The 288358-nt window shown below is 41.5% G+C and overlaps 2 protein-coding genes, 2 long non-coding RNA genes and 2 other non-coding genes across 26 annotated transcripts; 3 read left to right on the top strand and 3 right to left on the bottom strand.

The window, feature by feature from the left end:
- Positions 1–61881: 61881 nt before the first annotated feature.
- LOC106003545 lies at positions 61882–102721 on the bottom strand. Of its 4 annotated transcripts, none has more exons than XR_001176096.2 (3): positions 102605–102721; positions 64560–64628; positions 61882–62389 (listed from the first exon to the last, which is right to left on the bottom strand). It is a non-coding gene; the product is annotated as an uncharacterized LOC106003545 (long non-coding RNA). The 4 variants fall into 4 exon arrangements; XR_001176095.2 differs by lacking the exon at positions 102605–102721 and adding an exon at positions 85902–85958; XR_001176094.2 differs by lacking the exon at positions 102605–102721 and adding an exon at positions 69389–70119.
- Positions 102722–103101: 380 nt separating this feature from the next.
- Positions 103102–217022, top strand: CAST (calpastatin). 16 transcript variants are annotated; one of them, XM_004769933.3, is made up of 32 exons: positions 103102–103240; positions 116999–117061; positions 138160–138231; positions 164916–164975; positions 168788–168853; positions 169463–169504; positions 170853–170909; positions 171262–171372; positions 172600–172683; positions 176470–176538; positions 178448–178546; positions 180190–180270; positions 180855–180893; positions 181545–181637; positions 181795–181887; positions 182994–183095; positions 185106–185189; positions 185667–185714; positions 186818–186913; positions 189012–189107; positions 192947–193048; positions 193544–193627; positions 195027–195077; positions 195205–195276; positions 199967–200065; positions 201673–201777; positions 203044–203136; positions 204084–204128; positions 204538–204627; positions 205913–205984; positions 213974–214038; positions 214971–217022. In XM_004769933.3, the coding sequence occupies exons 1-31, from the start codon at positions 103166–103168 to the stop codon at positions 214022–214024; spliced, it is 2394 nt and encodes a 797-aa protein (XP_004769990.1). In that variant the 5' UTR covers positions 103102–103165; the 3' UTR covers positions 214025–214038; positions 214971–217022. The 16 variants fall into 16 exon arrangements, with proteins under 16 accessions (XP_004769990.1, XP_004769988.1, XP_004769989.1 ...); XM_004769931.3 differs by having other exon boundaries at positions 201670–201777; XM_004769932.3 differs by having other exon boundaries at positions 182991–183095.
- LOC123390482 lies at positions 118507–118628 on the bottom strand. Its single transcript, XR_006605068.1, has one exon. It is a non-coding gene; the product is annotated as a small nucleolar RNA SNORA28 (small nucleolar RNA).
- On the top strand, positions 179523–179627 carry LOC123390466. The gene has a single exon (XR_006605055.1). It is a non-coding gene; the product is annotated as a U6 spliceosomal RNA (small nuclear RNA).
- Positions 216813–256257, bottom strand: ERAP1 (endoplasmic reticulum aminopeptidase 1). Of its 3 annotated transcripts, none has more exons than XM_004769945.3 (19): positions 256122–256257; positions 250642–251185; positions 247895–248033; positions 245124–245258; positions 242204–242324; positions 241263–241417; positions 240819–240932; positions 239516–239647; positions 238039–238170; positions 237815–237886; positions 236167–236321; positions 229112–229191; positions 228370–228553; positions 226625–226781; positions 225013–225197; positions 223985–224146; positions 223389–223529; positions 222562–222643; positions 216813–218538 (listed from the first exon to the last, which is right to left on the bottom strand). In XM_004769945.3, the coding sequence occupies exons 2-19, from the start codon at positions 251166–251168 to the stop codon at positions 218383–218385; spliced, it is 2829 nt and encodes a 942-aa protein (XP_004770002.1). In that variant the 5' UTR covers positions 251169–251185; positions 256122–256257; the 3' UTR covers positions 216813–218382. The 3 variants fall into 3 exon arrangements, with proteins under 3 accessions (XP_004770002.1, XP_004770004.1, XP_004770003.1); XM_004769947.3 differs by having other exon boundaries at positions 250642–251148; positions 256122–256200; XM_004769946.3 differs by having other exon boundaries at positions 250642–251181; positions 256122–256191.
- Positions 256258–260134: 3877 nt separating this feature from the next.
- LOC106003546 lies at positions 260135–261716 on the top strand. The gene is made up of 2 exons (XR_001176097.2): positions 260135–260855; positions 261222–261716. It is a non-coding gene; the product is annotated as an uncharacterized LOC106003546 (long non-coding RNA).
- Positions 261717–288358: the final 26642 nt, after the last annotated feature.

Below are 288358 nucleotides of genomic sequence, written 5' to 3'. Positions count from 1 at the left end.
CTCATTAGTTATAACTTCTGTTATTTTAATGGTTGTTTTAGGATTAATAGTATATGTCTTTACCTTACCACAGTGTACTTTTTAAATATACATAGAATAAAAATCTTACAACAATTTATTCCCATTTCTCCCCTCCCGGCCTTTATGTAGTTATTGGCATAAAATTTATATATATATATATTACAAACCCAAAATACATTGTTTTTTTGTAGTAGTCATTATATCAAGGAGCCAATTATTTTTAAAAGAAACTTAAATAATAGGAAAAAATTCAACCCACTTGAGTTACCATTTCCAGTGCTTTTCATTCCTTTGTATGAATCTGGATTTCCATCTGTTATCATTCTCCTTCTGCCTAAAAGATTTTCTTTGACATGTTTTGTAATGCATGTCTGATGTTGGATTCTTTTGAATTTTTAAGTCTCAAAAAGTACTTATTCCATGCTCATTGTTATCTCCCATTATTTTTTAATTGACTTTAGTTTTAGATTTATTTTATATTTACAAAAATAAGCAAATAATACAGAAAGTTTTCTTCTATATCCCCCCTACACTCAGCTTCCCCTATAATTTATCTCTTACATTCATACAATAGATTTGTTATAATTAATGAAACCATATTGGTATGTCTTTATTGACTAAAATCCATAGTTTATTCAGGTTTCCTGAGATTTTGCCTAATGTCCATATCCTATTTCAGGATCTTATCCAGGATACTACATAACTTAACATTCTCAGGTTTCCTTAGACACCTGTTAGCTTAGTGACAGTTTCTCATACTCTCCTATTTCTTATGAACTTGACAGTTCTTATGAAGAGTCCTGGTCATGTATATTGTTGGGTGCCCCTCTTCTGGAAATTGATGCTTTATCATGACTTTACTGGGGTTATGAGTTTGGGGGGAAAAGAGCATAAAGGTAAAGTGACATTTTTTTCATCACATTATACCAAGGTTGTATGCTGTCAATATTATTTGTCACTAATGATATTGTCCTTGATCAGCTGGCTGAAAGTAACATTTGTCAGGTTTCTCCACTATAAGGTTACTCTTTTTGTCCTCTTTCCATACTGTACTCTTTGGGAGGAAGTCACCATGCAGCATCTACATAATTTATTTGAAAATTCTCTATACGAGAGATTGGTCTCTTCTCCCTCATTTATTTATTTAATCACCTATTTGTATCAGTATGGGCTCAATAATACCTATTCTATATTTGGGGTTATAATTCAATACTACTTTACTTATTTTATAGCTTGAATTGTTCCAACTTTGGCTATTGTGAGCTGTTTCACTTGGCTTGTGTGCCCCTTTACCATATATCACTGTAGTTATTTGGTTTTGAACCATTCCTTATTTCTGGCACTAGAAGCTGCCACGCTGTTCTAAGTTCATCTCATATGCTTCCTGACCCAGTCCTAGGAATGGCATTTTCTGCAAGAAACTCTGTTTCCTCTTATTGGAGAATGGAATTGGAAACCAAGATCTGGGTAGTAGGTGTACTCATGTTAATGGGGCGTTCATTTCATTTAGATCCTCTCAGCTGACAGAGCAAAGAAATTATGTGTGTATACTAAGTGTGTGTCTATACACATATCTATAAATATTTTATATGTAATCATCTGCATCTGTATTAAATTAAACATGAGTTCTTACTGGTATCTCCCTAACCAAATGGGTTATTCTAGTCTATTCCTCTTGCTGATCTGTATATTTCTAGTGAAAAGCCTGGATCCCACCCATCCACCTTTCACTTACTTTATCTTTAATTCCAGTACACACGTATAGTAGTTACAGAATTGTTAACCCATATCCCCATGGGGAAAATTTTGACTCAAGTCAGTTATGATTCATGTGTAGTTCTTTTCGCCCTTAGTCTTTAAAATACCATTCATTTCTAAAGTTACGTAGGTCAGCAGCTTTTCCTTCAACCCTCCCTTTGAGGTTGTTTCTTACATTTGCAGTACATCTAGATTGTCTTGTCATAGTCTGCATTCTATCTTGGGATTCTCTGCCCTTCTAAATGATTTTTTTTCCTTTAAAAATTAAGGTTTGCTCTTTATGTTGTAAAATTCTATAGGATTTAACAAACACATAATGCCATATATCCACCAGTAGAGTATCATAAAGAATAGTTTCACTGCCCTAAAAATCCCTGCTTTTCACCTATTCAATCCTCTCTCTTCCTCCAAACCCCGGCAACCCATGATTTTTTTTGTTAATTATCTATATAGTTTTTGCCTTTTTGGAATGTCATAAAACTGGAATCATAGAGCATATGGCCTTTTCAGACTGGTTTCTTTCCATTGGTGGTATGATTTATGGTTCTTCCATGTCTTTTTGTGGCTTGGTAGATCATTTGTCATTTACATTATAGAGTAATATTCAATTGTATGGATATACCAAAGTTTATCCATTTATCTATTGAAGGGCATCTTGGTTGCTTCCAATTTTGAGCTATTTTGAATCCAATTGCTTTAAACATTCATAAGTGGCCATGCTTTAAACTCAGCTGGGTAAATACCCGGGAATGTAACTGATGGATAATATGTTAAGTGAAGACTGTGTTTAGTTTTGCATTGAACTGTCAAACTATCTTCCAAAGTAGGCTGCATTTTGCATTCCCATCAGCAATGAATGAGAGTTCTCATGGTTGTGTATCATCCCCACTATTTGATATTGTCAGTTTTGGAATTCTCACCATTCTAATCGCTGTTTTAGTTTGCAATTCTCAATGGCAAATGACATTGAATATCTTTCTACATGGTTACTTGCCAACTGTCTATCACAACCACAGTCAGCAGTAGTGTTAGCCAGGATGGTCTTAGTAAGAGGCAGTCCATATTACTAGGTCTGTGCGCAGCTTCTATCCACACCACTACGCCACTTATCTCGCAGGCCTATTGAGCAAGCACTGATGTGGCTGAGGAAAGAGGCTGACTGGCAGGCAGCGTGTGTCATTTTTTTCACCTGATTATTAAGGGCCTCCTCTTATGACCATTGCTTGGGACATTTTATCCCCACTGTTTTGGCCCATACACTATTTTTAGTTCAGCTACGTGAAGAAGTCCACAGACCTCTTTGTCACCAATCTGCCAATCTTGTTCCTTCCAAGTTGCTGACGATCAACCAAAAAATTAATAACTGCCAGTGAATACATCCATTTCTCTGGCCATTTCTTACTACTGGCAAAGTGTACAGCTAAATTTACTGCTTATAGTTCTGCCCACTATTGCTGATTTTCCTTCACTACTGCCCTATAAGACTACTCCTGAGAGTGACTGTGGTACTCCCCCTGTCCATTTGGGGTCATAACCAACAGATAGTTGGTCATGAGGAACATCCCAGGTGACTGAAGTCATGAATGGAGAGAGAGGAGACCATGCAGCTGTAGCCATTGTTAAATGTTTCTGAGCCACCTGTTCAGCTTACCTGGCTCTTCCCAAGCTTGGTCTCTTACATTCCTTTTACATTTGATGATATACTGCTTCACTGCACACTCAACCTTATGGCTGGGTGAGTCAGAAACCCAGTTCATGATGGACAGCTCAGGACACACAGTCTCCTGATTTCTGATGGTAGGGATTTAATATCTCTACCAAAGCTTAGAAGAAAGCCAGAAGTTGTTTCTCAAAATGAAAATAGTTATCTGGAAAAAAAATTTTTCTCAAAAATCTGAGTCTTCACTGCGATTCTCTATGTCTAGATTTTGCTAGATGGTCCATATGTCATCTCCATTTGCTACATATACTGTAAGTATTGGTAGGTCTGATAGACCAATGACTCAAGGGTCAGAGAAGATGACCTTCTCTTACTCTGATCCCTTCTAGAAACTGGAAGCCTTATATGTGACTCTGGATTGATCAAAGCAGCATATATTGCTTCCAAAATCCAAAAAGATCATAGGATCATACCTCTTTTTAGTAGCAGGGGCATCAGATGCAGCAACTTGTATTTCACCATTGCATATACTCCCAAGGTCACCAGACTCAGAAATTTCAATGAAGTAGTGGGGTCCTGAATTGTTGTGGGGTTTCCCTCCCACTCTCTAGTTTTCACGTATGTTCCTAAGTCATCTGAAATGCTTGCTATTACCTGCTTATCAGAGCCAATTAGCATAGTGTCACCAACATAGTAGACCAGTGTGTTTTGTGAAATGTCAGTTTAACCATGATCTCTATGGACTGCATTATATAACAAGGAGTGGGAGAACTGAAATAGCTCTAAGGCAAGGCTGTGAAATTGATCTATGCCATACCAGGTAAAATGAAACCGCTTCATGAGGTCCTTGCAGATTACTCTGGAGAAGGGGATTTTCCAGGTTGAAGCTGGGAATCAAGTGCCACAGACAGTATTGATTTTGTTTAGTGAAGATATTACATCCAGGACAACAGTTGTAATTGGAGTCATTCCCTGATTAAGTTTACAATGGTCCATAGTCATTCTCCAAAATCCATCTGACTTCACAAGCAAAACAGTTGAGTCAAATGGGTTTATGATAGGGTTATCACCCTACTCCTTCCAAGTCTCTGATGGTCTTAATGTTAGCAGTTTCCCTGTTGGGGGAACCCTACACCATCCCTATATGGGGATGCCATATAGGCTTGGGTTCACTATCTTGGTAGGAAATGTAAGGAAATTCCAGGGTCTGAGATTCAATGTGGTTATTCTACTAGTTGCCCTGTATGTCTGTTCCCATGACACATCCAGGAACTGAGTAAATAAACACAAGGGGAGACCTTGGACCAACTTGGTACAGAGTCAATCAACTTGAGCTAAGATTCTACCTATTACCAGCAACCACAGTCCCGCTTTAATTGATAGTCAAAGTGACATTTTGGGACCCCAGGAATTAGTCAATTCAGAGCCAATGTCTAGGAGTCTCCCCAAGTCTGGGTATCTCCTTTTATGCAATATACAATAATTTCAGGTTCTTTGGTAAAGTCTTGGAGAAAGATTTATATTCTATATTTCCAATCTTCAGTAAGATGAGACCCAGAAACCCCTCCAATGAAGGACTTTGGGGTTTATGAATTAACTTAGGTCAGAAATTGAGTGCAAGGCTATGATTCTCCCCTTTGGTAACCATCCTGACCTTGGACTTTGCTTGGACTTTAAATTTCCATTGTTCATAAGCTGCCTAGTCTGTGATGGACTAAGACAATGTGCATTAAGATAGAATTGGTTAAATGCTTAAGTTACCTCCATTCAGTGGAGTACTATTTGACTCATTTAAAAAATGAGTTAGCTCATTTGGGATATGAAATGATGTCCAAGAGAGATCTTTAAGTTAAAAAAAATTAAAGTGCAGAAATTGTGCATAGTTGTATACTATTTCCACAAAAGTTTGTGTCTGTGTGAAAACATGGGGTTCCCTGGAAGGAGACACAAGAAACTGGTAATGCTGGTTTTCTCCACGATCCTTAACTGTTGAACTATTGGAAATGGGAGTGAAGCATACTTGCTACTGTGTTACAGTTAGATAATATTGAATTTGGTAGCATATTAATATACTACCTACACAGATAGGTAAAATTTATTTTTCATTGTTTTTAAGTTAACCCTGTGTCCAACATGGGGCTTGAACTCAGAACCCTAAGACCAAGAGTCACAACCTCTACTGACTGAGCCACCCAGGAGGCCCATATATTTAATTTTTTAAAGATTTTATTTATTTTTCAGAGAGAAAGAGAGAGCTTAACCAGGGGAGTGGCAGACAGAGGGAGAGGGAGAAGCAGGCTCCCCACTGAGCAAGGAGCCTCCTGTGGGACTCAGTCCGGGAACCTGGGATCATGACCTGAGCTGAAGGCAGCTGCTTAACTGACTGAGCCACCCAGGTGTCCTGGGCAACCCATATCTTTTTTTTTAAAGACTGCAGTATACTAGCAATGCTCACTGTTGCATTACGGGAGCCTGTTCTTAATTGGATTTTAAGGCATGCCGTTTGGCAAGGAGCCCCCCCACCCTTGCACCAGCCCTGCCCTCCCTGTTCCAGGGTCTGGGCAGAGGACACTGGTGAGACCTCTTGAGCCTACACAGACTTGTGTCATGATCTGATTCACAATATGGAAACATATATTTCCTGTGTTTTACTGGTCATGTCTGCAGCACTGTTTGCCATCAGCGGGCTGTGGAGAATATTCAACGTAGAAGGTGCTGCTTGAATTTTTGAGCTCTGTAGTGATGCAGTCTTAGTAGGAGATGACTTTCCCAGACCATTATAAATATCAGTTCTGTTTCCTCGGGAGGCTCTATTTCATGATACATTTCATAAAGACCACTGTTTTCTACATAATGACTTCATAAGGTTCTTGTCTCTACTGCAAAACAATTATTAATATGCAAGAGATATATATGTTTTTATTAATCCCACGGGGTCACCAAATACCTTATTTTATAGGAAATATGTCCAGTGAGGTATGCCTTTATGCTTCACCAGCTATAAGGAGCACAGCACACTTTTGTTCAGCATTTGTTTGTTCCCGCGGGAGGTATAGTACATCCCTCTCACAATGTATCAAGTCCAGGGAAAAGTTTAGCTGACAAAAGATCATCAAATCTACTTTTTCACATGGATCTGCTCTGATTCCAAGCACTTTGCTTAAGCTTGCTTTGTTTTCCAGAATTTTTTCTATTTTAAACAGAATCCCAACCTGGTTGCTAGAAACTATTTTGTGTTCAAGAGTATGATGAAGATACATTTAAAGAGTAAGCCGACTTTTTTTTTCTTTTAAAAGCAAGTGGATTTTCAACAGAATAACACTTTGCTGTTTTGCTGTAAAAAAAAAAAAAAAAAATCCTTCAGGCTAACCATAGCTCTGAATTCCTGAGGCATTCAACTAGAGAACACATTCATTAAGACCCCAACTTAAACACCACCTTTTCTGTGAAGCATCTACGAAGTCACCCAGGCAGTTACTCTCTCCCTTTCTCCGAGCTTTCAAAACCTGCCCCTACCTGGACAAAAACATGCACCGTAGGGTTTCTAAGCATTTATTTCTAAAACTCGCTTCCCTCTCTGACCCTTGTGTCTGAATAGCTTGAGTACAAACAGCAACTTAATGTACTGGTTAACACAGCGCTTGGTCCCATTATAATTACTCCACAATTAATCAATGAATGAGGGAATAAATGAAGTGGTCCTGAGCCCACTCGGAAAAAAAGCATTTAAATAGATGAACCCCTGGGTGAGTCAGAAAGGGACACTGAAAATAGACTGCCTGGTTTTTCTGGAGCCAACCTAGAGAACGTGCAGAACAAGGATAAGAGAGGTCTGCAATCTCCCCACGAGTCAGACAGGATGGAAGGGGAATACCTACCCACCTACAGGATAATTGGTGCTCAAATCAAACCTAGAAATCCTATAGTCACTCTCCCTTTTAGTGAGAAACCTCTCTGCCTGGCTAGAATTTCAACAGACATATTTTCAACTGGCTTTATTATCGTGACCCAAATATAAATATCATGGCAGGAGCCCATGAGGTGGGAGCACAATTTATCCTAACTGAAAATAGAGGCAGAGAGCATCAGCCCTAGTATCCTTGAATCTAGAGTGGGGTTGCCATAGCAACCAGCTGAGTCACTAATGAAAAAAGCACAGTTGCACTATGACTAGGCTGACATTCTGTGACATTCTCTTATTTTACTGTAGCTCTAATGATGTCTTCAGTAGGAATGAAGAGAGAAAAGGGTCTGACCTCTCTATTAAACCTGCAACTGGTTTGACACGCTTTGCCTTTAGCCTAATGAATGTGAATTTCTGCGTGTAAATTCTGCCTGGGAGGAAAGCACTTTAGGAATTTGTCTGATACATATATTAGACTTGTTGATTTCATTGTTCCTTTAATGCAATCCCTTCTCTTTCAAATTAACATGGCAATGAAGCAGATGAGCCCCAAAAGCAAAACAGGAAGGGAAAAAAATTAATGAGGAGACGTGACAGGGGGATGCTAATCTATCACTGGTGACACAAAATTGGAGAAAACAACCAGAAGCCCCTGCTTCTTCTTTTTTTTTTTTTCCCCGCACTTGTTTTTTGTTTTGTTTTAATTGAAGTAGAGCTGACACACAATGTTACACTGGTTTCAGGTGTACAAAGGGTGATTCAACAGCTCAAGTCGGTTCTGCTCTGTTCCCCTCAAGTACAGCTACCAGCTTCTGCCCCTTCTTCAAACAGGAGGATCCAGAGGCAATTAAATGAGAAAGCTAGCTATCTCTGCAAAGTCAGAGGGGGACCTTCTGGAAATAGGGATTGACAGTTTCATGATCCACATATTCTCGTACTAGTCACAACATTCAGAGCCCTGTGCTAGTGCTATGGGGTGTTAACTAAGAATATCCTCAATTCATTTACATTTTAAAGCTGAAGGAGAGGCACAAAAGGTGAGCAACTTAAAAAGTACACGGAATCCTCATGGTCCCTAGTGCTGCCCCCAGAAGATGCAGAAACCAGCATACATTTGAGAGGTTTAAAATTTAAAGTTGATAAAATGTAAGACTGCCATAACTTTAATTGAGTGTACAAACAGAATTCAAAAATAGAGTGAATCAAGACACTGTCACTGAGTTTGTGAAACAGTGGGAATGCTTTATTTATTTTTTTTTCCACATGCGCTTGTTTGCAAACATATGAACTTGTTTTAAGCCCAACACTGGGTTGCTTTCATCTGCACAAGAAGGGCCAAGAGAACTGGTGTCAGCATTTGCTGCAAATTACGTGGGAGTTTCTGAAGTTGCGTGTAGGCATATACATTCCTTTATCAGCAGGAAAGAGGAGAGCTCATTCCTTAGTAAAGCAGCCTTCTAGCTACTCTCATCAGCAGAACACTGCTAAACTCATTTTCTTAACCTATGACTTAAATCATGGTCTGCCTGTCCTTGAGATCTTCATGTCACTTTTATCATGTCACTGCCCTGTTTCTTATAGATGATGGTTCCCCACTGCAAATCAAGTTGCACCGAATTCTGCTCCCTGGCTTGCAATGCCCTCTACAGACCCTATACCCCCTGACCACAACAATGGAATTATGGATTCTCCCCTCCACAGCCTTTTCCCTACCTACCCAGTCCTAACACATCCTTTGAGAAGCTGTAAGTGCCATTTCCTCCGTAAATGGGATCCTGTGACTGGCTTTGGCTTTTGAAAATAGGTTCCACCCAGCTGGCTGCACACGATTTTCTTAACATGTTCATATTTTTTCTTTTTCTTTCTTCTTTCTTTCTTTCTTTTTTTTTTTTTTTTAAGAGAGAAAGAGAGCACAAACAGGGAGACGAGTAGAGGGAGGGGGAGATGCAGACTCCCCAATAAGCAAGGAGCCTGATGGGGGACTCCATCCGAGGACCCCTGGATCATGACCTGAGCTGAAGGCAGATGCTTAGCAGACTGAGCCATCCAGGAACCCATGTTCATATTTTTTCTATTGACTAAATTGTTTGCCCTCTGAAAGCAGGCTTCACACTGTGTCTTTCTTTTCATGTACATACTCCCTTAGTTCATCTACAGTCAGTTGCACTGTAATGTGTTAATTCAATAGTGTCTCTGCACGGCAGGCCTCAGGAGAGCTAACCACCTGTAGGCATCTTCACATAGGACGTTCAGACTTTGCAGCATCAGGAACATAGAGCGGGGATGATGCAGACGCGTTGTTAGGACCCAGATGAGCCAGATGTTTTAGAGTCACCTAAGGATTTGGGTATTTTTATTGAATCCCACCTTGGCAAAATTCAGAGCCCCATGGAGGGGAGGGGACAGCTGGGGTGGTAGGTGACATTCTTTTTCCTGATTTAACCATAGTAGCTTTGCTGTCATCCACTCTATGGATATAGATTGCTCCAGAGTTTGGGTTAAAATTTCTTTCGAAGAAAGGACAGTTTAGGACTAAGCATTGTTTGGAAGTCTCCTCCCTGCACAGTAGAGAGTCATTAGTATTTTTTGTGGAAAGGGACAGGCAGATTCTGTCTCTGAGCTGAGGCCCAATCCAAAATTCAGGAACCAAAAATTCAGGGACGACTTAGCCCTCTAGAAGCTAAGCCTCTCACACCACCATACATCTTTGGCAGAGTTGATGTCAGAGTTTTTATTCCTTTATTCCAGAGTTGAGTTTTTATTCCTTTGCTAGAAAGAGGCAGAAGGCAAAGCTGGTGGATTTATCCCCTTAATCCTAAGAGGGGATGGAGTATATCCTGGCGTTATATTTTGTCTTCATTTACCGCACAGTAAGGGGGCTCCTTCTTCACTCTTCTTTCTGTGCCTAATTCTTTTGTTTTCATGGGACTCTTTACATTGTCCCACAAGGGAGTATTGTCAAGGACTGGTGAAGATAACTAAAATGCATCTCTAGCAACATGTATCATAAATAAATCTATACCTCGATAGGATACTGTTAACCGAAACCAAGCAGAAGGGACAGTGGAAATTGTATGCAAAGGGGATAATGTATGTGGGAGAAATCAGCACAGGAAATCAGCACAGCCTTTGATGCGGTGTCAGAGCCAAAAATAGCAGAGTGCTCCGTGACAAAGCAGCAGCTCCGCTCTGGACAGACCCAGTCTCCAGTGGACCTGCCGCGCCGGAAACGCAAACCTCTGGCTGCCACGGCCCCAGCTGTTGTTGTTGCGCATTTTAGGGTAATGAGTGGAAGAAATTCCCCGAGGGCTTCTAGGTGCCAAACCAACAGAAACTAACTTCATTTTATAGACAGAGATGTTCAGAAAACATTCCTGACACTCCAGCTGCTGAAAGAAATAGCACAGGGAGAGACCTTCTCACTCAAATCTGCTTCTGCCACGAAAAGAGGTCATGTGTGGCCATCAAGAAAACGGGTCTTAGTAGAGTGGAAAGTATTCATGCTTGGGAAGCCAGACGGCGCTGTGTGCAAATTCGGACTCAGCCCTTTGAAGATAGAGGAACAATATCTCAGTATCTGTAAAAGTACCTATGGTTGCTGCCTTCTTCATTTGGACACCCCTCAGCAGTGTTTTACCATTCGGATAGAGCTGTCTACTGCCCGCCTACTGCCTCATATGCACATGGAGCAGATTTCTCCTATGAGTCAGGGAATCAGATGTCTGATTATGCCTCACCTGTGTCATCCCCCCTAAGTGGCACCTGGCTCGCACTCATATTTCTTAGTCTAAGACCTTTAAGTCTAATTCCATCTGACTGACATCAGAGTGACAGGTTGTATCGTCAGATATAACAAAGATAAATTTATAGCTTGATCTAAAATCGGTAGCTCACTTGTGAATGTTGAAAGGTACTATGCTTGAGAACCTCAAGTTGATGAACTTGTCTGTCTGCCTCACAAGACAGTGAGATCCTTAAGATCCTTGTAAAAAGACTTTATGTTATGTTCACCACTTAATATCCTGCGCTGAGGGGCACCTGGGTGGCTCAGTGGGTTAAGCTGCTGCCTTCGGCTCAGGTCATGATCTCAGGGTCCTGGGGTCGAGTCCCGCATCGGGCTCTCTGCTCAGCAGGGAGCCTGCTTCCCCTCTCTCTCTCTGTCTGCCTCTCCATCTACTTGTGATTTCTCTCTATCAAATAAATAAATAAAATCTTTAAAAAAAAAAATATCCTGCGCTGAACAGAGTAGGCCCTCAAAAAATTTTACAAAAGGAAATTCAAGACTAATAACATAGTATCATTTGTGTATTCACAGCTTTTCCCCATCACACTAGCTGGTGAAGAAGGCAGTATTTATTCCTCACTGATCATGGAGCTGTGTGTGGCCTCGATGACTGTTGTAGACATTAAGGTCATGGAAAGTGTGGCTAAATTAGAAGGACCAGGGGCGCCTGGGTGGATCAGTTGGTTAAGAGTCTGCCTTCCGCCCAGGTCGTGATCCCGGGGTCCTGGGATCCAGCCCTGAGTTGGGCTCCAGCTCTCTGTGGAGTCTGCTTCAGATTCTCTTTTTCCCTTTTCGTCTGCCTCTGTCCCTTGCCTCACTCATGCACACACTCTCTCGCTCTCTCATTAATAAATAAATAAATAAAATCTTAAATAAAACTATTCCATATACCTGTGGATGGGGCTTGTGAAAGAATGAAATTGATAAAGAAACGTGTGTTTTGGTCTAGGACCATTCACGTAGGGATGGTTATAATCATCTGAGCAGTCTGTTGCCTGGAGTCTGCATACTTAGGACGTTTTCTGCTCTCGATAACCATTCTAGGAAGAAAGGGGAGGAGTGACAGATTTCCAGTAGATTCTTCCCTTACATCGGTCAGGTCTCTGTCATATTGTAACCTCCCCAGAGGGAGATGATAACAGATAGTGCATTGTGCCACCTTCTAAACCCCTGCCCTCACATACTTTCCTTCATAGCTCTTGTTCCTCCTTGTCATGACATTAACTGCTTGTTCACTTACTCCCTTATTGCCTGCCTGTCCAAATGGAATGTAAATTACATGAGGGCAAGAACTGATGCATCTTACTTACTGATGCATCTTAAAACAGTGCCCAGCATATATTCAGTGCTCAATTTATATTGTTGATAATATTAATACAGGATCAATTAGTAAATGAATTGCTGAATGGAATTAATTAATTACAAGACCAGTGCTCTAACCACTGAGCTATGGAGCCAGGAATTAATTAATTGATTAATACTTCTCAGGTACCAGCAATTGAAGCTAGATGCTTTATAAATATTTAACATTTAAATCCAATGCCTGGGTGCCTGGGTGGCTCAGTGGGTTGAAGCCTCTGCCTTCGGCTCAGGTCATGGTCTCAGGGTCCTGGGACTGAACCCCGCGTCGGGCTCTCCGCTCGGCGGGGGGCCTGATTCCTCTTCTCTCTGCCTGCCTCTCTGCCTGCTTGTGGTCTCTGTCTGTCAAATAAATAAATGGAACCTTTAAAATAAATAAATAAATAAGTCCAATGCCAACCCTGTCAGGTAAGTGTTGCTTTCCAGATTTTGATGTATGTGGAAATTGAGGCCCAGAGGGGTTAAATATTTTTCCCAAAAGGCATGCATGAGTAAGCTTGCACAGCTAAGATTTGAACCTCATTTTTGCTGATTACACAACTTGGGCCTTTCTTTTTCTTTCTTTCTTTTTTTTTTTTTTAACAATGCTTCATTTTGTAGAAAAGCTATACTTCATATAGCTTAATATCCTTCAAAGGTACAACTGTGGAGAGGGTTTTCAAGGGAAACCATTCAATAATACTTTTGGGTCGGGCTTGAGATCTCCTGGTTTCCTCTTTCCCTATCCCCTCAACTACATTTGACTTGGCTGCCCAAACAAGCATTGAATAAAGCTTACCTGCTGCTGGTCTCTCCACCTTGGACATCTCTACTCTTTCCTCAGCACGTGCCAGCCAGGAGAACACGGAGAACTTGTCAGAACTGAGGCAAGTCTGTTCTTATCTATCAAGCGTCTGCAAACCTTGGGGCCACAGCTCACAGCACCATGCACAGCTTGCTGGGACTTGGTGTGACAACAGGAAGAAAGAGTAAATGAATAACAAGTGTGTTCAGGACAGTATAGAAATAAACAAGGCAGGGAGTTGAGTGGTGACAGGAACAGGTTACTTGATGAGTAATTGGGAAGAAGGACAAAAGCTGTGATACTGAAGGACAACGGAGAACCACCCATGATGTGGGTAACTGCTGAGTCTATCCCATAGTGTGCTTTTTTTTTTTCTTTAAACTTGTTCTTTTATGTCCTTGGGCTGTGCACTGGGTGTGATGACTCAACTAGTATGAGCCAGATGGTTTTCTACTATATCTTTATGGGAGTCCCCAGAAGGACAAAAATTTGAACTTGAAGGCATCTTCAGTTACCTTGAAATTTAATTCTTTCTGGTTTTTTGTTTTGTCTTTTTATGCTTTCTTAATGAGGTCTAATTTACATAAAATAACAAGCACAGATCATAAATGTACGGTCTGATGGATGTTGACAAAGGCACATTCCCATGCAACCCACACTGGGAAAAAGATAGAAAATATTAACACTAGCTTAGAAAGTTCCCTCGTGCCCCTTTATGATAGATTTGTACACCATATAGATGAAATCATATAGTATATACTCTTTTTTTCTGACCTCTTTTGATCAACTTGATGCTCTTGAGATTTTTCCATGACTTATGCTTTAGCATTTTATTTATTTTTATTGCGGAATAGTAGTCCATTGTAAATACATACAATTTATTACCCAAATCCTCATATACTTATCCATTTTCTAATTGGATTGATTGTTTTTGTCCTGTTGGGTTTTGATACTTCTTTATACATTCTAGGTACTACGATTTATTGAATTTATCTAGTCATTTATTGAACATATGGTTTGCAAAAATTTTCCCCCATTACCTAGCTTATCTTTTCACCTTTTTAACAAAGGCTTCCATATAGCAATAACTTTCATTTGGATGAGGTCCAATGTATCAATTTTTTTCTGCTGTGAATTATATTTCCTGTGTCAAATCTAGGAACTCTCTCTAGTCCTAGATTCCCAAAATTTTCTCCTGTTTTTCTAAAACTTTCATAATTTTACATTTTAGATTTACATCCATAATCCATTTTGGGTTAAATTTTGCACAAGGTGTGAAGTTTAGGTCGAGATTTGTCCTTTTGCCTATGGATGTCCAATTGTGATTGCATCATCTGTTGAAAAGGCTGTACTTCCTCCATTAAGTTGTTTTTGCACATTTGTCAAAAACTAGGTCAGCATATTTGTGTAGGTCTATTTCTGGGTTCTCTATTATGTTCTATTGATATATGTGTCTATCTTTCTGCCTGTGCCTTTCCAAATAAATGGAAGAATAAGCTTGTCAGATAGATAGACAGACAGACAGACCACCAACTTTGCTGGGATTTTGACAGAAATTGCATTAAACCTATAGATCCCTTTAGGGAGAATTGGAGTCTTCACTCTGTTGAGCCTTCTAGTCTAAAATCATGGTATATCTTTCCATTTATTTAGCTCTTTTTAAAATTTATTTCACAGTGTTTTGTAATTTTTAGCATATAGATCCTGTATATATTTTGTTTTGCGTACACTTAAGTATTTTATTTTTTGACGTAATTATAATGGCATTGTATTTTTAATTCCAGTTTCACAAGCTATTGTTAGTACATAAAAATGAGGTTGATTTTTATGTGTTGATCATGTAGGCTGTGACCTTACTGAACTCACTTATTAATTCTAGGCAGGTTGTTTGGTGGATTTCTTGGGATTTTTGACATAGACAATCATATCATCTACAAGCAGAAACAGTTTCATTTATTCCTAATTTGTATGTTTTTATTTCTTTTTCCCAACTTATAGCAGTGGCTAGAATTTCCTATACTATGTTGGATAAGAGTGGCAAGAGTGAACATCCTTGCCTTGTTCCTAATCTTAGGGAAAAAAATCATTCAGTCCTTCAATATTAGCTATGATGTTAAGACTTTTACAGATGCTACTTATCAAGGTGAGGTAGTATGGTAACTTAGAGAAAGTTTTTATCATGAGTGGGTATTGGATTTTGTCAAATCCTTTTATAAATGATAGGAATATATGATTTTTCTTGAGTTTTATCAGTCATGTTGATATGATGGATTCCTTTGATTGATTTTGGAATAATGAACCACCTTTGCATACCCAGGATAAAACCACTTGGTCATCGTATATGATTCTTTTAAATAATTTTTAGATTTTATTTTCTAGGATTTTGTTAAGAGTTTTGTTTTTGTTTTGTTGTTGTTGTTTTGTCTAAAGTCATGAGAGACATTGGTCTCTAGTTTCTTTGTTTGTACTGTCTTTGTCTGGTTTTGGTATTAAGGTAATACTAGCCTGATAAAATGAGTTGGAAAGTGTTCATTCTTTTATTTTCAGAAAAAAAGTTGTGTAAAATTGGTGTTAATTCTTCTTTAAGTGTTTAGTAGAGATCTGAGCCTAGAGATTTCTTTTCCATAAACTTTCACATTATGAATTCAATTTCTTTAATTATTGTAGGGCTATTTGGATTATCTATAGCATCTTGGTTGAATTTTAATAGTTTGTGTTTGTCAAGAGATTAATTTCTCCTAAGTTGTCAAATTTATGATCGTAATGCTGTTCACAGTATTCAATGATCTTTTTAATAATTGTAGGATTTGTAGTAATATCCTCTGTTTCATTCCTGATATTGATATTTGTCCCCATGCCTTCCAATGGAGAAGAGGAGTTGCAGAAATGTGAAGGTAGAGAGCTGCTTTCTCAGTCAGGCCCTTGTGGCAAGATCTCCCTACAGGTGCCCCCCAGCTGCCATGGAGTTTCTGGGCAAGGTCAAAGAAGTTTTCTGGTTGGGCCACTTATTATGGTGGGGTCCCTCTTGCCAGTTCCTAGTATTTGGGAGGTAGGTGGTCTCCAGCCTGGCAGTAAAGAAAGCTCTCCTTGACCATTTATTGTTAGCAGTTGTATCTAGCTCTATTCCTTCTGCTGCTGATGCTTGGCTGGTTTCAGAAGGATGTTTTCACAGGGACTCTCCTTCAGTCATGGGGGTAAATGAGCTGACACAAGCAGACGTCTGTTGCTACGTTGGTGTCCAGGAAACACCAAGTCTTGGTGATCTTCTTCTGTTGAATAGGCCTGCAAGACACCCTGCCACTGTGCTGTTTCTCCCAAGCTACTAGGCCTTCTTCTCGTCACCTTACAGGATATCCTTTGGCTGTCTCTTGAGCTATTTCCAGGGCTTTTAGCTGTACTTTGAGGGATGAGCAGGGAGAAACAGGTCTACGCCATTTTGTCCAGACCAGAAACCTTTCAAAGAGGAATTGTCTTTGGTTCTCAAATGTCTACTTTGTGTGTTTAGAAACTTAGTCATTTTAGGGGGTCAAAGTCATAGTTCACAGGCATTGCTGCTTTGAGGCAACAGCACAACTCTCAAGTTTCTTCTGGGACTTGATGCCTCTATCTGTCATAAGCAGCTGGTAAGGAGAAGAAGTCAGTAGGTGATTGTTTTTTAAAAAGGAACAAAATCACTCAAGTGCCACCACATGTATAATTATCTTCAGCTAAATGTTGTATGTTATGATACCTCCTTCTTTTTCCGCTTAAGGCTTGTCTTAAAATTCGCCTTAACCAGGTTTAATATTTCCATGAGACAAAAGAAAGTGACTAGAGAGGGTCTTATCTGGGGTCTTACCACACCTCTGCAGTCAAAGTTTTAGATTAATTTCCCCAAAAACTGAGTAATGAGAGCCTCTTCATTAAAATGCAGATTCAGTATTCAAAGAGCAGATGATAAATCTAAATTATGGCTTGAAATGAATGTAATGAAATTTATTGGGAATGAAGATAAAATCTTTTATTTAGGTACAAAATATTCACTAATAAACATAGATGGGAAACAGTATAACAATAGTTCATTTGAAGGCAGAATAAAGGTCTCAGTTAGTGTGACCTAAAAAACTATGGTAACCTTAGTATAAATATCACAGCCAGAATCAAGAGTTCAAGTCTCTTTTCCCTCTCAAATTTTAATGTACATGCAGATTACCTAGGTATCTTATAAAACTGAAGGTTCTTTTTCAGCAGACCTGAGGTAGGGCCTGAGAATCTATAGGATAACCAGTCCCAGACCCCGCTGATTCTGTCGATCACTGGGTCATATTTTGAGAAGCCAGGCCGTGCACCATGTAGATCACTTGTAGGACGAGATACTCATGTCCAAGCAAACAGTACCTCTGCAGAGAATCTTTAGAAATGAATTTGTTCTGGGTGCCTGGGTCGCTCAGTGGGTTAAAGCCTCTGCCTTTGGCTCAGGTCATGATCTCAGGGTCCTGGGATCAAGTCCCGCGTCAGGCTCTCTGCTCACAGGGAGCCTGCTTCCTCCCTCTCTCTCTGCCTGCCTCTCTGCCTGCTTGTGATTTCTGTCTGTCAAATAAATAAATAAAATCTTTAAAAAAAAAAAAAAAGAAATGAATTTTTTCAGAGAAGATGAGACAGGATAGGTACAAGTTAGAAACGAAGGTTCATGACTAACAGTAGAAAAGTCAACCCTTAATCAACCACGAGCTCTTTCAAATTGCTAATATAAACCATCCACAGACAAGCAGGTCAACAACAATAAGGGCAAAAAAAAAAAAAAAAAACCACAAACGACCAAACACAGACAACCAATTAACATTTGAAAAGATGTTTGGCCTCAGCAGTGATCATGGCATGCAAAATAAAACAATGATGAGAAATCATTATTTCAGCTAGTGGGTAGACAACAATTTAAAAGCTTCCTATTATCCAGGGGGAAAATAGGGATTGTCATGCACTGTTGATGAAATATGAATTACCACAACCTTTTTGAAAATAATCCAGCATTATTTACTAAAATAAAGAAAGTGCAGGGGCGCCTGGGTGGCTCAGTGGATTAAGCCTCTGTCTTCAGCTCAGGTCATGATCTCAGGGTCCTGGGATCGAGTCCCGCATCGGGCTCTCTGCTCAGCTGCGAGCCTGCTCCTCCTCTCTCTCTCTCTGCCTGCCTCTCTGCCTACTTGTGATCTCTCTCTGTCAAATAAATAAATAAAATCTTTAAAAAAAAAAAAGAAAGAAAGAAAGTGCAGGGGAGTCTGGGTGGCACAGTTGGTTGAGAGACCGACTCTTGATTTCCAGTCAGGTCATGATCTTGGGGTAAAGGGAACAAGCCCCATGTGGGACTCTCCACTTAGTGCGGAGTCTGCTTGAGATTCTCTCCCTCAGCTCCTTTCCCAGCTGGTTCGCTCGCTCTCTCTCTTTCTCTCTCCTTCAAATAAATAAATAAATAACATCTTAAAAGGGGGGGGGGCTGCCTGGGTGGCTCAGTGGGTTAAGCTTCTGCCTTCAGCTCAGGTCATGATCTCAGGGTCCTGGGACTGAGTCCCGCATGGGGCTCTCTGCTAGGCAGGGAGCCTGCTTCCTCCTCTCTCTCTCTACTTGTAATCTCTCTCTATCAAATAAATAAAATCTTAAAAAAAAATGTGCACATATATTCTTACTCAGCAATTCCACTTGTGGGAGTCTATACTAATAAACCCAGAATTAAAGACACGCTTACCAAGATGCTTACTGCAACATTGTTGTGAAAAACACATGGAAACTACCTGAACGTCCTCGACAAGTCACCGGCCAAATTGTGGCAGATGCGACGTAAGGGAGCATTTGCTCTAAATTCCTACCTTCCAAGGGTGGAATGATGAGTTAGTAAGCAGTCTGCACTATAATGTTCAATCAGAGGCCATCAGAAGTGCTATTTGGGGAAGTTTTGTAGAGGCAAGACATCAAACTGTAGGATTTCTCAGTTTCCTTCTGACTCTCAAACTCTACGATTCTATAAATTGGGTACAGTGACCCTCAATAAAAGCAAGGAAGAAGAGGAAAGGAGACAAGGTTCCCACACTATTTCTATCTGCTTTCCTCAGTTTAGAATTGAAACCTTGGGGGCTGGTTTAAGGGATGAAATATTTCATTTGCATGTGTACAGGCCACAGACTGAAGCTGTTTTGTTTGGATACAGGCTAAATGAAGAAAAAAATGGTTATTGGTATCTCTATCCCTAATTGTTGAAACGAGATCCATATTTCAGAAAAATGCCTCCTTTATATTCATAGTCACTAACGGAAAGTGACTAATATGTGACTGGGCAGGAACACAGCGTCAAACACCCTGAGCATATGGATAAGTGACTCTCTGTGTGTCTAAAATCAATGGAGCCTGATGCCTGTGTCTTTGCCAGGAGCATGGACCAGCATAAATGCAGTCAGGAATGGGAGAACAGTGTCTCATTATGTATTGGGACCGGGGTGAGGGGCTGGCTGGATGCTCACATTTTCCTCCATCAGTGGCTTGCAAGTTGTGACACTTCCTCCTCAGAGGTGTTTCTGGGGCCCCCCAAGCATTTGTTACGAGGGTCTAAAACATGTCTGAACAGGTATTTTTAAAACTATAATTAAAACCTAACTAGAGGGGCACCGGGGTGGCTCAGTGGGTTAAGCCTCTGCCTTTGGCTCAGGTCGTGATCTCAGGGTCCTGGGATCGAGTCCTGCATCGGGCTCTCTGCTCAGCAGGGAGCCCGCCTCCCCCTCTCTCTCTGCCTGCCTCTCTGCCTACTTGTGATCTCTCTCTGTCAAATAAATAAATAAAATCTTTAAAAAAAAAAAAAAAGAACTAGAAAGCACATTAAAATATGATACATGACAAAATTTTAACACCCTGGCAACCACCAAAATATTAGTGTCCATTCTCATTATCTGTTTAATAAGTAAGTACTATGAATGCCAGTGCCTAAGTTCACATAAAAAATGTTGTGTTTGTCTTCTGGTGCAGTATAAGATTTCACTTGGAAAATTGGAAAATAAAATTTTTGGTAGTCACTGCCCCAAATCACAAGTGAGAGAAGACAGAAAAGTACATGTAGAATGAGTGAAGCTTCAGTAATTACTATTAAAACGGTTAACTCATTTAATTTTTCAAATCCTGAAATGGTCCTCATCTCCTTTGGAATGTCCCATCTTAAATATAAAGCTCTTTATTGTCCTTCACAGTATTTAAATCTTCTTTTATCTTTTCAGAATCGGGTGCTCTTCTTCCCTCATTCTTATTTTTTACTCTCATCTTGTGGGGAGAGAAAGTTGATCCTGGGATCTGGAGCTGAACTGAATGTCGGTGATAAGGGTTAATGTGATGACTTGTTTGACAGTTTCTATTCAAGGGAGAGAGTCTTCTCATAACATTCCATTCTTTTTCTATTGCCAACATACTGTGAGAAATTAAATGAGCTTGGAAACTTGCCAGCCCAGGATTTGGAGTTTGAGTGGCCTAGGTTCAAATTCTAGGTCTACTATCTTTAATCCAATTCTGGTACTCTTTCTTCTATGCCATGCCTTCTGTCGTAGCTGCAGGACAGAAGGATGAAAGTCAATAATGGGGGCTGATTTTTTTTCTCATCATTATCTTTGGTAGCCATGGAATTCTGATGTCCCCTAGAGGATAACACTCCCCATTCATTCACTCCCCTAATATTTATTTTGTGTAAATATATGAGACAGTTGGCAATACCCACATTGTGTGAAGCAGAAGAGGAAAGAAATTCACAAAGATAAACTTTACATCAGGAAAACAAAACAAAATCACCCAAATGTTTTAACAGACAAACCACACTAGCTCCTTGTAGACACACTTTTATGGTCCCGTTTTACAAGTGAGAAATGTCTGGCACTATGAAGTTAATTATCTTGCCCAAGGTCACACAGCTACCAGGGGGGTAATACTGCTAACTTTGTAAGAACCAATATGAAGACAGATTGATAACTTCTCAAGAAGTACCTTTTGGGGGGCCCCTGGGTGGCTCAGTGGGTTAAGCCACTGCCTTCGACTCAGGTCATGATCTCAGGGTCCTGGGATGGAGCCCCTGCATCGGGCTCTCTGCTCAGCAGGGAGCCTGCTTCCCCCCATCCCCGCCTGCTGCTCTGCCTACTTGTGATCTCTCTCTCTGTGACAAATAAATAAATAAAATCTTAAAAAAAAAAAAAAAAGAAGTACCTTCTGCTTTTCTCTGTGTTTGGAAATAATTGTTTATGTCTGCTCTAAAACTTCTTTTTTAGTGGCATTTAATGGCATTTTTAAGGTCCCAGAATCTTTTCACCGGGTTGTGTCATACTATAATACTATAATATAACAATGGCAGGGGAGTTTTAAATTGAGTGGCTGACAAGAATTATTATAATAGAAATGTGATTACACAAAAAACAGTATAGCCACAATGTAGAAGAAGAAGTCACATCTCCTAGCCTGGGAGTTCAATGTGGGTTAGAATACAGGCACTTAGGAGAATCAGGCACAGAATCTTGTTGTTGCACCAACAACGTGGTAAGAGGAGGGCAGCTCATCTGAGTAAGTTGGGAATGTAGTAACCACTGGGCAGAAGACTGCAATCCATGAAAGCAACCGTTTCCGAAAGGCAGCCACATCACTGATCGCCCTGCCCCTTCAATAGGACCAAAGTCAAGGACAAAAGACTGCTGACCCAAAACAGTAGTTCCCGTATAAATTACGTACCAACTAGAGTTAATCAGGGTTAATTCAGAAAAGGTGGAATAACAATATTACTATCCATCAGGCACCTCCTAGGTGTTAGCCAGTGACTCTGTTAAGCCCTAAGTTTTTCCATGAAAACTGCAAGTGAACACCCTGAGGTATACCCGCAGGCTGTAGATGAGGAAATAGAAATACATTCGACCACGTAACCCAGGCAAGACAACCAAGGTGGGAAAACGTCCTTCAAGCCCAGACTTAGGAGAGTTTGAGCCTATGATCTTTCTACTTCATTAATTTTACTCAGCTATGGGTGGCTCAGATGATTAAGTGCCTTCCTTCGGCTCAGGTCATGATCCCAGGGTCTTGGGACTGAGTCCTACGTCAGGCTCCCTGCTCAGCACAGTCTGTTTCTCCCTTTCCCACTCTCTCTCTTTCTCTGTCTCTTGTGAATAAAGAAATAAAATCTTAAAAAAAAAAATATTACTCAGCTTTTGCTGAACATAGTCTTATTTGTCTCTAGAAGTGCCCTGGTTAGTTAAGCAATAGAGTTCTGTGTTCAGAAAATAAGACCTTCATGGCACTTGGGTGACTCAGTTGGTTAAGTGACTGACTTTTAATTTTGGCTCAGGTCATGATCTCAGCATCATGAGATCCAGCTCCACAAGGCCCTCCACATTGGGCGTGGAGCCTGCTTAAGATTCTCTCTCCGGGGCTCAGTTGTTTAAGTGTCTGCCTTTGGCTCAGGTCATTATCCTGGTGTCCTGGAATGGAGTCCCACATAGGGCTCCCTGCTCAGCAGGGAGCCTTCTTCTCCCTTTCCTGTACCCCCTGCTTGTGTGCACTCTCTCTTTCCCTCTGTCAAATAAATAAATCTTTAAAAAAAAAAAAAAAGATTCTCTCTCTCCCTCTGCTCCTCCACAACCACCCACGCCCCTTCTCTCTCAAGCACGTGTGCTGCTCTCCCTCTCTCTCAAAAAAACAAACAATAATAAGACCCTTGTCCTCAATTTATCGTATCAGCTAGAAAGGTATGGAGAACAGCTATGAAAAGCAAAAGTAGTCAACAGTGTCCGGGGCAATTGACTCCTAGAGCCCAGAAGGGTCTCTAGCAGCCTTGAGTTTGCAAATTCCATACAACTTTGGAATAATACATGGATTATTCAACTGGTAAACAGCTAGGATTAAAAGTGACTCACTAGAGAGAACAAAGACTTCCTGACTAGTGGAAGAGTAGTCATGCTGCTAAGGATAGGGAAAAAATACAAGAAATATTATTTCTTGATTGGTTGCTACTCATGTAAGTAGGTGAATATTCTGAATGTCAACTTTGTGAGGGGAGAATTTTTGGAGCATGGAAGGAACATGATTGTTTCTTTGGCATCTGGGTCTTAGGCAGAAAGATGGGTAGAGGGATGCCTGGGTGGCTCAGTTGGTTAAGCAGCTGCCTTCTGCTCAGGTCATGATCCCAGTGTCCTGGGATCGAGTCCCACATCGGGCTCCTTGCTCAGCAGGGAGCCTGCTTCTCCCTCTGCCTCTGCCTGCCATTCTGTCTGCCTGTGCTCGCTCTCGCTCTCTCTCTCTCTGACAAATAAATAAATAAAATCTTTAAAAAAAAAAAATCTTAAAAAAAAAGATGGGGGACACCTGGGTGGCTCAGTTGGTTAAGCGGCTGCCTTCGGCTCAGGTCATGATCCCAGCGTCCTTGGATCGAGTCCCACATCAGGCTTCTTGCTCCTCTGCCTCTGCCTGCCACTCTGTCTGCCTGTGCTCACTCACTCTTTCTCCCTCTCTCTCTGACAAATAAATAAGTAAAATCTTAAAAAAAAACAAAAAAAAAAAACAAAAAAAAAAAACGATGGGTAGAAAAATGGGTAACTAATAAGAATTTTGAACATAATTAATCACTATGAATTATAAATTCAATTTCAGCTCTATGTACATGTTCCAAGAGATTTTAACTTCAAGAAGTAATTATATTCAAGTCAGGAGGAAATTGAGAAGCATTGACGATAAATTCCCAGTACTACTAAGGTGAGAGCATTCTTCATTTTTGTTCTAATAATGTGTGGTATTTAAATAAGGAATGTTTCCGGAAGTTCTGCTTAGCTGTTTCAGATGAGTTATTTTGATGAAAAATAGTCATTCTTACAGATACTCATTTGTATGAGTCTGTATATGCAAAGTGCCTAGCCCAGGGCCTGCTACAGGAATAGCTCGGCTTTTCCCCTTTTTTCCTTTACTGGAACTCTAGTGGTTCAGTCTGGTTCCAGGATTCAACCTCCACCTAGGCGTGATTACCTGAACTGTAATCACTTCCGAGGAAACAGTAGCTTGTGGAATGATATTATTTCTTTCATTTACCAAAACCCATACAATTAAAGTAGATGTTATAACCCAGGTTAATTTCCTATTTTCTTCATAAAAATAAGGTATCAGTTCACCAGGCTTTGTCATTTGTTAACTATCATGGTCTAAGTCTAAGCCTTTTGATGCCGAAGAAGAAAAAAAGTGCTTTTCACCAACTGGATGAAATTACAGTAAGAAAGCCAGAAATATGATTTATGTTCTGATCCCAAGGGAGTAATCAATTTACACTCTGGAGCATGAAATCTGATTGCCCTTTTCTCTAATGTAAAACACCATGTACTACAATTTATTGACCATAAAACTACTCATCCAGAGTCAAAACATTTTGTTCCATGATTTCTCTATGCAATCTTCAAAGAAAGGATTGATGTGAAATTAATCAACTATTGACTCCATCTAGAGAATCCCTGCCCACCTTTTTAATCGCTGCTTGGAAGGGGCACCTCCATAAATTGTTAATCGAATTCTGCCGTTCATGTCATAATTTATTTCCTTCGAATGTTTAGTAATTTTTTTGGCTCCCAGAATCATTCATCTGTCTTCCCACATAGCATTTTTTCTTCCCTGGGTTATAAAGTTAGATAATTTCCCCAGCTTTTCAAGCTTATTCCTGCAGCTAGCCTTCCTTCCAAAGTCATTTTCTTTCAGAAAACAATTATTTCATTTACATTATTTTAAAGATAGTGGATTTCTAAATAATGTCAATTTCACTCTCTACTAATCAATTTACATCCCAAAGTCTCACTCCGTGTTTCTGTCACGGGATGCATAGACTAAATTGCTGAATGTTCTGTGAGCTTTTCGAAGAGATTGAAAGAAAGCATTTGGATCTTATATAAATAAATATTTTTGTAAACATGTCCCAAATTTTCATGATTTTAATTTGAATAGAAGTATGTTTCATTTGCAATCTCAGCTTCTTCACGGTTTCTCTTATTCAAAAACTGGTATGGATAAAAATAGAAAGCTTAAATTTTTATTTTCAAAATGTTTTGAATCTTGGGAATTCACTTACTCTTTCAAAGAAATTATAATGCCACTGAGCTTCTCTTAAATGCCACTTTCAGCTTTACGTGAAAGTCATTTTTACATTTGCCTTAAAAACATTTTTTTCCAGTAAGAAATGGGACATAACACCTAAGTCTCTGAGTCTGCGTTTCTGACAATTGGAAAGAAACAGTAACAATTTCAAGAGCAAAAAGTTTTAGTCACAGTTGGAGGAAAAAAGGATATTTTATTTAAGGTCAGGTGATTGTTTTAATAGCATAACTTCTCTAGTCAAGGACCTAGAGAATATTGTAACATTTAACATAACTATAGCTATTCTTTGAGTATGTTCCATCTAGCACAAAAGTCTTTCTTAATAATCAGCTCTCACCTTTCTTTGATTACAAGGAAACCAAATTTAGTAGTGCTCTCTCCTCCAGGCCCCTGCTTCCCATAAGAGGACCTGTCAGTTATAATCCCTTTAAAATCGGTTTTAGTCACCTATTTTAAAGCTTCGCCTAATTTGAAGCTTCTAATATATTGGATGTGTAAAACTGAAACAAAACAGGTTCAGTCAAACAGGAATGTTGAGCTTTTCCTAACTTGAAAGAGGCTGTTTAACACAGTTTCTGGTGTTCTGGTAGCCAATATTAAGAGTTGGGAAATTTTATGAGCTTTGTAATTTTTCAAAATTAATTTTTCAAAATTTTACAATTTTTGGACGCCTGGGGGGCCCAGTCAGTTGAGTGTCCCACTCTTTTTTTTTTTTTTTAAGATTTATTTATTTATTTGACAGACAGAGATCACAAGTAGGCAGAGAGGCAGAGAGAGAGAGAGGAAGAAGCAGGCTCCCCACTGAGCAGAGAGCCCGATGTGGGGCTCGATCCCAGAACCCTGGGATCATGACCTGAGCCGAAAGCAGAGGCTTTAACCCACTGAGCCACCCAGGCGCCCCTGAGTGTCCCACTCTTGATTTTGGCTCTGGTCATGGTCTAGGGGTTGTAGGTCTGAGACCCAAGTTGGGCTCCATGCTGAGCACTGTACATGGAGCCTACTTGAGATTCTCTCTGCCACTCCCCTGCTCCCAGATCACACCCTGTCTCTCTCTGAAAGAAATAAAGAAAGAGAGAGGAAGAGAGAAAGAATATGAGGGAAGGAGGGAGGGAAGGAAGAAAGGAGGAAGGAATGAAGGAAGAAAAAAAATTATAATTTTTCCAGAGCAAGTTGAACTATCCAATCATCCGGTTCCTTGTTACCCAAAGTATGGTCCATGAACCACACTTCATTGGTCTGGGACCTTGTCGGAAATACTGAATCTCAGACGTGAAGCAGAAGACGTTTTTTTGTGAATATGCATTTTTAATGAGATCCCCAGGTGTTACATAAGCATAGGAAGGTTTGAAAAGCAGTGAACTAGGGACAACTGGGTGGCTCCGTCAGCGAAGCACTCATGTTTGGCTCAGGTCATGATCCAGATCCCAGCAACCCAGGTAGGAGCTCCCTGCTCAGCGGGGAGTTTGCTTCTCCCTCTTTCTCTGCCCCTCCCCCAACTCGTGCTTGTGCGCTCTCGCTCGCGCTCTCTCTCTCTCTCTTGCTCGCTCACTCGGAAATAAACAAAATCGTTAAAAATAAAATTTAATTTAATTTAATTTAATTTCAAAAACTTAAAAAGCACTGAACTAGTTAACATTGCTATTTGGAAAGGCCAAAGATTTTTCATTCCCGTTTGCCGTGGATGGGCTGAGGTAGGCTGCTGTGCAGGTGGTTGGAGACTGACTCAGCCAGAGCCCTGAGAGCAGTTGCTACAGTTGCAAGTGGTCTTATCCATTGACCGCAGAGTGCCTCCCAATATCGTCATTCTCTATGTGGGCTGTTACATGGAAAAAGGCAGCAATGCCCTACTCTGATGAATTATACTTAATGGGAAGGATTAAAGAGGGAAAGTAAATAGAAAGGGGAGATCAAGGCTTTTTGCCTGCAGAAAAATCCAAAGTGAGGAAGCCAGGGGCACAGGGGTAGATCAGTCAGTTAAGCGGCTGCTTTTGGCTCAAGTCATGATCCCAGGAGCCCCGTGTCGGGGGTCCCTGCTCCCCAGGGAACGCTTCTGCCTTGCCCTCTACCTGCTGCTTCCCCTGCTTGTGCTTACTCCTTCTCTCTCTCTGTCTCTGTCAAATAAATTTAAAAAAAAAAAAAAAACTTAAAAAAAAAAAAGGCAAAGAAGCCAGAATCGTTTGGATATTTGCTTCAGTTTCCCAACTCCTTGCAAAGTTCCATTAAGTAGAATTTATACAACAACCAAGCAATGGTGGAGGAATAGCTCCTGGCTGGCAAGGCTGTTTTGTTATTTTCTTTTGGTTTTTTCCATAGCTTTTGCCTTGAGATAAAACAGCATAGCCTAAAATATGCACAGAATTGTTCAGTAGTAAACCCTTGACAGTGGCAACAGAAGGATCACTGAATAATAACAGAATTTAGAACATATTAGGAAAAAAAAAAAACCTTTTTCTTATCCAAATTTGTCAAAGCACTTGTCCAGTGCTTTGAAGAGAGTGACTTAGAAATTGATATAAGAACCCAGCTCTGTAACAATTGTTACTACTATAAATGGCATTGTGCTTTAGTTAATTTTTCGGTTATTATTGTAACTCTCATTCCTTAATATGGGTCTGACTTTCTCAATTAACATTTTTTAAAGGACAAAATTAAAGAATCCCAGTCTTAGCTTCTCTCTTATAGCACAGCACTGGCTTCAAATGGGCTTCTCTTGTTGGTTTTCCTCTGTCAAACCTATCATTCACCTAATTATCATGGAGATCCCTTGAGAATGCAAACCCTTTTATGTCACTCTTCTGCTCAGACTGTTTGATGATACTGCAAAGCTCTGTGGGTGGTTTAAATTCACATTCCTTTAGGACTCCTTGAGTCAGCTTCCTTTGTGATCCCATGCCCATGTGCATTGTAACCATATCAAACAGCTGTAGTTTCCAAACACACAGTGCTTTATAACGCCTCTGTGTCTTAGTACCTGCTGTTTCTCCTGTTACCACACTCTCCTCCTTCATTGTTGACCATGTCTCCACCTTTCTCATCCTTGAAACTTTAACTCCAGGGTCGGCTCCTGTATGTAGAAAGTCCCCCCTCTCTTCTTCCATTCTAGCGATGGGTTCCCATGGAACCCTGTGTTATGTCTATCATGGAATAGACAACAATATCATGAAATCTTCTCAGACTGCTGTCATCAGGACCAGGATCCTGGGTGTGCAAGCTGTACAGTTGCATAGAGCTCTGCTTTGAAGGACCCCACACTTTCCTTAATATTCTGCGATCACCATCTTGAAATTCTTGATTTATCCTTGAATCTTTGTTTCACAAACCAAGTCCAATGGGACAAGGGATCATACCCCTGAGCAGAGGAGAGGCGTCCAATAATTGCGTCAGCTCTTTCTGACTAGCCTCTTCACATAAAACATTCCCAATGCCCCAGGAGCACAGAATTCCAGTAGATCCACAATGCATGAGGTTTCAAGAAGACTGAAAACAAATACGAGAGAAGCATGTTACATCTCCTACTAAGAAGCAGCACTTACAACTCCAAGAGACCATACTTCCTCTTCCAACTAGAATTTGCTTGGAACACAGAAAGAGAAAATGATGTTCTTAAAAAAAAGAAAAAAGTGATGTCCTAAGAATGAGCAAGGAATCCTACCATCTTTCCTATCCTTATTACTTCTCTATGTTAGCCGAACACTTACACTGAAAATGGTAACACAGGAGAAAGGGAAAGATAGGACAGTCATAGTCCCTTTACTTTTAGTCCTTCCTCTCTCACCTATGCAAGATACAGGTAGCAAGTGTTGGTAGAATGCATGCATATCAAGGAGTAAAATAAGAACAGTTGAGTTTTGTGCAACATTTCCACTGTCCTGGTAAAAATGAAATACTACAATTATGTAATTTCAGTGATTCTGCCTATGAGTCAAATGCTTTCATATTCGAATTTAAAGCTGGCTCTGCACCATATAAAGATGGATAACAAAATTTATGCTAACAATTTAAATTTTTAATTTTTCTTTACTTAGAATGATATTAAACATCACATTAAAAATGGTATGCCAAAGCAAGAGAATCTGCAGGAGAAGGAAAAAGGTTTATAATCTTTGTATTGCTAAAGGTGTTTTTTTCTGGTATGCTGACCAAGAGGCTCCACATTTTCATTTTGCAGTAGACACTGCAAATTTTGTAGCTCACCCTAATTATAATTTGTTTTTCTCCTCTGTGTACCATATTAGATTAGGAGTTTCTTGAAAGCAGGGACTTTGTTTTTTTTTTTAATCTTGGTATCCCTACCGTTTATATATACCAGGCTCTCCAAAGATGAATTTCACATGGCAATTGCAGCTAATTTCAATGTTTCCAGAAAGAGGAGACAAAAGAATCAGCTCTCTTTCTAGAATGTGTCCCTAACGAAGTGTATTTGTCTTGAATGTGCCTTATAGAATAAGGGGAATGAAACTAATCCTCCAGCCAATTGATACTGGTTTTAGTTGATATGGGCCTACTGCTAAGCCTGTGTCAGGCATTTTGGGACATTCACATTGTAACTTGGAGTAATTTGTGAGGTTTGACTGCTTACTCATGGAAGAATAGGATAAAAGGTGAGGATGGTAGTGCTCACGGGAGACATGTACATTGAGGCATAAGAAAGGCTGGAAGACGGGCACCTGGGTGCCTCAGTGGGTTAGGCCTCTGCCTTCAGCCCAGGTCATGATCCCAGGGTCCTGGGATCGAGCCCCGCATCAGCCTCTCTGCTCAGCAGGGAGCCTGCTTTTCCCCCACACCCACCCCCCTGCCTATCTGCCTACTTGTCATCTCTGCCAGTCAAATAAAAAAATAAATAAGGCTGGAAGAGTTGCATCAGATGCCAAGTGGATATTTATTTAGGTAGTAAAAGCCTAATTCCTGCAAGGACAACTCCAGTGGTTCAAGGTGTGGTAGGAGGGTCTTAACATTTGGGCCAGGTTTATGCACAAAGCCTGGCAGTGGCCTACGTCCCCAGATTCCTACCAAATAGGTATTTTTCTGTAGAGTTTATGTGCACGGACCTAGGCCCTGGTCACCAGCAAAGCAGGAATCAGAAGCAGAGTTCCAGGCTCCGGGGAAGGACCCCAGTCCTGGACAGCATTAGAGTAAAAGAGGTCTTTCTCCAAAAAAAGAACTCAGAAAGGACCAGTGCAGGAACCTGACCCACAACAAGACCAGTGGTGGAATGGGTACAAGCAAGCAGGGACACGGAAGGGCTCAGTCATTGGGTTCAGGAGTGACACCAAACTGGTGAGCATCCGTGAGTCCAAATGAGGAGGAGATAATCTAGAAATCCAAAGAAATTATTTCAGGGGAATACAGAGGAAAATGCGGAAGGCTTTGATAGGAAACATAATTTGTCCTAAGACGAATCCATGTGAAACAAGTAGAATTGAATTTAGTGTAACATATAAGAGGCAAATAACAGAGCTCATATTTCAGGTAACATGAGGAGTCAAGCAGGTTGGAGAAATGAGAAAAAGCTTCTTAGACCAAATGGCATGAGAGCTGGACGTTCAAGAAGAGACTCCGTTCTGTGACAACGAGCCTACAGGAAACTGCAGATGGGGATTGTCTCCCTAAGAGGACTGTGCCAGGGTGGTAGGGAGAACAGTGTGATAGGCAGAATAATGCCCCCCCAAATATGTCCATGTCTTAATCCCCAGAACCTGTGAATATTACCTTATATGGCAAAAGGAACTGCCCATGAGAGCAAATTACTGAGGTGTGGAGAGTATCCTGGATTATGGAGGCAGGCCCATTGCAGTCCTGGGGCCCTTACATAAAGGATGCAGGCCAGGTCAGAACCAGCAGAGGAGGGGGCCTGACCATGGAATCAGGGCCTGGAGTGACTTGCGCTGAGGATGGAGGAAGCCATTACAAGCCAAAGGAAGACGGGCGAGCTCTAAAGCAGAAAAAGGCAAGGAAACAGGTTCTCCCCTCAGAGCCGCCGTGGGCACCTCCCTGCGAACATCTGGACTCGACCGCATTCAGAATGATTTGGGACTTCTGACCTCCAAAACTCAAAGAGTGCAAACCGTTACTTTAGACCACCGAGTGTGGGGTGATTTGTTACGGCGTCAGTAGGAAAGCAGCAGAGACCCGCTAGGGAGCGCGGACCAAGCTGCGGAGCTGTTTGTGGGCACCATGGCTGTGCCCGTAAAAACCAACCACAGCCAAGCAAATGAGAGAACTTGCTGCACCATACTGTCTCCTTCCTCTTCCCAACGCACCACAGGGGTGCGGTGAGATAAGCCCAGCGGAATGCAAGCTCCACCCATCAGGCCACCATGCAAGCTGAGAGCCCTCAGATGCCCGAGAAGTTTGGGATATACCAAGGGGTAGGCAAGTTGGTTCTGGGTGAGGCCTCTCTTCCTGGCTCGCAGACAGCCGTCTTGTCACTGTGTCCTCACATGGCCCGTCCTCCGTGTGTGCACATGGAGACAGAGAGATATCTCTGTTGTCTCTTTCCCTTCTTATATGGACCCCAGTCCTTTGGTGTCAGGGTACCACCCTTATGATCTCACTGAACTTAAATTCCCTCTTTCCAAATACAGTCACATTAGGAGTTCGGGCTTCAATGTAGAAATTTGGGGGGTGGGGGACACAATTCAGTCCAAGCCAGAGGATCATTAGGAATGCACGGTCTTTTGCTGTTAGGGTCCATAACCTCATATTCATCTTGTTATGAGGACTGTCGGGAAGCATGACAAAAATACCTCCAGAGCACCTTTTAATTTTCATGCATTTTCAAGATTCTCCTAATGTCACAATCTGCCCAGGAATTTGCCCATCTGCCCAAAGAGAGAGAAGGAAAGCAGGTTGCACGCTGTCATCTCTTCCTCACTCACCTAAGTGAAATGCTAATTCAGAAAGGACAATGAAGAAAATATTATCCTTTTGTAAAAAGCCTGCAGCTGGGCGCCTGCTGTCAGGATATAATTATACAAACTGGAACTGGTCTCAAGCAAGACCCGAAGGTTACCAGCCCCGCTACCTAAAGTGCCTAGGGAGCTCCTCTAATTACCACCGACTGGAGACGTAGTCTTCTGTCTCTTTCAAATAACGTCAGCCGCAGCAGCGACAGGCTGCACCTCGCAACATCACACTTGTCTGCTCTGACTCACCCTCCTCACCTCCTGCCCCCCAGCAAAACTTCCACGGAGTGATTTCTCTTTCCATGTACTGTGCAGCACTCAAGCCCCTGCCTTCTCTCTTCCTTCTTTAGTTCCTACCAAATAATTACAGAGTGTCTCTGCCGTGTTCTGATTTATTCAGGCTTCATTGTAACCCTGCCGAGTAGACCTCCTCCCTCTCTAAGTGGGTAAAACGAGGATCAAAGTGGTTCTGTGGCTTGGCACCAGGACTGAGCCATCGCGGTGGACATCCAGAGGGAAGGACGGGGAAGGAAAGAGGGAAAGAGGGATGGGGGAAGCAGAGGGGGAGGAGGCTTCAGGAGTGGGGGGCAGCAGTCCTCAAGTCAGATGAGCCTCCCCTCTGCCATCCCGGAGGATCAACATGGCCCTTTGCGTGCCCCGGAGGCTCTAGACCCAAGGACTCATCTGACGGGAATTTATTGTAATAGGAACTTGCATAACCTGCTTGAGTAGAATTGGTTGGACTTGCTGCCCAGACCCGGCAACACTGGAATGCAATTCTGTAAATAAGCCTAATGAGAGCTTACGTCTGCCTGAAGGAAGATGTCATCTATCTCCACTGTTCATTTCTATTTGTCCTGAGTGCACGAAAAGATACTTTTTAAGCCTTTTTTTCCTAGGCGCCTCTCCCTCCAAATTGGGACAGGGTCCCCAATCTGCCCACTGGCCAGCTCATTCTATGCACCCAGCCTCCACTAAGGCCAGGCTTAGGAAGGACTGTCATGTTCCACTCATCTACACACTGCAGGAGACAATCTCCTCCTCAGCTGCTCATTTTCTAGGGCTACAACAGTGATTTCTTTGAGAACGCATGCAATGGCCTGGCTCTGCGTCTTTTCTTCCTCTTTGTGGCTTCTGAGCTGGGCCACATGGGCTGGATGTTAGGTGACAAACCAATGAACATTGCCCTATTTCTGTTTTTCTATGAGCTAAGAAATGGAGATGATCTCTGTTAGAGACTGAATGATTGTGCCCGCTCCCCCGCCCCTGCCCCGGATTCATATGTCGAGACCTTACCCTGTGATGATATTAGGAGGTGGTCATACTGAGAGGTGGGGCTTTTGAGATGCATTAGATGGGTCATAGGATGGAGACCCCACGATGGGGTTAGTACCCTTTTAAGAGTCTTGAGAGAGCTTATTTCTTCTCTCTTCTCTCTGCTCTCTGCCACATGAGAATACCGTAAGTCGACTGTCTACAACTTAAAAGAGTGTCCCCATCAGAACCTGACCATGCCGGCACCCTGATCTTGGCCTCTAGTATTGTGCAAGATAAATTTCTGTTCTTTAAAAATTACCCAGTTTATGGGAGAGGGGGGTGGGGTTATGGACATTGGGGAGGGTATGTGCTATGGTGAGTGCTGTGAAGTGTGTAAACCTGGCGATTCACAGACCTGTACCCCTGGGGATAAAAATACATTATATGTTTATAAAAAGTTTAAAAAATATAAAAAATTAAAAAAAAAACTACCCAGTCTATAGTATCTCCCTTAGAGCTGCCAGAGATGATTAAGATGATCACTGTTAGACAACTTCAGTGAGACTTGTCGAGCTATGGTTATGTTTATAGAAAAATAACAATGTGAAAACCGTAACTTGATCAAATAGGTAACTTAATTTATGAGGCTTAAGAAAAGGGGGATCCGATATCTAGGGTCCCAATATGCCCTTGACCGACAACATTCACTGTTACTTCCAGGGCTCACATCAGTACAAGTGTGTGATTTCCAGTCTGTAAATTCAGGGTGTAAGAAGTACCCGTTTCTGTAACTTAGATGAAATACATATTCAAGCATACATCTAACCAAGTTATCAGGAAGAACTGAGGTAATATTGAAACTTTTATTCAGGTCCAATAAGAACCTGGAAGTCTTACCATTTGTCTGGGAAACACCTCTATCCTCCCCCTGCCTGTCTGGCATGTGCGCTCTTCCATCCATCACGGACACCACTGACACTGCCTAAGGCCCTCCGTGGTCCCCTGAAGTCTGATAACTTTAAGACAGGTCATATGGGAGGTACCTAAAAGTTTGTAGAGGCTGGAAATAGCCTTCCCCAGGTGCCTCACCATCATCTCTCTGCTATCTTGCCACCCCCTTCGAGTTCAGAGTTGGGTGCAGGTCTGTCCCCTGCCCACAGACCTCTCTCCCTTTCTCGCCACAGGGAAACCTTTTTTGCCTTTCCTTCTCCTCCTCCCCTTTCCCTCAAAGAGCTCATTCATTCCCTGCATTTCCCCTTCTTCTCTACCTAAAATATCACACATTAGTGCTTTATCAGGCTTGGGTTAAAAAAAAAAAAAAGAAAATTCAAAGGCCATTGACTTTGGGCCGCAAATTTGAAGTGATTGATATCATTTCCTCTGGATGTAGTGACTAACTTCGACTTTGGGTAGGTGAGCATACATGTGGCAGTTTAACTAGGTTATGTGGTTATTCGTGAAACATACGTCCAAGACAAAAAGACGGGAAATACCCAAAGGGCAAGGGTGGGATGCATCGGTCCCACCGCAAATGAGCCTTTCAGTTTAGTTCTCTCCTTTTCTGGGTACCCGCCGTACACACAGTCTAATACAGAAAGGTCTCACCCCGCATAGCACCTGGTGGACTACCAGGGGACCACCTTGAAGAGGCCCACCAAGGCTAGCGGATCACTCACATGGCCTCAGGCATGAGCTCTGTCCTGTAAGAGTGGGAATGGCCATCCACCAAGCATGGACCCTCTCTCTTACCGAGTGTGTGTTCAGAGGCAGGAAGAAGATCACTGATGACTGGAGGATCAGCAGAAGCAGGGATGAAAAGGTAAAGTGACAGGAATGGAGAAAAACCAGAGAAAGAGCAATAGATTTCTAGCACTGACCTAGTGACAGGATACCTCCTGCCTGGGGCTGTGTTCTCACCGAAAAGGTCTTCAAGGTCCCATTTCTCTGGAAAGGCCTAGCCATATGTGGTTCCTGTCTTCCTTCTATCTCTGCACATCTTTTCCACACAATCTAATCATCTGAGCAAGGCTGAGCCTCTCTCTGGTCCTTCAGGATCAGAAAAGGCTCACTCACATTTATTTGAAGAAAGCCTTCCAAGGTTTAAGTATTCGATCAGTTAAAGAGCAGTAAACAGCGACTCACAGATTAATAAAGATTTCAAAGGGCAGCAAAAAACAGGGGCTTTCATTCTGAAGTCTGAAGGTGAAGCAGGCCCAGATATATAGCCACCAGTGAAAACATCTTAAACTGCTAACCCCCTGTCTCTGCTTCTCCCTCCTTAGAGGTTGGTCCCTCTGTGTTTCTTCTGCTTTTCTTTGTGTACTGACTTACCCTCTCCCCTGCGACCATTACCTTTGTGTGATCTTCTCAGCTTTCTCTCTGCCTCTTCCCTTCCCGTTGTCTCTCTGGTCTCTCCGTTCCACGGGAATGTCTCTCTTCCATTCCCCTTCAATATCTCATTTCCTTACTCTTTCTTTTCCCCTCTTTTCCTTCTCTAGTTGCCTCTCCTCCCATCTTCTTCTTACTACTTTTCTTACTTCCACTCTTTAAAGACCACAAAATGGGGGCATCTCAGTGGGTGAGGCCTCTGCCTTTGGCTCGGGTCATGGTCTCGGGGTCTTGGGATCGAGCCCCACATCGGGCTCTCTGCTCAGCGGGGAGCCTGCTTCCCCGCTCTCTCTCTGCCTGCCTCTCTGCTTACTTCTGATCTCTCTCTGTCTGTCAAATAAAAAAATAAAATATTTTTAAAAAATAAAAATAAAGACCACAAAATGGAAAGGAATATATATTCATTAGAATTTATTGTGCTTATCACATTTTGTGTTCTATTTTCTTAGTTTCGTAGCAGGTGACTTTTAAAGCAGATAACTTTTATTAAACGAAAAGAGAATACCTAAACAATCTGCTTTTGGATATGTCCGTCAGTTGATTGTTTTCTCTAATATTCTGTGGCATCAGCAGAAAATAAAGGCTGTCCAAGCCCAGAACTCTGCCTAGAAGGTTACCAAGGAAACAATAGATTCTCTGATCAGTTTCTACTTGTAAGAATTTTTTTAACTCTCCCTGGTGTTTAAGCTGAAAAGAGAAAAGAAAGTTACATCAATTATTTACTGAATTAGATTATTAATCCAAAGGGCATAGAACTGTTGTTGCAGTGACAATAGTGATTTTAGTTTCATTGTATAGAATTTATCTCTCCTTGTGGTACCTTGGAACTGCCATTTATTTTTTTCTACTAGATTAGTTTTTTAATGTTCCCATGTTGCCCATATCCTTTGTGAATCTGAAAGGAAAGTTTCAAAATGCCTCTTACTCTTCATAGACCAAGTGCAAAGCCCTTATCACAGTGCTCACCCTATTGTCAAATGATTAAAATCCCTGTTGACATTTAATGTCAACAGAGAAAGTTATCCAACATCGGGTAAGCACTGCAGTGCCAAGGAGTCCGGTTTGTCTCCAAAAGCATGGTCACCTGCCACCTAGTGTCTTAATAAAAAACTGCAGCAAATGCTACATTTGGCCAAGGTCTTCCCAGCTCCCTTAGAAATCCTCTGAACTCTTAGGGTTTAGCTTTGAGCTCTTCAGGATGGCAGGCAGCTTTCTCTACGAGAGGCTACTGACTTGACCTCTCCATTCTGAACAGCAGAATCCCACCTGTCCCAGTCGGGTAGGGCCTCTGTGGTCTACACGTGAGGCTCTCCAAGGAAACGCTCTGACTCAGAACTTGACCGGGGAACAAAGGGTGATTGAGAATGGCTGAAGCATTCCATGGCATAAAAAGCATATAAAAGGCATACAGTTAATGTTATATTGTTAACGATAAGTATATGTAGCAATCGCTATGACACTTTAATTTCATATTTCACAAATGTTTAAGTGTCTCCTATGAGCTGGGCAACATGCCAGGCACTGGGAAGGAGGCGGTGAGTATTAGAGGTTGGTCCTGCTGTCATAAAGCTTGTGTGCTGTGAAGCAAAAAGGATGACAAACAAGATTAATGCATATCAGGGCATGTACTATAAAGAAAACAAACAGGACTGTGATCTCAGCTTATTGGAGAAGAGGGCTTTGTTAAAGGGAGAAAATGGCACCGAATGAGACTCAACTACTGCAACTGTACCGGCTGTCCAAGTAGCAAGGGAAGGTGGTTTCACGGAGCAGCGGGTGCAAGGGCCTGGGAGAGGAAAGGGCCCTGGCGTGTCTCAGGGCGGGACTGGAGGACGAGGTCGCTGGAGTGGGGTGAATGAGGCAGAGCTGGGTTTGTACTCGAAACTCTGCTGATTCGGGATGTAAAAAGAATAAAACCGTTCTCTGAGATTTAAGTTTTGAAATCAATGCATAACATAACATATATTTTGGGGGACTCTTTATATCAAACTAAATTAAGAGGAAATAAAGTTGTATGGTGGGAAAGGGAGAGGGATTTAGTGGTTTGTGTAACCAGAAAGGACACCGGTCCATCTGGGGATTGTGGAACAGCAGACTCTGCTGATCTTTGAGTATTGAACTCAGTCTCTCTTACCGCTAGAACCATGGATGCTGACAGTTCTGAGATTACCTACAGCATCGTGATCTAAAGTTTCTATTCTCCTACCTCTGAAAAGCACAGGGAAGGACTCGGATCGCCCCGACTTTGCGCTCACTCCTCCTCAGACCAACACCAACCCAGGGAAGTGAGGAACTATGACCCATTTAGCTTGTGAACATGTGCGCCCCCCTGTGGTCAGGTCAGTTATTACAAATGGAGAGGAAGTTTATGGGCCCCTTGGGCTATCCATGTCACTTTAATTCGTCCATCAGAGATGAGCAAAAAAAGATACACTAAATTGTATCAAGGCTAACCTGCCAGTAAGATGTTTCCTTTAGCTTAAAAGGAAAAGGACAAACAAGCTACTGAAGGACAGTGTCCTTTTGTCCAGTCTCCCAGGGGGCGCCTGGGAGACTCACTCAGTTAAGCATCTAACCTCCTCTCAGGTCATGATCCCATGGGCCTGGGATTGAGTCCCATGTCAGGCTCCCCGCTCAGCGGGGAGTCTGCTTCTCCATCTCCCTCTGCTCCCCCTGCTCACTTGCTCTCTCTCACTCTGTCTCTCTCAAATAAATTTTTAAAAATCCTAAACAAAACAAAACAAAAAAAGAAAAAAAGAAAAAAGAAAAGAGAAAAAATGTGTCCTTCAGAAGACTTGGTCAGCCATTAAAATACAGAAAAAAGAAAGTCAATGAGATGAGGCTTGTTGATTCTCACCTAAATGCTTGGTGGAGGAGAGGGAGCCTTACCCAGTGATTCCCATGGTTGAGCGAGCAGGTATCTCTGAGCTAGACCCTCTGTGGCCCATCCCATCTTAATTTGACCTTATTGAATTTCTGATATTAATTTGAAGTATGTCATCACTGAAGAGCTTAGGAAGCTTTACCAGAGCCAGGAATAGTCTTTGTTGTTTTTTTTTCTTCTTCTTTCATGATTCAGGTTCTGTTCCTGTGCTTCTCTGTCCCACACCACTTCACGTGAGATTTTTCTTTCTTGTAATACTGTTAACAGGTCTGCATCAGCTATCACTGTCAGCTCACATAAAATTTCCTGTCTATTTTGCTAAGAAAACTTTACTTCTTTCTGAAACGTTCTACAAAATGCTCTCCTGCTAGTCACTTGTTATAGGAAAATAGCTTCTCCTTCAATTTGTATGATACCACAGCTCAGCTCTGTGTGTGTGTGTGTGTGTGTGTGTGTGTGTGTTTCCCTCTGGCTCTTAACTACGTGATCAGCATCCTACTCCTTTTTTTTTTAAGATTTTATTTATTTATTTGACAGACAGAGATCACAAGTAGGCAGAGAGGCAGGCAGAGAGAGAGGGGAGGAAGCAGGCTCCCTGCTGAGCAGAGAGCCCGATGGGGGCTCGATCCCAGGACCCTGGGATCATGACCTGAGCCAAAAGCAGAGGCTTTAACTCACTGAGCCATCCAGGTGCCCCAGCATCCTACTTCTTGGAGAAGGTTTTATATTCCATTGAATTTGACATAAGAGATAACAATAACTCTGCTTAAAACAGATTCGATGTTGCACAAAATTAGGGATCACAATAAAAATCAAATGCAACATATCAGATACCGTCCTAGATTGTATAAAGTTTCTTTCTAACCTTTTTCCCCAATTATTTACTCACTCAGCAAATGTTTTTGAACACTTACAATGTGCTATGAACTGCAAATACAAGGGTAAATAAAGCAGAGAAAATCCCAGTTCTCCTACAATCACCTGATTGTCTGGAATAGGGTGATAGACAACCCTAGGTCGTGGTCTTCAAAATCTTTTAGAAATATGGGTCGGGGGGCACCTGGGTGGCTCAGTGGGTTAAGCCTCTGCCTTCAGCTCAGGTCATGATCTCAGGGTCCTGGGATCGAGTCCCTCATCGGGCTCTCTGGAGCCCGCTTCCTCCTCTCTCTCTCTCTGCTTGCCTCTCTGCCCACTTGTGATCTCTTTCTGTCAGATAAATAAAATCTTAAAAAAAAAAAGAAATATGGGTTGGAACAGATAAATGAGTGCAGATAATGATCATGCTAGGCACCATATGGCAATTTTTAAACAATGTGGCAAAGATGTATTAGGGAGGGAACAATTCACTGTGATTGGAAATCTGTGGGAAGAAGATACCAAGGTCATAGTAATGGAACTGACCTTTGTAGGACTTGAATAGGTTGAATAGGTAAAGATGGAAAAACACCCCAAATATGTAAAAGGACTGGAGCAGAGTGCTAAAGGGTCCACTGAGAGAATATGGGCTTGCTTTTTAGACTGAATCATTAAGTCTGTTTGGATGGTTGGAGGACAAAGAACATGGGATTGCTGAGAAATTGGGCTAAAAGTCAGAGAAGGCAGACGGTAGGCTATTCAATTTCCACACATAAGATTTAGATTTTATTCTGTAGCTATCACAATGTATCAAAGATGTGTGATCAAAAAACTATATCATGGTCAGCAGCTCCTAGGATGGGCTCAGTAAGCAAAAGGCAAAGAAGGCTGGAGAAAAAATATCCCTTAGCTACTGCCTTGCCATTTATCCAGGTAAAAGAAGATGGTGAAAACCTGCCTTCTGTTGGTGTCTGTGGAACCAGAAGAGAGATGGGTTTACAAGGCCAAAGAAACTGGGAACTGACAACATTTCTGTGATGCACAGAGGGGGTGAAGTGAGGGGACAACACTGAGGTTGACTCCAAGCTCTCTCACTACCGAGGGGGTCAAGTGATGGTGTTGCCACACACTGAGGTAAACCAGTAAAGCAAAGGGTAGATCTATGTCTCTAACGCATGGTGTGAAATTCCAGAGAAACATGCAGGTGAAGCCTTGAACTTCAAATGTGAGTCCCATGCACATTATTACACTCACCAATAGCTGCCTTCCATAGACGGTCTGCCGTGTCCTGTGTGCCAAGCTTCATAACAACCGGCCCACGAAGATATCAACAGCCATACAGAGGAGAAATGACAACTCAGGACATTAGATTTGCCCACGTTCACACAGCTAACAAGAAGCAAAGCCAGATTTTAACCCGGCTTTGCCTGATTCTAAGCCTTCATGTTTTCAAATACCTTTGCTTTAAGTTTTCTTAGTTAATTGCATTCATTAGATGAATAAAATCATTATCAGCCTGAAAAGAAAATCCGAGGTCATTCACTTCACTTCCAGCCATGGTCAAATAAGAAATAACAAGAATACTCGGCATACCTCATGCTCAAAGGCATATAGCTGGAGTCTCGGTGGGGGAGGACAGGGGGTTCCAAACAAACAGAACATAGTTTTTTTGAGCGGGGCCTTAGAACAATTATGTCATCCAACAAGGTAAAGTAGAGGTTTTATTAATAAGAAACCATTATTTACAGAAAATGGAGTCAGCATCATCAGCTCCATGTAAATAACAGACTCGGTTTAGAGACTGATACTCTACTTCTGCTATTAAATCTAGTTACTGTGGTGTGATAATTTAGTATTTCAAAATCATAATCTCCCTGCCTGTTAATACAGTTTGTGGAAACTGTGTTTTCAAGAAACTTTTGGATGTCCTAGACAAAGCTACTCCTGATGGTGAGATTTTAAATTCTCTTTCAAATATGGGATCATTCCTCCATTGGGGGGGAGGGTCAAAGTGTTGTAGAGACAGAATTATTAAAATATATACATATTGGGGCGCCTAGGTGGCTCAGTGGGTTGAACTGCTGCCTTCGGCTCAGGCCAAGATCTCAGGGTCCTGGGATCGAGCCCCACATCGGGCTCTCTGCTCAGCAGGGAGCCTGCTTCCCTCTCTCTCTCTCTGCCTGCCTCTCCATCTACTTGTGATTTCTCTCTGTCAAATAAATACATAAAATAAAAAAATAATAAAAAATAAAAAATATATACATACTTACAATATGTATTAATAATACTGTATATCTTATGTAGATAAATGTAAAATACATGATATACGTAATTGTTTTTGAAATAGTATACTATATTATATACACATACACACATACACACACACACACACACACACACACACACACCTAATAGAGTCACACAGATACTCATAAAGCAGTGATTCTCAATCCTCACAGCACATTTCAACCACCTGGGGAGGTTTTAAAAAAAATACCACCAACCAGGGCCCAAACATCAGTATGATCCTAATAGGCAGCTATATGGACAACCACTGTCCCTAAGTGAGCATTGGAGAGCAATGAAAAAGAGCTTTGGTGACATATGAACCTGAATTAGAACCCCACTTCACCATCTCCTAGCTTCATCATTTTTGGGAAATGATCTGACTTCTCTGAGGCTCAGTTTTTCCATCTGTACCATAAGAATAGTACCTACTTTCTGAGTTACTAGGGATAAGATGAGCCAGGTGTGTAATGCAGGATGTATTGGGGGAATGGCTGGGAGTCAGGGTGAGGCCTGACAGAGGGAAGGCCTGGGGGAGGAAGAGAAGCCAGAGCTGAGAAGAGAGGCCAGAAAGAGCCCTACGAAGCCTACTTAGGCCTGCCTCAACCCTATAAAGATTCATGCTTCTCATATGTTTCTTGAAATACAGCTAAAAGCAAGAGGTCGGCTCAGAAAGAATGAGAAATTTTACCCCAAGGAAGGCCCGCAGTGTGAGAAAACCGAAGCTCCCAATCACCCTTCTTTATCTTCTCTGACCACAGGAAGGTCTACCTGTGCACAACTGGAAACGTAGCTCTTGGAGTCTAACACGTATCTCGAACATTATGCGATCTAGTGTTCCTCCAGATGTAGTCTCCGGGCCAACGAGAGCAGGATCACATATTAGAAATGCAAAACCTTGGGGCTCTTCCCCAGATCTACTGGGGATAGGACCCAGCGATCTGTGTTATAAGCTCCTTGGGTGATTCTGATGCAATCACTTTTTTTTTTTTTAAAGATTGTATGTATTTATTTGAGAGTGGGTGAGCAAGAGAAAGAGAAGGAGCAGGAGGAGCAGCAGAGGGAGAGGGAGAAGCAGATTCCCTGCTGAGCTGGGAGCCCAATGTGGGGCTCGATCCCAGGACCCTTGGTTCATGACCTGAGCTGAAGGAAGCCGCTTAACTGACTGAGGCAACCAGGCACCCCATGATGCAATCACTTTTGGGAAGCACTGTGGTACAGTATTACAGCAGGTCCTCTCAGTGATAAAAATGGTTAGCGATAAGTCAAACCACAACACTTTCCATCCAGTCACCATTGGGCCCTATTAAAATCAACTCCTAATTTTTATCCTTCTGACTTAATAAATTTAATAAATGAAGAGATATCCAAATAATTGAATTCTCCCTCAGAAAGAAATACAAAATCATCTTTTAGACTTTACTTGCGAAAGTTCTCAGTCAACACTTCAAATGACACTGTTACATACTAATACTGGTATATCTGCCTGTGTGTGAATGGGTGTTCTTTCATGTGCTTAAGTATGTATTTATTCATCTGTTCACCTTTGCAAAGATTTCCTTTCCCAGTTGCTTTTCCAGATGTCTCAGGTTACTGGGCCACACTCCCCAATTAAGTATTCCTCAGGTCAGATTGGTTGTCACTGGTGAGCCTAATTTCTAACCACAAAGCTCTCCACAGCACAAGGAGAGACCACTAGGGTAGGAGGTAAAAGCTTAGATTCTGGAGTTAGCTGGGCGGAGGTTTAATCCCACCCCCATAGATGATATTTAATACTGGCTTGTATTTGGGAGGTAGAATACTTAATCTCTGAGAGCCTTATTTCCTCTCTATTGGAATGCGGCTAATAATAATACCTGTGGGGCGCCTGGGTGGCTCAGTGGGTTAAAGCCTCTGTCTTCGGCTCGAGTCATGATCCCAGCGTCCTGGGATCAAACCCCGCATTGGGCTCTTTGCTCAGGAGGGAGTCTGCTATCTCTTCTCTCTCTCTGCCTGCCTCTCTGCCTACTTGTGATCTCTGTCAATGAATAAATAAAATCTTAAAAATAATGATAATAATAATAATAATAATAATACCTGTGCCTGCCTCATAGAATTTTTGAGGCACAAGTAAAATAATAAATATCACCTACTGGTATTATGACTTCTAGAAGTGCCTTTGTTTTTAATGATGATATGAAATGCTTGGAGATGTTTGAAGTAAGATAACATGAGGTTTTGCATAAAGCATTTGAAGCAGTGTTTCGCAAACCTTAGTGTGGATACAAATCAGCCAAGGATCTTGTTCGAATGCAGGCGTGGATCCAGGATGTCCAAGGTGGGGTCTGATATTCTGTATTTCCAAGAAGCTCCCGGGGAACACTGATGAGGCCTGTTCCAGTTTAAGTTCCAGCTCAGTGCTCATGTCCTGCAACATGTAAAATATGTAGGAAACATCAGTTTTTGGTATTGTGACTACCAGAAGCCTCTCTGTCTTGAATGACAATTTAAAATATTCTCAGTTTTGGAGTACAGGGACGGACATTAAGTGGAATCTGTTTATGTCAAAACCGGCAGATGATTACGTGATCCAACTGCTCTTAGGTACTTTGTGTGGGCTAAAAAGTAGGGAGGTGATATCTTTTCCTCTTTTTTAATAAGTTGCTTCTACCTCCCCACACTCACTCAGAGACTTCTCTTCCTGCGTTTCCATTTCCCTTCTGCTTGAAATGCTCTCCCTTCTCTTTCTTACCCATTCAAATCCTAACCTGACCTCGAGGTCCAGCTCTTTCAGGAGAAATGTGGCTCTTGGCACACGTATATTGCCCATACAACACTGGCTCACATGACTCTAAAATGATAATACTATATTTCAGGTAAAACCACCAGTGCCGATGCCCTTGACAATGAGTGTTGTCCTTCAGTACCAGTTTAAGAGACTCTGGGTTTATGATCCTGCTCCCACTGCTTAGAATAGCTTTGGAATGTGTTCTTTGAAATTACCTCTGCATCAGTCACGATGAACTAGGCTATGTTGCATGACCAAAATATCCCCAAATCTCATTGGCTTACTGTTATAATAAAAGTTTATTTCAATAATAAAAGTTTATTTCAAACTCATCATATTCTAATGTAGGTCAGGGAGCTCTAGTGGAGTCTCTGTTCCAAATCACGAATCAGGAACGAAGGCTCTTTCTATTGTGTGAGTCTGCCATCTTGGATTGCTGGGTTTTAAGTTGAGAAAGAGCACAGATAATTGCTCAGCAGGTGTATGGTCAGGACTGGAAGGGGCTTCCCTAGGCTACCGGCCAAAATCCAATCAAGTGACCCCCAAGCTAACTTTGAGCAGGACCCAACAATTCTCTATGCCCAACTAGAGGAAACAGTACTGGTGAGCAACAGCCAGCTTCTGCCGCACACAGTCATGGGGCACAATGTGAGGAAGATCAGCTGCCCTGTATTAAAGAGCTCTCAGCCAGCGTCGGGGCAAAGTTGTGTGCCACCATCAAGGATGCTAATTCCTCAGTTCTCGGGGTGGCTGGACAGAGATGGTGGCAGCTGGGAGGATTCCCTACGTCAACTACTGTGGTCATAAACAGCTTCCTTCTTTTTATGCTAGCGTGCCATTTTGTGTTAGGGAAAACAAAGAGAAGCCCTACAAGTTGGTCACATCACATCAATAACTTGTTGACCAAAAGCCATATCCCCTGACTTGACCACTGTTCTTGGCTCTTCTTTTTTTTTTTTTTTTTTAAGATTTTATCTATTTATTTGACAGACAGAGATCCCAAGTAGGCAGAGAGGCAGGCAGAGAGAGAAGGAAGCAGGCTCCCCACTGAGCAGAGAGCCCGACGCAGGGCTCGATCCCAGGACTCTGGGATCACGACCCGAGCCGAAGGCAGAGGCCCTAACCCACTGAGCCAGCCAGGCGCCCCTGTTCTTGGCTCTTCTTCAAAATGGAATTTGCCTCCCAGATAATCATCCCCACTCTATAAACTAAAACTAGAGTGCTGTATACTCTGAAGGTACTTCTAAAAGAAGTTCCAAAAGTATTTTTATTATTAGTGGCATTTCCAAGATCAATGTTACAAGTCATTGGGGGGATACTTTCAAAAAGATAGACTTCATTTTTTTTTTTAAGATTTTATCCATTTATTTGACAGACAGAGATCACAAGTAGGCAGAGAGGTAGGCAGAGAGAGAGAGGAGGAAGCAGGCTCCCTGCTGAGCAGAGAGCCCGATGTGGGGCTCGATTCCAGAACCCCGGGACCATGACCTGAGCCGAAGGCAGAGGCTTTAACCCACTGAGCCACCCAGGCACCCCGATAGCCTTAATTTTTATGTTTGAAATAGTGTGCTTGTTAAAATGGAAGTATCACCTAACATAATGCTCTCTAGGTCCATCCATATTGTCTCAATGGCACGATGTCATCCTTTTATATGGCTGCATAATATTCGTGTGTGTGTATGTGTGTGTACACATCTTGAAGTGTGTTGTATACCTGAAACTAATGTAATGTTATATGTCAACTGTACTCAAATAAATATAAAAAATAAAAATAGTTATCCTATTATGCAGATTAACTCTATTCAGCCTAGAATAATTATCTTTCTCTTCCTCCTTCTCTTGTTCTTTTCTCCTTCTCTTTCTCTTTCTCCCTTTTCTTCCTCATTTCAAAGAGTTTAGAGGCTAAGTATTCTTCCCCTGTTATGTCCCCCACCCCACAAACACACAGTAAGTAGCTTGCTGGCCAGTCGCCTGACACATGCCTAGGAAAAAAAAGTTACTGGTTGATTAATTTGCTCTGCAGACATGTTGATTACAAAAAGTAGATTTAAGCTGGTGCTGGAGATCTTTTAAAGGGTGTTATTTTTTTTTTAATTTCCTCCCAGAGATAAATATTTAATATCAGAATCATTTATTTAGGAGACTTTCCATCCTCCTTAATAGTCACAGTCATATGTTAATATGTACCATTCACTTTACGTACACTATTTTTCTTTCCAAACTCTTTCAAGCATATAAAAATTCCAGAAATTACAAAAAATATTTCCACCACTGATCTTAAATTATTAAACATTACAGATCATATTGAAACTGTGTACTAGAATGCCATCCTTACTAGAATGCCATGATCTCTCCCTTTATAAAAGGAGCTACTATCCTAAATTTGCTATTTATTATTCATATGCCTATATTATTTTGTAGTTCCTTTGAACATATACAGAAACACTTTTCATAATGTTTTGCAGATTTGAAAATTTTATAAATGATATTATATTGTTCATATATATTTGACAGTTGCTTTTTTTTTTTTTTTTGGTCCAAATTAGCTCAGAGGTACATACTGTTATGTGCAGCTCTAATCCAGTTGTTTTAACTCCTGTATAGTATTCAGCACCATGAGAAAATGTATTCATTTATTCTATTGTGTTAGTATACTTTTGGTTGTTTGCACATTTTTTGCTTTTACAAGGAGAGCTTCAATAAAGTCCTTGTAAACGTCTCCTTGGGCACTTGTGCTAAGGCATTTCCAGGACAAATGCATAGGAGTGAGAGTGGTGGTTTTATATGGTGGTGCATTTAACTTTACAGAGTCATGCCCAATCGTCCTCAAGGGGGTGACTCTCTCAAATTGTTCTGGGCTGGTTGTTAGCCCCTGCCAACAGGAACAGAGAGTCTCTACTACTTCTTCACTTGATATCATCATACTGAAACTGGTTATTACAAAAACAATCTCATTTTTCCTTTTTTATTTTTTTAAATTTTATTTATTTGTCAGACGGAGAGTGAGAGCAAGCACAGGCAGACAGAATGGCAGGCAGAGACAGAGGGAGAAGCAGGCTCCCTGCTGAGCAAAGAGCCTGATATGGGGCTCGATATCAGGACGCTGGGATCATGACCTGAGCCAAAGGCAACCGCTTAACCAACTGAGCCACCAGGCATCCCTCATTTCTCCTTTTTTTTTTTTTTAAATTGTATTGAAGTATAATTGACATACAAAATTATATTATTTTCAAGTGTATAACAGAATGGTTTGATATTTGTTTATGTTGAGAAATGATTACCAAAATAGATCTAGCTAACATCTGTCACTATAGATAGTTACACATTTTTTCCTTGGGTTGAGGACTTTTAAAATCTATTCTCCCAGCAACTTTAAAATATACAATACAGTATTATTAATCATGATCATCATGTTATACAGTAATTTATTTTATAACTGGAAGTTTGTATGTTTAAGTTTTTTTCAGAGAAACCATCTCTTTTATTTATATTTTTATTATTTATTATTTGTTTATTTTTATTATGCTCAATTAGTTAACATATAGTACATCGTTAGTTTTTGGCATAGTGTTCAATGATTCATTATTTGCATGTAACACCAAGTGCTCCTCACCACACATGCCCTCCTTAATACCCATCATTTTTACCCCATCGCCCCCCATTCACTAAATCTGTATCTTTGGTGTAAATACCTCAGTTTGTTTCCCAGAGTCCAGAGTCTCTGGTGGTTTTTCTCCCTCTGATTTCTTCCCATTCAGTTTTCCCTCCCTTCCCCTGTGGTCCTCTGCACTATTCCTTATGTCCCACATATGAGTGAAACCATATGATAACTGTCTTTCTCTGCTCAATTTACTTCACTTAGCATAATCCCCTCCAGTTTCATCCATGTAGATGAAAATGGTGGGTGTTCAAATTTTCTGATGGCTGAATAATATTCCACTATTTATATGGACCACATCTTCTTTATCCATTCATCTGTTGAAGGACATCTTGGCTCCCTCCATGGCTATTGTGGACATTGCTGCCATGAACTTTGGAGTGTATGTGTCCCTTCTTTTCACTAAATCTGTATCTTTGGTGTAAATACCTAGTAGTTAAATTGTGAGGTCATAAGGTAGCTCTATTTTTAACATCTTGAGGAACCTCCATACTGTTTTCCAGAGTAGCTACACCAACTTGCATTCTCACCAACAGTGTAAGGAGGGTTCCTATTTCTCCACATCCTCACCAACACTTGATGTTTCCTGTCTTGTTAATTTTTGCCATTCTGACTGGTGTGAGGTGGTATGTCATACATGTGTAAGGTGGTATCTCATATATCTCAATATGAGTGGTAAACTCACATTGTGGTTTTGATTTGAATCTCCCTGATGGCTAGTGATGTTGAACATTTTTCATGTGTCTGTTAGCCATTTGTATGTCTTCTTTGGAGAAGAATCTGTTTATGTCTTCTGCCCATTTCTTGACTGGACTATTTTCTGGGTGTTGAGTTTCATAAGTTCTTTATAGATCTTGGATACCAGCCCTTTATCATAATGTCATTTGCAAATATCTTCTCCCATTCCATGGGTTGCCTCTTAGTTTTGATGACTGTTTCCTTTGCTGTGCAGAAGCTTTTTATCTTTATGAAGTCCCAAAAGTTAATTTTTGCTTTTGTTTCCTTTGCCTTTAGAGATGTGTCTTGAAAGAAGTTGCTGTGGCCAATGTTGAATTGGTTACTTCTTATGTTTGCTCTAGGATTTGGATGGATTCCTGTCTCACATTGAGGTCTTTCATCTATTTTGAGTTTATGCTTGTGTAAGGTATAAGAGAATGGTCTAATTTCATTCTTCTGCCTGTGGCTGTCCAATTTTCCCAGCACCATTTATTGAAGAGACTATCTTTTTTTGATTCAATCTTTTGAACAACCTGCTTTGTTGAAGATTAGTTGACCATTTCTGGACTCTCTGTTCTATTCCACTGATCTATGTGTTTTTGTGCCAATATCATATTGTCATCATGACGATGGCTCTGCAATAGTAATAGCTTGAAGTCCAGATTGTGATGCCACCAGCTTTGGTTTTCTTTTTCAACATTCCCCTGGTGATTCGGGGTTTTTTCTGGTTCCATACAAACTTTAGGATTCTTTGTTACAGCTCTGTGGAAAATGTTGATGATATTTTATAGAGATCTCACTGAATGCATAGATTGCTCTGGGAAGCATAGACAATATTTATTCTCCCGATCCATGAACATGGGATGTTTTTCTATCTCTTTGTGTCTTCCTCAATTTCTTTCATAAGTGTTCTGTATTTTCTAGAATATAGATACTTTACCTCTTTGGTTAGGTTTATTCCTAGGAATCTTATGGTGTTGTGTGCTATTGTAAATGGAATCAATTCCTTAATTTCTCTTTTTTCAGTCACATTGTTAGTGTGTAGCAATGCATCTGATTTCTGTACATTGCTTTGGTATCCTGCCATGTTGCTGAATTGCTATATGGGTTCTAGTAATTTGGGGGTGGGATATTTTGGGTTTTCCACATAATATATCACATTACCTGCCAAGAGAGAGAATTTAACTTTTTTTTCTAATTTGAATGCCTTTTATTTCTTTTTACTGTCTGGTTGCTTAGGCTAGGAATTCTAGTATTATGTTGAACAATAGTGATGAGAGTGGGCATCCCTGTTGTGTTCCTAACCTTAAGAAAAAAGTTCTCAGTTTTTCCCCATTGAGAATATTTGCTGTGGGCTTTTCATAGATGACTTTTATGATGTTGATTTATGTTCCTTCTATCCCTATACTTTGAAGAGTTTTAATCAAGAAAGGATACTGTATTTTGTCAAATGTTTTTTCCTGCATCGGTTGAGAGGATCATCTTTCTTGTCTCTTCTTTTGTTCATGTGTGTCAATTGATTTGTGAATGTTGAACCACTCTTGCATGCCAGGAATAAATCCCACCTGGTCATGGTGAATAATCCTTTTAATGTACTGTTGGAGACTATTGACTAAGATCTTTTTGAGATTTGGGCATCCAGGTTCTTCAGGGACATTTGTCTGTAATTCTCCTTTTTGGTGGGATCTTTATCTGGTTTGGGTATCAGGGTTATGCTGGCCTCATAGAACAAGTTACGAAGTTTTCATTCCATTGCTATTTTTTGAAACAGCTTCAGTAGAATAGTTATTATTTCTTCTTTAAATGTTTGGTAGAATTCTCCTGGGAAGCCATCTGGTCCTGGACTCTCGTTTTTTGGAAGGTTTTTGATGACTTTTTCCATTTCCTTGATCTGTTCAGATTTTCTACATCTTCCTGTTTCAGTCTTGGTAATTTATAAGTTTCCAGGAATGCATCCATTTCTTCCAGATTGCCCCATTTGTTGGGATTTAGCTGCTGATAATAAGTTCTAACAATTGTTTCTATTTTCCTTGGTGTTGGTCATGATCTCTTCCCTTTCATTCATGATTTTAATAATTTGGGTCCTTTCTCTTTTCTTTTGGATAAGTCTGACCAGAGGTTTATTGATCTTATTAATTTTCAAAATGTTTATTCTTCCAATCCATGAGCATTTGGAATTTTCTTATTTTCTGAGAGAGGCTTAGATGGCTTTTTACTTCCCTCTTAGGACTGCCTTTGCTGTATCCCATAGGTTTTGAATTGATGTGTATTCATTTTCATTGGTGTCAATGAATTGTTTAAGTTATTCTTTAATTTCCTGGTTGACCCATTCTTTCTTTAGCAGGATGCTCTTTAACCTCCAAGTGTTTGAGTTCCTTCCAAATTTCTTCTTGTGATTGAGTTCCAGTTTCAAAGCATTGTGGTTTGAAAATACATAGGAAATAATGTCAATATTTTTTTATTGGTTGAGACCTCATTTATGCCCCAGTATGTGATCTATTCTGGAGAAAGTTCCATGTGCAGTCAAGAACAATGAGTATTCTGTTGTTTTAGTATGGGATGTTCTGTATATATGACACAATGTGTCATTCAAAGCTCTTGTTTCTTTTTTGATCTTCTGCTTAGATGGTCTATCCATTGCTATGAGTGGAGTGTTGAAGTCTCCCACTATTAATGTATTGGTATAAATATGTTTCTTTATTTTGGTTATTTCTGTTTTATATAATTGGCTGCTCCCATGTTGGGGTGGGTATATTTACACTTGTCAGATCTTCTTGTTGGATAAACCCTTTAAGTATGATACAGTGTCCCTCTACATCTCTTAACTACAATCTTTAATTTAAAATCTAATTTGTCTGATATGAGGATTGCCACCCCAGCTTTCTTTTAAGGTCCACTGGCGTGGTAAATGTTTCTCCATCCTCTCACTTTTGATCTGGAGATGTCTTTAGATTCAAAATGAGTCTCTTATAGACAGCATATGGATAGGTCCTGCTTTTTTATCCAAATCAATACCATATGTCTTTTGGTTGGAGCATTTAGCCCATTTACAGTTAGAGTAACTATTGAAAGATATCAATTTGGTGCTATTGTATTGCCTATAAAGTCCCTGTTTCTGCAGATTGTCTCTGTTACTGGTCTGTATTGACTTTGGAAGAGGCACAAAAAAAAAAAAAAAAAAAGGCACTCCTTTGGGAGTGCTCCAAATCATTAAGATTGATTCTTTCACTCACTCATTAATTTTGTTAACAAGTATTTATTGAGTGCCCACTGTATTTTAGACACTCCCTCTTGGGGTCTCTCTTTACTTACAGAATCCCACTTAATATTTCTTGCAGGGTGGCTTGGTGGTCACATATTCTTTCAGTTTCTGCCTGTCCTGGAAGCTCTTTATCATCTGTCCATCCATTCTGAATGACAACCTTCCTGGATAAAGTATTCTTGGCTGCATATTCTTTTCACGATTACCCTGAATGTCCTGCCACCCCTTTCTGGCCTACCACATTTCTGTGGCTAGGTCTGATGTCAATCTGATGTTTCTCCCTCCATATGTGAGTTACCTCCTCTCCCTAGCTACTCACAAGATAGTTTCTTTAGCTGTAAGATTTGCAAGCTTCACTATTATATATCAGGATGTTGATCTATTTTTTTCTTTTTTATTTTGCAAGAGGTTCTCTCTGCCTCTTGGACACAAATGCTTTTTCCTTCCCCAGATTAGGAAAGTTCTCAGCTATGATTTGCTTAAATATACCTTCTAGCTCCGCTCTCTCTCCACCCCCTTGGGGATCCCAGTAATTCTCACATTGGAACTTTTAATGACATCATTAAACTCTCTAAGTCTTTTTTCATGGGCTACTAGCTGCCTATCTCTGTTTTCCTCAACTTTCTTTCTTTCCATCACGTTATCTTCTAGATCACTTATTCTCTCTTATGCCTCATTGACCCTAGCTGTTAGAGTATCCAGTTTAGACTGCATCTCTTTCATAGAATTTTCAAGTTTGGCCTGATTAGATCTTTTTCTGCCCTTCGAGATTCTATATTGTCATTATGTTTTTTCTTTTTCTTTTTTTTTTTTAAAGATTTTATTTACTTATTTGACACACACAGAGAGAAATCACAAGTAGGCAGAGAGGCAGGCAGAGAGAGAGGGGGAAGCACGCTCTCTGTTGTGCAGAGAGCCCCATGTGGGACTTGATCCCAGTAACCTGAGCTCATGACCTGAGCTCAAGGCAGAGGCTTAACCCACTGAGCCACCCAGGCCCCCTCATTATGCTTTTTTCAAGCCTAGCTATTAACTTTATTATTGCTATCCTGAATCTATCTCTGACATCTTACTTTTAGCCATATTTATTAGCTCTGTGTCAGAGAACACTGTCTCTGATTCTTTTGTGTGTGTTCCTCCTTGTCATTCTGTCCTGAGAACGATGGGTGTGTGAATGAGCTGAGTCCAATATATCAACTATGACCCAAGAAAGATGCATCCTAACAAAACCCTGAGTGGTTGGAAGCCACCAAAGAAAAACAAAGCCAAAATGAAACACAAGAATAGAATTGTAAAAAGAAAAAAGTGGGGGAGGGGAAGAGGGACTATAATCTCACAGCATGGACAAAGCTGGGAGTCCCACTTGTTCCTGGGCGAATTTTGGTCTGTGTGTTAGAAGACAGTGCATCCCAAAATTGCAAGGAAAGTAAAATTTTATATATATACATGTATATATATAAATTTATATGTGTATATATAAACTTTTACTTATGTTGCCATTTATAGATATATATTTATATACATATATACATAATCTATATACATACATATATTTATATATACATATATACACATATATAAATATGTATGCATATAAATGGATACATATAACTATAAATATATATATAAAGATAAAATTGAATAGTGAAAAAAGGACAAAAATGAAACATATATCTATAAAAATATGTAGATGTGAAAAAACACAAGTTAAAAAGTGACTATGAAATATAAGTTGGTATAATAAGCATCTAATGAAATGAGAAAAAAGCAAAAAGAAAAAAATGTAAAAAGCATAAGAAAAAGAAAACAAAATAGAAAAGGAGAATTTTATCTGAAAAATAAATGAGTTGTGAGGCAACACCTGGAGCTCTACATACTATTTCCCCTGAAGTGAGAAATTTACAGTCTGTGGGGACTATAGTATTGCTATTCACCTGTTCTTCCAGACTGTCTTCTGGGGGAGGGGCCTGCCGCGCTCTTTCTCAGGTTACCCTGCCTGGGTGAGGTTGCCCCACCCACCATGTCATGGCCATGGGCTCAGTAGAAACCAGTCTTCTGTTGACTTTTGTTCTGTGGAGCCTTTCTATACCTCTTCAGAGGATCATGGGCCATGCCCAGACCTCTGGCCCAGAGCAGAAAATTCACAGTCTGCCCTTTAGTAAACCCTCAGGACAAACAGTCTCCTCTTCTGTATGTGCCCCTGAAAACTGCAGCCTCCCATGGTGCACACTCACAGCAACCCTCTCAGGCCATCCCAGGGGCCAGGGAGTGCCACTGCCTTTTACCACTCCAAAACCACAAGCACAATGGATTATTATGCAGCCATCAAAAAAAAAAAATGGAACCTTGCCATTTGCAACAACATAGATGGAACTAGAGGGTATTATGCTGAACGAAATAAGCCAATCAGAGAAAGACAATTATCATATGCTCTCACTGATAGGAGGAATTTGAGAAACAAGGCAGAGGATCATGGGGAAAAGAGAGGAAAAAATGAAATGGGACAAAACCAAAGAGGGAGACAAGGCCATAAGAGACTATTAATCTCAGGAATCAAACTGAGAGTTGCTATACAGAAGATGGGTGGAAGAGATAGGGTGTCTGGGTGATGGACACTGGGGAGGGCGTGTGCTATGGTGAGTGCTATGAATTTTGTAAGACTGATGAATCACAGACTGTACCCCTGAAACAAAGAATACTTTATATGTTAATTAAAAAAAAAAAAGAAGAAGAAAATATCTTTGTCACACAAAAAATTAAAAAATTAAAAAAAAACAAAAAACAAAAAACACAAGCAGCCTCAGTCTCTCACACACACACACCCGGAGGTCCTGGATCATGTCCCGCTACCACCCTAATGTCCTTTCTGGGCCACTAGCACCCTCCAAGCTGTTGCCCGGTGGCAGTCTTTTTCAGGCTGCTCAAGAAGAGAGCGATTACCAACCCACCTTGAACCTGGTTCAAGGTTTATGATGATCCGAGCTGAGAATCCCCTCCTGGGCTCGCTGACCACAACCTGCTTCCTGGCTCCATTGCTCAGGCACTCTACCAGTTCAGGCACTCCCTCACGTTCTGTGGCTCTCTGTACCCTGAGACCGCAATGCCCTACCTAGAATTCTGCCTTTTCCTCTCTAGACCCTCCTTTCAGAGAGAGATGTCTCTCGCTAAAGCAGATGTCTAAGGGTCCTGATTTTGTGCTCTGGTGTTAAATCATTCTCCAGGAGCCAGCTTATGGAGGCTTCCCCACCTTCTGCTTATCTTCCAATATCTCCCCACAGATTCACGGCTCCACATGTCCTACCTTGCAGGAGGCAGTCACTTTTCTGCTTGTGGAGATCCAATTATATATTCTCACATCTCAGGCTGATTTTGTGTTCAAATGGTTTGAATGATGTCCCGCTAAATTCAAGGGACCAGTGACATGGGTTGCCTTACTCCTCCTCCATCTTGCCTTCCTCGAGAAACCATTTGGCTTTTACCCATTTTACTCACTGCCCCCCTCCTCTGGCAACTACCAGTCTGTTCTGCCTATGAGTGTTTTTGCTTATTTGTTTGTTTATTTTAGATTCCACATATACGTGAGATCATATGATATTTGTTTTTGTCTGATTTATTTCACTTAGCATAATACTTCAAGGGCCATTCATGTTTTTGCAAATGGCAAGAATTATTTATTTTTATGTCTGAATAATCCTTCACTATGTGTGTGTGTGAGTGTGTGTGTATGTGTGTGTGTGTGTGTGTATCTCACTTTTTCTTATCCATTCGTCTATTGATGGGCACTTAGGTTGTTCCATATCTTGGAATCTGTAAATAATGATGAAGTGAATACAGGAAGATAGGTATTTTTCCAAGTTAGTATTTCCATTTTCTTTAGATAAATACCCAGAAGTGGAATTTCTGGATCATATGGCAGTTCTATTTTGTAATTGTTTATACCATTTCATCTGTCAATTTGCATTTCACTGTTAAGTGCTGAGGCTTAACATTTTGTCATACATCTAAGAGATACCAGTATTTTTCCTTCTGGGCTGGGTATGTTCATATATTTTGTCCATCTTTTCATTGGCTTATCTTTTTTTTTTTAAAGATTGTATTTACTTATTAAAGAGAGAGAAAGAGATCACAAGCAGACAGAGAGAGAGGGAGAAGCAGGCTCCCTGCTGAGCAGAGAGCCCAAAGTGGGGCTCGATCCCAGGACCCTGAGATCATGACCGGAGCTGAAGGCAGAGACTTAACCTACTGAGCCACCTAGGTGCCCCTTGTTGGGTTATCTTTAGTTTTCTTCATTATGGGATTATTTTATGTATTCTGATACAAATCTTTTATCTATTATGTATGAAAATTTCTCCCCCCAAAGGGTGCTTGGTCTTTTCACTTTGTTTACACTGTCTTTTCATGCACAGACGTTTCTAATTTTAATGTAATCAAATGTATCAGAATCTTTCGCTTTATAGTTTTGGCACAGGGGGTTTTGCTTAATATGTTCTTTCCTGTACTAAAATCACAAAGAAATTTTTCTGTATTCTCTTCAAAATTCGTAGTTTTGCTGTATACCTTTAGATAGTCGATCAATCTGAAAATAATTTAATTTAGTGTGTGCTTTAAAGAAGAGTTCTCTGTGTCTATATGGTGGGGGGGGGGTTTCCATATAGTCAATTATAGTAGAGTCATTTATCAAGTAGCTCAGGCATTCCCACTGATTGGTATAACCACCACTCTCATCTGTCAAATTCCCAAATCTGAACTCTGGTCTTTTCCACTAATTCATCCATGTGTCACACCACCTCACCTTAACTGTTATGGCTTTATAGTTAGTCTTGGCATGTGGGAGAGGGACTCTCCTATCTGATTCTTTTTCAGAATTGTCTAAGCTATTCTTAGTCTGTTTCTTTTACATGAATTTCAGAATCAGCCTGTCGAGTTCAACAAAGAGCCCAGTTGAGGTTGTAATTTGAATTGCATTAGAAGAGATTACTTTGAAGATGACTGACAGTGTTACTCCATTGGGTCTTCCTATGCTTGAATGTGGTTTCTTCTTTAAGTATTTTCTAATGCCTTGCAATGACATTTTATACTTTTTTTCCCCCATAATCACACATCTTTTGTTAGTTTTAATACTGGGCACCTTATTTTTTTATTACTACTATTTAAGTTAATTACATCTTCTGTTTAAATCCTCACACTGCTTGGAGTTAGATATTTTCATGACTATTTCACAACTAAGCAAACCAAGGCTCAGAAAGAATAAGCACCCCGGCACACATCCTCGGTAGTAAGTGATCAGAGGTGGGGTACAAAATAAGTGGGAGCTGACCCCAAATCCAGTGCTCTTAAACTTAACTTTACATCCTGTCTTGTGACAGGTGTCCTTGATGACAGCATTTTTTAAAAATCAAAACAACATGAGGATGTTTAGGGTCACAAAGTAGGAATAATAAGAATAAGCATTTATCTCATCAAAAGCAGTGCTTTTCAAATTTTGATGTTTCTACAAATAACCTGGAGATCCTACTATCCAATTGGTCTAAAGTAGAGCCTGAGACTCTGCTCTTGGGGAGAACTCTTCCACTGAGGCATTCACAAATGTCTTTCAAACAAAAGTTTTACATTTTGTCATAATCTCACATCCTTAGTTAAATTTAATGTGAGGCACCTTACATTTTTATTATCACTGCTCATGTTATCTACCTTTCTGTTTCGATCCTTATAATATTGTGAGTTAGGTATTTTATCACTAAGGAAACGAAGTTTAGAAAGATTAACTAAGGGCGCCTGAGTGGCTCAGTTGGTTAAGTAGCTGGCTTCAGCTCAAGTCATGAGTCCTGATCTTGGGGTCCCAGGATCAAGTCCCGCCTTGAGCTCTCTGCTCAGCAGGGAGTCTGCCTCTCCCTCTGTCCCTCAACCACCTCTCGTGATCTCTCTCTCTCTTTCTCTCAAATAAATAGAATCTTTAAAAAGAAGAAGAAGAAGATGATGATGATGATGATGATGATGAAGTAACTGGCCAAATGCCATAGGTGGTAAATGATAGGTGATGTCAATAGTGCTAGTCCTAGGAACTCACTTTTGAGAACCATTGCTCTACAGTGTCTGACAAGTGACTCTCTAATTAATAATGATTAAAGGTGAGAATTCCACCAGATGGCAGCAGAAGCTCATCATTTCATATTGAGTGACTTTCCACTTAGCTGTGGATGAAGTGTCTTGGACACGGGCAGCTGCCCAATGTGTTAGTCTGTCTCTAGGAAATGAATCAGGCTCCCCTGGCTCCGGAGGCTCGGTGACACAGGAGCCACTGTAGCGTGTCAGTATTGACAATGAGCCACTCACCAGGAGCAACCAGCTGGGACGGGTATCATGCCCACAGGCTTCTCCCAAAAAGCCTCTTCTGAGAGGCTTGTAAATGATAATGAAAAATTGTTTTCCATCCATTGCTTTTTTTCATCCCCAGGAGTTCTGTTTGGGCACTTACCCAAGAACGGGAGGCCTGGTTTGAGATGTCTGGCAGGATATGAGAGGAGGAAATGATTCATTCGCTTGGGGGTGAGGGAGGGAAAACAGTTCAGGCAGATAAACCTGAATTAGAGTCCAAAGATTCCAGGAAAACCCAAGGAGTGTGCTTGTGGACCATGAGGCCCCTGTCAGATCATTAGCCACAGGCGCCCCCAACCCCTGAGGAGCCACAGGCCATCCCTTTTACTCAGTTCTTTTTTTGTCATCTGAGCCTAAAAACAAAACAAAACAAAAAAATTTCACCAAAGAAAGGAATCCATCATCTCCTCATGTTCCCACCATCAACTTGGTGAGGGGAAAACACCTCAGCCTCACTGAGAAGGATCACAGACTCTTGGTTTTCCATTTTAAAAAACTTCTCAAGCATAAGCCTGTGCCTGGGGAGGCCCCAGTGGTCGCGACCCCTATCCTTAGAGCAGGTTGAAGTGTTCCGTGTCATCTGCAGTCCCTGGGAAGGTCCCACCTCCTCATCTCGCCTTATTCTGCCATCACTGGCTCCTGTTGGAGATCGGCCTCCTCATCATCCAGCACGCACCACACAGGCTCTCAGACTCACCAGTGGGGCAGACAGGCATTGTGGAAAATGAAACAGACAGGAAAGAGGGGTTCAAGGCTGTGCTGGGCTGACCCTCCCACCGAGAGCAGGCTTGACCTGCTGAACTATTCATGAGGACACAACCTCATGAGGAGACAAGCAGATTATCCATGGCCCTATTATTTAAGGGTTTCTGCTTCCAGAATTTTCTAGGAAAAAGAAGGATAGGGAACCAGGTCCATGCCACTGGGGCCAGGCTGCTTCCCCAGGGCTATATTTGTCTATAAAGGGTAGAGCTGAGCTACAAACCCACGTCCGAGGTCCAGGCTCCACTCTGTGAGCTTTCAGACAGGAACCTAGGGTACTCATTAGATGTTTACTGGACGAATGTATTTATGAGAGAAGTTGCACTTTGCAACAATACAAACAAGCAAAAATATTAAAGAAAACACCAAAAACAAAAAATTGATCACCTACAGATAGGTTAAAGGCAAAGAGAGTAAGGAAGTCTTTGGCCACTGGCTCTGGACCCCAGAGACCCCATGGCTCTTTACTCTGGGTCTGAGGATTCTCATTGTCACCATAGGGCGTGGTGCCCAGATGACTAGAGCTCTCAGCTCTCCTTCCCTGCTGCTGTCTTGACCACACCTTTCCTTGTGTCCTTGTGGCTCCCTGCCTTCTTCCTTTGCTGCATCAAGGCCAGAGCCTGATTCATAGGCTCATATACTGTGATAAGTTTCTTCTATGAATCGTTTCATAAAACAAAGACACCTTGTATAGAAAGTAAAAAACTCTCCCAAGATAATTCTCTAGCGCTTCTCAGCTATGGGTCATAGAGTCCCCTGAGGATGTGGTAAAAGCTGCAGACCCTCTACCCTATAAAAGAGTATGTGTGTGTGCAGGTGTGCACACACACACACACACACAAACATCAGGGCACACAATTTCAGGGAGGGTCCTGTATCCTCAAATCCCATCTAGAAACCCCAGGCTGGGAACCTATACCCTAGATGGCCATTATTTGGTTTTATTTACAGGGAGACTCACAAAATCCCATTGGTGCCATTTATTAAGGGATAAGCTAAGATAGAAAGGGATAGAATTTGGAAGTTCTTCCTTTAATTTGTACCTTTTGCATCTTTAGGCAGACAAATGATAGTACTTTCAAAACTCTAGAAAATAAGCATTTTATTTTTTTTTTAAAGACTTTATTTATTCATTTGGCAGGCAGAGATCACAAGCAGGCAGAGAGGCAGGCAGAGAGAGAGAGAGAGAGGAGGAAGCAGAGAGCCCGATGCGGGGCTCGATCCCAGGACCCTGGGATCATGACCTGAGCCGAAGGCAGAGGCTTTAACCCACTGAGCCACACAGGTGCCCCCAAAAGTATTTTAATGGTAAAGATGTTTTAATAGTTTTAAGTGGTCACAACTGGTGGACAAGGAGGGCAGAGGATCTGGAGAACACTTCAGCACAGTAGGACAAGGCCCTGGGCTCTGCCCCATGCGGGACAAGGCTCTGCTCCTGGCATAGCACTGGGCTCTCTCAAGGTGTTAGCTGTTGGGTGTGTGGATTTGGGGATCTGAGCCTGGAGTGGTAAAACAACACAGAGGAGACTCTGGTTCCATCACACCATCCTACTAGGTCTGGTCCAGGGCCTACTTCCAGAAAGGAGAGCAGATTCCCAGATCACAGGTCAAGGTTGAGCATTTTAGGATGCTAGAGCCAGCTCTTGGGGAAATCTGAGCTGTCTGCTCTGTTGGGGCTACAGTTGGTATAACAGAGCTCTGCAGGCAGACAGCCCAGACCAACCAACCCTTCCGCTTGCCTGGTCCTGTCCTCAAAGTCCTGCATCTCAAGAAACTCCTCAGTCCTGGGAAAACCGGGACAGTAGGTCACCCTACTGGGTCTCAGATAGTAACCTTGGGCGGGATGTCTCATCTCTCTGAGCCTCAGTTTGCACATCCACAAAATAAGGCGATACCCCACGTTGAGGGGTTCTTGATGACACTGGAACCAAAGACGCAGGTAATTGCCCAGTGTTTGGCAGGCAGACAGGCAGCAGAATGGCAGTCTTCTCTCTTGTTGCCTGGAGGGCCAGTCTTTCAGGGTGCCTCGGGGCAGACACAGACATTTCCTCCTCCATGGCCTCAGGGCTCTCCAGGCAAGGTCCAAGGCCCCCGGTTCCATCAGGCACAGGAGGATAGCACGGATGAAAACGTGGCAGATGTCAGCCCCCTTTCTGAGTCCTTTTCTCTCCCTCCCACAGGTTCTTTCTCTCCACACTCCCCACAGACGTGCCTCAAACTCCAAGTCTTTCATCTCAGAGTCTGCTAACCGTCATCTGTACTTTAAATGATTGAAAAGAAACTCCTGAAAGTGTTGGCATTCTAATCTCTTCTCTCATAAAAAAAAGAAAGAAAAGAAAAGAAAAAAGGCTTTGTCTCTTTTGAAAGCAGATTCATATACCAGAGACTTTGACGCTGTATATTTATTTATTTATTTATTGTGTTATGTTAGTCACCGTATAGCATGTCATTAGTTTTTAATGCAGTGTTCCATGAGTCATTGTTTATACCTAACACCCAGTGCTCCGTGCAATACGTGCCCTCCTTAATACCCACCACCAAGCTCACCCATCCCCCCACCCTTTCTCCCCTCTAAAACCCTCAGTCTGTTTCCTGGAGTCCACAGGGTCTCATGGTTCGTTTTTCTCTTTGATTCCCCTCCTTCATTTTCCCCTCCCTTCTCCTAATGTCCTCCATGCTTTTCCTTATGTCCCTGCAAATAAGTGAAACCATCTAATAATTGACTTTCTCTGCTTGACTTGTTTCACTCAGCATCATCTCCTCCAGCCCCGTCCATGTTGATGCAAAAGTTGGGTATTCATCCTTTCTGATGGCTGCGTAATATTCCTTCGTGTGTATGGACCACATCTTCTTTATCCATTCAACTTTGACCCTTTAATGGCTGTATCTGTTAGGCTGGATTCAGTGGCCCGTGTGAGAAAACACAAACAGAGTAGTTTAAGCAAGACGGACGTTGTTTCTTTCTCGCATAAAAGGTCTGGGATGGTAGTTTAAAAGCCATCCTGGGCCACGGCATCCTCACTCCCCTCCCACCGTGCTGGATTCCAGTCCCGTGGTCGCTTCCTGGGTCCAGAAGGCAGTTGGAGCGCCAATCATTACAGATCGTTTAAGGGCAGAAGAAAGAAGCAAGGGAAAACGGCAGAAAAGATACCTGCTGACTGAGTCCGTTTCATTTAAGGAGTCTTCCAAAAAGACCCCGGCAACGCGTAGATTTGCATTTCATTGGCCAGAGCTTAATTACAAGGTCACCAGTAGTTACAAAAGAAACTGGGAAATAGGCACTTCTCCGGGCACCTTGCAGCCTCACAGAAAGTAAGGTTCAGATACTAAGGAAGGAAAGGAGAATGCACCTAGAAAATGCACCAAATGGAGAGGCCACACTGGTCAAGACTTCTGTCTTTGTTTTCCCCGATGGCTAGTTAATCAGTCATGCTAGCGACAGATCTCTCTGTCCCACATTTCTGGTGACCAGACCAAATTTTGGCACCCCTCAATGACCAATACAAGAAAGAATGAAGGGCATTATACTAACATTGGAGGGGGTTGGGTTCAATTGCTAGTTAACTAGCTCAGATTTCCAAGGGATGTTCTGTCTGAGGATTTTTTTTTTTAAGATTTTATTTATTTATTTGACAGACAGAGATCACAAGTAGGCAGAGAGGCAGGCAGAGAGAGAGGAGGAAGCAGGCTCCCTGCTGAGCAGAGAGCCCGATGCGGGGCTTGATCCCAGGACCCTGAGATCATGACCTGAGCCGAAGGCAGAGGCTTTAACCCACTGAGCCACCCAGGTGCCCCCTGTCTGAGGATTTTAAAAACCACAGTAAACTTTTCACTTATCTGTGGGTCTAAAGGTTGTTACATTCTCTTAAGATTCTATTTATAACTTCCTGGTTGTTCTTCAATTGTGTTATAAAATAAAATTCTGAAAGTAGCCAGGAATTCTGAAGAACAAAGGCTATTTCTTTTCTAATATTTATTGATCATGACTCACAGAAGAAATACATAATGACCAAAGAACATTAAGCTCATGACTTAGAACTGGTAATATAGTGGTGGCTGATTGCTGAGGAAAAAATTAATCTTATGGGATAATTTCTGACACAGAAGGAATTAGTCATTTCAGCTTCGTTGCAACTTGCAAACTGGAGCTAGGATTTCCTAGCTAACATTCCTAAACAGGTCAGATGGATACAATGCACATAGTACTGAACCTAATGCCCAATATGTTCTCCTGATTCTTTTTCTTTTCTTTTTTTTTAATTAGCTTCAGGGGTAGAATTTAGTGATTCGTCAGTTGCATATAACACCCAGGGCTCATTACATAAGTGCCCTCCCCAATATCCATCACCCAGTTACCCCATCTCCTCACCCATCTCCCCTCCACCAGCCCCCAGTTTGTTTCCTAGAGTGACGAGTCTCTCACGGTGTGCCCCCCCCCTCTGCTTTCTCCTGATTCTTTGTCTATGGACACATGATTCTCTTTAACATTTAGGTTTAATCTCAGAAGTACAGGCAATAAACTAAATCACACTTTCAGCTAAAAATAGCAATGAGAAAGAAGTAAGTGCTAGAGTTGGCTGCACAAACAGGACAGCTATGACCCGTGATGGAAGCAGCGTTAGATATGTGAGTTTGACTGACCAGGAGGGAGTAAGAACCATGAAGTATCCTGAAGAGCAGCTCCTAGTTAGGGAAAACTTTGAAAACAAAGGAACCAGGTGTATATTTGTTTTAAACTAAAAAATAAGAATGAACAGGCCCTTTTCTCAAGAGAGAGAAGCAAGATTTGAAATATACAAGTAATTGCCATGTGCAGACTCATTCTTTGGGGAACCTTCTAGAAGGAGATGATACACTGTCAGCAGCAACTCTAGTAGCTACTGTATATTAGCCCTGATGGGAAAAGAGCTCTCAGTGCATACTGCTTTCTGAATTCAAAGCAGTCAGCCACATCCAATTGTGTCTCTTAGTGAAATGCCTCATTTCACAAGGAATGTAAATCAGTTCTCCTCCACAAATCGATTGTATCTCTGGTATTTCATAAATTGCATCAGACCCAACGTACCTCAGTAATTTGTATAACCTGATGTCCTTCTTCTCTGATTGTGTCTTAGCAACAGACCGTTCGCAGAATCTTAAACACAGTAAAAAACATTTGTTTTTATTAGTTGTTAAAACAAGCAGTGAGGGAATATTAAAGTTAACGGACACTGCTAAATTCATAGTATAGCATGTGGGACTGAGCATGGGACCCTTGAATTAATCTTCTCACAACTCAGTAATAATAATAGATGGGACGCCTGGGTGGCTCTGTCATTAAGCTTCTGCCTTCGGCTCAGGTCATGATCCCAGGGTCCTGGAATTGAGCCTCGGACCCGGCTCCTTGCTCAGCAGGAAGCCTGCTTCTCCCTCTCCCACTCCCCCTGCTTGTGTTCCCTCTCTTGCTGTCTCTCTGTCAAATAAATAAATAAAATCTTTTTTTTTAAATAGTAATAATAGCCACTGTCAAGGGAAGTACCCACTGTGAGCCTGATGCTTTACTAATAGCTTTACATACACATTCTCATTAAATTCTCCCAACAACACACTGAAGGAATATTTACATTCCCATTTTTCAGAATAGGAAAGTACAGCACAAGGTCTTACTGCTATCAACTAGTAGTGTCATTATTTAAATCTAGGTCTGTCTGAATCCAGATCTATGCTCTTTATTCCTACATTTGGTTTCCTCATGAAGATTCAAATTCCTTTCTCCTCTGATATCATTTTAACATACCTTCTTGGAAGAAAAGGAAAGAAATGTTAGAACTTTCTTTTGAAGATCACAGTAATTTTATTAATTCTTCAATGAAATACAAATCATATTATTTCAACCAGACCAAAGTAGCATCCACAGCCTTATGTACATTTTCCTAGGTTATCATAGGGCCTGTCTTTTATCCATGTGCTATACGGGGCCTCCCCACAAATGTTTATAGGCATAATGAGAAAATATCTGGAACCAATTCAAGAAAAGAGTATTCTGATACCCACCCGGCGTGTGAGTTTTCTAGGCACAACTTTCTTTGGGAAAGAGACGATTGTTCTTAGATGGTAGAGCATTTCAACCCCCCAACTAGGCATATGGCATTGAACCAGCTTAGAAGAGTAGGAAAAAGAGTGCGATTCCAATCTTATAAACAAACAAATGTAGTTTGTTTCATAATATATGCATGTAATGATCTGGAAAAAAAATTATACCTGATTTATAGCAGTAGAACACTGAATGTAGGATCCCAAATTATTTTTTTTTTCATTTTAGTGTTTTCAAAATTACCTAAAATAAATGGGTATATACTCCCCAAAAGTAATATTTTCATTTTTTAATTTTTTTAAAAAAGATTTTATTTAGTTGAGAGAGAGAGAGAGCGTGTGTGAACAGGAGAGGATCAGAGGGAGAGGGAGAGAATCTCCAGCAAACTCCCCGCTGAGTGCAAAGCCCAATGCTGGGATCAAGCCCGTGGCCCGGACACTATGACCTGAGCAAAAATCAGGAATTGGAAGCTTAACAGACTGAGCCACTCAGGTCTCCTCCCAAAAGTGATAGTGTTAACGGGCAGGTGAATTCTTGAAACATGCAATAAGTGGCTGGAGGCACAGCCATATAGCACGAGGCCTCTTAGTTTTGCACCCATTTGTGGTTTATCAATGTCATTAACAATAAAAAATCTTCAATATCTCGTCACTTTTTCATTAGCTGGAAAGATAAACTAGTCTGAAAAAGTTGCAAAGCTTGAAGTTTTCCATGGACTTAATCACTGTGAACCAGCATCGTTTAAAAAGCAAATGGGCTCATCTCTTTTGTACAGCTTGGTGTTCGCATTCCATTTGTGCAAAGATTGTTTCTAGAGATAAGAAATCTCGTGGTGTCATTTTGGTTATCTGTTTCCATGGCAACATAGGGATTCAGGGAAGAGTTCCTAGTACTTTGCTATTTGTTATGGGCATATGTCCATCTAAATGAAGGCAATTCCCTGTGAGACTGTGTTGTAAATATTTGAAGCTGAAGTGAGATTCAGTTATGATTCTCAGAATTCACATTAATAACAGTAATTCTGTGGCTACTTTCATTAATTTTACTTTTCATTAATTTTATTAATTTCAGTATTCTGAAAACATCACATTTTTCATGATAATTCTGTCTTAAAAAGGTCACAAAACAAAGTTCTGTTTAGGATTACTGGTTAGCGTAGAGTGTAACAATGATGGTTTTTCCAGCTAAGGTTCTCCCGGTGTGCTCATTCACTTGCACACACATGCACACACAGAAAGTAGAATATGAATTTTCTCTTAATATTTACCCAAATACAATATTGTCCAGGATTCTCAACATTTTGTCCAGTATTCTCTCCTTATAATGCTTTCCTGGTAAATCCTTAAAAACGGCAATAGAATGGTATACAAAGCTAGAAGTCAGCGTTCTGATCACAACTTATCACAATCTCTGTGATCTTGGGCAATTCCCCTCACCTCTCTGTGCTTCCAGTTTCTCATTAGTAAAATCATCTAAACTAATAAAAGGAAGGAAAAGTAGTCTGAGTCAAAAGTGAAAAACTGAAAAGAGAAAATTAGAATTGTCTCTGTCCCCCTCCAGTACAACCTCTACTCCTTTTTTCTCCGTAGTGAAGGGTCATGCCACAGAAGGAAAGAAAGAATGAAAGAGGTCACTTTCTTTTTGGCCAAGCACACACATGAGCCCCTAAAGAATTTTCAGGTTACTATTTACTTTAGGTTCAACCAATGTGGTCCCAGCCAAAAAAAAAAAAAAAAAAAAATTCATGCAGTTATGGGAGGTAGAAGCTGGCTTATCTAATGTCCATTCAGTTTATACCTATGAAGTCCACCCAGACATTCGGGGATGTAGTTTTAGATTTTCAGAATAAAGGACATCCTTTCTATTCTTCTTTTACTCACCCTTGACCTTTTTATTTTTTTCAAGATAGGTTTATTTATTTATTTATTTATTTGATATATATATATATAGAGAGAGAGAGAGAGAGAACGAACAAACAAACAGGCAGAATAGCAGGTAGAGAGACAGGGAGAAGCAATCTTCCTGTTGAGGAAGGAGCCCAACGCTGGGCTCAACCCCAGGACCCTGAGATCATGACCTGAGCCGAAGGCAGAGGCTTAACCCACTGAGCCACCCAGAGGTCCCTCCCTAGTAATTTCTTAAGAAGAAAAGGAAACTACTGAAGGAGACCAGGCAGCTCCTGGACCTTCCAAGATGGCTAGTGTTTGAAGAACAATTCCAACCACCTTGTATGTGTTTCTCTAGGAGTACAAAACCATAGGGAAAATAAGAGACAGAAACTGGATTCTGCTGGCTGAGCAAAGGGGTCCCTGCTTGTAATCTAAGAAATCCAGGAAGCACTTAGCTAATAGCCTTGGCCTTGAGGAGGTCACTCTAATCTGCAGGTGAGCCAAGAAGAAGCAACTGATAGGGATGGGGTGGCTGGGTGATGGACACTGGGAAGGGTATGTGCTATGGTGAGTGCTGGGAAATGCGTAAGCCTGATGGTTCACAGACCTGTACCCCTGGGGCTAATAATACATTATATGCTAATTTAAAAAAAAAAAGAGTAAGTAACTGAACCAACCAAAACTCATCTGCCCTTTGGCCCTATATTAAAATAGTCCCTAGGGGCGCCTGGGTGGCTCAGTGGGTTAAGCCTCTGCCTTACGCTCAGGAAATGGTCCCAGGATCCTGGAATCCAGCCCCGCATGGGGCTCTCTGCTCAGCAGGGAGCCTGCCTCCCTTCCTTTCTCGCCTGCCTCTCTGCCTACTTGTGATCTCTGTCTGTCAAATAAATAAATAAAATCTTTAAAAAAATAAAACAGACCCTAAGGCAAGCTGATTACAATCTTTTTCTAGGGCCTTCAGATGTTACTAAAATGTCCCAAGCTTTCCTAGCTGTTAAGCCTCTAAACCACGATTCTAGCCCAGAGTCTAGGGCCTTGATGGCCCAAGTGTGGTTTGGAGACGAGCAGTGTCAGCCTCACAAGACTTCCTTACTTCACATCTCTTAGTTCACACTTCTTGGCAGGTAAGGGGAGCATAGACTTGCTTCACCTTCTTCAGAGATTGGTTGTTAAAAGTCTGACAAAGTTTTTTGTTGGTTTTTTTTTTTAAGATTTTACTTATTTATTTATTTATTTATTTGTCAGAGAGAGAGAGAGAGAGAGAGAGAGAGAGCACAAGCAGGCAGAGTGGTAGGCAGAGGGAGAGAGAGAAGCAGGCTCCCTGCCAATCAAGGAGCCAGATGCCGGGTTTGATCCCAGGACCCTGAGATCATGACCTGAGCGAAAGGCAGAGGCTTAACCCACTGAGCCACCCAGGTGTCCCTGAATATTCCTTTTTTAAAACACAGAATATTCTTTTAAAAAAAAAATATTTATTTGTTTATTTATTTGCCAGAGACAGACAGAGAGAGCGCACACAAGCAGAGAGAGCAGCAGGCCCCGTGTGAAACAGGTTCCCCTCTGAGTAAGGAACCTCATGTGGGACTCAATCCCACGACCCCAGGATCAGACCTGAGCTTCAGGCAGACGCTTAACCAACTGAGCCACCCAGGCGCCCCTAAACACAGGACAATCTTGAGAAAACTTCTGAAGGGAAAGGTAAGCTCAGTCAGTGCTCAGAATCCTGAAGGTTGCAGGGTCTAGTTCTTTCCGTTTAGGGGAAGAGGAACCCAGCTAGTGAGCTGCCCCTTTTATACCACTAGGAGGCGCTAGGACCCCCTTCAAGTCCCAGGCCTCAGGCACCTAGACTTCTTGGTCATAAAACAAACCCGGAAGGTGAGACTTACTTTTTAGCCATACTTTCATTTTCATTTCACAGGATGTGTGGCTTACCTTGCACAATGAAGAGGAAAGAGGAGTTGCTGGATTTCCATTGGAGATTCTGTTGTAGGAGCAGAATCCCAGTTGAAAGTGGATATAAGGTTTCCCTTTCTTACACAAACATTTAGAAAGGAAATAATTTTTTAAAGCATCCTTTCAAAAGTGACCATTTCAGTGCACAAAACCTTCTCTGCTTAATTATTTTTTATAGAAACTTACCACATACCATCTTACCAAATACTGAAAAGACTTACCGGACACCATCACCACACAAAGGCCCCATTTGTAAGAATATGCACTAAAAAATTTTGGCAGTTTACCTTCGTTTGTGTGTGTGTGTTTTTTTTTTTTTAATGCTCTATAAAAGAGGAAGTTAATAAATTGCTTTACCCAATCAGGCAGTCTCCCATGGCTAAGACTTTGAAATTCAGAGGGTGTCATCTAATATCTTACTGGTCAAAGGAAATATCCTCAAAGAGAGCAAGAATCCGTTTTAACCTCTCTATAAACATATAGCATTAATACTGTGTATGTAAACTGAATAAAGTTTCTATTTCTGTCTGGTAAGTATGCCTGATAGTGCACAAAACTTTTAAAATGGAAAAATACAGAAATCATACACCCAACCTCTTCGTGGGAGATTGGGTGATGTTGTTGAAAGTGTGTAGGTTTGCGGTGCCTGGGTGGCTCGGTCCATTGTGTATTGGACTCCTGATTTCAGCTCAGGTCATGATCTCAGGATCATGAGATTGAACCCTGCATTGGGCTCTACACTAAGTGTTGAGCCTGCTTAAGATTCTCTCTCTATGGGAATCTGGGTGAAGGAAGCAGGCTCCCTGCTGAGCAGAGAGCCCAATATGGGACTCGATCCCAGGACCCTGGGATCATGATCTGAGCCGAAGGCAGAGGCTTTAACCCACTGACCCACCCAGGCGCCCCAATAAATAAGATGTTTAAAAAAAAAAAAAGATTCTCTCTCTGTCTCTACTCCCATTCCCCACCCCAGCTCATGCTCACTCCCTCTCTTCCAAAAAAAAGCAAAAGGGGTGGGGGCAGTGTGAGTCCAGAGCCAGGCAGACAGATCTGCCCCCAAGCGTGGCTCTGTCATTTGCCAGCTGTGAAGTCTTAGGGTGTCATTCATCACTCACCACTCTGCTTCCTTATCTGTAAAGGGAGGATAATAATACTCTGAGATAATATAAGTCACAGAGACCTGGGAAGCTAAGTGACTTTCTCAAAGCTACCCAATTGGTTTAACCTTCACAACCCACATTAGACAGGAAGTATGTTTCCTGTGCATTTAGAACATAAGCAATTAACAAAGACCTCATCACTGAAGGAAACTGTCATAAGATTACACAACAGCTTTTTATCTGCGCCCACCCCTCTTAGCCCTAGAACGGCCAGGATGTCCCTGGGGAAGGAGGTTCCTGGTGAACTGGAGTTCTGCACTACATATCTCTTCCTGAACTATCTGGAGGAATTTAGCATTTATAACAAATAATGCCTAGCTGCTTGGCATAAGAGACAGCCGATATCTCTGAGTCCTCGAAATCAGTGACCTGTGTTTGCAAGGCAATTCCTCCTAATTTGAATGACATAAAATATGGAAAAGTCAGCTCCAAGAGCCTGGTACTGGGCTTCAGTGAAGTTCATTTCCCCCTTCCTTTCGTATTTCTCTTTTCTTGAATACAGTAACAGTAAAGGTAGAACTAAACAGCTTCCAGCCAAATGGAGAAACATTAGTCTCTCTTTATCAGTTGATGATTTTGAAAGTTTAAATTATTTTTTTTTATTTTTTAAGATTTTATTTATTTATTTGACACCGAGAGAGGGAGAGAGAGAGAGAGCGCACAAGCAGGAAGCAGCAGGCAGAGGGAGAGGGAGAAGCAGGCTCACTGGACAGGGAGCCCCATGAGGGGACTCAATCCCAAGACACTGGGATCATGACCTGAGCCCAAGGCAGACGCTTAACGACTGAGCCATCCAGGCACCCTGAAAGTCTAAATGATTTTAAAATTAAAAAAACGGGGCACCTAGGTAGCTCAGTAGGTTAAAGCCTCTGCCTTCAGCTCAGGTCATGATCCCAGAGTCCTGGGATCGAGTCCCGCATCAGGCTCTCTGTTCAGCGGGGAGCCTGCTTCCCCCTCTCTCTGCCTGCCTCTCTGCCTACTTGTGTTTTCTATCTGTCAAATAAATAAATAAATAAATAAAAATCTTTAAAAATCAAAAGGCAAAAATTTATATTTCAAAAGCCAAACCAAGTTTAGGGGTAGAAAAATATACTCTTTGGCCTGATAACCTCTTTGCAAGAGTTAAGATGAAGTAGCCCTCATGCCTACAACTTAGTGTTTAATGGGAAAAGAATTTGATAACATCTCATATGGGCTTAGATATGAGGGAAAACTAGTCTATGGAAAATGTCTACCATGAAAGAAAGCCAAGAAAGAAAGAAGTACTTCCAGCACTGAGGTGGGAGAAGCTGTGATACGGAGCAGACCCCTTGAACAAGGACTTGCTCCCAGCTGTCAGCTCTGTTCAGCGGCTCAGCTGCAGAGAATCGCTCCACCTGCGGTCATGTCCTTACTGGGCCGCCTGTATGTGGCCACTGAATGGGGATGGGGCTGTAATAAAGGCCCAACATTTGGCAGGATATGTGACAACTCTGCCTACATTTCTCCTCCCCGAGCGCCCCCTGGGTTCGCCCACGCTTGGCCAAGCCTCTGTTGCAATCCAGTTTCTCCCACTGCTCAAGTCTTCTTCTGTCCACAAGTGTTACTCCTTATATATCTCTCATACCACAAACTCGGTCTTCAGCATCTCCCTCGGAGAACCAAGCCCACAACTGAAAGCATCACACTTTCCTCAGAAGTCCGGCGATTCAACCAGAGCTAAACAAGAGGGTTGCTCTCGCGTTAGATTTCACACTCTAACTTGTACCTCAACCTTGCATTCCAACTTCATCCCCGACATGCCTACCATGAGCCTTTCGCCCAAGCAGTGTGTTTGCTCACTTCCCAACTTTTATATTTATATATTTTTTTAAGATTTTATTTATTTATTTAACAGAGGGAGAGAGATCACAAGTAGGCAGAGAGGCATGCAGAGAGAGAGGAGGAAGCAGGCTCCCCACTGAGCAGAGAACCCGATGCAGGGCTTGATCCCAGGACCCCGAGATCATGACCCAAGCCAAAAGCAGAGGCTTAACCCACTGAGCCACCCGGACGCCCCACTTCCCAACTTTAAACCCAATCCTCTGCTGTGTGAGAGAAATGCCCTTTCAAGCCTGTTCTGCCCAACCTTGACTAACACAGGCTGAGCTATGAGTCACAGCACTTATTGGTGTTGACTCTGGCAGGGATGAATTTCTCTGCTATCAAGGGCCATAAATTTTGCAAACACAGAGTTAAACCACAGCCAAGTCCTAGACCAGGTAAGCCTGGGATATTGTGGACTGGGCTTTCAACCGTATCAGCCTCAGAACAAGAAGACAATGCCAGACTGCTCTGGATCATTAACCTGAGGCAGTCTGATCTACCCATCACAGCTTCCTGCCTTGAACTCATATTAATGAAGCACTGTCCTACTATTGGGGACTAGAACTGAATAAAACAATCGCATTCCCTGTCCTCAGAGCTTATTGTCTAGGGTGAGAAATAAAAATCCAGTAAACCATGGGGCACCTGGCTAGTGTGGTGGGTTAAGTGCCCAAGTCTTGGTTTCGATCACGTCATGATCTTGGGGTTGTAGGATTGAGCCCTGCGTCAGGCTCCACACTCTGTGGGGAGTCTGCTTGAGACTCCCTCTCCTTCAGTCCCTCCCCCACTCTCTAAAATAACTAAATAATTCTTTTAAAAAAATCCAAAACCAGCAAGTGAACATTATTTCCTGTGCAAGAAACTAACAGAATGCTGTGATGGAAAATAACAGTGAGAAATGGTAATCCACTTAGATGGTAGGGTCAGGAAAGGTCTCCCTCCTGAAAAAAAGACATTTAAGTCAGGCCTGAAAAATAAAGCGTGAGCCATGGAGAGTCAGGAAAAGAGCACTCCAGGCACGGGGATGACACCCATACACCCTTCATTTATGGATCAACTAAGTTACTTCCAAGGTGAGGACCAAAAGGCAGGAGGGAAGAAAATCATCTTCTAATCACTTAAGAAATGAAGTGTCATATTGACTCACAAAGAAAAGCTTTAAAAGTTTTGTTTGTTTTTGCCTACAACTGATTTGACGGGTTGGGTTGGCTAGTGGGCTGGTTTTTGTAATCCTTTGTAGAGTCCCGAACTGAATATATTGCTTTGTGGGTCTGCTGTTGTACATCGGATCCCCTCAGCCTAGAATTCATTTCTCCACTTTCCACTCCTAGGGTCTTCCCTTGCTGCATCTTCATGGTTTACTTAAAGCATCTTCTCTCTCTCTCTTTTTAAGATTTATTTATTTATTTGTCAGAGAGAGAGAGAGCGCGCACACACTAGCAGGCAGAATAGCAGGTAGAGAGAGAAGGAGAAGCAGGCTCCCTGCTGTGCAAGGATCCTGACTCCGGCTCGATCCCAGATCATGACCTGAGCCAAAGGCAGCTGCTTAACAACTGAGCCACCCAGGCCCCCATCTTCTCTTTTTTCTTTAAGAGCACTTTTAAAAAAAGAGATTAGCTTCACATGACATAAAATTCACCATTTTAAAGTATATACTTTTGTAGCCTTTAGTATATTCCCTATGTTTTGAATATACTAAACCTGCCATGAGCTAAGTCTAGAACATTTTCACTACTGCAGCAAGAACACTAGTGCCTATTACCAGTGAGTATCAGTTCTCCTCCACCCCCCACCCCCTGGTGACCACTCTTCCGACCTTCTGTCTCCTATCTGCCTTTTCTGGACACTGCATAGAATTATAATCATATAATTTGTGGCTTTTTTGTGTCTGGCTTCTTTCATTTAATGTCATGTTTTCAAGGTTCATCCATGTTATAGCATGGGTCCATACTTTATTTTTCTCTATGGCCCAATATTATTCCAATGTGTATATATACCAAATTTTGTTTATCTATTCATCAGCCAATAGACATTTGGATGGCTTCTACTTATTGACTATTGTGAATAATACTGCTATGAACCAGGGCACCTGGATGGCTCAGTGGATTATGCCTCTGCCTTCGGCTTAGGTCAGGATCTCAGGGTCCTGAGATCGAGCCCCCCATTGGGCTCTCTGCTCAGCAGGGAGCCTGCTTCCCTTCCTCTCTCTCTGCCTACTTGTGATCTCTGTCTGTCAAATAAAATAAATAAAATCTAAAAAAAATATTTTTCCGAACCTTTGTATACAAGTGAACATCTATGAACACCTGTCCTCATTTTCTCAGGTATATATTTAGGAGTAGAATTTCTGGGTCATATGGTAATTCTGTGTTTAAAATATTGAGGAGCTGCTAAGACATTTTTCACAGAAGCTGCACCATTTAAAATCCCCACTAGCAGTGTATGAGTATTTCAATATCTCCACATTCTTGCCAATACTTGCTAATGCCTTTTTTTGTGTGTTACTATAGTCATCCTAGTGGGAAGTAAATAATATTATGGTTTTGCATTTCCTAAAGACAACTTAGATTTCTGTAGTGTGAGAAAGACGTATACATGCATTCTGTTGCATGTAGATATTCAGTTGTTCCTGGCCATTTGTTTAAAAAAAAAAAAAAAAAAAGACTTTCCCCATTGAATGTCCTTGTCACTCTTGCCAAAACCATTTGTCCATAAATGCATGGGTTTATTGCTGAACTCTCAGTCCTCTTGCATTGGTGTCTATTTCTGCCTGTATGCCAGTGCCGCATTGTCTGGATTACTGTAGATTTGTCAGTTGGACGTTGGGAAATGTGAGCCCTTCAACTGTGGTCTTTTTCAAGATTGTTTTGACTAGTCTGTATCCCTCGCAGTTGGAAATTTCAGAGGGATTGCATTGAACATGTAGATCAGTTTCAATAGTATTGCCCTAACAATAATAGTAAATCTTCCAATACATAAGCACAGGATAATTTTTCATTTATCTAGATCTTTAATTTCTTTTAGCAATGTTGTGTAGTTTTCAGTATATGGGCTTTGTAGTTCTTGGCATATTAAAATTTTTCTTCAGTGTTCCTTTTTCTTTTGATGCTATTGTAAATGGAATTGTTTTCTTGATTTTCAGAGGAAACATTTTCTCTTATGTAACATTTTCCCTGACCCTCATTTCTCCCAAGTGAGAACCAATAACTCGTCACTCAACCTTCTCTCTCCACCAGGCAGAGACCTGTATTATTAACCCCCACCACAATATACCCCCAAACTCAAATCGGTATAATGTCAATTCTCTTATTTGTAGGCAGAGACTGCATTCTATTTATCTTTTTTTGTACCTAAGATTTGTTTAAGGGCGCTCATACGATAGGGGCCCCATAAATTTTTATGGAACAGATAAAGGAAGACATAATTGCCACCACTCTTTTCAATACGCCTGAGAATATCAGTTAGGAATGCCAAGGAGAGGGCAGGTGGGGAATGAGGCCAGAGACACAGGTGGAGCAATGACTAGAGCTGGTATTTCCCTCTCTACACAAAAAGGGGGTACACCAGGAGGATGATTCTGCCGATGTTGGAGGAAAATCGATAAGGGTTTGGACTGGGGAGATGGAGACCTAGAGAGTTCCCAGCTGGAACTTGCTGCGGTATGGTTGTGAGCAAGTGAGTCTGAGGTAGGTAAATATATGCGGAAAAGGGAAAGATGTGAGAGGTGTTAAGACTTCAGAATTATTGGAACTTAGTGGCTGGTTAAATCTGAGGAAGAGGAGGAAATGCATGATAATGTTTCAGTTTTGAGAGGCCAAGAGCATGACAGAAGTAGCAAAGTCTGGGAACGGAGCTAGGAATGAACGTCTGATGTCTTCTCGGTAATCGTAGCGAAAGGCTCAACTTCACTCAGAAGCGTACTCTCTACTGATCTTGCTGGGAGAGAGCATCAGTCTTTCCTCTCTTCAGATCTATTCCTTTCCTTTTAATCACAGTCAGCGCACATCTCTTCTCTCATTTTCCAACCGTTTAGAATGACTCACGACTCCTCCCAATTCCCCTAAACAGTTTGGCAAAGGGGGAGAAATTACTTCTTTGTTTTCTTAATGTGTTTCTGAGTTCAGGCTAGCCTGGCAGTATCAATACCTTGAGCAAATCCAATATTATTCTGTGTATACTATGATTGTGTTAATCGACTCTATTATGCACTTAATCTTTTTAAGGACACAAAGCAATGTTTTGATATTGGAAGAAGGTACAAATTTCTTTAGCAAAGTATGCATATTCCATTTTGCTCTTTATTGTGATTTTAGATCAGTTTAACCTGTATCATAGGGACCAGAGAGAGTAGAAGGGGTTCACTTTTGTGTTCTTTTATTCATTGACCTGAGTACATTGTCTAATTTTCATGAAATTCAGTGTCTACAGTAAAGGGTTGTTATGAAGATTATGTGAAATTATGAACTTAAAGTCCCTGCCGAATAGATGTTCAACATATTACTTCTCCTCCTCTTCTCTCTTTTTTAGTATATGGCATGTTTTTCACACATAAATTTCAGGTAAACGGAGTCAAGCAGAATAGACTCTTCTCTTGAAAGAGGGGACCAGAGATCCGGGATTGGGGAGAATGTAAGCAACCTCATTTCCTGAGTGTCAAGGGCACCTCTCTTCTAAATCCCATCAATAAAAAGCATGGCGTAGTGCTCCCTTTGAAGTGAAATATGTTGTGCCCCACATAGTTTGTACTTTCGACCAACATCTAATATATTCCAGCAGGTCAACAGTTTTTAATCTGAGATCTTAAGCCTATCAGAACACAAGGGTGGAAAGAAGCCCACAAAGTTATGGGTGATTAAAAACAAGCAACTATGGGTATTCTGATTGTTCAATGATATGGGGGATTCAGAAAAGCATTAGGCCGGGTTTCTCTACTTGAAGAACTCACAGTCTAGTGGAAGGGTAGATATTACGTAATGCCAAAGAATCACAGGGTGATTCAGCACTGAACCTGTGATTCAAGACTTTGAGTATCCTGGAAATGCTGACAAGAGGATGGTCTTCAGAGTTTCTATGATTAGAGGGAGACCTGGTGTATTGAGTAAGCTCTGACACAGTAGAGGGTAGAATTCTTACATCAAAGAGCATGCCAGGCAAGAAAGAGCCGGGTGAGCAGACAATGTACCTAGAAATAGGACTTGACATTTGACAGGATGAGGATGTTTAAAACTTCTTGACCTGAGGGAACCATTGTAGTGGGGTGTTCTGGGAAAATAAGGAGAAATAATAAAAGGTACAAGCAAATTATATGGAGTTTGCTTTTCTCTTTGTTTCCAAATCCAAAATTTGAGGGAGAGAGATGAGGAAGCCCGGAAGGAATAAATGTTGCACACACCGAAGGCAAACCTAGATGCAGTCGCTCTCGGAACTGACTGGAAATTGGGGATCATATAGAGAAACAAGAGGGTGGACAGGATTTTGAATCAAGCTCTCTGGTCTGAGGCAGGATAAGGCAAAAACCATCCTAGACTGATTTAAAGCTATATTTTAAAGTTTCTAGATATAGAGTCTCTAGTCTCCTTGGTAATTTTCAATTCCAAGCCAACCTTTACATCAGTGCAATGAAGTATCTCTTATTGTGACTTAAGTCCCAAGCTTTTGTTGTTTCCTAGTGGGTATCAGGAACAGATGCTCACCACCAATTTACTAGCTACTCCAAGACTAGGCTACTGCCATTCAGATGTCTCTGTCAAACATTAAACGACCCTCTCCTGTGCTTAGCTAGAAAATTCTTTCTGCTTCAGGTTATTTTAAAGATTCTGCAGCGTGGCTCATAATAAATACATTTAGATGGCTTAATTCCCTCTACTTTTCTCTATCAGCAACCCATCTCCCTCCTCGTTCCTAACACTGCTGTTTCTTTCAATAACTAACATTTACTCTTAGAAATGTTCATTTCCATTTGGCCCAGGTATATAGCCATCTGGCAGGAGCAGGAGTTTTAAACAGGTGTAGATTCTGAGCTTGATGTCCCTGTGACTCAGGTTTCCTTATCTGCTGAAGGATAATAATAGTACTAGCTTTGCTGGGTTTGCTGTGTAGAAATTATGGAAAGTACACGCCCCTGAGATTGGTGCAAAGTAAGCACTCTATAATAGTTATTACTCACTATTTCAAGTCTCACCCCATCATAAGTAAGGCCTGTGACTGTTTTCTCATCTGATCATGAGTATGGGACCCGTCTTACAGGTTGGTGTAAAAGTGAATAAAATACAGTGGCACTCAATGAATGGCATTATTAATAACAAGAAAAATCAGGTACTCACAACTTGCCTAATCTTACATTGTACTGTAGGAATTGATTCTGAATTTAGGCTCAAAAACCTATTTAAAGACAGGCATTTCCCATTTTTCTCTAAAACTTTCTTTAATTCCTCAGTATGCCCAGCAGTTTGTTTGGCAAGAATTTAAAAAAAAAATAGAATTCTTCAGATACCTTTAGATTATTGCTACTGACCTCCTAACTAATATTTAGATACTTTGTTGGATTCAGGATGCTGGAAATGAAAGCAGAGCTAAGAAAAGAGAAAAATAGTGACGAGAAATGTTGAACGAATGAAAGACAGGTTAGCATTTTGGAAATGTTTTCAAATGTAAATTTACAAGGAAGAGTTTTATGTACAAGCTTGAGTCAGTGGTGGTTGTAGCCCCAGGAAGGAGTCAGTACGGCTGCCGGCATCCCCATAAGCTATCTGCACAAGTGTGGGGGATGATGAGTTCTCCCCTCTGGAGCAGCCACGCCCAACCACAGGTCCCTCTGGGAAGGCTCAGTTTCAGCAGCATCTTGGGAGGAGCCAGTACCGGAAGAGATCAGAATCCTCCTCTTGGTTTTCCTATCAGTTGCCTCTCTCTGTGTACAAGGTTGGAGCTGTGAATATGAAGGTGTCAGAGGCTCAGACCAGAGTGGTACTAGGATAGGAAATAGTAATTCTGAGGCAGTGGGCACATTTTCCCTCTTGATTCTTTCTATTCTTTCTAAAAATTTTTAAACGTGATGTATATGGAATGCACTTATTTCTTTTTCCTTTTCAATGCTGAAAGGCTGCTCAAATGCTAACAAAAACAATCACGGGAGGGCACCTGGATGACTCAGTCAGTTAAGTGTCTGGCTCTTGATTTCTGCCCAGGTCATGAGCTCAGGGTCCTGGGATTGAGCTCCACGATGGGCTCCACACTGGGTGTGGAGCCTGCTTAAGATTCTCTCTCTCCTTTGGGGTGCCTGGGGGGCTCAGCGGGTTAAGCCTCTGCCTTCCGCTCTGGTCATGATCTCAGGGTCCTGGGATCAAGCCCTGCATTGGGCTCTTTGCTCAGCAGGGAGCCTGCTCCCCCCGCCACCCCACCTGTCTCTCTGCCTACTTGTGATCTCTCTCCTCTGTCAAATAAATAAATAAAATCTTTAAAAAAAATTTTTTTTAATTAAAAAAAAATTCTCTCTCTCCTTCTTACCCTGCCCCTCCCCTCGAAAATAAATAGATAGATAGATAGATAGATAGAAATAATAATCCTGGGGAATGTTTTAAATAGAAAGAAATTTTAGTTTCATATTACACTAAAAAAGTTCAATGTGAAATCATTTCTACCTAAAATCTGAAACTTCAAGAAATTCAGATTTTTTTTTTTATTATTTCATCAATGCCTAAGTTTAAAACTACCACCAAAATTGGGTATGAGTAATGATCACCTCTTGACCAATGAGGTATATTTTAAATTATTTATTTTTTAAATATGCCATTCATTTACATATTAAAGATTCAAGAAAGGTGAAAAAAATGCAGCAAAAACTCTTCCTCTGATGCTGTCCTCCAGCCATCTGTTCCTCCTCCAAAAGACAACTAATGAGAGTGGTTTCCTGTGCATCTTCCATAGGTATCCAATACTTATTCAAGCATGTACATTTCTTTTTTGTCCCCTGTTAGCCAAATACCATTTTTTCATAGTTCTCTGTATTTTGCTTTTTATTGAATATATCATGAAAAGCATTACGTGATAAAACAGAAAGAGCATCCTCATTCTTTCTTATGATTGTATGCAGCAAAATTTATTTCATGACTGCCTTACTGAGAGAAATTTAGGTTGTTTCCAAAATGTTCTTATTAAAAGCAATACTTCAATTGAAAAAAATGGCCTTGATCATAGACCATTTTGTATATGTGAAATATGCCTGTCATATACATTTCTAGATGTTTTTGCTGGGCCAAAAGGTAGGTACATTTGCAATTTTGATAGCTATTGATGATTATTTGATTGTCTGTTTTTCCACCTTCTCATCAATTACAATTCATAACATATAATTCAGAAACTTTACCAGTTCTGAGAGGTTGAAAAACAGTAATGAGGCATAAATTGAATTTGCATTTCTCATTTTGTAACTGCAAAGGAGCCATCTTTTCACTTGTTAGAAATTACTCCTATTATTTTTTTTTTAAATTTTTTATTTTTTATAAACATATATCTTTATCCCCAGGGGTACAGGTCTGTGAATCACCAGGTACTCCTATTACTTTTTAATAAACTCTCAGTTAATGAGTGTCAAATGCAAAATCACAAAAAAAAACCCACAAAATTACAGCACAGTTGATTAAAGTAAATAAATGCCTTTTCTCTCCCCAATATAAAGATGAGCATCTTTCTTTATGCAAATGATGTACTTTTGCAGAAGTGAACAAAGTAATCTTTAAAAGAAGCTGGAAACAGGGGTGCCTGGGTGGCTCAGTGGGTTAAAGCCTCTACCTTCCGCTCAGGTCATGGTCCTGGGGTCCTGGGATCAAGCCCCAAATCGGGCTCTCTGCTCAGTGGGGAGCTGTTTCCCTCTTTCTCTGCCTACCTCTCCGCCTACTTGTGATCTCTGTCTCTGTCAAATAAATAAATAAAATCTTAAAAAAAAAATAAACGAAGCTGAATACAAATACATAAATAAATACATAAACACATAAATTAAATAAATAAATAAATAAAACAAAACAAGCTGATTGCTTGGCCACTTCTGTCTTAGGTCAATCCAACATCAGTTGTGGTAAGACAAATGTAGTCTTAATACTGTATTTACTGTGTGCCAAATGCAAACATAGGCATTTTACTTTTCTTTTCTCAGTTAATCTTCAGTTAATCTCAGTTACTAATCATATAAGGTAAGCTCCATTTCACAAATGATAAACTGAGGCACAGGAAGTCCAGGGAGCTTGCCTAAGTCGACTCAGCTAATACATTCACATGGCTACTCAGGGATTTTTTGAACCCCAGAGTGTCATATATAACCACAAATTTATATTACCTTTCTGGAACATGGCTTTCCAACATTCCAGTGTTCCATTTTGAATAATCCCAGTCCATGAGTGAATGAATTCAGCTTCTTGGGACACATGTTGCAAATAACTTACCTGGGTGAACTATGGAGGATCAATAACCAGAGGAATTTTAGGAATGTAAAGTAACATTCGACAGATGAAGACTGGCCTGGCTTTATGAACCTTTAAGAGTTAGGCCAAATGTATCTCCCCAGGATAACTTTAAAAATAAACCCAATAGGACTGCCTGGCTGGCTCAGTCAATGGAGCATGAGACACTCAATCTCTGGGTTGTGAGTTCAAGCCCCATGTTGGGTATAGAGATTACTTAAAAAAAATAAATCTTTTAAAAACATTTTTAAATAAACCCAATAAAAGAAAAAGAGTTTTTTTCTCATTTAAATATAAAACATTTTTATAAGTAACTAGTCAACATTCTTTTTGATAAAATACACCTTGCCATGTGAAAAAATGTTGCTATTTAAGCAAAATATTATAATGTAAGAAATATATAATATTCTGTTCATCTAAGTAAATTTAAGGATTTAATGATTGGCCTCATATATAGGATTCACAGCTTGAGGAAAAGTGTAACTTGGACTTGGAGAAAAATGTCTGAACCCCTGAGCCACCCTATTTTTTAATAAAACTTTAATAAGAATTTTGGAAAAGCTTCCTCTCTGGGAGAACCACTAGAAAATTCCATTTTCTATGAGTGGATGAAGTCTCAGGCAGGGCAAAAGGCTTGGCAAAGGAGAGGTAGGACTCCCTCTCTGGGTATTTTTGTGCTCGGTACAAAATGCACAGCTGTAAGCAGTGGCCTTCCTGGGCCTTTCAGCCTTAACTACTTCTCTTTCTTGGAAAAGCCTTTGACTCCCTTCAGAAGACCCTTGAGATCTTCCTAACTACCTTGGGTATTTTATGCCAGAGAGTACCAGGTTGGGGTTATGCAAGACAGCTTAAGTTTCTTCCTTCCTGTATCTTCTGATCAGTGAACTCAAACCACTCTCTTCTGGTATACCCAAAAAAGAACACAATAAACACAATAAGAACACAATCTGCCAACAGGAACCTATTCATGGCCATTATCAACAGTGCTAAGGATACTTTCACCTTCCATGGGCCACTTGTACTCAGGGGGCTCAATATTTTATAGCCACTCCATCTAATTCCAAGAGTTTCTTTCCAAATAAAGCATACATAAGTTTGCAGACAAAACTTTTACCACAGCAGCATTTTTTAATCCCTTTGTTTCATCTCCTTCTCTCTACTATACCATTTACAGGAATTAATACCAAAAAGCCACAGCCTGCCACTGGACACACTGGGCCTGGGGGGTGGCTTGTATTATCTTGGAAGCCTTTTCATCCTTTTGGTTTCCAATCCACATCTTGGCTCTTGGTCCTGCTTCGTGTCCAGCATCAAGAGATCAATACTAACATTATATGACTCCTATTTCTGGACCTACTCATCGTACTTACCGGGGAAAGATGAAAATCACTCTAAGTCATGAGGGTATAGGCAAAGTGAAGGATTTACCATGAAGCTTCTGAACCCACACTTGTGATCAAAGTGCTTACACACTAGGATCTATCCCTAAAATGATAGAGGCCACAGTGACTTCTTCTGTACTCTGTGTAATAGAGAATTAAAATCTCAACCAAACACTCATCCATTTTTCTTAAAAATTTATTTATTTATATGGCAGAGAGATAGAGAGCATAAGTAGGCAGAGGGAGAGGGAGAACCAGGCTTCCCGCTGAGCAGGGAGCCGGATACGGGGCCCAATCCCCGATCCTGGGATCCTGACCTGAGCCAAAGGCAGCCGCTTAACCCCCTGAGGCACCCAGGTGCCCCTCATCCGTGTTTTTAAGGACATATGAAACCATATTTGAGAAGAGTTCCTCTTTCTTGGAGTTTCCTCTGTAGCCCACCTTTTTGGGTTGGTGGCGTTGTTTTCATCTGTGAGCAAGCACGTACCAGGAGCCAAAATTCTTACAGAGGTATGCTATCTTTGCTGCCAGACATTTGCGTATCTACTGCTTAGGGATCCTTTTTTGGTCAGTAAAGCACAGTAGTTGCCCTTACAGCATTCTGCAGACAGATTAGTCTTGATATGATTGCTATTCAGGCCCTATTAATAGATATGAGGTTAATCATTTAAAGGACTTAAGTGCTATTGTTATACAAAGTTATGGCACCAGACAGAAATGCATTAGAAGCATTTTAGCTCCACTGACATATACTAGAATTATTTTCTATTTATCAAGTTTCAGCTCAAGATACGGTGATAGATACATTTCTAAATCTCCTGTATAGTCACGTTTACTACATTGCTTCTTTGATGCTTAAAACAAACATACAGAGATACACATTTATGGAGAGAACTACACATAGGGAAATAAACATATAGAGATAATTGTACTGTTGTCCGTGTGTGTATATGTATACACACACACACACGCATATGTACGTATCTTCATATATAGAGAGACAAAGAGGAAAAAAGAACCAAAATTTGACAGTGGCTAATACAGGATTATGGAAGTTTCTTTAAATTTGGGTCTATTTTCCAAATGTTCAACAATAAAACTATATTGTTTTCATAACAAAAAGAATTTTTAAAAAGAATTAGGTAACTTTGGAAAACAGAATTTTGACTAGAGACTGTAAGAATAAAGACAAAGGGAACTTCACATAAACACTGTACTGTTAGTAAAGTTGTTTCTCATGGGAGTAAAGACTAAGAATTCTGAAACTACTGTATGCATAAGCTGGAATTGAACAAATACACAGTAGCAGAAGATGGGATCCGTTTTTTTCACCTTTGGAGTGGAAAATTACAGATAAGCTAGGAAGAAGTCTAAAATGAACCTTGTGGTATGCATAGAGCTGGAGACATGTGTATAAACTCATGTTGAGCTTAACATACAGATGAATGGATTCAGTAATAATTATAGATCTGTGTGTAAACATGGGTTTATACATATATTTCCCAGCTCTATCCTTTGAGCTCTGTCCTAGAAGCAATGATACCCCAGTATCAGCAATCAAACCCAGCACCTAACTCTTGGTTTTTAATAGAATTTTCCAATAAAAGGAATCAGAAGTCCTTGAAGAAATGAATAATTCTACTGTTGGGACAAGGTATATATAAGATGAGTCCGGACCATTTTACAGTGCCAGAAAGTAAGTGAGTGTTCAGAAACAAGATGACGGAAACATGTTGAAGGGAAGCAGGAACTCACCTAGAAGAACTCCCAATGGCCAAAGCCGGAAAAATCAGAGCAACAAAATAAATAATGCAGTCGTAGATTATAACCCAAAATATAAAATAAAAATCTGTAGTGCCATACTGATATATGATTGGATAAGTAAATAAAAGAGAAAAGACATGTAACCCAAACAAAAGAACCCCAGCTAATTTATATAGATACTTCCTCCTCAAGGAGGTAGAACTTAACCCTTCATCCCTTTGAGTGTGGGCTGTGTCTAGAGGCTTACTTTAAAAGCATATGGAAAAGTATAAGAAAGTAACTTCACAGCAGGGGAACCTGGCCCTGCAAGGGCCAGATGAGTAAGATTAACATCTTCAGTGATAAATCATGTTGACAGGATATGTTCTTGATATGATGTTCTAAGGAAGACCCTTCACCTCTGTGGTCCTTCCTCTCCAAAATCCATAACCCTCACATTAGAAAAACATCATCACACAAACCCAAAGTGAGGGAAATTCTATTAAGTATCTGAGCAGTATTCCTTAAAAGCATCAAGGTCATCAGAAGTAAGAAAAGTCTAAGAGGCTGTCACAGTACAGAGGAGCCTAATGAGACATGACGACCACATGCAGTGTGGTATCCTGGATGGGATCCTGGAACAGAAGAAGGACATCAAAGGAGAACTCAACTGAAACAAGAATACTGTATGGAGTTCAGTTAAGAGCGACACATCAGTGTTGGTTCCTTAGGTGTGAAGGATGTCCCATGACAATATATATACTATGTGGACAGTAGGGGAACCTAGAGCAGACTTCTAAGAATTCTCTATATTAGATTTGCAAAATTTGTATAAATTTGAAACTATTCTAGAATTTAGAATTGATTTTTAAAAAAAGAATTAGAAGTGTATTTTTATATAAATACATACTTGAGGGGCGCCTGGGTAGCTCAGTGGGTCAAAGCCTCTGCCTTCGGTTCTTGTCATGATCCCAGGGTCCTGGGATCGAGCCCGCATCGGGCTCTCTGCTCACCAGGGAGTCTTCTTCCTCCTCTCTCTCTGCCTGCCTCTCTGCCTACTTGTTGTGATCACTGTCTGTCAAATAAAAAAAAAAAAAATCTTAAAAAAAATACATACTTGAATCAGAATTCCTATAGAGAAGGTAAAGAACAGAATCAAGTAAACACCAAGGTGAATATCATTTTCATATTTTGGCAATACAGCATAGTGGATAAAGCATTCAAGCTTAGGTCCCCACAGCTGGGTTCAAATCCCAGCTCTCTCACTTATTGACTATGTAACCTTAAGTGAGTTATTCAATCACCCCGAAACCCGGTTCCCTTATGTGTTACCTATGGATAATAAAACTGAATATGCACTTCTCAGGGTTATTCTCATATATGAAAGCATTAAGCATAGTGTCTCCTGTATGATAAGTGTGCTGGCTACAATTATTATATTGCATTTAAACATTTTAAAATTAATTTTGATTCTTTAAGAGAGCGGAGGGGGAGAGGCAATGGGAGAGGGAGAGAGAGAATCTCAAGCAGGCTCCACATCCAGCATGGAGCCCCATGCAGGGCTTAATCTCAGGACCCCAAGATCATGACCTGAGTTGAAATCAGGGGTCAGATACTTAACCGACTGAGCCACCCAAGCACCGTTATTATATTGCATTTAAATGCAATTATTATAGTGTATTTATTATTACTATTGATTCAAAAATATTTAAACTCTCAGGGCTCCTGTCTGGCTCAGTTGGTGGAGCATGTGACACTTCATCTCAAGGTTGTGAGTTCAAGCCCCATGTTAGGTGTAGATATTATTTTAAAAAATTAAAAAAAACAACAACACTTTTTTTAAACAAACAAAAAACACTTTTTTAAAACCCCAGAATATCTACCAGAATATTACTTTTAAAAAATTAAAAAAAAAAAAAACACTTTTTTTAAACCCCAGAATTTCCACAGGGAAAAACCATTCTTGGCTGGATCTTACTCCTTATCTAGTTGATGAATGTCTTAGAGCTGCTCCCATTCAGCCAGCATTCCAGACATTGACCAGACCAGAGTGTGCTCCGGAGCTGAGCAGGATTCTAGGAAAGCCCTGATCCAGACCCACCTCTCTGACTGCGTGGGAAGCCAGAATTCGCCTGGAAGTGCTCATTCCCAGGAATGGGTGCTTTCCCCATTTCCTTAGGAAGTCTGAATGTAATTGAAGTATTTGTTTCAATGTGTGGTTGTGCTGGGAGAAAGGCTGGTTATTTGAAACAAGTCTAGCTTTTGCTAGGGAACAAAGGAAACAAGTTTGGGATGACGTATTCCTGGTAGTAAATACATCAGACCCAATATCCTTTAGTTGTTCTCATCCTAGGATCCTGACGTTCCTTATGTCGCATCGGTCCCGAATGTGACACAGGAAGCTGAGTCATACAATCTAATATTGTGCCCGGCGAATGTATCTCTGAAAATCAAGTTATACCGCGAAGTCTTAGCAACCCAAGTCTCTGCACAGCAGACTGTTCACTTCAAATGCTTAACACAGCCAGATTAATCCTTCTAATGGGTTGTTTCTGACTGGAATTTACCAAGACAAAGTGGCTTCTTCTATATCACAAGAACGTACTAATGTTTTTGTGATATAGAAGATTTTCCAACGATCTTATCCTTTCCGTATATGCCACCCAGCCCCCCCACTCAGAAAGCAGTCATCTGAATTGTCCTCAGGCTCTACCCTCATCTCTTCTCTCCGCACGTCTGTCACCTATTAATAACTGTCTCTGGTAGCATATCTGGAAGGTATTTCGACTCCGCTGAGATGCTGAGAAGCCATATTTCTTCACTACAGAGAAAAAGAAACCACAACTGGTCATCGCCATGACTCACGCAGACTTCTAGCACCACACCCGAACAGCGCGATAGGACTCAAAACGTGGTCAGGGTTAACCAAGCAAGTAAAAGCCATCACACAGAGCACGATTTTGTGTATCAACATGTACCTAATGCCGACTCTCTTTGGTCACCTTTTGTGATCTACTTGTTACAGATCATTTCACATTACATAGTTAATGGTGTTGGGCCTAGTTCTGTTTTTGTTTCTTTCTCTACATGTCTGCTGTTTCAGGCTCAGATTGGCACAGGAGCACGATGTACTCTTTCTGAGACGCTCTTGCATGGCCTGCGAGCTCATCAAATGTCCAGATTTACTTTCCTTTTGTTGAGAAAGAGTATCACTTTGGCTATAATATTCAAAGTTATTTGGGGGCACTTGCATAATCCTGATTTTTTGATCCACTAATTTCTGGAGAAGGGAGAGTTGAGAGCTCACACCAAGGACCATTTGGAACATTCTCCCAACCCATTCCAGTTCTTCTTCTCCTCTGGAACAGAATCCCAGGGGCCAGCAGGGCTCCATGACTTAGCCCCTTCCTCCTGCTCCACAGTTGACTGGACCAAAGGTAGACCTGACCTGAACTGACGCAAATGGGTTTGCCTTCCTCAATGGGAGGTGGGGACCAGATAAAGAAATTAAGAGGGAGATAGATTAAAACTTCCTAAGTGGCACAGCTGTGACATGGAGCATGCAGACGAAGGATTCACTGTGGGAACTGACACTGCAGGAAGCCAGCCTACAGAGAGGGTTGGGGCAGGCCCACAAGGGAAGTGGAGAGGTGAGACTGAGACGGAGGAAGGCCGGCTTGCTTGCAGCCCTCTAGCAATGAGTTGCCCTCTCCAGTGAGGTCCAGCTGCATTCAGCCCTAGTTCTTGGAGGTCCCTATATCCTTGGAACTGACATCCCTTCTTTCTGTTTTACCTAGAACAGTGGGCTTTTTCTCTTGCTTAACAACATAAGAGTCTTCACAAATTCAGAGCATAACTAGAAAACACCTCCTCTCACTACCACACATCACTTTCACCAATTCTCCTAATGGGGAAAGGCATCTCCATTTGGCTGTGGGCTACCAGTCAAATCCTTTCCCCCTGTTGGTGTTCAGAGGAGGGGAAGAAAAGTTGTCCTAAACCTTCCCTTTGCCTGCCTGTCTTCTCTCAGCCTTATGCACCCATCTCCACAGGAAGCCACTGTTTCCCCCACAAGAGGTCTTCCCGCGCCCACCATGCATGAACCATGCATGGTTCTCCGTTCCTAGTAGTTTTGCCCATTGTCGTTCTTGCTGTAAGGTCTCATCCCCTTAATATCTAAATCCTGCACACTCTCCTGGGACCAGCAAAACCCCACATACTGTGAGAACTGGCCAATCACTTCCCCACATTTTTCTCTTCCTTTTCCAATCTCTTTGAAATATTTCTACTACATATTTACTGTCCTTGAAACATGTTCAAGATGCTAGTTGTGTGGAAAATGTGTTTTCAAAATAACATGTACATTACAGAGCTCCCTATAGAGCTGTATATCAATAACTTAACTGTGTGTTCAGATTGGGGAGTAATTTTATCTCAGTTTTATTTTCCTGGTTTATGTTTTCTTAGTTTTTTTTTTTAGATTTTATTTATTTATTTGACAGACAGAGATCACAAGTAGGCAGAGAGGCAGGCAGAGAGAGAGAAAGAAGCAGGCTCCCCGCTGAGTGGAGAGCCCAATGGCGGGCTCTATCCCAGGACCCTGGGATCATGATCTGAGCCGAAGGCAGAGGCTTTAACACACTGAACCACCCAGGCGCCCCTGTTTTCTTAGTTATTTTTATAATAAACACAAGACATAAAATAAAAATAATATGAGGAAAAGTCTAGGCTCCTTGATCTGGCTTTTGGGGACTTCCATAATTTGAGTCCTCTTGAATCATTCTCATTTACTGATGTTAGCTTCCATTTTCAAATACATTGCAACATACTTGAAAACTCAGGTCCTACTTTCTTATTTTTTCTTACTCTTCATTTTTCTTGTCCCTCAATTCTGATATAACAATAAGTTATTGATTAACTTATTCTTGATAACATCGGGGTAAAGTTGTACAAAAGCTTATACTATGTATAACTGTGTACACTCCTTTTATTTTTTTTTAAGATTTTATTTATTTATTTGACAGAGAGAGACACAGCGAGAAAGGGAACACAAGCAGGGGGAACGGGAGAGGAAGAAGTGGACTTCGAGCCCGCAGAGCAGGGAGCCCAATGCGGGGCTCGATCCGAGGACTCTGGGATCATGACCTGAGCCGTAAGCAGACTCTTAACTTTGCCACCCAGGGGCCCCCAACTGTGTGCACTCTTTTTTTTTTTTAATTAAATTTATTTATTTTCAGCATAACAGTATTCATTATTTTTTCACCACACCCAGTGCTCCATGCAATCCGTGCCCTCTATAATACCCACCACCTGGTACCCCGACCTCCCACCCCCCACCACTTCAAACCCCTCAAATTGTTTTTCAGAGTCCATAGTCTCTCATGGTTCACCTCCCCTTCCAATTTCCCCTAACTCCCTTCTCCTCTCTAACTCCCCATATCCTCCATGCTATTTGTTATGCTCCACAAATAAGTGAAACCAGATGATAATTGACTCTCTTTGCTTGACTTATTTCACTCAGCATAATCTCTTCCAGTCCCGTCCATGTTGCTACAAAAGTTGGGTATTCATCCTTTCTGATGGAAAGTGTATATGGACCACATCTTCCTTATCCATTCGTCTGTTGAAGGACATCTTGGTTCTTTCCATAGTTTGGCGACTGTGGCCATTGCTGCTATAAACATTGGGGTAAAGATGGCCCTTCTTTTCACGACATCTGTATCTTTGGGGTAAATACCCAGGAGTGCAATTGCAGGGTCATAGGGAAGTTCTATTTTTAATTTCTTGAGGAATCTCCACACTGTTCTCCAAATAGGCTGCACCAACTTGCATTCCCACCAACAGTGTAAGAGGGTTCCCCTTTCTCCACATCCCATCCAACACATGTTGTTTCCTGTCTTGTTAATTTTGGCCATTCTAAATGGTGTAAGTGTGTCTGTTCATATCTTCTGCCCATTTTTTGATATGATTGCCTGTTTTGTGTGTGTTGAGTTTGAGGAGTTAATTATAGATCCTGGATATCAACCTTTTGTCTGTACTGTCATTTGCAAATATCTTCTCCCATTCCGTGGGTTGCCTCTTTGTTTTTTTGACTGGTTTCCTTTGCTGTGCAGAAGCTTTTCATTTTGATGAAGTCCCAAAAGTTTATTTTTGCTTTTGTTTCCTTTGCCTTTGGAGACATATCTTGAAAGAAGTTGCTGTGGCTGATATCGAAGAGATTACTGCCTATGTTCTCCTCTAGGATTCTGATGGATTCCTGTCCCACATTGAGGTCTTTTATCCATGAGTTTATCTTTGTGTATGGTGTAAGAGAATGGTCGAGTTTCATTCCTCTACATATAGCTGTCCAGTTTTCCCAGCACCATTTATTGAAGAGACTGTCTTTTTTCCACTGTATATTTTTTCCTGTTTTGTCGAAGATTAATTGACTATAGAGTTGAGGGTCCATATCTGGGCTCTCTACTCTGTTCCACTGGTCTATGTGTCTGTTTTTATGCCAGTACCATGCTGTCTTGGTGACCACAGCTTTGTAATAAAGCTTGAAATCAGGTAACGTGATGCCCCCAGTTCTATTTTTGTTTTTCAACATTTCCTTAGCGATTCGGGGTCTCTTCTGATTCCATACAAATTTCTGGATTATTTGCTCCAGCTCTTTGAAGAATACCGGTGGAATTTTGATCGGAATGGCATTAAAAGTATAGATTGCTCTAGGCAGTATAGACATTTTAACAATGTTCATTCTTCCAATCCAAGAGCATGGAATGGTCTTCCATCTTTTTGTGTCTTCTTCAATTTCCTTCATGAGTGTTCTGTAGTTCCTCAAGTACAGATCCTTTACCTCTTTGGTTAGGTTTATTCCCAGGTATCTTATGCTTCTTGGTGCTACAGTAAATGGAATCGATTCTCTAATTTCCCTTTCTGTATTTTCATTGTGTGCACTCTTGAAAGATACAATATTTAGCCTTTCATTTTTGGAGGCCCTGTGACCACCATTTCTGCCCCCAGCTTTTTTCCTCTGCAAGTATCACATATTATATTTTCCCTTTTGTCATTTTAACACAAACGAGATGATCATGTGTCCAAATCATGCTGGTCCAATGTGAATGTTAATGTAAACAAATGGTAAGAAATTCATTCCTTCGGGGATTTCGGCTGAATGCTGTAGTCAGCAGGCTCTGTGACATGGGGTATTTAAGTGGAGGCTTCGGAGAGGAGTCACCTAAACATGTATTTTCCTCTTTGTCTATGACCATGGGCCAGTTGGATCTGTAGCTGATTTATAATTAAGTACCATGGATTACTCAGTTCAGTCTTCTGTTTGTGTGTCTCCTCCAGGGTTTTAACTGAGCACTGTTTAATACTTCAACTAAAATGATATGAAATCAACTATCTTTGCTTGAAATAGCTCTGTGACCCATTCACTTTGATTATCAAACAAAGCAAGAGGAAACATTACAACCAGAAATGGAGGAGACTTCAGGATTGCCTAGATCTTGCATGACTTGAATCGTGTGTCTTCTTACGACTGTCGCTGACAGTGGTCATGTGACCTCGGGTCAGGTGACTGTAGCAGGTAGGATTCTATATTGCTGAAGTGCATGGCCTCTAGCCTCAGTTAAATATAGGTCTGAATCACAGCTCTGATACCTGGCTGTGAGCTCTTAGGCAATTTGCGGAATCGCTCTGAGACTCGGTAAACTGAGCCTACTAATCTGTACCTTGCAGGGCTATTATTTTTAAAAAGTAGGTTACAGTGACCTTCTGATCTTTGCACAGATTAAACATATGTCTTTATTTTTCTCCCTCCAGAAACCCCACTAAAAGGAGAGCAAATGAATTTAAAACAAATAGGCAAGTTATAAACCCCTGAGGCTAAAAGAATGGAACAGGAGACCATAAGGAGATCTGAGACCCACCCATTCATGGACAATGGCAAGTGGAAATGGAATCCGATGGAAAGTGACTCTCACAGCCTGTGGAGGGGCACCCTGCAGGCCTGCAGAGAAATTACTGTCCAGTGGGCCAGGCAGAATGTCACTTTGTAGCTTCAGGGTTTAGAGCTGGGGCAGGGGCTGAACAGAGGGAGGCAGGGGAAATCACAGGTGGTAGTTAGTGACTCAGGTCCTTTCTTCTACCTCACACAGTGCAGTAACTACACCTTTCCAACCTCAGATAAGATGGGAGACTCACAAAGAGGACACTGGAGAGAGGATAAGAAAATTAGAGGATCAATTCACGACTTGCAACAGCAGGGAGATAGAATCAAATAATATAGTTCTCAGGACACTTCAGACACACTTATCCACTGGCCTCAGACTGACTTATCAAGGCAGAAACCAAGGTGGCAAAGGTGGCTTGATCTAGGCCACAGAGCAGATCAGGAAAAGGACTTGAGATATTTGGCCCCTAGACTTCAAGATATTTAAGAGACATGACAAAAAATGGATTCTGGGAGAGGCTACATTCCCAGTTCCAGGCACCAGTGACCTTTCAAGGGAGAAGAACTTTAATCATGCCTATTGAAACAAAGTGTTGCAATATCAGACAGCCTCTAAGGTCAGGAATACACAGTGAAAGAAACAGTAATGCATTGTCCTTGCCAGCAACCAAGGGCTACAGGGGGATGTGAGGCTTGCTGACATGAAACACACAACTGTTTTTAAAAACAAATCAAGCAGCATAAACCCGAAACTTCTATCAGCTTTATTTTTTTTTTAAAGATTTTATTTATTTATTTGACAGACTGAGATCACAAGTAGGTAGAGAGGCAGGCAGAGAGAGAGGAGGAAGCAGGCTCCCTGCTGAGCAGAGAGCCCGATGCGGGGCTCGATCCCAGGACCCTGAGATCATGACCTGAGCTGAAGGCAGAGGCCCGACCCACTGAGCCACCCAGGCGCCCCCCAACTTTAAATCCTGTTAGAAACTGTATAAGATTCAACTGTACGAAATTGCTACCGCTGTAGGTTAGACATTTTGAATATAGGCAGTTTCAGATGGTTCCACCTACTAACCAAAGTAGAGGGGCTTCTTTCCCTATGATTGGCTGTTTCTATAGCACAGACTTTCCTGTACAGAGGTACCAAAAACTCCTGCAACAAAAATATGAATACCATGCGCTGACACTCTTCTGGGCCCTGGGGATAGCTCAGTGAGCAAGAGAGGTGAAGTCACTACTGGGTGAGTCAGACTTGGCTTCACAGGGGATTCCCACAGCCAGGGGCTGCAGAGCTAGTCTGACCTGTGATGAATTCCTTGCTCTGTGCTCTGTGAGACCATGAACAAGTGTGTGTGTGTGTGTGTGTGTGTGTGTGTTCTTTCCCAGGTTTGCAGGGCAGAGAATAAGTACCCTATAATTTGTAACTGTTACAATTATGAACACTTATTAAAGAAAATCTCCTTCAAAGATTTTATCATTTAAATAAAAATAAAATAAAATATTCTAACTTAAGTGCTAATGCTTCAATACACAGTGAGAAATAAATAGGTTTATTAGGTCAGGAGCATAGACTTGACAACATAGGACCTTTGTGGGCCAAGGGACGGTATTCTGGAAGAGTTATCTTGGAAAGGCCAATGAGGAGGTGAGTCTTCAGGTAAACTCTGAAAGTGACTTTTGAAAGAGGGGAAGAAGAAACAACTTTCATAAAAGCATCCAAAACCATGCTCCTGGGAAATATAACCTAAAAGGTAGATTAGTCTTCACAGAGAAAAGTGTATTTTTAGGCTTTCTTCCTAGGAATGTTGTGAAAACACAATCTAAATCGAAAAGGTAGTTACTCTTTCTAGATTAAATGTCACAGTCAGAATTCACATTCGCCAGGGACGTTTCTTAGTATAGGAGGAAACTGGAGAAGGCCTGAGCTCACTTTGAACTGGGGTCTTTTTTTTTTTAAGATTTTATTTATTTATTTGACAGAGATCACAAGTAGGCAGAGAGGCAGGCAGAAAGAAAGAGGAGGAAGCAGGCTCCCCGCTGAGCAGAGAGCCCCATGCGATGCGGGCTCAATCCCAGGACCCCGAGATCATGACGTGAGCCAAAGGCAGAGATTTTAACCCACTGAGCCACCCACGTGCCCCATGAACTGGGGTCTTTTATATTTGTGTCTTACTAGTCCCCATTATGAGTGTTATTAGTTTGCTAGAGTGGCCACAATTTTAGCTAAGACTGGCCTAGGACAATAGAAATTTATTGTGTCACATTTCGGAAGGCTACAAGTCCAAACGCAATGGGTCCGCAGGGCCATGCTGGTTCTGAAGGTGTTGGGGGAGCAGCCACTTGAGGCTGCTGTCCTAGCTTCTCCGTAGCTCCTTGCCTTACAGAAGCATATCTATATAAGGCATTCTCCCTGTGTGCTCATCGATGTCCCAATTTCTCCTTTTTATAACACCCATCACACTGTATTAAGGACCACCCTAATAACCTCAACTTAACTAGATTATTTCTGGAAAACCCTATCTTTAAATAAGGTTGGATTCCGAGATATGGGGTTAAGACTCGAACATACCTTTTTTGGAGGAACCCAACTAACCCTTAACACTGAGATAAAGGAAACCGATCTAAAGATAAAAAGTGATTTTTGGCTAGTATAGCATAAAGTGATAAGCAAAGGAGCTTGTTTGCAATTCTCACCACAGAATTATGCCGATTGAAGTAACAAGTGTGGCCAATGCCTTTGGAGTCCAAACTGCATCTAATTAACAAACAACATATAATGAAACCAGAAGGGTACCGTTGAGCCTGCAGTATGGAGACCTGAGCCGTGAACAGAGTTGTTGACCTTCCTTCCTAGTTCTGTATATGGCACGAGGCAGCAACAAACCACCCAATGCGGTTTAAAAAGCAAAGTTAAAAATTCTAGGAATTCTGGGGGGGTGGGGGGCTCCGTTGGCTAAGCATCTGCCTTTGGCTCAGGTCATGATCCTAGAGTCCTGGAATTGAGTCCCGCCTGGGGTTCCCTGCTCAGCGAGGAGTCTGCTTCTCCCTCTACCCCTCCCCCAATTTGTGCACTCGCTCTCCCTCTCTTTCGCAAAAATAAATAAATTGTAGAAATTTAAGTGATACGGTTTAATCTGTAAGTTATACATGCACCTAATATATATTTATTATCTAGAACTGCATTGAACAAAAAGGACTTTGTATGTGTTTAAAAAAATTGAGTAGAATAATAAAAAAAGACAGAAGTGAAAGGTAACTCTTCTCTCCACATCCCTAGTTCTCCCTAGTTCCTCCACAAAGGCAACCACTACTTGTAATTTTTTGTGTATCATTCCAGAAATAGCCAGCAGAACAAATACATATGTGGTTATATAGAAAGTTCATAAAATAATATATTTTTTAAAGATTTATTTATTTATTTATTTATTTATTTGACTGAGATCACAAGTAGGCAGAGAGGCAGCAGGGGCGTGGGGGGGAAGCAGGCTCCCCGCCGACCAGACAGTCTGATGTGGGGCTCGATCCCAGGACCCTGAGTCCATGACCTCAGCAGAAGGCAGAGGCTTTAACCCAGTGAGCCACCCAGGCACCCCGGAAGTTCATAAAATATATATCTTTTTTATTTTTTCATAATACTAAAATGCTATCTATGGATTCTTCACACTGCCTTTGTCTTTTTAAAGATTTCAGAGCACACACAAGCAGGGGAGAAGGAGAAGCAGGTTGCCTGTGGAGCAGGGAGCCTAATGTGGGGCATGATCCCAGGACCCTGGGATCATGACCTGAGCCAAAGGCAGACGCTTAACTTACTGAGCCACCCAGGCACCCCAAGTTTCTGTCTGTACAGATTTGCATATTCTGACATATCATATAAATGAATAAAATATAACATTTTATAACTGACTAGAATTATTTTTATATTCTCCAGGTACACTCTGAAGAACAGATAGCTGAAGTATCTTAGATTCACTTTTACCACTCCAGATATTAAATCACTCATGTAAAAATATAATCTCAATCCCCCACCCCATGGCATCATATATCTCACCCATATGCAAACATTCCACTCCAAATTCTATGACAAATTTTGTTTTGTATATAGCAAAGAATAAATACGGGGAAGTGGTTAGAAGCACTAAACCACCTGATTTGAATGTTAACACTGTCACTTAGCAGCTGTGTAACCCAGGATAAATTGTTCAACCTCTCTGGGCCTTAGTTTCCTCTCCTATAACAGGAGGAAAATAATGTTTCCTACTTCATGAGGGTGAAATGAACAAATGTATGCAAATATATTCAAAGTCTTTAAAAACTTAAAAGTTTCTGGGGCAGTTGGGTGGCTCAGGTGTTAAGCGTCTGCCTTCGGCTGAGGTCATGATCCCAGGGTCCTGGGATCGAGCCCTGCATCAGGCTTCCTGCTCAGCGGGAAGCCTGCTTCTCCCTCTCATGCTCCCCTTGTTTGTCCATCAAATAAAAGAATAAAATCTTAAAAAAAAAAAAACAGTGAAAAGTTTCTAATACATAGTTGTTCTAATACATAGTAATTACTATATATATATTTTTTTTAAGATTTTATTTTTTTATTTGACAGAGTTCACAAGTAGGCAGAGAGACAGGCAGAGGAGGAAGCAGGATCCCTGCTGAGCAGAGAGCCGGATGCGGGCTCGATCCCAGGACCCTGGGATCATGACCTCAGCTGAAGGCAGAGGCTTTAATCCACTGGGCCACCCAGGTGCCCCTACTATATGTTTTTATTTATTTACTGTCACTATCAGCTGTGAAAGCCATTCAGTAGAATTAGTACCCTGGCGTGTTTACATAGTTCTCCTGACCTTCTAATCCTACATAACCAGAGACCATTTCAATTGCAAGTGTCCTTCTAAATTCCCCAGTCTATGTCTTTCATCTTTTGAAGAAGGACGTTTAGCCTAGAAAGAAACCAACAGTGTGTTCTTCTTATGCACCCATAAATGTTTATTGAGGACATATTGTATGCCATGCACAGCCTCAAGTTCTGTGAATAAGACCAAATGACCCTTTCATCAGAGTCTAGCAGTGGGTGCAGATCAACAGTCTGACAGGGACCAAAGAATGTGTTAGTATGCACAACGATTTCCCCTCAGGACCCTCCAGGAAGAATGACATAATTGCAGAAGGAGATGAGAAAAAGAAACAAGACAAGATAACATCTTCTGATTGTTTTTCGGGGAGTTTATAGAAGAACTTTTAGAGCATGGGGGAGATAATGGAAGTAGATAAAAAGAGAAAGGACTTCTAAATGTTTTGCTGAGCGTTCTCATTGTGTGCCCACTCGGGCATTTGCATTTTCAATTGCAGTATGAGGACTGCCCTAAATATCGAAATGTTTTTAGTTACTTTTGGGATACCAGACTCATGTTTCTTTAAATATAAACTGCATTTAGGATTAGACCATGAGTATCTTGGACTTTATATGGACAACAGAGAATTGCAATAAAATGCAATGCTGTGGAAAGTTAGCCCTTTGGGAAAGGAAAGGGAAGAGAATTCCAGGCGGTGGATGAGCGAAGGCAGAAAGGGGAAGAGCCCAGAACGTTCCAGGATCTGAAAGCAGGAGGGCAGGGCTGGAGCACAAGCACACGAAGGCATAAGGCATTAAGGGCTGTCCAGGACAAATCCTGCAGGTCCTAGGGGGACGTAGTAAGGGATCTGAACTTCATCCTGTTGGACGTAAACAAGCAAGAGAGATGATTCAGATAGCACTAGTTAGTTGTTGGCCCTAGGAATACACTGACTCAGAATTGAGCTCTCTTCATGCACCCATGGACAGCCACAAACTTACAGGAAATTAGTAAGGAAAGCAAAAGACTTCCAGCTTATAAAAAGGCTTATAGCTTTCTAGCAAATAGGGGTGATTTCCACCTACTTCCTTGTTTGCTGCTAGACCTATACATCAATATTTTTTTCTTCGTTTTGCTTTAAAAGCACTAGACAGAATTAGAAAATTTAAAAAAGTGTTTTGCCTTCATTTCTAATCATTCTTTGCGATCAAAATTTAAAATTGTTGTTTCTATGTATCTTGATTGCCAGTGTTAACAGCATGGCCACTGTATGAAACAAATTGTTCTTCAGTGATGCTTCTGGAAAGCCCAAGTCGTGGTAAAATGGGGAGAAATCTAATTAAATGGATAGTATTTTCAGGCCTGATGTTTAGTTAGAGAGCAACCCGACAGCATACTTTAGTAATATTAATTCGCCCCTCCATCCTACCTGCAAAGTTTTCTGGTGTTATATCGCACCGAGGATTGTCATGGATGTGATGAGCTACCTGAATTCCTGTCAGGAGTAAGAGTCCTCATTCCAGCTCCTAGGAGTGCCACCAGGAGACAGTCCTCATCTCTCAGCCCCCTTTGGGGGTTGCCCCAGCTTAAGGGACGCAGCTCTCTCCCCCAAGCCATGCTCCCTTCAGCCATACCCATGGACTAGTGATGCAGGCTCCTAAGGCCTCAGCCCTCTCTCCCCAGCCTCCACCTGCTCCAAAGGGTACCCTGTCATGGTCATTCCCTTCAGGGTTATGGGGGGCTTCTACTGGCTCTGCATCCCATTCGACTTCTCCCTTGACCCATCCTTCTTTCCCTCCCACACGGGTTGATCCCATGAGTCCTCCTGAATAAATCCCTGAAAAGGGGATATGATCCCACTCCTCTTTGGTCCACGTGGACAAGAAACAGGAAGTTCCGTCCTGCTGAAGAACAGGGCCTGAAGGTATTTTGCAAGTGGTTCACTATCAGCAGGCATGAGACAGTAAAGGATGAGAAGTAAACCCTGCGGGCCTAGTTAGAGGTATGTGGGCGACTGAAGTTCTTGTTTGGTAACCGTGAAAACTAAAAAATACTTCATCTGCTGTTTGGTCTCTTTCCTCTCTTTCTCCTCTGTCCCTCCATCTTTCCATCTCCATTCTTTCTCCCGCCTGCTACCCCACCGGCCACCCGCGCGCGAGCCTAGTGTGATCTGAAAAGCAAGGTGTCTTACTTAGTCCACTCAGGCTGCTGTAACCAAAAACCACAGGCTGGGGAGCTTAGACAATGGAAATATTTTTCTAGCAGTTCTGGAGGCTGGAAGTCTGTGATCAGGGTGCCAGTATCATTCAGCGAGGGCTCTCTTCCCAGCTGCAGACTTCTGCTCGTATTCTCACATGGCAGAAGGGGCGAGGGAGCTCTCCTGGGGCAACTTTTCTAAGGGCACTGATCTCCCTGAGAGCCCCACCCTCATGAATTAATCACCTCCCAATGCCCCCACCTCCTGATACCACCACACTGGGCGTTAGGATTCTAATATGTGAATGTGGGGGGCACAAAATTTCAGAAGCTCCTCCACCCCTTGGCCTCTGGTACCTATGTCTTTACTAGCTTCCTTCTGCCCCACTGTAGCTCCTTCTCAGTTTCCCACTGGTTTTTTCTCGAGACTCCATCCTGCCTTTACATGTTTCCTGATGAGAAGTGATGAGGTCCTGCACAGCTACAGCATTAGCGGAGATGAAGAGAAGGTACGAAGTGGAGGATACCCAAGAGAGGTTTCAACTCCATCAAGTCAAGCATGAGGGGAGGAAGGAGCCCTGGAGCTCTCCTCCTCCCCAGAGAGCCCACCCCATGGTCAGAGTGAGAAGTCCCTCAAGATCCTATAGCGCTCTAGGCATACCTCGGCCAGCCCTTACCCTTATCCCATGGTCATGTGATGGGGAATTTGTCTGTCTTTCTTCCTAAATTGTGAGGTCCCCAGCACCTCCATGGAGCTTGACACACTGCAGTCATCCTGTTACTGAGTAAATAAAAGAATAAAGTACTTAAAATGTGTGCAAATAGGGGCGCCTGGGTGGCTCAGTGGGTTAAGCCGCTGCCTTCGGCTCAGGTCATGATCTCAGGGTCCTGGGATCGAGTCCCGCATCGGGCTCTCTGCTCAGCAGGGAGCCTGCTTCCTCCTCTCTCTCTCTCTCTGCCTGCCTCTCTGCCTACTTGTGATCTCTCTCTGTCAAATAAATAAATAAAATCTTTAAAAAAAAATGTGTGCAAATAAAAATATAGTAAAAATTGCCATATATATTTCAAATGATCTTCCCTAAGATGCTCAACTGCTGGTCGTGGTATCAAAGTTCAAATGCTTCACTGACCTCAAGAGAAAGTGAAAACACCACCCTCTTCTTCAACTTATTTGTAATTCTTCTTGACTCATAGTCATCAACGCATAGTTCAGCCCATAATTGTTCTGCTTAAGTGACTTCCAACCCTTCAGCAAAGCCTGAAGGCTAATGTCATGATCTCTTACAGATTTTGATATCAATTATATCACCTAGCACGGTAGCTCTTAGTAAACAGTAAATGGGCAAATGGATTGATTACTCCTAAACTTGGACCAGCAGCTACAGCCACACCCGTAGGCTCTTTTGCATTTCCTGAACAGCCCCACCCTTTCTACTTCTGTCCATATCCCACCAGCCAGCCTGCCCACTCAAGCCTCTTCTCCCTTCCTAAAAACACCCAAACCCAGACAACCCCAAAGTCCCAAAACACATGTGTACTTATTAATACCTAACCATCTTTCATTGTCACCCAAACGATCATAAAACTGACTGGTTTAAGTTCAATTTTAAATACTCCATTAGAAAACACCTCAAATTTTCATCAACAAATCATTCTTCTTTCAGACTTAGAATAAAGGAGTCAGGGTTCTAAAACCTGAACCTAGGGCCTATAGGCTCTGAAGTAAGGAAATGTTTCTGGTTCCTTGGCCTAGAGATGGAGCTGCCTATCCTCTGGTCCCTGCAGCTTGTGTGCGTGTTTAAATTACTGTAGGTGTTTGGTCGCAATCATAACGTCATTTTTTCAGGCTTATGACATATTTTCCCCAATTATGAATGTAATTCACGCCACCAACCGATTTTTCTTGAGTGGACAATAACAGACTCTTTATCTAAATTATTTCATTTTTCTGCATAAATTCTCACACTGTAGTCTGTTTGTTGGAAATACTAGTTACATATATAATACTTAAAGCCTTTTAAGAGGAAATGCATTTAAATCCCACCTTGCTGGTAACTTCCCTCAAGAATGCAGCTAGCCAGTAAAGGAAGTCAAAATCAAAAAATGAGAGGGGAGAGAGAAACAAGAATTCATCCCGCCAAGCTCAGTATATAGCATGACAAATCTTTTCCTACAATCTGCCTTTTTCTCTCTCCAACTGTCTAAAACACAGCACTACAGAGAGCGGTCACCCCCAGGTCCAAAGTGTCAATCCTATCCCAGGGAAACAGGCTTTTCCAGGCAGGTCTGATCACAAACCCGCAAAACTGGAGGCCGACAGTCTCAGCAGATGAACATTTTCTACACAGGCCTGTTGTAGCTCACTTCCAAGTCCAAACCAGGAAGTGCTGTTTAAGATGAGTCAAAGACTAAAAACACGTTGGCCTCGGAAACAAAACCGACCAGGCTCCAGAAATGCTATAAGGGTTTAAATTGGGGGCTGTTCTTCCGTTTGAGTTGGAGCCTAAGTTTTCCTACCTATAAGACGTTTTAAACTTTCAAAATCACTACCCCCTCCCAAAAAAAAAAAAAAAAAAAAAAAAACAAAGTGAGATGACATAAAACATACACAGGCGAGCGTACACACCTACACAAACACACACACAAACCCCATGCACAGACCAATTTGTTTCTGTGATCCTCTTCCTTATCTAGACGGTCCAGGCTTGGGCCAGATTTGGGTTGGTAAATTCTCCTCCAAACTAAACCAGGCAGACGGCAGAAAAGGTGTTTAATTCTGGAGATGTTTTAAGGAGAAGGGACGAGGCGTAGCCCGGCCACGCCCTGGTCCCACTTTCCCGTTGCACAACTGAATGTTATGTCCGGGCAAGTAGAAGGAGGGACCCTGAGACCTCCAGCCCCTCCTCCCCGCGTCCACGGGTAGCCGCGGAGACCGGGGAGGACCTCCGGGTGAAGACAACGGGGCCGAGGGTGTTAAGTTTTAGCCCCGGGAGCCCCGGACAGCTACAGCGGGGACAGCAGCCAGCAGCGGGCAGGAAGGGGAGGACCCGGCCAGGCAAGGGGGAGCCCCCGCGCGGGCTCGGGGCTGGGTCGGAAAAGCTGCCTCACGGGCGCGCCCTCCTGCCCCTCCGCTGCTTCCCTCCCTCCCAGAGCGCCCCGCCCGGGCGTCCCTTCTAGTGTCCGCAGCGCCCTCCCGGAGGCACCGTTTGCAGCGGCCTTGCGATGTCTCAGCCGGGCCAGAAGCCCGCTGCCTCCCCGCGGCCCCGGCGCGCTGCAGCGGCCCGCCATACCCAGGAGGTGAGTGTCGCTCCTCCCGGAGCCGCAGGGCGGAACGCTGGGAGGACCCCCTGCCCCGGAGCCGTGAACCACCTCCTTCGGCCGTAGCCTGCCTGGCCTCCCGGAGCGTGCGTCCCCGCCCGGGCCGGAGAAGGGCGCGGGGCTCGGTGCCCGACGCAGGGCAGGCGGCTGGAGGTGGCCGAGTTTTCCCCACCGCGGCCAAGTGAGCTGGGCGTGGCCCGAGCTCCACAGGGGGTAGCCCAGGTCGGGAAAAGTTAGGTGGTGAGAGGTGGGTGAAATAAGGACAGGGGTGCAAGGTGGGGGAAGTTCATGCGGGACCCCCCAGAGTGGGTGGGGTAGTTTAACTGGACCACGGACCCCTCTCTTGGGTGTAAAATAAAGCCCAAGCTGCAGGGCGTGGCTGCCTGGAGCAATAAAACAGCTTCCCTAACTGACCTCGAGCCAAATCGGGCGGGGGCGGGGTCAGCCGACGGGGGCGGGGCCTGCTTCAGACACCGCCCAGGTGCCCTGCCTCCGACGGCTTCAGGGCTTGCAGAGCTCAGAGCCCGCCCGCTCCAAGGCAGGCGCAGTGATAGCCCGGTGCCTGCTGCTCCGCACCCCGCGTCCTCGCCGCGCCCTCCGCCGCGCGGCTCAGAACAAACCGGTTGTCGCCATGGCATTCGCAAGCTGGTGGTACAAGACGGTAAATAGGAGCGGTCGTGCTTGGGCAGGAACGGGAAGGGAATGTGTTTGAACCCCTTGCCTTTCCGGGAGTGAGGATGAAGTATTGTCCGGGTTTTGGCTGGGAAGGGGTGGGGACCAGGTGCGACCTCCTCTCTGGACTGGAGGTTAGGCTCTGGGAGAGGCCGAGACTCACCCTACTGTGGTATGCAGGCGCGCGCCCGAGCGTGCGAATCGATAGGAGCCGATGCAGGAGGCTCTCTGCTGGGCTCACCAGTTGAATGGGGCAGGAATTGTTGCTGGAGGAATTCCGCCCCTGGATGCGGATTCCTGGATGAACTCAGCTCGCAGAGAGCATAGATCTAGAGTTTTTAACTTGTAAGTAAAGCTCGAAACTTTTAGAGGAGATGTTCTCGGACGTGCGTTTTCCAACACGAAGGAGGAGAGGCAGCCCCGAGGGGTGGCAAGGAGAAAACCCAAAGTCCGAGGAGCAGAAGAAACTGAGATCAAGACCTTTGTTGAGAATGAGACAGAGAGAGCAAGATCTGTTCTGTACTTTATTCCACAAAAAATACGCAGAAGGTGTGTTGATGGGTGAACATCAAAATAATTATTTCCCATTGATTGATGTGAGAATTTCAAAAACTTCGTTTAAGTACACCTCTTTCTCAGCTTGTGGTATTAGGAAAAGCAAGGTTATTGTGATCCAGACACTCTTTAGAGAGAAACCTTATATTGGAATCAGTAAACTGTGTACACAGCAGAGAATAAGACGGTAGTTCTTTTTCTCAAAGGGGAATGAGTCAACCTTTCTGAACCTGTTTTCACATCTGTAAATGGGGATGATAATAGGCACCACATAAGGGTTTGTGAGGACTGATAAGATTCATGAATCAAAGTACCATACCCATATAGCTTCTAATGATTGGAAATTTCGGCTTCCCTATAGATATTTCATTGTAATTGTTTCTCATTACATTTCCTGGACTTTTAAAATGTGGTGTCTTATTTATGCACTGAAAGCAAAAGTTTGCTTTGAGTCATTATTGTCCTAAGGTTCTTATCAAAAGCACCATATGAATTATCTGCAGAGATGGATGGCAGTATTTCATAGTTAACATCAGACTTTTCAAATTTATGATTCTCTAAAGGAAATTATGTTGGAATGTTTGAAGTAGTTTAAATCACTGCCTTTAAGCCTGTTTTTTTTTTTTTTTTAATTTTTTAAAAGATTTTGGGCGCCTGGGTAACTCAGTGGGTTAAGCTGCTGCATTCGGCTCAGGTCATGATCTCAGGGTCCTGGGATCGAGTCCCACATCGGGCTCTCTGCTTAGCAGGGAGCCTGCTTCCTCCTCTCTCTCTCTGCTTGTCTCTCTGCCTACTTGTGATCTCTCTCTCTGTCAAATAAATAAATAAATAAATAAATAGATTTTATTTATGTGAGAGAGAGCATGTGAGTGGTGGGGGAGGGGTAGAGGAAGAGGGAGAAGCAGACACCCTGCTGTGAAGGGAGCCCTGTGCAGGCTCAGTCCCAGCACCCTGAAATCATAACCTGGTTATGCCTGACCGAGCCACCCAGGCACCCCTAACCCTGTTATGTTTAGGTGTAGTCTCTCATTTTGCTAAAATCTCTCATAATTCAATTTGGGAACTACTATAAAATTTTTTGCCTCTTAGAATCAGCAAACTGTCTGTGATGAGCTTTAATTCTTCCCAAACCAGTGCCATCTGGAAGAAATGTTGTGAGAGTCACATACATACTTTAAAATTTCCTAGTAGCCACATTAACAAAAGCAAATACAGGTGAAATTAGTGCTAATAATACACATTATTTAACCTGCTATATTCCAAACATTATTTCAGCATATAATCAAAGTACAGACCATTGATATATTTTAGATCTTCTTTTTATATTAATTTTTCAAAATCCAGTGTTTATTTTATACTTATAGTAATTCATACTTGCTACATTTCAAGTACTCAAAAGGCATGAAAGGCTAAGGGCTATAGTATTGGACAGTATAGCTCTAGACATGGCTTCCTAATCATTTTTGTTTGATAGTTATGAGGGGGTGATCAAAGACCATTTTGAGAATTAAATGAAAACTACTGACCATTTTCCCTTAGCAAAATACACACACAAATGCACAAAAGCTCACCCATAAATCCTCTAAAGGTCCACGGAGCCAATTTACAACACCGTATTTCACATATATATAATATAAATTATAATATGCAATAATATGATATTATTAATATATGATATTAATATGATATATAGCATTATATACTCTATAATATAATTACATAGTGCTATTTATATATATTATATACTATTATATAATAATTATATACTATATAAGTATATGATTTATATATGTATTTTAATCATGTTTGTCATATATCATATGTGTATGTATATATATTCTATATAGGTAAATATTAATATATACATTAATATATTAATATATATTAATTATTGGTATATCCTTCTGGTATATCCTATAATTAAAGTATCTGGTAAATCCTATAATTAAAATATCTTTGTTAAGATTCTTTAAATACTGAAAAAGATTGTGAATGACCTAACTTTAAAAATCTAGGCAGAATAAGATAAAATAATTAAAAGATGTATTTATGATGTTTGTTTAAGGAAGTGCTGCCTATAAAGCCAGTCAGTGAAACACATTTCAGTGTGTATTTTCACACTGAATACCGTCAATATCATTTATCTCATCTTCCAAAGAATTATGTGGCTGTAGAAAAAGAAACCAACAGAATAACTTAAAAAAGCTAGATCTGAAAAAATTCCGATGAGCACTGTAATAACGATGAAGTGTGAAGGAGAGTCAGTGGTTGACATCAGGAATCACATTCCTGAGTCATAAGTAGACTTGATTAGGCCATGTTAATTAAAGATGTTTCTTAGTCTAATTAGAGCCATGAGCCCAGGGTTGGCATGATCAAGGAGCACAGTCATTTGGGAGGCCCCATCGTCGTGGCCAGTCTGGGAAGAATGTCAGAAGCCTTCCATGGCAGGACAAACCACTTGGTTGCAGTGACTTTTAGGAGTAAGAAATGCAAATAACAGACTCTGAACAAAGTGCACAGGCTTGAGAGAGTCTGGCAGAATAGAGGTCAGACACAACTTTGCCCTTTTGGTTGCTGTTTCGAAACTGGTTTGCTTCCCATTGCAGATAAGACTTTTAAATTGAGAGTATCATCTGAGGATGTTATCTTATCAGTTTTGGCACTTCCCAGAAAGTAAATTATATTCTACAAGCACTTTTTATAACAGTGATGTAGCTTGCTGGGGTGGAAACATGGGTGGCCTCTTGAGATTCTAAGGTGGGTGGGTAGGCGTTTAGTTCTGAGCAGGTTGTTGGGTATAATACAAGCCTTCTCTCAGCAGCCCTTCTTTTTTTTTTTTTTTAAAGATTTTATTTATTTTATTTGACAGACAGAGATCACAAGTAGGCAGAGAGGCAGGCAGAGAGAGAGGGGAGGAAACAGGCTCCCTGCTGAGCAAAGAGCTCGATGTGGGGCTCGATCCCAGGACCCTGGGATCATGACCTGAGCCGAAGGCAGAGGCTTAACCCACTGAGCCACCCAGGCGCCCCTGAGCAGCCCTTCTTTATTCTATTCTTTTTCTTGAGATTTTTTTGTTTTATTCGTTTGTTTAAATTTCATGGTGGTAAAATATACACAGCATAAATTTTTCCACCTTAACTGTTTGTAAGTGTTAAGTGGAATTAAGTACATTCACATTTTTTTAAGTGTCATTTGTTCAAATAATCTTAAATACACGCAATGTGGCATTCGAACCCAGAGCCCCGAGATGGAGAGTAGCGTGCTCCTCCAGCTGAACTGCAACCATCACCACCATCTATCTCCAGAACTCCACGTATCTTGCAAAACGAAAACTCTTAGGCCATTAAAAATAAATCTCCATTTGGCTTACATATATCTGCTTCAATAAATAGCACTGTGTTCAAGTATCTGTGTTGCTTTTTTTCTCATAGTCTTTTTTTTTTTTTAAGATTTTATTTATTTGTCAGAGAGAGAGAGAGAAAGCAGCAGGCAGAGGGAGAAGCAGGCTCCCCGCTGAGTAGGGAACCCCATGTGGGGCTTGATCCCAGGAACCTGGGACCATGACCTGAGGCGAAGGCAGAGGCCTTATTGCTAGAGCCACCCAAGCGCCCTGCTTTTTATTTTTATTTTTTTTATATTCTATTGTAAAAATAAAAGTGTATCAGGTGTCTTTCAGTTAAGAAAAATGTGAAATAACTCCACCCAATGAACACTATTTATGTAAGTTGCCTTCTCATTTGGAGGCGGCATTTATCCCAGGGAGAAAGGGATCTATGGTTAGAGTCTCCTTAAAAAAGCATGGAATTCATTTTGACTGCTGAGAACTTACAGAACACAAAAATGGTTTGATAAAGGCCAAGTATGGTCACAGGTAATTATTGTTCACCTGCTATGTGTCAGGTTCTGGAAAGAGTTCCATGGAGGGGCGCCTGGGTGGCTCTGTGGGTTGGGCCTCTGCCTTCGAGGGGTCGTGATTTCAGGGTCCTGGGATCGAGCCCCGCATCAGGCTCTCTGCTTGGCAGTGAGCCTGCTTCCTCCTCTCTATGCCTGCCTCTCTGCCTGCTTGTGATCTCTCTCTCTTTTTCAAATAAATAAATAAAATCTTTAAAAAAAAAAAAGTTCCATGGGCATAGCAACTGTGCATTTCTCATAAATAAAAATCACAAGGGCATCCTAATGATTACTCCAAAAGCAACACAGTAACTGTTGAAATTCTCATGGCATCTCTTACTTAGAGAAAATTCAAGAAGTCTTAATCCAGATAAATCCCAGAAGCTGAACTTGGAAAAGAAGCAATCGATGCTACCTCTGAAAACTGGACAAAAGGAGCATGCCCTTAACAGTGTCATCTTGACTTATCCATGAGAATGTTCAAGTGGTAGGAAAAAGCATACATAGGGTTTAGGAGAAACATTGGGATTTCAGAATTATGGCCATGCAGTTAATCCTTAAAATGTGTCGTTTATATGAGAATCCCAGAAAATTATCCTATAATTTTAGAATTTGATAACAAATGTTTTTAGAGGAGCAGAAAGGCCAGACCTTTTACTTATTTCTTATATTCTTATATATTCTTATATTTACTTATTACTTATATTCTTGAGTAATTATTCTCCATACATTTCTTAGCACATGGTAGCTACTCACCCACTTTTTAAAAATAAATCAGTTCTATTCTTCTCTATGAGTTAAGAGTTTTTAGTGTGAAAGCCAAGAGAAATGGCTAAGATACTGCCTTTAGGTGACTCAAGGGAGATACATATGCTTGAGATAAGAGGCTTCTAACTTTTTCAAAACTTTTTATCACAGAAGAGAGGTTAATATAATGAACTCTTCATATACCCATCATCTTTAATAATTATCCGCGTGGTAGTATTGTGCCACACAATATTACTTCTTCTTCTTCTTATTTAACTCCCAGCCCCACCAACATACCAGCACGCGCGCGCGCACGCACACACACACACACATGCACGCGCGCACGGGCGTGCACACGCATATACACACACAGCTCTGTGTTCCAAAGTATTTAATTTTGTGTTATGTTATTTTCTAAATTTTTTTTTACAAAGAGCGTGCACAAGAGCTAGCCTGAGTGCAGAAGGAGGTTGGGCGATGGGGGCAGAAGGGCAGAGGGAGAGGGAGAGAGAGAATCCTAAGCACGTTCCACATCCTTCCTGGAGCCCCACGCAGGGCTGGCTCTCGAGACCCTGATATCATGAGATACAACCTGAGTTCAAATCAACAATTGGAGACTTAATCTACTGAACCCCCCAGGCGTGTCCCTGAAGTATTTTAAAAATGGGGAATTGCACATTTAAGGGTCATGCCTGTGACCAGTTTGGATGGGTTGTTTGGAAAAGGAATTCTTTATTCGCTGTGCACTTTGTTTCCTTAGATGTAATACGGAAATGGGAGACAATATAATACACAACCGTAAGAGACAAAGTACTAAACTCAAATTTATCAGATGAACCTGGTTGCTTTGTACCTAGAAAAAATAAGAAACTAAATTCTCTGCTCTAACATTTATAGTCTTAGAAAATGAAACCTTTAAACCTTTGCTTACATTTCTTATTCATTTTACTGTTTCATAATTCAGCACAATCTTGTTGATGCCAGAGAAAAACAAGGGAGTGGAATAACTTTTATTGTATTCTTAAAACGAACTAGGCAATGGGCCAGGCTCCTCATTAACATCAGCTCCTTTCAGAAATATGTCAGCCCCTGGGCTATGTACTATTAGCTTCATTTTACAAGTAGAAAACAGAAAGGTTAAATTATTTGCCCAAGGTCACATAGCCTTTCACAGCCAAGCTTTTTCTGTCCCATCTGAGTTTGTCAGAGAATGGAATGCAGGGAATCGGTTACCCAGGTAACAAGAGGATGGGAAGCCAACTGGGGAGGGTGAGGCAACCCAGAGATTAGAAATTTCAGGAAGCGGCTATCATTTCTGTGCCGAAAGGACTAGCAGAGAGCTGGATCTCCCTGTGGAAGCTCCCAACTGCAGCTAGCCCTTCCTGCAGAAGACATTTCTACAGAGCCTTCCAGAGGCAAAAAGGAAGGGGAAAGGCTACCCTCTCACCACCTCCAGTCTCCTGTCTCTGTCTCCCAAGCCCGAGACCATCCATCCCAAATATCCCTGGTCCAGGGAGCACGGGGAGCAGGGCCCCAGGGCAAGGAATATACCTGAGGGTAGAAAGGCCCAGAGCTGCTCCAGGGAGATGGTTTTAAAGCAAAACCAACTTTACGTCTTGGTCCTTCTATTTGTTTGCTTGAACATTACTGTTTTAGCAAGCAGAATACACACAAGAATAAATATTAAGGGATTTTGCTGGATATATCAATGTATACGTTATCTTTTAATTTTTCAAGCTGGTTTTTTTTTGGGTGGGGGATGAGGGGGAGGGACCTCTTTCTTTTTTATCTAGTTTACTGACCTGAACGGAGTAAAAGTACTTCTCAGGCAGTGTTTAGAGGTTTATAGAAATAACAGTCATTCAGTCAAGAAGTATTTGTCACTCCCCTACCACAGGGCCAGAAAAATAATAGCTTGCCCTCTGGTTGGGAAGACAAAATATACATTTATGAAGGAATCAGTAAGCAAGAGAGTATAAAATAAAGTTTTCATTTGTTTGCTTAAGAAACTAAGAAAATCGAGACTAATGAGCAGATAGGAAGATACAATGTGCCATAAACAGGGCAAGGCTCAGAATTAGTCAGGAAATGCTGGTGTGAACACAGGGCACCTTTCTTGAGCAATCAAGAGTTTACCTAGGAGCCCCAGAGCTGCCCTAGCCTGCCTGACCAGGGGAATCTCCCTGTGGATGCCAACTCAGTGGGGTGGTTTGAAGAGCAGAGCCTCTGCTTCCTGTCACCAAGCCCACAGATCTCTGCAAACCAGTCGTCTCCGGTCCTGGCTGCATATTAGGATCAGCTGGGAAATCTTAGGAAAATACATCTATGCTCACCCAACTCTAGACAAACTGATTTCCTACACTCTGGAATGAGTGTTTCCAAGGGTCCCGGCTGCTTGTGATCTACACTGAAGAATGAGACCTACTGCTAAGTGAGGGCTTTCTGACCTTAAGGACCTCCAAACGAGCTTTTCTTACCATATGCAATGGTGTGCAGCTGAGCTCTGTGTATGAGGAAAGTCCAGAGGGCACCAAGATAACCTTTTATTGCTTCACGATTTTGCCACAGCTCTCACTGGACATGCAAATATTGATCTCTGTGGCCTTGCCTGCAAGTTGAAGAAGAAAAAAATTTTGAGTTGTTTTCAAATAACAGTTTTTATTGTTTTTTCAAACAATTTTATTAAAATATAATTCACGAACTGTGAATTCACCCCCCAAAACATGCAGTATAATTCAATGTTTTTTAGTGTATTCACAGAGTGGTGCAAGCATCACTTTTATTTAATTTTAGAATGTTTTTGTCATCCCCTAAAAGAGAACTCTGACTTTTTTTTTTTTTTTAAGAAGCAAAGGTATTTCAGAAGCACACAGCATTTGCACTCTCTAAGTTGGGCTTCCACTTGTTGAAACTGGTTTTTTTTTTTTCTGTCTTCCATCTTTTATATATGTGTAGAAGTTTGCTTTTATTTTCTTCTGTGTTACCTATGCCCTTGTGCATGTGGGTAGTGGTGGGGAGGGTGCCCAGATGGCTCACTAGCACAAGTCTTCCGCTGGGGGGCGCTCACAGGCTGCCGGTCCTATTGCTCTTGGCTCTTGATCGCCACCACCACCACCACCCCCAGCCCCCAGCCCCCACAGGTTTGCTGTGGCAGAAGATTTTAAGCATATAAAAATCTTTCTCCTCCAATGAGGACAGAGGGCAGTTCTGCTTGCCAAACACACAGTGATCCACAGGGCTGAAAACAGTTTGGAATATTATTATTTTTTGAGGGAAGACGGTGGAGTCCCTTGCCTGCTTTTTCCCTGCTTCTGAACTCCTGCCTCTTTGATCTTAACTGCACGCGTTGGCTGTCTTCTGTAGCCTTATTCTCCACATGCAGTTGCTACTGCATTAGGGTTGGCATCCTGTGCTTCCAGTCTTTTCATCTCCAGCTAATTAATACAGGGCTGAATTTACAACCAGGGCTGGTTTTCTTTGTTTGTTTTAAGATTTTATTTATTTATTTGAGAGAGAGAGACAAGTGAGAGAAGGAACACAAGCAGGGGGAGTGGGAGAAGGAGAAGCAGGCTTTTGGCTGAGCAGGGAGCCCAGTGGAGGGCTGGATCCCACATGACCTGAGCCAAAGACAGATGCTTAAGGACTGAGCCACCCTGGCATCCCCAAACAGGGCTGTTCAATTCATTTTGTAAAGCAAACCAGTTTCAGAATCCATAGGTTCTGTTTTGGTTTGTAGTTTTCATTTTAGAGTACTGGATTGAGGCTTTCTTGATCTGAATCCCAAGATCTCTGCTAGCTTTTCACTAGGTCCAGAGTAGCCCAGTTTCTGGCCCATAGAATATAATCCGGATATGTGGTGTGATGGAGGAGTACCTCACTTTCAGATCCTCGATTTCTTTATCTGTAAACGAGGCGTCAGTATGTACCTCTGGAGCTGCTGTGGGGGGTGAAGGGGATCTCTTACGGGAAGTGGTTAGCACGAGGCTAGCACAGAGTAAGTAGAAGCTTGGGACATACTGGTTTCCTTTCCCTCATCGGAAAAGTCCTCTGTGGGACATGGGGAGTTAGAGAGGAGAAGGGAGTTGGGGGAAATTGGAAGGGGAGGTGAACCATGAGAGACTATGGACTCTGATAAATGATCTGAGGGGTTTGAAGTGGCGGGGGTGGGGGTGGGAGGTTGGGGTACCAGGTGGTGGGTATTATAGAGGGCATGGATTGCGTGGAGCACTGGGTGTGGTGCAAAAATAATGAATACTGTTATGCTGAAAATAAATAAAAATAAATAAATTAATTAAAAAAAAAAGAAAAGAAAAAAGAAAAGCCCTCTCTGGGCTTCCCAGTTTTGTGGTTCTCTTTCTGGACCTAGCAGTGCTTTCCTTCTCCATGCTTCTCTCACCTCTCCCCACCCCACCCACTGAGCGTGGTAGTGGACACAGTTTTCTCTCTTGCCTCTTGCAGCATGTTTCCTAAACTGGATGGAATCTGACAGTAATCATTCCCAAATATTTCATTGCATCAGCTCAGTCATGTAGAAAGTGTGTAATTATGCCACGAGTTCAATAATGAGGCATTTGGTATTAACTATACTCAAATTTTAAAAAGATGATAATAATAAATTTTTAAAAATAAATAAAAAATCAGATACTTTGACTCTCTGTCAGGGAAAAGATAAAACTGATTTTACATTGCTAATAGATTGCTGACTATTGAATAAGCCCTGAAAAATGGTCCGGGCAGTGGTTCATTCATCAAGTTGCTATTTACTAGAAATTAAGTAGTGTTAGGTAATTCTTGTTAATTCTCTTAAGTGATGATGATATTGGAGTTACTTGGAGAAAATTCTTCAATTTAAGGAGATGTTTAGTGAAATGGTCAGGGGGTAAAGTTTTAGGATACCTTCAGTTTACTTTCAAATGCAGGTCCATATCCACATACAGATAGAGAGATAGATCCATCTATAATATATGCAAATATGGCAAATGTAGCAACAATCTTAGTAGTTACTGGGTCTAAGTGGTAAGAATATCAGTGCTCATTGGATTATTCTTTTAATTTTTCTGTGTGTTAGAAAAATTTTATAGTAAAAGGGTGGGTTGGGGCCCCTGTGTGTCTTAGTTGGCTAGACATCTGACTTGAGATCTTAGCTCAGGTCTTGATCTCAAAGTCATGTGTTCAAGCCCCTTGTTGGGTGTGGAGCCTACTTAAAAAAAAAAAAAAAAAACTAGGTTAAAAATAAAACTGGGAAGAGGGGCACCTGTCAAATAAATAAATAAAATCTTAAAAAAAAAAAAAAACCTGGGAAGATAAAATCCATAAGTTTCCTAAAAAATGTTCTCATTTGATTGTATTTTTTATGTCATTATACCTCTTTATGTTGTAAAAAATGCTTTATATTGAGCTTTATATTTTTTATATTTTGAGCATTTAAACGAAAACAAGTAACTGATAGTGTTGGTTAATCTGTGGGACTGAAATTTTCGAACATCCCGAGGAAATGACTTTCCAAAAACTTTTATATTTATTTATTTATTTTCATTTTTAAAAGTAAGCTGTATGCCCAGTGTGGGACTTTAACTCATGATCATGAGATCAAGAGTACATGCTCTAAGGACTGAGCCAGACAGGGGCCTCTTTTAAAAATTTTTAAAGGGGGCACCTGGGTGGCTCAGTGGGTGGCTCAGTGGGTTAAGCCTCTGCCTTCAGCTCAGGTCATGATCTCAGGGTCCTGGGATGGAGCCCCACATCGGGCTCTCTGCTCAGCAGGAAGCCTGCTTCCTCCCCCTTCTCTCCCTCTGCCTGCTTCTCTGCCTAGTTGTGATCTGTGTGTGTCAAATAAATAAGTAAAATTAAAAAAAAAAGTATAAGAATTTTTAAAGAAAAACATCTGTATACCTAAATTTTAGGGAGAAAGGGCTGTCTGCATATTTACTATATGGCCGTGGGACACAATATATATTAACCATGGAACAGGAAGCAGAGGGAGACTTTGTGGAGTGCAGGGAACTTTCTAGCAGACAAGAGCAACTGCCTCTTGAAGCTTTTTCCTTTCTAAAGTGGACCACTAATAACTCCCAAGGAGTGAAGGAGGCACTCAGTACATTCAGTAAAACAGTGCGTGTTTTTGTTGCTACTGTCTGCCTCTAATCTGAGAAAGATAGGGATCTGAAGATATTAATAATGAGTGTGATAGTGTTCTAAATTTGCCACTTCTGGAAGAGACAGATCAGGTAAATCTCTCACTGTAGATCCATTCCTCTTAAATTTTATCTGCATATGGTGAGTGATTCTGCCCCCTAGTCTGGCCTTCAGGAAACTTCGAAAACTTAGCTCTCACCATCTAGCACTGATACATGTGTGGGTTTTTAGATTTTTTTTTTTTCCCAGATTCATTAACTACTCAATACTGATTGCCCTCCACTATGGCCTGGGACAAGGTGAAACGGGCCCTGTACTGGGCTTCATTCACCAAGCTCTTGAAGCCTGGGGGTTTTTCAGTGAGTGGATTCCATTCACTGATCAGTGTTACTTTTTGGGAAGAATTTTCCATATATGAAAGTGATTTCCTCCTAGTTTATCACACAGAGAGCTCTTAATGCAGGGTTTCATCCATGTGTCTGATATTTCTTGGATTCATGTTTTAATTAAAATACATGTTGATATGACTAATGAAAATATTACCTTATTCTGTTTAGCATGGAATAGTGACAGTCGGAAAACCTGAAATGCAAAGTGTCCCATTCACTAAGTCTGTGTCCTTATGAAAGATCAGTAAGTTCTTATTCTTAGTGTTTTCATCCCTAAAAATCTCATGAGCCTCTTTTTTTGTATCAAATAAGAATCTGTATTGTAGTAAATAATAAAGAATGATATAAATTATTATTAGTAGTATTACTGTTACTACCACTCTTCTTAATTCAAATAATTCCATTGACTTACATCCCCAGGTTATGACTTGCTTTGGGAAATGTTGTATAATTTTGTATTTTGGCTTTACTGAAGATGGTTGGGATTGAACCCAACTTTGGTGAACTTTTATTTCCTTATAGTTAGGTTATTTTTTCCCACTTTCTTGCATATTCCACAATGTGCAAGAAATGAAACAATTCTTTGTAACCCTTTTCAGGAACATATATATATTTTTTAATTTCTCAACAAAAGTCAATAAACTTTATGGCTTATTTTATCTTATCATCAAGACAAATGACTGTATTAGCTACTTGAAGATTTTATGTGCCACATAAAAATACTTGCTTTCATTCTCACTGTGCTGGTGAGAAAAATAATTCTGTTTCTGGGCATAACGAAATCAAAAAGCCATAATAAATAGAAGTTGTTGCGGGTATGGTCGTCCCCCTGCAGGGTTTGTCTTCCTGGGAGATAAGCAAGGAAGAACTCCGAGGAATTCCCAAAAATCACCAGAAGTGATGGCAGTTTTGGAAGCTGTGGTTCTCCCTTGAGTCCTTGCTGAACTGGGGCTTAAGTATGGCTTTAGGCTCCACATGGTCCGTAGACACCACAACTCCACGAGGAGCCACATGTCTCCCACACTGACAATTTGGGCTTTAAAATTGCATGAGGCATTTTGTAGGAGACGAGATGCCGTCTTGGAAGCACCATCAGATCTGTGTCTGGTTAATTACAGACTGACTCTCTACACTCCAAATGAATGTCTGTAGCTCCTCTTGATTTTTGAAAGCCACCCATGTCACTCTAGACTTATCACCATTTTCAGAAGGAAGATTAAAGGGGTCCTTGTTTTTACAGGCTATGTATTTAGCCCTTCAGGATTAAAGTCACTATTATATTACCTTGTAGTACCTCCTTCTTTTAAACATTATCTTTCTTTCTTTTCTTTTTATATTCCTATAGCATGTCAGTGAAAAAACCAGTGGCTCGCCTTCCAAGTCAGGAGAAAAGAAAGGACCAGATGAGGTAATTCCCGCAATACCGGGTTTTCCTTTTCTCTTGCTTTTAATTGTGAATTCTATCTTGAAATAGATAATGAGGTTGCAAAGAGCTCCTACTAGAATATTGGCAAATTAGTCTTAACTAAGATTTGATTCAAGAATATAAGTATAACTCATTAAAAATAAAAATAAAGTGTTCCTGGGGAAAGAACCTTTAGAAATGCTTTCTTTTTTCTTTTCTTTTTTTTTTTTTTTAAGATTTTATTCATTTATTTGACAGAGAGGGAGAAAGAAAGCGAGAGAGGGGACACAAGCAGGGGGGTGGGAGAGGGAGAAGCAGGCCTCCCGCTGAGCAGGGAGCCTGATGAGGGGGCTCGATCCCAGGACCCTAAGATCATGACCTGGGCTGAAGGTTGATCCTTAATGACTGAGCCACCCAGGTGCCCTTAGAAATAGTTTCTATTTAGGAATAGAAGCCAGTTATTCAAGGTGGCTTCCCTATAGGAATTGCTGAACCTTAAATATTTTGTTGGTGACATGACAGATTTACAGGGAGGAACCAAATGCTGTAATGGAAAAGGACATCTTTCTTCCCGGGGGTATAGTAGAAGAAGGACAGTGATTGCTTGTCCTTATTCAGGTTCATAAACAAATGGGAGAGAGAAAGACTGTTTATATTTGGATCAATTCTGTGGAAACAAGAGTAAAATGGAGCCTTTCCACTTGGGGGTGAGTTTTTGTTGACACTGAATTTCTTCCTCCTGATGATGCTCCTTTATGTGCCCTGTCAACACTGGCCGACATCTCCATGGACAGGTCCTGTGAATGTGCTGTCCTTCCAAAGGATACTGGAAAGCATACATTGACCATTATGTTTTTCTCTACATTATCAAAATGTTTTTAGAAATTTTGATCCTTGAGGTACCTGTGTGTGTGGTTCAATCAGTTAAGTTTCTGCCTTCGGCTTAGGTCATGATCCCAGGGTTCTGGAATGGAGCCCCACATCCGGCTTCCTGCTCAGTAGGAAGCCTGCTTCCCCCTCTGCCAGCCACTCCCCTTGCTTGTGCTCTGTCTCTGTCTCTCACTCTCTCTCTCTCTGACAAATACATGGACAAAATCTCTAAAAGAAAAGAAAAAAAAAGAAATTTTGCTCTTCTTTTCTGCAATTTTGTAATATTTAATATATTTTGATATATTCAATATATAAGGAGGCTGTTATAGCTAGAAGCTTCTATGGATCCTGCACTATGGTTCGCTGAACTTTCTACTGTCATTTTCATGACCAGGACCCATGAAAATATAATTTAGAGTCTTTCCTTTTTAGTTATCAACTTCTATTTTTTTTTAATTTTTTATTTTTTAAATTTCTTTTCAGTGTACCAAAATTCATTGTTTATGCACCACACCCAGTGCTCCATGCAATATGTACCCTCCATAATAACTTCTATTTTATTTATTTATTTATTTTACACTGTTTAAGTCTGTGTAACAGTTGGTCTCATGGAGAGAGCACTGGAATAGGTAAGACTTTTTTGCCTAGAGGGCTTAGATTGCATGAGACAGCTTCGATCATCTGCCACCAAGTTTTGCTTAAAATAGATTATTTCTTCACAAGCACATTGGTAATGAATTTTTTGTACCCATGGAAGGCAGATGTTTCTTTAAAATTAGAAAATAAGAGTAAACATTTATTAAGATTTTATCCTGTTTCTTGGTTAAATTATTAAAAAATATAGTCCCATATGAAAAAACACATTTTCCCCTTTATACTGGCACGAAAATCTGTTGAGTGTCATTCAGCTCCTTATCTACCCCACTTTTTTTTTTTTTTAAGATTATTTATTTATTGACTTGACAGACTGAGATCACAAGTAGGCAGAGAGGCAGACAGAGAGATGGGGGGAAGCAGGCTCTTTGCTGAGCAGAGAGCCCTATGCAGGGGGCTCGATCCCAGGACCCCGGGATCATGTCCGGAGCTGAAGGCAGAGGCTTTAACCCACTGAGCCACCCAGGCGCCCTCTACCCCACCTTTTAAATATATCCCCAGATAAGTTATCTATCAAATAATTTATGATTTCAAAACTCTAATATTTCTTTATTCTCCAGATCTCTAAATAATAATTTTGGATGTTATTCTCTATTAATATTAGTTGAGATTAAATTATTCACACAAAAAAAGGAAATCTTCTCTATTGTGGTCAAATAAATAGTCAGCTAGTTCATATATCACCAAGTATGTTATTATGCGAAAGCTTAAATATTATATCTTGAATGTACAGGCATTGTTGGTTTAGGCAACAACTGCTAGCCCAGTGTTAGGTTGTTTTTGCTTTTTTTTTTTCCTAACGAGGCTAAAAAGTACCTTATTTCCATATTTATAAGGGGCTTGAGGAAACTAATAAGGACCTCTGTTATAAATGCAGCCAAGAGGCAGCCTGCACTTTAAGTTTGAAACCAAAGGCTGAACTTTCACCTCAAAGAAAGGAAGAAGGAATTTTTCTTTTCTTTATCAGCCATTCAAGGAATTCTGGTATTGTTTCACAATGCTTCTGAGAAACTCAGATTTATAACTCTTGTACTTGGTGCCAAGCCAGGACAGATTGGTCTGTTTTCCTCTGTCCCAGCCAGCAGAAGTGAAGAGGGGACAGAGGATTTTCCCCACTCCTGCGGCATAAATCACTGCAGAGATTCAATACAGTTTGAGACTGAAGATTGTTCGTCCTCTCCCCAGATTCTGTCCGTGTTCATCGGATAGGGTAGACAGACCTGCAGGTGGGATGACTTGGTAGTCAAGGCATATTTCTAGTTCAGTCTGTCTCCAGGGAATCTCTTATTCTTTTTTTTTTTTTTAAGATTTTATTTATTTATTTGACAGACAGAGATCACAAGTAGGCAGAGAGGCAGGCAGAGAGGGAGGGGGAAGCAGGCTCCCCGCTGAGCAGAGCCCCATGCAGGGCTCTATCCAGGACCCTGAGATCATGACCTGAGCCCAAGGCAGAGGCTTTAATCCACTGAGCCACCCAGGTGCCCCGGAATCTCTCATTCTTTATGTCACATACAAATTAGTCCTTGGTGAGATACTGTGGTCCTGCAGAGAATTGGAGGAAACCATCTTGCCTCAGACGTTATAACTGTGCACAGTTATAAAATCATGTGTAATTTGGGTTTGTTATCTGCCCCACCTATCAGCCACAATTGGTTACCATCCTCTTTCCTTCTCAAAATTACCGAGAGATTTCCTGAAACTAACCCCTTCTCCCAAATATTTCATTACCTACTGCTCTCTTGAACAAGAAATGAGATCCAGAAGCTTCATTTGGGTTTTGGCAATCCATTTGCAGACTAATATATACTTCCAAAGTTTAACTAGCATTTAAATAGCATAGTATGCAAACATGTGGGTTCCGCTTCCACAAACAAACCCAGGCCCTTGAAGCAAAGTCAGTTTGAAAATGGGCTTTCTAGGGTGCTCAGCATCGGGCATCGGGCTCTCTGCTCAGCAGGGAGCCTGCTTCCTCCTCTCCTCTCTCTGCCTGCCTCTCTGCCTAATTGTGATCTCTCTCTGTCAAATAAAAAAAAAAAAAAAGAAATTAAAAAAAAAAAAGAAAATGGGCTTTCTAGGCTCTGGGCTACTTCTTGGTATTTTTTTCCTTTCTCTCTTTATTATTCTGCTGCATTTTATTTGGAAGCTCAAGAGAAAAGATACATAGGAGGACTTCAGGAAGATGTAATCCGGAGAAAAAATGATTAGGGTAAGGTAAGAACCACTATTATATTGTAATATGTAAACACACTTGGGTGAAGATGAGAGCTTTCTCTCCAGAAATTATAAATAGTTCTTACTTGTTTGGTGTTTGACTTCTATGCACTAATGATCCTAAGATGATCCTAAGAAGTTGGCAGCAACTTTAACGGAATCTTACAACCAAAGTAACCATTTGTCATACAATTGCTTGAGGAATGACTAGAGTTAAGTGTCTAGGGGAATGAATTCACTTATTTGTTTGTACCAATCATTGTGAATTGGCTTTGTCCTCCGATGTACAGGAATTATAAAATGAAAAGTTGCATTGACTAACAAGCCAAAGATACAATGACTAGAGCAAGAAAAAGAAAAATGGAAACATTTAACACCAGCTCCTTTAAAGACACCCGAGCAGAGAAGCCTTTCCAAACCTGCAGTCATATCTACTTAAAGTATTTGACTAACACATCTGGCCTCGCTGGGGGACTGTGAGCATTTTAGAAACATATTTCAGTGAAAGCCTGAGGAATGGAATTTAAAGTGTAAAATGGGCACAATCTTACAGAGCCAATTATAAGAACTCAAACTGAATAACATATGATTTTAGGGGCACAGAAAAGGAGCTATAAATACAAGACAATAGAAATTGCACCTTAGAGGAAAAGATAAGGGGCAGATTTTCTTCACCATCAATAACAGCATTGGTGGCATTCTTTTCTTCAGTATTTACCTTTCCTTCTTCTAAAATGCATGAAGTATTGAATGACTCCAACATTTTTTATACCTTTTCTCTTTATAGATTTTGTCTTTTTTATTGTTTTTTTTTTAGATTTATTTATTTATTTGAGAGAGGGAGAGAGAGAACATGAGCAGGGTGGGAAGGGCAGAGGGAAGGAATCTCCAAGCAGAATCCCCTCTGAGTGCAGAGCCCAACTCAGAGCTTGATCCCAGGACCCATGAATCATGACCTGAGCAGAGAGCAAGAGTCAGAGGCTTAACAGACTGAGCTATGCAGCTGCTCCCCAATCAGTCTTTTTTTTTTTTTATCACCAAAGCAATATGTACTTATGAAAAACAGTATTACCTGTTTTTCTGCCACTTAGTTGTAACTATTGCTATGAAATTTTTTGTGTATTCTTAAATTAATATGATAATATCATATGTTCATAATATATATACTGATTTTCTCAACTTTTTTTTTTTTTTTTTGAGAGAGAGAGAGAGAGAACGAGCAATGGGGAGGGACAGAGGGATAGGGAGAGAGAGAATCTTAAGCAGGCTCCATGCCCGGAGTGGAGCCCAACGTGGGACTCCATCTCATGACCCTGAGATCATGACCTGAGCCAAAATCAAGTGTCTGCTGCTTAACTGACTGAGCCACCCAGGAGCCCCTGATTTTAGCAACTCTTTATACAGCTAAAACACAATCACTGAAGAAAATTGAGAAAATACTGAAGACTTAAAAAATACCATCATCTGGAATTCTAGCATTTATAGAGATGGCCGCTACTTCTGTCTGGGTGTATTTCCCTACATTTTTTTTCTGTGTATATATTATCTTAAAGCTGAGATAACAAAGAATTGTCATTAGGAGGGTCTAGAAAAAAATAATGTGCTTTGTGAAAGATCAGTCTTTCCAGTTAAAAAAAGTTATCGTTGTGGGTGGCTTAAGAAAATCTTTATTCAGGCATCTTGGCATTTAGTGTGGCATTTAATCTGGTTTTTATTTTGTTGCCGTGTATTTGAGGGAGAAACACATACTTCAAAAAGTCTTCTGGGACAGTGTTCCCACAAGCAAGTGGTGTAGCTGTTTGTAGAAAATTCTGGAAGAGTAGTACAGCATACATCTTTTAAGGGATTATGGGTCAGGACAACAGAGGCCATAGTAGTTGTGGGTAGTTGACTGTGGCTGTGTAAGCTCATGTCCCAGTGCTCAGGAAGAGACAAAGCCAGAGATATGCCCCAAAGGCAGTCCCTCTGGGCTCTCCTGGACACCCATACCAGGAGCCAGCCCAGAATCCAACCGCCTACCTGATGTGGCAGGTCAAACTAAGGGAGGCACCGGAGATTCTTTTGGACTGCAGTTTCCTCATTTTCTACCCCCTCCCTTTTTTTTTTTAGTTCTAAATTTTGATTTATTTCTTCATTGACTAGAATATTTTTTTTTAAGATTTTATTTATTTATTTGACAGAGAGAGATCACAAGTAGGCAGAGAGGCAGGCAGAGAGAAAGGAGGAAGCAGGCTCCCTGCTGAGCAGAGAGCCGGATGTGGGGCTTGATCCCAGGACTCTGAGATCACGACCTGAGCTGAAGGCAGAGGCTTAACCCACTGAGCCACCCAGGCACCCCTAGAATATTTTTTAACAGAATTTTTTCAGGGAGGGAGCATGAATGGTGTTTTCTGAGTCTGTGTGGATCTAAGCATGCTTTGGTGCTGACCTCACACATGAAATAAATACAAAATTGCACAACATCCTTGACTAGCAGTTCTGGTCCCTCAAAATTCCATATCTGTTGCTTTCTGATTTTTCTGGCTTTAGAGTTGTAAATAAAATGTCTAGGGCAGCCTAGTTTTATTTTTATAAACCCTGTTTTTCTGGTCTTGGCGCATATGCAATTTTGTTGCTGTTCTTACAATTTAAAAAATTGGCAGGATGTGCCTATGCATCTGTTTCTCTCTATTAATTTCTTCCTGAAATGTTTTATTTAATTTTTGTTCCTATTTTGGTTTAGCTTGCATGGCCATAAAAGTCCACCCTTTATTGATTTCTAGCCATGGGATGGGACAGAATTCAAATTCTTTTGTTGATTATATATTGCAGAGTCTCTCCCATTTAAAAAAGGAAGTTTGGTAGTTCACTAAGCTCAGTAGCTGTTCTGTTTAAAAAAAAAAAAAGGCACAAAACTGCATGTAAAACTCAGAAACATATGTCAAAAGCTAGAAAGCAGAGACCTTACACATCATCATTCAATGAATTGTTTCATCAGAAGTGAAAGCTAGAGCTTTAGTAAAGATGATGAAAATAGTGTGCTTTTAAATTAAACGTCTGTGATATAAAAATTGTTATATCATTGGATAGGAAATGGCTAATAAAAACAATAAGTACTTTGCCTTTATCAGTGAGCATATAAATATATCAACATTATATCATATAGTCATAATTTCCCCTTCATTATTGTACTTTGAATTTATGAGCCTAATTAACTAAAACCTTAGATCCCACCAGAACTGTCTCTGAAAAGCTGTCCATGGAATTGGGATCAAATGTTAACAAATTAGCAAAGGAACTGAATGGAAGTTAAATTTACTGGCCTCAGAGTAAATCATAAGTCCTGGAAACCTGATGGACAGATTATTTAATATTATTCCTGAAATATACTATGTTTTAAAATATGGATTTGTTTTCATTCCTCTCTTTAGATTTTATTAGCTTCTCAAAGATAATGGCATGACTGGTTAAAAAGGGACAATAACCTGAAATCATACTCATAGCAAAATAGCTGTTTCATCTGAGGACTGATAAATGTGTGATTCTTATCATAAAGTCAACAACATTTTATCATACAACAGTGGGCATAATAGCTCATTATAGTCTTTTAAAAATGGTTCCTTGGGGCACCTAGGTGGCTCAGTTGCTGAGCATTTGCCTTCGGCTTGGGTCATGATTCTAGAGTCCTGGGATTGAGCCCCACATCGGGCTCCCTGCTCTGCGGGAGGCCTGCTTCTCCCTCTCCCACTTCCTCTGCTTGTGTTCCCTCTCTCGCTGTGTCTCTCTGTCAAATAAATAAATAAAATCTTTAAAAAAAATAAAATAAAATAAAAGCAGTTCCTTAGTGAAAGCAAAACTTAATGGAAAGGCGACATCACCAAGTCTTGTATGTTTCAATCGACATTATTACAGAATGCCTAGCAAATGCATAGAGCACTGTGTTAGTAGAGAAAATTATTAAAAACTCCCTATTCCTAATTTCTCAGGATGTTACATGAAATAACACAGTGGTTCTCAGGTATTAACGTACCTAACAATCGCTTAGAGACAGTATGAAAAATTTGGACACCTGGGCCCCATCCTCAGAGATGTTGATTTAACAGGTTTAAGGTAGGGTCAATGAATCAGGGTTTTTGTTGTCTTTTTTTGCTTCTTGTTTTGTTTTGTTTTTACCAGTTACCCCAGATGGCTCTTATGTCAATGGTCTTCTGAGCGCATTTTGAGTAATTCTGAGATAATTCTTATGGAGTGCTTAACACCGTGCCCAGTACATATGAGCATTTCTTTCCTGGTTTTTGTTCTCTTTTTCTTTGCTTTCTTTTTAAGAGGATCTCCCCACCCTGCCCCTTGGCCCAAGTCTGCTCTGCCATGTTCTGGGGATGGCGTGACTCCGAAGCACGTTAAGAGTGCTGTAGTTTCAAAGAGTCATTGATCCTGTGGGCGCATCTGGTTGGAGAGGCAGGTACTAACCCTTTTTTTTCTTCTTTTCCTAGGACCTTGTCCCTACAGCTCTTCCTTCTTTCACTCTTTGCTTAATAACTCCTCTTCAGACTACATATTAGTTCAGTCTTCCTCATTATAAATGGTTTTAAAATATGTCCTTTAAAATTGCTCAAGCTCCCATTCTATCTACCTATCTTACCCTCACTGCCAACATTCTTGGTTGAAATTACTAAAGAAAAGAGCATAGAGAGAGCAAAGAGAGAAAGCAAAAGCAAATGTTGATAAATCCCTATATGGGGGAGGTGGGAAGGAGAAATCAGTGAACAAGTCAAAGGAGAGGCCGCTGAAAGGTAGACCTGTATGTTTCAGTGTTGTCAATGGGAAGACTGGAAGAAAGGTCCAGGCTGATAATTGCCAAGTTATGGGACGGGCTCTTGATTGTGGATTGGGATTTCTTTTGTCCCCTTTGGAGCTGTTACTGTTAGGATTATGAGGGTGCTGAGCAAGTGGCGATTCTGCACTGATGACTTTTGAATGTACATCATTTTATGTAATGAACATCTGATAAGGGGGGGGTTGGACTGAGTGTTTATTTATACAAAAAGAGTTAAGTGTGGCAAAGATGCATCCCATGGTACAGATTTCTTGGATTGTTTGTCAATTGTATGGATAAACGGATTCATTTGTTAGTGGAATAATAACAGATATGAAAGACATTATTTGGAAGGAACTCAGGAGTGAATTCTAAAGATATGTTTATCTTAATCATTAGGACTGCAGTCTTCTGCTTGGTTATTCCCATCAGGGTTCCCATCCCGTTGCTCGCTCTTTTGTGAATCAAGCCTCTGATTCCTGAGTGGTCTAACTGGAGCTAAAGGAGCAGAATTTTTTGGACTTCAGTACGTTCCAGAAGTATATCACTCTGGAATCTGAAATCTGCAAATATGGTTTTGAAGAAACACATTTATCTTACAGGAAACTGAAGGCTAAAATGCTTTCATATTCACCTTCCAATTTTGGTTTCACTCAGTACTTGGGATAAAAATTGCTTCACTGAATATAATTTTGTTACTTACTTTTTTGTGTGCTTTCTTAAAACACTGAATAGACTCGGTAAAATCTGAAACCGGACATCTAGTTCATTGAATAATGAAAGCTGAATAGGAAGCTGAATGACTAATAAATGTTAAAATGATTCATTTAAAAGATAATGAAGGTTCCTACTACCAGCCATAAGGACAGGAGCTCGCTGGGATACTTCTTAGGTGTGATTACTGCCCAAATGCTATAGACATAAAGTTCAGGGGACACCCAGTGGTTAAGAAGAGGAACTTCTCATTATGGTACATTGTTGACTTTGACTTTGTAAATTAGTATGTATTAGGGGTGTGTGTGTGTGTGTGTGTTTTAAGAGGTTGATTTTGGGGCCGCCTGGGTGCCTCAGGGGGTTAAGCCTCTGCCTTCTGCTCAGGTCATGGTCTCAGAATCCTGGGATAAAGCCCTGCATCAGGCTCTCTGCTCAGTGGGGAGCCTGCCCCCCCTCCCACCTGCCTGCCTCTCTGACTACTTGTGATTTCTGTCTGTCAAATAAATAAATAACACCTTTAAAAAAAAAAAGAGGTTGATTTTGACTTTTATACATTTTCTTTAAATGTTTGAAAACTTCTACATTGTAAGATTGGAAATACATAACTAAGCTTTTTCCTTTAATAAAAACATAAATGGTATTTTAAAATGTAAAATAACCGAGAGACTTAAATAAGAAAAACAAACCTTTTTGACACTGAAATTCCAAGTCCAGAATTTGTTTCAAGTACATAATTGGAGGTGTGCTTGGTGGCACAAGGATCTTTATCACTGTGTTTGTAATAATCACAAGCTAGGAGAGAAACACATGTAGAGCAGTAATAAATTGAAGTTATGATGCAGATAGAGTAACCAAGGCATCTTTAACACCATGCTTCAAAGAACTTTTGATGCCCGAGAAAAGTGTTTATGTTAGGTTTAATGTCTTTTTTTCATCAGAAGGAAAAGAATAGAAAACAGCCTTAGGTAATAGAAGAATAATGGAAGAGGCCTTAGACCTTAAAGAGAGGAGTATTTTACATGTGAGCCTTTTTTCTTTGGACCCTCTCAGAGATACTTCCAGAACAAGGCTGCTGCTGTGTGTGTACGTGTGTGTGTGTGTGTGTGTGTTAAATAGAAGTGAATCTCTTAGATATGAACAGAGTAAGGATTTAAGTAAGACTGCTTAGAGGGCAAGGATTCTTTTTTTTTTTTTTTAAGATTTTATTTATTTATTAGAGAGAGAGAGAGCATGAGAGGGGAGATGGTAAGAGGGAAAAGCAGACTCCCCATGGAGCTGGGAGCCTGGTGTGGGACTTGATCCGACGACTCCAGGATCATGACCTGAGCCAAAGGTGGTCACTTAACCAACTGAGCCATCCATGGACCCAGAGGGCAAGGATTCTTAACTACTTTTAGTTCATAGTCCCTTGGGAATCTGATGAAAACTGATCTTTTTCCTTTGAGAAGTACACACATGTGTGTATATAAAAAAACACCCTTAATATGTGGCATACAGTTTAAAGACATTTAGATATACACGCTATCGTCACCCCTGCAGGGGCAATCTTCATGAGCAGGTATTTTTAGGAGGTACCATCTGATAATAATTTCCCATTTGGCTTGTTATTGATGCCTGTAATTCCCTTGTTAGCAGCTTACATAACTTTGAGTTAAACGTTGCCTTTCCCTGGCTTTGCTTTTAAATTATGGGTATTCCTAGGAGAGAGAAAGTATTAATTATTAACATCTTAGTGAGAAGTAGTTTGACAAAAGAAGAGAATTATGTAGCACAATTTTTCTGTTGATTGGTTATGGTAGTTGAGAACTAGAGAGCGTTTGATAATAATAGCTAACACAAATATAGCCATTACACACACACACACACACACACCCCTCTTACAATAATCCCATTCTCCTGATGAGGAAGTTGAGGCAAAACTTGATTAAATAAATTATTTAATACCAAGGTCGCACAGGTATTTGGTAGTGAAGTTCAGAATTGATTCAGTTTAAAGAGTCTGTGCTTTTAACTAGTATCTGATAGTATTCATAAAATTACTCATTTTAAGAATTCGATGTAAGACCAACACCAAAAAACTTTCTTACTACTGTTGTCAATTTTTGTAACTCTTCTTTCCATCTCTCTCCTTGGATTGTGCCTTCTTTCCACTCAAGAAGTTCGTAAAGTATTATTAAGTCATTCCACAGGAATAAAAGGCACAGCATAGGGAATAGAGTCCATGACACTGTAATGGCATTATGTGGTGACAGTTGGGATCTGCACTCGTGGTGAACCTAACATAAGGAACAGAGAAGTGGAATCACTATGTTGTACACCTGAAACAAATATAACAGTGTGTGTCAGGGGCACCTGGGTGGCTCAATGGGTTAAAGCCTCTGCCTTCAGCTTAGGTCATGATTCCAGGGTCCTGGGATCGAGTCTCGCATCGGGCTCTCTGCTCAGCAGGGAGCCTGCTTCCCCCTCTTTCTCTGCCTGCCTCTCTGCCTACTTGTGATCTCTGTCTGTCAAATAAATAATAAATAAAATCTTTAAAAAAGAAAAGAGTAAATTATTCCAGTTCCCAGGAATCTGAAATGTAAGAAAGGATAGGGACAGCCATTCCCTCTCTGGGGGGGTTATGAAGTGCAACAGGGAGGGAAACTGAGTCACAGCAGACTCAGAGTCAGAAGGATAGCATTTGGCTGCTTGTCAGGGCAGCCCCCTCGGGACTAGAAAGACTTGAGTTGACTGGGAGATGATGAATGGGTATTGACTCATGAGAATATAGCCAAACACAGTGAGTGCAACTACTATAGTGAGTGTTATTAAGACCGCTGTGCACAGGCATTTCATTCAGTCAGTGGAATTCTATGCAAGGAGTTAATGCCAAGATTTATTCTTTAAGACTTTTTTATCAGTGTTTCCCAGGGGCTAACATATCCTGTTTATCGCATTGCATTTGTGGTAGCATACATTTACATTTCTTTTGTTAATAAAGGCAACCTGTTCTTATTTGTACACTATTTACAACCATGGTATAAAGGAACATTTGTAGATAAAAGTCAAGCTTTATAATTGCTAGTGTTGGGGAATCTGCCTACCCTTTTGAAAGGCAGTCATTTCCCAGATACTGTTTTCCAATTTAGCATGTGTTTTCATGTGGAAACACAATATTTCTTGTCATTTTATAGGGTAACTATTAAGTAATAGAACTGATTTGTTAGCAAATATGTCAAAACAGATATTTTAATGAGAGTTTTTATCCAGAGAACTAGTACATTTCATCAAGTCTGAGAAACCACTGATCTAAAAATGCCCTAATTAGAAAATGCTAAAAAAAGGAAATAAAACCATCACTTAACCTCTGACCCCATCTTTCTTATACTGATATTTTTATTGAAGTGTAATTGGAATACAGTGTTTTACTAGTTTCAGGTGACAGACAATGATTCAACAATTCTGTGTATTATTCAGTTCTCATCATGATAAGTGTACCCTTCATTTCCTGTCCCCTCACCCCCTCTCCAGTGATTTTAAGAAGTATCCATTTGCAAGAGGTATGAAAAAGGAAAGAAATTGGTGGCCTCATTCAATAAGATGAAATCCAATGATAACCTGAAAATTTATATAGTTAAGATGTTTTCCATTGTCCAAACAGTGCTGAAACTAATTCCACTTTTATATTCAGGGCACAGAAGAATTTCATCTCTTCCTCAGTGCTTCCCCCCCCCCCCACTAAAATCAATCAGTATCATCCAGTTCAATAGCCTTCTCATAATTACCACATGTGAATCTGATGAACTTTTGGGAGTTTCAGAAACTGAAGTCTCCATTTAGAGGATAAATGTTTGTTTTGCATCTAAGGATAATCAGATAATGTGTTGCAGTTTCTGAAAACAGTTCAATGAACAGATATTCAAAAATATCTTGAGAAATGATTTGAGTATGTCAGCAGCCACATTGAACCTTTGAGGGTTTCATATTCTTTTAATGCAAAAGTTCTTGTGTATCTGTGGGCTCAAAAATTTGTCACATAAAATATTTGATCTGTTACTTATAGACCATTGTAAGCTAGAGAATCCCCTAATCTGCTAATTAGGGGCTCCTCAGGGGATATTCGCTACCACTTTTTTTTTTTTTTTAAGATTTTATTTATTTATTTGACAGAGAGCACAAGTAAGCAGAGAGGTGGGGCAGGAAAGGGTGGGAGGCAGGCTCCCTGCTGAAGCATAGAGCCCGATGTGGGACTCGATCCCAGGACCCTGGGATCATGGCCTAAGCCAAAGGCAGAGGCTTTAACCCACTGAACCACCCAGGTGCCCTTTGCTACCATTTTGATAGAAAAGTAGACCAGCTCCATTTTCCTGCATTTTTAAAAAGATTTTATTTATTTATTTATTTATTTATTAGAGAGTGAGCGAGCATGAGTTGAGGGCAGAGGTCAAGGGAGAGGGAGAAGCAGACTCCCCGCTGTGCAGGGAGCCCCATGTGGAGCTCCATCCCAGGACCTTTAGACCATGACCTGAGCCGAGGGCAGGTGCTTAACCAGCTGAGCCACGCAGATGCCCCATTTTCCTGCATTGTGGGTGGAGAAGAGAATCACTGAATTTGTGGCTACAGAAACTCTGACCAACTCTCAGGCAAGGAAGGCGCTGTGTCAGCTGGGGCAGGACACAGAGGTCTTGCAACACAGGTAGCTTTTATCATCACTGGAAATCTCTTAGGAATGAGTCTTTAAAAACCAACTTGTGCCTTTATTCATACCCAACCCCTCACTCTTACTTGGAATTTGTCAAGCTTCTTGGATTGGTGGGTTCATCAAATGTGGAAATGTATTGGCCATTATTTCTTCATATATTTTGGGTTGTCTCTGTGCCTTTCCTGGTCTTTGGAGGCTGCAGTTATACCAATATTAGCTGCTTCAAGTTGTCCCACAGCTCACTGACCCTCTGTTCCCTATCCCCTGGTCTTTACTTGCTGTTGCATTTTGGGTAGTTTCAGTTGCTGTGCATCGACATTCTCTAACCTTTTCTTTTGCAATAGTCCATCAGTTCTTCATCCTAGTGTATTTTTCATCTCAGATATTGCATTTTTTTTATCTTTACAAGTTTGATTTGAGTGGTTTTTAAGAAAATATCTTTTATGTCTCTCCTTAACTTACTTTTGAAAAAACTTCCAATCTTGAAATAATTAGATTCCCAGGAAGTTGCAAAGATAGTTATGGAAAGGTTCGCCTGGACCCTTCATATAGTTTTCCCATTGGTTACATGTTATGTAATCATAGTACCTTGTCAAAACTAGGAAACTGACACTGGAACAACATATGTATGTAAGTTCTGTGCCATTTTGTTACATGTATGGATTTGTGTAGCCAGCACTTCAATCAAGATACTATGCTTTTTTGAACATTATATTTTCCTACCTATGAAAAATAAAGTTGTATGTTTCTGCTTCTATGCATGCCTTATAATTTTTTATTAGAGGTCAGACAGATGTGAATTTCATCTTGTTGATGCTTGTTAGTTGCCCTGTTGCCTTAAGTTTGCTTGAGTTATGTTCTGGGACACAGTTAAGTTACCTGGAAATAGTTGAATCCTTTGAGGTTTGCTTTTAAGCTTTGTGTGGCTGGACCCAAGCGGCCTTTAGAGCAGGACTAACTTGTCCTTCTGCGGACTCTACTGATGATTCTGACTGCTGCAAACACACTCTTTTCCTGGTCTCTAGGTTATACCTCTGCTCCTTCTGGTGTTCTTGACCCAGGCTTGGGGTTCCTTCCCAGACACACACATGCAGACCCCTGCGGCTCTCTCTTGCTGCTCTCTTCTTTCTAGTACTTTTTTTGTGAACCCCATAAGGTCCCTTGGTCTTTGGAACTACAGGCTCTACCTCCTCAACCCATAGAGATCGATGGCATCTTCCTGGGTTCCTCCTCCACGTTCCATGTTTTCCATGTTCAGGCAGCCTGGAAACTTCTCCAGGCAGGAAGCTGGGGCCATCCTAGGGTTGCCTTCACTCGTTTCCTGGTCAGGGAACATCCAGTGCTGCCTGGTGTCCCATGTCTGAAGCCACTGTTTCGTATTATTCTCTGGGAGTTCTTTAGTTGTTCAGGGTAGGAACAAAAAAGGATCCTCCTTTTGGGATCTGGATTTCCTTATATTTTTAAGTCCCCATTTCCTTATGTACAGACTTCATAAGTATAACTTGGACTTGAAAGGAGCATGTGGCCCAGCTTACAAACTTAAGTTCCTTCCTTTACTCTGAAGGTGTTTGAGCACAGTTTTGAAGGTGGGCGGTTAGGTGTTTCTCATTCTTAAGCCTGGTCACTGACTTACTCATTTGTTGAGGTACTAATGAGTTGTACTGCTTTCCAGGTAGTCTGCCACTATTTCAATGTGCAACAAAACTATTGAAATCATCTCTGCAGTATCTTAACATCTGACACCTTCAGGTGCCTCAAAAGGGTCCTTGCAGCTCTCAGGAAACACACTGAGGTCATGTCTGTTCCTGCCTATTTTTTGACCTTGCATCACTCCTCCTACACACATACACACACACGGGACCTGTGTGACAATGCCAGCAGCTGTCCACTTCATCTTTGGTGTCTGATGCCAGGCCCACAGCACCTGTTGCTGGGACTCTAACAGGCCTCACTCAAGAGAGAGGGTTTCCAGCATTCATCCTGTAAGTAGCCCCGAGGCCCCCCTTTAGCCGGCATTTAGTGAGTAATCATGCTACATCTGGCTGTGGGCTTTGTGCCTCACATTTATACTTTCATGTAATCCCCAGAGCACACACAGGCCTAGGAGTATGACATGCTCCCCCCAGTCAGTGTCACTGGGTAGGGTACTCAGAAGGGGGTATCATTTCTGTATTGAAAAAAGAAAAACTAGTCCTATTTTGAAGGCTGCTTTCGTGCAAACTAACAATGCTTGAAAGCGAACTTCAAGAGGATCAAACTGTTCTCAAATAACTCACTGGTGTCCATTATTAGAATCGTGGCCAGTCCTAAGAAAAAAACTACCTTTTTCTAACGAAAGAAAATATTTTTTTTCCTGATTATATAATTAAAAGCTCATGGAAAATTCTCAGCAGGCACTAAGATTTCTCATGAGGTAAAACTAGGCCATTGGGAGGCACCTGGGTGGCTCAGTGGGTTAAAGCCTCTGTCATCGTCTCAGGGTCCTGGGATCAAGCCCTGCATCAGGCTCTCTGCTCGGCGGGGAGCCTGCTTCCTCCTGTCTCTCTTCTTGCCTCTCTGCCTACTTGTGCACGCTCTCTCTCTCTCTCTGTGTCAAATAAATAAATAGATGTCTTTAAAATAAAACAAACAAACAAACAAACAAAAACTAGGCCTATTGGGATTCCTGTTGGAGAGACCAGCCTCTTCCATTCCTACTTGATCAAGAATTTTGGGTCTCTCTAGTGCAGGGAATTGCAACCTGTGGGCCATTCCTCATCTCCTTTGATCCTCACAGTCTTCTGTCTTAGGTGTGGGTACAGTTATTTCTTTTTTCAGATGAGAAAAATAGTGCTTACAAATGTGCATACACTATGGTGAGTGCTGTGAAGTGTGTAAACCTGGCGATTCACAGACCTGTACCCCTGGGGCTAATAATACATTATATGTTAATAAAAAGAAAGAAAGAAATAAGGAAATGTGCCTACACAGGCCCATGGTCTCAGTGGGCATTTGGTGGAGCCAGGATTCTGGTCATGCAAATCAAAAGATAGAGCCTTTACTCTAGGGAAGCTGACACCTTTCTTTGTGGTCATTAAGTCTCAGGACAACATGAGGCTTCCCTCGGGGCCTTTCTTGAGATTCTGGGAGATGGTGACACGGCCGCTCTTTGCCTGGCTCTTGGAACATTGTGAATGCTTTGGAAACAGTTTTTGAGACTTGAGTTCTGACTCATTTAATAAAAAATCTATACCATAAACTATGGCAGACATAGAAAAACAGTATATAATTCATCCTTTTCATACCTTTCTACCCCTGCAGTTAGAAGTGATCTAATCTGTGTATTCACTGAACTCAAGCATGGCATGCCTCTTTGGCGGGTCTCTTGACTGACAGATTCTGAACCACTTTCAGAGGTAGGAGAGGCTGCTTAAAGGACATGTGGATTCCTAGTCCATGGAAATGGCCTAGGGACACTCACCATTGCCCAGGAGATCACACATGCTCTGTCAGTCATTACGACTGAGGCCTGTAGCCTGCTCCATCAACTACAAGGAGGGAATGACTCAGCCAGGCCTGTGACCTGATGGTAGGGATAAGGGGCGGTCACTTCCTGATCACTTCATTTCTATAAAACTTCAGTTAAACGAAGAAGTGCTCATAAACATCACAAGGGCTGGGGTTGGTTGGCAAGGAGAAAATCTTCCTGATGGCCCTTTAGTCTATCGATTTATGAACATGAAAAAAAATAATGTGACTCAAAATTTGGGTCATTATAGTCTTGGCATCCTCATTTAATGTCTTAATCTTTCAGAGACTGGAGTAATTCTGTGTGTTGGGAAATGCAGAGTCATAGCCAGATGAGCTTGTGGTGAGAGTTTCTTTTTCTTTTTCTTTTTTTTTTTTCTTAAGATTTTATTTATTTATTTGGCAGACAGAGATCACAAGTAGGCAGGCAGGCAGAGAGAGAGGAGGAAGCAGGCTCCCCACTGAGCAGAGAACCCCATGCAGGGCTCCATCCCAGGACCCTGAGATCATGACCTGAGCCGAAGGCAGAGGCTTTAACCCACTGTGCCACCCAGGCACCCCATGGTGAGAGTTTCTTACTGTGAGTGGGTGAATTCTCTTCTTTCTGAGGGTGGATCCAGCCTTATCACTATTAGTGGATATGCAGATCTAACCAGTTAGGACTGGTGCCCAGGCCAGAGTAGGAGGATTTCCAGGGGCCACGGCTGATGGTAAGGGGCTGGGGGCATGAGGGTAAAAAAGATGCCTGCATGACTAACACAAGATGACATGAAGCCAGGGGACTTTGAGAATTTTCAGCTGGAGATCAGGGAGGACTCACGAGGGCTAGATGGTCCCCAGAGAAGATCAGGAAGCAAGCTCAATCTAGAGGAAACCGATAATCTCAAACATACCCGACTCTAGGGCCTTCCTAACCTTGCATTCCTTTAGCTTAAATATCTTCACCCAGCATCTTGTTTCATCTCTTATCATACATGCCCAGACCCACCCTGCTTCACCTGCACTAACTTTTTTTCTGTTTTCCTTAGGGCCTTTGTGCATGTGAGTCTGTCCATCTAGAATGCCTCCCCTCCTCCGTCCCATAGTTTCACGATTAGGTTATGTGTAGTCGGGCGGGTCTCCATCAAATGGCGTTTCTTTTTGTACCCGGTCTGGAGCTAGCCTCCGCCCGCCACTCTCTGTTCCATGACCCTGTTTCATTGCCTTGACAGCACGCATCACTCTCGGAAATCATCTTGTTTTTGTGAAGTGCACAGTGAGGTTGAAATCAATGACCCCCACTGCGGTATTCTTGTCTTTATTTCTTAGGTCCACCCCCTTACACCAAATCCATGCATACACTATGGCCGTCAGAAGCTATTTGTTCGTATACTTTATATTTTGAAAGAGACTCATGATTTGGATTCGGTTTAGGCCATCCTCTCCTTTCACCAACTCCCGTACCACAGTCGCGATTCTAGCTTTTTCACAGCCTCTTTTATTTCTATCCCATTTATCCAAGACTTTTTCTTCCCTTGGCCAAGGGCGCTGCATGTATGTTTGGGAAAGACTTTAGTCAGCAAGCCATGCCTGGGAGCCTGGGACTCCTGCAGATGCCGGTGAGGCCTCTTGGGATACCCAGTTCATGAGCATGTGTCCCTCCTGTCACTACAGTGACCTTCCGGAAGTGCTCTGGGTGCAGTCAGCCATGGATATAGAAGGCTGAAACTTGGAGGACAGCAAGCTAAGTTTTGACTTTTCTGCTTCCTGAGGCAATATTTAACCTGAAGGAAAAGAAGGCTTCAGCCCAAGATTCCATGGAGGGAATTTTCAAAAAAATACAAATCTTGCTAAATGTAAAAGAATTAAGCCAGATTACTCTCAATTATATATTTAAAAAAAAAAAAAACACAGTACTGTAGTGACAGACAACTTTTTTTTTTTTTAAGATTTTTTACTTATTTATTTGACAGACAGAGATCACAAGTAGGCAGAGAGGCAGGCAGAGAGAGAGGAGGAAGCAGGCTCCCTGCTGAGCAGAGAGCCCGATGCGGGGCTCCATCCCAGGACCCTGAGATCATGACCTGAGCCGAAGGCAGAGGCTTAACCCACTGAGCCACCAGGTGCCCTGACAGACAACATTTTAATATCTATGTAATAGCAGTACTGTCCCTCCTATATTTAGTGCCTATAGTACATCTTACACACATTTTAGCTTTTGGAGCATAATCTTGCCACTTGGCATTATAAAACTTTCTAGTTTGTAAGCTTGCCTCTCTGAAGTACAAATCTTCTTAAGAGATAGGCCTTGTTGAGAAAGAAGCTTTGTATTTTACCTTTCCTTTTCTCTGCCCTCCATTTATTATTTTTTTATCAGTTGAAACAGTGTACTTGTATAAGAAAATGCAAAAAAGCACAAAGAAGGATTTTTTTAATTTTTATTTTTTTAAGATTTTATTTATTCATTTGACAGAGAGAGACACAGTGAGAGAGGGAACACAAGCATGGGAAGTGGGAGAGGGAGAAGCAGACACCTTGCTGAGCAGGGAGCCCAATGTGGGGCTCGATCCCAGGACCCTGGGATAATGACCTGGGCTGAAGGCAGAACTTAACCACTGAGCCACCCAGGCACCCCAAGAAGAATATTTTTATTAAAATCGCTGCACCATCAGAAGATAACCTCATTTGAACTTCAGTGATCATACTGTCCATACTATTTTATAAGCTGATTTTTCTTTATGTAAAATATGTATAATATGTTTTCATTTAATGAAATGTTCTTCTAAGCATGATTTTTAGTGACCACATGGTACTTCATCCCGTAGATGTCCATAACACAACCCGCTATCATGGGAGGCAGTCCAGACAGGGAAGAGAATAGGGTCTGAAGCAGACATACTATTTTTTTTTTTTAATCAGATGTGGCAATGGCCGCATTATGTACTCATCCCATTCCTCAGTCTCTTCACCCGTAAAATGAGGATAACAATAGTACCAGCAATGTATCGATTCCTGTAATGATTAAGTTATGACACATGGTATACATCGTACTTAAAACACTTAGAGTGCTTACATTAATGCTCTAAATAGATACTCTTACTAAAGCATTGTTACTGTTATTGTAGCATCGTAATATTCTGATAGAATCATTGTCTGGCACATGGTAAATGGTCAGTAAACATTCATTATTATTACCTATATTGTGTTCGGTTTTTTTGACGTGATCATACTGCGATGAATATCTTTGAAGAAAAAAGGCTTTTGCTCTCTCTTCTTATTTCCTTGAGATCAATTTTTAGAAATAGAATTACATCTTTGATGCTTACTGCTAAATCACCCACCTGGAGATTGTACTAAACGCAGCTCTCTCCAGCACTGTAAGAGGAATGTTGTTTCCAGTCGTGCTCCATGGAGGAAATGGCAACTGCCCATGTGAGGAGTTTTGCAGTTCTCCAGAAGCACTGATTATTGAGCAAGGGATTTGGTCAACTTCCTCTTCCTTTTCAATGTTTATATGGCCTTCAGGCAAAGATATGAAAAAATCTTAAAACATATTTATTTTTGTGTGTGCTTATTGGCATATTAGTCTGAAGGTTGCTTGAGAAGATATTTGTATTGATATGAAAATTTGCCTTGTCTACATTGGTAAGACAGTTCTCCCATTGAAACTAATACTTTTTTATTTTTAAGAAAAAAACAACAAGCCTTGACAGCAGTCAGCCTTCCAGAACCCATGCTGGCGGAACAGCCCCGGCCACCAAGGTCAGTCATTTCCTTTTTTTTTTTTAAGATTTTATTTATTTATTTGAGAGAGAGAGAGAGAGCACAAGTAGGGGGAGAGGTAGAGGGAGAGGGAGAAAACGGCTTCCCTGCAGAGCAGGGTAAGCCTGATATGGGACTCAATCCCAGAACTCCACATAACCTGAGCCAAAAGCAGGAGCCTAACCAACTGAGCCACCCAGGCACCCAACGTCAGTCATTTCTTGAAGGTGAAAAGACTCCTAGTCTTCAGGTCAATAAGTTGTGAACAAAATATCATTTCTATGCTGGGGGAGAGGGGAGGAATGTAATTTCTTAATAATGATTTGAGTGATTTAAAACCTTGTTTTAAATCTTGTTATACTGTAAGTGTCCAATCAGTATTATTATCATAATACCTATAAATAATATTGGACTTTGGCATATACTGGGAGTAGAAATATAGTGCTTTCACCTCTTCAGAAAATAATTCAGATTCTCTTTGTGCATATTAGCCACACCAGGCTCTCTGCTAAATGCTCTATATAATTATCTTATGTAATCTCCTCACAGTGTTGTAGTTGTTATTCCTTTTTACCTGAGGAAACCAGGGCTGTGGGAGGTTAAGCATCCTTGACAAGATTGCAAAGCTGGAGGTAGGGTTCAAACCCAGGCTTCCTGTTCATACAGGGTCCTCGACACTGCTGGACTTGAGATGCCCTAACCAAGCATCTGTTAGTGTAATACAGCACTTGGGAGCTTTGCAACTTATAAAAATCACTGAAACAACATATTTCAAAGTTAAAAAAAAAATTTACAATTTTAGCTAGTAGTTTTCAGTCTTTAAAATTAGTTATGTGTGGCCCATTTCAACTTGTGGTCTTCCAGTATGTCTGAGATGATCAAAAACCTTAACTTCAGGACTGTCTATACAACTATTTTAAATAAGCATTTTTCCTTTAAAACTGGTAGCTTTCTTATGGAGGTCTGCAGACTTTCTCATATAGGTTGCTTGCTTGATTAAGAGTTTATATTTTAGTGCTTCTTGGAGCCCCTAAAGGTGCCCAAACCAAAGTGCAGCTGAGAAATGAGAAGAAGATGGCCAGAGTTGAACAGACTTGGGGACGCTACAGCATCAGTTCTCAGTATCAGTCGGAAGTCTTCTTCATAGCCAAACAAATTTGACCTGCCTCTTTGCCACTTATTATTAGCAAGTTGACCTAGCCCCACTGAGCCTGAGTTTCCTCATTTGTAAAACAGGGATTGGACTTTTCTTGACATATCTGCTGAGAGACTGAAATAAAATAAAGATAAAATATATATAAAACTCTTATCCCTGAACCTGGCATTTAGTAGGTGCTGGGAAAATGTATCTCTGCTGTGACTACTCTTGTTAGCCTCATACTCTGTTGTTTTGATGTCTGGAACTAACAAAGATTTTCCAACTATGTCCTGTCTTAAAGTACTTTGATTTAACTCATGCTTAAATTACGCTTCTAAAAATAAGAAGCCTCATTAGGAAACCCCAGCCCTCTGAGATTTAGTGGATCATCTGCAGGTGATTTCCAAATTTTGGAATCATCTAAACTCTTGCGCAGGGTGGTGGTTAGTACATTATAGAAAATCACACCCAGTTTTCTCTTGGAAGTTAGCCATAAGAAGAAGTCAGTCCCTTTTCTTTCTTTCTTTCTTTCTTTCTTTCTTTCTTCCTTCCTTCCTTCCTTCCTTCCTTCCTTCCTTCCTTCCTTCCTTTCTTTCTTTTTTTAAACACACAAAGTTATTATCCAATCATTCTTCAGTTATAAAGAATTTTGACATCTCCCCCAAATCCTGCTCTGCCTCAGGAAACTGAGGGAGGGGGGCATAGCTGGGAGGTGGAGACATTTTAGCCACATGTTTAGTGTTTGTTTAATGTCAAGCTTGTCATTCCTTCTTTAAGTTCTAAAACATTGTCATCTCCCTACCTACATTATTCTCTCTCCTGTTACAATTTCTCAATATAGATTCCTGATTTGCTTTGCTTCACCAGTTTTTTGAATATTGGTTTCCTTGGGGTTTGATTGTTCACTCCTTTCTATCTTGTTATCTTTAACATTTATAGAATATTGGAAGAATATATATATATGTATATATGGACATATTATAATTGCTTATTTCTTCTTTTGATGCCTGATTGAAAGGGCTTCGACTAAGCATCCTGATCACTATGAAGATTTTATTTATATATTTGAGAGAGAGAGAGAGTGGGAGAGAATGACAGGGAGGAGGAGCAGAGGGAGAGAGAGAGAGAGAGGCAATCTCAAGCAGACTCCCCACTGAGTATGACCTGACTTGAGGCTCGATCTCAGGACACTGAAATCATAACCTGAGCCTAAGTCAAGAGTTGGACTCTTAACCAACTGAGCCATCACAGGTGCTCCAGCATGATCATCAATTTAAAGAAAAAGTCATTCCCATGCATCATTGAGAAAAGCTGCAGGTAATAGCATTTGTGATCACTTGAAGCCTTTTATTATACAATTAATTCTTATAACACACACAGGCAACATCATATTACCCTGACACATGTGACAAAATAGTAGATATAATTGGCTGTGAGAATTAGTCTTGGTTTTCTTGACTCTTGACACAGTGAACTTAAAGGGTAAAATAAATGATAATTTTACCATTATAAAGAAAATTTCACAATCTGTCTGAAAAGTTAAACATCTCATTTGAAGCTACACATAAGCTGTGTAATATAGAATGGCTACCGTGTATTGCAGAACGGTTTTATGAACATTCTCACAAAATGAGTAATTTTGTGCGCAAGTAAGACCAGTTCTGCCATGCACTTCTGGGCTTGGAAGACCCAAAGTGCCTCAGTGGCATAGTCTTTCTAAGTCAAAATAATTATTGTAAGATGTTGAGGGATTAATATTTGATTTTTGATGAATTAATAATGAGGACTAATGAGGCTTCAGAAATGATTCATGTTTTTATTAATGCTAGCATGAAAAGAGTTGTGATCCACACGCAGTCATGAGATTGTGTTGTGGGCGGAGTTCTGAGGCCTATGTGTTGTAACCACTTCCTATTCAGGCAGGGAAATCGAGGTTGAACTTCTGTTAGGAATGTGGCTGCAGAAACTATTAACAATATGTCTGTTGGGGTGCCTGGGTGGCTCAGTCGGTTAAGCATCTGCTTTGAGCTCAGCTCATGATCCTGGGGTCCTGGGGTAGAGTCCCATGGCAGGCTCCCTGCTTGGCCAGGGGAAGGGCTGCTCCTCCCTCTCCTCTCCGAGCATGCTCTCTCTTTCACTCTCTCTCAAATAAATAATTAAATTTATATTTATTTATTATTATATTATTTATAATATAATTATATTATATATAAATATAAAATATGTTTTTATATATATTTATATATTTATTTATTTATTTGACAGAGAGAGATCACAAGTAGGCAGAGAGGCAGGCAGAGTGAGAGGGGGGAAGCAGGCTCGCCGCTGAGCAGAGAGCCCGATGGGGGGCTTGATCCAAGGATCCCAGGATCATGACCTGAGCCAAAGGCAGAGGCTTAATCCACTGAGCCACCCAGGCACCCCCCCCCGCAAAAAAGACTATTAAAACTACTAAAACTATTAAAAAACTATTAAGACTATTACTTCCTATTGGAATCCAGTGTTTCAAACCCAAAAAGAATTTCTTAAGGATAGCAGGGGTAGCTCATGGAAAGATCCAGAAGGCTCCAGCAGCGGGAATGTAAAGTTTCACAGCTAAGAACAGTGCCCTGACATACCACGGGAGCTGCTTCTGCTGCCACTACAGCTTGAGGAGCTAGGACACATTTAGGACCGGATACCAGAAACTCTGCCCCTGCCAATCATGATGACACATATGCCTTGTCAGACACAGATTTCTTGGTGGGCAGTGGTCTCTTCCCATTGCTCGTTGCTTGTTCCCAGTGTCATTCTTTATGCCACATCTGATTGACCAGTGTGAGTCACAGGCCTCCACCCTGTTACGAGGGAATCTGGGATTGTGAGCACTCTGGATTCTGCTTTGGGAAAGTGCATGTTGATTAGGTGGGAAACTTATCAATATGAAGTGAGAGTATTCAGGTGTGTGGCCAGCTGCAAACTGACATATATCTTCTACAGAAAGGAAAACAGGAGAACTGCCTCACTGCACAGGAAGGTAAATGAATCATGATATGTTGTTTAGCAATATTAGGCCTTTAGAATGGAAGGGGATACAGACATTTTCTTTTCTCTCAGCTACAGGGGAAAAGATTTGCAAAGGAATAAGCACCCATCAGAAAATTCTTTCGTGAATTTTGCTCCTGGTTTTGCCATAAATAGCTGTGTTGGCATAAATAGCTCTGCTCTCAGGTGCCAATATTCTCATCCATAAGATGAGTGAGAGGCAGGATAAACTGTGTGTGTTCCCACGGTCAATGTCAGCCTCACCCCCAGTACCACGTGTGGTTTGGGGGATGACTCTGTGTTAAGTAGGCAAGCATTTTTATTTTAATAATTGCATATATATTTTAATGTGCTGAAAAATAAAATAACACTTCAGATTCATGATCCCAAGGATAGCTTTGCTTAAGTTAAAAAGTTTAAAAAGTAAAAAGTAAATTAAGTTAAAAAGTTAAAAAGTAAATCTATTTTTTAAAATATTAAGTAGGGGCACCTGGGTGGCTCAGTGGGTTAAAGCCTCTGCCTTCGGCTCAGGTCATGATCCCAGAGTCCTGGAATCAAGCCCCACATCGGGCTCTCTGCTTGGCAGGGAGCCTGCTTCCTCCTCTCTCTCTCTCTCTGCTTGCCTCTCCACCTACTTGTAACCTCTGTCCATCAAATAAATAAATAAATAAATCTTTAAAATATTAAGTAAACGTAATACATTTATAGCCTATTACAAATATGACAGGCAATGCACAAGTAACCAATGTTTGGAAAACAAGATTCAGAGCAGTACGTCTCATATTTTAATATTCACATTGACTCAGTGAGGTTTTATTAAAATGAGGATTCTGACTCAAGAAGCCTGCAGTGAGACTGGGATTCTGCTTTTTTTTTTTTTTTTAAGATTTTATTTATGTATTTGACAGACAGAGATCACAAGAAGGCAGAGAGGCAGGCAGAGAGAGAGGAGGAAGCAGGCTCCCTGCAGAGCGGAGAGCCCAATGCGAGACCCTATCCCAGGACTCTGGGATCATGACTTGAGCCGAAGGCAGAGGCTCTAACCCACTGAGCCACCCAGTTGCCTCTGCGATTCTGCTTTTCTTTTCATTTCTTTTCTTTTTTTGACTCTGCTTTTCTAATGAGCTCCTCGTTGCTGCTGATCCTGCTGGCCTGGCAAGCACAGGTTGAGTGGCAAGGATGCTGAACTGTTCTTGATGGTGGGTCATTTAGACCACCTGTCCTTTAGATTACCTCAATGGTGATTAGAGAAACTGGTTTGAATACAGATTCTCAGGTTCCAAGCCAAGAATGCTGATTCAAGAGGGTAGGGTAAGGCCCAGGACTTTATATACCTACCCCTAGGTGTTTCAGATACAGATGACCTGAGGACCACACTGGAAGAAAGGATGAACCTCTAGGACTGGGGCAGCCAAAGCACATCAAGAAGTAATAAAGTTCCTCTTCCTGTGTAAGAAAAGGAAGGTTCTACATGAACCGCAGGATAAGATTGAAAATTTTATTTCGTAACATGTAGTTACTCATCTGTACTCTTCAGGAACACAGGATCACTCACCTTTACTGAGGGAGATGTGCTACCTAATGCTAGGGGCTGTGGTACCTGGGACTTATCCCATTGGGGTGTGGCTCAAATAAGGCATGATGTGCTGTTTGTCATAGGAGGAAGTGAATGTCAGTGGAACCCAAGCAAGCTGAAGTTTCGTTAAAAAAAAAAAAAAAAAAAAAAAAGGAAAGAAAATACTAACGATATAAAAGAAAATTTTAAAAAAGCTTTATATATTTTAGAGAGAGAGAGAGAGCTTGTGGAATGAAAGAGCACAAGCCCCGGAGGGGAGGGGGACAGAGGCAGAGGGAGAAGCAGGTCCCCACTGAGCAGGGAGCCCAATATGGGGCTCAGTTCCAGACCCTGGGATCATGACCTGAGCTGAAGGCAGAGGCTTAACTAACAGAGCCACCCAGACGCCCCTAAAAAGGGGAATTTTTTAAGCTGTATTTTCATGGGAGAATAATTTTAAGGACAAGGTCTTCTGTTCAAGGAATTATAAAATATTAGAAAGGGTCTTACTTCAACAGCTTTACTTAACAGAAAACAAAAAATGAAAACTAATGAGGAGACTGTGAGGAACACCTTGCAGAGGAAGTGGAGTACAAAGCTGTGCAGAGGAGCTCTCTGCCTTTTTCATGCCAGCTGGTGTCACCTCAGCCTTGGCTGGCTGCAGCACTGAGTCATTGCTCAGCTGTCACTAGCTAGGCCTGAGGTCTCTGCTCCCCAATCACTGACCACCACCTCCTCCAGACACACCCTGGGCACAGTGTCCAGAGTTTTTATTGTGACTAGTTTGCAGCCTTGGGAAGAGTTGACTTTCCATATTTCTTTTAAAATTTCATAACTCTTTTCTATGAACACGATCATTCTGTATTTAATTAATTGGCATTCTTCTAGAGCCTTTTCATTCATTCATTCATTCATTCATTCATGAATTTATATAGTAGTACGGACCTGTGAATCCTTATTTTATTCCTTGGTTTAAAATCCATTTTTCTGATTTTTTTTATCGTTTTAATCACAATAATATATTATGTGCTATAATTTAGTAGGAGTTTGACTCCGTTAAACTGCTCTTTAAAAGATCCATTATACTCTTTGAGGTGCATTATACTATTTGAGATGATCAGCAGGATGAATCCCTGCTGATGGTCATTCTTAATTTGTTTTATAGTTTTAAAAAAAGAGATATTTGGAACCATATATTTGTAAGAGTGCCCCTCTTGCCTCCCTTAATTCTGGTGGAGTCACCGGGTGACAGCCCGGGCGCGGGAGACCTCTGCCATCAGCCGGGGCTGTGCGCCCTGCGCGCCGCCCGTATCCCAGGCGGCCTTATTAATAAGTGAGCCGGCTTCCGGGAGGCCTGCCCGAGACGAGTGGGCAGAGCGGACGCCTCCCTCCGCAGACCCGCGCGGAGCTCCCGGGCGGCGCCGCGGTGAGAGGAGGGCGGGGAGCGGCGTGCGTCGCGTCCCGGGACCGCCCCGCCCCTTGCTCTCTGCGGGCTGAGGCTCTAAGCAGAAACCGCGGGGGCTGAGCCCAGCCAGGAATGCAAACCGCCTGAAAACCCAGCGGAAGTCTCTGGGCCCGGGGAGTGGGACGCAGAGTGAGTACTGATTTCGGCCGCTGGCCTCCCTTCCCGGGCAAGCCGTCTGAGCCGCCCCCTTCGCGCCCGGCCCTGCGCGGCGCACATTCGCACCCTGCGTCTGGCTTCCCGGCTTGGACCTGCGTTCTTACTAGTTAGTCTCTTGACCCCGAAGATGCATTTCTTTCCAAATGGGCTCTAAGTTACATTGTGTTACTTGTAAACCTCCCCCTCCCTCTCTCCCCCCTTCCTCCCGGACGGTAACACTGTGCTGGCTTTAAAGCTGTAATGTATCTGGTGACCGGACGCGCGCGGTTGGGTTACAAAACCAGGGATTTGTGTGACCTGGAAAAAACAGCAAAGAAGAAAAGCAGCAGCTCTATTTGGTTTGGCATTTTTAAGGTTAGGACCTACCAAGCTCCCCCCAACCCCCGCCCCCCAGCCCTGCCCTCACTACTGTGCTGACCTCCGTTTTAGAGAGTGAGCTCACTCTGTATAACCTTTCCACGTACCTGATACATACTGGGTGTGGTGTGGTATATGTTGTAACATGTTTTGGTTCTATTTCCTTGAACACAACCCGAGACTGTGGTCAGATAACATCCCTGAGAGGTACTTTGTCTTTCAAGAATGCAAGGTGTTTTCACAGAGATTTTAACAATCTCGGCTGCACTAACAGGGTCCCAGTGTTCCTCAGGAACAGGCAAGAGGCAAATTCTTTATTCCTATTTTACAGCTTGAGAAAACCAGGCAGAGTTTAGGAGAAACTTCCTTAAGGGGCAAGACCTTCAGTTCTCTGACTAGTCTTCTAGTAATCCACCTATACATCGCAGGAACCAGAATGCTCAGTCAGCTACTCAGGAAAGTTTCTGCTGTATGAGGTGTGTTGTTGAGTGAAAACCTCTGCATTGCAGAGGTCAGTAAGGAGTGGCACCCGCTGTTCAAAGGGGGAAACTGTTTTCTAGTGAGTAGCTATCGAGTGTGTCTTCCTGATGTTTTGTTTGTGGGCAGTGAATTCAGCTTTTGCACACTGATTTTTCAGTATTTAAAAGGGTATTTGTTGCTGGGAATGTGGTGGGAAGGGAGTGATGTCGGGATTCTAGAAGACAGTGTAGTATTAAAGTAGTGACATTCAGCCAAATCATGCTGAAGCTGGAAAGGCTACATCTGCTGACTAATGGAGAAAGTGGCCAATAGCAATCAGGGTGGAGTGGGAATCCACGTATGCACAGCAAGGACCCTTGGTATCGATTATACAAAAGTGAGCTTTGCAGACTGCACGACAGTGTTTATGAAACAGCCCATTCAAGTATAAATGTTAGCTGTGGCTCAGTTCACATGCCTTTAAAAAAGATTCCTAGTGCATGAGAAGGGTTGGTTATATAGTACTGGTGGTGAATTTAGTTCCTTGATTGTTCTCAGAATTGATCAAAGAAGGGTTCCTCTTGATCTTTTTTTCACTTGATAAAACCAGTCTTATTTTTCAATTCAAGAAATATATATTGAGCACTTACTATGTGGAAATAACCTTGGTAGATGCTGTGGGGAAACAAATATATGGATCCTGTATTCAAGGGATACAGTATAGCAAGAAGCTGGCATTCTAAGAACAGAAGTAACAGAGCTAATTGAGACTATGTAACCAAATGAAACTTTACTATGTGATAACTTTTCATGCCCTGGGAAAATACTTTATAGGGAGCTGTTAAATATGTCCTGAGAAACAATGCAGTGTGGTAGGTAAGAGGTCAGGCTCTTACTTTCTTAATCTGTAAAATGGGTATAATAAGAGTTTCGACCTCATGGCTGCATTATCATCACGTAATGTGAAGTACTCAGCTAACCACTAGGACATAGTAGTTTTCACTAAATGTAGCAATAACTGTGACCACCCTACAGATTATGCTGATCTCTTCTTGTTCTGAAACCAATTATAGTTACTTTCTGATGATTTATTATTACTGCCTAATGTAGGTAGGAGGGCACTAGGACAACAACATCACTTTGCTAACAGTAGGATTAACAGATCTCCAGTGGTATATAGACCAATGGACCAAAGTATATGGTCTTGTTCAGAAGTTAGCATGTCTTAAGAGATGTTGTAAAGTACCCTTAGAAATCAGAAATAATGGGTTTGAGCAATTATGGCTTTCCATAAATATAGTTTAGCTCACTTGTTCTTAACCAGGGGAGGTAGCACCCTATTAAAAGGTATATTAAAATACACGAGCGTGTTTTTGGTGATGCCCTAGCATTCACTGGGAAAGAGACAGTCCTTCATACTTAAGAACTGTCAGCCCAAATGCCAGGAAGTACCCTGTTGAGAAACACTGAGTAGATAACATTTTTTTTTTAAGGATTTTATTTATGCTCTTGGTTGGGGGGCTATTGGGGAGCAGATGAGAGGGAGAAGCAGGCTCTCTGCTAAGCAGGTGGCCTGCCACTGGGATAAGGAGCTCAATCCCAAGAACCTGGAATCATGACCAAAGCCCAAGGCAGATGCTCAGTGGTGACCAAACCAAAGAAAGATGTTCAACCTACTCAAACAACAAAGCCACATAGATAGCCCTAACGTTTTTATATTTTTATAAGATTTTTTATTATCTGACACACAGAGAGAGACATCACAAGTAGGCAGAGAGGCAGGCAGAGAAAGAGGGGGAAGCAGGCTTCCTGCTGAGCAGAGAGCCCGATGCAGGGCTCGATCCCAGGACCCTGAGATTATGACCTGGGCCGAAGGCAGAGGCTTAACCTGCTGAGCCATCCAGGTGCCCCTAACGTTTTTATTTTAAAGGCTATTTACATAGAAAATATGAAGTGCGATTGTTTGTGACAACCTTTGTACTTTCCTAATATGCAGATGATTCAGTATATCAGAAAAACTATAGAATTAAATATGTTCCTGTTATAAAGTCAGACACATTGGTGCTAAGACATACATTCCAGATTCGTCTAGTTTCCAAAATGAGAGCATTGTAAGATATAATGAAAAAGAAGCTACAAAGAGAAATATGTAGACAGGAGAACATAGATTGTGGGTGTTTTATTTAAACCGGACCAACCAATTCGGCATTTGGGGAAAAGTAAATAGTTCCATCTAAGGAATGAAGATTGTAACTGTCATCAAAACGAAGCGTCCTTAATTGAAGAGATTTGTTAAAGCACTCTAAAGGGAAGGTTATTGGTCTTCAGACAGAGAATGCAGGCCAATAAGGTAATTCCAGGCTAATCTATAGCCCTGGGGCTCTCCCAATCCTTGCCCTAGTATGTGTTGCACCCCCTTGAAATTCTCTAAGATCATTTTCATGATGTGTAGTCTGGAGAGTATGTGCATCAGATTCACCTGGGATACTTATTTAAAAATGGAAATTTCCCAGGCTCTCCCTCAGATTTACCTAGTCAGAATCAAAGAGGAATACATGCCTTAATGAACTCTCGAGATAAATTTGTACACCTGTAAAATCTGATAACCACTGTTCTAAGAAGTAAGTTGGTCTCTCCAGAGTCTTTCTAGAAGTAGTCTTCCTCTGACGTTAGCAAGGCAGTACAGTCTCAGTGAATTTACTAAACATTCTAGCTGTGCATGGGAGCTCAGACTTCTGAATCTTACTGAGGTTTCCTCATGATGCCTGGTTGGTGTTCATGACCTTCACAAGCAGGGGCCTAGACCAATTCCAATTCACTCAAAATTGCTGTAGGAGATGGAGGCCAGCTTTGGATTCTGTAAACTCTCTGGATTCTGTGCTGGGTTGAGGTCCCCCACACAAGTGATAGAAGTATGAAGACCTAGACCAGACCTCAGAGCCCTGGGAGCTGGACTGAACAGAGCTGTTAGTGGAGAGGTCGGAGATCCCTGTGCCTGCAGAGTAACCAGGGTCTCGGTCTGTGGCATAGGATTTCTTTATTACCTATACTAAGAGGGTGGCCAGAGGAAGGAGCGGGAAGTAGAATTATTTGTACATTTTTCAGCTACATGTGTTTTTTATATATCCTCCTTATCATAAAGATAGAAAATTGTGTTTATATCCAGCATGGCAAATAAAATATTTTGCTATAACTCCATTCCTATAGCTAGTCATCATCAGAATCCTGGAATGTAAATATTCTCATACCAATATGTAACAATACTTTGCATGCTTTGACATGGGCATCTTTTCATGATATTTTATTTATTTATGTATCAAAGGGCTTGGTTTACAGCAGGAAATTGAAACTGGTGGCCACGATTTTTATTTTCCAGGAGTCTTAACTTCTCTTTTATATTCACTCTCTTTATTTATCTCTGTCTTTAATTTTTTTATGTCAAAATTTATCCAGTATTTCTTCCGGGCTTCTTCCATCAGAATTTGGACTAATATTTTTAGGCATGCATGATGTATTTTAAATGTTTGAAAGCATTTAGATGAGGAATGTGTATTCTACTTGGTCACAAAGCCCATTACACTCTCTTCATACTGACTAGACAGACTCCTTGACATCATCTAGCACATATTTTCGTTTGAATTTTAGACCCCAGTCTACAAAGGTAGACAAATACTGTTTTCTAAAAATTCACTTAGTCATTTGAAAATTGGATTCTTTTAGTATGTATGTTTAAGTATGTGTGTGTGTGTGTGTGTGTGTGTACAAAAAAAAATGTGTATATCTACTTACGAGCTGCATACTGGATGTGTGCAGTATTATGAGTTTTCCTATTGGTCCAGAAGACCTGCCTACAGCAGTACTGGGATTGGTGTTGTCTGCTGTAAACTCTTGTCTTAGAGAGGAAGGTGATATAGGCATAATCACAAGGATCAAGTAGCCCTGGGTTTTAGAATACACGGATTGGAGAGGACAGGTATCCTTGAGGTATTGTAGGGCTGTCTTTTTACGGAACGTCTACACTCTTCATTAACTTGGGCTGGCATTATCAACACCAAAAATCTTCTTTTAAAAACTGCTTGGGAAGTATTTTTGCAAAATAATTCTGTGATCTGTCCTAGTATCTTATGTAGTCTCTTTGGTTCCTTCTGACCCAATGAAAGGACGAAGGGACAAAGTTTGCCACCAGGAAAAATGCCAGTGGATTATAGGTGGTAGAAAACAGTTGGTTATTTCTCTGACCTACTGTAAGACCATCTTGTTTTAAACCATTTAAAGCAGTGCTCCTCTCAATATCAAGGAGTTTCAGAATCCCCTGAGTGGCATAAAGCTTTTCAGTCTACAGGCCTTCCTCCCTCTTCCTCCCACCCTTTCCCTTTCACAGGCTACTGAGTGTTCACTATCTCCCATCCCCCCCACCCCAACACTGCCTGGAAACACTGAGCTAAGGTGTTAAAGCTTGGCAAGTTACATTACCCAGTGGTCTGACATAACTTTGATTGCCAGCAAACATTATGCACATTTTTAGTACAAAACGTTTCAATTATTGCATGTTCCTATTTATTTTGCATAAAGTTTGATCAGTTCAAATTAGTGATTGTTTGTCCCTAGCAGTGTTATAAGACTAAATTATCACTATGGCGAGTGCTGTGAATTGTGTAAGACTGATGAATCACAGACCTGTGACCCTGAAACAAATAATATAGGTTAATTTTTTAAAAAATAAATGTAAATTTACCATGTGATCCAATAATTCCACTCCTAGGTGGAAGAGAAATGAAATAATATGTCTGCATAAAGACTTTAAAACAAAAAACAAAACCAAAAAACCCCTCAATTATCATCCATATGATACCTTACTGTAAACTTAACTTTTACATCAATCAGTCAAGTAATTAATCATTGTATGGGATTTTAGCCATAAAGTGTCTATGTCACTAAGAAACATTGTACCCCCTTGCAGAATATTCAGAGATCCAAAAGGGAAGGTTAACTTCTTTTGGCTATTGAGTTTGAGGCTTCTGTTGCCTTCAAGAATCTTTTAATTATTGCAGTGATTGGTACTGAATTATTCCCAAATAATGTTCTTGTGGTGAGATAGGATTCCTAGCCTTGCAAATAAGAATTATTTCCTTCTTTTGTTCTTCTGACAGTCATATTTGTATACTTCTTCAGATATTTCCAAAGATTGAATGTGATGAACAGTGATGTACATATTTGCAATTAAAATCTTTGTACAATACCCCAATTGATTTCCAATTGAACTGGTGATAAACCGCATCTTCTCTGTGTATGTATAACTTCTCCACATTCTCCTATAGGTGAGCAAACTGAAGGCTTGTTTGCTATTCAAAGTGGAGGGACAGTCAATGGGAAATAAGTAAAAGCTTAACAAAGAACATTCTAGCTAGTGCTGATAATCTGAAAATAATTCTAGAATGATCTGGGGGAGGGTTTAGGTCCAGTAGCATGTATGTATCTCGAGGATCCATATATTTAAAAATAAACAGAAAGAAACCAACCATTTATTAATTTATCAAACAACTACTGTGTTAAGTAACTTACATAGGATTTCATTTCATCCTCTTAAGAGTTACAGATTTTGTGGGACACCTCCTGTCCCAGTCGGAAGACCACGTGACTCTTGATTTGGGATCATGAGTTTGAGCCCCACATTGGGTATAGGGATTACTAAAAAGAATAAATTTTAAAAATTTTTAAAGAGTTGCTTGCATATTTTGCAACTAGGTAAGAGGGTATGAGGACATATTTATAAATGAGAAGACTAAGGCTCAGAGAGATTAATTTACCCTGGGTCACACAGATAGCAAGGTTTTATTTGATTCTAATGTTCTTTTCAGTAGGCTGGTCTTATAAAATCTTCCTCTCAGTAGTTTATACCTAGGAAGTTTAAATAACTGAGAGATGAATGTGTATCTAAATTCAAAAAAGTGCTAGAAATCGATATTGTGTTCTCTATTGTTATACTCAATATCTTAATACGGTTGGAATTCTCTGATGGCTGAGGTTTCCTGCTTGTGTGAAAGAGAGTATTGTACACTGGAATTAAAAAATAATAGTTTTGTTGACAGGGTTTCTTTAGACGTTTAAGTAGGCAACAGAGAAGGGATAACTTAGCCATTTTTGAATACGAAATTTTTAACTGGCAGATTAGAATATAACTGAGAAGTCCCTTCTCATGGAGGAAATACAGAACTTTTTACTTAGGCAAGCAGCAATGTTCATCAACTCAAATGATCAATTTACATCAGTTTCAAAAGAATCTTACTTTAAAATCCATTCTTGTATTTCATGGCATTTTTTTTTCCTAGGGCAGAGTCGGAAAATGCAGTGAAAGGCACTGTTATTACTATTCCTGTTTTATAGACAAGGCAACTGAGTGCAGAGCAGTTAAGGAATTTGCTCAAATTCACACAACTGATAGCAGAGCTGGCATTGCAGGAGTTTGCCTACAGAGCCATTCTCCTAACCACTAAACTAAACCACCTCTTTAATATTGGAAAAGATTAAACTTGCCGTCTGCAGACATTTGTGAATTTGTTTTGCTTATACGGTTTCTGGAATGACATTTGTTGTCAAGTTACATTTTCATTTTGGTCATTTGAAAATCAGCTAGGACAAGGCGACTTTGTTACAATTCTTATTTTTAAGGCTTCTTATTAAGAACATGCATCAGTGGGAAGCTTGATGGTCCATAACAGGCCCATATCTCAGTTCCCACATGACTGGTTCTTCATAAACTCCCTCTCGTTTCCTGTTAGAGTCTGTCATCCTTGTAGAGATTGAGGTTGGAAGTTGGTTTTATAGCACAAGGACTTAGCAGAAGTTCTCATGTCCCCTCACTCTCCACTAGGTCTACAGCGAAGGAATGAACTTGAAAACCCAATGGAAGCCAAGCTGAAAGGCTCTGAGACAATTGTTCAGCAGAGCTTAGAGTATTTTTTTATATATAATAATCACCCCATCAGTAATCATATATGCATTAATGACCACATAATCTTTTAGGATTTGTAAAACAAATCTGTGCTCCTGCTACCAAGATTCCTGTTCCCATATTGCATGGAATGTAGATCTAGAACATAGATTGAATCCAAAGAAAATTTCATAATGTCAAATAATAGTACCCTTTTTTCCTTAAGAAAGGTAAATAACATTTGTGCTTAACTTCTCAAGGCAGTGGTCACCACAGAACATGCTTCTACCATGGTGAGACTGAAGAACTAGAAACTTTTGAGGCTATTGGTATTAACATAATTTTTAAAAAATCAGTGATTTGAATTGATTTACCTTGTGCTAGGAGCCAAGCACTTTATAAACATACCCTCATTTAACCCTTACTGTTTTTATACCCATTTAACAAATTAAAAACTCATGTTTGGAAAAGTTGAGCAGCTTGCCGAAGTTACACAGCTGGACTTAGACGCCAGGTGTGTGGGACTCCAGAGGCTAAACGCCCCTATTTCCCATTTGAACATCTCTCATTGGGCACATTATTTAATAAGCTTCACGTCATTACAGCATAGAATATCAGCATTGCTGAAGTATAGATTTCTCAAGCCTGACGGCTTACTGATGAGGAAACCGTGTTCCACGGGGGTTAAAACTCAAGGTCACACAGCTTGACAAGAGTAGTCAGTTTTCCTCATTGTTTATTACGGATCTTGTATTATGCTGAAATTGCTTGACTCGCGGTTTTATGAAAATCCTGCCCAGACTACCTTTCCTAGGGTGGGATAAGAAGAAGAAAATGGCGGGGGGGGGGTGCCTGGGTGGCTCAGTGGGTTAAGGTCAGGTCAGGATCTCAGGGTCCTGGGATCCAGCATCACATGGGGCTCCCTGCTCAGCAGGGAGCCTACTTCCCACCCCTCCCCCACCCTGCCTGCCTCTCTGCTTACTTGTGATCTCTCTCTCTCTCTGTCAAATAAATAAATAAAATCTTAAAAAAAAAAAAAGAAGAAGAAGAAGAAACTGGGCTGTCTTTTCCAGGTCTAACCTCTCTGCTTTATCTTGGGCAAAGTCAGACACAGTTGGAATTATTTCATGCATCAAGAAAAGCAGCCAGGATCCCTAGAAGCATGAACACATCTTCAGAAAAAAAACACCTTTCTACTACTTTTCGATGGCTGAACAGGGCTCTATGGTTTGCCCTTTCCTTTGCTCACAAAATAATTATCATTACAAAAAACAAAACAAAACAAAACACACTGGAAAACTGGAGTGTGCAAAGGAGTGAAAATTGCCTTGTACCGGAAGTTCAACTTCATGCATTTTGTGGATTTTTTTTTCCAGCTGCTTGGGGTGGCCCAGTGTCAGAGTTTATATTCAGAGGCTCACAGGGTGTGGCCAAAACTTCTGTAATTTCTGGCGTGGATTTAGCTCAGGGATGAGCCCTGGCTGTTGCGGTTGCCAGGCAACGTGTGGATGTTTATTTTGAGGTTTGCCCACATGTTGCATCAGAGGCCAAAACTTTATGTGCTCTCCACTTCCCAGAGCAAGAGGAGCTGAGACTTCTATTTTTATCTTAAGTGTATGTGTCCCTTTTAATATATTTCACAAACGTTGAGATGGAATCCCCTGTTTTCCCGCAGGTGGTGTTCAGGCTGCCTCCTTTTGCACACTTTCCTTCATTTCGTCTGCTACACTTAGGACTGAGTATCTCCTCCCAACTCTGAGTCTTGCTCAAGCTGTTTTGCTTGCCTGGAATGACTGTCCTGTTTCGGCCTCTTTCTCTCTCTTTAAAAAAAAATTTTTTTTTAAGATTTTATTCATTTATTTGACAGAGAGAGAGATCACAAGTAGGCAGAGAGGCAGGCAGAGAGAGAGGGGAAAGCCCCTCCCAATGCGGGGCTCGATCCCAGGACCCTGGGCTCATGACCTAAGCAGAAGGCAGATGCTTTAACCCACTGAACCACCCAGGCACCTCACTCTCTCTTTTTTAAAAAAATCCAAATATTTTAATTTTTGGACAAAGGGGAGTCCACTCGTTATAGCAAAGTTCATGGGCATCACTGTCATATCTGTACTCAAATCCAAGCCCTGCTGCTTCTTAACTGTGAAATCTTTGATAAGTTACCTAACTTCTCTGAACCTTAGTTTTGTCATTTATAAAATGCAGATAATAAGGTTACCTCCTAGGATTTCTTGAAGATAGCTGAAATCAGATACGGAAAACACCTGTCTCCCTTTCTGGAACATGGGAGATTCTGTGGTCCCCACCTACCTGTTGATGACACTACAGTAAATAATAGTTTCATTCTCTCCTGTGAAGGCTTTCCTAACCATCTTCCAACACCTGTCTCAGAGGTGCTCTCCCTCTTCTTATCTCTTGTAATATCACATACTTAAGATCTTATCACAGTCAACCTTATTATCTCCGTTATGTCGAGGCTGGGGTGTAAATCGGTGTCTTAAGTAGGTCTTCTGGCGCAAAGTAGATCTGCCTGTTCTCCCCCAAAGAGGGCTCCACTTCATTCCTAGATGAGTCATTGCTTACCTGTCATTGGAATCATGTTTTGTGAAATGATTACACACCCTCTTTGTTAGGTGACTGCATTGGAAGCCTCCTTAGGAACATCATTATTATGCTAAATAATTAAAGGCTTTGGAAGAATGTATGTCATGGTGTGACAGCATGCAAACAATAGACAAACTTAAACCTCGGAATATTCACTTCCTGAAGTGAATAATTGGTCGTTACAGAAAGAAAAACGTAAACCTGCATCCATGAATGGTGTCTTTGAAGAATGTCCATGTTTTCTCAGAAACCCCTCTTCTGCCCATTGTTTGCTCCAGGTGTTGTGCAGGAAGTGGCTTAGGGATGTTTTTGTGTCTCTATGTGCTTTTTATTTATTTATTTATTTTTTAAAGATTTTACTTATTTGACAAAGAGAGAGTACAAGTAGGCAAAATGGCAGAGGGAGAGGGGGAATCAGGCTCCCTGCTGAGCAGAGACCGCCCCCCCCCCCGAAGGGGGGCTCGATGTGGGGCTTGATCCCAGGACCCTGAGATCATGACCTGAGCTGAAGACAGAGGCTTAGCCCACTGAGCCACCCAGGAACCCCTCTATATGTGCTTTTTAAACTTGTGCAACTCCCTTTGGAAAACAGTGGTGATGGAAATGACTAGCTGTTTAAATTATGTTTTTCTAATCAGTTTTCTGACTTGTGCTTTGAATAAAATATCTGATGATTGAGAAAAACTTATGCAAGATTGATTTTGAGCCATCAGATAATACTCTTTGTGTTTACTCATGCACAAATTCATAATATATTTAACAAATACTTGCTAGGCAACTGCCGTTGCCAGGCTCTGGGGATGTGCAGCAACTGAGACAGGCATGGCTCTTGACCTCGTGGAGTTCACATTCAGGTCTGTCTTATAAGTTCTGTGAGGAAAGAACTTCCGTATTAAAAAAAATCTATCATTGTCTTTCTTTTGTTATTTTGAGATGTGTTATTAAATAAGCGTATTGTGTCTGGTTTAGTAACAAATGATTTGGTTTTCTCAAGTACATCTAGCAGAAGCAGTTTTAAAAGTTAAAAATCATTTAATTTAGAAAATGTTTAGTATCTATTTTGTATTTTGTCCAAATTGCCCTAATATTTGGTGTCTAACTTGACCCTCACGATAACTCTGTAGGGTACATGGTATTCCCATTATGGGAAACCAGATGCTTAGGTTTAGTGGGATTGCTTGTGGAATCAGGGTCACTGAGAAGCCAGAAGACTGAAACTTAAGTTTTCCAATGTATTAACTATGTTCCTGATTCTAGCTTTAAAAAAAAAAAAAAAAGAGGCTATTAAATAGTATCTTTTGGGCTCCAGGGTGACTCAGTCAGCTATGTCCTGCTCTTGATTTTGACTCAGGTCATGACCTAAGGGTCCTGAGATTGAGCCTCCTGTTGGGCTCAGCAGAGAATTGGCTTGATATTCTTCCCTTCTGCTTCTCCCTGGTGCATGCTGAAGCTCACTCTCTTTCTCTCAAGTAAATCTTTGAAAACAAAACCAGTATCTTTGTTCAAATGAGACTTTAATTGATGAGTAGAAAACAGAAACAAAGGTTGGAATCAACCGTGTTTTTTTTAAAGTTGTATTTAAGTAACCTCTACCTCCAGCGTGGGGCTCAAACTCATAACCTGAGATCAAGAGTTGCGTGATCTTCTGACTGAGCCAGCCAGGTGCCCCTCAACAGTGACTTTTTAGCTCCTCTCTGCTACTATGTACTCAGCACTGTGGTAGACACTGTGGGGAGCAGAAATGACCGCTGTCTCATGATTATAGCTTCACTGATAACAAGTGACATATGCTTAGAAGTGAGCTCAGGAACCTCCTCTAACACAGCATGTGACTAAGCGTCCAAATGAGAAGTACAAACATATATAGGGGTTGAGAAAGTAATGTGAGCTAAAGCAGATTCTTGTGTTGTATCTTGAGCTCAGTCTTTGAGGGTATGGACATGTGGGGTCAAGCAGGGAAAAGCCTTCCTAGGCAGTGGCAATAGCAAGATGAGAGGCCCAGAGAAGGAAGGGAGCGTGATGGTGGTAGTAATACTAACTAGCGTTTGCCCATTGCTTACCACTTGCCAAACAATGTTATTACCAGTTCATGTACATTAACTTGCTTATTCTTAACCCATATGGGGTGAGAATTATTACTATTCCCCTATCACAGATGAGGACACCGAGGCACAGTAACTTACTTGAGGTTGCACATGAATTCACAGTCAGCTGAAATTCCACCAGACGTTCTCGAGCCCAGAGCCCCCCTCATGCTCTTAAGCAGTGAGTTATGCTGCCTGTGAGACAGGAAGGACACTGTCCTAGCTGGAGGGAAGGCGTGGCATGGGTCACCGTGAGAGAACTAGTGGAGTAAGCAGGCCAAATTAAGAGTCTGAAGTTCAGGTCAAAGACATTGGACTTTATCTCAGATATAGTGCGAAGCTGTTGAGAGCTTCCTATTTCATCACAGTGAGAATATGGTACACATTTTTTTTTTTTTTCAGATAAAGTAGGCAGCCACAGAAAGAGATGGAAGCTAGAGAATGGGGTAGGTCAGGGGGTAGGAGAACAAGGCATGGAAACTATTAGAGGGCCTTGATGGAATCCGGGTGTGGGAGGTATGTGACCAAGAGCAGGAGTGTGGGTGGCAGTAGAAGTGACAAGGACAGAATGGTGATGAGGACTGGAAGCAGCCCTGGGCCTGACCCCAGGTGATTCAGGGCCAGATGCCTTCCCTGCATTAGGTCATGTGGCCCTTACAGCAACACCAGATGCAGGTGGTTTTACTCCCATTTTACAGCTGCGGGAATGGAGGCCACAGGAGGTTAACGTGGGTTAATAAGTGCTGGAGCAGGGAGTTAAATCCACAGCGGTCTTTCTCGACGTCCTCATTTTCGGGCTAAATAAAGTAGTCTGGTGATAAAGTAGGGCTGCTTGAAAAGAATAGAAAATTGTTCACATAATGAGTGGTAAAGTCCTGGGAAGAATCAGCTTTCTGAGGGAGCAACAGTGTGAGAGAAGGCAGAGGGCCCATGACTGAGGTTGAAATAGAAGAATGGAGGAATCAGAAGGGGCTTCCAGAAGGAAGCGGATTCAGAGGGTGGGAGAGAGAGCACGGAGTTGCTCTGGCACAGCAACCACGAGGGAGAGGATGGTCAGGGATTGAAAAGGGAACCGTCAACCCGTCGGCGGTTGGAAGAGGCATGTGCGGACATGTGGCAGGTGTTCTAGGAAGGCTCCATAGCAGAGGCGGCCGGATGTGGGAAGGGTGATTCGTACTGTGGGTGGGAGGACCTGGGGATGGTGCCTGTGGGGGGCGGGGACAGGAAGATGGGTTGGGCTCAGGAGCACTCGCTGACTCATCTGCTGGCAGGCTGGCTGGTTGTCCCACAGAGCAAGGTGAGGTCGAAGGACGGGAGGGAAGGTAAGGCACACTCCCTCCCTCAAGCCAGCTGGCAGCACTGGCAGAGAACTGAGACTTCCGGCACCCCCAGGCAAGGGAGGGGACTCTGTTTTTGTGGTAGGTAGATGAGGAGCTGAGGAAGTAATTTTTTTTCCATCAGCCAGGTTCAATGGCAGCAGAATGGATGAGCAAATCCTCGAGGACCCAGACCCTCCTAAGAGATCCTTTAACTGGTCCAGTCGGGCCCATTCAGCAGGGCGTGTGGGTGAGCTCAACCTCCTGTGGTCACATCCAGCACCACACGGTGGTTGAGCTCGGTCCTCACTAGACACCCTTCAGAATCAAGGCTAAGCCATGGACAGAATGGTGCCATGGGTAAGAGTGGGGTTGGCCGATGAGTGTACCCGACATCTGTTCTTCCCAAGGGGCGCCCTCTAGGGGAGGAGCAGTTCCTGCGGCAGTGACGCGGTTGCCTGACCCTAGAAGGTGCTGGAATGGACTCGGAAGATGCCCATGGGGACTGCTGGCAGTGGTTGTAATGCCGGAGGCTCTGATGCTGGGGCTGGGAGCTAGCGAGATATACCTGAAAGGAAGGGTACATAGGGCCGGGGTAGTTTGCAAAGAGAAACACACCAACCAGCAGCACGTGTGTGAATGAAATCGGGAGCCGTGAGGGAGGTGTGCTCCGGGAAGGGGACGGCTGGCTGGCTGGCACTGCTGTTCTGCGTTGGGAGCTGGGGAGGGATTGGAGCACAGGGTCTTTGGAAGCAAGAGAAAGGATTCCTGTATGATGCAGTGGGCGGCAGGAGCCCCCACTGTTTCTAATTTGGATGTGGGTACGAGCACTATACAGGAAGATTAATCTGTCCGGAATGGCTAAGAGAGCTGAAAGGTTGGACTTCACGAGACTTTTGCAAAATGTATGTGAAAAAAGGGAAGCCGTTTCTTTTTTGTTTGATTGGTTAAAGTTTTTATTTAAATTCCGGTTAGTTAATACGTAGTGTAATTTTGGTTTCAGGAGTAGGATTTAGTGATTCATCACGTCAGTGTAACAGGTGGTGCTCATCACAAGTGCCTCCTTAAAACCTGTCACCTGTTTAATCCATCCCCCCAGCTCCCCTCTAGCAACTCTCAGTTCTCTGTAGTTAGGAGTCTGTTTTATGGTTTGCCTTTTTCTCTTTCTTTCTTTCTTTCTTTCTTTTTTTTTTTTTGCCCCTTTTATTCATCCATGTCCCTTCTTAAATTCTGCATATGGGTGTAGTCATGTCTTTCTCTGACTTAGTTCTCTTGTGGAGACCTCTAGTTGCATCTACATCATTGCAAATGGCAAGGTTTCATTCTTTTGATGGCTGAGTAATATTCCATTGTGTATAAAAAAAAAACCATTCCATTGTGTATATATACACCACATCGTTATCCATTCATCAGTTGATGGACATTTGGAAGGAAAGGAGTTTCTATTTTCCAAGGGTCTTAAAAGCATACCATCTTCTCCTCCTATCTGTAATCATTTACTGGAGTAAATGTCCAAATTTCTCACTGTCACAACTAAACAAATTTAAAGAGATTGTGTTGAGTAATGTCATATTGATTAAGCACAGGATTAAATACTCTTTTCTAGGTTTCATTTGCTCTCTCTTAACAGCATTGGTTTATTTTAATGCAAGTCGACAGCACAGGAAGCTTGGTTGAGGTGGACCTGAAGCTTAGAACTCAGACAGTGGCTTTGTTCCATGGGATTCTTTTCCAGCTTCTGTTAGAGCACTTCGTTTGTAACCTAAAGCAGCTGCGGGTTATCTTTCCGGACTCTGAACCCTTTGGAAGCAGAGCTGGTGTCCTCTTCATTGGGTATACTCAGCCCCCAGCTCATTGCTTTTAAAATCACAATTGTTGAAAGGGTGGGTAGAGTCTGATTATAATGTATTTTTTCCCTGTTCTTTGTTACCCTGATAGCTACTTTGATTTGTTTGTAATTGACTAATAACACTCTGGATATGAAGAGAATTTCTTGGGTCATTGGGGAGGGAGACAATGTTACAGCTACACTTCACTCTCATGGACAGCGCTAATCCTACAAAAGTATTTTGGTATGGGTCAGCACTGATGGTTGTGCTTTAAAATTGCCCCTTGATATTAACTGGACTGCCTATGCAGTGGGTCCTACAGCAGAGAATCAGTGAGGTAGAAGTCAGGTGGCCTAGGTCCCAGTCCAGGCACACCCAGTTCAGGGCATTCCCCACCCCTTCTCCCTTCTCCCCACCAACCCCCAGCCTTTGCCTGGGTGATGTGATGCCCCCTCATCCTTTAATCTCCACATCACATCCTCGGCATCACCTGTCCCGACTGTGTCATGAACTAACTCTGGTTGCCAGGTCTCTGTTTGCATGGGCGTCTGTCATTTTCCTTTATTGCGCTTACACGAGTAATTATTGCAGTGATTATTCTATGAATGGCCTCTCTGATGAGGCTGAAAGTTCCACAGTGGCGGGAACATGTCTAGCAATTTCACCACTGTGTTACTGTCCCCTGACATAGTACCTGGCACAGACCATGTGCTGGATAAGTAAATACTTGTGGAGCCGGTGAACTGTGGAAAATGTGACAGGGCATTTAACCTCTATGAGATACCACTCTCTCCAGCTGTTTAGAAACCCATCAAAGGTTTATCTTGTAAAGTTCTTCCATTCAAAGCTTTGTGGATAGACTTCAAAAAATTTAACTATCAGTTATTCACACCAATGTTTAGATACTCAAATAGTACAGAAGATTTAAAATGAAAATATATTCAGTCCCTCACTAGAGATAACAAATAGTAAAAATGCACTGTCTTTGTAAATAGAATAAAATGGAACACACCGCGGTTCGCGGGGAATTGAATGGGTTCGCAACAGGGTGGGATTATTTTCCTTACTTTCCGATCCCGATCCCATGAAGTAGCTTTCCTTTCAGTTCAGAGCATTTAGTGGCTTTGTGATGGGCTAGAACTTCCACGTTGGGATCTGTGCTGAGAACAGGTGTGGCCAAGGCCTTCAGCTGCATTCCCATGATTATCTCTCCACGCTTATTGATGGCAACCCATGTCGATTTTACTGTTCTCAGGTCGGGGGAGAGGGGCCTTTGAAAGTCTGTAGGCTTTGAGGATCATATCCAGCTGTTGCTTAATAATGTAGTGAGGCAAATTGGAAACTCCAAGCAAATGTAGTGAGGCAAATTGGAAACTCCAAGACTAACTCCTGACTTCAGGAATTTTTTGTTGTTGTTTTGTTTGTTTTCTTTTTTTTTTTTTTTAAGATTTTATTTTATGTATTTATTTGACAGACTGAGATCACAAGTAGGCAGAGAGGCAGGCGGAGAGAGAGGAAGGGAAGCAGGCTCCCTGCTCAGCAGAGAGCCTGACGCGGGGCTCAATCCTAGGACCCTGAGACCATGACCGGAGCCGAAGGCAGAGGCTTTAACCCATTGAGCCACCCAGGTGCCCCGACTATAGGAATGTTTTAATAAACCTAGAGATTTAGAAATAATGTTTACCTAAAGATTTGCAGAGTAAATGCACTTTTTAAAAAAGATTTATTTATTTTAGAGAGGGAGGAGGGGCAGAAGGAGAGAATCTCAAGCAGACTCCCTGCTGAGCTCAGAGCCTGACCTCCCACACTCCCTATGTGAGGGGAGGTGCTGATCTCACCACCCATGAAATCATGACCCTGAGATCATGACCTGAGCTGAAACCAAGAGTCAGACGCCTAACCATCTGAGCCACCCAGGCGCCCCTAAAAAGCACTTTTATGTAGAGTGTTTGGTCTTCGTTTTTATATGATTGAAGGAAATCATTGAAGGAACGGGTTGTAGCAAATGGGTGTGTTAATTCTCACAAATAAAAACATCTCAAGGAAAAATGAATACCCATATATTTGTCCATTAATTTGATGGGAAAATTCACCTTGGTACATCTCGCTTTTTATCCCAAAGAGAATGTGAGAGAGACAGCACCATGCCTGCAACAATGACCAGGTTTGGTATATTGTGGAGTGAGGGGGTGCCCAGTTGGTGCCTAAGGGTGCTCAGGAATAAAGTTCATATGGTTTGTTTGAAATATCAATATACCAGGGCACCTGGGTGGCTCAGTTGGGTGTCTGACTTTGGCTGGGGTCATGATCCCAGAGTCCTGGGATTGAACCCCACATTGGAAGCCTGCTTCTCCCTCCCCTCCCTGCTCGCTCACGCTCTCTCTCGCTGTCTCTGTTGCTTTCTCTCTCTCAAATAAAGTCTTGGGGAAAAAATAAGTATAATAAAACTTTGGGCTTTTCATCTGTAAATTGTGGTAATTTACTAATAGCACCAACATGTTCTACATTCAGTAGATCTGTGGGGAAGGTGATTTTGTTCCCGGGCCAGGAGCTATAGTAGGTCCATACAGTCCCCTGAGCGGGTGATGGGTGATCTCAGGGATCTAGGGGGCCAGCCAGGTTGGGCTTATCCTGTCCAGGGACTGAGCTTCTGAAATGGCTCTGGGCCAGACTTCAGAGACAGGCTCTGAGTATTACTGGCAGGTCCTCAGCTGTTTACCGACAGCTGGTTACTTAAGAAGGCAACTTCTGCCAGATGGAATCCCTAAGCTTTAAAACCTAACAGACTTAAATATTAAGGAGGTTTTAAATGAGCCGAGGCTGGAATTCCCCAAAGGTAGTGATGGATTTATTATTAACCAGGGTAATGCAAGTTGCTGTCTAGGATGGTGTTCCATACCATGCAAGCGCCCATATGCATAACCTGCTGCTCGGGTGATTAGATTGCAGGGACTAGTTCCACCGCCCCCGTGCACACTAGGAATGGTGTATCATGAAACTTCAATTACTGTTCATCACCTCTTGCCATCCAGGAGGAGCCTGCATGAGATCCATAATAGAGCAGCATCCCCCTTTGCAACCCCACTCCCACTTTCTCCTCCTTACGTGACACTGAAAGGACAATTCTGATCCTCCTCAGTCTGTTTTCCAGCCCTACATCCTGCTCTTCTGTCTTGTATAATATCTTAGGAATAATGCATTAGTAATTTAAGAAGCACCTACAAATATGCCAGATATTTTATTATCTCAAATATGTAGCTCAAATATATATCTCAAATATATATCTCAGATCTTGCAAAAGAGATGGTATTGGCCTCATTTTATATAGCTGGGAAACTAAGGCTGAAAGTCACGGAGATAGTAATTGGCAGAGCTTGTGTTTGAACAAAATGTTGTCAAGTTTTCAAGTCTCTGTTCTTTCAAAAAGTAATACAATAATCAAAATATTTACTGAGCATTTATGTACCAGGTAGTAAGAACCTTCCAAGACGGTTCTCTACTAAAGAAAATTGAGAAAGGGGAAACTATAAAGATCAGGAAATGGCCCGGGATTATTTAATAAGTAGTACACTCAAAATTTGAACCCATCTGATCTGGTTATAAAGGCTTTTGCCCACAGGCAGTATTACCTACTGGACTTGTGTGGGAGTAGTCCTCTAGAAGAGGTAAAACCAAGGCAGAGTTAAGAACAAGTATGGTTAAGAGGAGCCGAAAGACAAAGTATTTGTAGGTGAACTAGAATCACACTTTCTGCTTCTTTACTTTCTAGGCGTCAACTTCTTCCACCTCCACCAGCAAGTCGTCCAGTATGAATCCCACAGAAGCCAAGGTATGAAGAGTCTTCGCGGGTGTGCTGGGGTGAATGCTGCCCTTAAGTGATTATTTTGTAAAGCAAAACGCATGTAGACTAACAAATGAGTTCTGTGTCTGAACAAGCTTAAGTTACAGAAGGAAACATTTTCTTCATGATTAGAGGGGTCTTTGGAAACCCACCTAGGCTTTTGATATTTGCTTCGAATGTCCTCTGTCTACTCCTATGTTGTTTCAGAGTATCTAGAAAAGACATTTTCTAGATCTAGAAAATAGGTCATCTATTCTAGATCATCCAGAGATATTTTTTTTCCTGGTTCTAGACTTGATGGAGTTTTTAAATTATTAGAGGATCTAAGTGCATTTCTGTGGATCTAGTGAAGAATATGAATTCTTCTTAATAAGATGGTTTTGTTATTCTGACCATTTAAAATGAAATGTAAGAAAAAGTTTACACTGAGTTTACACTAAGCGACGAGTGACACATAGATGCTGTTATTTTGAATGCTTAAGTTTCCTTGTGAAATTTCAGTCATGCAGGACATCATCTTACTGGTAAACCTTTGAGATCTATTTGAGATTTATTCTAAAAATTATTTCTTGGCATTTGAGAAGAAACAATAAAAGAATGTGATCCAGTGTTGTGGCCGCATAGAATAAACCTAGTTCTGCAGAGGAAGCTGCCTCAACCTTCCACCTTCATCAGCTTGTCTCAGGCTGTTTCTTGAGATTATTCTGGGTTGGAGAATTAAAGCAGGGATGTTATCAAGATGCTCTCATCTAATTTTTATGAGCCATTATTCTTGGGTGTTTTAAGAGCTAATCTACTCTGTTACTTAGTTGCCCTTGTTTAAAATCACTGACATGATTTTTCGGTCTTACTGCTTTGCTATCCTGGTAGGATCCTATGCCTTAAGTTGGTACTGGTGCTATAATTTCGTGCTGTCGAGAGATCCTCAGGTCTCACGCTGAACTGTTTTTAAAGGATATTGCCAATATCTTGAAATACACTATTCAGTCTCTTCTGTTATCTAGCATTCATTTTGATTTAAAGTTTTTAGTCTAAAATTGTTATTTAGTATTTTACCTGAATTTTTTGTTTTCCGAGTATACATGACCTGATCCTTAATTTATCTGTTCATTGTCACTACTTTCTTAGACCAAGGTTAATCTTAAGATATTTTTAAAAATCTGATCTCAGTCTTAAGACTATAGGAGAAACATCAGCCAAAATCAAATTATCATTGACTCAGAGTCCATGAAAAGTACAAAAAGGAGAGCCACAAATCTAGGATTTCCTCTTTATTATTGTAGTTCTCATTTGACCCATTGCTTGGCCCTGCTTTTTTGTCCCTGACTCTGCCCAAGGACCAATGCTTATTTCAAGTGTGTCCTATTGCCTAGAGCAAGTGTCCACAGACCCTTCAACTATTGCTAAGCATTAATCATGAGAACTCCTGGCAGTCCTGCAGAAGAGGGAGAAGAAAGTGGGAGGAAAGAGAGAGGGACAAATCTAAGATCTTGAGGATGAAATATCACCAGTGGCCACCCCGGGACCACCTTTGACATCAGCTGTCTTTTTTGGGGTGGATCTCACTCACACTGTTCTCATTAATTAGATTCATGTGCTTCTGATGTATGGGTCATAACATTCACACTAGCCTTCTCTTGAAGATTTTTGTAAACTTGAACAGATTTCTTCAACTAGTTTCAGCTTTTAGAAAAAAGATATTAATTCAAGATAATAACTTATACCAAATCTTGTCTTGTTCTACACCTTTCAAATAAAAGCCTACCTACCTCTGAAAGGCGGGTGATATGTCTAGAACTAAGTTCTGTCCCTCTTGCTCTGGCACATTAGAACTGGTGGTCACATTGCTGTGCTTAAGATGGAAGGTCTAGTCATTTCTACTCAGGGCACGATCCTTGTAAGACTAAACAGTAGGAGCCATGCAACCCCATGGCCTGGTTTGGGATCTCCTTTCCCACCAGCCGCTGTGTTTGGAAACTCTTCTTTGCTCTGGTTTCCCTATTGGTACAGTTTGGATAATAGCACCTGTTTCACAAGGCTGTGTAAGGAAACAAACACGTAAGCGTATTCGATAGGGCCTATCCCGCAGCAGGTGCCTAGCAGGAGCAGGCTAGTCCTGGGGAGACAAGGCAGCACAGTGACTGTGCCCACAAAACCCCAGCTCCTCCCTGGTAGTCCGTGGGGAATTATTTCACTTCTGTGGGCCTCATTTTCTCATCCACAAAGTGGGTAGATAATGTTGTTGATGATGATGATGATGGTGATGATACTCGTCTCATAGAATTCTTACGAGGACTGAGTGAGTTGGCACATGTGAAGTTTAGAACAGTCCCTGATACTAAGAGGTAATCAGTAAACATTGGTTATCATTGTCATTACAATGTTAAGCCCCACTACCTTCAGCAAAAATAAGTTTAGGTAATGTATTAGCGACTCCTAGTAAAAATATTCTTTATTATAAGTTGCTTGCATGTGTGAGTGTGAATTTGTAATTGTTTTGTAGAGTTCTTCCATGCAAAATCTTGACTACCAAATTACATAGTAGAACCTATTAATAGATCCAAGCCACTACAATACCAGCTGGCTTATTTTCCTTCTTAATCATTTAATAAATTGCATTTGCATAAAATCAGAAAGCATAGTAGCAGATACAGAAACTAATTAACAAAGATCCAGTTTGAAAGGATCCAAAATTTGAAATTTCTTTGAAAGGGTTCTGTGACTGTGAACTTTGTTTTCCCCTTCCCAAAACAATACATGTGTCGGTATAGTGAGGGTCCATTATGGGAGGAACGTTTGTCTCTTCATGGCTGAAGCTCATGGCATGGTAAATTAAGAAGCTATTTGTTGTTTTTGTTTTTGTTTTTGTTTTTAGATAATAGAATTAAAAATAGGAGTCCATGTTAATGCCACCAAATAGATAAAAGGGAATGAAATGGTGGGAAGTACTGGGTCTAATTTTTAATCTTTTAATCTGAAAAGTTCAGAAATGTTTAATCCAGTTTTCATATCTTGCCTGTACTGAGAAATCATGTATATACTTAAGGAATCGTATTTTTTTATATAGATGACCTTTGGTTGGGTAAAACTGTGTAAAATATTCCAGTAGAGGGCCTAAGTCACAGCCAACTATTTTATTATTTTTTTTCCCCTTCAATAGAGAGCAAGTGCAAGCTGGGGGAGGGGCATTGGGAAAAGCAGAAAAAGAATCTCAAGCAGGCTCCATGCTCAGTGCAGAGCCTGATGCAGGGCTCTATCCCAGGACCCTGAGCTTATGACCTGAGTTGAAATCATGTGTCCGAAGCTCAACTGACTAAGCCGATATAGCAGCTCTTCTGAAGCAGTCCCAGAAATTTAGATTATATTGTGCAATAAAAACCAATGCACTAGTCACGGAATTGTAATACCCTGTGGACAAAATTTCAGAAAACTTTTGACAGCACTTGTGACTATTGATTTGTTCGTAAACAAATGTTAGAGATACAGTTGGAAAAAAATGGCCCAAGCAGCCTTTCTAAGCACCTAGAGAAGGTGAAGGAAAGGGGTCAGAAGTTAGTTTTATTAAGGGCAATCTTGCAGATTCTTACCACGAAAATAGAGTAAATCCAAACTACAGTATTTGCTGGAGCCTTTAGAATTTCTGTGTGTGCAACTTCCCGGAGTTACATGCATGGGCATGGCGGAGATGCTGTAGCTGAGTGGAAGGGGACTTGAGAGAAACATACAGCCCAATGATACATGTGACCTATGCGATGGTCCGATAAAATAAAATCACACTTGGGGCTGTGCTCTTGTATTAGGCTATTCCAGTCAGCAAACAGATGGAGCGACAGTATTCTCCTGACAAGAAAAGACACAGAAAACAGGTGATGGGGTTCACGGTACTAGGGGACATGTATGTTTGCTAACGGCCACTTTGAGCGGCTCAGCACACACTAATAACGGCAGTTCCAGATCTCCCGTAACTCTCTCACCCGTCACAGACTTGCTGGTCGGCCTTCGTGACCCGTCGCTGATATTCCGGCACTAAAACTTAATGTCACTGCTTTCTAGCTCTTGGCTCTGTCACCATCCCATTGTTTCACGCGGGCAGCCAGAACCCCTGGTATTTCACTCAAGAGATCGGTTGTTGCCTTTCAAGGATGAGGATTTGTATTTTATTTTGCTTATTTATGTATTAGCTATAATGTTCATGGTAATAAATGTTTACATATGTTTGATACACATAACAAAAGTAAGATGTAAACTGCTCTGAAGGGAAGAACAGGGTATCTGAGTGCGTTAGTGTTTATCTAAAGAGTTAAAATTCCAAGCAAAGTATAGTAAACTTCTAAAGTTTATATTTACATCAAAGCCATCTCCTCTGAGCTTTCTTAGTTGAAGAAAATCTATGGTAAACCTTGTAAACTAGGTCTGCTTTTCCTTTCTTCCTTAATTCATTTCCTCTCTTCCTTTCTGTATTTTGCTGAGTTTAGGCTGCAAAAACAGAAGCTGAAAAGAAGTCACAGTCAACGAAGGTAAGTGATTTAAGTCAACTAGTGAGTTATTTGGGTTCTTCGTAATAACAATGAAAATCCAATTTCCTCTGTTGGTGCTATTGAATGGGAAAAGGAATTTTTCTCAGCTAATTTGACCAATTTTGGATTACCTTTTTAAACACGATTATACAGAGCATAAGTAAATAATTATAATAAATATATATATTGTTAAAATGAATATTTTATACATGAAAACAGTATATTTCAGAAGGTGTTTTGTTCAAGATTTTTGTTATAGGTGAAGTAACTATTAAAAAACTGTAGGAGCAAAGAAGAAAGGACAAAGGGTAATGAGCGTCCAATTCCTCTAAAGATGGGACAGCAAGAGTAAATGTGTCTTTTGAACCGAGCACCTACATGATTTATAGATGAGTCTTTCCTAAGAGGCCTGTAGGTTTATCTGAACAGTCTTATCTCAGTTTGTGGAACTAGTTGTCAGTTTCTCAGGAGGCAGCTCTGACTTTCCCTTGGGAATGGCTTTCCTGACTCATGGCTGTCTAGACTGACAGCCAGTCTATATCCATGTAGAGATTGTCCCCAGGTGTCTGCAGGCAGGGCAAATGTTTCTCCTTCATAAGATGCTACATATTACTTCTTTTAAGCAAGTGTGCTTAAGCAAACACTCAGATAAGAATGCAAGTTTTCCTGTGGGAAAGAAAGCACAGAGATGTACTTTAAATGGAGGCAGAGGTGAGGTTATCTGGGTATAAGGTAATGCTTATCTGATTTTATGTAGGGCCTCTGGATTGCTCTTCCCCTCAGGATGATAATTCCATAGTCCACTGTAGAGGAGAAATTCAACAGCAAGCTGGAAATTGTCCACTATTCCATATTTAAATGTTTTGACTGTTTATACAATCTCAAGAGAACCGGGTTTCTGGTGTTACCCCCTTCTCTTGTTGTAATACAGAAAAGACTGTGTAAATCATTAAATTACAACGTTTATCTCCTATGAAGGCAGATTTTTAAAAGAACTTCTAGAGCGGGATTCCCTGTCAACAAATCCAGAGGTCTCAGTGCTTTGTGTTTAGACCTGTAGTTATCAAATGATCTATATGAATTGTAAAACACAGCCAGTAAGTTAGAGTTACATACCTAGTTGAAAAATCTTTCTCAATGAAATACTAAATTTTTCATTACTCTTATCGTCATTATCAGACTGTTGGGAGGATAACTATTGACAGGTAGCCCATGTGTATTTCTCTAAGTGGCCCTTTCCCAAGAGGGGCAGAAGGGTCTAACTGGGATTTTTGTTCTTGAGCCTGTTTGGAAATAATAAAAGAAAGACCTCCAATGTAATTGAGATTTTATCTTTTGAAATTAACAGCCATCTGTAGTTCATGAGAAAAAAACCCAAGAAGTAAAGCCAAAGGAACACAAAGAGGTAAATGATCATCCTTGGGACTTGATAATTGGTGACGCCTTTTTTTGTATGCGAGGAATGGAATTCTGAACTGTCATTTGCGTTTGTTTTTCTGACTATAATGGCACCACCGTGTGGCAGTAATAGGATTTGCAGTTTACTAATGGAAGGAAGGATATATATTTCAAATTTTGTACCTAACGTAATCACATTTATGCCACATGAATTGAGATCAATGCAATTCAAAACTCCATAGAACACAACTGTTAGAAACAGTTGGCATCACACAGAGAAAAGCATTGGTATTTTTCATCTTGTTAACAGTGGTGTGTGTGTGTGTGTGTGTGTCCCTCTCTCTGTCTGTGTGTTTCAGCCAAAAAGCCTGCCCAAGCACGCATCAGATACAGAAAGTAAGCATGTTCATAAAGAACCAGTGTCCAAATCAAGTGAACAGCCGACATCCAAGAAATCTATAAACCCAAAGGTAAATAAGTTGGATTGCTAAGAAAACACTACCATCAACTAGTGAATAAGATGCAGGTCCTCCATCTACATGGACCTGTGTCGATGAATGTATGGAGTTATGCTGAATGTACTCTGTATTGCAATGATTTGCTATCATTTGGCTGGTTTTGCAAATAGCCTTGTGGAAACTTGGCCCTAAGAAGTACATCGGATGGGTTGTGGGGACGTTCAGTCCGGTCTCTACTGCCCAGCGGTGCCCAGTCATGACTGTAAGGCAGTAGGCTCTGGTTTCTCATAGATAGGAAGCACGGGAGTGCTAACCTCCTGGACCTTTCTCCTTAGGGTTATAAAGAGCACACACGATCTGCCTGATCTGCTCTTTACATGGGAATCTGAGAGAGGTGCTGAGAATTTTGTCATAGAAGAGATGAATTTATAGAGCCATAAATAGATTCCATATTTGCACAGCTCATGGAGGTCAGCTGTTAGAAGAATAAACATTTACAGGAAGAACTCTTTGATCAAGGGCTCTTGGAAGATGTCAAGTAGGCCTGCTTCACAGTGCACTTGAAAGAAGAGGGTCCATGTTTCTGGCCCACCAGCTGAATGCAGCCATTATGTGTTTTGTTCAAATCTATTTTGTTTGGCTTACAATATTATTATTTTTTTTTGAAGATTTTATTTATTTATTTGACAGAGAGATCACAAGTAGGCAGAGAGGCAGGCAGAGAAAGAGGAAGCAGGCTCCCTGCTGAGCAGAAAGCCCGACACAGGGCTCAATCCCAGGACCCTGAGACCATGACCTGAGCCGAAGGCAGAGGCTTAACCCACTGAGCCACCCAGGCACCCCAGCTTACAATATTATTAAAATCATTTTTAATAAGCTGCCAACAATTCAAGTCACAATGTTTCACATAAAACCAAATTGCCAGCTTCTCTTCAAAAATCAGGTTATATAGCAACAACTGACAGGAGCTTTATACCTGGTACCTGTGGTCCAGTTCATCTCAGTCCCTGCCTGGCCCGCTCGCCTCTCCCTGTGCCTGCATGGACTCTGTGGGCTCTAGAGTGCAGCCTCCCGCGGGGCCCAGTGCTGTGTCACGTATGGTAGGGGTAACCCTCCCTCTGCCGGACATCTGTCCTGGTGAACTGGCTCAGTGCTCAGTAGAGATGCTTGCAATGTGTGGTCTTGAACATAGTCATTCAGAGATACTTAGTTCTGTTCATCTTTTTTCCCCACCTGTAGACTAAATCACAGGATGCGATTTCTGCCGGCGGGGAGCCGGTTGGTGGTGGTGTAGCTGCGGCATCCTCCACACCGGCGAAACAGGTGAGCGCAAACAGGCGACAAGACTTACGCGGGCCTCGCCACAGGCGGGGTCTGCTCCTCGAGAAGCGCGTGCTCGCCCACGGCCCCTTCCAGCCTGGGCTTTACGTCTGCTTCTCAGGGACCGTTCTGGGTGGTGGTGCTACCACACTCAAATAACCAGTATTTGGGAAAACCAAACATTGCTTTTATGTGGAATTTAGTAAAGAAGGGGACCCATCTAAGGGACGTAGAATGAGTGGAATAGCACAACTGTTAGGAGAATTCATATATTCAAGAAATCTGTCTGGAACACCTGCGGTGGAGAAGACATGGTATTAGGACCAAGAGAAATTAAAATATGAGGTGACCCAGATCCTGGTCTCAAGATTTATAGCTTTGAAATAAAGCACATAAAATTAGAATATTTGAACGAGCACTTCTCTCAGCTTCCACCAGGGACAGCACCTGTGTTGATAGGAGTAGGTCACCAACAGTCCTGACCTCTGCGTGAGTTGATAGGGGAAGTTTTGGAAAGAAACATTTCAACTTTCTCAGGAGAGAGGATGTGTGTCCCTCCTCCTCATGATGAGTGAGTCTTGCTTAGATCATTTGAGGAGCTCCTGCAGATGCGATCTGGGAAATGTAAGATGAGAAGTCGTCTGCTGTGTCTGCCCATAGCAAGGCAGACTCCGTAATCAGTTTAGATTTAATCGTGTCTCTCTAGAAATGCTACCGTCTCTCTGGAAACCACAAGCAAGGAATGGCAGCAATAATAAGATGGAAATGAAACTTTTTCAAAAAGTTGCATTTATTTATCTGTTTTCCTGCTTTTCAAAACAGGAAAGGTATCACCCTACAGGCTAAGTGGAGAGGAAAGTCATAGTGTAAAAGTATGGCATCTCTCCCGGAAACATCAGTTTTTCTCAGATCTTGAAAAGGAGGAGTAATGCAGATATTCTGTGGAGTGATAACAAAACTTACATGAATCTTTACGTGAAAATATTCAAATTTTTTAAAAATATATTTAGTTTTTTCTTCCAGCAGACCACTTATATATGACCTTGATTAATTATTTCTCTTTTTTTTCTTTTTTTTTTTTAAGATTTTATTTATTTGACAGACAGAGATCACAAGTAGGCAGAGAGGCAGGCAGAGAGAGAGGGGGAAGCAGGCTCCCCGCCGAGCAGAGAGCCCGATTTTGGGGCTCAATCCCAGGACCCCAAGATCATGACCTGCACCGAAGGCAGAGGCTTAACCCACTGAGCCACCCAGGTGCCCCTGTATATGACCTTGAGACTCGCACTCTCATCCCCATTCTGGGGATACACGTGACTGTGTGGTATTGATGAGGGGTACTTATATGAAATGGTTTGGAAAAAATGGATAGATTTAAGATAGAGGATTAGATTTGTTCAAAAAGCCTTAAAAATGTCATCAATCTGAAATTTTGTGCTAGGTATAAAGTAGCCAAGGAAAAGCTGAAAGCTAAATAGTAAAATAAGAGACTTCGGTGGAAGTCTGGCGCCCACTGACTTGGGGCAAAGCATTTCCCTTTCCTTTGCCTCTGATTTGTCCCCCATAAAATAGGATTGGTCAGACCTTCCTTTTGGAGAGTGAGGGGTATGTACTGTGTTTAAAGCACTGTGGTGTGACCACAGGACACCCTAGCTGCAGGCTAGCTTGTGCAAGGGCAGGAAGAAGACTGAATCCCCGGGGACTGCATTCCGGCGCAGTTTAAGACAGGCCCCTACAAGGAGTTCTTGGGTTGAGGACCCGAGGGAGGGATTCTGTGAGTTTGCAGGCATCCACGGGACTCTGAGTAGATCAATTTGAGTTGGGCATTAAGGATGACTAGAATTGCGGGCTTGCAAATGCATCGGAGTGGAAAAGTGTGAGGTGTGTTCTGGGTACAAAGTGCATTCCACTGTGGGTGGGGCACCAGGGAGGTGAGCAGTGGGACTGTAAGACCAGAAAGACGGGTCCCGGCACAGCTGGGGAATGCTGAGAGCAGCTTACAGGGGTGGTAGCTATTCAGTGTCGAAGGTTCAAGAACAGACGAATGATGGGAGTGCACCCAGCTATAGGATTGGGCAACCGCAGTGGATGGATGGAATGGGAGCAGAGACCAGAAAGCTGGCCACGGACCGCTGCCCTGGTCCTGAGGAGTCCTAATTTAGTGTAACTTAGCACTGAGATAGAATGAGGTAGTGGGAATGTAGAATGTAGGAGGCATTGCCAAGGGAGAATCTTCCAGTTTTAGAAAATGATAGCCTGCGGTAGGCAGTGGTAACGTCAACTCTGAGATAATCTGGGGCTTCAGGGTCTGCATGAACGAGGGTAGGTAACCCTAAGGTGAGGCAAAGGAGTGGAGGGCTCTGTCAGGTTCCTGCAAGCCCAAGACCTGCTCCGATGCTGAGAGTGAATGCCTTCCTAAATTGTGAGCTGGTCCCCAGTTACCACTGACCGGTGGACAGAGTCAAGAGGTTGAGCATGAAAAGCGGTCTGAGTTTGGACAGGCTGATTTGGAATGTTGGGGAGAGATGTGTAGCGAGGCAGTTGAAACGAATGTGGTTTTGAACTCCAGGAGAATGGAGAGTGTGAGCAGAAGGAGGTTGGGAGAGAAGGAACAGATAGGAAGGAGTATCTGCATAGGGTTATGGTTGAATCCTGGAAGTGGATTCGGTTGCCCAGACTCAGCCTCTCACCCTCTGGCCCCCATGGTGTTCTTGATAATTGCAGTCATCACTTAGTTAGCACTGAATCATACAACATGTACCTAGGTGGTGCTTAACACATTGCGGAGTACCGGCTCTCATACTCAGTAGATGGGTTTCTCCAGTCCTCACAAGGCCCCAAGATAGATCGTGCATGTCATGCGTGATGGTCCTGAGCTACAGAAGAGGTTGAGCTGCCTGAGGGCTCATGCAGCCAGTGCATGGGAGCTGGTGGGTTCTCCACCCCCCATGTTCTGCTGCCTGCATTCCAGAGACATCCAAGTGCAATGGTGTCCTGCTGTCTTCAATCCGACCTCTTCACCCATCTAGTTCCCACCAGTCCCTGCAAGCATTCAGCCCTGGCCCCAGAGGATGATTTTGCTTAAGACCCCAAGCACAGGGCAGAAACATGTACAGTGGGTAGGGTTGGGGGCAAAGCAGAAGAGGTGGCAGAGACCGGATGGCACAGATGCCAGGGGAGGGCTGGGATGCCCTTGGCCGCAGCTGCCGTGAGAGACGATTCTGTCTGGGGGAAGCATGGAGATTGCAGATCAGAGGGTTATTAGCAGTGTTTGAAAGAGCAACTGCAACAGTGCTGGGAAGGAAATTCTTTGTAGGGAGATGAAGAAAGGAGTGCCTGATGAAATGCTAAAGCCAGGAGTGTGGAGGTCTCACTGTGTGCAGGCACAGACTGAAAGAGCAATGGGGAAGTGGCCATTTGGAGAAAAAAGTCCTGAGTGCTGCAGGCTGACTGTGGGCTCCTGGAGGGCAACCAGGAGCCGGGAGGAAAGAGATAGCAGTTCTGGATTCAAACCTTGGTCTCTCCTTTACTGTGTGACCTGAGAAAAATTACTTAACCTCTCTGAGTCTTGCTCTCCACATCAGTAAATGAAATTAATGTTATTTACACTGCTCTGATTGAGGAGAGAATGCATACAACGTGTTAACCTGTCATGGAGCAGGTGTTCAGTATATGTTCGACGCTACTGATCCTTTGAATTTTATTGAATTATTTAATAATTTGATTTGAATTTGTTAAATTATTGAATGAAGATATGTGAGGATTTTTTATTTCTTTCTAAAACCCCACCAGAAAAAAGAAAAGAAATCGTCAACGTCAGCTGTACCAGTTGAATCCAAGCCGAGTAAACCATCTGGGAAGGTAGGAAGATAGCAGTGTGTTTCTACATAAGACACTTATTTATTCAGGGTCTCTATAGTTGTTCTTGATCTGATTTTTTTTTTTCAAGGGAAAACCATGTGAGGTGGGATTTACTTAAAGACCTTTCTAATGGGGGCACCTGGGTGGCTCGGTGGATTAAAGCCTCTGCCTTCAGCTCAGGTCATGACCCAAGGGTCCTGGGATTGAGCCCCGCATCGGGCTCTCTGCTCAGCAGGGAGCCTGCTTCCTCCTCTCTCTCTACCTGCCTCTCTGCCTACTTGTGATCTCTGTCTGTGAAATAAATAAAATCTATTAAAAAAAAGACCTTTCTAATGAATTATTGCTATAAGCTGAAAGTGTGATGGGGGGGGTATGTTTGTAGCATTTTATATTCTAACCCTCTCTTCTGAGAACTCGATTACATCCTATGAAGTTTACATTTCAGTTTCTCTCTTGGAAATTTGACTTCTTTAACCAGAGGTGTCCCTAAAGAGTATAAGGCACTTCTTCATTCTGAAATTCCCAAGTGAATTGGTCTAAAGCTAAGAGGTCCCAAATTATATGACATGATCAGGGGAATTCCTTAAATTGTAGTGGGAATATGGTGGTTGAAGGGGAAAAAAAATTAATCATTTTTTAATCTGAGTTAAGCAAAGTAAATAAAGGGTCTTTCCCAGAATTCTTGTTTTCTCTTTTAAATACAGCATACTGTTCACACTGAATCATTTTTAACCTCAGATAGGATGGAGGCACTCTTTCATTCATTATACTGATTAAAGCACATATCAGCAGAGTAAATTGTCACTTCTTGTAAGCTTAACATCCGTTTTGCATAATTTGCTTTGTAAACATCCTCAGGCAAGCAAGTGAATAAAAAACCCACAAATGAATGAAAGAACACAGGCCATCCATTTTTTAAATACTCTGTTTGGAAGAGGAGCTGTATAGAGATTTTGTTAGAGTTCTTTGTCAATATGAAACTCTGAAAAACTGCTGATAAGCAATAAATATCAAGCCATTTTTCCTATTGCATACAGTAACATACTATTACGCTATTCTTTTTGTTGTTGTTTGTTTTGTTATTTTGTTTTTAACTGTTATTACACTGGACTGGCAGCTTTAACAAACTATCCATTTGTTCATGTAGTTAATGCCATTAGACTTACTGACGTTGTGATTTTTTAATTTTTAAGGGGCTGAAGGGCAGAGGGAGAATCTTTTTTTTTTTTTTTAAGATTTATTTATTTGATAGACAGAGATCACAAGTAGGCAGAGAGGCAGGGAGAGAGAGCAAGAAGAGGAAGCACATTCCCTGCTAAGCAGAGACCCTGATGCGGGGCTTGATCCCAGGACCCTGGAATCATGACCCACACTGAAGACAGAAGCTTTAACCCACTGAACCACTTAGGCTCCCCAGGGGAGAGAGAATCTTAAGCAGGCTTCCTGCCCAGGGTGGAGCCTTACACAGGGCTGAATCCTATAACCCTGAGATCGAGTCCAGAGCCAAAACCAAGAGTCAGACACCCAACCGAATGAGCCACCCAGGTACCCCTGAAGTTATGATTCTTACCTGAACATGGCTTTCTGTTCTTCCAACCTAGAATGTGTACTCTAGGACCTTATGTAATAAAGTCAATCAGAGACCAAATTTTTAACTATTTTGATGTTTGAAGAACCTTTCATATTTGGTGTTTTTCTGAACAGAATGTTCGTTTTATTGTTTCTGGGTTTTTTATTTTTTTGTTTTTGGTTTCTTCTTTTTTTGTTGTTTTCTTTTTTTTGTTGTTGTTTTGGGTTTTTTTGTTTTTTTGTTTTGATTTCTTTTCTTCTTTTTTTTTTTTTTTAGTTAAAACATCAGAAGTGAAATATATATTGCAAATAGCATTTAAATACCTTCTTTCTTTTCTAGTCAGACATGGATGCTGCTTTGGATGACTTAGTAGACACCCTAGGAGAACCTGCAGAAACTGAAGAAGATAACACAGTGTACACTGGACCTGAAATTTCAGTACGTGATTTTGATTTCTGTAAAGATTCATACTTATTGGGTAGAAAAGCAAGTAAGTTCATGGCCATGTGGCACCAAAGGATACCTAATGTTCTGTTGCATGGAGAGAAGTAGGACAGTGTCGCTGTCAATGCCAACTAAAAGTGCTGGGAATAGAAATGGTTTGTTCTATGGTAGCTCTACTTTTAACATTGATTCAGCAAACATGGACTGATTGTCCATGTTGTGACTGACGCTGGGAATCACCTTCTCAGGTCACAAAGATTTTTTTGACCTTGAGATTTAAGTTTATTGGACCTGAACTTCTTTTGATTTTCAGAGACTTCCCATTCGATGACTTGAACTTATTTTGACTTCCAGAAATTTACCACCCTCCGCTCATCTCCATTCCTAACTCCTAAAAAGCGAAAAGATTACACATCCCTTGATATTAAAAAGATTAAAAAGACATGCCATAGACTGGAGGAAAATACTTGCAACAGAAGTGACAAAGGGTTTGTTTCTAGAATTTATGAAGAATTTTTAAATGAAAAAGACAACCCACTAGAAAAGCAGAAGAAAACTTGTTTGGCTAATAAGGCAGTGAAATTCTCTCATAAGTAGAGAAATGATACTAAGATACGGAGAGAGCATTGCCTACTCCTCAGATTGGCCCAAGTGTGGAAGTCTGACAACTCGTGTGGGGCTCGTGGGTATTGAAGATGTGCTTATTACCCTTCGTTGGCAGTTCACCTCGAGAGAGTTTCCCTGGAGGGGGTCTTGCCCATGTGTTCCAGGAGTTACAAGAGCAGATGGAACATTCAGAAAGGATTTTGGTCAACAGCAGACAGCATAATATAGTGGAACACTTTATAGTGGTTAAAATGAATTATACATGTATCAACATGGATACATAACAGAAACATAATTTTGAATAAAAACACAGAATATCTAGAATATGATGCCATTTGTTTAACATTTGAAAGGATGCAAAGTAGTGCTTAGTAGCAGCCCATATGCTAAAAATGGAATGATACAGAGAAGTTTAGCATGACCCCTCTGTAAGGATGACACCCAAATTAGTAAAGCATTCTGTACTTTTTCAATTAAAAAAAAAAAAAGGCAAAGTAATGCTCTATGTTGTTTGTGGATGCCTGTATAGGGAATAACTGTTTTACAGTGTGCTCAGTTTTAAGTCCATAGCTATAATAAAGTTCCAGATGGGGACTTTCTCTGGCTGACAAGGAAGGTGGATGAGATTGTAGCCAGTTAAACAGGATACATTATCTGATTCTTTTTCTCTTAGAAATTACATCTGAAAGACTTGGATATTAGGTTATAGAGAAATGTATTATTAACTGTAACATTGCATGTATTGGTAAATAAACAATGAAAAACTTTTTAAAATAAAATATGTTTTAATATGACTCAAATTTAATATAGTGGCTTGAATATTTTCTAGTATCACATATGGGTTAAGCTGATTAAATAAAGTGTTGTATAAACTGAGAATTTCAGTGTTGTGTAAAGCATTGGCTTTTTAATGGCTTAATTTCATTTCTGTAGCTCCATAAATTACTAACAGAAACAGTAATATAGAATATGCATATAACATTCTCAACTAATTAATTACATAATATCCCTGTGTGTGGTTTTTATTGCAGGATCCAATGACTTCTACCTACATAGAGGAATTAGGTAAAAGAGAAGTTACACTTCCTCCAAAATACAGGGAACTTTTGGCAGTAAGTTAAATAATCATTTACTTTTACTTTACTGTGTGCTTTTTGGAACATAATCATTATCCCATCAATATATTCACGTTTTTTTAAATTTAGAAAATATGGTGGGGCTTGTGAAATAACTACAAGGACTGCCAGTGTATCTGTTTGCTAGGGCTGCCATAGCTCAGTCCACAGGCTGGGTGGATTGCAACATAGAAATACATCTTCTTACAGTCATGGAGCCTAGAAGACTGGAGTGGGTGTGGGCAGCCTGGGTGTGAGGGAAGGAGCTGAGGCCTCCCTCCTTGGTCGGTGCATAGGCCATCTTTCCTCAGCATCTCTGGGTCCATGTTTCCCCACTTCGGTAAGGACAACAGGCCTATGGAATTAGTGCCCATCCTAATGTTCTCGTTTAACCTTGATGACCTCTCTAAAGGCCCAGTCTCCCAATATAGTCACATGCTGGAGTGCTAGGGATTTAGGACTTCAACAACATGACTTGGGAAGACACAGTTCAACCCATAATGCTCACTGAGCAGTGCATTTTGCCTGTTGTAAAAATTAATTTTGGGCTCTCCACATGATCAAATTAATGTTTGTTTCAGAAAAAAGAAGGTATCACAGAGCCTCCTCCAGACTCCTCGGTGAGTTTACATAAATGTCTTCTAAGATCCAAGTTAACCTTTTTAAAAATCTTTAGTTGTGGGGGACACCTGGGTGGCTCAGTCAGTTAAGTATCCGACTCTTGGTTTCAGCTCAAGTAATGATCTCAGGGTTATGAGATCGAGCCCCACGTCAGGCCCTTGCTCAGCAGGGCGTCTGCCCCTCCCCTCACTTGAGTTCGCTCTCCCTCTCTCTCAAATAAATAAATCTTGAAAAAAAATCTTTACTTGGGGGATGGAGCATCGATTCTCTATATTGTGTCTGTGGCTCATCTCCAAATCAGATTAAGTTTTCATCTGTTCCGAGGAAGAGATGGGCATGGGGTTGTGTCAGTGCTCGTGGTTTCCTGTGGAGTTTTTCTGAAGGGAAGAATGGAGCCAAGAAAGTTGTGGGGCAAAATAAATGTTAAGAAAAACAGATGAAAATATCCTAACATGGAATCCATTTAAAAGAGTTGGAAATGGGAAACTAGAATGCGTGAGCAGCCATTCCCTTCCAACACAGGCTTTCATCTAAGTTACTGGATAACGTACCTCATTTGGTAGCAAAGGAATGCCAAGTCCTTCTTCATTTGCTGAGTTTGTATTGTGGTCCTTAACTGGAATGACTGTCATGTGTCCCACATCATTTAGAAACCCATGGGGCCCAACGATGCCATAGACGCTTTGTCGTCTGACTTCACCTGCAGTGCTCCTACCCCTGGTGGAAAGAAAGCAAAGGAAGAGGTATTGTTTTCAAAATAATTGGGGGGGGGGCAGGAAAAGGGGTGGAGGAGCTTCTGAGAAGGCATGTCACATTTTCAGACAACTTCTTTGTAGTCCTGGTTTTTACAGTGACTCTTCTTTTACCTCTAAGTCTAACCATTTGTGCTTTGCCTTTCAGAAATCCGCAGGAGAAGAGGTTTTAAAAGCTCAACAAGCCACGGCAATCAAAAGTGCTGCTTCATCCCAAGAGAAAAAAAGAAAGGCAGAGGAGGTATTAAATAATGATTTCTTAGAAAGTAACCACGGTCCGTCTGACAGCACTTGCTTTTCTGAGGCTGAAGGAGCTGATTCAGGATAATCCCCCCAGAGCATTGTTCATGATGCGGAGCATCTTTTTCTCTTCTGGTCTGTGTGGACCAGTGGGCCTGGTCAGGGTTCTGTGGATTATCTCCAGGCAGGCCTTCTGTGTTTCTACAAGTGCTGTTCACGATGGCAACACACTTCTCTTGGTTGTGAAACAAGAGTCTCTCACCATTAAAAAAAAAAACATAGGAAGACAAGACCCCCCAAAAATGGTACTCTCAGGATGTAAATCTTCAGTGACTTTTTAAATGGTGTTTGACCTGTGGGTCACCAGTGGGACATTTTCCTAGCTGCTTCTGTTCACTTCTCTGAACCATGATCACTTAATTGTCATGAAGCTGGCACGTCGGTCCTGCAGCTCTAGGCTGGGTGAGAAAGCGGGCTCTGTCTGCTGACAGCACAGACCTGAAGGGGGGCAGTGTCTGTTGGATCTGCTCTGTCTCTCCGTTCCTGCAGGGGACAGTTTATTTTTATCTGGTGGGCTCAGCACAGCCCTGACAGCACCACACCCTGAGAGTGGGAGTTCCCACAGCCATCAGCCATTGTGCCTTCAGAGAAGGCTGCGGGGACCACTCCGGGTTTCCCAGCTTCCTGGGCTTAGCTAGTTTGCTAAGGGACAGGGTTGCTGAAATTATTTTTAGAGACACGTTAAAAAAAAAAAAAAAAAGAATACCAGAAAAGTGAAAGTTGACTTCTTACAGCTTTTCTTTTGATACAAGTATTTCATAGTAATATTATCATAGTTATAGCTTGATAACTAAGGGGTGAAGTGTGCCTGTGAGGGTACACGCCCTGTAAGGCACTCCAGAAGTGTCTCAGTCCTAGTTTCTCTCACTGGTAATTCTCTTCTCTTTCTCTCTCCCGCTGGGTTTCAGATAACATTGCCTTCCGAAAGTCCTTCCCTTATCCACGGCTCCTACATTTGAAATTGGGGTTTCACAAAGTAGTGGACGGATGGTTCAGGCTGAGGAGATGTTCTCTTTTCTAATGCACAGAACTTTTCCTTTTCAGCAGGACGCAATGAGTGACGAAGCACTGGAGGCTCTTTCAGCGTCGCTGGGCAGCCGGAAGCCAGAACCCGAGCTCGACCTCCGCTCCATTAAGGAAGTCGATGAGGTACTGACCTTGGAGTTGGTGTATAGAGCTTGTCAGTCTGCAGGTTATGAAACTAAATGCGGTGTGCGTGTTTAGAATTCTCACACAGCTTTTCTTTATTGGAGATAAAAGACCAACTGCTCTTCATTCTGTCTTACTTTCAGAGTCTGGTTAACTCAGATCTTTGTTCCTAGGTAGTTAGCAACCAAGAAGGGTCGTTGAGAGTATGTCTTATAAACCATCTAGACTTTTAATACTTAAAGTGGATGCTAGTCCCCTCTGCCACTGCTTCAGTGACACCTGATGAACCGAGATAACATGGAGGCAGGGGCCTGGTGGAGAATAAGTTTGTCTGCCCTTGGGGATGTGGAAATTCATATTTTCAGAAGGGTGCCAGGTGCTTCTCTTCGTAAGGAAGGAGGGAGAATGCTGTCGATGGGACGGAGAGAGCCTTCTTTTTATAACTATGGAGAAAAATGTGGAAAATCATGTCTCAAATTAGAATGAAATCAAGCAACAATTAACTCTATAACTGGAGTTCCTGTGTGCGCCGAGTGTGATGCCGGGGTGGTATTTATCCCACCACACTTCAACATCTTAACAAGTCTTCTGAGCCAAAGCAAGTTTATATTTGGTGAGAAGCGTTCTGACATTAAATTACAGTTTGTAAAGAGTTTTTCAACTGAGTCATCTGGGATGGAAGAGGAGGGAAAAGAGGGAGTTGTCCGTGGGCATTGCCAACGAGGCAGTGGAGTTGGGGGACATGGAAATCTAGTCCAGGGGACCCTGAGGAGCACCAGCCTATCAGCGCAGGGAGGGGCACTGGCAGGTGTTGCTGTCACAATGCTGCTGCCTCTGCTGTCACTTCCTGTTCTGAACCACTGAGGAAGGTGAGTCTCACGACTCCCGGCAACTCTCCCTGAGTCTAGGACTCCTCTGGTCCAAAATGGGCCAGTTTCTATCTTCAGCTTTCTTTGAGGGCTTACCGGGCGCAGTGTGGCACGACAAGCTTTGTGAAGGCGAACACAAGGGAGCGGGGGAAGCAGTCCTTGTCCTCCAAGACCAAGTAATGTATTGAAAAGAAGGGGAACTTTCCTATGCAAGACACCTAATGCAAGACACCTAATTAGAGCAGCCGCCTAGACCAGATGTCTCAGGGAGAGGGTGGTCCTGGCCAAACCCTAGGGTGGGGTGGGGGTGTCAGACCAGGTGGAATTGTGCTGTTCTGCCCCCAGAGAGCTCCAGGACAGTGAGCCCCTTGCCCTTTTGCTTCAGGCTTTTTACTCGTAATTGGTGAGATTTAGTAAGACAGTAATTTGGGGTGGGAAGGTATAACGTTAAATCTCAGGACAGAATCTTAGAGCAACTAAAATCAGATCAATAAAAGTAAAAAATGTTACATAGAAATGACTTCTTAAGCAGCTGGGGTGAGTAGTTTTGGGTATGCATATAAATGTACTAGATTTCCTCTAGAAGACCTCCACCGCAGTCAGCTAAAATTTTAACTGAATGAATTGTTCTTTCTACTAGTTTCCACATTCTTTGCTGCTATTTTCCACTAGTTTTCCTTTTTAATTATGTACAAAGTATAAATAATTCCTAAGATCTTCCAGTCCTGTGAATTCTTAGGTTTAATTTTTAGCCCCAGTAGTGAATGTATTACTTCCCGGATAGTGTGGTGTTTTGATAAGCCTCGTTAAGTTGCATATCCCATAGGAGTCCAGAGCCATTCCAGTACATTCCACACTAGATGGTCTCCTTGGAAAAGCTGTGTGATGCTTCAGAGAAGGCATCCATGCCTACTCACCATTCTTATATCCTAACAGAAAATCGGTATCTATAATGATACCTGATTCACCTTCACAGCCAGCACTTAGCACGGTCTTGTGCTCGCCAGTCGACAAAGCACATAGACACACTGGAATCTGGTACAGTTTTCACTGCATCACTCATGAAGTACGTGAAGTGATATCTTCTTATCTGCCTTACCAAACTGTTCTGTGTTTTATTCCCCGCCTCCATTTTGATCAGGCAAAAGCCAAAGAAGAGAAACTAAAGAAGTGTGGTGAAGATGAGGAAACCGTCCCATCAGAGTACAGATTAAAACCAGCCACGGTACATTTTATTGTTGTTGGTCTTGGTTTAAAGTGAGGGTGGTGGACTAACCATTTCTGTAATTTTTCTTTGAAAAAATACACACAAATACATGATGGAAAATGTTTCAATTCTCATATGTGCTTATATGTGGGAAGTTTCTCCCTTTTAGAAATACCCAGGATTATGAACCCCTGTCTCCAGAAAATGAAAACAATTGTAGGAATGAGATCTACCTCTTCCCCTGGGTTGGAGAACAGAGATTTCTTTTTTTTTTTTTTTTAAATAGTTCAACTCTTTATTCTGATCCTTGATAAGAAAAAAAAAGAACCCTGAGAATTTTTTTCACTCGAATAGAAGAAATTCACCCAAAACCAGATCACTCAAATAGAAGAAAAAAAAAATTCTCTTCTCATATCCTTCCTTAAAAACAAACTTAACAGGCCATGAAAAGAGTGTTTTATTTCATTTTCAGTGAATTTTCTATTTTATTTTCAGGATAAAGATGGAAAACCACTATTGCCAGAGCATGAAGAAAAATCCAAGGTTAGGAAATGATTCTTCCAATAATCAAAAAACAAAACTGAGTTGTGATATGAGTATGAGTGGATGAGTTGTGATAATTTTGACAGAATTTCCCTATGGAGACTCGAATGCCAACCTAGTATTGAAGAAAGGGGAACTTGTGATGGTGACCCTTGGCTCATATCTCTGATTCCTTTACACATATTCTAATGATGATTCTCCTCATGAATGATGACTAGGATGTTGTGGGTTTCTAGGTGATATTCGCTGGATGTTGGGAGCTGAGGTCAGGATGGTTCAGGTTTGGCATCATGACATCAGCTACTCTAATGATTCTACTCTGCCTTCCCTTAAGCCATATAGTTGCCAGTTAAGATAAAAATAAGCAGCAACATTTATCAATCACTTATGACGTGGCTGACATTGCACAGGATGCCTGTCAATGTGTTACCTTGTTGGGTCCTCACTGAATGCAAAAGGCACCCTTATCATTCTCATTTTACATGTGAGGAAACAGAGCCATCTTGAACAGTCCAAGGTTACACAGCTAGAAAAGAGCAAAGCCAGGACCCAGAACTCAGGCTGTCCAACACAGAGGCATGGCTTTTCAGTCACAACAGTTCTGTTATAGATGACTGGTAGCAGTCAAAATTCCCACATGCTCTAAATGAATTTTATCTGAAGGAACTAGGGATAGGAGAACTTTCCTGCCCAGTTCCCAGACAGTCTTAGGAAAGGAGTATATGACCCATGTTTTCTGAGCTGGTCAGAAGGAAGTCACTAGGAAATAGTTTAAAAAAAAATTACCTAAGAAGGAAACTAATACAGATCTTCATCGGAAAGAATAGGCAGTTTTATTTGAACAGAATCCTTCGGAAATTGAAAGATCAGGAAAACTTTGGACTAAATGAATCATAAACACTTCTGTGATACTCGGGTGTCCAGTATTCTTTAGGTATAGCATGACTTTTAGCTTACATTTTAAATTTTAAAAATATCCCCCAAATTTTGGTTTTAGATCCCAAAGTATGGCCTAATGTGTGTTAACAAAAAAATTCTTTGAAAACCTTGTTTTTAACAAAAAAAAGTAGTCCCTTCATAATGTAATGTTTCTTATATTACAGCCCCTGAGTGAATCAGAACTCATTGATGAACTTTCAGAAGATTTTAACCAGCCTAAAAGTAAAGGAAAACGATCTAAGCCATCTGAAAAAACAGAAGTATGTTTCTAAAAATACATGTCTCTAATTCTGTGGTTTTTAAAAAAAAGACTTGTCTATAATCTGAAAAATGTGAGGCCCAAATGATTTTAGCATGAAGGAGTTGATGGAGAACGTTTGTGCCATCTCTTTTATAGGCAGTTTTCTTTTCTTTTATAAAAGATTTTATTTATTTACTGGTCAGAGAGAAAGGGAGATGGAGAGAGAGAAGAAGCAGGGGGAGCGGCAGGCAGAGAGAGAAGCAGGATCTCCACTGAGCGAGGAGCCTGATGCAGGAGTCGATCCCAGGACCCTGGGAACAGGACCTGAGCCGGAGGCAGATGTTCCACCCATGGAGCCATCCAGGCGTCCCTGCAGGCAGTTTTCATCTTGGCTTTTTCTAGATGTTCTTTCTTTTCCCAAACGGACCCTGATATTCTTACAATGGGAGTCCTATAATAATCCCTTCAGGAAAGCGTTCACACGCCTGCTTTCCTTTCTGTTCCTCCTCCAGACACTGACCTAGTTCAAGTTGTCATCAGCATTCACCTCGTGGTGGCAGGGGCCTCTGTCAACAGTCTCATTTCAGTCCCTCTCCTATGCCCCTAAAGTTAGTGCTTCCCAAGCAAGCATGTTAGTAGCCACATCATTCCCCTGCTCCAGTCCTCGGAAGCTCCCCATTGCCCACAGAATAAAAGTCCCTGCTTAATGTGCTCTGGCCTCAGCTTCCGTCCCTACCAAGGTGTATCCTTCCATTACTAAACTGTGACAATAATTGTGTGTGTGAGTCCTTGGCTTTTCTCATGGGGTCCTCCTGTGTGGAATAATCTTCCCTCCTAATTTGGGGTCATCTAAAATGTCAGTCATGCCTTTAAAGCTCTTCTCAAAATAGCCTTTGTCTCCTCCTCTTCCCTCCCCAAAGGTTACCTCTCTTCCAGACGTTCCTACAGAATACACCACACCCGGGGCTCTGTTGTTCATTATATATCCCTGCTAAGTTATTTATCACAGGCAGGGTTTACCTGTCTAGGTCTTCCCCTCTGACATGTCTACCTACTAATAGTAATAGTAAATAGTAAATTTAGTAAATTTATATTTACTAAAAAGTACTCAATAATGTTTAAAAATACTATTTTTTATATTTACATATTTATATATATTTGTATATTTAAATGTATTTAATATAATTTAATATAAATATAATTTAATATAAATATATTTAAATATATTTTAAAAATAATATTTAAAAAATACTAAATATATTTACTAAAAAATAGTAAATGGTAGATAGTAAAATAGTCAATAGTAAGTTCTTTGAAAGAAGAAAGAGCATCTACTGAGCGCCCTACATATAGGATAAGCTTTTGTAAGTGTCTGGATTAAAACCAGTTTGTCTGAAATTGAACTCCTGTGATAAAATAAGATAGCACAGTGGTTCTCAGATTTTCGTACCAAGATCACCTGAGGGTTTGATAAAACACAGATTGCTGGGCCTCACCTCCAGAATTTCCATAGTAGTTGGGGTGGGGGCCCAAGAATTTGCATTTGTAATAAGATCCCTGGTTGTTGCTGGTCCGGGGAACATACTTTGAGAACCCCTGGGATAGTCTTACTCCCTTGCATTTGTACATACCTACTTACAATTGATAAGGTGCCCTTAAATATATAAAAATGATGCATTTATAAAAACGTTATGTTACATAATTGGCATATGATATATATTATATAAAAATAATATGCATTATCATAGTTGCGGATTTTGTTGCGCTTACAGTGTTCCTACGTAGTATGCAAAGCACTGGGTATGTTTTATCTCATTGAAAGCCTCACGTTGACCCTTGAGATGTAGGTACTATCCTTGTTCTCATTTTGCAGATGTGGAAACTGAGTCTCAGAGAGGTTCAGTAACCTACCAAAGGTAAAAGGTAAAACCAAGTTGAAATAATGGTAGAAGAGTTTTAACACACCTTGATGATTCAGTATTCAGCAGTCCTTCAGCATTTAAGAAACTCAGGCTCACAGCCTGTCACGTAGGAGAGCCTATTGTTTTTCTGTTCTTGTTCAGTCCACTGACCAGGCATTTCTAGAAACCCTTCATTGGGCTTCCTTCTCTCCGCAGGACTCTCAGCCTGCTGCCCTAACTCCTGTGAGCGAGGCCGTGTCTCGGACTTCCCTGTGTAGTATACAGTCGGCGCCGCCCAAGCAACCCACCTTGGTGAGTGATCCCCTGGACACAGGGCGAAGTCTTGAGAGCACAGTGTTTGTCCTCCTGTGCGCTCGCTGCTGTGTATTACCATCAGGCTATTTGATTCTAGCAAAATAGGGAAATCTTAGAGAGCTCTAGTATCTCCTGTTCTCGTGGCTTCATGGTGTGTGACAAATTCAGGCTCGATTTAAATTTTTAATTAAACTGCTGCAAGTGGTGTTTTTCCGTTCACCTTCTGAAAGGCTTTCTGCTGCCTTTATTGTGGTTATTGTGGATAATCACGCTTTTTCACTTTCCCATATCCTGCAAGCGTGTTTGAAGCTTCACGAATGGCCTCCTGCTCTCTCCGGTGGGATAATCCGCACAGGACCCAGCAGGACTTCCCCCAACTCTCACCTGAAGGGAGGTTCACTCAATTCCTTCCCGTTTTTCTTCTTGACCTGCCTCTCTCGAATGCCCTAACTTTTGTGTGAAGTATAGTAATTAAGTAGTTGTGTCTTTCCTTTTGATCTCAGTGGGTTTTGTGTTAGCAGGTAGAATCGGACTCAGAGTAACAGCTGATGGCTCTGGGCTTTCTTACTACAGACTTAGTGCACCTCCACTCTGGAGAGTTAACTGGTTGTAGATGCTTGATGCTATCTTTTTTTTTTTCTTTCAGATTTTATTTATTTGACAGAGATCACAAGCAGACAGAGAGGCAGGCAGAGAAGGGGGCGAGGGGAGCAGGCTCCCCGCTGAGCAGAGAGCCCGATGCAGGGCTTGATCCCAGGACCCTGACATCATGACCTGAGCCAAAGGCAGAGGCTTTAACCCACTGAGCCACCCAGGCGCATATCTTCTCATTAAACTTTCACAAGGATATTAGAAGCCCCGTTCTGATATCTGTCTGTTACAGGTGAGGGAAATGAAGCTTTGAGTTGATCTTGAACAATCCACTTAACTTTTCAGAGCCTGGGCTCCTGCTCTTAATTCCTTGAGCATCTAGTGTGGATGTGGCCAGATAGCAAGCCTTTAACAGTACATTTTGATCTTTCTTGTATGGAAAAAGGGCAGGAGGAACTTGGCCAAAGGGACCCGCCCTCAGGAGGAATTGGGAAATACAGAAAGGAGGGAATGATCACACTAAGAAACTGGAATAGCACTGTTTTCCTGAGGAGAACAGTGAGCCAAGGACAGGCCAGCACAGAGGGGTAAAGCGTTTGGTGCAGTTGGGTTTAGTGCATCTAGTTGTTCGAGAAAACGGGGTGAAGAGATTGTGGGACCCGTGCCCTGAGTGCCCTGAGTGGCTTCTTCCCACCAGGGACATTCTTGGTGCCAAGGGAAAATCCCCTCAAAGGTCAGGGTCTCCCTCTTGCCTTCCATAGGATACGACTTCTTTTTTGAGATCTCTGGGTACGCTCCAGAACTTGGACATTGTGGGAACGAAGACCCAGGCCACGGTGGTGAAGACTAGGAAAAGAGAGGAGAATGTGGGATGAGCTTGTGAGGAAAGTAAGAACAGAGGTGGTGAGTGGAATCAAAAAGACAATAGCCAAAATTCCAGAGCAGAACTCTGTGACCTAAGTGAGCGTCCTCCACCTCTTGTGCCCCAGGTGCCAGCCAGGACCTCCAAGGGTCCCTTCCTTGCCCTTTTGAGCCTGACTCCAGGCATCAAGCACTGGATGTTTAGTGCACAGGAAAGGGCTCTGCTTTTCCATTTTCTGACCATCTTTTCTGGGCATCTGCTCCGTCTGCTCTGGAGACCATGGTCGCTGAGATTACCGTCCCTGAAGTTAGTTGGCATTTCTGGAATTGTGACAGCCGTGGGTGCCAGAATGAGTAGCCACGGAGTGTGACAAATGTCAGAGGACGCAACAAGGGCTTGAGGATTAGTGAGCAAAAGGAAGCAAAGAGCAGGAGAAGGAGATGAATGCGTGTGTACCCCGTGTGTCTCTTGTTTGTGTAAGAAGAAAGTTTATTGAAATCCAGAAATGCGAGTTCTAGTTGTGAATTTGACAGCATGAAATACTACAGAAATTGAAGTTTCAGCCCTTAGTCCTGTTTCCAGATTGCTTCATTCTTAAGACTGCTATGTTTCCTAGCCTTGCTACCTCTGTTTGGTATATTTATTTTTTTAAAAAGATTTTATTCATTTATTTGACAGAGTTCACAGGAGGCAGAGAGAGAGAGGGAAGCAGGTTCCCTGCCGAGCAGAGAGCCCGATGTGGGGCTCGATCCCAGGACCCCGGGATCATGACCTGAGCCGAAGGCAGAGGCTTTAACTGTTTTAACTGTTTCTTAAGCCAAGGGAAACAGGCTTAACAGCAAGTAGTAGTTTCCAAAGATTCTATAGCAAAGAGTAAGGAGAAAACAGAGCTGAAGTGTGAGCGCATGTCTTAGATCAAGCTGGCAATTCAGATTGCTTGGTTAAAACTTTGATCACTGTACATCTTGCATTTTATTTTATTATGTATGTATGTATTTGTTTCTGAAGATTTTATTTGGCAGAGAGAGAGAGAGCACAAGTAAGCAGAGTGGCAGGCAGAGGGAAAGAGAGAAGCAGGCTCTCTGCTGAGCAGGAAGCCCGGTGTGGGGTCAATGCCAGGATCCTGGGATCATGACCTGAGCTGAAGGCAGATGCTTAACCAGCTGATCCACCCGGGCATCCCCACATCTTGCATTTTAGATAGAATCCCAACAGGTTAGATAAATCAAGGATTTTTGTTGCTTCTAGGAATAAAATCTATGCAGTGTCTAACCACTAGAGGGCGATAGATCACCTTCCACTCCGGTTCCATTGTCTCATGGATGAACTCTTGCAGTGCAACTAAGCAGAAAAAGTTTTCTTACATTGATGATGGTTAAGGCATATAAACAAAGACACTTCTACTCTAATATTCAAATATGTACTCTCTGTGAAGTCCAAGAATTTTATAGGAATAAACTTTGAAATGTTTTTATTCAGAAGCTTTCATACTTTGGAGCAAAAGCAGCAATAAGAAATTCATTGATATTTCAACCCAGTATCTATACAATAGAAATAATGAATAGTACTTATCCTTGCTATGTATTATGCATTTTATTTTCTATCATCAAAAAAACAGACAAAAAAAGACCTGCCCTTGAACTGTTGATTTTATGAGCCATTAATGGATGGATCATGATGGGTTTGGAAGAAGTCAAATCAAGTCCCATCTTCTAGCCCTACTCCTGTCTTTTAGCCTCCAATGTCATTTATGTTATCTTCATCCATTTTCATTAGGACATTATGAGGGAGCACATTCCCATTTGAATAGTGGGACCCCAGGTCGACCGTTCCCATTGTGGCACTCAGGTCAGTTGGTCACAGGCAGTCCCCTGAATTAGCATGAATCCACCTTGACCATCGGAAGCCATGTAAAGAGCATGAGTGTCTGCATCTCAGCAGAGGCCCTGCCCGAGCCAACACCTCCAGGATAGGCCAGGCTGATTTCACAGAGCATGGGGCAGAATGTCTGCTCCTAGGCCCTTCTGAACATCTTTCCTGTGCAGTCTCTAGAATGATCCCCATAAAGATCACTTCTTATCTGGCTTTCTGCTCTGAGGGTTTCCCATTCCATTGTCTTATTTGCAAACCATGACACTGAGTTGGATTACGGAAGTGGCTAGGTGCCACTTAATGCTTAACATAGGAGACTTGGCCTAATGTCTAACATTTTAGGTTCTTGAACCTAGATTCTAATTCAGTTGGTAATTAAATTATTAAAAGATGACATTTACTTCTTATCTAGACCTGAAATAAGGATATGCCCTTCTGAATTGTTTGATGGAGTCTCCTTTAAGAGGAGTGATTAACCACCTCCTTAGTGTATCCACAAATGTGCTTCTAGAAAGGCATGGTGCCAGACGATGCGGTAGAAGCCTTGGCCGGCAGCCTGGGGAAGAAGGAAGCAGATCCAGAGGATGGAAAGCCCATGGTGGATCAAGTGAAGGTAATAGCAGCTCAGTCTCTTCTAGAAAGGAGCTGTCACTGGTGGTCTTTACTTCCCAAGGAAGTTAGTCACCTTTTTTTTTTTTTCCCCCATATTTCCCACAACACATAACCGTCTGGCTTTATCCATTAGGAAGCATACCTGTTTTATGACCTAAACCCAAGTAAGCATCAGTGTTTGGTTCTAGTGGTGGCTGGCGGGGTGGGGGGTGTGCTCACATTCTCTGAGTCTTGCCTGGGCCCTGTCCATTCCCACTGCCCAGGAGTCCCCAGGGAAGGGGCAGCTGCCCCTCACCCCCATGTTGCCTTTCAGCCTATCGGGCAGAAGTGGAAGGGGTGGTGGAAGTAGGGGAGGCTGGGAAAGCTGAGGGAGCTGTGGGAACTCTACACAGGGGCCTGTAGGTATGTTCTGGGGTTACTTATCTCGGATGGAGCCACGTAGACATCCGCTTTATGGAGATGTATTACTCATGAAAATGGTGTAATCTTGATGCAGGAAAAAGCCAAAGAAGAGGACCATGAAAAACTTGGTGAAAAAGAAGAAACAATTCCTCCTGATTATAGATTAGAAGAGGCCAAGGTAAACAGCCTGAGGTGTTTTTCTATTTTCTTTTAATCAATACTGAATTTTATAAATATAAAGCAGGGACATGGAAACAGGCCTAGAGTATAAAGAGCTTGTTTTTAATGTTTCAGATGCCACATAGTTTGCTAATACTCTTTTGGCATACCAGCTGTGAAGTTAAAATGTTCCTCAGTGACTTTTCACTCTTAAGTGGAAAAAAAATCCAGTGCCTAACCTGCCTGATTTTTTCCCCCATTTGATACATGGTTTGATATGGTACCGGAAACAAAGAAAAACTTAGAAAACCTTTATGTAACTAGGAAAAATAAAGTGAGGAATAATTATTTCCTAGGAAGAATATGCAACTCTTAGATATATACTGAAAAAGTAAGAAAGCCTGTTTGACATTAAGTAGAAGGATAATTATTTTGTTTCATTCGTTTTGAAAGTACAGATCCTACAGCACAAGTGACACAGTGGAGAGACCCCATTCTGTATGTGTAGTTAAAGTGAAATCACTTACTCAGGGACACACACGTGTGGACAGAGCACATATCCATCATCTTCATATGATGCTGCTATTTAAGCATACTTAAGAGCATATTCAACTAAATGTATATATATTTAACTGCATTTATATACAACCATACATATATAGAGCCCTGCACCAAGTTATTTGTGTATATGTGGCTATATGGATATATGAGTTATTCATGTATATGTGGACATATGTGGATATATGGGATATATGTGCCATTTATAAATTTTCCTTTACAGAAAAGCTGCAGATGATTTCATGACTTTGTCCTCTTTCTCAGAAGTGGCACTTGAGTCATCTCAGGCTTGGCCTCTCTGAGCCATAAGGATGTGCTCAGATGATAGGCAGGCATTTTGTCTATCCTAGTTTCTGTAACTTTCCCAGGGCTTACTACAGGGCATCGGCCAGCATCAGTGCATAGTAGTTGAATGCATTGCCCATGAAATTAACCAGTTTTCAGGGAACTTTGGCAGTGCCCATCCCCCAAGCAGGTGAAGAGTGTGTCCCTATGCTCCCAGCGTGTCTGTATGCGGCCTGACCCAGGACCTCGTATCACGCTGCTTCAACTATGCACCTGTGTTTCCGCTACACTAGTGTGTGGGCTTCTGAGGTCACAGGTTGCACAGTTTGTTCTCTAGTCCCCATGCCTATGGAATGCCTGATACATGTGAGCTGTTGGTCCATATGAATTAATTAGAGCATATTCCCTAGTGAAAGAATCTTTTTTCCTGAAATGATGATTCTGGTTTATAACACACAACATCAGATGTAGCCTGTAGATGCCTTACAATGTTTACAGGCATTCATACTTGGGATAAATCCCCCAGGATAAATCAAGGGAAATGAATCTGTGCCATGTTTTTCTCTCCCAAATAGGATAAAGATGGAAAACCACTCCTGACAAAAACACCCAGGGAATCACTTCCGGTAAGCAAAACCAGTTTTCTCTAAGCGTATCTTTCTTACATGGCCCTGACATCCTTTGTAGAGGAAACAGATTGGTGGTGGTGGGGCGGGGGGTGCCATTTGTTGATACATTTCCTGGTTCTTACAGGCCATGAGTGAAGACTTCCTTCTGGATGCTTTATCTAAGGACTTCGCTGGTTCCCCAAACTCTGTACCTCTTGTAAGTCTGAAACTCCTGGTTCATTTCCTTGCTTGGAGGGTGGCAGAAATAAATGGAAACTAGTGACTTAGAATCTGACCTTAGAGCTAAGGAAACAGTCACAAAATTAAAGGCCTTCTTTAGCCCGTTGTGGCCCTGAGATAGAGGTGTTCTATCATGAAACAGTATACCAGCACAGTGGGTATTTGCAACAATGTAATTGACTGAAACCAAAGCGTATGTACTCTTTATCAAGTATACTTTGGAAAAAGAGAATTTACATCTCAAATAACTTTTCTGTTGATATTTCTACAATTTATCATCTTCCATAATTACCTCCTAGGAAAACTTCGGTCTTTGTAGGACAGATAGTTCCTCAGGGAATTTTGTTACTGGAAATTTTAGGAAATGTTGGTAATGGTAAGCAGGTTGCTCTACTATAGGATTGTTAGAGCTTATTTATATGCAAACATATTGTAAGTCTATTGGAGTGCCCAAACTTGTATAATTCCAGACCTTTTTTGTGGGATCTAGGTTATCTATTTACAAGGTTCTTATGTAGACAATATCAGTCGAGAAACAGAATGAGTAGCAACTAGAAGAAATAATGATTCTTTGGAGTTGCTCATTTTTGGACTTGATGAAGCAATAAATCCTTCATGAAGGGATTACTAACGACTGCATGGTGCTCACGGGACTCCTGTGAAATCAGCATGACCAGGCAGTAAAAGTCACCCCATTCCATGACCTTCCCCTCTTCCTCCTCCATACAAACATTACAGTACAGAGAGGCTCCGAGTCCTAAGTTAGGGGAGAATATAAAGTGAGCAGTATCCCAGGAAAGTGGAATCATATCGTTACAATGATGCAGAACAACAAATGAGGGGGAACCAGTGCCTTAATTCCCTTCCTCATACCATCTGTATTATTACTGTAATAGTTGGGGTTTATCTTTTAGAAGTTCAAAGAAAATACAACAGTGAATTTTTATACCCACCCAAGAAGAGGTATAGCAGTGAAATGACTAGAGATAATATAACCATTTTTAAAAATTATAATCTTGGAAAATTAATCTGGCAAAGGGAAAAATTTATTAGCATCTATTATGGACAAAGTAGAAATAGCCAATTGCCCAATTATGGCGAGTTAAAAGGTCAAAGTAGAAAAGTATTTGGGGGAAGTCCTAAGAACTTAGGAGGAAAAGTATTATATTCTGACTCAGAATTAATGTTCAAATACAAAGGAGAGCTGGCTGTGCATTCCATGTTCTTTGATTACAATAAAATAGAACTTCTATTTAAAAAGATAAATTTAGGGGCTCTGGAGTGGCTCAGCCAGATAAGCGTCTGCCTTCTGCTCAGGTTCTGATCCCAGGGTCTTGGGATCCTGCCCTATGTCAAGGCATTCTGCTTAGCCGGGGGATGCTTCTCCCTCTCCCTCTGTTATTCCCCCTGCTTGTGCTCTCTTGCTCTCTCTCTCAAATAAATAAAATCTTAAAAAAATAAAAATAAGTGAAAGTTAAAAACATTCCACTGCTATCACTAAAATCAAGAAGTACATTCTGAAGAGACTATTTTAAAAAATCAAGTATAAGACATTTGCAAATCAAAATCTTGGATAAGCAGCCAAAGCAGTATTCATGAGATACATTATCATAAATACCTTCATCAGTAATGAAGGAAAAGAGAAATCTGATTAACCAAATGTTTATTGGATTTTGAATTTCAAATTTAAGCTATTATAAAGCTATTATTAGAAATAAATTATTATTTTACATTTAAATAAGCTATTATCACCTAACTACCCAAAAGAAAGTAGCAGTCAAGTATAGTAGGAGATGAAAATCGCAGCCTGAGACTAAACTGGCCCACAGTTCCTTGATTTGACTAAAGTTTTATATAAGATACCAGCAACTGTAAAAGAGAAAAAAAGTCTTAACATAAAATATGATTGGATTTTAAAATGAGAGTATAAATGAGTGAAAGAATCAATAATTGGTCATTAGCATTTTATAAAATATTGGTAGAAATAATAGTAATCATATGAATTAAACTTAATTTAAGTAATTTTTAAAAGATTTTACTTATTTGCTGGAGCAGGGGTTGGCTGGCAGAGAGAGCAGCAGCTTCCCTGCTGAGCTAGGAGCCCTTAGGGGCACTCAGTCCCAGGACCCTGGGATCTTGACCTGAGCCAAAGGCAGATGCTTACCCAACTAAGCCACCCGGGTGTCCCCAAAACTTAAAATGAGATCTAAGTGGTATAACAGCTAAATTACTAAAAACAGCTATGTGCAATACGTTTTCTTAAACACACCATTTATAATACCTAAGCAGAAGAAAAACTGAAGAGATTAGAACTATTTTCAAACGTTGATTCTAAGAGAAGTTTAAAATTGACTCTTAAATGTTTAATACCAGATAGTCCCATGTGACATAAACATGTTCTCAAAAACATGGCCTACATAGTTGCTTCTATAAGTAATTATGGTCCTAATCTTAAAATACCATTAATACAGTATCACTTAAATTTGTAGATGTATAATTTTTAACAAACAGAATATAGAATTTTAAAGTAATTATTTACCACTGTTAGAAATTCAAGATTTATTTAATAGCAGGGAAATCCATATAGCATAGTAGGGTATCAGAGAAAAAATCAGTAATGTCCATATAAAAGATGTATTTCAAATTTCACATGCATTTATATTTTAAATAAAAACCTTTAAAAAGTAGATAATCCCTTAATGTATTAAAGAGTATCTATTTAACTTCAAGAATCAAATATTCAGAATTAAGCTAGAGGCATTTCTTTTAGAACAAAAGTATAAGAAGTTGATTTTATTGTCATTTCTGCTTAATGGTGTACAAAGAATCAAGAACAACACCTGAAAAATAAATGACAAGTATGAAAAAGGAACATCTGTGCATTTGTCGATATTCTGGTTCTAGATACCATGTTTGTAGATACCATTGTGCATGCTGTGTTGTACATCAGTAACAGATTGGAAAATAATATAAGACGTCAGATGTTAAAGAAAAGAGAAGTAGATGAGCAGAAAATTGAGAACATGAAATTAAAACATCTACAATGGTCTGACTCCATGTCTTTAAAGAATTACAACAAATCCCTACAATCATTTTGTAAGTCAATTTTTTAACTTAAAATCATACTTCATATAACTCAATAAAAGTATTCTAAAATATGTTAGAAAAGCTAAATCATGCATAAAAACAGGAAAATGTAGGGTTTGAGTTATATGATGATGGTAAATTCCATTCTGATTCAGAATGCAAAGCTATAGATCAATGGAAAAAATTGAAAAATTAACGTAAAGGATTTCATATATTTGTTAAAGGAGAATAAATCCCTATTTCAGAAAGATTCTGGAATAATATACTATTTAACATTAAGAAAAAAATAATAACACTAAAACCACACAACCTATACCACTAACACTGGGACATCATTATATACCTTGTATCAGAATTATAAATTTGTAACAAATATCTGATTGAAGCAAGGGAGGCCACAGAAAGCAAGCCTGCTCATTTATTGCTTTTCACAGTATGAATTTCTAGTAGCTCCAGAGAGGCAGGACAGTTTGGCAAGGTAGAGCCAGCACCATAAAAAGAACGACTGTTGGAACTTACACAGAGGGGTGCCTATGTGGCTCAGTGGGTTAGGCCTCTGCCTTTGGCTCGGGTCATGATCTCGGGGTCCTGGGATTGAGCCCCTTATTGGGTTCTCTGATCAGCGGGGAGCCTGCTTCCCCCTCTCTCTCTGCCTGACTTTCTGCCTACTTGTGATCTCTCTCTGTCAAATAAATAAAATCTTTTTTTTTTTTTTAAAGATTTTATTTATTTATTTGACAGAGAGAGATCACAAGTAGGCAGAGGCAGGCAGAGAGAGAGAGAGGAAGAAGCAGGCTCCCCGCCGAGCAGAGAGCCTGATGCGGGACTCGATCCCAGGACCCTGAGATCATGACCTGAGCCGAAGACAGTGGCTTAACCCACTGAGCCACCCAGGCGCCCCAAATAAATAAAATCTTAAAAAAAAAAAATTAGAGCAACCAATTATGAAGAAGAAGCTGAAAAACTGCAGATAACCAAAACGTACACTGAAAAAATGTGTCAACACACCATGTAACTCTTAAGTCATTAGAGTGCCCCAAGAACTGCTTTTAAGATTTGTGTTATTGTGCATCCATTTGGGTGAAGGGAATAAATAGTAATAAAGCTGTATTAAAAATTGTATTTAAGGGGCTCCTGGCTGGCTCAGTTGGTGGAACCTATGACTCTTGGTCTTGAGGTTGTGAGTTCAGGCCCCATGCTGGGTGTAGAGATTTCTTAAAATCTTTAAAAAAAAAAAAAATGTATTTAGGGACGCCTGGGTGGCTCAGTTGGTTAAACATCTGTCTTTGGCTCAGGTTATGATCCAGGGTCCTGGGATCGAGTCCCACATCGGGGTCCTTGCTCAGCAGGGAACCTGCTTCTCCCTCTCTGCCTGCTGCTCCCCCTGCCTGTGCTTGCTCACTTCCTCCCTCCCTCCCCTCCCGCCCTGTCTGACAAATTAAAAAAAAAAAATCTTTAAAAAAACGTATTTAAGTGATGGCATTACAGGCATAGTTTTTAATATAACATATTACTGACATGTATATATGAGCTGTACTGTATTATATACGTGTGTGTGTATAATTTTTTTTTTAACAAAGAAATTTGAAGACGCTAACCTTTCTGCTGTCATCTCTGAAGTGGTTTCTCAAACCCCAGCTCCTACCACACACTCTGCTGGCCTACCCCCTGATGCTAAGGTAAGCAGCATTTTCGAAATAGGTTTTTATAGTAACAACAATAAGAAGAAAGAAAATAGGGCCCTTGCCTTAGAGTATATGAAAATACACAAAATCGTTAGGAAGACCAAGCACCTAGAAGAGAGAAGACTGGTGATTTGGGGAGATGACAGAATATGTGAAGTAAGTAAATGAAACAATGTGTATGAAGTATTTTACACATAGTCCAGGAGCTTAATGTTACTGTTGCTTTATTAGAATTGAAAGAGCTGGAACGTGCATTGTGCATATATTTGAATTATTAGATTTGACAAATTCTTTAGCTTTCCTGATTATTTTCTCCTCTTTATATTTTTCCTGACGCATGCTATGAACATGGCCCATTATTGAAGCTCAGGTTTATTTTATGGAATTGCTCAGTGTTTGGGCTCCTCCCAAAAATTCAAGTATGTCCTATTAGAGTAGTTTCCCTCCCATTCATACCAGGAAAACTTTGTCATTTTCATGATAGCAATACAAAATCCTCAACATCAGGATTGTTTTAATTATTTACATGTCCTGAGGCAATTCTGTGGGACCAAAGCTTTTCCAGACTTCCTTGATTAATTTTCTGCGCAGTATCCAATTATACATTATCGAGGCGAGGAGACCACACCACATCAAAGAGATCGCCCTAAACCAGATCCCCATCTCCTTCGGATAAGAACAAGTGCCTCATTTGCTAGATGGAGATGAAGTGGCTTTAGTGAAGTCAGCTACGCTTCCTTTCCTTTTGATGTAGCATCAAAGCCTGCTTAATGCTCTAGTCGGAGATTCTGCATGAATTTTCCTCCTGTTGGGTCAGCCTCAGGATCATCTGAAAGTATCCAGAGGCCCCAATGACAAAGTCCAGACTCAGCCGTGGGGAGCTCCACCATGATTAGCTCTTATCCTGGGCTCCAACGAAGCACTTAAGACCAGGAAAATGCCCTGTGTATGTGTGTGTCTGCCCACAATGATGAAAGTGCCCGTGCACAGAGGAGGAAGCAGCACGACCCAGGCTGCTTTTTACCCTTCTGTCCTTAAGACATGAGGGCTCTGTGCTGGCTGAGGCAGGGGTGGACTTCAGCAATCCCGAGCCTCTGTGCCCTTTACCAGTATGAATCAGGATGACCCCTTTCCCATTCTATTTCCTGCCAGAAAGTCTAGTTTCATTTAATATTTTGAATTAAGACATCACACAAACCCAGTCTTAACTTAAATGAATACATGTGGGAATCAGCCATCATCCTGTGTTTTCTGGGACATCAGACTGTCCCCGGGAGTGTTGCATACACTGAACGCATAGGAAGGTAGGTTTTTCTAACACATCAGGCCAGGAACACCCCCTCCCCTCCCCGTTTTTTTTGGAGGGGACTTTTTTTTTTTTTTTTGAGGGGAAAGAAGCATCTGGGGGTAGGTAGAGGGTAGGTAGACAGGCCCATGCAAGTGTAGAGAGAGAAAGATGAGGAGCACCATCCAAGGGTCTGCCCATCTCCCAAATGAAAGTCTCGTGGAGTTTATGGAATTCTTAGTGGCCACGTTGGGGCCACTAAGAGGACTGATTTATTTGGCTAAGCAGTGACTAATTGACATTGGCTTTTTAGCAGCGCGACAACAAAGAACTAGACGATGCCCTGGACCAACTTTCGGACAGTCTAGGACAAAGGCAGCCTGATCCTGACGACAACAAACCAATGGAGGATAAGGTCAAGGTAAAAAATATATAAGTGAAATTAAAGGTTTTTGTAGCATAGGGTATCCTACTGTGCACATAAAAGGCGGGGGGGGGGGAAGCACTTCCAACTTGGGGAGTTTTAGTGAACCGTTGGATAACTTCATGCTCACTTTTTCCTTCTCTGTAGTCTGTTGAATTTTTTGCCTCCAGGAGGACTATGCTAGGGCACATGCTTGGGCAGAATGTCCTGTTCAGGAACACAGACTTAGTTATGGTGGGAGAGTATAGCTTTACTTTACGTTCTCCTCCCATATTCACTTGTCTTTGGATCTGGCAAAAAGCACTATCACGTATATCATCTAGAAATGCATGCATTTTTTAGGGTGACATAATCTGTGCCTGTAGGGGCACAGTTCCCCTGTTTGTCAGAGGTTTCCCTAGGAGTCTCCTAAGCCGTCATATCTCTGCGTGCAAAGCCCTAAATGAAGCGTTGGGCCAATGGTTGCTACTGAGCAGAGGCACGTGTGCAAGGCACACACTGTTAGCTCTACATACCTCCCAGCACATCAGTAAGTGCTTGTCCATGCTAACAATAGTCCGTTTAGCCTGGAACCAGGAACTAAGTGACCAGCCAGATCCATGGCCCAGGGCATTTCAAAGGATCCTTAGGTCTTCATTCTGTTATAGGATCATTGATGTGAACTTGACCTGTATTTGACAAATGAGAGGGTGTGGTGTGGAGTGTATGTCTCTGAATCTATGACAGATGTGCCCCCGAGAGGTGAGGATGCAAGGTGGTGTAGCTGCTGCTTCCAACAGCAGGTGCTCCCCGCCACCCCCGCCCCCCGCCCCAGCTCAAGCAGTCAGCACACTCGCACACTCACTCAGATTGGCTGTGCCAGCTGGTCCTTCGGGGTTGCTCTGAGATGTCAGAGTGGTAAATAATTCCTCTCTAAATATCAAAATACAGTGACTTGATCTTTTTATCTAAAAAACTCACATAATGACCAAAGATAGCTTATACTGTTGGGTTTTCTTTCTTTCCATGGTTTCTAGGGACAGATATTGCATCATTTATCTTAAATTACAGATAGAAATCCACACGTACAGATGGATGTGTAGAAGCACCGAGGTTCACTTTTTTTTCCCCCCATCAAGTCATGTCTGTTGAAGTTACCTGTTGTCTTGTTACTTAGAAAATAGAGTGTTTGTTTCGGGAAAGTAGGGTAAGTTCTGGCTGCTAGGTTTTAGAAAGTACTGTCTACGTGAAGGAGCAAATATTCAATCTGTTTCATGTTTTCAGGAAAGAGCTAAAGCCGAACACAGAGACAAGCTGGGAGAAAGAGATGACACCATCCCGCCTGAGTACAGGCACCTCCTGGACAACGACAACGAGGTACATGAAGGCCGAGGTTGAGGTTGGCTAGACAGCACAAAGCTTCGTACATCCAGATCTCCCTTGCAAGGAAGAGGAGGCGCACTTTCACAACAGCATAAAAATGTGACATGAAGGAATGCTTTTAATGCACGATACCACCAGTAGCACTGTTTTGAGTAAAGACAGGCGAGACCAGATTCCCCATCCCAAGTCCTCCTGCTAGATCTAAAGATACTCTGTCAGGTCTTGGGCCCTTTGTCTCTAAATGCAGGCAGTTGTCCTCAGGTCAGGTGGGCCTGTACCCTCAGCTTTTAGCTCTGCATTGCAAGTCAGCAAGATGACAAATCACCCGTTCTGCACCTATTGAGAGAGAAGCAAGGAAGCCTCAGAGCCTTCCCAGTCTCTACTGCTGGTGGTGGGGCTGAGCACTCTCTACTGCTGGTGGTGGGGCTGAGCACTCCTGGGCTTGAGGTGTTTTCTTCAGTGTCTCTTAGAGAATTCTCCTTGCTTGCATTCTGTATTCCTGAAGGTAGCCATTCTGCATCCTGCTAGAAGCCTCCCTGCTTTGGTAGTGCTATCTGACCCTGCTTGAATTCCCTGGGAGAGGTACCGTTTAACGTCCTTGACCTTGAAGATGGGGAAGGTCCCCGCAGAGTTACACTTGTAATCCTGAAGAAAAGTTGTATGCCGTCCCAGCCCCTCACATGCTTCGAACGTATTATAAGCTTTTATAATTAAGACAAAAAACACGAGTTACTTCTTGTAATATTGGAAGTTGAATTTTTAACACATGATGGCAGGAAGTTCCTAAACAGTTGTTTCCTTCACTTCCATGACCAGACTCGAGATTTATCACTTCCTGCACATCTCAGGGTAGGCATCAGACCAGAGAGTCTACAAAGAGCTATGTCTAGGGAAACCTTTACAAAGAGCTATGTCTAACCAGTAACCTACCTGTTTTTAAGGGCAAACCAGCAAAGCCACCTGCAAAGAAACCCAAGGACTCAAAGGTAAATACCACAGCAGCCGTGTTCCCATAAACAATGGTTTTTTTGTTTTTGTTTTTGTTTTTTCATTCTAGATGAAATCTGGAATTTATTGAATGCCTGCCCTGGGGTTGGTACTATGCGAAGATGAGTAGGGTGTGTGATTTCTCTCTTCCAGCCCTCACGAGAGCATGTTTAGACAGACCCATCTTTTCAGATTGAACAATTGAGGCTCAATACTAAGCAAACTGTTAAAAGAGAAGGAAGGAAGGCTGTAAGGAATTTCACGTCTAAATTGAGGAAAGGAATGTCAGCAAGGTTTCCTTTTTCTTTTAATACCTTATTTTCAGTGATGGGGGAAAACGTCCCTTACGGAATTTTTGCCTTGTGCTTCTTCACTGGTTATTCACGGTTATTTCTGTTAATATCTCAGAAACCTGAAGATGACAATGACCCCATCGATGCTCTTTCAGGCGATTTTGACAGCTGTCCTGCACCCAAGGAAACGTCAAACACAGCCGAGGTACTTTGCTTCTTCATATGGACTTTCTGTGTCTACTTAGAACTGGAGGCTGCAGAACGAATTCAGTGATGCCATAGAGAAGTTGAAAAAATGCATAATTATACTACCCTGCCAACATGATTGGGCATATTTATCTTTTCCTGTATATATATGTTATGATACATTATATATTTGTATGTAATGTAATTTATATCTAATGTGTATATAATATATATATATAACTAAACTAGTATATACTTATATATTTATATGTATTTAAATATTAAAGTGTGTATTTGTGATACATTCCTTTAGGTAATATAAGTTCAAGCCCATATCTAATACATTACTTAATATTATTTCGTAAGTGTTTTTCATGTCGCTGTACCCTCCCCACAGCCATCGTGTTTGATGGCCCCACTATTGGTGCTGGGCAATAATGCTGTCTCTGCTCATTGAAGATGAGAGCAGCCCCCACCTGCACTGCACCTTCTCATGGCTGTTGCCCGTCTGTCCCTCAGGGCCGAGGTCAAGCATCAGCTCCTTCAGGCACACTCACTGCTTCTCCCTGCCCACACCCAGTGAAGGGCTCTCCTGTACTCGGGGCTATAATTGGTCCGTTTATTATACCAGGGAGTGGTGCACTTTATGCAGCAGCTGTGGTCAGCATTAGCAAAATTCCTGGGACAGAGTAGGTGCTCAGAGCAAGTGATTAAAGAGGAATGAAAATAAAGTATGTGGCCTTTAACCTGTAAATACACCCTTATATAAATCAAATAGAAAAGTGAATTGAGTGCACTTGATGGCCATTTTCAGAACAATTAATAGTGCAGATCTGTTTGCTCTTGTTTTGCTCTTACTAAACAGCTCTCCCAATCACTAAATTGTTAGTCCCCTTCATGTTGGGTGATTGAATTCCTAACTCCCTCAGCATCCTGCTTCTGACTCCTGGGTAAATAATGCCTTTTTAGCAAACAGGACTTTATTTTTATAGAAAACTTGCCTCTAGCTCTCTGTGATAATTTCTGCTATTAAATTTGTTTTCTTTAACACAGAAAATGAGTATCCCATCCTTGCTCTGTTTGCACATAAAAACCAGTACTGACAGAAACAAGCTGTTTTCATGAGCAAATGTCCTCGTGGACATTGGCAGAATATCAGTGTGACCCACGTTTTCCTCTGTATTTTTAATCCTTTTTACTTTCTACCTTTAAACACTTCTATGTATATTGAAAGTTTTCCATTATTTAATTGCACTCAATGGACTGATGATAACAATGGCCTCATTACGTTGCCTTTGCTTTAGGACAGAGTCAAGAGAACTGCTCCCAGCTCCAAAGCACCCAAGAATGGAGGGAAAGCAAAGGATTCTGCCAAGGTAAACGGTTCTAAATATTACTACAATGTAGCAACTTCATGGAGTGGCATTTATCCTTTTATCCATTTTGTTTCTAACTGGAATCTATTCAGAATAAAATAGTAGTTTAATAGTTTAAGCACTGTATATGCCAGAGTACATCTTGCTAAAGAAATTGAAGTTCTAGAGACTTAAAGTATGTGGTCCTTTAGAAATCTCAATGATAATATTTTTAAAGAGTTTATTTATTTGACAGACAGAGATCACAAGTAGGCAGGGCGGGGGTGGGATAGGAGGCACCCGCTAAGCAGGGAACCCAGTGCGGGGCTCAATCCCAGGATCCTGACCCAAGCCGAAGGCAGAGGCTTTAACTCACTGAGCCACCCAGATGCCCCCTCGATGATCTTTTTTTTTTTTTTTTTTTAAAGATTTTATTTATTTATTTGACAGAGAACACAAGTAGGCAGAGAGGCAGGCAGAGAGAGAAGCAGGCTCTGCACTGAACAGAGAGCCCGATGCGGGGCTCAATCCCAGGCCCCTGGGATCATGACCTGAGCTGAAGGCAGAGGCTTTAACCCACTGAGCCACCCAGGCGCCCCCCTCAATGATCATTTTTAACCCAATTCAAGTTCCTTGCATTCCCCCCCCTTGTCACACAAAGTATTACGGTGCGCAATGCCCACCAAGCTGTGGTAGCCCATGATCAGTTCCAGCTACTGCCTGCCAGTGTGCGCAGCTAGCTTTGCCTTCAGTTTCATGGAGAAAATTGAGACCACTCTGCACGAAATCCCAAAAGTCCTCTACCAACCTTCCCACTGGAAACCCTCTCCCCTCCTTGCCCTGATATGGCCCTTCTGTCTGAGTGGTCAATAATCAACTCTCTTCAGTCTGTTCATTTTGATGCTTTGTCCTTGTATTATAAACTTTCTAGTTTTCCCCACTTTAAAAGCAGTTCTCCAACTTATAAGCCTACAGCCCAATTCCTTCCATAAGTTCACCTCCCTAAGACACCTGTAATTCCTGCTTCCTCTGCTTGAGCCCTGCCTGTGATCAGTGATGACTTGCTGGTTGCTAGTTCATTGGTCCTTATCAATCCTTCGTTTACTTGATCTCTCAGTAGTTGGCTTTGGAGCATTAAGAGTTGAGCCTGTGATAGATTAAGCCTTTGGCTAATACTGGGAAGGGTGAATTTTTTTATACCTTCCCCCCTCTAAAGACCCACATCACTACTATGTATATAACACATTGACAGTTCAGATTCATGTACTATGTTTCATTAAATGTAAATCCCCAGTTATTTAAAAAAAATGCCATTAAGAAAAAAAGTCAGCAATTTATGTGATGTTATGCACTGTAAAAACCATATCAAATTCAGACATATTTAAGTGGCAGCGGTGGGGGAGATAATGCCAGGAAATGGGGTTGGTATAAAGCTTAGGACATGGAAGTAGCATACAGAATTAGAGGAGATCCGAGGGTTTCTATGATCCAGAATATTCATTAGATGCCACCTTGAAAGGACAACTCTTAGTTCTACTTTCTAGAGCAACATGTAAAATGATGTACTAAGACCAATGACTGATTAGAAGTTTCAAGGTCCAAGGGTACCTGGCTAGCTCAGTCGGTAGAGCTGAAAACCTTGATCTTGGGGTTGTGAGTTCAAGCCTCATGTTGGGTGTAGAGATTACTTAAAAACTTACTAAAAAAGTTATAAGGTCCAGTTTCTTAGAGCTGGGCATTAATGAAGCAAAACTGTTACTCAAAATTACTCCACATGCTCAAGGCAAGAATGCAAGTTAGGTGAGACAACTTCTAGATCCTTTCCTACTCCAAGGACATAGAAATTTAGTTAAAATGGTTAGTACTATGATCCTCTGACTATAATGAGAAATTGAAGTTATAGTTTAAAAACCATACTCCTGCTGCATCAAAAATCTAAGAAGCAAGGTGGTGACCTAGGAAGACCTGAACTCACCTTCTCCTGTGGACAATCTCCAGGTACATATCCAACAATGTCCTATGAAAAAAAAGCCCAAAACTGGCTGAGTGACTCCTACTCATCTAGCAAATGAGAACATCCCAAATGGAAGCAGGACAGGAACAGTTTTGTTTTTGTTTGTTTGTTTGTTTAAGATTTTATTTATTTGACAGACAGAGATCACAAGTAGGCAGAAAGGTGTGGGGGGGGGGGGAAGCAGGCTCCCTGCTGAGCAGAGAGCCCGACGCGAGGCTCTATCCCAGGACCCTGGGATCTGACCCAAGCCGAAGGCAGAGGCCTTAACCCACTGAGCCACCCAGGTGCCCCAGGACAGGAATAGTTTTAACATAAACCCAACCCCAGGAACCGTGACCCGTAATCAAAAGGGAACTCAAAACCCACAGCTTCTTCCTGAGGAGCAAAGGATTTGAACCCCTTATTAGGCACCTGTCCTTTTAAGACCTGCATTTGAGAGAGAAAGGGCCTGAGAACACAGACTCATCTGCTCCAGAGTCCAGCATGGAGGCATCCAATTGAGAAGCACCCAGACTTTCTGTGAAAGTGTCATGGCTCATCTTCCACATTGGGCCGAGGGTCAGGCATCTTACATAGCACTTGTCTGGGGGTTCAAATACTTGGCAAGACAGAGGGTGGTGGACACCTTCTTTCTAGTCTCCACCTGCCTCACTTCAGGTTATCAGGATCTCCTGGAAAGTAGTTAATATATTCATTTGGAGAGCTAGTTTTTTTTTGACTGCCACCAAAGGGAGGACCCCCAGATCACTGGGCTCTGGCAAGCCAGCAGGACTTAGATTGTGGTCTCACAGGACTGTTTATATGTGCATTCTTTAAATGATGCTGTGTAAGGCGTTAGCTTCCAGTCAGCTTCCATCTAGATGCTGACAAGAGATTCTCCCCTTTGGGACCCTAACAGATCATGGCACACTCTCAAATTACCAGGAGCCACTAAAAAGAAAATTGTCTAAGAGCCTGTCACAAAGGTTTGAGAGACAACCAAGAGCCCGGGCAGGGTTGAATAATAAGGTTCATCTCCTGGTTCAGGACTACTACTGTCTGTTTGAGAAACCAACACAGAGTCAAGGAAAATGAAGCAGTGGATGAACAGGTTCCAAATCAAAGAAAAAGATCAAACCTCAGGAGGAAAACAAACAAAAAACAGAATGGGATTTACCTGATAAGTCAACATAATAGTTAAGATGATGCTCACCAGGGGTGGCTCCGTCAGTTAAGCTTCCAATTCTTATTTGGTTTAGGTCATGACGTCAACCCCCACGGGCTCCATGCTCAGTAGGGAGTCAGCTTGGGATTCTCTCCCTGCCTCTCCCTGCCATACACACACTCTCTCAAATCTTAAGAAAAGAAAAAGATGCTCACCCAGTTTGGGAGAGGAATGGATGAGCACAGAACTTCCACAAGAGATGGGAATAATGACAAAGTACCAAACAGAAGTCACAGAGCTAAAGAATACAGTAGCTGAACTAAAACACTGAATGGGTTATGAAGCACAAGAAAGGGTTAGTGAACATAAGGACATAGCAGAACTCATCAATTAGAGTAATAAAAAGAAAAAAGAATGGGGGAAAAAAAATAAAGATAGGTTAAGATGTTGTCAGACAACAACATCAAGGAGCCGAACATTAATATTACCAGGGTCCCAGAAGGAGAAGAGATAAAGGGGCAGAAAACTTATTTGAAGAAATAACTTATTTGAAAAAATCCCTAGCCTGCAGAAGGAAACAGACATCCATACAATTCCCCAAAAAGAGGAAACTAAAGACACTCACACCAAATAACATTATAATTGAAAAATCACAAGTTAAAAATCAAGGAGAGAATCTTCAACATAGCAAAAAAGAAAAGAAAAGAAATCATTTGTCTCTATCAGAAGATTTTGGCAGAAATTTTGCAGGCCAGAGCAAGTGGCGGGATCTGTTAACAATGCCAATATTAAAAAACAAAAACAAAAACAAACAAACAAAAAAAACACTTTCAATGGAGAATCTTCTACCTAGCAAAGTTGTCACTCAGAATAGGAGAACAAAAGTTTTCCAAACAAGGAAAAGCTAAGAGTTCATCAGCATTAAACCCGCCTTACAAGCCAGGTTAAAGGGACTTCTTGAAGCTGAAAATAAAGGGTGCTCCTTAGTAATAGGAAAACTTGTAAAAGAACAAATATCACTGTAAAGGTAAATATATAGTAAAATATAGAATAATGTGAAGGTATAAATCAGTCACGTCCAAAGCCAGTATGGAGGTTAAAAGACAAAAATAGTAGAAATAGACTATAATAATCCATTAAGGGGTACACAAGTTAAAATTTGTAAAATGGATGTTAAAAAAACATAGTGGGAAGAGTAAAAATATACAACTTTAGGGCAAACTTCTTAACAACTTTAAATAGACTTTAACGTTGTCATATGTAAACTTAGTAAATCAACAGTAAATGCACAAAAACTGCAAAAATAGTAAATGCACAAAAAGGAATATAAGCTTACAAATACAGAAAGCCATCAAATCACAAAGGAATAGAGAAAAAAGGAAAGAGGAGCTACAAAACAGCCAAAAAACAATTAACAGAATGGCAATGAGTGCATAATGACCAGTTACATGCCAACATAATGGACCGTGGAGAAGAGAGAAACCTACATCCTACTAAGACTGAAAGCAGGATGTAATACTCATTAATTACCATGGAGATTAAAGCAGTCCTCAGAAACCTCCCAAACATTCAGGACAAGACAGCTTCACTAGAGAATTCTACTACGTATTCAAAGAATAATTAATACCAGTCCTTCTCAAACTCCTCCCAAAAATAGGGAAGGAAAGAACACTTTCAGACTCATTTTACAGGCCAGCTTTACCCTGAAAACAAAACCAGAACAGGACATAGGAAAATCACCAGACAGTATCTCTGCTGAACATAGATTTTTGAAATATCCTCAAAATAGTATTAAGTGGTTCATATACCATTATCAGGTGGGAATTTTTTCAAAGGATATAAGGCTGGTATACCACCCCCAAATTATTCAATGTGCTATATACCGCATTAATAAAATGAAGGGAAAAAATCCTATCATTTCAAAAGAAGTGGAGAAAGCAATGGATAACTTTCAGCTTTCACTTAGGATAACTCTCAACTAAATTGGTATATAGCAAACATACCTCAACATAACAAAAGCCATATATGATAGACCCAAAGCATCATACTTAGTGGTAAAAAGCTGAAAACTTTCCTCTAAAAATAGGAAGACATAAATGCCCACTTACCACTTTTATTCAATATTCTGTTAAGTCAAAAAAGCAGAGCACTTAGGCACTTAGGCAAGAAAAATAAAAGGCAACGAAATTGGAAAGGAAGAAGTAAAACTCAATATTTTCAGATGATAGAATATTATATATACAAAATAACCAAAGAATTCCACCAAAGACTGTTGAATTTAGTAAAGCTGCTATATACAAAACTGATAATAATCTTGCAATTCTATATGTTAATAAAACGGGAATAATCCCATTTGCAATTATATCAAAAACTAAAATACCTAGAAATAAATTTAACAAGGGAGCTCAAAGAACTATCCACTAAAAACTCTAAGACATTGGGGCACTTGGGTGGCTCAGTGGGTTAAGCCTCTGCCTTCGGCTCAGGTCATGATCTTGGGGTCTTGGGATCAAGCCCCACATTGAGCTCTCTGCTTCCTCCCCTCTCTGCCTGCCTCTGCCTACATCTGATCTCTTTCTCTGTGTGTGTCAAATAAATAAATAAAACCTTAAAAAAAAAAAACCTCTAAGACATTGATGAAAGAAATTGAAGGCGCAACTAAATGTAAGTAACGTCTGTACTTAACGGACTGGAAGATTTAATATTATTAAAAGGTCCATACAACCAAAAACAGTATGCAGATTCAGTTCTATCCCCATCACCACTGCAATGGCATTTTTTCACAAATATTTTAGTATATGTGCTGCTGAAGTGAGCACTTTCACAAATATTTTAAAAATCCTAAAATTTCTGTAAAACTACAAAAGACCCTGAACAGCCAAAACAATCTTAAGAATAAGTAAGCCGGAGACATCACACTCCCAATTTTAAACCAGTTACCAAAACAGTAATGGTATTGGTATGAAAACACACACATAGGTGACCAAACAGAGAACCCAGAAATGAGGCCACATGTATAAAGTCATTTTACAACAAAGGAGTCAAGAATATACAATGGGGGAAGGGAAAGTTTTTGTAGTAGTGTTGGGGAGACTGGACACCCGACTTATACACCATACATTGAAAAGCTCAAAATGTTTATTAAAGACTTGAATTTAAGACCTGAAACCATAAAACTTCTAGAAGAAAACGTAGGTGGTAAGCTCCTTGACATTAGTCTTCGCCAGGATTTATGGAACTGATACCAAAAGCAAAGTCAACAAAAGTAAAAATTAACAAAAGGGACTAGATCAAACTAGAAAGCTTCTCCACCGCCAAGAAAACCACCAACAAAATGAAAAAAAAGGCAGACCCGGTGGGAAAAAAATATTTGCAAATCCTACATCTATCAAGGGCTTAATATTGAAAATGTATAAAAAACATTATAACAAAAAGCAACCAACATGATTTTAAAAAATGGGCAAATAGAATATTTTTCCAAAGACGACATACAGAGGGCCAACAGGCCCACGCATATATGCTCATCGCCATTAATCATCAAGGAAATGCCAGTCAAAATCACAATGAGGTTATCACCTCACACCGGTTAGGATACATACCTATTACCAAAAAGAAGGAAGTGCTGGGGAGGGTGTGGAGAAAAGGGAACCTCATACACTGTTGGTGGGAGTATAAATTAGCACAGCCACAAAGGAAAGCAGTATGGAGGTTTTTCAGAAAATTAGAAATAGAACTACCCTGTGATCCAGCAGTTCTTCCTTTGGGTATTTATCCCAAGAAAAGGAAAACTTAGGAAAATACATGCTCCCCTCTGTTCATGGCAGCATTAATTACAGTAGCCTAGAAATGGATACAATCACAAGTGGCCATCAGTGGCTGTATGGACCAAGTAGATGTGTGGATACATACAATGGGATACTCTTCAGCCATAAAAAAGAAGGAAATCTTCCATTTGTAAGAATAGGAATGGACCTTGAGAGCATCATGATAAAGTGAAGTGAAGTCAGCCATTCAAAGAAAGATAAATACCACATGGATCTCGCTTCTATGGGGAATCTAAAAACAAAAGCAAACTCATCCGCTGGTGGTTGCCATAGGAGAGAGGGATGTGGGGTGGGTGAGAAGAGTGAAGGTCAGAAGATACGAAGATACAGACCTTCCTAGTTATTTAAAAAAAAAAAAAAAAGTCATGGGAATATATAGTACAACCTAGTGACTACTGTTCATAACACTGTATTTGCATATTTGAAAGTTGCCAAAAGAGATCTTCAATGTTCTCATCATAAGGGGAAAACATTTTTAACAGTGTATGATACCTAGATGTACTATGTTCATCATTTTGCAATATATACAAATATCAAATCCTTGTTGTACACTTGAAACTAATTACATGTCCATTTATACCTCAAAATGGAATGAAACCCGTAATCAATATAGGAAACCAGACTTGATAATTAGTTGCTCATGCACTTGTATCTCAGTGGATTAGCTTCCCAACAGTGCCCCCAAGTAAGAAAGAAATCACTATAGAATGAATGAATAGCATTCAAGAATTCCTGTGTTTTTCTTCAACTATCGTAGCCTTCAAAAAAAAAAAAAAATTAGAGTAAAAAATTTTAAATTGCCTAAGGTTATTTTTAGTTTACAGACTTGGAGGAGAATAATTCATAGTTTGGGCTAAAATGAAAAGGAAATCCTTAGGTTAATCTAACTTTCCTCCACTGACCTGTCATCTTTGGACCCTTTAATTCAGAAAAGCCCATCTCTTCTTAAGCATCTTCTGATAGATCTGCTTTGTGATACTTTATCCAGGAAAGAAAGAGTTCAGTGATCATTCTGCTTTTCCTTTTAGGCGAAGGAGGAAACTAAGAAGCTAAAGGCTGATGAAAAAAATACAAGTTAAAGTTCACACTATTGGTAAGTTGGGTGTTTGTTGTAAATGAAAACTGTACCTTCTATAGACCTGTGTTACAGGCAGGGAAACCAAGTCTGCTTCTTACTCGTGCTTTCTGTTAACTATTGGCATGAAATGCACATTGCAGTGTCCAGAGGTTAATTCAATGAAAGCAATAAATGAAATCATGGGCTACTACAATGTTTAAAAATAATAATTTTATAATTATGAGGTCTTTTGAAATATCAAGCCAGGTTCCTAAAGAAAATGACCGCCTAAGTCTAGCCGAGCCTTCAAAACCCAAATGTTTGTGACTACCGGTTACTGTGACAAAGCCCAATTAGCCTATGACATCTTACAGACCAGTGTTCTTAGGGTGCTCATGTCCTCAAAAGACCAACATGGTGGGCTAGACAGCAGTACCCCTTATGGTCTAGTGGAAATTACAGGGTTTTCTGGAACAAAGGTGAAAAAAAAGATTGCAAAAAACTAAGATGAACAAAAGTGGTCAATCCTACTTGATGGTGACTTAAGAACTAATGTAGATGAAGGACTCCGATTTATGCTGAAAGCCCTTACCGTTCATACTGTGTAATTCCTCTTACCAAGGAATGGGTCTTACTCTAACCCTCAAACCTCCTGACCACTGGCTGACCAAAGCCTAAAGAAATTAATAATGTAGGTTAGATTGGGTTAGTTTCTGTCACCATGGTAAGGTATTTCCTTTAACAAGGGAGGTATCCTTATTATACCTATTCCAAAGATATTCACCCAAATTACAAGTTTTTTTATTTTCTAAATTCTAGAATTTTTTTAAGATGCTCATGTTTACTTACAGGAAATTCCCTGTTGTCTGTTAGTGCTTTTAGTAAATGTTAAATTGACTCTGCCCATGTCAAGAAAATTACATATCAAACGGTTTACTAGATTTTTTTTTCCTTTTGACTTTTTCAAGGTATCTGCCTATAAAATCTACAGCTGGTGGATGGTGACTTTTGAAGGACAAAGCATTGAACAGGAGCAGATTTTTCTGGGTGGCTTCTAGACAGTGTTACTTGTCCAATCTTGATATCCTAAACATTGGTTATTCTTTTCCCAGAAAGAAAATGAATTTGTGTGGTTCATCTGTGTTACTGTACTGAGTATTGATAAACTTTGAATTTTTAAAAAATGCCTTCAGTTGGGAGAGACGGGAACTTTATATTTCTATGAGATATATTTGATAGTTTCTTAAAGCAACGCATAAAAAAAGGAAAAACCTTTGCAAACTTTTGCACAGTCTACACACAGTGCCTGTAAATCTCATTAGTATTTTCAGTTAGCACTTAATTCTTTTGTTGTTGTTAGCATTTGGAAAACAGTGCTTTGAACGTGTCGAATGTCCTGATTTCTCATGATCCATTTCCTCTTGGGCTTTGGAATTGTACTTGAGATTTCTTTGGGTTAATGTTTATAAGTCAAACCTAAAATATTGTACATTGGGCACATTATCTCCTCTTGGGCTGCTAATAAATTAATAGATAACCTGGACAGACCAGGACATACTGCCATCAGTATCCTTTTTTGCCAGAGGTTAGGGCTTCTGCCCCTTAGAGCCAGCACAAAAGATACTGAGACTTGAATCAAGTCAGAGAAGCAAAATGCCGTCTGTGTCACCACATAATGCGTTCTGAGAGTAGTAAAATCTAATCCTTAGAATATGCATATGCCTTGAACTTGGGTTACTGTGTTAAGCTATGCTTTCCATTTCTGACACACGTAACCAGAGCAGCAATTGTTTGCTTAGAGCCATTGCCACGTTAGTCTATGCACTGTATCCTGACTGGCTTCATGGAAGTTGGGTTTACCAAATACAAAAACTTTTACTTAAAGAAAAAAAAAAAAAAAAAAAGCTATCCAGACTTTAAAAACCTGGTTTTCCCCCCTCAGTAATTTAAGAACCAGACTCTGAGACCCTAGACGTGGGTTTCTCAGATCTTCTGGAATGAGTTGTTTGCGAACCTAGCACTGATAGCCTTGAGGGGATTCTGATAAATAATATCATCTTTATTTCTTGGTCCTGAAGGCAGGAAAAGATATCAGGTCCTTGTCGTCAAACTGATTTGCAATTTGTTTCCAAAGAAACCAGCCTTGTCAAGCAGGTATTTTAAGTTTTTATCAGAACTTAACTGACTTCACTAAAACTCAGTATCACTAATACTGTCGAAGGGTGGGGGAGGGCAACCACAGCAAAAGAACGGCTTAGAATGGGGCATAAAATTAATTCTCTTCAAAAAACATGCACATACCTATAGGGTTTCAAGCTTCACCCGCTTTAAAAGCTGTGTATCTATCCCATGAGAGATGCCGGCATTATTCTATCATTCTAAATCTGGGAAATAAAAGCTGGTGTTAGGGTGACTAAACAGCCCTTTCCAAGGCACTAATGAGAACACACTCAAAAAAACACTGTTCCTCTGGGATTTAACTATTTCTAATTCTTCTAACTAGGTAGTATAAAGTTGGGGGGGGGGTTGCTTTTGTTTTCTGAAGTGAAACTGTTGGCATTGACAGTGTGCAGGGAATTGGCTGCAGTATTACAGACTCCCATGCTATATACAAGTACTTTTAAATCCAAAGCCTGAAGACCTGCTTGTGATAGTAAACAGAAAAGGTTCTCCACAGAGGCCTTTTTGTTCATCACAAAGGGCTTCAAGACTTGGGTGTTTACTGGTTATTAGTGATGGCAAGACTAAGTTATAGAATCATCGTCTTCTTGCACCTGTCTCATGAGGAGGAAATCATTGCAGATGTCTGCTCAGAGACCAGGAAGACAACTTTTATTACAAAAAAAGGAATTTGTACATTGGTGTAGCAATATTATATCTATTTAGAAAATGGACTTCGCCAACAAAAGCAAATTAGAAGAGGTTCCACAGGTGACCAAAAATGAAAACCACCATTTCCATGTTTCATTAAATGAAAATACAAAAATATTACCCACGATTAAAAATATTTTACATTGAAATTTTGGCTTTGTATGTCTTTTAAAAGGTTAATCCCTCGGGGGGTGGAAATTACCAGTGATTTCTGGTTTTGTTTTGATTTCTCAAACCATGAGGACCATACAATACATACCAAAATAGAATTGTAAACACATTGGTGTCCAGAAGTCACTCTGTGCCACAGTGTTTTGGAACACATTGACGTTTTTTCAGATCATTCTTTTATCCTAAATTTTGCAGTATATTAAAACTCATAAAAGGCTTCAGAGACAATACATTTGTCCACACATAAGCTAATTATAAGTATTTTCAGTTTTACAGTACATAATTTATGGGAGACTCTGCTGTAACTTGGTGGCAGTAAGTGCCAGTAACAAGTTACTGGGGAGTTACAGGCTAGGCCAAATATGGAGCAGGGAGAAGCAGCATCACCTACCCAAGTGTCCACAGCTCTCAGGTTCAACTTCAGATGAAAGGCTTCTCTGCTAGACTTGAATGAATGCTCCCTGCTTTCTCAAAGGGACAGTATCAGTCGGGGTCCCTGAGGAAGTAGACCACACACTCAAATTATATTTGAGGAAGGGTCTATAAAGTTTTGTTTTCTCAACAAAGGTGTGGGGAGGATGGAAGGAACCCATAAGTACTGCCAGTGAGAGCCAGGCCTGCCCTTCACCCCTCCCTCAGCCTGGAGGGATGAGAGCAGGAAGCGGCTTCCAGAAGGCACGTGTGGTAAGGACTGGTGGTGGGGGGGCTGCCTCTCAGGAGCCGAGCTTGAGTGGAGGTCAGCCAAAGGCAGCCTCCCAGGGAACCAGGGTAATAAACCTGGTAATAAACCCCCCGCCCCATACTCTCTCCTACCCCGGCTCCCATCTGCCTTCCTGGGAGACTGACCAAAAGAGAGCAAACAAGCCTGAGGACATGGGTCTAGAAGTCAGCCTCGGCCTGCAGCAGGGAACGGAAAGGTGGAACGTACCGGCTTCGTCATCGATCCAACCGTTCACTGTTCAATAGTCTGCACTATTCACAAGTCTGTAGAAGACAGTGACTCAACAGCTTATGGGTGACACACATACATGGGGAGGACTTTGGAAAGCACCAGGCATAAGTGTAAGGAAACAAAAGGAATAAGGTACTCCTCCACAGTCGGGAACCCACCCCCTGGGTTGACAGAGCAAGGCAACACCTATCAAAAGACACCGTAGCAGTAACCCATCGATGGACAATTACGTCACCAGTCTTTTCACAGGAATAGTCCAAGGAGGAAGAAGGAAAAGGAATCCTCTTCAGTGGAGCCAAAACCGCCCTCTCTGATTTGAAAATAATCCCATTCGACAACAACGTTGTAGCGATTACACATCACAGGAACCAGCAAGGAACAAACTGTTAGAGCAGTTCGAGCTCCTGGCTTTGTAGCCACACCCTGATCTTCTCAAAATTCTTGTCCATCCAACGGATGTTTTCCCCAATGGTTTCAATTGTTTGTTGGACACAACGTAGCTGAGAACCCTTTTCTTTTAAAGAGCCAAAGAATTCTTTTACCTGGTAAGGAAAACCAGAGTTTTAAAAAATGTATTACGGAAATCTAAGTTTGGGCTAGTTAAAAGAAAACCGAAGCCAAATTTCCAGCATGTATCAAAATTCTACATAGCAGGCAGCGCCAGGGGTCTGGATACAATTATGTACACATAAACTTAAGAAGCTATATGAAATGAGCTCATGCCTCATGATGTCAAATTTCTATTTTTCTCCGCAGCTTTTTTATTTATTCACAGTTGCCAGATTGTAAAAGACTTCACTGTGTACCATTTAATAATTAGGGTTTGAGTGTATTAATATGTATTTTTATATACAGGCAGATGCAAACTTTTTTAAAACATGGTGTCTAAAAAGCAGAATGTGCAGTTTCTTCTTTGCCAAGTAAAACAGTTTCGGTCACACAAGTGCAGTCTTTCTCCATGGGCCTGGCCTTGCAGATAATTAGAGGAACACTGAGGAAAAGGGTTCTTAGCAAGTTATGGTGGTAATTCCCCAAGCGTTGCCAAATTTTTTTATCCTAATTCACAATTCGTGTATTGTTCCTCTAAGATTAAAACCCACACCAAGTTGCCCATGGTTTTAACGAGATAAGAGAGCGCTGCCTCCTCTTGTTTCAGGGCTGGGTTTCTTAACTCCTTTAAGCTCATGTGAGACACTGTCTGGTTTGGCCTCAGCACGGACTATTGTAGTATTGTTTCACCTTAAAAGGTTCTTAACCTTGCCCCCTAAGTTTTCACAGCATTAATCCTTAAATTTTTGACTGTGGAGACAGGAAGTAAGTGTAAGCCAAGATGTAGTATTTATTCAACATGGATTCCAGACAGTTAATTCCTTAAAAATCTGTGCTATGATATCTTAAGTTTAAGAAAAAGAGAAGGGTAAGAACAGGCTTTTGAAGGTCAAATTCCAATTTTAAATGAGTTGGGTTTTTTTTCAAACTATCTCAATACAACTTTTCAGGGAGCTCCAGGCCCGCCCTCCTGCTGTAGCCGCCTGAAGAACGCAGACCATGCCTCAAGGTCCTGCCTTCGCTTGAAGCTTAAGCCCACTCTTTCAGACTCTCAGACTCCAGATTAATATTCAGGTCAGAGAACAACTGTTCTTTTCAGCAGTCCAGTCACATCGATAATTTTACCAACTTTTTTTTTAAGGATTTTATTTATTAGAGAGAGAGAGAGTGAGCACAGGCAGACAGAGTGGGAGGCAGAGGCAGAAGGAGAAGCAGGTTCTCTGCCCAGTAAGGAGCCCGATGTGGGACTCGATCCCAGGATGCTGGGATCATGACCTGAGCTGAAGGCAGCTGCTTAACCCACTGAGTCACCCGGGGGTCCCAATTTTACTAACTTTTTAATGATTAAGCATGGCTTCTTAAATATTTTCAAATTATTTGAAATAATCCTGAAGGAGCCCTTCACACAGTAGTACCACTAAAAAAAAACAACAAACAACAACAAACAAAAACCTGTAAGAGCTGTAACCAAGCCAGCTGATAAGCCTTGCCCTCGGACTTTTCCTGACTCCAGATTCTCTCTCCTACCCTCATCTACCTTGGAAAATGCAGCATCCCAAATGAGCCCTGGGTTCAAACCTGCCTCCTTCAGAGTCCAGTGCAATCAGCAGTGTGATACAGAGATGGGATGGGTGGGGAGGAAGTTTTATCCTACTAACTTGTTTGACCCTTCGTAAATGATTTAACTTCTCTGGGATTCAATTTCCTCTTTAGTGAGAGAAGGATGAGCTCTCCCTCCCAGAGCACTGCTGAGGACGTAGTTATGTAATGTGGGTCAAGGCAGAGCTTAAACCTCAGTCTGTAACGGGACTCAACCTCATCCATCTCTTCATGAACATGTCCTCTAACATGTCCTCATCACTCTGGCCTAATTACTGTGCTAGACACGGAGGCGGTGGCAAGGGACCAGGCAAGAAAGCCATGGACTCCTAGAGCTTACACTCTACTTGGGAAGACAAGCAGCAGTCAACACAGCTACTGTTAATATACTATCGTGGACAAAATACACGGAGGTTGGAAGACTGATTGGGACAGGTGGCCTGCTTTCCACAGAGCAGCCTGGAAAGGTGACATGTGACCTGGGATCGAAGGACTCAACGAGCCTTTCCACTGACAAGTTAGGGGCAGACCCAAGCGAGGCAGAGAGAAGTTTAGAGGCTTTGAGACAGGATCAGCACTTTCTGGTGCAGGAGCAGGAGGCAGCTGAGTGGTTCGAGGTTTTTGCAGGATGGTGACATGGGACAGTGTGTGCTCACTGGCTGGAGAGGTGGGCCAGACCCCAGGCACCATGGTTGCGTGCATGTGGGGAGGGAAGGTCTGGCATTTATTCCAAGATAGCCACAGGTCAAGTTTCAAGGAAGGATCAGTCATGGGCTGATTTTCAGATTTAAATGTGGAAAATGGTCTAGTGTTGGCCAAGTGGGAAGCCAGGCAGGTGGCTCTGGTCGTGGGCCAGATAAGAGCGGAGAGAGGCCTAGGGTGGAGTAACTGCAGCCGAGTGCACAGATACAATAGAGATGCTGGGAGCAGAGCCAGGCAGGCTCCGGGATGACATGGATGTGGAGGCCAAGAAGGCTTCCGGGCTGACTCCTACACAGGAGAACGTTCTCCCTGCTGATGACATCCGGGCTTTTATCACTTCCATGCCCTATATATATCTCAGGCCTTTCACACACAACACACACCTGCATCTCCTTCAGTCCCTGCTCAAAAGTCTCCTCACCATCCCGTAAAACAAAGTTCTTATCCCGTCACACTCGCCTTACCTTGCCTCATTCATCTTCTGAGCACATAGCCCGACGTAGGTCACTGTATAACTTATTCCCCCAGCAGAATTTAAGCTCCATGAGGACAAAGGCTTTGTCTACTCTGTTCCTTGCCATAGCCCTAGAACCTAAATCCACATCAGCCTTACAGTAAAAATGTATCTTTAGAGAACTACTGAGAAAACAAAGGAATGAGCAACTGACTAAATGAAATGTTTTGTTGCTACAGATTCGGGTTATGGACAACTGTCTTAACTACCCCTACCTCCTGACGGTCCCCATCATCACGCAGAATAGCTCTGCTCACTCGAATTCAACCTTGGATTATGTGCCAGTTAATTTGACAAGCCTGCATGAAAACTAGAGAGAAGGGATGGGACATTTCTTACTCATTTTCAAAGCATTCTCCCCATATCAAGCTCTATCATGGTGTAACCAGAACATACAATGGAAGTTTTCCTAAAAAGATCAGTATTAGGCTCTCAGCTTTTATTTATGTGCAACCTATTTTTAAAAGCCTTGTAAAATTTTTCTATGCCTTTGGAAACATTTTTATAGAAGGGGCACATCAATGACCTTGACATCAAATTCCTCAAAGTTTAGGACTGAGTGAAGAGTCTGCTTTTGTGGGAAACTTATGTTCTGTGGTTCCTTCCCTCTTCCTAGACAATGAGAATGACGTATACTGTTTTCTCATTTTTTTCCTGACTGCTAGGAACCTTTGCTGTATTTAGGGTTCAATGGAAATAAATTATCCTCAGCATAAATCCCTGATACAGTTACCTCTGTCAATCATGCAGCTTCTTGTTATTTCACTTTTCTTTTATATATGGACCTTGTAAGTTGCCTAAAATTATTTCTCAAAATGCATATAAATAAGTAACAAGAAATCCTGAACCTAGATAGCAGAGAGCCAAGATTCCAGACCTGCCTCATTCATAATATGCTAGATGATCATGTAGGTCATGTACACCTCTAATGATCACTTTTAATATCCTAAGAAATACAGAATTAAATGTCTCCAGTAATTTCTTAAGCCCAAAGGTTTGTAATGGCAGAGCCAAGCTTCTTATTGTGATGTTTGGGGAAGTGCATAGGTTTCAATAGTTCATTTGTAAGTAATTTTGGTTACCAGAGCATCCAAAAAGAATATCTACTAAGTGACAAAATCCATTCCTAACTCATCACACCCTTATTTTGTCTACCCCATATTTATTAGCTAATTGTTGCTTAAATTTAAGTTTTCTTTACCTCTTCAAGCCGTGCTCTTGTGGAGAACTGGCTTGTCGTTCGGATGACCATATGGGTTAGGGAAGTTGAGCCAAGTTCAAACCTGGAAATGGAAATCGTCAAGATGTATCATAAAATATTGATTCATTCGACTTGTGGTTTGTTTAATTTATTTATTTGACAGAGAGAGAGCACAAGTAGGCAGAGGCAGGCAGAGGGAGAGGGACAAGCAGACTTCCCACTGTGCAGGGAGCTTGACCCAGGGCTCGATTCCAGAACCCTGGGATCAAGACCTGAGCCAAAGGCAGAGGATTGAGGTGACTGAGCCACCCAGGCACCCCTCAGCATGTGTTTTTAAGCACCTTATGTGCTTACAGTATTTAACGAGAAACTGCTTAGGCATGAAAAATCCATGACATGATCTCTACCCTCAAAAGTGTTAAGATGTAGTTGTAAAAAAATACACCTACTGCTGAGTAAATGACTCAGTACCCAAAAGAAAGTGGTAGAGGCTTCGTAAGTGCTCCAAGAGCAAGGCAAGAGCACAGACAAACAAGCCGAAGTGCTAACCCACGGTTTGGGGTGAACTGCGCACAGGAGGCCTTGAGATTGGTCCGTGGGTGTGGAAAAGGATTATTCCAGATGGACTGGAACACTGGACTATCCAGATTCATTAGCACTAAATTTAAGTGTTGTATTTCCTAAGAAGAGTTTTTTAAGTACCTCTACTTGCTCTCTTCAATCAAAAAAATCCGTCTAGACTTTAACTGTTGTTTAACAAACAAAGCTAAAACACATGCAGGTTCATGGACCGCTCTAGGCACAGCACAAGTTTTGACACTACTTACTTTTCTATCAGTTTATCCCAATTTTCCCTCAGAAACTGCCAGGCCAATGGATATCCCACCGGGTTCCTGCCGACAGCTCCAAGAATATATGGAAACTCTTGAATTTTTATTACATCTCCCTTAAAACTTTCATCTAGTAGCCTAGAACGATTAAGAGATGAAATGTTAACAATGAGAAGTCCCTAGAAAAGTTATGAATTTCTTTAGTAAAATCATGTGTGACAGAAAAAAAAGCCCATCTGTCCATAATAAGCACAAGATAGTTGCTATAGCTCCATAATAAAAACTCACATTTAAATAATGTTTCCAACACCCATGCTCATGTATTCTCGTTTGTTAATAAGACAACTGAAGAAAGGCCTTTGCCATATGTGTTTCTAAACATATTAAAGAGACACAAATATATATCCCTTTAAATATTTTTCCTAACACCTGCCTCTCCCCTAATCAATGACCACACTCATTACACATATGCCCACTTGAATAAATGTTCCCAGCAGAAAAGGCAGTTCCCAGCCAAGAGAACAAAGAGATGTCGGAAGGATCTGAGCTCATTTAATTCCTCTTGGCCACGTGAACATGAATGAATTACTCACCACTGAAGCTTGTTCTTATCTTGGCTAATACTGAGGGCAAATTCTATTTTATTTTTCTCGGAAGTAGACAAAGATGACTGATATTTTCTATAAAGAAAATCCCATCCTTCAGTGTTCTGGACCCCCACAGCAAACACTGCCAAGGTCACATCGCTGGGCAGGCTGTGGGAAAGAACATCGCTGGTGAGAGTCTGAGAGGCAGGAAGTGTGTCTGGATGTAGAGTGATGACGAATGACAAACTAATAAACTGGCCCAGTGAGTGGAGCAACATGCCTGGAAATATAAACAAAAATTACCTCTTTCTTCAGATTTTATGGGAGAGGCACAAGGAAGTATCTACAATTAGGTTTTAAGTACCCTTCTCAAAACCATAATGGGAAAAGCCACTTTGATAAATACCTACATATATAACACCATGATGCTGGGGAACAGGACAGACGGTCACTTCTCAGGCCAAAAGAAATTCAAAGTAGACTCAAGATGTAGTCCATGAACAAAAGTCAGGAATCCAATAGGACCACTGTTTGCAGGTTTTTCTTTAAATGGAGCCATGTAGATTGTTGGCTTAATATCTCCTAGAGAGATTTAAGCTCCAAATATTAAAGTTCAAGAATAAATTCTAAATACAGGAAGACCCTACTTTGCTTCAATGGTGTCAGCAACTACTACACAGGGACTTTGGAAGCCCAACGAAGCTACTGTTGTGGCGTGCATGCACTGCCAGTGTTCCTCTCTAGGACAGCTGTTTCACTTGTGGTCTTTACCTCCATTAGACGGAAATCATTCTGATCCCACTTTAACTCTCCAGATATTTGATTTTTATATATAGAATTTCCCTCCTAGCATTCTTAAAACAGAAAGTTGAGAGATACACAGAAAAATCTCAAGAAGCAATTTATTTTCCCAAGAAGTACAGCATGGGAGGTTTGGCTCTACTTGTTTTTTTCTCCCAACATCTAGCACTGACGATGAAAAACAGAAAAGATAGCCTTTACAGGAACAGACTCATTGTTTGGTAAGCACTGACCTCAGATTTCCATCTGCTTCCTTCCACTCTCTGAAATAGGCTTCTGCCCTCTGCACGCAGGGCTGATACTTGCGCACACAGGCAAGTAGGAGCAGCTCAGTCCGCAGCATTCGCTGCGAGACGGAGCCCTCATCTGTCCACGTCTGCTTATCGATGAGGTCCCTCAGCAGCCTGATGAGAAAGGCCTGTGGGAAAGCCACACGTGTCACCAGTACTGTCCTGGGCTGCCCTGTATTTTAGACGAGTTGATATACCCACAGGGGGTGGGGATTAATTGGTAAAGTGGGATCCAACTCTTTTTTTTTAAACCACATGATTCTATTTATATTTATTTATAAAAGGAGGCAAAACAAGAAAATCATGATTTTACTATTTGCATAAGCATCTTTTATAAATATACCTTTACCGATTTAAAAATTGTGATGAACTGCCACTTCTGAAACCAGGTTTATAGAACTAAAGTTTGAGAGCAAATCATACAATAGGACTTCATAACATTTTGCCAAAAACGATTTTGTCCCTCTTCCTCAAGTACCTGAGTCATGGAGTATCTTAAGAGTAACCATCAAAATGAGATACCACCTCACACCAGTCAGAATGGCTGAAATTAAACAAGTCAGGAAACAACAGATGTTGTGAAGGATGCGGAGAAAGGGGAACCCTCCTACACTGTTGGTGGGAATGCAAGCTGGTGCAGCCACTCTGGAAAACAGCATGGAGGTTCCTCAAAAAGTTGAAAATAGAGCTATGACCCCGCAATTGCACTCCTGGGTATTTATCCAAAGGATAGAGAGTGATTCTAAGAGGCCTCTACACCCCAATATTATAGCAGCAATGTCCACAAGAGTGAAAATATGGGAAAAGCCCAGAACTCCATTGACAGATGAATGGATAAAGAAGATGTGGGGTGTGTGTGTGTGTGTGTGTGTGTGTGTGTGTGTGTGTCATATTACTCAGCCATCAAAAAGAATGAAACCTTTCCATTTGCAATGATGTGGCTCCAAATACGGGGTGTGATGGTAAGTGAAAAAAGTCAAAGACAAATACTATATGATTTTACTCATATGTGGAATTAAAGAAACAAAAACAGAGGAGTATCGGGGAAAGGAAGGAAAAATAAAAGGTACAAACAGGGAGGCAAATTATAAGAGACTCTGAACTACAGGAAACACACTGAGGGCTGCTGGAGGGGAAGGGGATGGGGAGACGGGGTAACTGGGTGATGGGTACTAAGGAAGGCATGTGATGGAATGAGCACTGGGTGTTCTATGCAGCCAATGAATCACTAAGTGCTACCCCTGAAACTAATAATACAGTATATGTTAACTGGAATATAATAAAAACTAAATAGTAAACCTCAAAAGACAAGTAAAATGAAATAAAGGATTTGCAAAAAGAAGGGAATAACAAATCCATAAAACTTAAGTATTGATTCTTACTGTGCTCTGTCTTTCGTGTCAGGATGAAACCCAAATCTTTGCTATTTAATCCGAATACTAATTCTGATGTACTTTCTAGAGATATACCCATATACACAATGGTAAGGATGCTTTCCCACACCCACACAAAAGCAAAGCAGTATGTAAGTATTCAATTTATCGAAGGCTTCTACCTTGAACTGATTTTCCACTTCCTTCATATCTCTTTTCTCCATCAACTTATACATAGGTATCAGCTCGTTCAAACCTTGGAAGACCGGCATAATTTCAGTTTCACGTCTCAAGTACAGGGCTAAATCCAAGGCTTTTTCAATTGATAGCTTTCCATTGCTGGTCAAGAGAAACCATGGTTAGCAGTTTAAACAAAAATCAGGAAGTCAACTTTTTGTTTCAAAAGATACTTAAAAAAAAAAAAAGATTTTATTTATTTTATTTGACAGAGATCACAGGTAGGCAGAGAGAGAGAGAGAGGAGGAGGAAGCAGGCTCCCTGCTGAGCAGAGAGCTCGATGCGGGGCTCGATCCCAGGACCCTGAGATCATGACCTGAGCCGAAGGCGGAGGCTTTAATCCACTGAGCCACCCAGGCACCCCTAAAAGATACTTTAATCTTCCAGTGAAACATTCAATCAGATATAAATGCTGCCTTATTAACGGGGCCTTTATATAAGTGTCTTTTCTTTCACACATAGCACTGGCTTATTTACCACTGTGGAGGAAGTTTCTTGAATAATAATATAGCCAGTGCTAACTCTTGGTGAAGACAAAATGGAGACAGATCAGCATCTGACCCTCTGAGAAACAACAGACAGGGGGCTCAACAACCAGAGTAAGATAGTGATTTTTATCAAAATCAGTCATCTTAGAGAGATTGCCACCCAGTCAAAAGTCTGAGCATCTGCATTAAACACATTCTTGTCTCCATTTCAAAAAGAAAGTGAACATAGATAAATTCCTCCATTATGAAATAAATTTTAAAAATCTTAAAAAAAAAAACAAACCTTCATTATGGAGGGCAGGTGTCCAAAATCTTAGTGGCAGGGTATATATTAAGTGCAAATCCTCCAAGAATTCAGCAATATTACAGAGGGAAATAGTCTCAGGTAGGCAGAAACAACTAGAAAAACCACTTCTATCTTTATCCCCCATTGCCTTTGGCCACCCTGAGAGGTCCAACAAATGAACTCAAAATTTAGAGCAAAGGGACATGGGAAATGAGAATTACAGAATCAGGTCTTCCCACCTGCGTGACTCCTCTGGGGACTGCAGCTCTGCCTAAATACTGAGCAAATTTGAGTTTCAGGCTTAAGAACCATTTCCTTAAAAACCATGGACATAAGGCAAAAAAATAAAAAGAATGAACACTATCCTTAACAACTCCAACATCATGTGGCTGCGCCACATTTTCTAAGCTTTATTCCAGAAACCTTCCATGAAATTCAGGTATCTAGTTTGAGAACTGGGGGGAGAAATCTGGGTTAACCCCAGACACAAATGCAAACAACTGGGTACTAACCCACGTAGTCTTCTAAGAAGGTTTTAAAAATGGGAAAGACCCACCAGGGCAGAAACCTCCTAAGCTTCAGCAGGGCCAGAAAAGCTACGAGACAAGGCTTTAGGGACCAGAAGCTTCTCCGCAAGGCTGGTCTCCTGGTTTTCTATACGTTTGCATCAGTCTGATCTATGTCGTTAGTTAGCAACATTAAAATACAGGTTTCTTGCTTTAGCTTTACTCTAAGACACAGACACATGGTTGGTTAATCCTAAGACTAGACGCAACCTTGGAATTTAAGAACTTAGGAGAAAACACCATCTAGCTTCTTACGAGCAAGCAATCATTTTTGTCTTTAGAAATCAAGCGTTTGAATGCTAATAGCGGCTTTTAGAAATAAACCAAGACCTTGAGGAGTCTGTCATTACCTGACGAGCTGAAACGCATTGTTGATAAGACTGGCCCGATCATTGCTGCTGATTGTTGTGTGTGCTCCTTTTAAAAGGCCAGTCAAAGAATCCCATCCATCATCTTCATAATGCACAATGTAATAGCCATTCATTCCAACATTAAATTTGATCCATTCTACCTCTTCTGGGAGGATGAGCACATCTAGAGCAAATAAAATACATCAGAGCTCCATTTTCTGTCTTGGCTCATGAAAGCTTTTCTGATCAGAGACTGGACAAAGAAACTAAAGGCAAGTTTAATATTGAACAATTTTAATACTGAAATGAGTTTCCTTTTGGACACATTTCTTTCAGAAAACAGAAAAGTCCATTCTAATAGGCAAAGGCCAGCACTAGCTTTAGACCACCAATATTTTGAGATTTATAGATCTATGAGAATACAGCCATACTTTAGGCCATACACATGATATGATCCAGCAGGGTTCAAAAAGGGGAATTTTCACTCGTAATCCCTCCCTCTCAACATATATAACTCAGATGCTTTATTCTCCACCTGGCAAGACACTGGCTTTCTTTTTTGCTACCAGAGAATATTTTCAATCCTTTCTTTACTAGAAATTGAAAGCCAACAATTTGCTTAATATAAAGATTGACCTGATCCTTCTGTTTTAATCATGATCAACAGTAAAACAAACTTAGCAAGTCTTACACATTTCCAGTTTCTTCCGTATTTAACGTAGTTATTTCTACGATCAGTTACCTGTTTTTGTCTTCAGCAAAAATCTTTGGACTGAGTTTGATTCGCTAGTGATGAATGTCAGTGGAACATGCCACAGGTACCTTAGAGAAAGGACAGATTATTTGTTGATTCAGACCAACAAACAGTTATTAAATCATCTATCATATGCCACACACGGGCGAGTTTTAATGATGGTACCAAAACTATTAGAGCCAAGAGGTCAAGATATCACCAGCCTGTTTTCCAGCTTTGCAAGGGGCACCAGTTCAAGCACTGTTCATTCTTCTCAGACTTCTTCAGTAGAGCTGGAAATTTGGGCTCCAGTGAACCTCAGCACCCTCTGTAGAGGTTGGAGCTCAGAGGTCCTCCCTTAAAGACCTGGACCCCTATAAATTGCACAGATAGCCATCCTGTGACTCCTACAACATTTATTAAGAATAGAATATCACAGGGGTGCGTGGGTGGCTCAGCGGGTTAAGCCTCTGCCTTCAGCTCAGGTCATGATCCTAGGGTCCTAGGATCGAGCCCCACATCAAGCTCTTTGCTCAGTAGGGAGCCTGCTTGCTCCTCTCTCTGCCTGCCTCTCTGACTACTTGTGATCTGTCTGTCAAATAAATAAATAAAATCTTAAAAAGAATAGGGTATCACTTCAGTGGAATTCCTGTCAGTGATGCACAACCTGAATCCCATCATGAAAAAACAGCAGAAAACAAAGACTGGAGGACAATCTATTAAAAGAAGAAAAGGAAAAGGAAAAAGAAAGAAGAGAACAGAACAGAACAGAACAGAACTGGCCTGTGTTCTTCAAAAATATCAAGGGCAAGAAGAAAAATGTTAAAGAACAGTTTCGGGAAAAGAAGAAAAAAATACAACTGAACATGTGTGACAATGCAATGTGAGCCTATATTGAATCCTGAACTGCAGCTTTTTTCTTTTGCTATGAAGACGTTATTAGGAAAGGTGGAAAAGTTAAGTCAGGTTTATGGATCAAAGTATTAGATCAATTTTATTTCATAATTTTGATATTATATTGTGCTTACATGGTGAATATTCTTATTTTTTATAGAAATATCACACAACTATTTCAGAGTAGAGAACATCATGTTTCCAACTTACCTGTAGTAAAATATATATATATATGTATTACATTGTGCAATATACATACATAAAATACATAAAATCTGTATTATATATATAAATATATTTATATTATATATATATATAAGCATATATGTATATATGTATATATATATACGCTTCTGTGGATCCAGGAGGACAGCATAGGAGGACATCGAACTCACCTCCCCTGTGGATACGCCAAATCTATATCTACATATAGAGCAATTCCTTTTGAAGAAGAATCAAGAGCTGATTGAATAGCTTCTGCATGATAAATGATAGAGGGACCACACACAGAAGGCAGAAAAAGAGCCAGGATAACAGAAATTCCATCCCAAGGTAATGAGGGAGGGCTATTACCGAAGGCCCCTATCAGACTTGCCCACCTTGAGATGTGATGAATATAATGCAATTTAGAGGATAACTAGATTATAAGTGAAGAAAATCCACTGACCAACTCTAGAGCATCCACCAAACAGTGGGCAAACTGCTAGAACTCTCTCTGAAGTCATAGGCGCTGGTGAGAACCACTGTGTACATTCCCCCTCCACTGTGATATTGTGGACAGGGGCAGGGTTCATTCACTCTAGCCAGTTGCGTAGGGCCACCCCAGCCATTCCAAGACTCCTAGCCCATACCAATTCCAGTCAACCTGCAGCAGTGGCCCCAGAAGAGTACTCTGGGACCCTCCTGGCTTATACCCAGTCAAGCCCCAGCCATCCTACCATGGTGGCCTTGGCGCAGGACAACCTGGGACCCCATGGACTGAACCTGCTCCCACTCCAGCTCTAGACCTCCAACCATTGCACCATCTCCTCCAACTTCAGCAATTTCTCCAGGGTGGCCCAGGGAAAGATTGTCTCAGAACTCCCCAGCCCATGCATACTCCAGTTCCAACCATCTCACCAGAACAGCCTTGGTTCACTTTGCCCTGGGACACTTCTCTCCCATCCCACTCTGGCTTCAGCTGGCCAGCCAAAGCCACTAGGCACACGCAACCTACACAACTAACAGTAAATCACAGAAATAGAAGTCAAACAAACTAAGGACACCAAGGATTATATTCCCAACAAAAGAAAACCAAAAAATCCCAGAAAAAGAAAAACCCTAATGAAATAGGTAATTTACCTGATAAAGAGTTCAAAATAATGGTCATAAAGATGTTCACTGAACTAAGAAGAACCACAAACTAGCCTTATAAGAAATGTTAAGGAGTCATAAGAGGAAAAGGAAAGATCACAGGAGGAAATATGAAAAAGAGAAGTACAGGCCAATATCTCTCATGAGTATAGATGCAAAAATCCTTAACAAGGCATTAGCAAACCGAATCTTACATTAAAAAAAAAAAAATCATTCCTATCCCCCAAGCCCCTGTCTGTCAAATAAATAAATAAAAACTTAAAAAAAAAAAAAAACCTCGGCAACGTAGGTCTAGAGGAAACATATCTCAACATAATAAAGGCCTTATATGCAAACCACAATCAACATTGTACTCAATGGTGAAAAAGAGAGCTTTCCCCTAAGGTCAAGAAAAGAGAAAGATGTCCACTCTCACCAATTTTAATCAACATAGTACTGGAATTCCTAGCCATAGCAATCAGACAGCATAAAAAAAGGAGGGGGCATCCAAATTGGTAAGGAAGAAATAAAGTTCTCATTATGTGAAGATGACATGATACCATACACAGAAAACTCTCAAGACTCTACTAAAATACTACTAGAACTGATAACTGAGTCTAGTGAAGTTGTGGGATCCAAATTTAGTGTACAGAAATCTGTTGCATTCCTATACACTAACCATGAAACAGCAGAACATGAAATTAACAATCCTACTTGTATTTGCACCAGACACAATAAAATATCTAGGCATAAACTTAACCTAACATGTGAAAGACCTATTATTTTGAAAACTATAAAACACTGATGAAAGCAATTTAAGATGATGCAAAGAAATGGAAAGATACTCCATGCTCATGGAATAGAAGAACAGGTATCATTAAAATGGCTATGGCACGCAAAACAATCTACAGATTTAATGCAATTCCTATCAAAATACCAACAGCATTTTTCACAGAGCTTGAATGAACAATTCTAAAATGTGTATGGAACCACATAGCCAACGCCATCTTGAGAAAGAAAAAACTGGAGGTACCACAACACCAGATTTTAAGTCATATTATAAAATGGTAGTATTAAACCTGTATGGTACTGGCATAAAAAACAGACACATAGATCAATAGAACAGAAAACCCAGAAGCAAACCCATGATCATATATTTATCTTTGACAAAACAGGAATCAGTATACAGTGGGGAAAAGCTCTTCAACAAATGATATTGGCAAACTGGACAGCTACATGAAAAAGAAGGAGACCACACCACTTCTTTCACCATACACAAAAACAACCTTAACATGGATTAAAGGACTAAATGTGAGTCTTGAAACCATAAAAATCCTCAAAGAGGGCACAGGCAGTAATTTCTGATACATTTTTCTAGATAAGTCTCTTGAGGCAAGAGAAAGAAAGAAAACCAAAGAACCAAAGAGAAAGAAAACAAAAAATAAACTATGGAGACTACATCAAAATAAAAAGCTTCTGCACAGTAAATAATCAACAAAGCTTAAGTGCAGCCTAAAGAAGGTATTTGCAAATGACATATCCAATAAAAGGTTAGTATCCGAAATGTATAGAACTTATCAAACTCAATAGCCAAAAAACAAAGAAACCAGTTAAAAAATGGACAGAAGCCATGAACAGACATTTCTCCAAAGAAGACATCCAGATGGCCAACAGACACATGAAAAAATGTTCAACATCACTTATCAGGGAAATGCAAATCAAGACTACAATGAGATATCACCTCCCATCTGTCAGGATGGCTGACATTAAAACCCAAGAAACAAGTGTTGGTGAGGATGCAGAGAAAGGGGAGCCCTCCTGCACTGGTGGTGAGAATGCAAACTGGTACAGCCATGCGGGAAAATAGTACGGAGGTTCCTGAAAACATTAACAATAGAGCTACCCTATGATCCAGCAATAGCACTACTGCGTATCCACCCAAGAAATATGAAGACACTAATTCAGAGGGATACATGCACCACGATATTTACAGCAGCATTACTTATAGTAGCCAAATTATGGAGACAGCCCAAGTGTCCATTAACAGATGAATGGATACAGGAGATGTGGGATTATATACAGATATAATGACTATTACTCAGCCATAAAAAAGAACGAAGTCTTGCCATTTGGAATGATATGGATGGAACTGGAGAGTATAATGCTAAGTAAAACAAGACAGAGAAGGACAAAAATACCATATGGCCTCACTCCTACGTGGAATTTAAGAAATAAAACAAACCAGGACAAAAAGAGAAACCGGGAAACAGAAACAGACTCTCAACCATAGAGAACTGATGGTTACCAAAGGGGAGGTGGGGGGGGGGGTGAAATAGGTAATGGGGATTCACAAGTACAGTCATCATGATGAAAAGACAATAAAGCAATAAAAAACAAGAAAAATGACGAGTATAGGTAAGAATGTTGAGGAAATGGAAGGCTCCGTTTTCCTGAAGGTTAGAGTGTAAACTGGTACAGTCACTATCATAAATAGTATGTAGGTTGCTTAAAAAATTAAAAGTAGAACTACACTATGACCCAGCAATCCCTCTTCTGAGTATTGATTCAAAGAAAATGAAAACACCCCTCTGAAGAGGTGCATGAACCTGTATGTTCATGCAGCATTGTGTAGCTATAGCAAGATATAGAAGCAACCAAAGTGTCCAGTGATAAGTTGATAAAAAGATGTATATATACACATACGTACATACACGCACAATAGAGTGTTAGCCAAACAAAGAATGAAATCTTCCCATTTGCAACAGCAGAGATGGGCCTAAAGGATATTATGCCACGTGAAAGAATTCCTACAGATAGAAACAAGTACCGTAGGATCTCCCTTACGTGTCATCTGAGACACAAAACAAAACAAAGACTCATAGATAAAGGAAGCAAACTCTTGGTTGTGGGGGGTGGTGCGGGGTGGTGAGGGTGTAGGTAAAGGAGATTAAGAGTTACAAATTCCAGTTTCAAAATAAGTCATGGGATATAATGTATAGCATAAGGAATACAGTCAATACTGTAATAATTTTTTTTAAAGATTGATTGATTGATTGATTTGACAGACAGAGATCACAAGTAGGCAGAGAGGCAGGCAGAGACAGAGAGGAGGAAGCAGGCTCCCCGCGGAGCAGAGAGCCCAATGTGGGGCTTGATCCCACTGGGATCATGACCTGAGCTGAAGGCAGAGGCTTTAACCCACAGAGCCACCAGGCATCCCCTGTAATAATTTTTTTAAAGATTTATTTTTTGACAGAGAGAGAGATCACAAGTAGGCAGAGAGGCAGGCAGAGAAAGGGGGGAAGCAGACTCTACAAGGAGAAAAGAGCCTGATGCAGGACTCAATCCCAGGATCCTGAGATCATGACCTGAGTTGAAGGCAGAGGCTTAACCCACTGAGCTACCCAGCTGCCCTAGTAATACTGTAATAATTTTCTTATTACATTATTACCATATTACATATGGTAATGACTTATTATGTAATAATATTTATAATAATAATAATAATATATATTATATATATAATAAATATAATAATAATTATTACCATATTACATATGGTAATAAGACTTATTGGTATTTTGCAATGTAAAAATAATGAATCAGTATGACTATATATGAAATGGGATACTGTTTGTCAATTATACTTCAATAATATATGAATAATATATATGCTATGTAGAGAGCATATAAAAAGGTAAAGAGCATTCTTTTTTAAGATTTTATTTATTTGAAAGAGAAAGAATGAGAAAGCAGGAAAGCAGGTAGGGTCAGAGGGAGAAACAGAGCCCCACTGATCAGGAAGCCCAATGTGGGACTTGATCCTGGGACTCTAAGATCATGACCTGGGCCGAGGGCAGTCGCTTAACCAACTGAGCTGAGCCACCCAGGTGCCCTAAAGAGTGTATTTTTAACTGATATTTTGGATTATACGTGGAAAGGTTCTATTTTACATTTTATACACATAGTTCAGGTTATATGTAAAGAGAGGGGAGGAAGAGGGGGAAGGGGAGAGAGAGAATGATAAAGTAAATGTAGTAAAAAGTTAACATACATGTGTATCTGGGTAAAGAATACATGAGAATTCTTTGTGCTCTTCTTACAACTCCTCTAAGTCTGAAATTCTTTCTTTCTTTTTTCTTTTTTAAAGATTTTATTTATTTGACAGAGAGAAATCACAAGTAGATGGAGAGGCAGGAAGAGAGAGAGAGAGGAGGAAGCAGGCTCCCCGCTGAGCAGAGAGCCCGATGCGGGGCTCGATCCCAGGACCCTGAGATCATGACCTGAGCCGAAGGCAGCGGCTTAACCCACTGAGCCACCCAGGCGCCCCTGAAATTATTTCAAAACAAATTGAAGTACTGTCCATTTGGGTCGGTCAAGGTGCACAATCTGCTTTCCAGTGACGCCCTTCTGAAGTGGTAAAGCTGACAAACAGGCTCCAGGATCTAACGCAGACTTCCAAAAACCAACGCAGTTCCCCCTACGCCCCAGGTAACACCCGCATGTCTATGTCCTCCACTCACCCAAACGCCAGGCACTATCGGCCTTCAGGGGCAGTTGCCTCGTGTAGAGCTCGTTTCCAGTCAGAACCCGGAATTACCAACCCATCCAACTACAGGACATGGCAATGTTAAAATAATGATACAGTAACAGCTTTACTGAGAAGAACCAAGGTTGAAAGCCACATTTATCCTCTTGGAAGATGGTGGTGTGTAACTCGACTTCAGAGGATGCAGAGATTTAGTTGAAATATTTTAGCGGTCAAGACGAGAATGCTCTGAAAAATGAATTTTTGTCGCACAAGGCAGGTGTTACCAAGGCAACAACAGAAACATTACCCAGTTTCTGCGGCGTCCTCGGGTCCTTTGGTGTAGTGCTCCTGCCTCATGTGCACGTTCCTCCCTCTCACCGTGACGGTTATCAGGGGAAAGCCCTTCTGCAGCGTCCATGTGTTCATCATGGTTTTTACATCAAGGCCTTCCTGTCGCCAGTGCTGAGGTCGACAGAAAACAGATACGTGACCACTCGCCCGATGCTAATGGAGAACCCAGGCTTGCTCTCCTGGGCTAAGACCTGTTGACAAGTCCCTCGAAGCTTTTCCTCACCCCTTCTCCTCCTCCCTTCCCCACACTGTGTCCCACAGTAGCACTCTCACCGGAGCACTGACTGTTTGCCTTTCCATTCCCTTCCTCCATCTGTGTAGGTCTAGGCTCCCCAGCAGGTACTGTATCTGGTTCTACTGGGCATCCCTTGGGCTTGGCACCCTGCCTCCAGCAGGCAAGTGAATGAATGAAGTAGGGAAGGGAGACCAAGGGTCAGGTGTTCAACAACCATGTAACAATGCTGGCTCAGACAGGCAAGGTGGGAGACAATGTTCAGCCACTAGCCTGTCCTTCCCAGTGCTAACATCAAGACGGTCCACATTTAGCTGTCTTAAAAACTGATCTATTCTTAGATACTAAAAAAGCTTCTAAGGATATTGAAGAGCCAAACGATAAAACATACTACATAACAAATCTAGAGATCACGGAGTAAGGCAGTCTCTAAAAGCCATAAAGACCTCAAAAATGACAATAGGGTGAATAAAATTTAGCTGCCTCTCTAGACTCAACTTCCACTTCCTATGAAAAAACTCTACAAGTCCAGATAAACAGACTCACGTGATTTTGGGACTCAAATATTAAGGATTCTTTCTAGCTCAGCAGTAAAAAATGTGAATTAGATCTAAATTCAAATCCCCACTCTGCAACTGACCCAACATAGGCTTTTGGATTTCACACCCCCATCAGTTAAGCTCACAGGCTCACTCCGAGATGTAAAGGAGTCAAGTGCTCAGCTCGTGCCCAATGCTTACGTGCTCGAGATTGCCTGCTGCCCTCGTTTGTTTTTTCATGAATGAAAAGTTAGGGGAGTGACCCACATGGGCTGACTGACACAGCCCCAGTCTACCACAGGAACAGGTCATAAATTCACGGCTTTCCAGAGAACAAAGCTGAACAAATTAGTACCAGTGATAGATGTTTCCCACAAACGCTATGCCACACCCTTGCATAGACAGCTTTTCAGGGAAACTGTAAAAACTGTAAAAAAAAAAAAAAAAAAAAAAAAAAACTATAAAAAAACTGTAAAAAGGCTGTCAGTCTGCTACAGTTTAACCAGTCTTTTTTTTTTTTTAAGATTTTATTTATTTGACAGACAGAGATCACAAGTAGGCAGAGAGGCAGGCACAGAGAGAGGAGGAAGCAGGCTCCCCGCTGAGCAGAGAGCCCGATGTGGGGCTCGATCCCAGGACCCTGGGATCATGACCTGAGCCGAAGGCAGCGGCTTTAACCCACTGCGCCAACCAGGCGCCCCTAACCACAGTCTTATGTGGAGTTACGGTGATAGAATGAAAGACCTCGGAGAGGTTGGCCCCGAGGCTTCCTTCAAAGAACACGGAGTCAACACATGTGTTTCGGGGTACCACATACAGCTGCAAGAACTTACTGAGGTTGAAGATGAATGAGGACCCCTGGAGCAAAAGCCATCCGTCCTTTCTGAGCCATCTGTAGGGCAAATCTAAAAACCCAAACCGAATGTGTTATTCCCGGTTCTCTAGAAAACAGTCAGGATTCTTCTCGGAAGGATTAACAGGGTGTAAGAAAACAAAACAAAACATGGTAATAAGCCTGGTAATCCCCAAGGCAGAGACTAAACCAAACCATACTCACACTTGCCATACTATTCCACAGGTCCTCATTTCTTGTGTTTTTGTAGCTATACTTCTGGAGGTACTGTACAATACCACTTTTAAATGCATCAGCACTGATATAATCCCTTAGCATATTCAGAATGCAAGCTCCCTGTAAAGACAGCGTGGGTAATTGTTAAGTTGAATCATCATCTGATCTGTTGTCACACTTTTAGTTTGGAAGAACTCTTTCAAAATGCAACCGCGGTAACATTTTCAAAGTCTGTGATTTGTGACACAATTAAAGAAAGTGCACTTACAGAAAAAAAAGTGCTTTTCAAGGAAGTGGGTAAACCTGGACCTATCTGGGCAGGGGTCTGAACAGGAGTTTCTCTTCTTCACCCCCTAGTGCCATCATTTTCTAACAGCAACCAAGGCTCCCCACAGGGCAAATGACCACCACTGGCCAGCTGCCATTGTCCCCAGGTTAGTGGACAGTGGTGCAGAACCAACACTTGGCACCACCTCCTGCCTTCCCCGGGGTCACTCCAGCCCAGCAGTGGGGAAAGTAGCTATAATAGAAGATGGAAACAGAGGTCCCAGTTAAGGAACAGAGGAGGGCAGGCATCCTGGAGCAGAGAGGGCCAGAGGAATGCAGGGAAAAGGAGCAAGAGAATGCCTCAAGACCCAGTATTCCTGGGTGAAGAGTCTTTTCCTCTCCACCCCCATGACTGTGGCACACACAGAAAAAAAATTGGCCACATAAGTGTGCATTTATTTCTGGGCTCTCCTCTGTTCCACTGGGCTAGGCCTCTGTAGGTCTGTTTTTATCTCCCCTGCACTGCTGATGGAAACAAAGAAATACTACAAATACTGTTTACTACAAATAAATGGGCCAAGTACCATGATAAATGACATTCTCTGCCTTGTTGAAGACAGTGGAATGGTTGGCAATGGGAAGAGAACTGGGGAAGCAGAAGCTTGATCTCACAGAAGCAGGGACTTGGACTTTAGCTCTGGCTTGTATTCCTGAGGGCAATACACAGGCCCCGTGTGACCACCGTGACTAGAATCCTTTCCCTTTCCCTCGTCCAGAGAAGCCAGGTGAAGACTGTTACGTAAGATCTCCCATTAAATGTTAGCAACCGTTTCCGGTTCTGTTATTAAACACATCGTATAGGACCGTATTTTGCAGTTCCACAATACCAGCTATTTCTGAAGGCACTGAAAGCCAAGCTACAGGAGGCAGGACTTTCGGCCTGGTACAAAGGTGAGGCCCAGTCAAGACCCGTTTGTTGAGGGAGAAACCGACTCGAAGTTTCTCTTCAGGATTACCGATCAAACTGCGTTGGGTCTTCAAGAATGAACTCCAGCCAGCAGCACAGGGCAGCACAGAAGGCATTCAACCTGGGTTGTTCCTCAGGAAGGAAAGTTACCCCACAATCCTATCTATCATCCTTCCATCCAAGTCTTTAGCAGTTTGGTGTCCAAAATGTCCCCTTATTATCCATTTTTACCTTTTCATAAGAAACTTCATCAAACATCTCCCGAATCTGAGCAGGTTTCACCACAGGGGTTGACACAGGGTGTGAGGAATTTAACGCATCAACCTCCATCACATTAAAACACTTGCCGAAGAAATAATCTTCCTGTTGACACAGAGACAACATCACCCATGTGACTTCTACTTTAGATAATAAATATGAAAGGACTAATGTTTGGTCTGGAGTAATAGGTTTATACTTCCATTTTCTGGTCCAAACCTCTTCTGTATTTATAGAGTTTACAAAATAAACTAGAATTGTCATTGCTAAAGAGACTCCAAGAAATGATTTTAGGTTAACATTTTAGGATTTGTTCCTCTTAAAATACCTATTGCTTTAGAAGACCATTTTCTCTTAAAAACAAAACCATGAGGCCTGTAGCCAAATAGAATCAAAACAACTGAAGTGTGTAGTGATTGCAACATCTCCAATCATATTTTAAAGCAAAGAAATTTAGATTTAAACCATGTAGTAAAAAACAAACAAAAAAAATGGATAACAAACTCAAAGTGTAATCTGATTTCTTAGGTCATATTACCCAATAGGATAACATACACACAGAATCATTTTTATTAGTAAGGGTTATGTGGAAATGGGAGAATATTTATGATCCATTGTAGTGTAACAGTTATATGGACATTATAAATAATGTATATTGGAAGATGAAAATGGGGAAGTTGATATATGCTTAACTCAAAATTATAGTAAGGCAAAGGATTGTTTGAAATTTTTTTGTTTTTACATAAAGGAAGTTTCTCTCTAACTTTACTGCATGTGATTTTCAGAAATTGAATACCTGATTTTTCAAATAAACACAAAGGTTCCAAAGCATTCAGTTTGAGACTCCTGAGTACAGGCTTATATGTAAACAAACCCGCAGTTACCTAAAGCAAATGGGATCCTATCTGATTTGACAAGTGGTATCCTACTGAAGTAACAGTTATCTGTACTTGATAATCTTTCAGTGAGCAACCTGAAAGCCGAGGAAGTGATATGCAACAGATAGGGTGTCATTACTTCTATTTCTTTGATATTAAAGGAGGGTAAGATTTGACTTCATTTCTTAACAATCATAGATTTGGAAATAAGCAAACCAGTCTGGAAATAAGCCTTTGTGATACCTTTAAAGTTCCCTACCATGCCTGGTAGTGAACCTGATTCCTATCTCAACTATCAAGGAGTTGATAGGTCTAGGAGTTCTATCACTGAGGATCAGTAAGTATTTTCCAGCAGTGTTGAATAAAACAGATCAACCTGTTAAAAAGTAAGTACTTACAACTTTCAGTTCAGGATGAGTCACGCTGACCGACACAAACTCCATAAACTTGGCAAATCCTTCATTTAACCAAAGATCATTCCACCATTCCATGGTGACGAGGTTCCCAAACCACTAAAAGGAAAATAGTACATATTCACACATTTCTAGGGAGATCGGATTATCTACACAGCCGTAAACATGAGGTATTCAGGAGGAAAGAGTTCACATGTGCGATGCCGGTATACGGGCAACATTCACAGAATATTTTATCAGAGTAAAAAACCTTTCCATGTTCATTTTAAAACACGCTACCTAACGCATTAAAGAGTTTTCATTTTTACTTGCCTTTTTTCCATAGGAAAATAATTGATCCATTTCATATGTCAGTGTGAATAGTCTCTTCTGTCCCATAAAAGCAATGTAGTTTCACCACAATTTCTAAAAGCGTGATTAACTGTGTACCTGGTGGGCAAGTTCATGTGACACCGTCATCGTAATGCTAAGCTTATCTGATGCTGAAGACGTCTCAGGGTCAAACAAGAGAATCGATTCTCTGTATGTGGTCAGTCCCCAGTTCTCCATAGCACCACTCTCAAAGTCAGGAATAGCAGCAAGATCTCGGGAAGGACACAAAAATCTGTTACCAGCCTCTAAACGAGATCTCATCCATACACACTAACATTCAGAACGGATGGGTGTAGGGATCCTAAGAAAAGCCAGGTTGGTTTTTCGGAATCCTGTTCTAGGCTGGAAGAACCTTTCACAACTGAGAAAAAGAGGCTCCGTGGTTCACTGAATTGCTCTGCTGCTGTATGACCAAGTCAGATGTGGGCCCCAGGCCTCCTGACTCCCTTTCCAGCTGTCTGTCCATGAGTTTGGGGATTGAATATTAACAAATTCCTCAGTAATCCACTAGACTTGGGACATCCCAGGCTCCTGTTCGCCTAAAATCTCTAACACACGATGGTCCTAACAGCCCATTTAAGAAGGAAAATGCAGATTTTCCTTACACTATAAATTTGTTAAGAACAATTTATTGAGCACCCTCTGTATTCTTCCCAAGTATGTGCCAATCCTGGGGGGGGGGGAAAAAAGAGAAAAAGAAATACAGCTTCTGCCTTTCACTCTCTGCCCACTAATTTAGTTGGGTTTATCTTTCAAGTCAGAAGATAAAATGACCATGACATGTGCCTCAGAACCTAATCAAGATCTGCTTCTGCTCTAATTAGAAACTTACTGTAGAGATTAGGGCTCAGAAGGATCAACCTGATGGCTGACACCTGCCAGAGTTTAAGGATCTGAAAGGCTACTGAGATAACCACGGGAATACCAATTAGGAGGCTATAATCCATAGCTGACGTCATTCAATGCCACCATTTGCAAAAACTGTGCAAAATCTTTACCTTGTTTGGGTAAGGGATACGGAATGCTGAAATAATCCTCGTAAAATTCCAGAAGAGTCACTGCGGTATCCAGGGCATAATCTGCCTGATGTATCTTATCTGGTGCAGCATATATGGAAACCTGAAGAGAAAGAAAGTTAGCTTTTCAAATGCTCTCATGGCTTCTCTCCACAACTGTATGGAAGATGGACATTAAAGCCTTCATCTTCTGCAACATGGTTGCCAATTAAGTAGCAGTTCTAGTTCTTGTCTTTGTGCTGTTTTTAATTAACTCCCCTTCTGAAAACTACAACATGCTGGGTAACATATACAAAAATGTCTTTTTAGATGTTCTTATGACATAGTGGAAAAGTAAAGAAAACTTAGATGCCAAAAACGAGGTAAGGGTAGGGCCCTCCGTAGACAGCGGATGACTGCAGACAGCTTTTGTCCCGAGGACACTAACCTAATGCAGATGGAGTTTTCCCAGCATTGACGGTCTCAGGGGCTAGGAGATCAAGTTCAGAGCCTGCCCAGGCTGGGAAGCCCAAGAGAAGATGTACCAGGCACAAAGCTGGACCCTTAAGGACCACACCCTTGCTGTAAAGGTAAACTAAAAATAGCTTCCCCCTTCCGCAAGGAGACTGTAAGGAGAAAAAAATGCCTATTCAAGTCTTCGTACTATATGGGGGAGGTCGACTGAAATCCTAAGAGAATCAGTAAATGTTCATCTTCGTGCTGGTTAGCAGCTGGGCTCACACGAACCAGGTGGCTCAAAAATCGGAAGCCAGGGGTGCGTGGTGGCTCAGTTGGTTAAGAGACCGCCTTTGGCTCAGGGGGTGATCCTGGAGTCCCAGGATCGAGTCCCACATCGGGCTCCCTGCTTGGCAGGAAGTCTGCTTCTCCCTTTGACCCTCTCCCTTCTCATGCTCTCTCTCATTCTCTCTCTCTCAAATAAATGAATAAAATCTTTAAAAAATAAAAATAAAATCTGAAGCCAATAGTTTGAAATAAAGTAGTTCATGGGTCCATAAGTGCTCCCAGTCACTTGACAGGAGCAAACAAATTCTCTCTGGAAGAATCCACCTTCAAATCAGGCAGTAAATTCAATATACACAAAGGAACTAGACACCATAAGCAAGAACCAGCAGAAACAAAAAGCCACAGAACCAGACACACAAAGACTTCAGGCAGGACTGTTACTAGAATATAAAATGTACATTTAATGTGTTCAAAGAAATAAAAGGCCTGAAAATACGAATAGTAAAAGGACTTCTGGGCCCCAATTCTAATGTGTGTGTGGGATAACCCCACACCTCTGAGCCGTTCTGCAATGCCGCCTGGGTGTCTCCACAATTCAACTTGATTCCAACACGACCCAGAGAGAGCACCAGATCCCACAACATAAAGGCCGAGTCTTACAAAACTGCCCCCACTTCCACTTCAGTGGACATTCACAAGTCCAGGCTACCATCCTGTGCTTCTGACCAACAGGCTCTCGTTTGGAAGGTGCAACGACCACCTCTTTAGGTGTGATTAATTTGCAAGAGCAGCTCACAAAATGAGAGAAAGCTTTTACTCAGTATAAAAGGACATGACTCAGGAACAGCTAGATGGAACAACTGTACAGGACAAGGTATACAAAAAGGCAAAGAGCTGCCGTGCCATCTCCAGGTAGTCCGCTCCCTCTGAATCTCCACACTCGCACTGACCCAGAAACTCTTTGAAATGTCCTCTGCGGTTTTTATGGCAGCTTCATTACACAGGCATGACTGCTAAGGTCATCAGCCCTTGGTAACTAAACTCAAACGCCAGCCCTTCTCCACTCCCTGGAAGTCAAGGGGGCAGGACTGAAAGTTCCAACCCTCCAATCACATGGCTGGTTCTCTGGCAACCAAACCCCTCCCCCATTTAGGTTACCTATGTGCTTCCCACAAGTCATCTCATTAACCTAACTAGAGACACCTTTCTAGCTGGTAGCAGAAAATTCCTACTTTTAAGAGCTCCATGCTAGGGACTGGGACAAAGACCACACATATATATTTCTTATCCTAAATCACAGTATCACGGCATGAAAGAGACATTATTAAAAAAAAAAAAATCTTTCATAAAGGACTTCCCAGAGTAGGCAATTCAGTGGGTGAGTGTTTTTCCTGATAGTTTCCCTGCTGAATTTAGATCGATCCTTAAATCCAAGTCTCAAGCATCACCTTCAAATCTCCAGGTAAGCAGTTCTTACAAGAATAAGAACCACTAGGGCAACAAAAGATTATTCACCAGAGAAGTCCTGCCTGTTCAGGCCTCAGTGAAAACCAGCACCAATAAATGAGGTATCTTCAAATCAAAACCCTCCCTTCCAGAAAAGAAAATTGTTTGCATTGTTTGTACAGTTGAACAGGTTGTTCACTACACAATGGTACCCAGAAAAGGGGCAAGTGGTCCTTGAGACAAGATATTCTCTTTAGTATTCCAGTATTCGCTGGCACAAATGTTCTCCCCAGAGCCATGTAATACTTTAAGCCGACTATTCTATTTTACTTCCTTCTCAAAGCCAGAATCTGTTCAGATGGTCAATGACATTTACTTCCCAACAGCAGAAAGTGATAGCCAGAAACAACTTCAGAAACCCCTGCAAGATCTAGTCCAACTTACGTATTTTGGAAAAGCATAAACTAGGTTCCAAAGGGAGCATGGTCAAGGTCAGAAAACCAGTTAATGGTGGAGCCAGGACCATGGCCCAGGCCAGGCCAAGCCTCTCCACGTTTTTGTGATAAGAACCTCATTGTAAATACCAGCATCTGTGACAAGAAGATGCCAACCACCCCGGTTTTTGCCCAAGATTCAGAGGTGTGGGACTTCCAGTTTTAAAACCAAGACAGTCTCAGGCAGGCAAGGACAACTTGGTCACCCTGTGTGACAATCTGACAATCCTAGGGCTCACCTTAACTCCACTCTTGGTCATCTTGAAAATAGACTTAAAATCTGAAATAATGAAGGCCACCAGGTAGGTGCTCATCTTCACAGTGACATCAAAATGGTCTTCTAGGAGTCCTTCAGCAATAGCCACAGATTTAACCTAAAATCATAATAACTGAAATCATCATATAATCCAATTATCAATACATTGAAAATATCTATAAAGAGAAATTTCCTAGCCACCAGACATAATATTCAGAATATATAGCATTATACATTATAACATTTGTATAATTATTTTAAAATTTCTCTTTCTAATATCTGATTGTAATTTTGAGATTAAGGCCATTCTACTCAAATTTTAATGAGATATAATTCACATATCATAAAATTCACTGTTTCAAAGTATACAGTTGTGTGTTTTTTTTATTATGGTCACAGAGTTGTGCCACTATCGGCACTATATTTTCAGTGCCCCAGATAGTTGCAAACTGGCCCATATTTGGTTCATGAGGATTGATAATACGAATGGGAGGAAGCAAAACTGAGATTGTTGGTTTTGCCAAGAAGTAGACCTTAAATACAGGTATAAGAATTATCTGGAAACGCACTGTCTAGTTTGGTTTCTACAGTGGGCAAACATGTAACCATGTACAACTTTAAAAAGAGCTTCTATTTTCCTACAAAATTGAAAGTAACCCATGCCTGGGCCTCACATGGCCAAGCTTCCTCCAAACTCGGATTTGCTTCACTGGAATCTGCTTTAGGTGAAATCCAGGAGACGCCTCGTAGTGCGGTGGGGGTGGTGGAGGGACAGTCTCAGCGGTGTGCTCCCCAAAAGGAAAGTCTAATATGTCAGGAAACACCAAGCACTGGGCTGGGACAGGGCCCAGGAGAAGGAGAGCAAGAGAAGAAGGAGCCTGCCAATTCCATATGAACACGTTAACACATCTTCCCTGGAATCTTATTTCCACCTCCATCTCTGTGACCTCCTCCTTCTTCGTAATACCCACCACCCCCACCGGTTCTGGTGTCTGCTGGTCACTCTGTGCTCCCTTGACTCTGAGAGCCGACCTAGGTTTACTCTTGAAAAACTCCAACTTACCTTTTCAAGTGCCTTCTACCCACCCCTAACCAAAATTTTCATTCCTGAATGAATGAAAATACACTATTTACTAGGAAAGGAAGCTGATTAATTCAGCTTTAAATGGGATGAAATCCTGCCTGCTGCCCATACACTTCAATTCACTTTTGCTTTTCCAGTCGCCGAAGAGATAGCTGGAGACGCCACTGTCCTTCCCTGAACTCTGGGTCGGCAGCCTGACTTCAGGCTGGTCCTGTAAGATTTCTGCCGATGGGTGGGCCTTCCTGTCCAAGAGGCCAGCCAGATCACATTAGAGACTTCCCTTTCCCAAACAAACGGGTCCTGGATATCCATGGTAATCTTTGTGAAGTCTTAGGAGCTCCCAGCCTTCACCCTGCAAACCTATGAGTTTCTCTATCGGTGTTCTTTGGTCATCAGTCTCCCCCTTGATTTCATCCTCCCCTGGTCTTTATTCTCCCAAAGCTGTGATTGATTCTCTAATTAGAGAACTCACAAACCTGGGAGCAATGTTGTACTATTGAGGAATGGAAGGATAATTGGAACAGGCATGTTCTCGATCTCAAATTTCTATCAGGAGAACAACATAACTGTTTCTTGTTTTCTTCACCTACAAATGTGGGTGGAGTAGACAGAAGTTCTTAGCTGGTAGAGATTTGCTGAAGAGCACTTTTCAAAGAGCATGGCCTTCTTAGGGGGGCCTGGGAGAATCTTATTTGCAGAAGGGATTTTTAAGGGATTCAGTGCTGGGGGGTGGGTGTTGGGGGAGATGGCTGGTGGTCTGTAGAGTTTTAAGTGTTGCAAGCTACTGTCCTAGAGGCTGGCTGTGGCTCTCAGAGCCCCACACTAAAATTCGGCCTCTCTGGTGTGATCACAGGGTTGAGCTGGGACACCCTTTAAGACTCTGGGCAAAGTGTCTTCCACCTGAGTCTCATCCACAGCGAGCTCCCTGAACACAGGCTGTGTGTTTCACGAGATGATCCACAGCTGTGGCAGGCTGAGAGCTCAGTGGATGAGTTGTTCTAAGCTGCTAGAATCATCGCTCCATGGCTCGTACTGAGTAGTTACATTCATTCAGCACGGGCGTTTTCTCACCACTTTTGAAAATCAGATGGGACGCTGTCCACGTTTGCTTTGGAATTGGAGGATGATGGTCTCTTTAAAGGGAACTCAACTATCTATCACTACTTACCTTCTGTATCGTAATATTCAGATAAGATTACTTTTTTTCTGTTCGCCAATTTCATAGATAGTTACAAATCATATGGTTACTATCGGTATATCCTATATAGAAATTATAGAGAACTATATACTAGAAATATAGCCTTATGTGACCAAGTGTGGCCTTGATAAGATCATTTGAGAAGAGGAGGGGGAAAGTGCTTTGGGAAGGGCACTCTCATTTAAACCAGACATGAGTCCCTTACAGTGTCTCTCCTGCCATACCAGGGACTTGGAATGCCTCTTGGACAGAAATCCTCCATATTTTTAGGGACAATTTTTTTTCTCTGACTACAGAAAAATTATTGCCTGAAACAAAAGCATGGGTTGGAAATGAAGAAAGAAAAGCTAGCTGTCACACAAGAAAACAAAAAACACAGGTGACCTGAATATTAACTGTCCCTGGGGTAATGCAAGTGACAGCATGTTGACAGAGTTTTCCTGTGAGCAGACACACAGGCATTCTGACTCACCAGTGGCATATTGGAGATGGCGAGGTGTCTTGGCTCCCTTCTGATCTTGACTGAAAAATTCGCTTTGAAGGCAGGTTCATCAAAGCAGGGAAAGGCCATTCTGGCTGCAGTGGGTTCAAAGTGCGTTGATGCCAGTACTCTAAAATTATGGGGAGTGAAATAAAAGTACAGCATAAAGCACCAGGGACTCTAAAAGAGATGTGTGTTTGGTTCTTAATTTCTAAAGATACCATAAGATTATGGATTATACTACTGAAAAAAAAAATCTTTCATAGAACAAAAGTTATCATAAACTAAGTAAAAAGGCAAACAAAAAAACTGGGAAAAAGGATTGAAAGCTATTTGACAAAAAGGGTTAATAGCCTTGACAGAGGATGAACACTTAAAAATGAGTAACATGGGGCACCTGGGTAGCCCAGTGGGTTAAAGCCTCTGCCTTCGGCTCAGGTCGTGATTTCAGGGTCCTGGGATCGAGCCCCACATCGGGCTCTCTGCTCAGCAGGGAGCCTGCTTCCCTTCCTCTCCCTCTGCCTGTCTCTCTGCCTACTTGTGATCTCTGTCTTCCAAATAAATAAATAAAATCTTTAAAAAAAAAAAAGAAGTAACATTATGCCAGCAACCAAGGGGGATAGCAGGTACAGGTAATAAACAGGCAACTCGCTGAAGAAGAACCTACAAATAGTAAACTTATCAAAACCTGCTCAATTTCCTTAATAATCAATGAACTGTAAGTTACAGGGACATATCTATTGGCTTTTTGGCTCTAAAAAGACTGCCCATATATGGTATTGGCTACAGATGTGGAATATGGCAAGGGATATCAAAAGACTGTAAACCCTTCAACTTAGCAATTTTATGTCAAGGAATTTACTCTAAGGAAATAATTAACAAAGATATTGCTGTTGCTGAAAGGGTGGAAACAACCTAATCTCTGTCAATGGGGTATGAGTTAAATCAGAGCACATACATTTAATAAACTCATTAAAATAACATACAGTGATAGATATCCACATGAACATCTCCTCAACATATTAAAATAAGATCCTTTATAAGATGGAAAATATAGCTCCATTATATATATAATGTATATCCATACCCAGAGAGAAGTCTGGAAGTATGATCCCTAAAATAAAAGTAGTAGTTATTTTTAGGGGCTGTGATAGGGACAAAATTTACTTTCTAAAAAATTATTTTGGGTAGCATCTGACCTTTTTTTACCTCAAAAGAATAATATGGAATCAGAAAAATAAATGAGTATAGGGGCACCTGAGTGGCTCAGTGGGTTAGGTCTCTGCCTTCAGCTCAGGTCATGATCTCAGGGTCCTGGGATCGAGCCCCGCATAGGCTCTCTGCTCAGTAGGGAGCCTGCTTCCCCATCCCCCTCTGCCTGCCTCTCTGCCTGCTTGTGATCTCTCTGTCTGTCAAATAAATAAATAAAATATTAAAAAAAAAAGAAAAGAAAAAAGTGAGTATAATCTACTAACAAAATTTTAAATCTACTAACAAAATTTTACTTTATTTTTAAGATTTTTATTTATTTATTTGATGTAGAGAGAGAAGCGGGGAAAGAGGGAGAGAGAAGGAAAGAATAAGCATAAGCAGGGAGAATGGCAGACAGAGGGAGAACCAGGCTCCCTGCTCAGCAAGGAATTCGATTCGGGACTCGATCTAGGACCTTGGGATTATGACCACTGAAGGCAGCAGCTTAACCAACTGAGCCACCCAGGCGTCCCTAAAATTTGATTTTAAAATACAGCATAAGGGTGCCTGGGTGGCTTAGTGGGTTGAGGGTCTGCTTTTGGCTCAGGTCATGATCTCAGAGTCCTGGGAAGGAGGCCCAGGCCCAGCTCCCTGCTCAGTGGGGAGTCTCTTTCTCCATCTCCCTCTGTCCCTCCACTGCTCCACTTCTCTCTCTCTCAAATAAACACATTAAAAAATAATAAATAAAATTCAGCATAAAATCCCCCAAAATAGATTGCCTCCTTAAAAACAGAACAAAAGCAAGGCAGATGAGGGTCTTTAAAAAAGCTTTAACTAAGAAAAAAAAAATTTTCTTCTAATAGCGTTCTCCAAACATACATGGAAGTCTTAATCCCTTGTATCTGTGAAGATGACTTTGGAAAAAGGGTCTTCGCAGATGTCATCAAATGAAGATGAGGCCATGAAGTTGGACCTTAGTCTAGTAAGACTAGTGTCCTTAAAAGAAGAGGAAAACTTGGGGAATGACCACATGATAACAGGCAGAGTCCAGAGAGATGTCGGTAGGAGCCAAGGAATGCCAACAATCGGTGGCCTCCACAAACTAGAAAGAGGGAAGGAAGGGCTCTTTGCAGAGATGTAGAGAGAGCCTAGCCCTACTGATCCCTGGATTTGGACTGCTGGCCTCCAGAACTGAAAGAGCAGAAATTTCTATTGTTCTAAGCCACCCAGTCTATGGTACCTCATTATAGCAGCTCTAGGGAGCTTATCCTAGGCCAGGAGAATTAAAGATGTTTATTATATATCAGAATTCTAAACAAATAAACAAATAGTTACTTTGGCAGAGCTGAAGGAAAGAAAACTGATTAAAACAGAATGAAAAAAAAATGAGATCCAAAAAACAAAAGAATCTATGGGCTATTTTTAGCTACATAAATGAAACACAAAATCAAAACATTCAACCATCAAGGGAGTGTTAAGAAATAATCCATATGAAATAGCACGGGCAGCACTTGGAGTTTAAAAAAAAAAAAAATAGAAAGAAGTACCTCACTTCCCCTTCCTTGGTCCTGTAGGTGCTTTTATAAAATCCATTCAAATGCTCAGAAAGATTGCCAGAGTAGTCGATGACAACTGTGTACAGGAGTCCGACAGCCAGAGGCTCGGGAGCCAGAAGTGCGATTTGCTCGTGAGGCGGGTACTCCAGGACTCTCAAGGGTTCTGCAGACAGCCTCTCTCCGACTCTCTTCTTGAGGGTGGCCTTAGATATTTGCAGGAGGTGACTATGCAGGATGATGGTACTCGTAGGCTGGCTGGCTGTGATTTCTATTTCCGTGGTTCCCTCGAAAGTCAGAGTGGTGAGATTTGCATGGATCAGGAGATCGTAATGCACTGGGGTGATGTGCTCAGGAAGTCGCATTTTCTCCCAAGGGAATGGAGTCCCATTGCTAGCTTTTGGAGATGAAGTGTCACTGCTCTGACACCACGAAGGAGTTGACACAGTTAAGAGAATCAACAGTAAGGATGGTAGAAATGGCATGGTCACCGGTGGCCACCTGATGAACAGAGATAACATCTTCTTGCTCCAACTACCTAGCGGCAAAATATATAAAAGCACCCCCCCCCAAAAAAATTGAGTCACTAAAATATTATCAAGACAGCAAAATTTCACAATGTATCTACCCAGGATTAACTGATACAAACTTCCAAAAGTTCTAGGTCTTTACCTGAAAGTAAAATGACCTTCCCTATGCTATTGATTCACACAAGAAAGAAGTTACTGGTTAACAACAATCTTCACACCTATTAAAATGTATCATTTGGCTCCCCAAGTTTAAAAGAACTCTATTTGTCAGGGTTCTTGGTTGAAAGCAACAGAACAAGCTAAGTAGTTCTCCAAAAGTGTCACAGACTTGTCAGGACACTTGGGAAGCCAGCCACATGAAAGAGGCCAACATGGACAGCCAGAACCATGTCGGAGAGATTGACCTGATGGCCACGCCCCACGACCCTGGGCCTTGGAGGAAGCTGCCCTGCTGTGTAGGGACCAGCTACTGGATGCTGCCGCAGCCACTGCCAATGTGAGGTCCCTACTGCCCCTGCAGCTTCGCAGGACTTTGTTCAGGCAAGGTAGGGTATCACACCACCAGTCTGGGAGGTGGGAAGAGCAAGAATCTGGATTTCACAGCTGCTGCAGTCAGTAGAGGACAGTCTGGCTCCCCGCCAGGCTTCCAAATAGAGAATTTGTCACATACAGGAAGCATAGGTAGGAGACACAGATGCTGAGTAGCAGGGGGGTGGGGGGGGGCAGGTATCCATTAACAGTAACCCTTAATACCAGCGGTATCTGTCAAATATCATGCCAACAGTTCATCTAATCTGTATTAGCCAGGGATGACTTAAAGGGTTTATGGTGATTTTCACAGCAATAGTTTGTGTCAAACATAACAATCTCCTGGATACCCTCTTACAGTCATCCAACAAAGATATTTTGGGGGCACACGGGTGGCTCAGTGGGTTAAAGCCTCTGCCATTGGGCTCTCTGCTCTGCAGGGAGCCTGCTTCCCTGTGTGTAGGTGTGAGGTATAATAATACACAAGACACAAACCCCACAGTCAAGGACTTCAAAATCTGGAAAGGCAGAAAGCATTCATACACAAATGGCAGAATGCAACAGAGAAAGTGTGAAGCATTCTAAGAATGATAATGACAGATACTGCTGGGGGAGAAGAGAGTGACATTGCTGCACAGAGAGCACTAGAGCATGGTTTGGAAGGATGGGTTGGGTTTGGAAATGAAGGGAGGGCATTAAAGACACTTTATTTTAAAGGTCTGGGGACACAAAAGGAATGTGAATTATAAGGGAGTTGGCAACCATGGCTGAGAACTGAACATTTCTCTCTCTTAGACAAAGACACTTCTTGAATGGGTGTTTGCCAGGATGCATCTGTTAGATGAGTCCTGGTAAGCGGTCTCCATTCCCTCAAGCTCCTTGGGCTCCTGAACATATAGATCAGATGAGAAAAGTAGTCCTGCTACAGTGTGGTACACGGGATTCTACCTCTATGTCAGTGGTTCTCAACTCTAGCTGCGTATTAACATCACCAAGGAAGCTTTCAAAATGACAGGGGCCTGGGTCCCAGTCTAGAATAGTTAAACTGAAATCTATGGTGATGAGGTCAGGGAACCAGAATTTTTAAAAAATCTTCCCAGAGATTCTATTGGAAAGCCAATCTGTGAACCTTCTAGACAATCCTTGCCAAATCCTGGTCTTGAACCCTATGTGGAGGAATACCACTTCAAGGTAACAACCGATGTGCTCTCCCAAACCCTCACTCCCCATCCTGCGCCCCTGCTTAAGGTGCCTACATCCCCCTCCCCACAGAGCAGACCTGGAGGCAAAAAGAAAGGAACCTACTACAGTAGAGACAGTCAAGTACAGAGGCACCATAACCTCGGTTCAAAAGTCTTCACCCAGACGAAAGGGAAGAGAGAATTAAAGTTTCAACAGGGAGAACAGGTTTTTTATGTGCTTCTTCTTTTTGTATGTGTGTGTAGGAACCAACTAGAGGATGCTTCTGGCCATGGAGAACTGAGCGATCTGAAGACGTATGAAGTATAAACATCAAAATCGTAAAGGGTTCCCCCTTTTACTTCCTCAGGCAGAATTCTAGGGCAGAGGCAAAACGATGGATTTCCCTTGAAGCTGGGACATGAGAAATAAAGGGAACTTGCGTGAGACTTCCATTTTGAATTTCTGATGGTAGTGGCTTTGTGGGTGCAGCCCAGGCCCCCAAGAAGGTAGGGAACACCATGAAGGTGGTAGGTTCAGGCACGGGAGGACCCCAGAAGTCCCCAAGTGTTCCCAAAAGTCCAGGAGGAAATCTAAAAATTCCAGCTGGTTCTGAGCTGACAGCCAGGCCTACAGGCAGCTAAAGGAGTTGGCAGTGGGACCCATGTCCAAGGCTTTGCAAGGTTGAGTCCATGAGGAGACGGAATCAAAGGGAACATGGCTGTGTCTCAAAAGAGGACAGAATGCCAGGAAACCACGATGGAACATGTAACGTGTATGGCATAAATGTCAGAAGACTTATACTGATATGTAATACATATTACACTTACAGTCAGAAAAGAAAACCTGGTTTTGCTTTCTTGTTCCGCCACCAACTATGTGACCTTGGACAGGTTATTTAATCCCTGTTTCGTTCTCTTCATGGGTAACTGAGAAAATAATACTTCTGTCACAGCATGTTGTAAAGACTGAGTTAAAATATTCTCAATCATTCATTCCACAAATATTTACTGAGGACCTGTTATGGGCCTGGGATCTGGCTGGACACTAGCAATATAAGTTTGTAACCTCAGACTGCTTATGGGGCTCAGGGTGGGGAGGAATTTTTAACCGCGATTAGGGTGGTTAAAACACACACACACCTCTTGAAAGAGAGTAAAAGGCCGAGCGATTTCTAATGGGGGCTCGTGGAGGATATTTTAGCTGAGATTTAAAGAACAAATTCAAATTAGCTAAGAAAAGAAGGTAGTTTTCAGACAGAAGGGATAGGAAGCGTATTTGTAGGCACAGAGGCAGTAGAGAGGCCTGGTTATGAGGGTTGGGGAAGCTGAGGCACAGCATAGAGCAGAAAGACGCCTCTGGAGGGGAAGATGGGGGCCAGACCACCACTCCGCTGTAGGCTTGTTAAGGAATTGGGCTCCCAGCCCAAGTGCAATGAGTAGTACTGGGTGTCAAACTAGAAGGTCCTAGGATGCAGTTCACACTTAAGAAACTACATGGCTCGAGAAAGGAGCTGGGGGGTGGCCAAGAAACCAGTTAGAAAGGAGTCTGGACAAAGTAAACTAGTAGCTTGTACTCTGAGAGTGGGAGGGAGTAGGAGAGGGGAGAGACAGACGCATGGATGCACTCAGGCATCTACATTTGGGGTGGACTGGAAGTGCAGGGTGACTGAAAGAACACATCAGAAAGGCTGCCAGGTTTCTAGAATGAGCATCTGGGCAGTCCTAGGTGCCATTTTCCGAGAAGAAGACCAGAGGTGGGAGAGTTCTAAACGGGAGGAGAGGGCATTGACGGTTCATTTTTTAAATGTTTGTGATATCTCTGAGATATCCAAGGAAAAATACCAGCAGACAGATGAATACACGTGTTTAGGGCACAGAGATTAAAAAAAGTTTTCAAGGAGGTTCCTGTCCTTTACTGCATTTCTTTACAGTTTTTAAAAAGTACCTGCCTTTGGCATCTGATTTTACTAAATAAAGCATCTCTTCCAGTCAAGGTGCTGGTAACAGAGTTCCTAACTTCACCGCCAGGAAGAGTTCAAGTTACTTTAGGAAATTTACTTAGCCCGCCTTGGGTGATTATGACTTTTCTCAGGCACGAAGGAGGCGGAGGCAACAGATCCTGGATTAGCTCAGCCTTCCCTTTATTGGAACACTCCTCAATGTGGAATCTACCACCAACAGGTAAGGGACTTTCTCCCAGAATGGTCTGAATGATGAAATTAACAGGCATTGTAATAGTTCGTCACTGCTGGCTAACAAACAAAAAATGCTGAATTAACTTGAATATTCTTTTTTAACCAATTAGAATTTTTTTCCTTTAGGCCCACCTGAAAATGGGCTATGGTACCAGCACAATTCCAAATCCTTGGGAAAAGCAAAGCACTGGCCAACTTTTTAAAGGTTTTTGTTCTTGTTTTTCCTCCTGAGTTGAGAGCAGATGATACTCCGGGTGGGCATCTGCCAGGAAACTGAGCTCTTCTTACCGAACCCGACCTACACAAAGAACCTCCAGGAAAATGGCAAGGAAGGGGCTGCTCTTCTCCTTCCATGAAATGAACTTGCAGGCCCCCCTGGCAAATAAGGCACCCAGAGAGGAAACTGTAGTCTGCTCCAACAGTAGAACTTTATCTGAATAAAACTCAGCTAGAGCCAGAGTGAAGGGAAGACCATTGCTGGGAGTAAGTACAGGAGAAGCAAGGAAAGAACTGATCTTGGGGACATTTCATGGACTCCGATCCTTCAACACGCCCAACCAGAAGTTAATGCCAAGCCACGTTCGCTTCTCTGCCAGCTATCCCCAAGGTACCCTTCTCAGCCGAACGCGCCGTCCTCCCCGCCCCCTCCATTTGGCGCCACTCGCGAAGCGGGGGGGATCCGGAGGCTGGCAGGAGCCCAGCGGCGAGGCGTGCACCGCAGGGAGGCTCCGGCGAGTCGGGAAGCGGCGCGGCCGCGAGAACGCGCGGAACAGGCGCACTGGCCCTGAGCCCCCCGCGTTCTCCCGCCCGAGAAGGACCCGAGCAAGGCTAGGCTGGTCGCCCAACACAGCGCCTCCCCGCGGACCCGGGCCCCGGTCCCACGACTCTCCCCGGCCCGGCGTCCCCCGGCCTCGCTCTCCTCCGCCGCACGCCAGGAGTCTTCGGGCCTCCCCGGCGGGCATCCGGAGGTTGCCCGGAAAGCCTTTCTCCAGCCCCGCGACCGCTCCCCGAGGGGTGCCTTGGGGACCTGCGCGCTGTACCTGGGGGGTGATCCGCGACGCGACCAGCTCGCCCTCGCGCCGCTGCCGCCGGCCTCCGCTACCCCGGAACAGAAAGTGAAAGCGGAGCCCGGGCAGCGGCGCGAGCGCGCCAGGTGCGCGTCGGCCGGGGCGCTCCTGACGGGCGCCGGAGAACCCCCGGCGGAGGCGGGAGCTGGGGAAGGAGAAAGCTAGCCGTGGGGGCGCGCGAACGAGGCCGCGGGACCCCGGACGGGAATTCACAAATGCGTGCTGCGCGCAAGGGAAACGGCCGCGTTGCAGTACAGGGGGCATCGGTGGGGAGGAGCACTCCTGCCCGAACGCAGACCATTCAGAGTGTGTCTTTGCGGCTGTAGTTTTCGACGGTTACCCTCCGGCGCAGCGAGGGCTTAGAGAACATTAAGAAGGGGTGGGTGCTGCGGAAAGTGACCCAGGCTGGACTCCAGCTCGCCCCTCCAAGGAGACTGCACGCGCTCCACGCCAGTTGGACTCAAGCGGTGTCCATCATCTCGTCTCTGCAAATGGGCTACGAGCTCGTGGCCCGCCTCCGAAAGGAACCGGAGCCGCCCAGCGACTCATTCTGGGAAATGCTGAATCCTTGGGCATTTAGTAGAGGAGAGTTACTCTAGGAGATGCTTCAGGGTAGGAAGGGGATACAGATAGCCTCCCAGGAACTTCCCCGCCACCCCCTAGGGACCCTCGGGCCCCCAAGAGTTGATGCTCCCCACATTAAAACATTCCCTCTGCTTTTTCAAATCAGATAACCATTTCTCCGCTCCCCTTAGAACATGAAGACTGGACTGAAATATCCAAAAAAGCCCATCTTTAAACAATTGAGGGTAAATGAGGTAACAAGACAAGAAAACACAGGCTTCATATTGATCAAATGCTACAAGCTGGTGAGTGGACCAACACCCCCGGGATCTTTTTCTTACTGTACTCAGGCTATCTCCTATCTTTTCTTTCCTAGCCTTCCCTTTGAGAGTTTGGGGTTCCAAGTCACTGGAACAGTATTTCTCAACTTTTATTTCTCAATTTTATGTTCGTTTTGAAAAATAACAAAATATATTTTGTTCTGCATATTCTCTCCAGTCAAGGATATTTTGTAATATAAAAATAACATTCTGTCCCCGGCCCCAAAGAGGGTGAGAGCAAGGCAAGTTGTTTTCTTTACAGTTCAGCAAGAAATGGGCTTTGGGATTAGGTGATTTTTTCTTCATTTGCAATTGTGGCAGGTGTGTCAGCCCATCGCTATAGCCTCCAAGGCCTCCAGATGTCAGTGAGTGATCTGCTTTGCTCAGATGAGAACTTCTTATGCAGTAAATTCATGCATGCTTTGTGGATCTGGAGGGACAAATGGAAGATCTCCAACACAGGCATATTGAATAATAGCAGGTGTTCCCTAAGAATCTAACAAACCCCTTAGCAGGAACTGTGATCACTTTCCAATTCACCTGTTCACTGAAAGCAACAAATAATAAATAAAGCCAACCTCATTTTGTGTTTAGTATGCATGTAATTTAAAAGATGGAAAAGAAGAATGAAATAGCCAAAATGTCCAGTGACATTTTAAAGACTAATGTCTATGTTGCTTCAGTGAGGGTTGAACCACAGAGAACAGAATCCTTTCAAGCTCTTTAATGAAAAAAGGATTTATTGCCGGCTTTTACATGACTTACATAATAATCATACAGAAGTTTTAAAAACACACACTAGGGGGAGCTTCCAAGAACAAATTCCAAAGCCATAATGTAGAACTTGGCCACCATTGGAACTAGTTCTCTTGCCACAACTCAGAAGCCATCTGCTCAGTTGGGCGTCAGCTAGCACAGGGGCTGGCTTCGGAACCATGTCATGATGTTACAGTCTGTCCAGCAAAATGAGTAGCTCAATCCGGGCCTCTCTCTGCACTTAAAACTCAGTTTCAAATTCAGCTGCCCTACCAGTGCTTCTGTTTGGTGGAGCCTAATGAAGACCCAGAACCTAGGTGCAGGAAGATGTGGGAAAAGAAGTATTTGCTCTCCAGACTCTAAGGTGGAGTGAGGAATTCTGATACAAGGTGGGAAGACATACTGAGTAAGCCAGTTACAATATGCACCATAAATATTAAACTGTATCGAAACTGAACAAATAGGGGCACCTGGGTGGCTCAGCCAGTTAAGCAACTGCCTTCAGCTCAGGTCACGATCCCAGGGTTATGGAATTGAGCCCCGTTCCAGCTCCCTGTACAGCAGAGAGCCTGCTTCTCTCTCTCCTGCTGCTCCCCTGCTTGATCTCCCCCTCTGTCTGTCAAATAAATAAATAATTTTTTTTAAAGAAACTGAACAAATACAAAAACAATTATAAGGAGGTCCCAAGTAATTTTGAACATCTTTATGGACAAAAAACAGTAATTGGAAAATTGATGGTAAATCTAATGAGAGGCATGGGACGCTTAGGTGAATGATGAATATTTATTTATCTCTGTGACATAAACACACTGCCAACCATCAAGTTATGATTTATTATCTTTGAATGTCTCTAGTGGCTTTTCTCCCCACTTTTGTCTGTTCAGCATGTGTTCTTCCCTTCCTGGAAAATGCATAGCTTCATAACTCAATCTCAGTCTAGGATGAACATAGCAACCCCATTCTCTGGCCACAGTGATTAGCCCAAGTGACATAGGCTGGCTGGGTCTGAGAACGCAGAAGAGGTTCCACAGGACCCACCAATACAGTCCTTGGCTTCATGCAGGTTAGAAATAAAAGAGAAGCCAAGAGGAAGTGAGAGCAGAATTTACTGAAGATGTAGAAAGACTAGAGATAGACAGACCATCTGGGAAACTGGGTCTTTGCTTGGGTCTGGGGGTTTTACTGAGAATTGCAATCTGGTGTACATATCCTCTAGGCATCTAGGAATTGGTCAAAACAAGGGTGAGTGTTCAAGTGTCCCTCATAAATCACTTTGGCCCTGGAGCCAGGGGTCTTGGCGTCAAGGTGTCTGGAAAACATACAGGATGACCTCAAGTGATCACCCCTCAGATGTTATCTATTGTGCTGGAAGAGTCAAAAAAAAAAAAAAATAACTCCTTGGCCTTTATAAGGAGGACCTACATTCACTCTACTATAAGTCATATGTAAGGTGGGGGTGTAGGTCCTAGCAAGAAAAGAAAGAGGAAAGGAGAAAAGAAATCAGGAGGAGTTCTTCATGTAGTCCCTCCCATTACCCTGTCTCACAAGGACTGACATGTGACAAAAGCCAGGGCAATAAGAGGCCTTGCCCAGCATTGTTCCGGCTGATGCTGGCAGAGAAGCTTCTTTTATCTTTTTTTGTGTGTGTGTGTGTGATCCCAGTGCTGGAAGAATACGGCCTTGGACTTAACAGGGCCAAATTTCCACTAGGACAATGCCTAAGAAAACGAACCCCATATCAAAGAGGACAAAAAGAAATAAGGGGCAGAGTTTGTGAGATCCCTTTGTTGTACACATTTTCTGATCTCTCCCTCAAGGCCTGAAGCTGCCTCCTTCCTGAGGCTAGTTCTTCAGGCCTTTGCGCCATCCAGCAAACTTCCAACAAACCAGCTCTTTTTGGATTAAAGCTTACTGAACTGGCTATCAGCGGCATGCAATTTTAAGAGAGGTAAAAAAATCACAGTCTCAATTTTATAAGCCACTAACTCCAATAGTCACTTAATGGAAGGTGGTGTCCTTTGTGTCGCATGGGACATGTGAGTTTTTTTTTTCCTTCACTTCCCATACATTGTTTGAAGTTGACTGACCTAGATTCCAATGAAGCCTAAACCTGAACTATATTTTACATCAACCAACTTGATTTAAGTAATTTTGATAATGTCCCTCAATTTCAGATAAGCACCCCCCCTAAGGTCCACTCCATTTTTTTTTTAAGATTTTATTTATTTTATTTGACAGACAGAGATCACAAGTAGGCAGAGAGGGAGGCAGAGAGAGAGGGAAGAGGAAGCAGGCTCCCTGCTAAGCAGAGAGTCCGATGCAGGGCTCAATCCCAGGACCCTGGGATCATGACCTGAGCTGAAGGCAGAGGCTTTAACCCACTGAGCCACCCAGGTGCCCCAGGTCCACTCCATTTTTTGACAGACTCCTTGATGAAGCTGCAAAGCAGAATCATCACATCTTCTCTACAACTGACTGTTGGATAGTCTGGAGAGCCCCAGAAATTTCACGGGCGATGCAAAGCAACCAAAAGAAAAGGACTGTGACACCAGGAAGGGAGGAGAGCCTATGGCTCCATGGGTCAGGCTTTGTTAAGTGGGATGCACGTGCGTGCGTGTGTGACAGAGAGGGATAAAGAGGAATTAGAAACTTTTCCTACCATTCACACTCAGATGTATTTCTTTTACTTGCCTTTCAGTGTCCTTAAAGCTCAGTTCTACTGTAAATTTGAATGGCAAAAAATCTGCCCCAGAATCTGTCTTTTCCGACACAGCAAGACCAGATCAAATCAGCATTTAGAAATATGGCATACGAAATAATCATTCACAACGATGTTTTAAATCAGGGGTGTGTTCTGAGGATTGATTAACATCCCCCTTTCTAAACAATGTGCGCATTCAGCACAGTCTTGTCATATTCTGTGAGTGATATCATTGCCTTCCAGGACATCAGCAAAAAAATGAACACATAATAGACTTTCATCAGCCGTGGATTTACTATTCGCCGTTTTGACTCTCTGGGGGAGGATTCCACATGTAGAACTTGAGTCGTTGGTAATTTCCCTGAGGTATGCATTAGAATTATATTGGCCTGGGTGCCTGGGTTGCTCAGTGGGTTAAAGCCTCTGCCTTCAGCTCAGGTCATGATCTCAGGGTCCTGGGATCGAGTTCTGCATCAGGCTCTCTGCTGATCAGGGAGCCTGCTTCCTCCTCTCTCTCTGCCTGCTTCTCTGCCTACTTGTGATTTCTCTCTGTCAAATAAATAAATAAAATATTTTTAAAAAAAATTCATTATTCTTTAAAAAAAAAAAAAAAGAATTATATTGGCCTAATGTGAGAGGAGTAGCCCCTTGATCCTTGAGTGGACCTGCCCAACCAACCAGGCAGAATCCACACCCCTGTCCAATCCTGCTTTTCTCTGTTCATCATCACAGGCATGGTCAATTTCTGAAGTGGCAAAAATCTGAAACAAACAAACAAAACTGAAGCTGCATTTCTAAAATTTCATGAAGGCGCTTGAAGCTGTCACAAAGCTTTAAAACTCACTTTACTGCATTTTACAGGAGAGAATATGTACTCAAATGTATTTAAAATTGCAGTCCTGCAAAGCCTTGCAAAAATCTGCTGTTACAGACTTCTCTGCTGGCAGATCGAGAAGGAAAGCAGGCCTGGGCATTCGGTCCCTTGGGCCCAGCTGAAACGTGAGGGGAAAAGGAGGTTGAAGGATTCCTGATCATGTCCTGAGCCTAGACGAGTACCAAAGTCAAAGCAAGAAAAAGACAGACCTATCCAGGAGCTCTGTGAAAATGGGGAGATGAGGCATAGAGTTCAGAAAGGAGCTCTCAAAGCAGGAGGAAACTGAAACTGGTAAAAGCATGAGTGGCCAAAGGCAGCGCATCTCAGTAATAAAAACTGGTGCATTTTGAGCATTTCCTGTGTGCTGAGTGCTGTGCCAAACGCTTCAGATAAAATGCATCATTTAATTCTCAGGAACACTCTAGGGTATGTTCTGTTATCATTTCCAGTGAGAGAAACAGAGGCTCTGTAAGGTAAGTTACCACTGGGGTGTACAGCGAGGCAGCGACAGAGCCAGGTGACTGGTGGAACCAGGATGAATTCTAGAGATGAAGTGCTTCTGCTTCTCAGAGCTCTCCTAGTGTAGGTTAACTTGCCTGCCATCTTGGTTTAAAAGGGAACAGTGAGGGGCAAGTGCGTTTGTGATCTTGCCTTCAATCTAGTCCCCTGAGCCATGAGCCATTAACACAACATTATCATCTCGGACCTCTGCTCCTTTACCCCTCAACCTTCCCCGGGCCTGTCAATATTACTTCCAAAGGGTGTCTTGACTCCTTCTCCTCCTGTTCATTCCAATTGCCTCCAGCCATCTCACCTGTGCTATTATAAATACCCTCTTAACTAGTACTGTAACTTCTAACTTCCTCTTCTTCAATCTGGTTTCTATACTGTCATCTGTCTAAGCTACCATCCAGGGGCGACTGGGGGCGTGGTTGGTTAAGCATCTGACTCTTGGTTTGGGCTCAAGTTATCATCTCAGGGTGGTGGGATCGAGCCCCACGTTGGCCCCACGTTGGGGTTCTGCACTCACTCTCAAATAAATAAAGATCTTTAAAAGAAAAAAAAAGCAATTACTATGATGGGAGAAGGGGAGAGTATGTGGGGAACAGGGTGGGGGAAGGGTCTAAGGAGGGGACAGGAGGGACACAGAATCAAAAACATTGTCCAGTGAAAACATGGACTCAGAAACCTAAATAAAGTCCTGAGAAGATAGCCTTCCAACTAGAACCAAACGAAATCCAAAAACTGGGTCTCAAGCAGAGAGGCTACAACTAGATTCAGCCAGGAAAACAAGCTGAGAAAGTGTGTGAATAGAAGGTACTGATTTCTTGGGAGTGGGTAGGGAGAGGGTGGTGGGGATATGGACAGTGGGGAGGGTATGTGCTATGGGGAGCACTGGGAAGTGTGTAAACCTGGCGATTCACAGACCTGTACCCCTGGGGATAAAAATACATTATATGTTAATAAAAAAAAAAAAAAAAAAGGTACTGATTTCTTATATAGAACTTTAGATTTGCCTGTGAATGGGAAGAGACAGGTGCACTTAAGAATAGGGTATTAGGGGCGCCTGGGTGGCTCAGTGAGTTAAAGCCTCTGCCTTCGTCTCAAGTGGTGATCCCAGGGTCCTGGGATCGAGCCCCGCATCGGGCTCTCTGCTCAGCAGAGAGCCTGCTTCCTCCTCTCTCTCTGCCTGCCTCTCTGCCTACCTGTGATCTCTGTCTGTCAAATAAATAAATAAATAAATAAATAAATAAATAAATCTTTAAAAAAAAGAACAGGATATTATGCCGTGCTATGCTAAGTAACAAATTGAGTCGCTGCAAACAAGAATATTTATTGCTTCACAGTTTCTGGGGGTGTGGCTTAGAGGCACAGCCTATTTGGGTCCTCTGCTAAGGGTCTCATAAGACGGTAATTACAATGTCATCCAGGGGGCAATTGGGTGGCTCAGTAGGCTAAGCGTCTGATTCTTGATCTCGGCTCAGGTTGTGATCCAGGGTGGTGGGATTGAGCCCCATGTTGGATTTTGAGATGGGCATGGAGTCTGCTTGGAATTCTCTCTCTGCCCCTTCCCACCTTCCCCTCTCTGCCTCTAAAAAAATTTAAATAAATAAATAAATAAATAAAGATGTCATCCAAGACTGTGGTCTCATCTAAGGCTTGACTAAGGAAGGATCTGCTTCCAAGCACACTTGGGCTGTTGAGGAAATCAATTTCTTTAGTTTCTAGAACTGAGCTTGTCAGTTTCTTGGGGCTGTTGACTGAAGGCTGCCCTCATCTTCTAGGGAACACCTGCAGTTCTTTATCATGTAGGGTTCCCCAGCATGGCTATCTACCTTCTCAAAGCCAGCAAGGCAGGGAGCAACTCAATCAAGGTGTGCTTTATACTCATAAGTAACACAATCACAAGATCATACACATCCCATCACCTTTGCTACATTCTATTAGTTGGCATCAAGTGGCAGCTGCTGCCCATACTCTCAGGCAGAGGATCACACAGGGACATAGATACCAGGAGGCAGGGATCAGAGGGGTCACCTCAGGTGTCTATCCATCACAGGTATCAAGAAATTTTGACACCACTTCTTACCTTACCTCTCCCCAAAGGTCTGCTCCCATCACCCTAATCCAGGGCCACATGATTTCTTGCCTCCAAATTCTCCTCCTTTCTGGCTTGCCTCCTTACAGAGCGTTCCACACACCAGGCAAAGTTGTCTCCTTCAAATAGACAAGAATCTTGGTCCCTCACTTAAGTGTGCAAAATTTAACACATTTTAAAATTGTATTTAAATTAACGAATTCTACCTTAAGATTTCATCCCACTGGATTGTTGGGATATCCAGTCTCAATTATTATGGGCCTCATTTCACCCTTACCCCTAGAGCATAACCACGGTCCGAAGGCCTTAAGCACTGCCAAAATAGCCCCGGGTCTTGGGTTTTACGCGTTGCCATGGAGATACTTCTTCAGCTTCAAGTCAAGGGTATCTGCTTTTCCAGGCCTTGCTGGTTCAGAGATAGTTTTGGCCCTAGGTGTCAACCTTCCTGAATGCGGGGTATGCCCAGCCTCTCTGAGATCTTGGGCCCTCCCCAGGGACATGGTTACCTGGTGGTACACTTGTTCCTTCTATCTTTGGGAGTACACAACTTCACCTTGACCTAGGTTGAGAATTCAAAAATAACCTCTTGCTATTTTCCCTTTCCTCCACCCCCCACTGAGTCACCCAAATATTTGGCTTTCCTCACAGTCAGATGTTGCTTTTGAGCAAGTTCTGCTTTAGGGCACACAAATGACCTAAAACAAGTATATTAAAAACTCAGTTATCTGCTTGAGATAGAGGACTCAACAAGAAGGGGGAGAAAAACACACAAATTAATACTTTAATTTTCTTTCACTATCTTCCTTCCGTATATCTACATATTCAGACAGAAAATCCCACCCTTTCCCATGGCCTCCAAGAGGATGAGACTCGGGTTCCTGTGTTGAAGCATCTTGCCCTGGACAAGATCTCCTACACAAAAATCGAAGCCTGCTTATGGAAGACTCCTTTTCCTAGACTCCCCAGGCCAGGCAGATGAATGTAGGGACTTGATGAAGTTCTCACTCCAACAGACCCACTTCCCTGGGACATTTCCCTTGAAAAGAGTTCTTCTTAGCACTGGCCTTTCTCTCACTAACCACCCCACCTTAATGCACCCACCCACGCAAATCAGGAGGTAGCTCACACTAAGGAGGGAAGCCCGACAGTGGCTGCTATGTGAGTTGGGAGGGCCTTTCCCTGTTTCTTTTCCCCTTTTAGATGAGCCCCACCTCCTCCCATCATCTGTTGTCCTCTCCTCCACCTAAACCTCAAGGGCCTCATTTCCCACCCTCCTCTCTGCACTTTAGCCGTACTAGCCTTTTAGTTTATATCTTGTTTTTTTTATTTTTAAAGATTTTATTTCTTTATTTGACAGAGAGCTAGAGAGTAGTACAAGTAGGCAGAATGACACGCAGAGGGAGAGGGAGAAGCAGGCTCCCCACTGAGCAGGGAGCCTGATGCAGGGCTTGATCCCAGGACCACGGGATCAAAGCTTTAGCTGAAGGCAGACGCTTAACCCACTGAGCCACCCAGGTGCCCCCATACTAGCCTTTTATTTTTTCTAGTGCATTGTTCTTCTTCCAGACCCATGACTTCATACATACTCTTCTAGCTGTCTGAGTCCCCCTAGTTCCTGCTTCTCCTAGCTTACTCTAATTCTTCCAACTCTCAGATGCCCCTGCTTTATCTCTCTGAGGGCAAGAGAAGATATAGGTACCAAAAGAGTCTAGCCCTCTGAGAAACCAGAATAATTCCACTGCCTAATTTCCCTCAAATTTCCCAACGTCACCCCCAACCCAGTCATGCCTTAGCTCTATCATCGCTGGCAAAGGGTTCCTACATTTTAAATTAAAAAATATATTTCACTTTTAGTTCAAAATACTTTTAATTTCTTTTGACACATCTTCTTTGACTTATGTGTTATTTAGAAGTGTGTTATTTGGTCTTCTGCTACTTCGGGATTTCTGGCTATCTCTCTATGATTTGTTTCTAGTTTGAGTCCATTATAGTCTGAAAGCATATTTTGTATGATATTTATTCTTTTAAGTTTGGTAAAGTATGTTTTATGGTCCAGACTGTGGTCTGTCTCAGCAAATGTTCCATGTGTGCTGCAGAATGTGTCACCCTGCTACCATTAGAAGAAGTATTCTATAAATGCCAATTAGAGCCCATTGGTTAATGGTTATGTCTCTTTTTGACCGTTGAATCTCTGGGATATAACAGAGAACAGGACCCATAGAATGTGCTCCAAAAAATTATTGACTAAGAGGACAAGGAGCAAGCAGGAGGAGAGGAAGAGCGGATACAGAGATTTCACATGTCATTCCCCTAATTAAAAGCTTTTAACAGGGGCACCTGGGTGGCTCAGTCCTTAAGTGTCTGCCTTTGGCTCAGGTCCTGATCTCTGATCCCAGGGCTGGGCCTTCTGCTGGGCTTCCTGCTAAAGCAGCCTGCCTCTCCCTCTCCTTCTCCTCCTGCTTGTGTTCCCTCTCTTGCTGTCTCTCTGTCAAATAAATAAATAAAATCTTTAAAAAAAAATTTCTATAGTTCACTATAATCTATACAATACATCTTAACTATTGTTCTTCCTATTCAGTAATAATATGCCACAATCTATTTACTCTATTTCTTCTGTAACAAATGTAATTATTTTATGTACTACGGTAGAAGGGGGGAAATCCTACTGCCAAGAAAATTGTGAGATGCTATCAATTTTGGAGATGTTTAGCTATGAAAAAACATGAGTCATAGAGTTGATAAAATATTGGTGTTCACTACAAGTCTCTCTTGCATGATAGATGGGCCCATAGCTTATTCATTTTTGGGTCCCCAGTACCAAATACAGGACGTGACACAGAATAGACACTCAGTGACTTTAGTTCAGTCATCTGATGTGTCCCTCATTCCCCACCACCAGACACCTGGCTTTCCTTCACTCCCCAACCTCATAGCCTTTGTGCTCTCAAGCTGTCAGGGCTCCTGGCTGGCCAGAGATTTTAATTTCTTTTGAATCGCATTTGTTCCACAAAATTGTGATACCTTTTCACTTGTCTCATGATTTTGCTGTAGCCTGTCAGCTACATTCCAGCTAAGTATCTGCCAGACTCACCTGTGTGCTCTTGGAGCTACTGTGAGAAAGTAACGTCCTTTCCCAGACTCTAAGCACTCCCTCCAGGCCTCCATCATGAGCCTAGTGATGTGGCCCGCGATGTTTTAGGTGCTGCGGCAAACCTGTGGGGAGGAGAATTTGGGCAGGGAGAACTTTCAGAAACTTCAAATAAGTTGTTAATTACTGCTGTCTATTCCGAGGTCTGGCCTTTCTCTAAGCTTTGTTTATTTTGAATATCTGTTTGGGAAAGCAAAAAGAAATAAGTAAAGCTCAAGGATCTTCATCTTGTTCAAATGAACCCGATTCCTTTTAATCCCGTTTACATAGGACTACTTTAAAAGGATGATCCTTCAGAGAGAGACAATTACATGATTTCACTCATATGTGGAATCTGAGACACAAGGCAGAGAATCACAGGGGAAGAGAGGAAAAAATAGAACAAGATGAAACTAGAGAGGGGGAGAAACCATAAGAGACTGACTCTTAATCACGGGAAACAAACTGAGGGCTGCTGGAAGGAGGGCGGGCAGAGGGAGGGGGTAACTGGGTGATGGACATTAAGGAGGCTGTATGACGTAATGAGCACTGGGTGTTCTATACAACAAGTGAATCACTGAACTCTATCTCTGAGACTCATAATACACTATATGTTAATTAATTGAATGTAAATGAAATTAAATTAAATTTTAAAAAATAAAAGAATGATCTCTGGGTGGCTCAGTCAGTTGGGTGTCCAACTCTTGATCTTAGCTCAGGTCTTGATCTCATGAGTTCAGGCCCTGTGTGATTTCAAAAAATTTTAAAAATAAAAAAAAGTTAAAGAATGCTTCCAAATGGGTATCTTGGTGGAGTGAACGTAGCCTCTCAGTTTAGCCAGCATGGTGGTTTATTTGTTTTTAAACATGTGAATTGGCTCTACATTCTCTAGTTGGCCAGCACATCGTTTCCTAACCATGGTACTATGGTAGGTTCATATAGTCCCATTACCCCATGGACCTCTCAAAGTGTCTGAATTTTTGACCCCTGCCTTGAATGTGTGGTTTTTCTTCTTTCTTGCTCGGGTTTAGTTGAACACAGGAAGAGGGAGGTAGGGGTGGGTGAAAGTGTAGAGTCTCAGAGAAGTTCTAGTGAGCCCTTTAATTCATGGCCGCAAGGGACCCATGTTCTTTCATCTTCCTTCCGAAGTCAGCTGGAGGTAGAAGACACGTGAGTAAGAAGTCAAAAAAATAACACTGAAATGTTTTCCTCTGCTTAAGGTATTAAAGTACAAAAATGTTTTCTGGAATCGGCTGCTTTTAATTTGAAAGACAGTAATAGTACTTTCCATTTCACTTTTCCTCTTTACCTCGCCTTTCCCCTGCCTCCTACCCGCGGCATGCATTGAAAACAATGAAAGTTCCCAAATGCTCATCTGAAGAACACTGAGAACCCTGTAGTGGTTGAAGCCCCGTGAGGGTAATAGAAGAGTAGTGGGTCCTCAAACAGTGACCATTATTTTAACTACCGGGTCAAATTAAAGTCAATTTATTAGGTTTCATAATTATTTTCCAAGTAAGACTTTTTCATTCATAGACTAATTATTTAAAGCTACGGGGATAAATTAGGCCTATTAGAAATGAACCACCCCCCTCTTGTAAATTATTTTAAAATTTAAGCCTGGAATTCTCCTGCCATTTATAAGAAAGGAAAAATTTCCTACTAAGCACAAAAAAAACAGAACCACTGAAAACATAGGCATCTCTGCAGCCTTTTGTGGTGTCTAGCCCCAATTACTTCTTACTTGTTTTCTATTACAGGGTCAAGTCTTTCATGGATAGGTCTTTTTCATATAGTTAACATAAATTTATGTAAGTTTCAGATGTACAACCTGTTGATTTCATACATTTATATGGCCTCTGGCCACCAAGCAGTAGCTAACACCTCTATCAAGTCACACAATTGTCATTTGTGTGTGTGTGTATGTATGTGTGATGAGAACATTAAAGACTGGCAGTCTCTTAGCAACTTTCAAGGATGTTAACACATTAATGTTAACTATAATACAATGCTGTGCATTAGATCCCTAGAACTTCACTATCTTGAAACTACAAGTTTGGCCTGTATCCCCCCAATTTCTAAACCCCCTGGTCACCCCCATTCTACTCTGTGTCTACAAATTTGCTTTTTTTAGATTCCACATATACATGAGATCATATCGGGTTTGCCTTTTTCTCTCATTTCTCTCACTAAACATAATGCCCTCTAAGTCCTTCCATGTTGTCACAAATGGCAGGATTTCCTTTTCTCGTGACTGAATAATATTCCATTGTTTGAATATACCGCAACTTTTTTACCCATTGGTCAACTGATAGACATCTAGGTTGTTTCCATATCTTGGCTATTCTGAATAATGCTGAAATAAACATGGGAATGCAGATATCTTTTCAATATCCTGTTTCCATTTCCTTCGGACATATACCAAGAGCTGGTATTGCTGGATCATATAGTAGTTCCATTTTTAATATTTTGAGGAAACTCTATGCTGTTTTCTATAGTGGCTGCACCAGTTTACATTCCCCCCAACAGTGCACAAGTATTCTCTTTTGTTCACGTCTTCGTCAACACTTGTTCTCTCTTGACTTTTAGATGTCAGCCTTTCTAATAGGTATGGAACGATATCTCGTTGTGGCTTTGATTTACTTTTCCCTGGTGATGAATGATGTGAGCATCTTTCCACCTACCTCTTGGGCATCTGCATGTCTTCTTTGGAAAAATGCCTATTCAGTTCCTGTGCACATTTTAAAAAATATTTTGTTTATTTATTTGAGAGAGAGTGAGAACACAGTCGGGGAGGGGCAAAGTGGGGGGGAGAAGCAGACTCGCTGTTGAGCAGGAACCCCTCTCCCCCAGCCTGGGGCTGATTCTGTGACCCCAGGATCATGACCTGAACTGAAGGCAGATGCCTAACTGACTGAGGCACCCGGGCACCCCACTGTGTTCATTTTTACCTCAGGTTTTATTGTTGCTATCTTTGTTGTTGAGTTGTATGAGTTTCTTAGATATTTTGGATATTAACCCCTCATCAGATATATATTTTGAAAATATTTTCTCCCATTCTGCACACCGCCTCTTCCTTCTAATAGTACCTTTCACTCTGCAGAGGCTTTTCATTATGATATAGCCTCATTTGTTGATTTTTGCTTCTGTTGCATGCACTTTGGTATCAGACATAAAAAATCAGTGACAAGATCCAGTCAAGGAGCTTTCTCCTTATGCTTTCTCCTGGGAGTTTTACAGTTTCCAGTCTTATGTTTAAGTCTTTAATCTATTTTGAGTTAATTTTTGTGAGTGGTGTAAGATAGGGATCCAAATTCACTTTTCTGCTTGTGATTATCCAGTTTTCCCAGTACATTTATTAGAGACTATCCTTTCCCCATTGAATATTCTTGGCTCCCTTGTCAAATATTAGTTTGTATGTACGTAGGGGCTTATTTCTGGGCTCTTGATTCTGTTCCACTGATGTGTCTATTTTTATGCCAGTACCATGCTGTTTTAATTACTGTGGGTTTGTTATATAGCTTGACACCAGGAGGTGTGATTCTCCTTTTCACTCTCTTTTTGTTCTCCTTTTTAAGGATTGCTTTGGCAACTGGGGTCTTCTGTGCTTCCATACACATTTTAGGATGTTTTTTTCTATTTCTATGAAAATGCATTGAAATTTTGATGAGGATTGCATTGAATCTATAGATGGCTTTGTGTGGTATGGACATTTTCGTAATATTAAATCTTCTGATCCATGAACTGGGATATCTTTCCATTTGTTTGTGTCCACTTCAATTGTTTGTACTTTCATCAAAGTCTTTCAGTTTTCAGATCTTTCACTTCTTTGACTGAATTTATTCCTAAGTATTTTATTCTTTTTGATACTATTACAGATGGAATTTTTAAAAATTTCTTTTTCAGATATTTAGTTGTTAGCATGTAGAAATGCAAATGATTTCTGCATGTGTGTTTTCTTTCTGTGAATTTACTGAATTTGTTAATTAATTTCAACAGCATTTTTGTTGAGTCTTTAGGATTTTCTATTCTGTATATAAGGTCATATCATCTGCAAACACAGATAATTCTACTTGTTCCTTTCCAATTTGGAAGCTTTTATTTCTTTATCTTGCCTAATTGCTCTGGGTAGCACATCCAGTACTGTGCTAAATAAGTGTGGTAAGAGAGTGGGCACCTTTGTCTTTTTCTAATACTAGAAGGAAAGTTTTAACCTTTCTTATTGAGGATGATACAAGTTTGTTACATATGTTCTTTATTATGTTGAGGTATGTTCCTTCTATATGCAATCTGTTGAAGGTTTTTATAATGAAAGGATGTTGTATTCTGTCTAATGCTTTTTCTGCATCTTTTGAGATTATCTAATTTATAAATCTGTTATCGGTTATTAGATTTTAATTATGACCACAAAGTAAAGATTGATACATTTCAAAAAAAGAAATCTAGTTATTATTTTTTAAAAGATTTCATTTATTTAAATGACAGAGAGAGATACCACAAGTAGGCAGAGTCAGGCAGAGGGGAAGGCGGGGAAGCAGGTTCCCTGCAGAGCAGAGAGCCCGATGTGGTGCTCAGTTTCAGGACCCTGAGATCATGACCTGAGCCGAAGGCAGAGGCTTTAACCCACTGAGCCACCCAGGTGCCCCAAGAAATCTAGTTATTGAATGTAAATGGATTACTAAGAATACAAAAGGCTCTAGATTCAGTATAAATGTGTATTAGTAATAGTAATAATATAAACATTTATTGAGCACTTATTAGGTGTCAGTCTTTTCCAATATTAAATTCTCAATCATAAATATTACCTAGGTAAATATGTATTAAGAGGAAAAATTAACTGAGAATCAATGGCATTAGTAGGCTATTTCCAAAAAATAACTAGTTTATTCATTATAGACAGGTTCTCCAATTAAGCAGTTTTGCCACACACCCTGAATAGTGGTACACCCATCATTTGGGGGGATTATAGAATCTTCAGGGTAAAGAGAGAGTGAAAGACTTTCAGAACCATCCTTCAGTATGAGAACAAAGCTCACTCTGACATTATCTCTGATGAATGGGAATCTGTCTTAGTTTTAAACATGTTACATTTCAGCAATTCTAGACACCTGGGGAAGGAGGGAAGGCCAATAAGCTTCATAATAATCTAGATGTTAAGAAATTACTCACTCACTGGCAATCAAGATTAATAGTTTGCTTCTTCATGATATTTTAATTTTGCTTTTTCAGGACTTTAAACAAATTCTGAAGTCCCTTGTGGTCTAATCCCAAATAACTTACACATATATGTAGATATCATTGCCCTGATAAAAGATTCTTTTATCTTTTAATATCTTTTCATATACATATAAGATTTTTCCATATACTAAATAAAATACAGTGAATTTCTAAAATTCATCTGAGTTTTTTTTTACCACATTGTATCCTACAGCCTGAGTACTCCTGGCATACTGACCTGTTTTGATTTCTACTAACTCTAAGAATGCCCTTAATGGGAAAGGAACTGAAAACATCATTTTCCCCATAGCAACAAAAGAACTAGTCATTTCTCTGATACACATTAAGACTTCCTGATTGAATTCTTCTCATCACTGTGATTTTTTTTAAAGGCTTATTTTTTTTTTAAAGATTATTTATTTATTTATTTATGTGACAGACAGAGATCACAAGTAGGCAGAGAGGCAGGCAAAAAGAGTGCGGGAAGCAGGCTCCCTAGTGAGCAGAGAGCCTGATGTGGGGCTCCATCCCAGGACCCTGGGATCATGACCGGAGCCGAAGACAGAGGTTTAACCCACTGAGCCACCCAGGCACCCCATCACTGTGATCTTTTGATCCATTCTAATCCAGTGATGCTAATCATTTTAGATTCTGTGAATATAGATATTGTCATGTATAAAAAAATTTCCTGTCTGAAATAAAAATCAGCACAATATTGAATTAAAGAAAATACTAGGAAGCAGGGTTAAGAAATTACAACATGTGGCTTAGTTTTCTTGAGGGCATCTACCTTCCAAATTAATGATGACTCACTCATAATATTTTTTAATAATTTTTATATGTATTTTTAAATAAGTAATATATTCACAGAACACAAAAGGCCAAGAGTACAAAATGGGACACATGGAAAAGTAAATATCTCTCATCAGTGAACATGCCATTCACTGTTAGTGGATGGATTAACCCTTTTAGACAGCAAACTGGCATTAGCTAGTAAAGTTGAAAGTGTGGAATTTCTACTTCTGTGAGTGGAAGACTAGGTAAATTGGACCAATTCTCCCAGTGACCATGAAAAAAGCTTGAAAGTGTTTGAAAAGAATCTTACCCAATGCATCAAAGAAGTAACAAGATGTCAAGGAGTGACATTCAAGATCCTTTTGAAAGAAATCTCAAAGAAGTTGGGGTCCTGGCCCTTCAGAGGTGGGGACCCCAGGAATCCCTGTCTCACAAAGACAGCATCCCAGGAGGAAAGATAAATCAGGAAGGAAAACAGCCCATGCAGACTGCCGGCGAGCTTGAGTTCCTCAAGGATACCCCGAAAAAGGAGGACGATTTTGATACTTGATGAAGGGAATGATTTCCATAACATCATCTGAGGCCTCAAATTGACTCTGGAACGGAAGATGATGTGTATATAACCCTCCACCCTCATCCAGGTACGTAACTTCAGGAAACTGTAGCAGGAGGTACCCGGAGACATGCGCCAAGATATTCATTGCAGTATGGTGGTAACTAAAAACTAGAAATAATCCAAGTGTTCATCAACAAAATGCGCTATTCATATAATCGAACACAACATAGAGCAGGACAAATAAATGGACAGTTGCTGTGTGCACTGGTATAGACAAATCTCACAAATATAATATTCGGCAAAATAATGTAGCAAAAGATAATATGTAATGGGATACTAATAATGCAAGTTCTGAAACAAAAACCTCAGGGCACCTGGGAGGCTCAGTAGGTTAAGCCTCTGACTCTTGATCTCAGCTGGGGTCTTCATCCCAGGGTCTTGAGTTCAAGCTCAGCAGTGGGCTCCACACTGGCCATGGAATCTACCTTAAAATAAATAAACAAACAAACAAACAAATGCACAAACAAAACAAAACAAAATGAATTACAATATGTTATTTAGGAATAAATGCTTATGTAGTATATGTGTTCCCAAGCTTAAAAGCAAGAGACCAACAAACAAAATTCAGGGTAACAGTTGCCTCTGGTACAGGGAGCTTCAGCCATAGTAATGACATTCTTTTTAGAAATAGTCATTCTGGATCCTCCAAATCTGTCCTCGGCATGCAAATACACTTTGGAAAGACAAGGAGGACATTCCTTTTATAGGTTATAAAGCCAGTCTGCAGTTTGTGCAATGGCTGCTTTCCTTCCATTTCCTAGTTGGATCAATACCCCCCGGTACCTGGTCCCAGAGGGTCTCATTGCAAAATGTGAACGTGTAGCCTCTCTCAAGTCACATCAGTTCGATATAGCCTACAGTGTCCTTTTCTGTCCCATCAGTCGTTGGAATAACATTTGGTCAGGGAAATGCTACAGTTGCTTCCTCCAGAATCTAGGCTTAGCCGAGGTAGATGTGAAACATGCTTCTCTCAAAGCAGCTAGCCTGTGCCCACCTCTTTTCCCCCTGCAGATTTGTCTCTTGAAGCAAGATCAAGCTAAGGTTGAGGAGAGCTATAGCTTTGAATGAATTTCAAGGTTTTTTTCACTTATTATTACAGCAAACCATTCTATATGACAAAAGCAGTGAGAATATTTTGAGATGGAAGTAATTAGAATTTTTTCTCTTCTCTGAATAACCAGAACCATGGCACCTGTCAGCCAGCTCCATGGGGTCGAACATTCAGGAATGGTATGGGTAAAGAGTAAATTTGCTTAAACAAGAGTTCCACCTAACATACCGATTGTACAGTAATTGGGTACAAAAACTGATTTCTGGATTAAGCCAAGCTTTCTCGTCCCTCTGGAAAACATGCTGACTGATAAGACCTCACAGCAAACTTGGTCCTGGTGTGCCAGAGAACTGTGTGCTCCCAGCTGAGGTAAATGCTGGCCAGGAGTCAGTTGTGTTTGTTCCCTACCTGTTAATGTCAGTTGTGTCCTTGATGTAGTTAGGTTGTTGAAGTGTGATGAAACAATGAGTAGTAAAGGGAAGTTGTTGTTGCATCTATGAAGATAAAGCTGATTATTTTGGAAAATCTTAATAGAGTTCAATAGAATTGGGTGTGAATACAACCGCTGTGAAAGACTGAGAAAAAAATATAAGAATATAGTAGGGTGTTATGTTTAGATTGTTTCACCAAAATCCTTACAGTCTTCCTCTTAAATGAGCAATGTGTAGAACTTAAAGAATCTGAGGAAATTATTTCCAGGTCCTTTCCAACTGTGTCATTTTGTGATTTTTTTATACATAAAAATATATCATCTTTATAAAAATAGATAGGATTTGTAAAATACATTTAGTCTCTGAAAATGTGCTATATGTAACAGATGACTTTAAATATACAAAGGAAGAATGATGCAACAAATATCTTGGGTTTTAGATTTTTTTTTAAAGATTTTATTTATTTATCTGAGAGAGAGATCACAAGTAGGCAGAGAGGCAGGCAGAGAGAGGGGGTGGGGGAAGCAGGCTCCCTGCTGAGCAGAAAGCCCGATGTGGGGCTCAATCCCAGGACCCTGGGATCATGACCTGATCTGAAGGCAGAGCCTTTAATCCACGGAACCACCCAGGTGCCCCAAAGTTTTAGATTTCTTGATAGAAATACTCTTGCATACACTTGAATTGAATTCACAGTTCCTTTAGGCTAATTAGGTTCGGAACCAATAAATACTTTGAAGCTAAAATTATTGATTGCATTATTCAACCTGTAAATGGTGACATTTTTAGGATTGCTTTTGTCAAATTGACAATCTCTTTATGTTCCATGACGCCTCTCTAAAAAACGGGATCCTAAACTTCAAGAGTCCATGTTCATTCCTATGTGTTTTGATCACATAGATCTTCCTTATAAAGTGATTGGGAAGTGTCAATTTTGTTTACTGATATCAAACTCGTGAATTTGGGAAAAGGAGTTTCTCAGATTCTAAAAAAAATTTGAAACCACTCTTCTAGATAATACCTAGGGCCCTACCCTAAATTTTCTGCCCTAAAATTTCTAAGTTTCCATTTTTCACTCAAGAACTGCAAGCTCTCCTTTCTCTAAACCATATTTTACAAGATGGAAAATACATAAATGTTTTAAGAAGTATGAACTCCATTCTAAAGTCAGTTCAAAATGTTGGCTCAATGAGGTACTATTATACATAGATCACTACTTTAGAGACTGAGAAGACAACAAAATAAAAAGAATTTAGTCACATGGCTCCTGACCTCACCTTGCCTAGGAAAACAGTATACAAATTCATTGACAGGACTTTCTTTTTCCAATTGCAACACCCTATGTGTCTTCTGTGTCTTCTGTCCATACATCTCTGTCTTCGTATCTGCAAACAAAGGAGGATACTTTCAACATTAACTTGAAATCTTAGGTATATCTCCATAGAATGGATAAAGCGTTGCCCTAACTTGTGAGTAGCATTGGATTTTTGGTTTGGGAATTCAACTACATCTACAATTAAAGTGAGGTTTGATGAAAGAAAAATGTTTCTGATGACCTCACTGTCACAAGAATCTTCTTCAATAAATCCATTTTCATTTTGCTAGAATACGTGGATAGTTTGTCAACATGTTTAACTCATGGGTTTGTAGTAGAAGGCAGCATGGCTGCCTTCAGCTTGGGTCATGATCCTGGGGTCCTTCCTGGGATGGAGCCCCAGGGCTGGGCTTCCTGCTCAGCAGGGAATCTATTTCTCCCTCTCCCTCTGAGCCTCCCACCTGCAATTGTGTTCTATCTCTATCTTTTTCAAATAAATAAATAAAATTTTTTTTAAAAAGGACTCTTTTTGTAACTCTTAAGCACATAACCAGTTTAGAACCAGTAGAAATAGGGCTTTTTATTTTAGTAAATCCTGTGTGCTGAGCCCTTCCAGATCTTAAGGAACACTACAGGGCTGTTAGGAATATACTGGTGGTTGAAAAGATAGCTTTGGTATCAGTGAAAAATATATCATTATGACATTGTGGCTTGATGTAAAATTATGACATTGCCTCTTGAGAAAGGTGAAACCCTTCCGTTGACTGACCCAGGAGTTTCAAGGATAATTGGCGTTGCCAAGTAGGTTATGACACATGCCACTTTGAAACTACTCTGAAACTTGCTGAGTGATTCTTATCACATGATGGGGTCCTCGGGACCTGTCAAATTCCCTGAGGACACAGAGGACAGGACACTGTCCCATTAAATGCACGAATCAGTACAGGGATCTTGAAAAACACAAATGAAAGCCAGATAGAAGCTCAAATGCTAGTCTCAAATACCAACCCTGGGGTCAGAATTTCCCGTCAAATATCATTTCACAGCAACAATAAAATGGAATATCCCTAAGTAGAGAAAACTTATTTGTATGGAATAATGTAAAGCAATGCCAGATGCTTTAAAAAATTAATGCTGATTATTTGGTTATTTATTATCTCTATGTGTCTGATTTTAAAGTCTAAGTCTACAGTGTGTTTTTCCTATATAACCATGTTTTTCCGATAAAACCCTGTTTTAAACTATACTATGAGGGGCACCTGGGTGGCTCAGTCAGTTGGGCATCTGCCTTTGGCTTGGGTCGTGATCCTATGGTCCTGGGATTGAGCACCCCCATCAGGCTCAACAGGGAGCCTGCCTCTCCCTCTCCCACTCTCCCTGCTTCTGCTCTTTCTCTTGCTGTCAAATAAATAAATGAAATCTTTTAAAAAGTATTTAAACTGCACTATGAGAACTAAACTCAGTTGTAGCAACATGAATAAATACTTCAAAAGCCAGAGTACTGGGCGTCTGGGTGGCTCAGTGGATTAAGCCGCTGCCTTCAGCTCAGGTCATGACCTCAGGGTCCTGGGATCGAGTCCCGCATCGGGCTCTCTGCTCAGTGAGGAGCCTGCTTCCCCCTCTCTCTCTACCTTCCTCTCTGCCTACTTGTGACCTCTGTCTGTCAAATAAATAAATAAATAAAATCTTAAAAAAAAAAAAAAAAAAAAGCCAGAGTAGCAAGGCTCGCAAATAAGGAAGGCCCATCCTAATTGTTAGTTACCACAAATCTCAATAAGTAGGTCAGCGTCTCCACAAGGAATAATCAGGTCTCTGGGAACATACAAAGACGACCTAAGGGACACCCAGGGAGACTGGTGGCCCCTAGGTGATCAGTGTCAGAGCCTCAGCTACATGTGTACCCTATCCAAACAGGGTCTGAGAACAACCCTGGGGGTTGGGGTGATACAGGATCTCCTTTCCACCTTTGCTTTCACTTTATGGAAAAAAAAAAAAAAAAGCCAACCTTTCTCCATGGCTGTTCTTACTATGAAGCAATCCCTCCATTGAGAAAACCTCCATGATGCAAATAAAGAGAAAGGTGAACTGGGCGCTGGGTGGCTCAGTGGGTTAAGCCGCTGCCTTCGGCTCAGGTCATGATCTCAGAGTCCTGGGATCGAGTCCCGCATCGGGCTCTCTGCTGAGTAGAGAGCCTGCTTCCCTCTCTCTCTCTCTCTCTCTGCCTGCCTCTCCATCTACTTGTGATTTCTCTCTGTCAAATAAACAAATAAAATCTTTAAAAAAAAAAAAAAAAAAGAGAAAGGTGAACTATTTATGTTGATATTGAGAAAGTGAAGGCCTCTAAAGATTGGGTAACAAATCCTTCTTCATTTGAAAATGATTTCTAAATCTTTGCTTGCAATAAAATTAAAGCCAAATCTAGATACTAGATAATTAAAAATACTTCTGACTGATACATTGCTAGGTGATTTTTGGCATCTAAATGGCAAGGAGTTCAAAGAATTGAGTAATTGAGTGACATTGCAAGAACAAAACTCAGGACTCTCCACCAATAACTTATGGGAACAAAGTTTTTCAGCACTTATATAAAAATAATTCAAAATGGAAATAAAATTGATACTGAATCCTGACTCATTCTAGTAATAGTCACACAGAGATGCGGTGCCTGAAGAATAAGACTTCTTTTTATTTTATTTAACATTATTTTATTTTACATTATGTTAATGTAATTTAAATAATGTTAAATAATTTAATCATCAAAACTTATAATATATTTTTGTTGTTTTGATCAATGGTGCACTGGTTATGATTAAAATGATAGGGCCAGCCAGAAGATTTTTTAATTACTTAAGCCTTAAAAAAAAATCTTAAATTATTTAAGCCTTATGGTCATTGGAAATTAAATGTTCATTTATATTTCCATTTATATGCATATTTTTGTTTCAGGAAATTATGGTATTGTAAAGCCTTTCAATCATAGAATGTATTAGGTTAAAGATGGAGGAAGGAAGTTAAGGGGGGAGGAAGGAGAAATTTCCAGCTATTTAAAAAGAACATGTTCATCTTATAGTACAAATATGCTAGATATCAAATCTTTACGGCATTCATATTCTACTGGACATTTTTTAAAATGTAATATAGGAATTTTAAATGTCGATATTTACAACATGCCAAAATTTACATCATTTGTAACCATTAAAAACTACCTTGGTATTTTAGATATTTAAAATTTAGGGGTAGATTTAAATTTTCTAAATATTAAAGAGACATATAGTATTTCAAAATGATTTTATAGGACACAGCAAAGCAGTTAAAGAGCATTGGTAGGCCAGGAATAATCCGCAGCTGTCTGTAGATGTCTGGTTCTACAAATACACACATGTCTAGATTGTTATGTGGACTGTCCCGGTTGCAGAAAAAAAAAATATTCTTTGCCCATTCCAGGCAAAGGCTCAGACTGAGTAAGTCCGAGGTGGACCAGCTCTTGAGATGGATCTGGCAGTCCTTGGGAGTGTTCCAATGCCAGGAGGCTAAGGATTACAATTTAAGAAACACACTTTGATCGAAGTTGGAGCCTAAAACAGCAACACGGGAGGAGAACTGAGCAAATCACCAGCCATAACACACACATGCACACGTGTGTGTGCGTGCACACACACACACACTTATTTGCATTGCAATTCTTACACCAACTACCCGGAATATGTGCAGAATTCATAGGTCAAGGGCACAGCCTCCCACAGAACAGCCCTTACTTCAGACCTCAGTTGCAAGTTTAGGGATTCCCCATCACCTACACTTCTGACAAGCCGGCTACAAATTCAGGGCTTCCCACAACACGGTCAGGTTCGATTATACGTTAAAGTAACTCATGGGGGGGGGTGCCTGGGTGGCTCAGTTGGCTAAGCGTCTGCCTTTAGCTCAGGTCATGATCCCAGGGACCTGGGATCAAGCCCCGTGTTTTATTACTAAGGTATCATTGAATCATCCACTCAAGTGACAGAAGTCAATCTCCAGCCCACTTCTGTCCTCAGAGGTCAGGCTGATATCATGTGGCTCTAAGCTCTAAGCTCTAATGACATGGGTGTTTTTTCAGGTTCACAGCCTGTATCTCATTAACATAAACTCAGGGGTTCACTATGAATACTGAACAGTCCCATTACCCAAGAAATGTCACAGATTTAGAGGTTATCTCTCAGGAACCAGGGACAAAAACTGGCCAAATTCTTTATTATATGACGTTATTCTTAAAATGCTTTCATCACCTTCAGGACATATATCAGCACATTCTAGATGGTCCCGCATTGTCATTTTCCAGCCTTCCCCATCAGTCTCACGTTCCCAGCCACTCCCCGCCCAAAAGAAACACACGGTGTAATAAAACTCCAGAAAAAGCTCTGGATGTAGAGGAGATGGTGAGCTCGCTGGTCAGTGAGATGCATCAGTGTGTCAGGATAGTGAGACGTACTGAGGGTGCCTAGGGGCTCACGTCAGAACCCTCTCAAACCTCGCCCATGGGATTCTTTGTGTTTGGCTGTTCCTGATTTTCACCCTTTACAATAAAGCTATAATTTAAGTGCAGTACTTTTCCTGAGTTCTATGAGTTATTGCAGCACATCATCCAACCTGAAAGTATCGTGGGAACCCTTGCATCTGTAGCCTAACACAGTACCTTGCATATAATACTTGCTCAATTAATAATTGCTGCCTGAAAGAAAGAATGGAATCAATAAATGAGTAAAGGCTGCTCATATGCATTCTTAAGAACTCCTATCTTTCCAATCATGAAAACTCTCTAATCTGCACCATCTGTCTCAAAACTTTTAACTTTGACTTATTAACCCCAACAGGGTACCCGACACATCACTGCCACGTTCCTAGAGACATCTCTCTTCAGTTATCAACCCCAAATTAAACTCTTTCTCATTCTCCAGAGGGAGAGGCTGCCCCTGACCCTGGACACCTTGACTGCTTTATTTTCACTCTTTCCTCCTTTTCCACGACCAATCAGGGTCCACTTCGGAGTCTGTAACAATGTAAAATTGAAGTCTGCCATATATTACAGTGTAAAGGTCCTCCCAAGACCCTTAATGATGTCAACTCATAATCTTTGTTTTTTGCAACCCTGGTTGCACACTGGAATTACATGGGGGTGGCTTTTTATCCTTTAAATTGAGATATGATTGATGCATAACATCAGATTAGAATAGGGATGTAACCTAAAGGTTTGATGCGTCTGTATATTGTGACATGATTACCACCATAAGTTGGGTAAACATCTATCACCACATAGAATTACAATTTTTTATTCTTGTGATGAACGCTTTTGAGATCTACTCTCTTAGCCACTGTCAGACGCACAAAACAGTATTGTTAACTATTGTCACCTCGTTGGTGCTTTTAAAACCTACTGAAACTCAGTTAAAGCCGAATCTCTGTCTGATGGGGCCCTAGCATGTGTCTATTTTTAAAGGTCCCAAGGGATTATGACATGCAGGCTGCTGTGTCCTACTGGGATAGCTGCAGGATCCATCAGTCATGGCTGGGTTCGTAAATTTGCTCCCACCAAGAGCACCAGTCATATCTCCTAATTTCCTAATGGCTTAACCCTGGTGAATGTGCAAATATATTATCTGAAAAAGGGACAGTAGCTGTGTAGAAAGCCCTCTGGGTTGCTGCCCTCATTCATCAAAATCCCCTATATTCTAACCCTGTGCTCATGGCCATACGTGAGAAATGGATGCCTCGACCACGTTATTCCAACAACCTCTCTTTAAAATTGGAAGCTTGGAACAAAATTAGAGCTAACGGACAGTAATGGTGTTTGTAGCTTTTGATGATTTCCTTGGTGTTCATACATTGTGGCCAATTTCCAGCTACTAATATACTATCATCTGGTTTGCAAAACTCCTGAAAATGTAACATTGGGTTCTCCCAAGCCACTTTGAGCCAGCTCCAACACACACACACAGAGCTGAGTCATCTTAAAGTCAGGAACTCGGATAAGGTTCAAGTACACTTCCTACCCCATTTCCTGAACTTCCCAGGACTAAGTGATACGACTCTTAAATTCTCAGAGACGCCCGTCTCATTCATCTTCCTTCCACTAAGTACCTTTTTCCTTTGTGGCTTAAGCTGTTCACAACCAGCTTTTCCTACGCGCAGTAGAAAGATCCTAAAATCATGGGGTCACTCTTCAGCATATGAACATTTTAGTTTGCCTAATTATCAGATGCTTGGTTTCCTGAGAGAAGTAAGTAACAGGGCAGGCCTGGCAGGAGAGTCCCTGGGAAGGAAGGCTAAGTGAGCAGCAGGTAGCATGCAGGCTCTCTGTGCTTGTTGGGAGACACGAAAGAGAGGGTCACAGGGGGAGTGGAGGACAAGGGAGTGCTCGAAACAGACCTTATTTTCAGAATTCTCTGCCCAGTATGGCTTCCGGCACTCTACCTCCCTTGGAGAGAATTCAGCAAATGTTTTGAAAGGGCTATTGATCCAAACGCTAAGGATGCTAGGGTTGTTTACTTACAAGCACTCATCTCCTATTTTAAAAGAAGCCAAGACACTGTAGCTTTGAGGAGTAAGGAAGAGAGGCGGAGAAAAGAGAGAGAACAAACCGGGTAGGGGTACCTGGGGCTCAGCTGGTTAAGCGTCCTACTCTTGTTTCCAGCTCAGATTATGATTTCAGAGTTCTAAGACCGCGACCCGCATTGGGCTCTGCACTCAGCACAGAGTCAGCTTGTCCCTCTGCCCCTGCCCCCGTTCACTCTCTCTTTCTTTATCTCTGTCTCTAAAATAAATAAATAAAATCTTTTTTTAAAAAAAGTGGGCTAGAGACGATTATGTCTGAGTCTTCCCAAATATGCTGGGGTGCAAAAGCATTCTGTTCCTCAATGCTTGCAAACTTGTCCACAGAACTGGGGGGGGGGGCGGGGTACATACTGTATACACACTCCTACTCTGCCACCTTCCCCAAAACAAGGTGTTGGTATTTCTAAAAGCCCCACAGGTCATTCTAATTTGCAGAAAACGTTGAGAACCACTGTTCAAGGGGAAAAGAAGTGCAAACAGATCAGAGCAACAGTTCTCAACCTTTGGTGTGTGTCACCACCAAATAAAGAAGTAAAGCAATACGGAGGGCCAAGCTGCTGCAGTAGGACCGGTCCTAGGCCTAGGGATATGTGCCCCATATCCCAGCTGACAAACCCACATTTAAGAATTACTGGACCAAGAAAGTATAATATAATCACTGGGTAGCTTTAAGGACCTCTTTGAAGTTCCTGGAGACCTTCCTTGGTTTCTCATTTTTACGACTGAGTTAGAACCTGACATAAGCATCTCTATAAACATGTCTGTGATCATTCTATTACCTTTCTGTTTTATTATCTAATATGTATCAAGAGTAGATTCATCCAGGAGTTAAATTATGCCCTGTTTGTTTGTTCAGCTTTTATTACTAAGAACATTTTTAAATTTGCGATCTCTCCTCCACACCCCCACCACCAAAATCAGAAGACCTCATTTTATTATTTTTTATGGAATAGCTCCATTGGGAGCCTCCACTCATTTCATTCTCAATATTCAGAAAATTAGAATCATTGTCCTCCCTCCTAAATGAGGGAATCAGATTTTAAGTCATGTATTTACATAATTTCTTACTCCCTGCATATACATGAAATTGTGCATGTCTAAATAAATTTAGATTCATGACTATTAGAGCTACAGTAGGTCTTAGGCATCATCTAATTTAGCTGTTATTTTCAGGTGAGGAAAAGGAAGACTGGAAGGATTAAATGAATACCCCAAGGTCACACAGAGAATGTTGGAATATGAGCAATAGTTCTGATAATTTTTAAAAATTTGAGTAGACAAACCTGCCACATCAGCCCGAAGTGTGTGGGTTAAGTATAATTTAATTTATAGGGATAAATTAGTCAATTAAAGAGACAAGTTTATAGGTCATATATTTACTGATGTGTAATAATTAATAATTTGCAACATAATGAAGGCTGAATGGCGAGGAGCTTGAATAAATGACTATAATTAGTGTTGTTATAAACTGACATCCTTATTTTTATTGATTTTTCTATTCCCAGTTTAACTATTATACATTATTGGCACTAGAGCTTCATTTTTTCCCTGGTAACATAGATTGTCATATGCAATATATACACTATTCTGTAGACAAGTTGGCAAACTTTGAGGAATAGAATGCTTTAACATTCCAGTATATTTGGGAAGAGACTTGGACATAATGTCATTACCCCATTTTTAAAAATAGATTTTATTTATTCATTTATTTTAGAGGTAGAGACATAAAGAGATGGAGTGAGCAGGCGGACAGCAGAGGGACAAACAGACCCCATGCCGAGTGTGGAGCCTCCTCCCACAAATGCACTTAAATAACACTCACATCAGTATATAACCCAGAAGATGACCCAAAGACTGGCAGGACAGGTTTTCCAAAGTAAGATGTAGAGAAGAGGCCATATCAAAGAGGGTAGGAAGGGCAGAGACGCAGTTGGGAGTCAAAGTGAGCCACAAGACTGTCCACAGCAGGGAGGGATGCCTAGGGCTTAAAGAGGCAAAAGGACCAGACCCCACAACAGGCACCAAAGGTACAGAGGATCCCCCACTGGGAAGACGCATCTCCATTACAGTTGGCTTTGAAAACAAGAGGGTCGTAACTTTGCAAGTTCTTACAATCAGGGTGCCTAATACATGGAACTTTAAAAATCAGCAGGCTTGGACCTGGGAGACTAGAGGGCAGTAGGGAACTGCCTTTAAAGAGAAAGCGTAACAAACAGCCCTGCTGAGATATAGCATAGAAGCAGCAGTTTGGAAAACACCAGGGAAGGAGATTTATTTACTAATATCAATGTATATGCTGCAGAGACATGGATCTATGAGAGACATCCCCAAGAACAAAAGAGCTGGCAAGGGCCATTTTCCTCCCCTGCCTACCAGCCTACAGGCATGGGAACCAGCACAGCATGAACACTTTCCACCTCCTTGTTAACTGCACTACCCAACCCCTTAATTCTCCTATGGAAACACCCTCTCCATCCCAGCCTCAGCAGATATTTTCCTGGGTAGCTGCAAGTCCCCATTACATATTGAATCTGTGCAGACCTTGCTGGCACCATGTACCCAGCCAGCCACTGTGTTTTCCTATGGACATACCCCTCTAGCAAAGCACTGGCAGGAATCCATCCAAAGAAGTACCACAAGTCTGGCAGTGTGCAAGCAGCACCAACAAGGGCCAGCACCACTCCAAAGTGACTACCTGAGGAGAGCAGAATATAACACACACACCAGTCAGATAGTGACCCCAGCAGTAGGCTGGGGGCTGACATCTGATCTAACTGCAGGAACTCCCTGCCAACAAAAGCTTCTTGGGAAACAACACAGACAAAGTGAACAGCAGTTTGGTGCTACTGCAGTTTTGGCAATTGCCTGGTCTGACTCAACTCAAGCCCTAGGCAGCCCCAGACTGACTCACTAACAACACAGGGACCAAACAGTACTCACAATAGGTAGAGAGTTATTGCAGACAACCAAACTGAAGGCAAATGCAACTCAATCACAACAGTAGGGCACATGCAATATGCATTGGAGACACCCCTGATATGCTAGGTTCTGATGAACAGGAAACATTGCACAAGGTCCTACAAGAGGTCCTACAAGACCTCTTCTTCCTAAGACCACTATTTTCAAGAGCAGGAAATATAGGTGACTTTCTTAACACACAGAAACAGACACAGAGAGGTGGGCCAAATGAGAGAATGGAGTATGTCCCAGATGAAAGAACAAGACAAAATCATAACAAAAGAGCTAAATGAAACAGAGATAAGTAATATGTTCAATAGAGAATATAAAGTAATTAGTATAAAGATACTCACTAGACTTGAGAAGAGTGGCAGGCCTCAGTAAGATCCTTAGCAAAGGATAAAACATAAAAAACATAAAACATAAAAAACAATCAGAGATAAAGAACTCAATAACTGAAATGAAAAATACATATAGTAGAGTTTCCTGGGTGGCTCACCCAGTTAACTGCCTTTGGCTCAGGTCATGATCTCAAGGTTATAGAATAGAGCCCCTCATTGGGCTCCCCACTCAGCAGGGAGTTTGATTCTCCTTCACCCTTTGCACACTCCTCTCATGCTCTCTCCCCCTCTCTCTTTAATAGATAAATAAAATCTTAAAAAAATACATTACAGCAAATAAATAGTAGACTGGAGGAAGCAGAAGAATGGATCAGCAACCTGGAAGATAGAATAATGAAAAGTAGTCAAGCTGAGCAGGTGAGAGAAAAAAGAATAAAAAAATGAAAATAGATTAAGGAAACTCAGCAACAACACCAAGTATAATAGCATTACATTATGGGAATGCCAGAAGGAGGAGAGAAAAGGGGGCAAAAAATTTATTTGAAGAAATAAGAGCTGACAAAGTCCCAAATCTGGGGAAGGAAATACAAATCCAGATCCAGGAGACACAAAAAGCCCCAAACAAAACCAACCCAGGGAGATCCACACCAGGGAGAAATACATGGCAATTAAAATGGCAAAAAGTAGCAATAAAGAGAGAACATTAAAAGCAACAAAGGAAAAGAAAGCAATTACACACAAGGGGAAACCCTATAACAATTACACACAAGGGGAAACCCTATAACACTACCAACTAATTTCTCAGAAGAATTTTGCAGGCCAAAAGAGAGTAGCATGATATATTCCACTGCAGTGCCTATTTCAGGTTTATTTGGAATATTCTCCAGAACAGATCATATATTAGGCTACAAAACAAGCCTCAACAAATTCAGAAAGATAGAAGTCAGACCATGAATCTTCTCTGACCACAATGCTATGGAGCTAGAAATCAATCACAAGAAAATATCTTGAAAGAACACAAATATATAGAGATTAAGTAACATGCTACTAAACAATGAATGATCAAACAAGAAATAAAAGAAGAAAAAGAAAAATACATGAAAATGAAAATACAGTGGTCCAAATCTTTGGGATGTAGCAAAAGCTGCTCTAAGATGAAGTTTATAGCAATACATGCCTACCTTAAGAGGCAAGAAATATCTCAAATAGAAGATATTTGCAAACTACATATCAGATAAAGGGCTAGTATCCAAAATCTATAAAGAACTTTTAAACTCAAGAGCCAAAGAACAAATAATCCAATCAAGAAATGGGAAGAGGACATGAACAGACATTTCTGCAAAGAAAACATCCAGATGGCCAACAGACACATGAAAAAGTGCTCCACATCGCTCAGCATCAGGGAAATACAAATCAAAACCATAATAAGATACCACCTCATACCAGTCAGAATGGCTAAAATTAACAGGTCAGGAAACAACAGATGCTGGCAAGGATGTGGAGAATGAGGAACCCTCCTACCCTATTGGTGGAAATGCAAGCTGGAGCAGCCACTCTGGAAAAAAGCATGGAGGTTCCTCAAAAAGTTGAAAATAGAGCTACCCTATGACCCAGCAATCGCACTACTGGCTATATACGCTAAAGATACAAATGTAGTCATCTGAAGGGGCACGTGCATCCAAATGTTTAGAGCAGCAATGTCAACAAAAGCCAAACTATGGAAAGAACCTAGATGTCCATCAACAGATGAATGGATAAAGAAGATGTGCTGTATATATATAAAATGGAATACTATGCAGCCATCAAAAGAAATGAAATTTTGCCATATGCAATGACGTGGATGGAACTAGAAGGTATTATGCTGAGTGAAATAAGTCAATCAGAGAAAGACAGTTATCATATGCTCTTCCTGATATGAGGAATTTGAGAGGCAAAGTGGGGGTTTGGAGGTAGGGAAGGA

Source organism: Mustela putorius, unplaced genomic scaffold, assembly GCF_011764305.1.
Source record: "Mustela putorius furo isolate JIRA1106 unplaced genomic scaffold, ASM1176430v1.1 tig00537350_pilon_pilon_pilon, whole genome shotgun sequence".
Classification (NCBI taxonomy): domain Eukaryota; kingdom Metazoa; phylum Chordata; class Mammalia; order Carnivora; family Mustelidae; genus Mustela; species Mustela putorius.
The sequence above is the reverse complement of the archived record's forward strand: the minus strand, read 5'-3'. Positions and strand labels throughout refer to the sequence as shown.

Bases quoted from the DNA above. Each gene is read 5' to 3' on its own strand.
- CAST (XM_004769930.3), top strand. From the start codon at position 103,166: ATGTCTCAGCCGGGCCAGAAGCCCGCTGCCTCCCCGCGGCCCCGGCGC. The intron at 172,684-176,469 runs GTGAGCGCAAAC...AAACCCCACCAG, and splicing joins CCTCCACACCGGCGAAACAG to AAAAAAGAAAAGAAATCGTC. The intron at 176,539-178,447 runs GTAGGAAGATAG...TTTCTTTTCTAG, and splicing joins CGAGTAAACCATCTGGGAAG to TCAGACATGGATGCTGCTTT.
- ERAP1 (XM_004769945.3), bottom strand. From the start codon at position 251,168: ATGTTATCTCTGTTCATCAGGTGGCCACCGGTGACCATGCCATTTCTA. The intron at 229,192-236,166 runs GTAATGTTTCTG...CCTTTCTCTAAG, and splicing joins GAGGACGCCGCAGAAACTGG to GTACCTGTGGCATGTTCCAC. The intron at 224,147-225,012 runs GTCAGTGCTTAC...TCTTTCCCACAG, and splicing joins GAAGCAGATGGAAATCTGAG to CCTGCCCAGCGATGTGACCT.